Source organism: Tauraco erythrolophus, chromosome 29, assembly GCF_009769465.1.
Source record: "Tauraco erythrolophus isolate bTauEry1 chromosome 29, bTauEry1.pri, whole genome shotgun sequence".
Lineage (NCBI taxonomy): Eukaryota > Metazoa > Chordata > Aves > Musophagiformes > Musophagidae > Tauraco > Tauraco erythrolophus.
In genome coordinates, this window is record NC_141493.1 from 5,165,392 (window position 1) to 5,439,849 (window position 274,458).

At 54.4% G+C, this 274,458-nt stretch overlaps 15 protein-coding genes across 22 annotated transcripts; 9 read left to right on the plus strand and 6 right to left on the minus strand.

Moving 5' to 3' along the window:
* Positions 1-4,114: 4,114 nt before the first annotated feature.
* Positions 4,115-4,891, minus strand: PRNP (prion protein (Kanno blood group)). The gene has a single exon (XM_009984035.2). It carries the CDS (start codon positions 4,889-4,891, stop codon positions 4,115-4,117), a length of 777 nt encoding a protein of 258 aa, XP_009982337.2.
* Positions 4,892-18,572: 13,681 nt separating this feature from the next.
* PROM2 (prominin 2) lies at positions 18,573-24,766 on the minus strand. The gene is made up of 23 exons (XM_086628143.1): positions 24,550-24,766; positions 24,312-24,361; positions 23,985-24,187; positions 23,738-23,858; positions 23,481-23,544; positions 23,306-23,395; positions 23,001-23,200; positions 22,834-22,908; positions 22,683-22,746; positions 22,407-22,566; positions 22,130-22,282; positions 21,653-21,776; positions 21,034-21,125; positions 20,864-20,948; positions 20,593-20,739; positions 20,402-20,473; positions 20,235-20,327; positions 20,070-20,123; positions 19,581-19,661; positions 19,294-19,362; positions 19,053-19,142; positions 18,743-18,849; positions 18,573-18,636 (listed from the first exon to the last, which is right to left on the minus strand). The coding sequence occupies exons 1-23, from the start codon at positions 24,764-24,766 to the stop codon at positions 18,573-18,575; spliced, it is 2,475 nt and encodes an 824-aa protein (XP_086484269.1).
* Positions 24,767-27,342: 2,576 nt separating this feature from the next.
* DUSP11 (dual specificity phosphatase 11) lies at positions 27,343-34,454 on the plus strand. The gene is made up of 9 exons (XM_086628094.1): positions 27,343-27,409; positions 27,634-27,709; positions 28,630-28,761; positions 29,345-29,468; positions 31,111-31,171; positions 31,498-31,544; positions 31,988-32,063; positions 32,990-33,118; positions 33,908-34,454. Exons 1-9 carry the CDS (start codon positions 27,375-27,377, stop codon positions 34,170-34,172), a joined length of 945 nt encoding a protein of 314 aa, XP_086484220.1. The 5' UTR covers positions 27,343-27,374; the 3' UTR covers positions 34,173-34,454.
* A 414-nt stretch (positions 34,455-34,868) lies between these two features.
* STAMBP (STAM binding protein) lies at positions 34,869-49,284 on the plus strand. Of its 2 annotated transcripts, XM_086628015.1 has the most exons (10): positions 34,869-34,904; positions 36,794-37,031; positions 42,071-42,146; positions 42,487-42,582; positions 43,297-43,672; positions 44,408-44,532; positions 45,521-45,658; positions 46,815-46,927; positions 47,380-47,479; positions 47,923-49,284. In XM_086628015.1, exons 2-10 carry the CDS (start codon positions 36,817-36,819, stop codon positions 47,977-47,979), a joined length of 1,296 nt encoding a protein of 431 aa, XP_086484141.1. In that variant the 5' UTR covers positions 34,869-34,904; positions 36,794-36,816; the 3' UTR covers positions 47,980-49,284. The 2 variants fall into 2 exon arrangements, with proteins under 2 accessions (XP_086484141.1, XP_086484142.1); XM_086628016.1 differs by lacking the exon at positions 45,521-45,658.
* Positions 49,285-53,277: 3,993 nt separating this feature from the next.
* Positions 53,278-55,750, plus strand: ACTG2 (actin gamma 2, smooth muscle). Of its 4 annotated transcripts, XM_086628080.1 has the most exons (8): positions 53,278-53,403; positions 53,496-53,624; positions 53,719-53,829; positions 54,435-54,519; positions 54,625-54,786; positions 54,880-55,071; positions 55,309-55,490; positions 55,607-55,750. In XM_086628080.1, exons 1-8 carry the CDS (start codon positions 53,278-53,280, stop codon positions 55,748-55,750), a joined length of 1,131 nt encoding a protein of 376 aa, XP_086484206.1. The 4 variants fall into 4 exon arrangements, with proteins under 4 accessions (XP_086484206.1, XP_086484209.1, XP_086484208.1 ...); XM_086628083.1 differs by lacking the exon at positions 54,880-55,071; XM_086628082.1 differs by lacking the exon at positions 53,719-53,829.
* An 882-nt stretch (positions 55,751-56,632) lies between these two features.
* On the plus strand, positions 56,633-59,113 carry DGUOK (deoxyguanosine kinase). The gene is made up of 7 exons (XM_086628005.1): positions 56,633-56,711; positions 57,062-57,174; positions 57,261-57,442; positions 57,929-58,076; positions 58,483-58,598; positions 58,728-58,827; positions 59,051-59,113. Exons 1-7 carry the CDS (start codon positions 56,633-56,635, stop codon positions 59,111-59,113), a joined length of 801 nt encoding a protein of 266 aa, XP_086484131.1.
* Positions 59,114-76,130: 17,017 nt separating this feature from the next.
* On the plus strand, positions 76,131-87,324 carry TET3 (tet methylcytosine dioxygenase 3). Its single transcript, XM_086628095.1, has 9 exons — positions 76,131-78,333; positions 81,541-81,631; positions 82,250-82,343; positions 83,201-83,409; positions 83,543-83,693; positions 84,168-84,257; positions 84,374-84,511; positions 84,895-85,231; positions 85,592-87,324. Exons 1-9 carry the CDS (start codon positions 76,146-76,148, stop codon positions 87,322-87,324), a joined length of 5,031 nt encoding a protein of 1,676 aa, XP_086484221.1. The 5' UTR covers positions 76,131-76,145.
* Positions 87,325-94,790: 7,466 nt separating this feature from the next.
* On the plus strand, positions 94,791-97,462 carry BOLA3 (bolA family member 3). The gene is made up of 4 exons (XM_086628049.1): positions 94,791-94,826; positions 95,402-95,525; positions 95,693-95,781; positions 97,284-97,462. The coding sequence occupies exons 1-4, from the start codon at positions 94,791-94,793 to the stop codon at positions 97,350-97,352; spliced, it is 318 nt and encodes a 105-aa protein (XP_086484175.1). The 3' UTR covers positions 97,353-97,462.
* Positions 97,463-97,553: 91 nt separating this feature from the next.
* On the minus strand, positions 97,554-105,235 carry MOB1A (MOB kinase activator 1A). Its single transcript, XM_086628051.1, has 6 exons — positions 105,173-105,235; positions 102,471-102,637; positions 101,407-101,500; positions 99,639-99,772; positions 98,844-99,007; positions 97,554-98,275 (listed from the first exon to the last, which is right to left on the minus strand). Exons 1-6 carry the CDS (start codon positions 105,184-105,186, stop codon positions 98,198-98,200), a joined length of 651 nt encoding a protein of 216 aa, XP_086484177.1. The 5' UTR covers positions 105,187-105,235; the 3' UTR covers positions 97,554-98,197.
* A 2,688-nt stretch (positions 105,236-107,923) lies between these two features.
* On the plus strand, positions 107,924-115,654 carry MTHFD2 (methylenetetrahydrofolate dehydrogenase (NADP+ dependent) 2, methenyltetrahydrofolate cyclohydrolase). Its single transcript, XM_086628138.1, has 8 exons — positions 107,924-108,009; positions 110,409-110,593; positions 111,457-111,579; positions 112,064-112,216; positions 112,301-112,408; positions 112,826-112,918; positions 114,075-114,200; positions 114,963-115,654. Exons 1-8 carry the CDS (start codon positions 107,924-107,926, stop codon positions 115,100-115,102), a joined length of 1,014 nt encoding a protein of 337 aa, XP_086484264.1. The 3' UTR covers positions 115,103-115,654.
* Positions 115,655-118,504: 2,850 nt separating this feature from the next.
* SLC4A5 (solute carrier family 4 member 5) lies at positions 118,505-143,247 on the minus strand. 2 transcript variants are annotated; one of them, XM_086628071.1, is made up of 25 exons: positions 143,175-143,247; positions 142,771-142,962; positions 138,185-138,314; positions 135,552-135,712; positions 135,160-135,315; positions 133,443-133,538; positions 133,038-133,093; positions 130,847-131,004; positions 130,663-130,750; positions 130,332-130,486; positions 129,825-129,971; positions 129,461-129,635; positions 128,962-129,095; positions 128,575-128,846; positions 125,902-125,963; positions 124,640-124,840; positions 123,795-123,908; positions 123,302-123,463; positions 121,748-121,926; positions 121,567-121,639; positions 121,326-121,394; positions 120,887-121,060; positions 120,564-120,725; positions 119,196-119,263; positions 118,505-118,670 (listed from the first exon to the last, which is right to left on the minus strand). In XM_086628071.1, exons 1-25 carry the CDS (start codon positions 143,245-143,247, stop codon positions 118,505-118,507), a joined length of 3,423 nt encoding a protein of 1,140 aa, XP_086484197.1. The 2 variants fall into 2 exon arrangements, with proteins under 2 accessions (XP_086484197.1, XP_086484198.1); XM_086628072.1 differs by lacking the exon at positions 123,795-123,908 and adding an exon at positions 124,125-124,238.
* A 6,636-nt stretch (positions 143,248-149,883) lies between these two features.
* LOC104380328 (tetraspanin-15) lies at positions 149,884-194,331 on the minus strand. Its single transcript, XM_086628159.1, has 8 exons — positions 194,245-194,331; positions 187,549-187,734; positions 173,882-173,956; positions 169,432-169,527; positions 165,066-165,179; positions 160,384-160,437; positions 159,669-159,785; positions 149,884-150,117 (listed from the first exon to the last, which is right to left on the minus strand). Exons 1-8 carry the CDS (start codon positions 194,329-194,331, stop codon positions 149,884-149,886), a joined length of 963 nt encoding a protein of 320 aa, XP_086484285.1.
* A 25,785-nt stretch (positions 194,332-220,116) lies between these two features.
* Positions 220,117-236,151, plus strand: TACR1 (tachykinin receptor 1). The gene is made up of 5 exons (XM_009988710.2): positions 220,117-220,517; positions 230,297-230,491; positions 234,826-234,976; positions 235,281-235,477; positions 235,860-236,151. Exons 1-5 carry the CDS (start codon positions 220,117-220,119, stop codon positions 236,149-236,151), a joined length of 1,236 nt encoding a protein of 411 aa, XP_009987012.2.
* Positions 236,152-249,814: 13,663 nt separating this feature from the next.
* Positions 249,815-260,899, plus strand: NCAPH (non-SMC condensin I complex subunit H). 3 transcript variants are annotated; one of them, XM_086628157.1, is made up of 17 exons: positions 249,815-250,014; positions 250,096-250,189; positions 251,170-251,262; positions 252,266-252,404; positions 252,921-253,039; positions 253,949-254,138; positions 255,128-255,219; positions 255,375-255,577; positions 256,078-256,226; positions 257,209-257,315; positions 257,742-257,864; positions 258,188-258,295; positions 259,321-259,482; positions 259,780-259,896; positions 260,270-260,355; positions 260,688-260,763; positions 260,840-260,899. In XM_086628157.1, exons 1-17 carry the CDS (start codon positions 249,815-249,817, stop codon positions 260,897-260,899), a joined length of 2,118 nt encoding a protein of 705 aa, XP_086484283.1. The 3 variants fall into 3 exon arrangements, with proteins under 3 accessions (XP_086484283.1, XP_086484284.1, XP_009989848.2); XM_086628158.1 differs by having other exon boundaries at positions 257,212-257,315; positions 259,780-259,900; positions 260,277-260,355; XM_009991546.2 differs by lacking the exons at positions 249,815-250,014; positions 250,096-250,189 and having other exon boundaries at positions 251,200-251,262; positions 255,375-255,472.
* Positions 260,900-261,795: 896 nt separating this feature from the next.
* On the minus strand, positions 261,796-270,009 carry LOC104383398 (STE20-like serine/threonine-protein kinase). Its single transcript, XM_086628006.1, is given in 24 exon segments — positions 261,796-261,960; positions 262,548-262,661; positions 262,766-262,891; positions 263,003-263,079; positions 263,082-263,187; positions 263,273-263,397; positions 263,494-263,623; positions 263,713-263,892; positions 264,041-264,164; positions 264,731-264,861; positions 264,981-265,976; positions 266,096-266,222; positions 266,590-266,847; positions 266,934-267,036; positions 267,133-267,218; positions 267,589-267,783; positions 268,164-268,208; positions 268,210-268,234; positions 268,351-268,419; positions 268,422-268,499; positions 268,691-268,739; positions 268,890-269,054; positions 269,864-269,895; positions 269,898-270,009. Coding segments are annotated over 24 exon segments (3,618 nt in total).
* Between the last annotated feature and the right edge of the window lie 4,449 nt (positions 270,010-274,458).

Below are 274,458 nucleotides of genomic sequence, written 5' to 3' on the forward strand. Positions count from 1 at the left end.
TTGGAGTTTTGGGTTTTTTGGGGGGTGGGACGGGACGCCCAGCCTGGCAAAGCCGCGGCCGGGGCCGATCCCGGAGCGGCGCTGGCTCCGACGGGAGGTGGTGCTGTTCGCTCGGCCATGCGGCTCCCAACCCCCCGGGATCGGGGATAATTCTCCTCCCGGGATAATTCTCCTCCCGGGATAAAGTCGCCCCCAGGAGATCCGGGCACTTACTTTGGTTTTAAGCCTCTGAATAAGCCCATTTCTCCTCCAGCTCGCTGCTTCCTTCTTCTGGGGGTGTTTTTTGCCTTTTGGGGGGTGTTTGGTTTTTTCCTTCTTTTTTTTTTTTACTCTTTTGGGTTGTTTTTCCTTCTTTCGTTCCCCCTCTCCTTTTTTGGGGGGGGTGGTTTTTCCCCCTCTCCTTTTTTGGGGGAGGGTGGGTTTTCCTTCTTTTTATTTTTCTTCCTTTTTTTTATCCTTTTTTCTCTTTTTGTTTTTTTTTTTCCCCCCTTTCTTTTTGGGGAAAAGTCTGAGAGATTCAGTTGTGAGTATTTTGAGTAAAATAACACCCTAAATAAAATGTTCCTGGTAAAGTTTGGAGCTGGAGAGCTTCTGGGATGCGGTTGGGTGCTGAGCTGGTGGAGGACAAGCAGTGAGATCCTTAGGACAGACCCAATAATGTCATGGGGGCTTTTTATTCCCCAAATCCTCCTTTCCCTCACGTTTATTTTAAAATTGCTTTTGCATCAGATGAGACTCTGATGTTTTCTTTTTATTTTCCTCATTTTGGAAACTAACTCCCAATCCTAAACCCCACCTGCCATCTATTTTTTTTTTCTGCCGCATTCTCTGGTTGCTGCTCCACTAACTGATATTCAGAGATAATGTCGTGGTGCCCAACAGCCAATTTCAAGGGAAAAAAAAGCTTTTATTTTGCCCTTTCAAAACTCTGGATCCCTGTTATGGACCTCTTAGGGTCTCCTCTTTGGGAGCAAGCTGCTTGCACACAGAAATAATCATCTATTTGTGCTGAATATTTTTTTTTCTTAAATTTTCTGCCAAAATTAGCAAGAGTTTGGGGGTTACCTGGAGCACCTCTTGAAGACCAAATTTTTGAGTATCCTCCTTGGGAGCAAGGGGATTTGCAGCGCAATATATCGCATCCTGCGTAGGCTCAAAACCAAAGCAGTCCAAGGCTTGGACTTGAGCTTAAAATTCAAGCACTGACTGGCTGAAGAGTCCAAACTCTTCCATTTTTTAATAGTAATTTTTAAACTTTGCTATAGTTTAAGTCATCTAACGGTGATGTCATCTAATGGCTTAAGTTAGTTAAGTTTAAGTCATCTAAGGGCTCGATGTCCAAGTGGAGACCAGTGACAAGTGACGTTCCTCAGGGCTCAGTACTGCAGCTGGTGCTGTTGAACATCTTTGTGGGTGACACGGACAGTGGGATTGAGTGCACCCTCAGCGAGTTTGCTGATGACACCAACTGTGTGGGGTGGTGGACACGCTGGAGGGAAGGGATGCCATCGAGGGACCTGGACAGGCTGGAGAGGTGGGCCTGTGAGAACCTCATGAAGTTCAACAAGGCCAAGTGCAAGGTCCTGCACGTGGGTCAGGGCAATCCCAAGCACAGGTACAGGCTGGGCAGGAAATGGATGATTGAGAGCAGCCCTGAGGAGAAAGACTTGGGGGTGTTGGTTGATGAAAAGCTCAACATGAGCCAGTACCATGTGCTGGCAGCCCAGAAAGCCAACCGTGTCCTGGGCTGCACCCAGAGCAGCGTGGGCAGCAGGGCGAGGGAGGGGATTCTGCCCCTCTGCTCTGCTCTCCTGAGACCCCCCTGCAGTGCTGCCTTCAGCTCTGGGGGCCCCAACGGCAGAAGGACATGGAGCTGTTGGAGTGGGGCCAGAGGAGGCCACGGAGATGATCCGAGGGCTGGAGCACCTCTGCTCTGGAGACAGGCTGAGAGAGTTGGGGCTGTTCAGCCTGGAGAAGAGAAGGCTTCAGGGAGACCTTCCAGCACCTCCCAGTGCCTAAAGGGGCTCCAAGAAAGCTGGAGAGGGGCTTTGGACAAGGGCATGTAGTGACAGGACAAGGGGCAATGGCTTTAAACTGAAAGAGGGGAGATTTCCATGGGATCCAAGGAAGGAATTCTTCCCTCTGAGGGTGGTGAGGCACTGGCACAGGTTGCCCAGAGAAGCTGTGGCTGCCCCATCCCTGGCAGTGTTCAAGGCCAGGTTGGATGAGGCTTTGGGCAACCTGGTGTAGTGGAGAGTGTCCCTGCCCATGGCAGGGGGCTTGGAACGAGATGGTCTTTGAGGTCCCTTCCAACCCAAACCAGTCTGTGATTCTATGATGCTGGTTTAGGTACTGGGGAGATCTGAATTTCTGGCAAGGTTAAATAGGGTTTGGAGCTTCACGGGAAGTTGGTCAGGCTTAATGCCACTGGAACAGCAAATGTAAAATCTCTTTTATTAGACAGAAAACGGATGGAGTAAATACAAGGTAAAAATGGGTATTGACTTCCTTTGGGGAGAAGAAATCCCTGTCCCCAAACCAGCACGTTGACTGTACGAGAAACTATTTGTTGGACGGCAGTGATACTGCAGGAGGAATGGAGGAGAAAAGGTTAACAGAAATTGTGGGTTTTTCGGCCAAATTTAGTGCTGAAAGGGAACAAAGGCGCCCACAGGCTGGGGGGCAGGGCCAGACAGGGCGAAAAATGCCACTTGTGTCTACTGGGACCAGCGGGAGATGTTTGCACCAAGGAGGCTGACGTGCATCTCGGCTTCATCCATTTTAATTTGTACCAGACGTCGAACACTTAGAAAAGTACCAGAACGGCGAATTTCGTGCATGCACCGTTACGGATTTACAAAACATTCGCATATCACAAAGTATGGGTTACCTCAAAGCCCTGCTTTTCCGGTGAATATCCTGAAAGATTTCTTTTCTCTATATATTTTTATATATATATATATATATATATGTCTTCACTTAGCTTACACCGACGCGAAAAATCATTTAGGACGGTGTCATTCAGTGCCTTGCAAAAAAAAAAAAAAGTAAAATACATGAGAGATATTAAACATAACTTGGGGCGACCCGTTCGACAAGTGCAACTTTACAGATGCTGCAGGTTTGGTCCAACCCAGCATCGCCCCAAACACAAGAAGCAAGAATTTCACCCACGGCTTCCACAAACGACTTGCAAAAGGTGCTTTTTTTTTTTTTTTTTTTTCTTTAAGCATCTCCCAGCCCTCAGGCTAAGTTTTCCCGATGCTGTTTGCTGTAACCATCTGATTTTGCTGATTTAAGTCTCTTGCTACATGCTTGACCCCCACCCCGAGCATCTCTTTTGCTGTGATTTATCATCCTTTAGGTCAAGGTGCTGAAGCGTGAGCGTGACTTGTCACCTATAGCGCATCCACAAGAACTTTCCCGGGCTGTAATGTACTGAGTGTTACCGCTTGGGGTTGTTTTTTTGGGGAGGAGGGCTTCAGCCTCGCTGCAGAAAAACCAGCACAAAAATCCCTTTATTTTTTGGGTGTTGCTGCAGGAGGTGCTTGCAGCATGCAACGTGCGGAGCGGGCAGGTTGGTATATACACAAGGAAAGGTGGGGTTTTTTAGGATTAAAGTGTTAAAATTGGAAGCTGGCAGCTTGTTGCTTGAAAAACCCCGATGTGATCTTCCTAAAACCCCTACGGGTACGTAGGTGCAGCGCTGCGGCGCACCCCGGGAAAGGGGTTTTAGTGGCAGTGGGACTAAGGGGATCAGGCCAAACCCTGCTTGTTAGCAAAGAGGATTTTTGGAAACGCTCTTGTAGAGACACCAAGGACCCAGTAAGCTCCTCGCTGCCCGGTGGAGGAGGCCCCGAGGAAGAGGAGGTGGTGAAGGCCTTTTCTTAGGCATCCAGCTCCATCACTGTCCCGCCGTGCCAGGGACGTGCTATGGGGTGGAGAAGGAAATTTTCATCCGCTTGCCTAAACCGGAGCCACCGGGGAGGCGATGAGGAGCGTCGGTGCCCACGTGCCCCAAGGGCTCTTCACCAAAACCGACCGCAAGCAAGACCGGAGGGGTTCAGGGGGTCCCCACGGGGACACGGGTGCCATCTCGAAGCCGTGGGATCCATCAGTGCATGGCGAAGAGGGTGAGGAGGAGGAGGGCGGCGAGGGAGGCGTCGGCGAGGTGCAGCCGGATGCCGGAGGCCAGGCGGTACTCGCGGTACTGCTGGATGCACATCTCCCGGATCACCTTCGTCACCACCTTGGTCTCCAGCTCCACCTCCGTTTGGTTCGCCGCCGGGCCGGCCTCCGAGGCGTTCTTCTTGGCGGCGGGGCCGATGTTGTACTCGGTCACCGTGATGTTAAAGCAGTCGGCGACGAAGACGTCCTGCGAGACGGGGCTGCTGTAATCCCGGTAGTAAACCTGGTTGGGGTAACGCGCCGCGTTCTCGTTCCACCAGCGGTACTCGTCGGGGCTGTCGAAGCGATAGTGCATCCCCGACATGACGCGGCCCATGGCGTAGCCCCCCAGACCTCCCACCACGGCGCCCGCCGCCGCCGCCCCGGCCACGTGCTTGAAGTTGGTCTTGGATTTGGGGGGTTTCCATGGCTTTTGGTTGTGGTAGCTTCCTCCGCTGGATGGGTTGTAACCTTGTCCCCACCCGGGGTTGTGGGGGTACCCGGGGTTGTGGGGGTACCCGGGGTTGTGGGGGTAGCCTGGATTATGGGGATAGCCGGGATTTTGGGGATAGCCAGGCTGGCGAGGGTAGCTTGGCTGGCGGTGGCTCCCCGTGCCCCAGCTGCCTCCGCTGGGTTTGCCTTTACCCTTCTTGGAGAAGGCGACGTCTGTCCAGGCGCCGAGGAGCAGGGCCACCAGGCAGCAGGTGACGAGGAGCTTGGCCATGGCTGTGGGACACAAGGACGGGCAGCGTTAGGGGCAGGAGGCAGAGACCCCACAGCCTCCAGCCCTGCGAGCAGCACGGGCTTTCGGCTCCAGAGCTTATGCATCCTACAAAACACATGTCATTGCCCTGAATCCAGCTGCAGAATAAACAGCTTTGGACTTAAATGCATATTTAGCCTCCTCAAAACCCCTTACTTTTTAATATATATATATATATATATATATATAAAAATTTTTATATATATATATATAGTTTTACATATGTGTGTGTATATTTTTTTTTTTCCCCTCTACCTCCTCACGCTTTGCTGCCTCCCCAACAGGTCCTCTGCTCGTAACAGCAATTTTAAGTCGTGGAAGAAAAGCTTTTTGGAAAAAGGCTTCACTTGTTTGGGAGGTAAAAATCCACTTATCGAACCTTCTCTACACCATCAGACAATCTAAACAAGAAAACGAGGCTGCTGCTGTGCAGGGGTTGGTGATTTTGAACAGATTCATCCCAATCTTGTAGCTTTTGGGTACCAGGGGCTGCAAGGAGGTTTTATTTTCCCTCCAAGAATGCAATTCGGTGTATTTTGCCCGAGTCCCTGTTTATGTGCAACAGGCCTTAACTGAAAACCAGCATTTTTCTAGTTTAATGTGTTTGCAAGTATCTGCTTACTCAGCATTTTGCTGCTGGCATCGCAGGGGCATGCCAGGCATCTCCTACATTAGCCGGTGGGTTGGCAAGAATGAAATCCCATTTTAACAAGTCGTTTCTCTCCCTCTGTATAATCCAGCTGGTATAATACACCCCAGGCCTGCAAATCCTTTGGAAAAACCTTTGGAAAACACCTCCCAAGCTGCAAAATCCCTTTGGATGCCTCCCCGCAACGTCAAAGAGCGCGGAATTACTGTTATCCTCATGTTTAATAGGTGAGTCCAGCAATGGCAAAAGGTTTTTCCATCCCGCCCGAGGCTGAGCCGTCCCTTAAAATCCCTCCGTATGCACTGGGATCCTGGGAAGGGGAGACCAAAACATTCCTGGAAAAGTGTGGGTGGGCATTTCTCAGCATCCCTGGATGCTTTGGCCGCGCTTGCTGGCTCATGTTACAGCAAGAAACAAAATGAAGGTTTGGGTCCTGAGTGGGGTTGTTTTTCAGCAACTAATGGACCAGCTTCCTTAAGAGTCATCACCCAACCCAGAGATGTTTAATGCAGACAAGAGATGATGGTGTCTCATGAGATGTTGCCCTTCATAACGCAAACAGGCAGGAAAAAAACCCCGTTTAAGCCAGAAATTCTTCTGTTGCATGTTAGCTATGGTTTTATGGTCCATAAAAAGCAAATTAATCTCTCTTTGGGTTCAAATAATGCTGTTCTTTCTCTCCTCCCACCTAAAAAAATCAGGGTTTATGTCCAAAATGTTTAAATAAATGTCAGTGTTTTGGCTGGGGGGGTTAGCAAGAGGCTTCATGAAAAGAGCAGGGAAGATGCAAAAGCCTGTTCCGTGAGATGGAAAGGGAAGTCAGGCTCAGGCTGCTGGCTCGGCACCCTCTCCTAAAAAAAAAAAAAAAAATGGGGTGCAAAGCCCCCACTTTCCAGCAGGTTTGTGGCCTCCTTGGCCCGCAGCACCCACCTGCAGCGGGCGACGATGAGATCAGGGGGTTAAAAATAGCTGAAAGACACGGCGAAAACTTCACTGGGCGAACGCTCCTTGGGCACTCAGAAAGGAAAAAAAAAATAGGAAATAGGAAGGAAAAAAAAAAAAGCAGCGAATTGGCAATTTTAAACATTTTTTTTTTTTAAGATGTGACTCCCAGCAGCGAGTTGTAAGAGGGGAAAAAATCAAGCCCTGGATGGAAACAGGTTACGGCAGAGCCCCGGAGGACATTCCAGCCTGGGAGCACCGACTGGTTCCTCTCATCGCCCTCGCGGAGCCGAGCTCGGATAAACAGGGAAAAGCTCGTTTGCGTTCGCGCTGCTAATTACCCAGCTCCTGGGGCAGCCCAGCTTCACCCCCAATAAACACAGTGGCTGGCACAAACCTCCTGTGCTCGATGGGCACCGGGGAACCGCTTCTCCAGCTCGGAGCTGGGCTCCTTCTGCTTGGAAATGGTGTTTACGGGACAATAATCGAATTATTACGAAATCATATTCTCGAATGGATTCGCAGGTATTTTCTCCCCCCCTCTTCCTCTCCCGATTTTCCCTCTCCGTGGCAGAAGGAAGGCGAGGAGATGTTAATTTGGGGGATTTCTATTGGAGTGATCGATAGCCGTGCTGGCGTTCGGGGAAGCGGAGGGAAGCCGGCACGCTGCGGCGGGGCGGGAAGGGGGAAGCGGAAAATGGAGGATGCAAGGAGCGATTACGTGCGTGGGGCTGGCGAGAAGGTTTGGAGAGGAAAACCGACAGCCTGGAGCCAAGATAACCGCGGGAATAACCTTGTTATGGTGCCCGGGGTGGGGGGGGAGAAGAAATGAAGGGAGGTGGGGGAGCGACGTGGCTGGGAGAGTGGGAAGATGCTCGGGAATGGGGGTGTCTGGACCCTCCCAGTGATGCTGGGAAGGTCCTGGCTCATGGCAAGGGGGGGAAGGGGTGTGAAAAATCCAGGCTGGAGCCATGGGGAAGGCTGGAGGTTGGCAGTTTGCTTCCTAAAAACGCCACCCCTAGTTTTTAGAAATCTCCCCCCTTTTTTTTTGCTTTCTAAGCCCCCAAGTAACAGAGGAGCACAGTCCTGCGGACCGAGAGGTGCGGGAAAGAACAAACACCCTCCAGAGAGCTTGGGGTGGGGAGGGGGGGGGAATAAATTTCCCACCAGGATCAGCTTTGAATCAGCCCTGGATAAACACGCAGCAGCGAGCAGCAGAGCTCTGCCTTTTAAGGAGGTCACTCGCTTTCAGAGCTGGAAATGTCTATTTTTAGGGAGCGATGGAGGGGAGAGGAGGCAGCCCCCGCACCCCCTGTGATGCTGCTCGGTGTTCCAAACCCCCTTGCCTCTGGGTTTCTCCCACCCGAAGCCCACCGTGTCCCGTTTTCCCCGATAACTCACCAGCTGGGAGCCCGTCGCTTGCTCGGCTCGGGGTGATTCAGCCTCGGCGAGGAGCAATAAATAGCGAGAGGGAGGAGCTGGCTCCTGCGCAGCCCAGCCCTGCACAGCCTGGTCACCAGCCAGCCTCCTTCCCTAGGGAATACCGCAGGCAGCATCCCATAAAATTTGGGTTCACCTCCTATCATCCCTCCTGGCAGATCTGGGTACGGGAGGCAACGCCGGTGGCTGGAAAATCGCAGCACTCGGATGCTTTAGTCAAGAAATATGAACGGGATCAGCAGGGTTTGGGGGTGGTTTGGAGATCTCAGGGTGTAGAGGCTCCGGGCGAGGAGAGGGATGCTTTTAAGTGGTTGTTGGCTGCAGCTCCGAATCTGTTACCCTGTGAACTGAGAGAGATGTTCTGTGGATCGATGGACAGAAAATAAAACAGACTCAGACTTACAAGGGAAAGGATGAATCCATCTCCTGAACTTGTCTCGCTCCAAAGCAGTAAAACTCACTCCTGGGCCAAACAGTTGTGCTTTATGTTGGGGTACCCCGATATTTAACAGGAGAAAATGCCGCAGAAGGTGATTAAAAATGATATGGGATGCTCATGGTGAGGTGGCACTCTTTTTCAGAGGGTAAGGGTCTGTGCAGCTACAGAGACCTAAAGAAGGGGAGTTATCCCCATCCTTTCGGATTAGGATGGGCTTTAATGAATGAATTGAATTCGGAGCAACCCAGGATGCTTGCACGGTGGCTGGGAGATGCAAACGAAGCTTGAAACTAATTGCACCAAGACTGATTTTGGCATGGCCAGGGGGTAGAGCCAAAACCTTACTGAGGTTTTGCTGAAATAGCCGGGCCGGGTACAGCCATCCCTGCAGCTCTTCCACCCCTGGAGCGTGGAGCACATCTGGCTGTGAAGAGGATTTCCGCCCCGATGCTCCATATGCTTGTTTATCCATCTGGCCAGATTCTGCTGGAAAAAAAAAATAAAAATTCTGTCTGGCAGAGAAATGGGCTGCACCAGGCGCTTTGGCTGCGCTGGGGAGACATCTGCATCAATTTCTGGAGGAGAAAATTAAATAACGGAGGCAGGATTAAGGTCAGCGAGCCTTGTCGAAGCGCTCTCGTGTAATACACAGGCGTATTTATTCCTCGTGTGAATGCACAGATGGCTCCTCATTCCCTGGGTTTGGTTTAAATACTCTTCAGTGGGCTATCTAAAATCCAAAGCCAGGAAAAGAAAGAAATACAGGCACTGGGAACAGGATGGTTGGGATTAATTAATCCGTGGCTTCTAAAAATCAGGATTTTTCCATAATAATGTTTCAGAGGAAGTTCTGGTCTTACTTGGAGAAATATAGAAACTCTGTCGGATCCCAGCTGCAAATCGAGCAGGAGCAGCCTATCAGCAATTAATTAATTTTTAATTTACTGTGGAAGTTTGCCATGCTAAAAGCACCCAAACCAGTCCATCCACAGCATCTATTTAACAGAGCTGGGGGCCAGACAGTTTCTTTCAGCATCTCAGGGTAAAATTTCTCCCGGCAGCAAGCCAAGGGCTGCATCCATCTCCGCTGGAGGTTTGGCCCTTCGGCATCCGCAGCGACGGGGCATGGAGGAAATAATGGGATGTCGAGTGCCACGGGGGTTCGTGCCAGGTTTGAAAGCATTAATGGGATGGGTTTTTCTCGTAACAAATGGAAAACACTGACTTCAGTTTAATGACGAGCTGGGGAAGAACCTGCATTCTTCTGACCCTGCTTCATTGCTTCTCATTGATTTTTTTTTTTTTTTTTTTTTTTGCTTTAATTCATGCGAAACACTTTTATTCACATAACTCTGGACTTGCTCGGAGAAATAGCCAGAGCTTGCAAAGGCAGGGGAAGGCATTAAAATATTTTATGGGAGATTTACTGGGGTTCGGGGGTAATTTGGTGGGGTTTGGAGGTAGGGATGAAGCCCCACAGCCTGTCCTCATCCCTTCATCACTCCCTGGAGCCAGCAAAAAGTCTGGGCTTACACTCACCCCGTCTCAAATCACGGTCAGCTCATTGGGAAACCTCTCCAAACCCTCCAAAGGCAAAAATAAGTGAAAATAAGTGCTGTGTTCTGAGGGTTAATGAAATGCATTTTGCTGAACTTGGGTTTATTTTCTGGTCTCCCCACGGAATAGTCTTTTTTAAGTTTAAATGCTTTACTTTCTGGATTTTTTTTTTCCTTGGGGAACCAGAAGTCTTGGTGAAATTTGGCTCCTGCCTGGATAAGAGCAGAGAAAATGTAATTTGGGGAATAAACAGGAGCGCAGGGAAGGGAAGCGCTGGGAGCAAAAAGAAAAGATGCCGCTTGGTCGGGCTGTTATTTTCCCATGTCAGTGTGTAATTAAAAAAAACAAAGCCTTATTAGGGTATTTTGCATTTTCTTTGGTGGCGAGGGCTTCATTGCACACATTGGATAAAGCTATGCTGAGGTCACAGCCCTGCAGACCTCAGGAAGGGCAACTCCCCTCCAAGAGAAAAAAAAATTTTTTTTTTTTTTTTGGTAGAAGAAGAAGGGGTTTTCCATGTGCTGCACAGAAATCTTTACCCCCACCGTTATTCTGTATCAAACTGCAGGAGAGGAAAGCGCAGCTCGCGGGTGGCATTTCTCCTTTGCTCCTGACAACTGTAAGTTTTCCTGTAAAAAGAAAAAAAAAAACAAGATAAAAGGGGTATGTACATTTTTAGCCTTTTGCTGTGGAAGGAACCAAGCCAGGAGGCAAAACGGGCAGGAGCAGGATATTAAACACATGCCAATTCCAAAGTATCATCAGCACGTGGTTACACAACCCATAATGACGGGGAGGAGAAATCCCAACGAGTCCCTAATCCCGGAGGCACGGAAGGGCATGAGCAACGTGTCGGGAGAGGAACCGTCGACGCGGGGAAAAGCAACTCAAACCTTCCACGCAACACCTCGGACCGCGTCCAGGGAGGGAGGGGTTTCTTTTTTGGCCGGGTTCAGCTCTGTCGCAAAGCCAAGGAGGGCAAAGTTGGTGTGGAAAAAAAAAAATAAATCCCTTTGTGTCTGCTCTAGTGAATGAAACTCGTTACAGAAGGGTTTGCTCCCCTCGCCTTGATCCGGTTTCATCACCGGTGATGCCGCGGGCAGGTGTTACCCACGGGAAAGAGGAACCCACAGGTGTTTGTGTGCTGGTGGAGGGGGTAAAGCGAGGGACTGCTGAAAGGTGGGGTTTGGGGAGGATGAGAAAGCAGAAAATAAGCCAAGTGGTCGTCTTATGTTTCAAAACCAAAGCCAGACCCTCCAAGCAGCAGATGAGCCGGATTAATTGAATACGCCTTTCTCGTCTGCAAGTGGGATAGAAAATATAGGGGGCTGCACCACCCTCCTGCTCTTTCTTATTATCAGACTGGTTTAAAAAGGCTATAAATGTCCCTCCAGCTGCTACAATCTGATTAGGAGTGTAATAACCTCTGCGCACACGCTCCTGCTATTCCAGGCAGGGATGCAGTAAGCTCCGTACGGCTGGGACCCTCCCTGGCCGCAGGCTGATGCCATCCCAGTGATGCAGCACGTCTTTAGAAGATAACCCACGCCAAGAACATGCCTTCCACCCCTCCCAGGATCGGCGGCATCACCCAGGTGTGCTAGGAAGCAAAATAACAGCTTTTATTTAAAAAAAAAAAAAGTCTTTTTTTGGAAATATTTTTTCATTTTGGAATAAGCACTGATAATAAAAGTGCTTTGAAGGGGAAATAAAAAAATAATCAAGTTTGGGTATTTGGGCCCCGCTGCTGCCAGCTGGGCTGTTTTACGGGAAATGGGAGAAGTCCGGCGTTTTTGCCGAAGGCGTTTGCTGTCCGGTGGGGTTTGAGCCCAGCACAAAAATAATGCCGGTGCCTCGGGAGCAGCCCGGCGGGTTTGTGCCTCTGGCTGAACAATTCCCTGCTGTGTCCGGGCGAATGAGACGGGGAAAAGCCGTAACCCTTCACAGAAAGGGCCCATTATGTCCTTTCGTATCAATAAATCCCATTTTTTTGGACGGATGAGGACAGCCTGGTGTTCAGGCTCTTTTAAAACACGATGTCCCTTCATGAAGCTGCAGGAACAAATGAATACTTCCCCAGTGATGCTGTAATCCAGCTTCTCATGAACTTCCCCGAGCGGAGCAATTCCCCCCAGCTGGCTCCCTTGCAGGAAAAGCTGAATATCTGTATTTTTTATTTTCCCCTTGCAGCAGGACTAGTAATACATGACTCACCAGGAGGTTTTCCTTTACCTCTGCCGTTTATTTTTAACTCGCAATCCCCTCAGAAGATTTTCCGAGATCAGAGCAGCGCCGTAAGCACGTTGCATGGCATAAGATGGCTGCGCTGAGGTCACCTTCTTGAAAATAAACCGGGGCACACCCGGCACGGGCGAAGGCACTCCCATTGCCATCGTTTTTGCATCAATCATCCATGTCAGCCTTGCATCCTGCTTCAGGGGTATTGCTCCTATCCAAAAATTTTAAAAATATCCAAAATATTTGGGTGATGAGAAGCTCACCATGAGCCGGCACGGTGCGCTGGCAGCCCAGAGAGCCAACCGTGTCCTGGGCTGCACCCAGAGCAGCGTGGGCAGCAGGGCGAGGGAGGGGATTCTGCCCCTCTGCCCTGCTCTCCTGAGACCCCCCTGCAGTGCTGCCTTCAGCTCTGGGGTCCTCAATATCAGAAAGACATGGAGCTGTTGGAGCGGGGCCAGAGGAGGCCACGGAGATGATCCGAGGGCTGGAGCACCTCTGCTCTGGAGACAGGCTGAGAGAGTTGGGGCTGTTCAGCCTGGAGAAGAGAAGGCTCTGGGGAGACCTTCCAGCACCTCCCAGTGCCTAAAGGGGCTCCAAGAAAGCTGGAGAGGGGCTTTGGACAAGGGTGTGGAGTGACAGGACACGAGGCGATGGCTTTAAACTGGAAGAGGGGAGATTTCCATGAGATCTAAGGCAGAAATTCTTCCCTCTGAAGGTGGTGAGGCACTGGCACAGGTTGGCCAGAGAAACTGTGGCTGCCCCATCCCTGGCAGTGTTCAAGGCCAGGTTGGATGGGGCTTTGGGCAACCTGGTGTAGTGGAGGATTTCCCTGCCCATGGCAGGGGGATTGGAATGAGATGATCTTGAAGGTCCCTTCCAACCCAAACCATTCTGTGATTCTACGAAAACGCACCAGCTGCATGCCGAGAGCATGCGGAGCGCTCTGGAACCCCGGCTGATGTATTCCGATGTTGCAGTCCCCAAGCGGAGCCGCGGGCAGGAGCATCTTCTTTCTGAAGTGTGATGAGTGGAGGGATAACGTTGCTGTCCTTGGGGCTCCCTGTGGATTCCTGGCTGGGTTGTGCTGGGAAAGGAGCAGGAGAAATCAGTTTTCCTGGTGGGAAAAAGGGCTGTGGGATGAGATGGGGAAAGCTGAACCTCAGGAAATACCAGGCAATTGTTTGATTTTAAATTTAAAAAAAAAAAGTCAAGCAATAAACTGAAACAAAGACCAGGTTGGAGACGGAGAAATATTTAAAAAAAACTGTTGTATTTTTCTCTCAGCTGTATGTTTCTATTTTATATACGTCATTTTGGTCCAGGTCATCACCTTGTTTAGTCACGTGAGAACAGACGGAGCTTTGGCATCTCATGACCTGGTTTCTAACTGATGTCCTCGGTGAGGATGAGGTGATTAAACCCACCTCACTCACCAAATGGTCATGCAAACCCTCTCAGCTGAGCCACTGAGTACGTTTCCAACTCAATTTTCCCCTCTCCCTCCAGATAAAGGGTTTCCAGGGCTGGGGCTGGTTTTCTGAGGTTCCAACCCCTTTTTCTCCGACTGTAAATAAGAGTAAGCAAAGATGAACTGAGCCCGGGAAATGTGTGCCCATGGGAGGAATCGGGCTGGATTTTTAGCCATTAGGGGTTTTTAATCTATTGAAACAGTTTCCTGCAGGATGTGCACCTTGCCATCCATTTTGGAGCATCTTCCAGCTGGGATGTTGACCCAAGACCACATGTGGCTTAGTTCAAAGCTCCTCTTTCCCCTAAAGCAACAAATTAAAGGCTCTTTATGAAGCTTGTGCTACAGATCGGGCTGACATCATGGACCAAAGAGACATTATATACCAAATATCCAGGCATTGCATGCCAGATTTGCTCCATATGTTTAATTCTCTGCCCTTTTATTTTGGAAGGGGAGGTGCTGATGGGGGAAAGCTTTACCATCACCTGCGTGGGAGCACAAAGAAGCCAATAACCGCCGTCTGGCCCGAGGAAAAGCCCGGGGAGAGATAAGGCTGTTCCAAAGATGCTCAAGATGCTCATGCAGAGTTGTCATGGGCACGATGCTCTCCGTAGTCATCTCCATGGCTACCTCGGTGCTGAGCAGAGGGGACCCACGCGATGTAGGAACGGCGTTGTTAGCTTAAACGCTGCACGCTCTCTCGTGGCTGATGTAAATCAGTAATGCTTGGGATCACCCAAGAGGTTTGTCTCCGGATGACGACTGTTTTTAGCCAGAGCTTGAAGGCAGCTGAGATTGCAAATGGTTTTATTTACGAAAAACTGAGATTTGTAGCATCTCCCCTAAGGTTTTTCTACAATGGAGGCGCTGGGGTCCAAGTGCATGATGTGCTCAGCGGAGGCTGAGGGTTTTTTTACTCGCCCTTAGACAATGCAATGGAAAAAAACAGGTAATATTCCTGCTTCTGACACAAAATTATGCTATGGGAATGGTCAGCCTAAGAACCAAAGCTGTATATAGATAACGAAGTTGAGTTTTGACAGCAGAGTGAAGAAGGAAGCATTTTGAAAGGAGTTATTTTTCCCTCAGCTAGCAACATTTTTTGTAAACAGTAAAGGTTATGCACAATAGGAACATCTAATTAATCCAGTCTGGAGCTGAGATGTGCCAGCTTTAGGGACTGAGGAGAGATGCCAGAGTTGACAACTCCTTTAAAGGATTTCTCCTTAATTTTATCTCCTTAACTTTTCCAAAGCAACTCCCAACGCAGTGTGAATGCCGCAGCTCGTAGCTTGCATGGAGAGAGCTGGGATAACAGAAATCACCTTAAATCTGTGCAGAGGCCTTGGATTACAGGGGAAGGAGCCCACAGGCTTTTCAGGGCTTGGGGCTGCGCTGGTCTCCGTCCCACCAAGAGCAAAAAACCAGAGATGCCAAGCACAGGCTGCAAAGCACTTTATCTAGCGACGCTTCGAGAGGACGGAGGTAAATGGTTTATAAGATGCTGAATATAAACCTTGCTACGAGCCCACGTGTGGGAGCAGCGCTGGAGGACAAACCCCAGCTTGGGCAACAGTGTTTTGCTCCAGTGATGGGCAAAAAGGGTTTTTTTTTTCTCTCTACAATTATCCCTAAAGCTGTGTCTGGTTAAACTACCCAACTCTAACGTGCTCTTTTCCCAGCAGCTACGGTGACCTTGGCCCCCAGCTTGTTTTTCAGCGCATTTCTCAGCAAGCCCAGAGAGGCTCTGGGGAAGGAATAATGATCAAAGTACAGAAATCGGAGGAAATTCGCTTCACATTTATGGTGGCAGGTCAGGACTGGCTGTTTATCCCAAACTGGAGGGGGAACCAGGTAAATCGTTCACACTGGGCTCAGCCCAAGGAGGCTTCCTGCAAGCAAAGCCCCATCCACAGCCGTTAAATAGCAAATAATAATTAGCACTAATAATACAACACAGTTTATTTTTCCCAGGGTGTTTTCTTGTCCGTATTCTGGCCTGAAACATCTGCAGCATCCAAAATATCTTTGTAGTATCAATAATCCAAGGAGCTTGTCATGTTAAAAGAAGCTGGAGCAAAGCCTCTGGGACTTGATTTCTCACGAAACTTAGTTTGGGGAGCTTGGGTTATTCTGCTAAGGCTTCATCAGGTCATTCGTTGCTCAAAAAAAAGGGAAGTTTGATATAATTACGACGATTCCTCGGCTGAGGTTAAATGAAATTAAGCTGAAAATTGGGGTTTTATGGCTCCCTCACCAATTGCTGGAGCTCTCCTGCACAAAGAGCTTTAAAATGAACATTTTGGGGACTGGGATGGGAATGGAGTTTTGAACAACTCTTCATGGCAGCTGTTTCGTAGCTAAGCATTCTGAGCTGTTTGCAAGGAATGATGAGAAAAGCAGATGGAGGAGGTCACACATCCTTTTCTGGAGAAAATAGGAGGTCGGTGCCCCTTGAAAAATGGGGAAAAAAAAAGGGGGGGAAGTGAAATAACAATAGTAAACCTAGATACCATTTTAATCCCAGAAATAGGCTGAATCTAGCAGAACTGCCTACAAACACTTTTCCTGTATTTCTCCTTGGTTCCGGGAATAGAGATTTCTATCTTGAGATAAGTGTTGGTGGGGAACCAGCCGTGGGCTGAGCAGAGCTCCCGGCTCTCTGCCACCGAGCCAGCAAGGGACAGCCAACAATCCCGCTGCCCTCCAGCCTTTGAATTATTGATCTTATATATATTAATTATAGACGTTTCTTGGGGTCAGCAGGTAGAGCACGAGGAAGATGTGCCAGGTGAGGTGTCGCAGGAGTTGAATTTCAAGAGAGGAGGATACGAGAAGGGAAGTGGTTTAATCAGCACCAGTTTAGGTAAGTCCTTATAAGTGCAGAGAACACAGATCCCAAACAAGTCAAGATAGGAAAAAACCCTCTGATGAAGGAGATATCCATGTTTCGTAGAAAAATACCACACTGGGAGCTGGAAATGAGCTAATTTCAGTCTTTAATTTATCAACACAAATAATTAAGCAGAGGGAAGGTCTGCCAGCCTATACAAAGGAGTCTCTTTGGGGAGGGACCGGAGGTTAAACTTAAACTGTGTCCTTGCTTTGGGTGAAGAATCATTATCCAGCTTGTCCTCATTTTTAAATTTTTTTTTTCTAAAAAACAAAGTGCCCTCCAGTTGGTTTAGGACAATTTTCTGGATTATTCACTAGTGATTTACTATTAACTGAGAGATACAACTGCTCACATTTTTAATCCATCTACCCCCCAGGCAGGGAACAGAGACGTGGCAGTGGTGACCACCCATACTTGCAACACACATCTATTTTGGGGTTACTCATTGCTCATCTGTGTGCTTATCTGTTTTTTATTGTGACCCAACTATAAGAAATAACTTTAGGAAGAAGAGCCAGCTGAATTCAGCTCGTTTGTTTGCAAACCTGTATCATTTTTTAAATGAACGGGTCAGCTAAATACGATTGCGTGTGCGTTACTTACTGGTTAAAGCAGATAATCCCTTTGCTCTTCTGTACCACATAGTGGGTATAATTTTGTTTAAAATGTAGTATTAGTGTTGTGAGTGACTTATAAAAATGAGGCAGACCTTTCCCTTTTAATTATCCCATAATTTCATGATTGTAAGCATCCAAAATATACCGAGCTGGGAGCGGAAGAGTCACAGACTTATTTTCTGATTGACTCCCAGGTACCAGCATCACTTCTCCCACCACCAACCTTCCTCTGAGCACAAAACACTCCATTTTAAACTTGATTTTTGCAAATGACACCACTGGATAGTTTCCAGATGGGTTGAGGTTATCCCTGGGCATGGGGGGGTTCCTGCAGAAATCCTCCTTTAGGCTTCAGCTCCCCAAATTCCTTTTGCAAAACGGACTTTGCAATGCTGACCTCTGCAGGCAAACCCTGCACAAACCCAGCTGGCTCTGGGCAGCACTACCCTAAATAATGCATAAACCAGGTGTTTTACGCGTTCTTGCCGGCTGTGGGTAGGAACAGCCTTTCAATAATGCATAAAAATGGGGCATTTCTCTGTTGGTGAGCAAACAGAGAGTATTTCGGTGAGGGAAATACGGGGAAATCCTCATTCACTTGGAAAGGGCTGATCTGCTCACTGCTGCTGCTGCCCCCCAACCCCGGGCCCGAACGCGTTCCCTGCGGAAAACGGGGGAGATGGCAGCGAAACAAAGGAAGCGGCGGCAGGTTTGGCTGGAGAGGGTTTTAATGTGCCCCCGCCTGGGGGTCCCGGGTGCGGGGAGGCATCACGGGGCAGGGGGCAGGCGTCCTTCCCCGCGGGGTCTGCGACGGGTCCGCCGGCGGGCAGCAGGAGCTGTGTGGCCCCTTCCCCTGCGCCGCGGATCAGCACGTGGATTAGCATCCTGAAGAGGTGCGACGACCCTGAAGGTGGCTGAGGAAGAGGCGTCCGAGGGACCCGGAGTCCCACGGTCCGTGGAAATGAGCACCCCGTGCCCAGGAAGGATGCTCAGACCCTGAAGAATGCTGAGGAACCGACATCAGAGGGACCCTGAGCCTCGGAGAGCCATGGAGACCCATGATCCACTCCCAGAAAGGATGCTCAGAGCCCGAAGGACATTGAGGAAGAGACATCAGAGAGACGTGGAGCCCCAGAGAGCTGTGGAGATGCATGCCCTGCACCCGGAAAGGATGCTCAGACCCTGAAGGACGCCGAGGAACAGATGTCGGAGGGACCCTGAGCCCCAGAGAGCTGTGGAGACGCATGCCCTGCACCCAGAAAGGATGCTCAGACCCTGAAGGACGCTGAGGAAGAGATGTCAGAGAGACCCGGAGCCCTGTGGCACTTGGGCATGAGTTTGATGGGAGCTCCTGGGGTGCGGGGCATGCCGCTGCACCTGATGGACCCCCATCCTAGAGCTTGAGCGCCGTGACACGGGGGATGTGGAAGGGACAGGTCTCCTCTGAACCTGTAGAGCTGCAGAAAGAGGAGAAAACATTGAGGGGGTTGAGGAGGAGCCCACATCTCCCCGCATCCCCCCGCTGCAGGCATCCCACCTGCCCGCCCCGTGCTTGCCGCTTACATGAGCCGGTTGCGGATGGGGCGGAAGTGTTTGGTGAGCCTGACGGCGAAGATGATGTTGGGAATGAGAAAGAAGGTGCAGCATCCCAGGCTGAACCAGAAAGCATTCTGCAAGGAGAGAGCATGGGGGTCCCCCCTGAGCTGTGCAGGGAGAGACAGCCCCCAGGGTCTGGAGGGGTTGGAGGAGCCTTGAGGTGTCAGGGCCGCTGTTGGCTCCCACTGTCCCCAATTCCTGCTGGTTGCTGGTGGGATGCTGCACCGTGCAGGTCCTCACCAGACCCCCCATGGAGGGACGGGGACAGGATCATTACCCAGGGGTCGGCGATGCGGTCGCACAGGATCACCCGCCCGTTGTCCAGGGCCGTGGCAAGCGGCTGGCACGAAGCCACATCCTCCCTCAGCTGGAAGAAGAAGTGGAGACAAGGTGTGTAAACCCGTTCCTCGCTCGGGGGGGGCGTCTGTTTTGCTGCCTCAGCTCAGCGAGGGGCTTGCAAGCAGCATCCGTGGGGGCTCCTGGCCCCAGAGAATCCCTCTGCAGCGGAGAGCACCTACCGTCTGCCCGACCCAGTTCAGGTACTGCGCAAAGTACCGCAGCTCCTTCCTCGTGAAACAGCCGATCTCCTGGGCACAGAGGGAAGGCAGCATGGAGGACGGGCTCCACGCTTCCCAGCCCAGCTCCAGCCCCGCTCCAGTCAGCTCTGGGCTAGTGTTGGGCTTGGAAATGAGAGCTGGAAGCTTCAGGTGCCCCCTTCCCTTCTTGCAGCAGCCCATTCTTACCCTTTCGTTCTGACTGTGGGGAATTTTATACCCCCCTGAGGGCTAATCTGGCCCCAGCTCACCTGCCGGAGGATCTGCTGGGCTTGCACAGGCAGCCGGGCTTCCACCGAGGCCGTGGTGACCAGTGTCGTCTTCACCCGCTCCTGGGGAAGCACGGGAAGGGCAGAGCATCCTTAGAGCACCGAGCAGCAGGACGGGTGCCATGGGGATGTCGGGAGCCGGGCGTGCAGTGTCTTGCACGTGCCGAGCTTCAAACTGGGTCTGATTGCCGGAGGGCAGGGAAAGAGGGATGTGCCCCGAGCAGGGAAGCCTCCTGGCAGGGAGCGGGCAACTGTAGGATGGTTCTGCTGGGGATGCTGAGATGCTGTGAGTGCTGCAGGGGCATTTCTGATTTGCAGCAGCAAATCTAACGGCTAAAGCAGACTGATCCTCCCCAGACGGCGTTTTTCCTGGCTCTCCCATCACCCTGTCACTGGCTTTTTGGGGCACTGGCAGGTGCCACCCATAGGGCACCACGTGTTTTTTGGAGCTGGAAGAAACTGTGCAAGTACCTGGAGGTGTGGTGCCAACTGAGAGAGGAACTGGACGCTTTCCCCCAGCTTTGCCTGCAAGACAGGGAGGTGAAAAAGCTACAAAAGCCCCTTCCCCACTTTTCTGGGGACACCACCGGGCAAGCACCAGCAGCACCGCGAGCTGCCAGCCCGGCACGGACTCACCACCAAAGCCTCCTGCAATTGCACCGTGGAGTTTTGCATCTGCCACAGGGCGCGGGCCTCGGCGGCCAGCCGCCCTGCCACCGTGCCGTTCCTCTGCGGGGGGACAGCGGGGTGAGGACGTTCCTGTGGGCACGCAGGCAGCCCCCACCGCCCGCCCCGCCGCTCACCTGCATTTTCTGCAGCCCCTCGAGGCTCCTTGCCAAGCCGGGGAGGCTGGTCTGCACCACGGGGTTTTTCATCTGGAGGAAGGTGGAGATGGTGACTGCCCGAAATCCAACCCTGGAAGCTGGCCCAGGTGTGGCTGGGCCACATCCTGCCCGCCGCAGCGGGGACCAGCTGCCCACAAGCATCCCCTCACCTCCTCCTGGAAGCGCCCGTAGTCCACCTCGTCCACGCCGCTGCGGGCGAAGGTCTCCAGGTCCTGCCTGCCCTCGCTGCGGAGGAGCCGCACGTCGGCCAGGCGCGCCGTGAAGTCGCCCAGGCGTTTTTGGAAGTCGGCCGTGTACTGCGAGAGCGAGACGTGGGAGACGCTGCGGGGTTGGGGCCAGGCGCCTCCATCCCAGTAACCCCAGTAAAGCTCGTGTATCCCTGTGCCTTTACCAGGAGCTCTGGCTGCAGCCAGCCCTCACCTTGGGGGTTTTTAGATGCTCATCCAGATCGTAGGACTTGTCGAGCTGCAGCACCTCCCACAGCCCCGCGCCACTCTTGCACTCCCTGGAAGGCAAAGGGATGTGGGTGGCATGACCCCAAAGTAGCCCTCTGATGTATAGGGGCAGAAGCTGGCTCCTGCGGCACCCACCGGTACGCGGCGCTGAGGTTGGAGTCCCTCCTGAGGTTGAGCTGGCGGGTGAGGTTCATGGATGGAGGCAGGTTCCCGGGGGTGTCGATGAACTGATCCGAATGGGAGCAAAAAGAGGGTCAGGGTCAGGCATTCCCAGCAATGATTTTGGGGGTGCTCTGCCCTCACAGGTGCGTCCTGGGGTGCCCCATCCCAGGCAGAGCTAATCTTGCCTTTCTTTGTACGATCCGCGTTGCGGAGCCTCACCGGGCAGATGTTAAGAGGGAAAGCAGCGGGCAGCCCCGTGTGCATGACGACGGGACGAGCCCCGATCCCGTTCCCAACCCTGCTTCCAGCCCCGCCACAGCGTGCTGCTAGCCCTGAGCACCCCAGGCATCCCCAAACAACCGGAGGACCGGGGTCCTGCAGGTAGGCGCATCGTCACCGCAAGCAAATTAACAGCCCAAGGGCAATTCCCATCTGCTGATGCAAATCCAAGGATCTAATCCTAATCCTAAACTTAATCCTCTGGTTTAGGATGGGGCTTTTCTGGACAGACCTAGGCGGAAGACTCGGAGCGTTTGGAGGCATTTTGGTGCATGCAAGCAGAGATTGATTGGGTGAATGGGTGGCCACCCACCTTATAAATCTCCTGGTTGACCCAATTCCTGCAAACCAGCGTCTGGATGTTGCCCCCAACCAGGAAGGTGGCAAAAACCAGGAGGACGAGGAGCCAGGAGAACAAGAAAGCCAGGCCCACGCCGCTGGAAGAGGGAGAGGAGGTGCTGGCGGCAGCTTCGCAGACCCGAGCGGGCAGAAAGTCTTGTGGGGACCTGCCCGGCCGGCTGCAGCCCCGCGGCTCCCTCCCGTGCCCGGGCACGCCGGCCTGCCTGGGAAGGGCCCCCGGGAGTGGGGTGTGCCGGGCAGCGGGGCCGGGTGCGGGAGCTGCCGGCTCCCAGGGAGGAGCAGCTTCTCCCAAACCCGCCGGCGCAGGCGGCGGCTTCAAAAGCCTTTCCACTCGGCCGGCTCCCCGTTCCTCCCTTGGCTTTGCCCCTCTGTTTTTTAGCGGGGGTGTGATGGCAACAGCCTCCCCCCCAGAACCCAGGGAGATGCTTACACCAAGAGGAACTTGGCACCAACTTCTCCTCGGCACTCGTAGTCACTCGGGTCCTCCCGCTTGGACAGCCCGTAAGCCCCCAGGGCCATCCCTGTCGCATTGCAGGCGAGGATGAGGAGGATGATGGAGCACAGCACCGTGCCCGCGATCCACCTGGAGCAAAGAACAGCAGGGCACGGCCTCGAGATACGGGGCTGGTGCACCAGCTGGGGCTCGAGGGGGCTCAGCACCCATCTCTGCCACACACCCTGCACCCCTTCGTGCTCGCCGGTGTCACCTGTACCGCTCGAAGCGCTCCACCTCCCGCAGGTACGGCTGGCTCCTGTCCTCCGCCTTCACCAGCGCTTCGCTGACGGGCCGGGTGTAGTCGGAGAGGGGGAAGCCGTCGGCGATGGACTGCACCTTCTCCGTCACGCGGGCCATCTCGTGCCGCAGGTCTGCGGGGCCAAGGCCACGCTGGAGGGCTGGATGGCGCCCACATCCCACCCTAAGTCCCCAAATTGGGATTTGCCCTGTGGAGGGTGTCCTGGCTTGATCCAGCCGTCCCACTCACCCTGGATGACCTGTGCCATCCTCTCCACGGCCAGCTCCGGGATGGAGTTGAAGGTGCCATTGCCCTGCGAGGAAAGAGGGGGTACTGAGCAGCTTGGCCAGGGCTGCCTGCAGGCACCGGACCCCTGTCCTTCACCCCGACCCCCCCCAACCTGGCGAATCATCTCCGCAAAGTCAATTCGGGGCAGACCGGCCAGCGCCTTCAAAACCTTCTCCACCGATGGCACCTTGGGGTGGAAGAAGCAACCTGTGAGCCTCGGGGCTGCCAGAGGGGTGACAGCGGTGGTGGTGATGGTGGGGGACCAGCACCCTGTCCCACCTTGCTGTAGTCAGCACCCAGCTCCAGGCTCTGTGCCCTGCCCAGGACGCTGGCGCAAGAGGTGCAGCGCGGGTCGTCCAGCAGCGCGACCACGCGCCGACGCCGTTCCCGCAGCGCCGGCTCCAGCTCGGCCCGTGCCGATGCCAGCGTCCGCGCCGTCTTGTCGAGAATCTGTAAATGGTGCAGCGAGGTCTGTAGGTCTTAAAGAGAAAGCCCAAGGCTAGTTCACGCTGCTCCGCTTGGCCGCCCCGGCTCTCCGGCGAGGCTTTGGCACCGGCTCCGGGGAGAACCGCGCTCAGCCGTACCTCCAGCCCTGTCCTGCAGGTCCGCCAGCGCCGCGTAGGTCACCGCCTTCAGCTGCGCGTGGATGGAGAGCCCCACGCTCCGGCTGAGCCCTGCGAGGCATTGGGCACCCCGTCAGCAGCTCATCCCGGTGGGAGGCTCACGATGGTGCCCGCCAGTGCGGTGCGTGGTGCTTACCACCCAGGTCGGAGATTATCTGCTGTCGGGGCACCTCAAACTGGTCTACCACCATCTGCACCCCCTGCCAGGAGAAAGGAGCCGGTCGGCCAGGGGTAGCAGCCACCAGGAGGGGAGGAAGCCCCACGTTACCATTCAAAACACATTTTTAATGCAGCTGCACTACCTCCTCTCGCCTCCCAAACTGCTCCGGGAGGGAAACGCCGCCAACCCTGGGCTGCACCCTGTGCCAGGGCGGGGGCCGCTCGGGGACCCACCTGGGGGACGTTGGCGATGTGCTGCCGCAGGGTGCGCAGGGTGGCCGGCACGGCCCCCAGCCCCGGCTCCATCTGCCCCTTCACCCGCTGGCTGGTGACGAAGGCGCAGACGACGCTGGCACTGCCGGGGACGAGCAGGCGGTGACGGGGGCTGCCGGGTAGAGTCTCCCAGCCCCTGTCCCCGTGGGACGCGGTTCCCCCCGCCTGGGGCGAGGGGGCCGGATCGCGGGTGCTTTGGGGGACTCACAGGATGACGAGGGAGGTGAGGGACAGGCAGGCCAGCAGGCAGTGGCGGCGGCAGCCCAGCGAGCGCCGGTGGGCACGCAGGCGGCCCCCGCACCGCCGGCGGCTCCGGCAGTAGCAGAAGCATATCCCGGCCACCGGCATGGCCACGGTGAAGAGCAGAGCCACCACGGCACAGACGATGTAGCCCAACTCATACTGCACCACCTACGTGATGGGAGAAGCTGGTCAGCACCAATGCACCCAGCTTTTGGGGTGCTCCGTGTGCACGGGTGCCCCAGCCCAAGTGGGTGCTATCCCATGGGATCCCCCATCCCACATCCCGGCTCACCTGCGACGTCCGCACCGAGCCAGGGTCGTTCAGGGCCGCCCTGAGCAGCTCTGCAAAAGAAACCGCGGCACCGGTAAGAGAGGTCCTACCCACTGCACCCCGGCAGCAGGGCCGGGATGGAGACAGCTCCGTGGAGCAGCTGGGACCTCATGGAGCAGCTCCAGACACAGGGATTGCAGCTGGCAAAACCCCGGTGATCCCGGCGCCTGTGGCGGTGGGATCCTGGCTCAGGGCTCACCTGCGGGCAGGGGGTTCTGCTGGATGAGATCCAGGCAGCGCCGGACCAGGCTGTAGAGGGGGTCGAGCGCGCTGGGTACCCGGTGCAGCGCCGGCACCCGAATCTCGGCGTGCGTGTCGGTGAAGCGGAGGACGCCGCCGGGGCTGGCGAGGTGGCATTGCTGGGTGCCAGCGGGACGCAGCAGCGCCCAAGCCAGCAGCAAGCCGGCCGCCCGCATGGCTTCGGTGGCAAGCAGAGAGCCAGGGGGGCTCCGTCAGCCTGCAAGCGGGCAGAGGGACATGCCCGATCCCGGCCGGCTCTCTCCGGCTCAGCTCGCTGCTCCGGGAAACCTGCCTGACGGGTCGGCCGCCGAGCAAAGCCCAGACGCTGCCGTGGCTTGTTCCCCCGACGGGCTCCTTGGGGCGGCTGGGCTTGGCGGGGCTGCGTGGAGGCGTCTCCCAAACCATCCCGGGCCTGTTTCGCAACCGCCGGCATCCCTGAGTCACCGCCGCAGGGTCCCCACGGTCAAGGCTGTTCCCAAAACGAGTGGCAAAGCCCCACCGGGGTTCTGGGGAGAGGGCCAGGTGGCGGTGAACCCGCTGTCCTCGGGCTGGAGGATGGTCATGGCCACCGCAGCCACCTTGGAAGGAGGGATCTGGGATTTGGGCATCACTTGGGGTGTGGGAAAGCCCTTGCGAGTGGATGTTTCTGCAGGGGGGGGGTCCCCGCGGGGCGGGATCGCTCTTTGCAAAAGCATCGCAAAAGTCGGGGTGCCAACGGGCATGGGAGGACAAGGGAAATCCGGGGGGACACATGGAGAGGGATCCCAAGCCCCAGCCGGTGATGCCCGCTCACTGGCCAGGTGTGAGATGAGTTTTCCGGGCTCAGCCGGTCCCTGACTCACACCCCGAGGCGGCCACGGCTCCTTCCCAGGGCCGGATCCTGCTCCCCAGCATGGGCCGAGCGCTAATTACAGGCTTGGCTGGAAACGAAGGAGATCCAACCGGATTTCCCTGGCATAGGGGGGGAGCAGCCCCTGTGCACCCGGATGGCCGCGGGGCACCCCAGGAGCTGGGCGAGTCGAGCCGGCCCTTCCCCGCCACCGGCTGCCGCCACCTCCGTCCTCCCGGCGTCGATGCTAATCCATGTGGTTTTCCTCTCTCTGGAAAAGGGGCTTTTCTCCCGGCTGGCAGTGCTGGCAGCACCTTTCCAGGCTGGGCACAGGATGCTGCTCCCCACCACCCTCTTGGGAATGAGATGCCATGGACTGGAAAATCCCGCCCTGGTTTGGCTCAGTCCCTGTCCCGGGACAAAATTCCCAGGGCCAGGAGTGTGTGGAGTCTGCAGAGTGATTCCGTGCACGGTACCTATAGATATCTATACGTGTCTGCCTATGGCACACGAGCCCCGCCCGCCCGCACTGGTTACTGGGGCAGTGATGGTGATGCCAGTGCCCAGTTCCCATCCCCACCATGGTTTCCCAGCCCCAGGATAATTTCCCATGCCAACAATTTCCCATCCCAATGATGATATTTATTTGGGACGGTGATTTTCGTGTCTGAGGGGTAGGAACGGGGCTGGCACCAGTGACCCTGCAATGCCAATGTGTGTGTGCCACCCCGTCCCGCCCCAGTGGTGGGCATGGGGGAGGTTCTGGGATACTTTGGGGTTGTTTTGGGTGCCCCTCCATGCCTCAAGGGGCAACTGGTGCTCCCCACTGCGGTTGAAACGTCCCAGTACTGTGTGACTATAATGGGGAGCCCATGGAGTGGCCCTTTGTGGGGGTCCCCAGGTGGTACTTGTGGGGGATTGCTCTTAGTGGGATGGGGGATGCTGGTACTGGGGGTGATGGTGCTGGAGGCGCCAGTACCAGGGATGTTTGTATCAGGATGGGGAAGGAAGGCTGGTACTGGAAGTGCCAGTACCAGCATGGGGTGGGGATGTCAGTACTGGGGATGTTGGTACCAGTGCTGGTGCAGGGTCGGGGTGCCAGTCCTGGGGCTGTGATGCTGCTGCTGGGGTGAACCAGTGCTGCTGGTGCTGGTACTGGGACAGTGCTGCTGGTGCTGGTACTGGGACAGTGCTGCTGATGCTGGGACGGTCATGCTGGTACGAGGGTAACAATGCTGGTTCTGGTACTGGGATGGTGATGCTGTTAGTGAGGTGGTGATGCTGGTTCTGGGGCGGTGGTGCTGGTACTGAGCTGGTGGTGCTGGTACTGAGACAGTGATGCTGGTACTGAGGCAGTGATGCTGGTACTGGAATGGTGATGCTGGTTCTGGTACTGGGACAGTGATTATGGTACTGAGGCGGTGATGCTGATACTGGAATGGTGATGCTGATACTGGGACAGCGATGCTGGTACTGGGGTGGCGATGCTGGTACTGGGGCGATGATGCTGGTTCTGGTACTGGGATGGTGACTATGGTACTGGGGCAGTGATGCTGGTTCTGGTACTGGGATGGTGACTATGGTACTGGGGCAGTGATGCTGGTTCTGGTACTGGGCCAGTGATGCTGGTACTGGGGCTGTGATGCTGATACTGCGATGGTGATGCTGGTACTGGGACAGCGACGCTGGTACTGGCGATGCCGGTGCTGGTGCGGGGGCGGTGCTGGCGATGCCGGTTCGGGGGGTGTCGTACCACTGGGCACCTCTAGGCGGCGCCACCGCTTCAGGCGCCGCTGGGCGGGGGCGCGGTCTAGCGGGGGGCGTGGCCTATAAGGGGGCGTGGCCTCCTCTCTGGGGGCGGGGCCTTAGCGGTGCGTCGCCGGCGCGGACGGCGGCCGCGCGGGGTCAGGGCGGCGGAAGCGGAAGTGCTGGAGGTGCCGGGTGGCGTCGCCGTCATGGTGGGCAGAGGCGCCTCCCGCGTCCCGGAGCGGTGAGTGCGGGTCCTCCGCCGCCCCCGCACGCAGCCGCGCGGCTGTATCCCGGCCCGGTGTGTCGTGTCCACGGGCAGCGGAGACCTGGGGGGGAGTCGGGGCGGGGGCGGGGGGGTGCGCGACCCCGGGCCGGGGGGGTCTGAGGGTCCTCGGGCCGGGGGGGGGCGGGCGCGGGGCCGGTCACCGGCTCAGCCGGTTAACGCCCCCGTGTTGCGGGGTTTAGGTGGACCGAGTACATCCCGCTGGGCAGGAGGATGCCGGGCACCCGCTTCATCGCCTTCAAGGTGCCCCTGAAGAAGGTAAGTGCCCGCTGCGGCCCCGCGCCTGTTCGGGGCGGGAAGCAGCTGTGGGAAAGTGTCGCCTTGTGGGGAATTTGTGATGGAATTCTTTCCAAAAAAAAATGAGGAAGAGTGTCAGTAGGTCGTTTTGTTGTTTATTTTTGGGGCAGAGAGGGGCACAGTGCAGTCGCTGCTGTTGGAGCGGTCAGAACGTGTGTTGGGGTTGGGGTGGTGACCAGGAACATCTAGAGGTCGCTGGCAGCTTTCTGGGTGCTGGCAGCACTGCCCGGGCACCCCTGATACACAGAGATGTGTTAGGGCAGGAGGGATGCTGTGGGCAGCCCCCACCAGCCTTGCCAGGCGCCCGGAGACCACGCAGCCTGATGAAGGTGGTGCCAGAGCCAAGTTTCGGGCATGGAGGCTGCGAAGGGTCGGTGTGGTAATGCTGCTGCCTGCCTGGTTGTGCCCAGGGGGCCCTGCCCTGGGTGCTGGGGTGAGCTCTGCTCCAGAGGGGCTTGAGCGCAGCAGTTGTGCTCAGAACAAACACTGTGGGTCACGTCCGTGGGAGTGTGGAGCTTGTGACAGGGAGCAGTGCTGCTTGTTCACCTCCATTTCAGCTGAAAGCCTCTTCTGGAGCTTTCACCAAATGAAAACTTCAGTTTCTGGGTGCGTTTACCACGCTGCAGGGTTTTGCCACGGTGTAAAGTCTTCAGTCGCTCCCGGAAACCCTCAGCTGAGCAGTCCCAAAGCAGAGAGGGCCTGAGCATGTTCTGGTTTGGCTTGGTGTGACTGGTGTGTCCGTCTGCGTCTGCCTCTGCTCCTTGCCTGCATCTTTCTCTTGGAAGGGACGGTCTTTGGGAGGTTGTGCAGCACAGACCTCTTCCCTCCAGTCGCACTGCACCCGAGTTTAATTTCTGCTCTTCAACGTGATTTCCCCTCAGAGCTTTGAGCACAAACTTCATCCGGAGGAGAGATTTTCGCCTCGTGACCTCATTAAGAAAATCAAAGAGCAGAAGGAAGAGCTGGGCCTGATCATTGACCTGACGTACACAACTCGCTACTACGGACCTGAGGTCGGTCTTGGTCTTACTGTGGGGGAGGTGAAGCTCTGTGTAAGCCCTGGCATTGCTGATAAAGCGATGAAGAGTGTGAGCCGCTCGAATCCTCTGCAGGGGTATGAGGTGAAGCATTGCAGGCCCCTCAGGATGGAGTCTTCATACCTGATCACGTACAGGCCTGGGGTCTTCAACCCCCATCATGCAGATGCTGTTTGTACCAACCAGCACAAGTTTTGGGATACCTCAAAGATGTTTTTTATAGGCTCCCCTGAGTGAAGAGCTGATTACAGCCACCTTTATCTTGTGCTGTCAAGTGTATGGATTCTTACTTGGAGAGATGTTCCATGCTCTGTGTGTGCTTCATCTTCCCCTGGAAGGAAAGAGCGAAGGCATGAGAAATAAATGTGCAAACAGGCTGCTCTGGACTCTTGGTTCTATGCCAATGGAGTGAAGCAGAAGTTTTTTTACCTAAAACTGTGTTGCTGCTTTCTTGGGTTTAGTTGAAAAGCTTGGCTTCTTCTGGCGTGTGGGCTGTGCTTCTCTAATTGATACGAATCCTTGTGTTTTTCCTGCAAATTAATGACTGACTTCCTTGTAGGAGCTCCCCGCCACGCTCTGCTACTCAAAGATCTTGACAATGGGACACGAAATACCAGACAGAAACACCATTTTTCAGTTCAAATGCGTTGTCAAAAAGTTTTTGAGAGACAACCAAGACAACGGTAAGTGTGGATTTCCCTGACGTTGCTGTTGCTGGGGAAGGGCACTGCAGACTCGGAGGCCAGGGATGTTTTAACGAACAGCATGGATTTCTTTCCCTTCCTTTCTTTCCCTTCCTTTCTTTCCCTTCCTTTCTTTCCCTTCCTTTCTTTCCCTTCCTTTCTTTCCCTTCCTTTCTTTCCCTTCCTTTCTTTCCCTTCCTTTCTTTCCCTTCCTTTCTTTCCCTTCCTTTCTTTCCCTTCCTTTCTTTCCCTTCCTTTCTTTCCCTTCCTTTCTTTCCCTTCCTTTCTTTCCCTTCCTTTCTTTCCCTTCCTTTCTTTCCCTTCCTTTCTTTCCCTTCCTTTCTTTCCCTTCCTTTCTTTCCCTTCCTTTCTTTCCCTTCCTTTCTTTCCCTTCCTTTCTTTCCCTTCCTTTCTTTCCCTTCCTTTCTTTCCCTTCCTTTCTTTCCCTTCCTTTCTTTCCCTTCCTTTCTTTCCCTTCCTTTCTTTCCCTTCCTTTCTTTCCCTTCCTTTCTTTCCCTTCCTTTCTTTCCCTTCCTTTCTTTCCCTTCCTTTCTTTCCCTTCCTTTCTTTCCCTTCCTTTCTTTCCCTTCCTTTCTTTCCCTTCCTTTCTTTCCCTTCCTTTCTTTCCCTTCCTTTCTTTCCCTTCCTTTCTTTCCCTTCCTTTCTTTCCCTTCCTTTCTTTCCCTTCCTTTCTTTCCCTTCCTTTCTTTCCCTTCCTTTCTTTCCCTTCCTTTCTTTCCCTTCCTTTCTTTCCCTTCCTTTCTTTCCCTTCCTTTCTTTCCCTTCCTTTCTTTCCCTTCCTTTCTTTCCCTTCCTTTCTTTCCCTTCCTTTCTTTCCCTTCCTTTCTTTCCCTTCCTTTCTTTCCCTTCCTTTCTTTCCCTTCCTTTCTTTCCCTTCCTTTCTTTCCCTTCCTTTCTTTCCCTTCCTTTCTTTCCCTTCCTTTCTTTCCCTTCCTTTCTTTCCCTTCCTTTCTTTCCCTTCCTTTCTTTCCCTTCCTTTCTTTCCCTTCCTTTCTTTCCCTTCCTTTCTTTCCCTTCCTTTCTTTCCCTTCCTTTCTTTCCCTTCCTTTCTTTCCCTTCCTTTCTTTCCCTTCCTTTCTTTCCCTTCCTTTCTTTCCCTTCCTTTCTTTCCCTTCCTTTCTTTCCCTTCCTTTCTTTCCCTTCCTTTCTTTCCCTTCCTTTCTTTCCCTTCCTTTCTTTCCCTTGGCATGTGAATGTCAAGGCAATAAGACCGGGTTGTTGCAGCAAAGGAATTCGGGCTGGCTCTCTGATAATTTGGCAGTGAGGGAAGTTTTGATTGAGTTTAAGACTCCATCTCTAGACTGGCTGGAAATACTGATTGCTTTTTGGGAGCGGTGTTAGCAGCAAGCTGTTAGTGCTCAGGAAACGTGGGGCAGCTTTTTGTGGACTTTCTAAATGCACCTTCCCTGCAGCGAGCTGTGTGACCATGCAGATGAGCTCACGGAATTAAACGAGCTGAATCAGTGGTGCTAATTAGACATAAACGTGGTGATGTTGTTCCATGGTCATTTCTGTTTGTTTGTGCTGGTGTCACCATTGGAGGATGAACGCGAATGGGTTTGCTCTGGTTGGGTTTTGGAGGAAGAGCACTTAAATATAACCTGATTGTTCTGTGTTACAGACAAACTCATCGGAGTTCATTGCACACATGGCTTGAACAGAACGGGCTACCTGGTCTGTAGGTGAGTTGTCTTCAGTCCAACCAAGCTAAGTGGTGGCATTGCCAGCTGCTTGTTGCTCCAGAAGGACGTAGTATTGCACCAGTAAAACAAGAGTCAAGTGACCTGTGTGCTCCCAGACTAGCAAGGATTTAAAGCTTTTCACCTTTGAGAAGGTTGTTGTTAGAGGGCAGCATTTATTCTTGATTTCAGCAGACCAAATTCTACTCTGGTGTGTAAACAGAAGCTCTAAAAACTTCCTAGTTCTTCTTTCTTTAGGAATCATCGTTAACCTGTCAATGTTTCCCTGGTTAATTGTGTAATTAGAGCTTTCTTGCTGATCTGTTCAGGTACCTGATTGACGTTGAAGGCATGGAGCCGAACACCGCAATCGAGCGTACGTATGTGTGTGTTCTTGTTTGGGTACAAAACGTTCATCGTGGGCTTAAATGGCCAAAAGATTTGGGCTACTTCAGGGTGGTAACTACGTTTTAACTCTGTGTGTGTGTTTTCCTGTCATGTGGAATGGGAGCTGGAGGAGGAGAGGTGTCGGGGATTCTGCGAAGGAATTTGAAAGCAGGAATTAAGTTTAGATCCCGACTGTGGAGCTACCTGGGTTGCCTGAACTTGAGGGGCACTGAGCACAGCTCTGCCTGCGTGTCTGCCGTGTCGTGGGCCGTCGTGCGAAGGGCAGCGCGCCAAGCGGAGTCCCCTTATGTGACCCGAGTTAGGAAGCACTGATCGGAGGGGTTAAAATCATTCCGATGGTTTTAGGTGCTCTGCAGCCCCAAAGATGACTTGTGCAGAGCGTTGTTTTAACTCAGACCTGTCTCTCTCCAGTGTTCAACAGATCTCGAGGGCATCCTATAGAGAGAACCAACTACATCCAAGATCTCCAGAAGAGATCTGTAGAAAAGTAAGTCTTTGCGTGGATAAGCGAGTTCATGTGCCAAGGGAGAGCTGCTGTCGAGCAGCAGATGTTGAATGAGCAACAGATGTTAAACATGACCAGCTCCTAGGAGGGGAGGTAGAATGGGCCAGTGGATAAGGAGGAAGGTGGCCAGTTGGGAGATCTGAGTTTAAAGATCTGGCAGCCCAGAAAGCCAGCCGTATCCTGGGCTGCACCCAGAGCAGCGTGGGCAGCAGGTCGAGGGGGGTGATTCTGCCCCTCTGCTCTGCTCTCCTGAGACCCCCCTGCAGTGCTGCCTTCAGCTCTGGGGTCCCCAGCACAGGAAGGACACGGAGCTGCTGGAGCGGGTCCAGAGGAGGCCACAAAGATGATGTGAGGGCTGGAGCACCTCTGCTCTGAAGACAGGCTGAGAGAGTTGGGGCTGCTCAGCCTGGAGAAGGCTCCAGGGTGATCTTATAGCAGCCTTCCAGTACCTAAAGGGGCTCCAAGAAAGCTGGAGAGGGGCTTTGGACAAGGGTGTGGGGTGACAGGACACGGGGCAATGGCTTTAAACTGAAAGAGAGGAGATTTCCATGGGATCTAAGGCAGAAATTCTTCCCTCTGAGGGTGGTGAGGCACTGGCACAGGTTGCCCAGAGAAGCTGTGGCTGCCCCATCCCTGGAAGTGTTCAACGCCAGGTTGGATGGGGCTTGGAGCAACCTGGTGTAGTGGAGGGTGTCCCTGCCCATGGCAGGGGGGTTGGAACTGGATGGTCTTTGAGGTCCCTTCCCACCCAAACCATTCTGTGGTTCTGTGATCTCCCCAGGCCTGCTGCCCTACTCGTTTTCGGGGAGGAGCAGTGCAAAGAGGGTTTTTTAAGTGTGACAGACGTGTTGTGATCCCTTGGTGGACATTTTGCGGACACAGTCAAGACATACAGAATTCTTTTTAAGGAACTGCAAACTGAAGAACATGAGCTCAGGCCCCTTCAAAGGAAAAGCCGGCGCTGCACCAAGCATTAAGCAGCAGGTGGCCACACACCCTCCACATCGCGTGAACCAGTCCCTCTTAGAGATGCCCAGGTAGGTTCTTGCTTCTTGTCTCTGTGGAAAAAAAAAAAAAAAAGAGCTGCTTGCTTGTTTTTAAGATTTTTGGATTTTTAAAAGCTGCAGCTCACACAAGAGAGCTCTTTGCCTTGCCAGCTCTGCGACAGGGGGAGGAAAACCTCCCAGGAACTTGTCTAGCACCTGTTACCAAGGTTGAGGCGTTCCTTGTGTCTCCAGCAGCAAAGCTCTTTGCCTCTGAATAATCTGCTTGTGCCTGTAAATGTGGAATAACGTAACTGGTGGTGTTGGTGCTAGATACCATGGGCTGAAACGTTCTCAAGCTGTCTTGAGAGGTTCCAGGCACAGGAGGACTTGGAAAATCGGGTGTGAAAGGAGGCAGCTCTTCCCTGAGAGTAAAGCGGTAGCTCTTCCGCTCGTAGGCGAGGAGCCTGGGGGATGGCAGGGGAACAGTGGGTGCAGGTAAAGAGCTTCCTCTTCACCTGGGTGCACATTCCGGATGGGAGAGGACCTCTTGGCTGCGGGGGAGCTCCGAATTCCCAGCAGCAGATGTGTGGTAGCCAGTGCCTGCTTCTGGCGGAACGGTGGCTCGTTCAGCCCCGCTCTTCAGGGGCATGTAAAACATTTCCTGCTGGAAACTTTTCCCTGGCTGTCAGGCAGGAAATGAGCTGGTGGCTGGGCGTTCTTCCCGGGCATCGCGTCGTGCGGGTGGAAGCAAAAGGGACCAGGAGATTCACAACCAGCCCTTTCGGGTTCTGCGTACAGACACCGACTTCTCCTGGTACTGACTCCTGGGTTTTCTTCCAGAAGCTCTGGCAGCGCCAGGAAGAACCGCCGGCGAGGCGCCGAGGCGCAGGCACGGCACCGGGAGCTGGCGCAGGAGCGCGGGGCGCCGAAGCAGAGGCAGCCATGCAGCTGGGCAGCGAGGAACTGTCGGGTTTCGCTTTCCGCTCACCAGTGGCACAACGGGCTGGACTTCCCCCCGCAGAGCCCCCACTTCTTCCCACCCCAGGAAGCGCACGTGGCCAGGAAACGCAGGCGCCGGCGCCGGAGAGCCGTTGTGACGGCGTAGGGAACGTTGTGTGCCACGCGTCCGCACCTGGAGGAGCTCCGGGATGGGTCTCACCGCTTTGTAACCTCCACCAGCAGTCGGGAACTGCAAACGCGGGTGTTCCTAATCCGATCCCACAGAAGTTTTTGAATCTTAGGCGGTCCCAGGGTGGTACCTCCACTCCTCCAAGGATGCAGGGAATAAACACGGACCCAAACACAGCTGGAATTCTGCAGCAGCATCCTCAGAAGCACCCCTTTAACCTTCAACAAAAAGAGCTTTACTTGATTTCCTTGATACACAACAAGAAATAGGCTTTGGCCTGAAACTAGTTAATTTTTATTTTTACTTTTCACCCACTTTTAAGTAAATTTCTGTGGTGCACAGATCTGGAGCCCGGGTTGTGCAGCGGTTCTTTGCCCCCGGACGGGCCCGAGGAGCCCCGTAGGATCCGCGCTTCGGCTCCCGCCCGAGCGGAGGGTGTCGGCGGTCGGCGCGCACCGCCCGGCCTCGCCGCGGGGCCGTTTTGGGGTGAGAACGGCCGTTTTCGGGGCGGAACGGGCGCTGCCCCTTTAAGGCTCAAGGCCAGGTGGGCCGGGCGGAAGTGGAGGGGTGTGATTGCAGCGTGCCCGGATGTTGCTTCGCCTCCTCATTGGCTGCTGGAAACGAGGCGGGTCGGGGCTGCCGGTGTTCCGGCGAGAAGCCGGAAGCGCTGAGGGGAGGCGGCGGATGGCGGTGCCCGCCCGGTGGCAGGTCGGGGCCGGGCGCGGGGCGGCCCTGCCTCGCCGGAGGGGCCCGGGGCTGCGAGGGGAGGCGGTTCAGGGGGCGGGGTGCCCCGGGCGGGGGGTCGCTGCCTCTCCCGGGGGAGAGCTCCGGGTTGGGGGGGGGAGGCCTCGTCCCGAGGTTCCCTGTGTGGGGCTGCGGTCGGGGGGGGGGCTCTGGCTGGGGGTAGGGGGGGTCCCTTTAGGAAGGGGGACGCGATTTGGGGCTCCTCTTGCTCTGTCGTGGAGGGCTGGAGCCTGGGGGGCTTTGGTTAGGGGAACCACTACTCCTTTTTAGGGGGGAAGGGCGGGGGGGGCTGTTCTGGGAGGGCCGGGCAGTCCTGGGGGGCCCTTCTGCTCGTCTTGGGAGAGGAAGAGCTGTGGGAGTTGTGGAGGGCTCTGATTTGGGAGGGGAGGAGTGCCTGCCTCTTGATGGGCAGTGGCTGGGGCAGCGTGTAGGTCAGGGGCTGGCGGGTCGGAGCGGGGCGTGTGGTTTGGGCAGTCTCCTCGTGCGGGGGTGCTGGGGGCGTTAGAGGGGGAGCTCTGGGTTGGGGGCAGTGGGGTTACGGCGTGTGCACGGTGTCTCTCCACCCTGGGGGAGGAGGGTTGTGGAACTCAGCAGGGGGCTTTGGCTGGAGGAGGGGACTGGGAGCTCTGACATGGGGGGCAGCTGAGCTTCCCCTTCCAGTAGAAGCACCAGTGCGGAGGAGAAGCTGAAGCCCCCTCTGAGCTGCGGCTCTGTTGCACCCCATAACTGAGCGCTTTGGCATGGCAGCCTTGGGCAGAGCCGAACCCCACGGCCCTTATTTAGGATGAGAGGACGATGGAGGCCCCTCCAGGATGCAGGCTGAGAAATGTGGGCCTGCCTGCCTTAAAAACGGGCTTCTGCTCCAAGACAACCCCAGGAAAGCACCTCCTCCGCTGCTCGGGATCCTCGGGCAGTGCTTAGCTCAGCTCGGGAGCCTTTCCCTGTTTAGGAAAGAGCTGCAGTAAATCGTGACATCGTGCGTGTAGCAGTTGCGTTGCTGGAAGGCCCGTGAGGTGCTCTGGAGTCAATGCTGTGATTTTGTAGAGAGTTTAACCCTTACGCTGATCCAGGGTGGCTTTTCGAGAGGGAAACACATTTTGGTGCAGGGAGAGGAGCGTTGCGGAGAGTTTCGGGGCTCGCTGCCCCTCAGACAGCCTTGGCGCTTCCTCGGCTTCGAATTTCTCGGCTTGTGCCATGGGGCAGAAGGGGTTTGTCGGAGCCAGACGGGAAGCAGGTGCACGGATCAGGTCACGGTGCATTCCTGGGGTGATGGGTGTGCCTCCTGCGGCACGGGGGAGGAGAGGGATTGCCACCGTGCCCAGGCAAGAGCAATTTGGGATGGAGCTTGTCAGGCAGGGACAGATCTGCTGAGCAGCAGTGGCTGGAAGGGCGGCCTTCAGCTCCATCCTCATCTTGCTGCTGCGTAAGCAAAACAGGGAGTGCTGCAGTGCCGAAACCCCGCGTGAAGCCACTTCTGCTTGAGCCTGAACGAAATGCTGTGGCCATCTCACCCCAAACCAGTGGCCGGCGCGAGTTTTGTTGTGTGGGGAGAGACAGCTGGGAAGGAAACGCCACTTTGAGGAGGGTTTGGGTGGGTCAGACCCTAGCTTGTAATCAAATCAGTTACCGAGGGCTGATCTTGAACTTGTGACCGTCTTTCGGGTCGTAAAGGTAAATATCTGAGCAGTGCGGGTGAAAAGAGCTGGGCTTCTCCCGATTTCCACCCTCAGGACCTGTCTTGGCCCGTGTATTAAACACTTTCTGCTGATGGGGGGTGATTTCTATCTGAGGAAACTGGCTGAGTTGCCTGGTTTACACTGGTTTTGATGCACTTGACTCTCCTCCCCCCACAGAGCTCGGTCTGGCGGCAGCTTTGATGTGTGTCACTATGCCCGACCACGCCGCCACCAGCCTCCCTCCGGAGGAGCGAGTCCGAAGGCTGATCCAGATGGGAAGCGCCGTGGAAGTGAACGAGGACGTCCCGCCACGGCGCTACTACCGCTCCGGCGTGGAGATTCTCCGCATGGCGACCGTGTACTCGGAGGAGGGCAACATGGAGCGTGCCTTTATTTTGTACAACAAGTACATCACGTAAGAGCGGCGTGGCTTCCTTCGCGAGTCACCCGTGTCGATACGAGGGGTTGTGGGTTGGAGAGTGTCTGAACTCCGTGGGGCCTGGCCAAGCTGGAAGAACTGGATTCTGTCCAGAGCTCTGCTCCTTTTGCGTTTTGGTTCCCACGAAGGTGAGGATACAGCTGGTTAGACTGACCAGGAGACGTTGTAGGAGTGCGAGGCACAAACCCACAAACATCACTCATCTCTTTGCAGGAGGTTTTTAAATGTTCCCTTTGAAACCAGGCTCACTCTGTGCCTCTGCTAGTGAGACTCCTGTCAGCAGGAGGGGGAAACATCTCCCTCTGTGTCGAAGCTTCCTGGTGTTTTATCACCACAGAGTGGCTGGGTTGGCCTCGCTTGTCCCTAGGTCAGCTGTGACATCGTACAGATGGACAAGAATCCGTGGTTGAGGATCTCGGTGTCAGGTGGACACCTGAAAGGATCTAGGCTGGTTGGTGGTTTCTCTAATAAACCACCTTTGGAGGAGAAGCCTGCTTTACACTTAAGTTACTACAGCCTGTTACAGCAGGCAGCTAGTTCCTCTTGCAGGTGCAGGGACCAGTTGTAGGTTTAGTTTTACATCTCAGGAAGAATATAATTCCCCACACACACCCAAACACACGTGCATGCACCCAAGCCCTTGTCTGGAGGGATGTGGGGAAGAGTTCTGGGTCCAGAGAACCTGATCTCAATTAATGGGTGTGTTTCTTGGGCACCAAGCACCCTTCTAGAAAGCCCAGATCATGTCTAAACCCAGCCAGACCCTGTCTGGTGTTTCAGCTGCTGGATCTCCAGCGGCAGGGGCTGTCCCTGTAGACAAGTTCATATTCTTGCCATCATCTCTGCAGCTGCCCAGGAACGAGCCATAGAATCATGGAATGGTTTGGGTTGGAAGGGACCTCAAAGATCATCCAGTTCCAACCCCCCTGCCATGGGCAGGGACACCCTCCACTACACCAGGTTGCTCCAAGCCCCATCCAACCTGGCCTTGAACACTTCCAGGGATGGGGCAGCCACAGCTTCTCTGGGCAACCTGTGCCAGTGCCTCACCACCCTCAGAGGGAAGAATTTCTGCCTTATATCTAATTGAAATCTCCGCTCTTTCAGTTTAAATCCATTTCCCCGTGTCCTGTCACTACATGCCCTTGTAAAAAGCCCGTCTCCAGCTTTCCTGTAGGCCCCCTTTAGGTACTGGAAAGCTGCTATAAGATCACCCCGGATCCTTCTCTTCTCCAGGCTGAACAGCCCCAACTCTCTCAGCCTGTCTCCATAGCAGAGGTGCTCCAGCCCTCGCATCATCTTCGTGGCCTCCTCTGGCCCCACTCCAGCAGCTCCATGTCCTTCTTGTCTTGTGTTTCAGACCCATCTTGGGTCTGAAACCCCACTGCCGTGCCCGCTGAGCTGGAGCACACGCCGTGCTAACATGGTGACGTGGTGTCAGGTCTGGATTGTGTCCGAGCAGCCCGGAGTACGAGCGGAGCAAACGTCTGCCTGTCGGTGTGTAAAGAGCTGAAAACTGTGATCCTCAGAAAACATCCCAATAGCACGGAGTGCCCTGTTCCTGTAGGTTTTTTGACCAAAAGCCTGTCCCTCCTGCTTTCGCCCAGTGCCACTCTGGTGTGGTGTCAGCTGTGCCCACGCTACCCACTTATCCAGAATGTGGTTGGCATCTCCGTGAGCATTTTCTCTCCCTGCCCCTTAAATCCAATGCATTTTTCTCTGATTAGCTTTTCTTCTTGCCTAGCACTTCCTGAGCTTTTATGGGCATAGTAGCAAGTGCCCTGGGAGGCAGCACAGGGAGCTGGGAAGTGTAAAACCCTCGGGAAGGTTTCCAGGCTGGTTACGTAGCCGAGGCCAAAGGAGAAACTCTTTAACTAAACAAATGAACTAAAAGCACCTTTGCTGTTTCATTACAGCAGTGATAGGTGCTGGCGTGTTTTCCCTCCAGCAGCTTTCGAATGCTTGTGGCATTTACGTTAGCCTGGCTGCTGGGCTGCCAGGAAGGTGCCAAACCCTTCCCTTGGTGTGATTTCTCCAGTGCTGATGAATGGGAACTGTTGCCTTGGATTGCCCGGAGGTGTGAACTTCATGTCACCAGCTCATTTCTTTAAACAAAGATGCGAAGCTGTAGCTCAAGTGGTCAGCTTGGTGTAGGGTTTTCTGGATGTTCTTCCTCAAGGGGCGCGATCCAAAAGACAAGAGCAGGGCACTGGTAACTGGACCCTCTCCTGGGACTTGCTCTGCTCTCCCCTTTCCAGAAACGGGACCTGAATTCTTGCCCTGGTGCTTCAGCCCACGCCTGCAGTCAGTGCTGTGGCTGTCCCTTCTCAGAGCCCAGCGTCCTGCTGGAGCGTGTGGCCCAGTGCAGGCGCTTTGCTCATCACACTGTGACTTCAGGAAAGGGAGGACTCCAGCCCTGGGAAGTACTTGAGAGGCTCTTAGCTTGGTGTGTTTAGTGGGAGCGAGCGCATCATCATTGGGAGCGAGGTGTGGTCTGTGTGGTTTTGGGAAGCTGGATTTCTCTTCATTTCCCTATTCTGCACTCCCTGAGGATGATCCCAAGGCCTAGATTACACAGTGAGATCTGTGTTGTGGTGCCTGATTTGGAGAGCCATCCATTTTGGGACTATCTTGTCTAGACATGGGGTAATCTCAAGACTGAGATTGCCACTGAGGCAGCTAGTTCCCTCCTTGGCCTCCAGCTGCCTGCTTGATCTCTTGCAGGTCATTTGGCTGCACAGCACCTCTCTCTCCCATGCGGAAATGAAGCTCTTTGCCTAACCCTCATGGAGAGCAGGAGGGCAGCACGGATATGTCTAAGAATAACCAGGCTGGACTCTTAACACGTGTATCTTGTCACCTTGCAGGACATCTACTTGTTTGTCTTCTTGAACAGCTGCTTCTGCGTGGATGCTCTCCTTGAATCGCCATCGGACACGCTAGGTTTGATTTTACTAGAGCCAAATAGGAAAAAAAAAAAAAAAAAAAAAGGCACACGTTTTCTGTGGTGGTTGGGGCTCCTGGTTTGCCTGCGTGGCTGTAAGCTGCTAGGATTGGCTCCAGGAGCTTGCGTGGGATGTTGCAAGGGACTCAAGAGACGCTGGCTTGGCGTGCGTGCCGTAGCAGTGCGTAAAAATAGCCTGTGATGTGGCTGCTCGGTGCCAAACAGCTGCTGCTCGTAGTGGACTCAAGAGCAGGCGGAGGTTTGAACAAGCCCAAAACTTCTAGTGATGGTTTCGCCGCAGGTTTCGGTCTTGCCAAGCCTCAGCTGGGCTGTCGATAGGAAACACGAACCGTTTCTGCCCTTCCTCGGAGCCTGCTGCTGCCTGGTCTTGCCCCAGAGTTTTCCTCTGGCTGCCTGAGTCTTCCTCACATCCTGCTGCCCACTTTTTTCCCCCCTTCCTGACTTGTGGAAACCCAGCTGTCTCTGCTGGTTTTTCCATCCTCTCCAGGCCAGCATCTGCTCTTAATCCTTCTTAATTAATCCCTTCCATTTTAATCTGCTAGCTGTTGGCAGTGATCTCAGCCTTGTTTTGTCTCCTCGGCACAGTGACCTACTTCGCAACCACCAGCTGGGAGCGGGGACCTTGCTGGGCGTTTCGGATGAAGCGACGGCTTCTCCGTGGCTCCGGGCTGTGACGTGGTTACCCTCTCTGGTGAGGGCATCCTCACACTCTCTGTGGCAACCAGGAGCGTTAGGGCTTGCAAAAAGTCTTTCCTTTTCCCAGAGGACCGAGGTTTTGAAGCAGCTGGGCTTATTTACTGCACACACAGAGACTTCTCAGCGCGAACAGCATTCTCACTCTGTCCCCCTTGAGTTTTTCCCACTTGGCTCTGCTTGGTTTGTTTGTGCTGCTCCCTGGGGCACAGGCGAGTCCTCACTACCCTTCCTTGTGCCCTGGGCACCAGGCTGCTCTCTAAAGGAGCTGGAGAGCATCCTCCTTCACGTGCTGAAGTGGCGTAGGCTCGAAGAAGGGCAGGGGTTTTAGGGTTTTTAGTGGACACTCAGGGCAAGCACAGCTCTGCTTGCAGGAGACAAGGACCCAGCTGAGCTTGCTGGGAGCTCAGCTGGTGTGCTGCTGGGGACCTGTTTGCAGAGATGACTTGGGGACACCTCAGGCCCGGGGAGCTTCACAGAGCTGAGCCAGAGGGAATTGCCCCGTATTTGCAGGCTTTTTTCCTTCTTCCAGTGCTTGCAGTACTCTTTCTCTGTGTCTTCACCACTGTGTCCTTTGGTGCTCTCTGGAAGAGGGGAACAGTTATCCCATTTGTAGAGAAGCCAAAGATTGACCTGTTCAGAGTCGTGCGGGGAGCAGGGTGATGTTGAGCTCAGTCTGGATTTCCCTGGCAGAAGTCTGCACAGAAACAGCCCTGCTGCCTGAAACATTGCCCTGACCTCTGGGGTGGTCGGGCCACGGAGCCAAAAGGCTTCTCGTGCAGCAGCTGGGGATGTTGTGAGCCTGCTTTTAGCTTACCTGCAAGTTTTCTCTTTTCAAGGTCTGAGCTAATTTCCCCATCTCTTGCACAAATCGTTTGTTCCTCCGTACAGAAGGACGGCGTGAGCACTGAGTCAGCCGAGTCCTTGAGCTTGTGTGTAATCCCCTTGGATGCTTGCAGAGGTGTAGGCAGGTGCCCAAGGACCTTCCTGAATTCTTGCCAGCGTCCTTGGTGTTTTAGACTGGCTTATTAACGTTTCTGTTCAAAATAAATGTATTTATCCTTGAGGATCATCTCCAAAGCCCGGGTGGAAGAAAGCACCTGTGCCAGGTGCTCCCCTGGGGTGGAATGAGATCTCCTGTGTGCCACAAAGAGCTCGGAAGCCGTTATGTGATGAAGAGTTTCCTACAGAAAGGCAGAGGACTGTCCTGATTCCGGGGAGCACAGGGCCCAGGGAGGTGACAGAGCAAGGGGACAGATCGAGGGGATGATCCCTAGGCCCAAAAAGGCACTTCATGTCTTGTGCTCATCCCTTCCTGCTGGGATTCAGAAATGCAGTTTCTCTCCTGTGTTTACAGGCTCTTCATTGAGAAGCTGCCACAGCACCGTGATTACAAAACTGCTGTCATACCCGAAAAGAGGGAGACAGTGAAAGTAAGTAGCAACATCTCCAAGTCTGTAACAGCTGCCCTCGGAAATGTTTTGGGGTCATGGACCTCGGGTTTTCCTGGCTCGGGCTGAATGATCCACACAAACGCTGAGAAGTCTTGGCTTGACCAGGCAGTCCTGACCCCTTGGGTTCTTCTTACCCCGTTGTACTCGTCCTGGGCTGGCTGTGGTTGTCCAATTTACTTTCTGTTGTGTGTTGAGGTGTCCTTTTTTTCCTGTTAAACTCCCTGCTTTTTAAACACTGCAACACTCTTGCATCTATTTGGGTCTTGTTTTTCTTGCCTCGGGGCTATCACGCTCTTACGACTGTGCTTCCTCCCTTCAGAAGCTGAAAGAAGTAGCCTTCCCCAGAGCTGAAGAGCTCAAGAAGGAGCTACTAAAGAGGTACGCCAAGGACTATGCTAAGTACAAGGAGCAGAAGGTGAGTGAGAGGAGACTGGAGGCCTGTGCTCCCCAGAAGACCCTCAGCCACAAAGGGTTTGGTAGAGGGCACGTCTCCAGGGCTCCCTGAGTGCTCTGAAATGGGAAGTGTGGGTACCCCCAGGTGACGAGTCCAGCCTCGTCACCCGCAGCACAGGGCTGTCCCGATCACAGGGCTGTCTCTGCTGCTGTTATGTAGGTGAATCCATCGTAGGTGTCCCTGCATCTCTTTTCATTGTGTGTCCTGGAGGCAATCTGAGCTGGGACTGTTCTCTCTGTTTGTTTTTTTCTTTGTCCCAACACAAGGCTGGGTCTTATGATCCAGAAACTCAGCAGGCAGCTGGTAACAGCACAGGCAAGGATCTGGGGTTCTGTGGGAAAAGCAGAAAACTCTGCAGTCACTTCTGCAGTGGACAAGCGCGATTTTAGAGATAGGATAGAGGGAAATCAACCTGGAATTATATTTCTGTGGAAGAGGGAGGGTAAGGCAGCAGTTTTATTGCCCTGGTCTAGCCGGCTGTCCTGATGGAAGTGCAGCTGTCTGTTTTGCAAGCTGAAGCTTCCTTGCAGGGAGTGCTGTTTGCTGGTTACCTTTTGCAGACCCTTCAGAAGGAGTCTGGGATTGCTGAGGGTCTGCAGTGTGTAGGCTTTGCATTCTGCCTCAGAGTAGTGTTCCCCTGTCTGCTGATGTTCCTTGGCGTGTTTCTCCTTGCAGAAGGAGGAAGAGGAGGAATTTGCACGCAACTTGGCTTTGCAGCAGCAGCTGGAAGAGGAGAGAAATCGGGTAGCCCTGATGAAGCAGCAGCAGGCAGAGCAAGAGCAGTTTCATGCCTTTGAGGAGATGATTCGGCAACAGGAGCTGGAGAAGGAACGCCTAAGGATAGTGCAGGAATTCGGAAAGCCAGAGCCAAGTCCCGAGTCTCTGGACGGGCCCCTCATCCCTGGTGTGGAAAAACCCCCGACTGATTTGATCCCACAGGTTCCTGTCGCTCCAGTTCACCCTGCGAGTCCGTCAGCAGGGACTGTCTCCTCCAAACCTCCTGTCGTGGACAGATCTTTGAAACCGAGTGCTTTGGGGAGCACGGAAAACAGTTAGTACCCCAGTGCACCCTTCTCCCTTGCTGGGGCTGAGCTGAACATGGCCAAGGAGCTGATTTGTCTGGGAGGCTCTTGGATCATGGCTCCATCCTTTCTTGGGGTTTGACCTTCCAAGTCACTGGATGCTCTCTCCGGTGTCCAGTGAAAGTCTGCAGGGCTCAGGAGAACTGTCTCCTTTTGGGATTCGGTCCCCCACACTCCTCCAGCCCAGTCTCTCTGCTGATCTGGAGTCCACAGCCTGTTTGCCTTTTGATCTTCCGAGATCCAAATACTTGTTGGAGATTGGGGTTTAGTTCCTGGCTAGGCTGACCAAATTCTCCTCTTGACTGAACTCTCCTGTTCTGCCAAACTTCTGCTCCAAACTACTGATTCGGACCTTTCCGAATGACTGGTTCTTGACCAGTGACACATCTTACTTTAAGTGACATTTTGTAAGCTTTTGTGGTTCCTTTTCCTTAACAAAATACTAGGTTTTTTTGACACACTGCTAAAGGTTTCTTTCTCTCTATGTCTCTTTCCATGTTTTGAAAGAGATGGCAAATGTACTTTATGAAATGGTCACAGTGACTTAATTTGTCTGTGCCTGCCATTGTAAGGGTCGACATTAGAGCAGTTAATGTTTCCAGGCTGAATTTTTTCAGTCTAGTCCCTTCAGATACTGATCTGAGGGAATATTTCGCCAGCCACCACGACTGTCATTGCTCATTGCTCTCCCATTCTCCCCACAGATGCAAGTATGGATGTCCTCCGACAGGTCATCGTCCCTAGGGAGCTCTGCCAGAAATTCCTCCAGCTGGCTGATGCCAACACAATTCGGGGTGTGGAGACATGTGGGATCCTCTGCGGCAAGCTGGTAAGGTGATAATCCTAATTAAGACCCTGGATGTGGCACAGGGACCTTTTGTCAAGATGCAATAGCTTTAACAGTGCCTGGAGGACCCTGATTTTTGCCACGGAAGGCGGCAGTGCAGTTTCAGTGATGGCTAGGATTTCACATGAGTGTTAGGGATGACCTCCCTCTCCTTTTCCTCCCTTTAACATTAGGATTTCCTCACACTGAGCGAAGTGCCACTGAGTTCCCGTGGGCGTTCAGCTTCCTCTCTCCTGTTGTTGACTTTCTGCTGGGTACCTGCCTCAAACACTCCCATGTTGCCGGTGACAGGCAGCTCTGGTGACTTGTCCTTTTGGTACCAGCAGGACTGAGGTGTCCCAGCTGTGAACTAGGACCCTCAGGAAGACAAGGCTTTGCAAACACCGACTGGAGACAGTTAATTCTCCTCCAAAAAGTTTGCATCCTTTGCATCCACGGGCTTCTCCTGGCAGCTCCAGCCTGTCTCCCCTGAGCCGCTTGGGGCTGCTTTGCTTGCAGAAGTTTGCTTTGAAATGAAGTTGTTTGATGTAGCAACTTTCTGCAATCCAGCTTGGTGGATTGTTTAATTACAGAAATTAATTGTGTCTTCCAGACACTTGGTGATTGTTTAATTATGAGGCATCATCTCCTACTGAGGGAAAGAGATTTGCTTGAGTGGGTGTCCAGGACTTCTCTGAGCTCTTGTGAGTGCTCTGCACAGCAGGGAAAATGAAGTTGGTCGTGCTCAGACTCAGAAAATCCTGTGACTCTTTTGTCAGTAACTTGCAGTTACCACTTCTGGGACCTGTAAATGGACAGTAGATGCATCCGTGGGCTTGTTTCCAGAGCTGCAGCTCCCCTGGCTGGGCCCCTGCGTGATGGATGCAGAAGTACCACATTCCCAAAGCTTGGGAAATTACCAGTGGGCGGCAGCAGTGTTTCCTGCCTGGGAGGTGTCCGGTGGGTAACAGCCCGCTGTGCTGCTTTGCAGATGAGGAACGAGTTCACCATAACCCATGTCATCGTTCCCAAGCAGCACGGAGGCCCCGATTATTGCAACACGGAGAGCGAGGAGGAGCTCTTCGTGATCCAGGATCAGCACGGCCTTGTTACGCTAGGCTGGATCCATGTGAGTCTCTCGTTCCTGTTTCACTTCCCAGCTGGCCTTAGATTGAGCCAGGAGGGAAAGGGGGTGCGTGGAGCAGGGTTGACGGAGGAGAATTTACTGGAGGAGATGGCATGGAGCTCGCAGCATCCTCTGGTTGGGTTTCTCCCTCTGGTTTGGTCTCAGTCACTACACACTGCTGGAGGAATCCAGATCTGTTCCAAGTTTAGGTCACTTCCTAAAGCATCAGGCCCTTTGAAATTGGAATATTGGCCATGAAGTTCGTGTTTCATCCAGCTAAAAGCTGACGCCAGAGGCACCGTCAGGGCATCCCAAGCTCCCGCTGTCAGCCCCAGGCCTCTCCCGTGATGTGTCCCCGTGGCAGCGCTGCTTTTTGCAGACAGCTGTGTGCTGCTCTGCCGCGGGGTGTGCCAGTTCCAGATTCCTCCGCTGGCTTCAGCGCTGCCCTGCCGCCTGTCCCCGCGGAGCCTTTGGCAGTCGGATCGGTGCCAAGCAAAACGTTTGGTGCTGCTGAGTAATCTCTCGAAAGCAGCAGCTGCCTCGCAGGCTTTGACAAATAATGCCTCCTGCGGGTGCCTGATATGGGGGGGTGTCTGCTTTTGGTCTTAACTCTTCAGTGACGGTCCTGCAACATCCAAGGACCCTCAAGAATCCCTTTGACCTTTCTGCTGGTCTTGGCAACAGAAACCTAACGAGCAAAAGGGGAAAGACCTTTCGGCAGGAGTTAGGCTGTGAAATCTGGCTGGGTAAGGTGGTGGTTGTGATCGTACGACATCTTGGTGGGACGTGGTATCTCGAAGTGCCTTGGCAGGATGTTACGTGCCCGGTGATGCTGTGCCCCAGGGGCAGCTGCGCTTCAGAAGCGTGCGAAGTGCCCTGCAGGGAGGCGTGTGTGAAAGCAAGGGCAGTGCTGTGCCTCAAAGTGTGGCTTTCTGTGGGATATGGCCAGAAATGTAGAGCTCCTCCTGTACTTATTCCAAATGGAAAAGAGCAGCAGATGTTTTGGGGCGATCCAAAATAATTTTCAGTGTGGAAGCGTGTCCTCTGTGCCATCTGAGGAGCTGTGTCTCTTGTCTGTTACAACCTTCTCTTGGCAGACATGATCCCTTTGGACCAGTCCTCCAGCACTGCTGTAACTTCTCTTTTCTGTGTGCTTCAGACTCACCCCACGCAGACAGCCTTCCTCTCCAGCGTCGACCTGCACACACACTGCTCCTACCAGATGATGTTGCCGGAGTCCATCGCTATTGTGTGTTCTCCGAAATACCAGGAGTAAGTATGGATGTGGGGGGTAGGGAAAGCCTTTCCCTCTGCCCATGCTGCCCAGCCAAAAGCTTGGGCAGGAGGTTGAGCCCCTTCAGAAGGTATCGAAAGGCTCTTTACCGCGACCTTTCTGCTGTCGGATTCCTTGGGTGGAATAAAATGTCAAGTCGCACATTGAAAGTTTTACCAAAAAAGACTGGAAGAGCATGTGTGATTCCACAGCTCTTCTGAGCTGGTTTGGTGGGTCGTATCTGGGTAATGGTTGCCCAGCTGTGAAAGGAGACTGGTCTGCAGCTGCAGAGCTGGGAAGAGGAGTGTCCCAGGTGGAGGAAGGTCCCACAGCATGCATCTCTGCTCTTGCTCAAGATGGGCAGGCTCAAGTGTGCTCCTTCACACGCAGAAAGAGGCGCTTCTGTTTGCAGAGGCTTAAGCTACACGGAGCTTGTGTTTATTTGCTCTAGGACGGGGTTTTTCAAGCTGACGGATCATGGCCTGGAGGAGATCTCTTCCTGCCGGCAGAAGGGATTCCACCCGCACTCTAAGGAGCCCCCTCTCTTCACTGTAAGTCACCTCACGAGGCAGTGGGGCTGTAGGACCCGGAGCTGGCATATCAGACACTTCACTTGGATTTGTATCTGTGTCATGGTGCCAGGCTGTGACCCAGGGTGGGAGGGTCAGCCTGGCAGGGGCTTGTCTATCCCTAGAGTTGAGATGCAAAAGCTTTCTGACTTGTTAGCACGTGTTGGAGGGGCAATGCAGAGTGCTTCTCTGCAGAAACAGGTCAAGGCAGCAGCAAAAACCTTGTATCTGAGAGAGAGAGAGAGATTTGTATTTGTGTCCTGCCACGGTCTCTGTGTGCATCAGGCCGGGCACTAGTTCCCAGTCCAAGAAGGCCCTTCCTGTGAAGGATGGTGGGTGCAGGTTGTGTCAGGAGGTAGAAGAGACTCACCTGAGCTATGGGAACATCTGAATAACCCCCTGTCTGCTCTTTCTCTCTCTTCCAGACCTGCAGTCACGTGTCAGTAGTCGAGAGAGACGTGGTCGTGATGGATCTCCGATAGGCCTTTTGCCTTAACTGTTTACAGAAAACCATCTACCTTCCTTCTAGGCCTAGGGAAATGTTTGGGGTTTTTTTTCCTCCTGATGATTTCTACCGTGTCGTGATCCTTCCCTTCCCTCCTCCAATAATCACGGTGAAATCGGTACCCTGACCTCAGTGGGAGCACGTGAATCCTCAGTGCCTGGTGACAGCCTGGCATAGTGGTGCTGAGGTTCAAGGTGTGGGGAAAAAGCTAACTGGAAATTCAAAGACAGAAGCTAACACTAAAGTAATTGTTTAATACTCTAATCTGTGGCTTGAACAGCTGCTTGAGGGGGTTCCCAGTGATTTGCTGCAACCATGAGGGGTGCAAACCTCTTCAAGTGCTTTCCAAAGTGGGGCTTGCCCAAATTAACCCGTGCTTTGTTTTGCCTGTCTCTCCGGGTTGTGGTGGTCTCTGGCTGGAGTAGCTGAGTCTTTGCTATAGTTTGAGATTACACCTTCCTAACCCCTCTCACCCCGTGCAAGAGCTTATCGCCGCTGAGCGGGACCGAGTCCTGCTTGCTGGTACTCAGGTCTCTGCCAGGTGAGGTAAGAAGGGGTCCAGCCTCCTTTGGGAGCCTGTTTCAGGGGGGAAAGCGCCCGATGTGGCACTGCTTTGGACAAGCAGTGGTGAGAGGTGTCTGGTTACTTTATTCCTTTCCGCTCCGGCCCTTGGGCTGCCCGGCGAGGGCTCGGCTTCGGCTTCTTGCTGGTGTTACCAGGAGGCTCCCGGTCTCTCGGCTGCAGTGTTGTGCGAAGGCTCTGTACGGCCATCGCCCCTCCGAGACGGGACTTCAGCAGCTTTTGCCTCTTCCATCCTCCGAGATCACCACCCCTGATTGCCTCTGTGCGTCTCAGTGCGGTACGAGGAGTGTCCTTGCCAAAGCCCAGGCGCTCCGTGTCACCGCCGTTACGCGGTACGCCGGCCGGGCACCTCCTCCGAATCACTCCCGTGGGATGCCAAGCAGCCTTATTTCCTTTTCCTGCACTATTCGTGCTGAGCCTCCGCCCTCGCGTCTGCCGGCGTCGAAAGGGAAGAAGCAGTATGGAAAGGTGGAAAGCATCTGGCCTCAAAGGGCTGAGCGTGATTCCACAGCATCTCCACGTCCTCTGGCAGGATGCTCTGCTGAGCAGCACATGGCCGTGCGGGGAGGGGAAGAGGCTGGAGTTGCCTTCCCACCTGGCGTGCGCACATCCGTGTTCCGTGTGTCATGTCCTTGTACTTCCACATACAAAATCCTTCAGTGTGCACTTCAACACAGATGGATTGCGTTGTGTTGTCTTGGCCGGGTTTCTCTTGCCACTTGGTGGGGTTTTTTTGACCAAACTCAGTGGGTTGGAGGGGTCCGGCGTGGCTGAGAGCGGGGTGGGAATCGATGTATTTAGGGGTTGTGTTTATTTGCGACACTCCTGCGTGACAAACTGCTGCTGCCATCGATTTTGCAGTCGGTTTTGGAAACGAGCTCCCCTGGGGGCAGCGGGAGAGCAGCGAGGGGACTTCGGGGCATCTGTGGGAACCGACTTTCAGACCTAATTTCTTTAAACCACGCTGGGGAGTGGGTTTTGCAGCCTCGGCGTGGGGCTGTGCATCCCACACCTCTGCGCCGAAGGGAGCGACCTGCTCTTCGCCCCGACGGCTCCCCGAGAGCATCGCGGGGACGCGAGGTGTGAATCCCGGCTTGCGGAGTCACATCGGTGGTGAACATCGCCACGGATTTCTCTCGGCTCCCCATCCCTGAAGGTATCGGGTCTGAGCTGACCCCAGCAGAGAGGAGCTGGTGGCCCATTGCTGCTGTGTTCTGAAGTCGTCCCAGTGACGGAAAAAACCCTCCTGGAGAATTTTTCAAATACCTCGCGGCACGGCCAGCGGCTTTTTAATCACATTTTTTCACTTAAAAGTCACTGAGTCATCAGTTTATGCATCGAGATGATGCACTGGTGTCCTGGCGCTGCTGCCCGTGTCCCACTAACCCACCCTCTCTCTCCAGCTGCACCACATGTGACCGTTGCACCTTCAAATCGCTCAAAACGACTTGAATTTGGTAGGAGCTAACCCCTAAAAGCACCCGTGCTTTGCAGGAATGGTTTATTTTCTGCAACAACGTGGGTTGTGGGTTTGGAGGGGGGGGAGTTTCCTGCAGGCAGGGAGTGATGCTTATCTCTGCCTCAGGGATGGGAACAGCCCCAAATCCCTTCCCGAGCCCTCGTCACCGCTTTGTCCATCCTCGTCCTCGTCGGCAGCCCCAGAGGTTTAACGCGTGAACGTTACCCTTATACGGCGGTGCCGAGGGCCGGCCGGCGCTGCGGAAATCCCACGGCAAACTAGGGATTGTCCCACGTTCATCCCAGCCTCGCCTGTGCCGGGGGATGCTTGACGTTCCTGCCAGCATCCCAGGCCCGTGGCCACCCTCCCCGCGCCGCCGAGCGCCGGCGGAGCCGCCGGCTGGATTGGCTGCGGTGGCCAAACCTTTCCTTTTTAGGCTGCGCTCCCGCTCCGGCTCAGGACTTTGCCGCCGCGGTCCCAGCTTCAAACTGGCCGTGCCGAGGCTTCCCGGCCCAGCCGGCTGCAGTGCCGTGGGTCAGGGGGGTTTGGGGATCCCGCGAGGAGATCCGCAGCCTCGCTGGATGGGCAAGGTAGGAGCCCACCCGCCTGTGCCCGGGCAAACGCCGGGGATGGCAAAGCAGCACGACTCGGTGCTGCAGAGCGGGGTCTGGGGTCCATGCCCCGTGGTTTGCACCGTTCCGGGGTGTCTCCGTGGCTTTGGGCACGGTTCCCCCAACCCCAGGGTGGCACGGGGTCCTGCCACCAGCTCCGTGCAGCCCCCCGGCACAGCCGTGCTCCCTCCGCGTGGGGCTCTCCCAGCGCCGGCACAGGCTGCTGCCTCCATCCAAGCCCGTTATTTTTTTTTTTCCCCACTCTGCTGGATTTGGGGTTAATTTTTTTTAATTTTTTTTTTTTCAGCATGTCATATATGGCAACCTTTTGCCTCGGTGACCTCATGTTTGGCGCTGGACCAAAGGAACCGAGCTGGGACGTGAAGGCGGCGGCAGGTCCCGGGGCTCAGGGCGTGTGGTGGGGACACCGACAAGTGCACGGCCAGGGGCCAAATCCAGCCCCCCGGTGCTGAGGTTTTCCCAGAGGAAGGGGATAACCAGGGCAGAGCCACCAACCTGGGATGTTGTTGGAGGTGCCGTGCCAGGGAGATGCCGTGTCCCTGTCCTACCCCGCAGGGTGCCAGCCCAGTGTCCGCTCCCTCCCTCTGGGGTCGGGGGCACACCGGGACTCTTGGGTCCCTTCTAGTGGTGGTGGGGCACCACCACTGCAGCTCGTGGTCCTTATTGCTGCATCGGTGCCTTCACGTCCCTGCCCTGAGCACAACTCAGGACCCTGCAAAGTAAAGAGCAGCCCAGACCCCCCGTGCCTCAGTTTCCCCATCTGCAACCCAAGTCCCTGTAGCTCTCTGGGTGGTGGCTCCAGGGCATCTCTTCTGCCCTGGGTGCTCGGGGAGAGTCCCCAGTGTGGGACTGTTGCCCTTAAAAAGGCAACTGGGAGTTTGGCAGCCACTGGTTGGCCTCTGCGAGGGCCGCGGGTCCCTGTGGCTCCACTCGCCACCTGCCAAGGCTGCATCTGCAGGGCTGGAGGCGGATCCGGAATTTGGGCAGGGGGGCAGAGGACAGCACCCGCATCACCCCTTGGGGGGTCCAGGCTTGTCCTGCCTCCAGAATCCTCCTGGGGAGAGGGTGGGAGCTGGGTGCACCCGCGACACGGAGCTGGGCTTTGGCCCCTGGAGTCCCGGCTCTACTCGAGCCGAGGATTTGGGGGACGAGGGGTTTTGGGGCACCGAAAGCCCAAAAATGGGTGCAGAGAGAGAAAACCCCAGGGAGAGACATCCCAAAGGTGCCAGATGCTGGGGGGCCGCGGGGGAACCGAGGCCGGGAGGAAGTGATGCACCAACCCGATGCATTTCCAGTGGCTCGGCGATACCAAATTCCCATCCCAGCTCCGGGGTGTCGCCCACGGCAGAGCCCCGACACCCACCTCCACCCGGGTGGGGTTTCTCCACGTCCTCCCCTGGAACCAGAGATGTTTCCACCTCCTTTTTGCCGAGACCGCCGCTTATAAGGACTTGTGTCTCGCTTGTTTATCGGAGCGGGGCATAAAAGGAACGGACTCACAAATGGGATGTTGCCTCCCGAGCATCCCTACATACATTTTTTCTGACGATAATTAACCGTGCTGGGTCCTACCATCAGTCCAAGGTCAATTTAATGAAATAAAACACCTTATATGGCCATATGGCCAACACACCATCACTTAGCCTATTTAGGGTCTTTGTTTAGAGAGGATCCGCCTCTGAGGTTTCACGGACTCGCTGGTATTTATACCAAAGGCTCCTCGGGACTCGGTCCCAGAGGAAAGGAGCTCACTCCGTGGTGAGTACTGCCCAGCCCTGCCTTCCCTTTTGCTTGCAGGAGAACGGGGAGGAAAAACACCCCAGGGGGCAGTTTCGGGGTGGCCCCGAGCTCCTGGGGTGGCCCCGGCTGGGTTCGGATGACACAGGGGGGGTTGCCAACCCTGGCACAACCCCGCGCCGGGGGCTTCCATGGAGGCGCTGAGAGCCGGGCTGCGGCCAAAGCGGGTCGTGGTCTTTCAGAAATCCCCGCGATTTTGGGGCTTTTTTGCCTTTTTGGGCTCCTGTGAGGTTTTTGCCTGCTTCTCTCCGGATTTGGGAGCGCATCCACCGGCGGAGGGGGGTACCCTCTGGGAAGGGCTATTTTTTTTTTTTCCCGTTTTTGGGAAAGGATGTGAGGGCAGAGCAGCAAGGGGCTGCTGAGACAGGACTGGCAAGAGGGCATCACCTGCCTTCCCCCTGCCCGTTCCGGGGGCACTGGCTGGAGACGGTGACACTGGAGCTCCCCGGGGAGCGCTGCTGCCGGGCAAAGACGGGCAGGAGGCTTTGGCACCCGTTTCGGGCACTGGCTGGCGAAAGATGGAGAAGCAGCATCGGCACGGAGCAGCACCCATGGGCGATGAGTGTCCCCCCATCCCAGCATCACCGCACCGGGGCCGGACCCGGCAGCTGCCCCCTCGGCACAGCCCGCGGAGGATTTTACGGGGCCACTTGTCCCCGAGGACTCCAACCCTTCCGGCACCCAAAGCCGGACACGGCGACGCGGCGTAACCCTCTCCCCCCACCCACTTTTTAACGCTCTTTCCCCCCCTCGCCCCAGCTTTTCCCCCAGGTCCCCCTGAACGCCGACCGCTCCCGGCCCCACCATGTGCGAGGAGGAAACCACCGCCCTGGTCTGCGACAACGGCTCCGGCCTCTGCAAAGCCGGCTTTGCCGGAGACGATGCCCCCCGCGCCGTCTTCCCCTCCATCGTGGGGCGGCCCCGGCATCAGGTGGGTACCAGGGGTGGGGGGAGCTGAGCGGCAGCCCCCGGACACTCTAATCACCGAAATGACCTAACGAGGCCGTCTCTCGCCGGCATTAGGGTGTCATGGTAGGCATGGGGCAGAAAGACAGCTACGTGGGCGACGAGGCGCAGAGCAAGAGGGGCATCCTCACGCTCAAGTACCCCATCGAGCACGGCATCATCACCAACTGGGATGACATGGAGAAGGTGAGACCCCCCCACCCCACCCCGGGCCAAGGAGCGGGTGCCGGCCCCGGCTTCGGTTTGGGGTCAGACCCCAATTCTCCTTTGCCCACCTTAGATCTGGCACCACTCCTTCTACAACGAGCTGCGCGTGGCCCCCGAGGAGCACCCGACCCTGCTCACTGAGGCACCCCTCAACCCCAAAGCCAACCGGGAGAAGATGACCCAGGTGAGGTGCTGTGGGACCCCCGGGACCCCCGGCATGGGGATGGGGACGGACCCTCTGAAACCGCAAGAAGGGCTGGAAGGATCTGGGGGTTCAGCAGGCGAGAAGGGGCCGGCGCTGGGTGGAGGAGCGGGCAGTGGGGTGAAGCTCAGGGCTGCCATAAGGGCAGAGCTCTCCGCATCGCGTGAGCGCCCGCGGGCTCCTCTGCGGCGCGCGGCCCCGCGGCGTTTGCCAGGCGCCGCGCCAACCCACGTGTTTTTTTCCCACGCGACGCACAGACCCACGTGATGGTGGGCGCGATGCCATGACTCACGTTTCCGCGCGACGCGCTGACCCGCGTAGTTTTCCACGCCGTGCAGTGACCCGCGTTCGTCCGTGCGACGTGCTGACCCACGGGGTTTGTTCCGTGCGATGCGGTGACCCACGTGTCTGCGCAACGCAACGATCCCCGTGTTTTATCGTGCAACGCAACGATCCGCGCGTTGTTCCGTGCCATGCCCTGACCCCGTCTCTCCAGGAAGGCACGGCCCCCGTGGGTTGGGGTGGGATGCCACTGGAGACCCCCGTGCTCTCCCCTAACCTGCTGCCCCTCTCGCCCTCCCTCCCAGATCATGTTCGAAACCTTTAACGTCCCCGCCATGTACGTCGCCATCCAAGCCGTCCTCTCCCTCTACGCCTCCGGCCGCACAACCGGTGAGTAGGACACGTGGCATCCACCGCCAGGGGACCTTCTGTGGTGGAGAAGGGACCAAGGTGGCTTCGAGTCCCCCTCCTTCACCTTCCTCCTCCCCTTCCCAGGCATCGTCCTTGACTCTGGGGACGGCGTCACCCACAACGTGCCCATCTATGAGGGCTACGCTCTGCCCCACGCCATCATGCGTCTTGACTTGGCCGGCCGCGACCTCACTGACTACCTCATGAAGATCCTCACCGAGAGGGGCTACTCCTTCGTCACCACCGGTATGGGACTGGGAATGGGGGTACGGGGTGATGGAGGACCCCATGGTGCTGCCGTGGCACCAGATTGAGCCTGTTCACCATCGTCTCCTACAGCCGAGCGGGAAATCGTGCGTGACATCAAGGAGAAGCTCTGCTATGTGGCCCTCGACTTTGAGAACGAGATGGCCACAGCCGCCTCCTCCTCCTCGCTGGAGAAGAGCTATGAGCTCCCCGACGGGCAGGTCATCACCATCGGGAACGAGCGTTTCCGCTGCCCTGAGACCCTCTTCCAACCCTCCTTCATTGGTGAGCCCACCCCAAATTTTCCTGGCTGTCCCCTAGGTGGTTGCTCCCCATCCCCACCACCCCACCAGTGGGAAACCACCTCCCATGGGTGCCCTGCAGAGGTGTTTCAGGGCTCCCCCAAGTGCTTTGCACCCCAAACGGGAGGAGAAACTCATGGGTGAATCCTGCAGCTCTTTTGGGGAGCCCCGAGGAGGCATGGGTGGGGGTCAGGGTGCTGATAGCCCCTTTCCACCCCAGGCATGGAGTCAGCTGGCATCCACGAGACGACCTACAACTCCATCATGAAGTGCGACATCGACATCCGCAAGGACCTCTATGCCAACAACGTGTTGTCCGGCGGCACCACCATGTACCCCGGCATCGCCGACCGCATGCAGAAGGAAATCACGGCGCTGGCTCCCAGCACCATGAAGATCAAAGTAGGTGATGGTGGGGGCAAACCATGGCCACCAACACCCTAAATCCTCTGCTGGTGCAGGTTTGGGGTGGGGTGGGGGGATCCGGGGGTGCATCCTAACGGCTCGTGTCTCGGCAGATCATCGCCCCGCCGGAGCGGAAGTACTCGGTGTGGATCGGTGGCTCCATCCTGGCGTCCCTCTCCACCTTCCAGCAGATGTGGATCAGCAAACCCGAGTACGACGAGGCCGGACCCTCCATCGTCCACCGAAAATGCTTCTAAGCCCCCTCCCCACCCCGCGGTGGCCCCCCCTGCCCAGGCTGGGGCACCCCGCTCCTCCTCGGTCCCTGCTGCTCCTCCCCGCCACCCACTGCGCATTAAAGCCTTTTCTCCAGGCTCTGCCCCTTTTCTGGGCCATTTTGGGGTGTTGAGGGGGTGGGAGGGGTTGGGGGAGGGGGTTGAGTGTAATACGGAGAGGGCTGGGGGAGCCCTGACCCCATGTTGGTGCCCCTGACCCCGTGTCAGTGCCCCCAATGTCACATTGATGCCCTCAACCCCATGTTGATGCCCCCAACCCCATTGAGGCACCTGACCCCGTGTTGGTGCCCCCGACCCTGTGTCGGTGCCTCCAACCCTATGTTGATGCCCCCAACCCTATGTTGGTGCCCCCAACCCCATCTTGCTGCCCCCAACCCTATGTTGCTGCCCCAACCCTATGTTGGTGCCCCCAACCCTATGTTGATGCCCCCAACCCCACCTTCTGCCCCCAACCCTATGTGGGTGCCCCCAACCCCATCTTGCTGCCCCCAACCCTATGTTGATGCCCCCAACCCCATCTTGCTGCCCCCAACCCTATGTTGATGCCCCCAACCCCATCTTGCTGCCCCCAACCCCTTGTTGATGCCCTTGACCCCACGTCGGTGCCCCTGACCCCACACTGACCCCCCCAACCCCATCTTGGTGCCCCGCCCCCCTCGCCCCCGCTGCCGGGACATGCCGTGGGCGGGGTCTCATTTGCATAAATTACCATACCGCCCCCAGCCCTGCGCGCGCCTCCGGCCGCCGCTTCCGCAGCCCTTCCCCTCCCCCCTCCCCCCGCCACTTCCTGCGCGCGGACGTCACGGGGCGGCAGCGCGCGCGCGCTCATTAGCATGTCATTAGCATATGACGCGGGAAGGCGGAAGCGGTGGCGGGATGGGGCCGTGCGGGGCCGCCCTGCGCCTGGCGCTGGAGGGGAACATCGGTAGCGGGGGGGGGGGGAACGGGGACAACGGGGGTCCCCGGGGGCAAGGGGGGGGATGGTGGCTTTTGGGGGGGGGGATGTAATTCGGGGTGGGGGGGGCTGGGGGTGGCTGGAGGGTTTGGGGTGCGGTGGGGGGGGGGGATTTGGAGGAGGCGCAGCCTGAAGCCTCTCGGGGTCTGATTTAATGTCTGTAATTAATTCTTCCTGCTGGCTTGGGCGGGGGCAGGGGGGAGCCACCCCAAAAACCCGCGTGACCCCACGGCAGGAGCTGGGGTGGGGGGGACCCACCCCCCTCACCCTGCACCCCCCGCCCCCCCCCTCACCCTGCACCCCCCGCTCCCCACCCGCAGCCGTGGGGAAATCCACCTTCCTGAAGCTGCTGGGTGCCACCTTCCCCGAGTGGCACCTGGTGACCGAACCGGTGGCCCAGTGGCAGAAGGTGCCAGCTGGTGGCACGGCGGAGGTAACGGCAGGTACCGGCGGCGTCGTGGCACCGTTGGGCACCACACCCTGCTGGAACCATCTCATCCCCGGGCTCTTCCTCTGTAGGCATCCGTGGGCTCCACCAACCTTCTCCAGATGATGTACCAGGAACCGGCCCGGTGGTCCTACACATTCCAGACCTTCTCCTGCATCAGCCGGCTGAAGGCGATGCTGGAACCGCCGCCCGAGCGGCTGCCCAGGACCCCCCACCCCGTGCAGGTCTTCGAACGCTCCGTCTACAGCGACAGGTACCCGGCACCCCCGGATTCCTACGAGAACGAAGCGGAATGGAGGGATTAACCGGGATAACAAGCGTCGCCACTGCCTGCGTTGTGTCCCCTGGGATCCCCGGGGTGAGCTGAGCCCATGGCTGTGCCCGGCGAGGCCCCGGAGCGATGCTTCATTACAGAAACGTGCTTGTTGGATAATTTGGGACTTCATTATACCCCGAATAATTTTAACTCGTGGCTGCCCCATCCTCACCCGTGTCAGGCGGCGGCTCGGCTGATGGATGGGCTCGGTAGCGGTGACCGCGCTGGGCAGCTGCGGCTGTCCCCAAACATCACTCTGCCCCTAATTAAGGATTTCCGCCTTAATTAAACACCCGCGGTTCCCAATTGGTGTGAAAAAAGGTGAAAAAAATGGATGTGAAGCCGCCTGGGCTTGGGGATGGCTCGGAAGTGGCAGTGCCGGCGGTGCCGGCTGCCCTGTCCCCTCTCTCCGTCCCTTCCCAGGTACGTCTTTGCCAAGAACCTCTTTGAGGCCGGGCACCTGCAGCCGCTGGAGTGGGCCATTTACCAGGACTGGCACAGCTTCCTGCTGCGGCACCTGGGGCCCCGCACCACCCTCCACGGCTTCCTCTACCTGCGGGCGATGCCGCAGGTGGGTGCCGGCGAGAGCCCCCGATGTTCAGCGGGGAGGGGGATGCCAGAGGCGTTGGGCTCCGAACTGAGCTCCTGGAGTTGCCAGAACGTTGGGTTTTAACCAGAAATGGTTGGCCTGGGGGAGCGGGATCCGCTCCTGTTCCCGTGGGAACGTCGGTGGGAGTTTTGCTGTGGATCCTAGAGCGGATTTTGGGGAGGGAGGGCTGCAGTGTCTGCCCGGGGTGTCCGATGCCCGACTGCGGTGCCTCCTCCCGGGCTGCTTTGCTGGGTGCCTGCATCCTGTTAATCTCCTGTCTCCCTGCATCCCGTTAAACTCCCTCTCCCATCTTTCCCTTCCATCCTTCCCGCATGCTGTTACCCTCCTGTCTCCCCCGTTACCCGCCGTCTCTCCCCCACGGGTGCAGACGTGCCTGGAGCGGCTGCGGCGGAGGGCGAGGAGCGAGGAGGGGGGGGTCCAGCTGGGGTACCTGCAGCAGCTCCATGCCCAGCACGAGCAGTGGCTGGTGGAGAAGACCACGGAGTGAGTCCGAATCCGGCCCCGCCGCGCTCCCCCTTCCCCAGCAGCCAGACCAGCTGTGGTTTTGGGGTGACCCCCACCCCATTTTGGGAGTTTCTTTGGTTTAACTCCTTCTCTTTCACTCTTCTTTAGGGTCCCCTTCGCGGATGTGAAAGACGCACCCGTCCTGGTGCTGGACGTGGATAAGGACTTCGAGCACGACGTGGCCATGCAGGACGTCCTCATGGCACAGGTGGGCACAGCCGAGGCAGCACAGCTCGGCGGCATCCTGCTGCCAGGAGTGCCACGAGCACCGGTGGCATCGTGCTGACCTCTGAGCCTCCGCCTCATCTTCATTTTGCCACAGAAAAAAATAATTTCCTCACCCTCGGTCCGAGCTGGTTTAAACCTCGGCCATCCTGGCGCCATCCCGGCACCGTCGCGGTGCTGCGCTCTCAATCGGCTTCTCCTTGCAGGTGGAGGCTTTCGCCACGGCCCTGCGAGCCAAAGCTTTGCCGTCGCACCCCGACCCTCTCTGAGCGCCGGCGGCAGCGTCTCTGCCCACCGGTCCCCGCGCCGAGCGGCAGAGCCGGGAAAGGGGCATCGCCACCGCCGGCTCCGGCCGAAGATCCCGATGCCGAGGGATGAGTCCTGGTCCCCAGCTGTCCCCCTCGGCCCTTTGATTTTGGGCGAGGGGTGTCTTTAAGGCGCTGGCGGCGCGGGATGGTTCCAAGGCGGATAATCGGAGGCACAGCCGGGTGCTGAGCTTCGGGGCGGCGCGATGGGGGGTCACCGCCGCCACGACCCCCTCCCCAGCCGGGGATGCCGGAGCCGGGGCTACTCCGTAAGGCGGATTTAACGTGCTGGTTCAATTCCACCAGAAAAACATCGTGGTTCATGTTCGAGTTACACCAACCCCCTTGTTTTGTTATTTTATTTTATATGTTATTTTTTTCCCTTAAATTAAAACCAAAGCGACGTTGAGCTCTTCTGCGTCGTGAGCTGCGGGTGGGGGGAGCTCAGGGTCGGGAGTGGGGGCGCTCCAGGGGGTCCTGGCTCATGGGGGGATGTTGTTGCTCTGATTTTTGGGGTGTTTGTGGCCGGGGGAGTGGGGGTGACCCCGTGGAGGTGGGGGAACGGTCCTGGCTGTGGGTCAGGCTGAGCTGGGTTTGGGGGAAAACCAGGGGGATTTGGTACCCGCTGGGTGGTTTTTGCTGGGGAGGGGGCGTTGGCTCTTTAGGGGGGGACCCCTTGGTGGGGGCGGGGACGGCGGCCCGGCCCAGCTCTGCCTGTAGGGGAGGCTGCGGAGCAGTGAGCGACCCTACATAAACACGGGGGCGGCGGGGCCGGCAGGGGGCGGGGCGGAGCGCGCGCGAGGGGCACCTGCCCCGGAGGTAGCGGGGGGGGGGGAGAGGGGGGGGGCTGTGGGGCAGGGTTTGGGGCGGGAGGGGGGATTTGAGGGGAGCGCTGCGGGATAAGATATAGGGCGGAGGGGGGGCAGAGGAGCCGCGCTGCCGCCTCCGGAGTTTTCTCCGGCGACCCTACAACAACAACCCAGCGCCCCCCCACCTCCACCAACCCTACGACCCCCCCTAACCCCCCTCCCCAGCTCACCCTCCCCCCCCGCTTCCCTCAAAACCCTCCACCACCACCAGGACTCACCCCCCCCCATAACCCCAGAGGATCGAGGTGTGTCCCCCCCCCCCCCACTTTTCCTTGCTGCAGAGCATTATGGGGGGTGGCACAGGGTGCTGGCTTTGAGCCCCCCCGGCCGGTCGACCGGTCCCCCCGGGCGGGCGCCAGCAGAACAAAGGGAGCAGCACCAGCAGCACCAGCAGCACCAGCAGCACCAACGTGCAGCTCCACCGCAACCCCCTCCGGGGTGGTGGGGGGTCGGGGAGGAAGGAATTTACCTTGACCCCCACTTTCCTGCCCCCCCTATCCCACCCCGCCGTGTATCTGCTTAGCTCCGGGTCGAAGCCACCCGGCCCCCCATTTCCAAGGAGGTGCCGTACCCCTTTTTTCCGGTAACGCTCTAAATTGGAGGGGGGGGGGGCGGGGGTGGAAAGTTGCCGGTGTGGGACTGAACTTGTGCGAAGCCGCGTGGTTTTGAAGGGAAAAAGAGAAATAAAAAGCCAAAAAAATATGGGGTTGGAAAAAATAAAGGGGTGGGATTAAGGGGGTGGGGGGGGAGGGCGGCAGCACCCTGTTTTGGTGGGAGTTTGGGGGAAGGAGGGGGTGGGGAGTCAACGGGGCCGCCCCCAGGGTGGGAATTAAAAGTTGGGGTGACTCAGTGCTTCACTCGGCTCCGGCTCTGTCTCCCCGCAGGAGTCACCGGTGCCCCCGGGGCGGGGGGGGGACGGTGACAGCGTTATGTCCCTCTGGCCGGACACCCAGTTCGTCCACCGGCCCCGTCCAGCCACCGCTTCCGCCCGCTCCGCCGTGCCGGGGGGGAGCCCCGACATCTAACCTGCACCCCAGCAGCGAGACGGAGAGGTGTGAGGGGCTTCGGCGGGAGGTGAGTGCTCCCCCGCCCCCCCCAAGCTATTTGTGCCCTCCCCCCCCCTCCTTCCCAAGCCACCTTCACCTTTTTGGGGTGATTTGTGACCTCTTTGGGTCGGTTGTAACGTCGCCGTGAGTTGGAGGGTTGGGCAGGGAAAGCCCCGTCTCGGTTAGTTGATGGTTTTATTTTTTTAAGGGTATTTCCGTGAGAAATGGGACCTTCTGATGCCTTAAAAGCCGCTTTGACGCCTTAACCCCCCCACCCCGCCCCCCCAAAATCTTAACTCGTCCCTGGGGTGTCCCCAAAACGCCGCCATAGGGTGGGTGGCAGCAGGACCCACGGGACAAACCCCACCTTGGAATTGAATTTCTTGGTATAAAAGAGCAAAATGCCACGCGAAACCCACCTGGGTGCTGTCGGGGTGGGGGGTCCCCAAAAAGAAGGGGGTGGCGAGGAAGGGGGAGCGCGGGGAGGGCAGAGCCGTGCTCGGGGAGAGCATCGCCAAGTTAACAAGTCGTGGCATTTTCTCCACCAAAAATTACAATTTCTTCTGTCGACGCTTCTGGTTTTACCGGCCGGGGTAGGTGGAACTGGGATTTCTAATATCGCACCCGTTTTGCCCGAGCAGGGGGACGGGGATGGGGGCTCCTCCGGCTGGGGGGGGTCTCGAGTGTGGAGAGGTGAGGATGGGGCACATCTCCTGCATGGGGTTTATTTTTAGGACTTTGCCCCCTCCAAAAAATTGCCGCTGCTTTGTTTTTTGGGGATACTGGGGGGGGGGGGGGGAGCAGCCACCTTGCACCTCCGAGTTGTATCCGGCAGGTTTTACCCTTGGAATGGGTGGTGGGACGATGGGACGAGGCGGGGGGGAATGCGGGCACGGGCGGCTCAGCCGGCGCTTGGCACACAGCAGGGCAGGGCGAAGGACTTTGCCCTTGGCAAAGCGCCGGTGAAAACGGCTGACGGTGGGGAGTTGAGCCCCGGCACTTTTCTGGGGTGCCCGTGACAAAAAAAGACGACTTAAAAAGATGCTGCTGGAGCCGGCGTCGTCGGCAACAGTGGGATTCCCCTGGGAATCCAAGTGCCAGTGGGTCCCTGCCCACTCTGGACCGGTCCTGGTGGTGCCGGCAGCCGAGCGCGGGGCGTGCCGTGGTTCCCACGTCCCGGCCCCTTTCCCGGAGTGGTTTGGCAGGCGAAGCGAGCCGGGGAGCCAGCCCCTTTCCCCAGCACTGGTTCTGCCCGTTCCTCCGGCTTGGCCTGGCCTGGGAAAGCCGGCGTCTCCCCTCGCACCTCCGGCGCTGGAGCTGCGCTCGTGCCGTCTCCCTCGGCGTTCAATTTCCACGCCGGGCGATGCGGCCCCATCCAGGAGGGTTTTGGGAGAGGAGGAGGAAGAGGGAAGATGCCGGAGGTCGAGGTTTTGCTCCGCACCCCATCCCGCAGCACTGCCGGACCCTCTCCCACCCTCCCCGGCCGGCTCTAGATACCTTTGCCATTTGCATAATTAATCAATGTCTTGGGAACCTGCTCATTACCGCCACGGCAAAATATACGGCAAAACCTCGCTCAGCGCCGGGGAGCCGCTGGTTTTTAACAAGAGCCGCCCAAACAGCCTGGCAGAGATCGGTGCTGGTGGAGCTGAGGATGCTCCGACCCACCTCCCCAGTTTGAGGGGGACAAACCTTAAATAAACCCCACGGGAAACTCCATTCCTGGCAGGAATGGTTACGCTGGGACACCAAAAGCCCTTTGCTGGGGTGGCGGTGGGACGGGATGCAGCTCCAGGTGTTCCCGGCGTGTCCCCGGCGTTGGGAAATGGAAGCCCCCAGCTGAATTTGGTTGACTCGGTGCCAACCGCCGGAGATTAGGGATAATCTCATTTAAAGCATTATTAATAAAAACTTACTAAATTTGTCCATCTCGAGGGGTTTTTTTAAACCCCCAACCGGGTTTGGCATCTCCAAAAAAAGCATCGGGATGACGGGATGAAGAACAGGCCGGGGTTGGTCTCGTTTTTGGCCGGCGCATCCTGGTGTCACCCAAAGGACCCGTCACCTGCCTGCCGGTGACGATGGCCACGGTTCACCCGGAGTGATGCTCCTCCGTTGCCGTGCCTCCGCTGAAGATATTTCGGATCTTGGCTGTGATGTTAACAGCTAAAATGATTGGGGAGCGAATCGCCGGGTGGATGCCGACGGACGTGCTCCCCTATCCAGCCAGAGGAGGAGGAGGATGGGAGGAAGGAGGCGTCTGCGTTAATTAAATCCTCGCTGTGGTTTTTGCAGCGACCTGTTGCGCGGCGACGCCGAGCTCGGTCGGACAACGGGGGCTTGCAGCCCGCGGCGCTGGCGTGCGAGGTTGGAAATTGGGGGAAAGCCGGTTCCCAGCACCAGTTTATCCCTATTTATTCCCGTGGGAGTTGCGTTGCTGGGAGCAAAGGTCGGATCCCGGCGGGCTCCGGCTCGGCGTTGCAATAGGGCTCTCGGCTCACGTGTGGCCTTTTCGGGAAGAGACGAGCTCCAGCAAATATCACGGGGACGGGGATGGCGGGTCCGTGGTCGCGTTTTCCACCTGGACTTGGTGCCTGGTTTATCCGTCCCACTGGGCATTATACGGGCCCGGGGCTCCTTGGATTGCTCCTTCTGCTGCAAATCCCTTTGGAAAACAGTTTTTACGGGGATGCTCCCGGGGAAACCTTTGGAACCTTTGAGTTTGTGGAAGTTTTGCTGGTGATTTAGCCAGGAATAAGCTTGGAAAACCCCATAGAAGGCTGGAGCATTGCGGGAGCATCACTCCGAGCCCTGGATGGGGAAGGCTTTAGAGGAATTCGCCTTCCCGCTCCCCTTTTCCCTCCTCCTCCCCCAAAAAATACATGTGTACATCGAAGCCGAGACCTGTCAGCTCCGCACAGGGGTTGGAAAAGCTGGAGCTGATCCCGTCAGGGCTGTTTGAAGGATTCCAGCCCTGGCTTAACCCTTTTCCCGGCCCATTCCCACTGCTTTTCCCATTGGAAAATGCCCCCCCTTGTCACTGAAGCCTGGATTTTAGGGAGCAGGGGGGCAGCCAGGCGACGTGGGGGTGCTTGTGCGGGATTTAAGCCTGGCACAACTCCCACGCCCCCAAATTAATGAGAGCCCCAAATTAACGAGGGCGCCGGGGCAGGAAAATAGAGGGGAGGGGGTGCCAAAGGGGTCCGGTCCCTGCGTGTGGCTGTTCCCACTCAGCGTGGGCTCCTGCCTCAGTTTCCCGTGCGGGGGGGGAGCCACGACTGGGGTTTGGGGGTCCCGTTACCCAATTATTTGGGGGGGGAGGGAGCAGCAGGGGGCAGGAGGCACCTCCCCTGCGTGTCCGTGTCCGTGTCCGTGTCCGTGTGTCCCCCCCCCGCCGCCCCCGCTCCTGCGCAGCGGCCGCGATCGACGGGCGGCCCCGGCGGGGTGGGGGGGGGGGGGGGGCGGGCGGTGTCGCGCTGCGTTGTGGGGGGGGGAGCTGCGCGGAGGGGGAAGGAGGAGGAGGAGGGGAGGGAGGGAGGAGGAGGAGGAGGAGGTGAGGAGGGGGGGGAAGAAGAAGAGATGCGCCGGTCAGACCCCCCCCCGGCTGCAGCAGGGCGGCGGTGAGGGAGGAGGAGGAGAGGGAGACAAGATGGCTTCCTCCTGAGGGCCGGGGCCGCGCCGGGGCCGGCGGGGGCTGCGAGGGGCAGCGGCGGGGGGAGCCGCGAGGTAAGTACCCCCCCCCCAAAAAAAAATCACCCCCATCTGCATCCCGTCCCCCCTCCCCTCGCTTCACCCCCCCCCTCCTTATGCATCCCCCGCCGCGCCGTGGAGATGGAACCCCTCGGCGGGGGGGGGGTGGAAATGGGGGGGGTGGTGAGGGGGTGCCCCCCCCCCCCCCCGCGGTGTTTGCGCGTGTTTTGTGGCTCCGCGGGCGCGGTTGAGCCGCGGCGGGCGCGGAGGCGCGGCGGGGCCGGGAGGACAAAGCGGCAGAGTTGGGGGGGGGGGGGGGGACACACACACGCACCGCCCGAGCGGGCCCGGCTCTGCCCCGCACCCCTCCCGCGGCATTTTGGATTATTTTCCCTCTTTTATCCCTTTTTTTTTTTTGCCCTCTGGAGGAAAGTGGGGGCGGATGGGGGGTTGGAGGGGGGGGATAGGCCCTAACGTGACTTCCCCCCCCCCCATCTTTATTATCCCATCGCTTTTCAGCGTTGTTTTTTAAATTATTATTTTTATTAATCCCCTCCCCGCTGTCCCCGAAATGTGCTGAGCTCAGAGGGACGGCGGGTGATGCTAACAAGGGCGATGAGGCTCCCCTGGCGTGACGTCACCGTGACGTAACCCGCCCGCTGGCAACTGTCATCCCTCGCCCGTGACGGGGTCCGGTGGGGTCGGCCCCCCCCTCGCCCCCCCCCCCTCCCGGTCTGCTTTTCGTCACGCCGGGAATAACGGAGGTAGGATGGAGGTGGGGAGAAAAGGCGGCCGGTCCTCCCCGGGGGGGTCCCGTTCGCCATCCGAGGTGATGATTTGGGTTATCCCGGTGCCCAGAGCGGCGTGGTTTGGTGTCGGGGCAGGATCGGACTGGCTGCGGATGCCGGTGGCACCGAGGGACATCTCCGAGGTCAGGGAAGAGCGTGCCGGAACGCGCGGCCGCCCCGAAGTTTGGAGTCCGCGGCGAGCGGCTTCGGCACCACGTGTTTTCGAGGGATGGGGGGAACGCTCCACATCTCGCACCCGGCATGCGCCGGCGCGTGCGACCGCCTGCCCGCCAACGCCGGAGCCGCCTCCGGAGCCGCGGATGCTTTGCAGAAATAAGAGCCTTTCCATAGGTGCTGGGGTGCCGGGTACCGGCGGGGTGCCGGGATGCGGCGGCGATGCCAGCGCAGGCCCGAGGTTGCATCATGTTGGGGAGGGATGGGCAGCGCCGGAGCAGAGTCCTCGCAGGTTGTCACGGTGGCCCCATAAACGAGCCCCGCTCTTGGCCTTTGGCACCTAATTAGCTGTGACGAGGTTTGTTTTTCGGATTATCGACCTGGACTCTTTATCGCAGGTAATTAAGGGAAAGGTGGCTCGGAGAAGGACCCGATGGGAAAGCAAAATGTCCCCCTCTCTCCCCATTTCGGCCTTTCCTGGTGGGGCTTTGGTGGCCCCGCTGGGGACGGGGACGGCAAAGCGGTGGCGCGGTGCCTCTGGGACGTGCGGTTGTGCGGTGGGTCTGTGTCCCAAAAAGCCTTTCCTGGGGGTGGCCCCGGCACTGGCGTGCTGGGAGTGAGCTGTCCCCATGGCACTGGGGTCCCCAGTCCCTCTCCCCATGGCATCAGGGTCCTCGGTCCACTGCCTGCAGGTGTTGGGGTCCCTGGTCTCTGCCCTATGGCATCAGGGTCCCCGGTCCCCTGCCCACGTGTGCTGCGGTCCCTGCTCCCCGTCCCTATGGTGTTGTGCGTGTGCTGGGGTCCCTGTTCCCTGTCTCCATGCCGTTGGGATACTTGGATTCCTGCCTGCATGTGCCAGGGTCCCTGCTCCCCATACCCGCAGCACCAGGGTCCCTGGTCCCCTGCCTGCGTGCGCCGGGGTCTCTGGTCCCCATCCACGTGCCATCGAGGTCCTCAGTCCTCTGCCTATGTGTGCCAGCGTCCCCATCCCTATGGCATCGTGTGTCCCTGTCCCTATGGCATTGCGTATCCCTCTCCCCATAGCATCAGGGTTCCTGACCCTCTGCCCACGCATGCCGGGGTCCCCACCGCATCCCTCGCTCCGCGTGCGCTCAGGGAACGTTTCTAACGGGATGGCGGTGATGGGGCCAGCGCCGAAGCCAGCCGTCCCCGCCGCGGCTCGGGATGCGGGCTGGGACGAGAGGGATGCACCCCAAACCCGGCCCTCCTGCGGACCGGTCCCCTCTCTCCCCTCCTCTGCCAGCCCTTTAATCTGGTTACTTGGAGCTCAGTGCAAGAGGGTGCCAGACCATTTTTGAGGATGAAAGAGCTTTTTTTCTTCATCCCCCGGCTCCGTGGGCCGGCATCCAAGGGGAGATGAAATAAAACGGGAAGAGGCTGGAGGTGAAACAGCTGCGATCAGCTCCGTCCCCGCTCCACATCTGCCCACCACGCCGCTGCCAGCCCCGCAAACCGACCTCAACCCCGATTTTCTCCTCTCTCCCGGGGCTGAAATCCCCTTTCTGCGGGAGCCGGGATGCTCGGCAGTGGCGGGATGGGGCTGGCAGCGCGCAGGCGGCGGGGATTTGCGGGCAGGGTTCTGTCGGGTCGTCGGATCGGAAGGAGTCGTGTCGCGGGGACAATGCGGCGTGTTTGTTTGCTACAGCTAAAATGGCAGTTCTTAAGGGGGAAAAAAAAAAAAAGAAGGAAAAAAAAAGAAAAAGAAATGCTCCTGCACATCCAGTCGCCGCATCTTTTGATTAAATGAGATTTTGCTGTCGAACGGGGGAGCTGGGGACCGCGAGCTCCCAAGCCTGCAATTTCCATCGCAGCCAAATGGGGGGGGGGGGGGGGGGGGGGGCAGGAAAAACCAACCCCAAACCACCGCGAGCCCTGAAAACGCTGTAAAAAAAATCCTGGATTGGAGCAAGTTGGAATTGCTGCAGCCGTCAGCGCGGAGGCCGGGGGATGCTGCGTAATGGCTGGAGGGTTTGTCACCGCAGAGCTGGTGGCTGCTGGTGGCACGGCCCCGGTCACCGCGGCCCCCCCCCCCCCCCCGCATCCCAGCTTGGCTGAGGGGGATGGAGGAGCATCCCCGGGAGCTGCGGCCCGTTGCGGACGCGGTGCTGGAAGGTGATGGGATGCTTTAAAGACCCGGAGCTTCTTCAAAACCCGACTTGATGTCGCGCTTAACGCCGTCGCGTCTAACGCCGCCGCGTTTAAAGCCCTTGCGCTTCAAGCCGCGCCAATTAACGCCGTGGCAATTAAAGCCCTCGCACGTCGAGCCGCGCCAATTAAAGCCGTCGCGACGCAAGCCCTTGCAGCGGGACCGACTTCTCCCACCCGTGCCGGGTGCCTCGCCGAGCCTTGCCCGGTCGGGATTGCCGGCACGAAGGCAACCGCTGCCCGTCCCTTGCCCGGCGCTGGCAGCCGGTGCCGCCGGCCGGAGCACGCTGCCTGCCCGCACATGGCTTTTTTTAGGTTTACAAACATGACGGCCCCGTGCACGCGCCGCTTTCTCCCCCCCCCCTCCTTCCCCGTGAGTCATCAACCCCGTCACCGGGGCCGGGGAAGCCGGAGGCGGCGTCGGCGCATCCCCCGCGGTGCTGGTGACCCCGGTGAGGGGAAAAAAAAAAGAAGCGAAATTGGGATATTTTTTTAGCCCTTTTTTTTTTTATCATTCCTGTTCCGGCGAGCGAGATGAGGAGGATGCGGATGGTGACCGTGGCGGCTGTCCCGGCTCGTGGGTGGTCCAATGTGGGATGTTTTTGGAGAGGACCATGGCACCGGTCAGAGGATGAGAGCTGGGACGTTGCCAGCTTCCTCACCCGGTCGGCGGCCGCGTTTTGGTAGCCTTGGATTCAAGGCGATGCCGATGGGCGCGATTTTGGGGATGGATGAGTGAGGTTTTGTGGCGGGAAAAGCCCGTGAGACCCCAAAATATGGCAGAGGTGCTGGCAAAAGCCTCGCCGTGCAGCTCCCCAGGGCCTGGCAGTGCTGGTGCCGTGGCTGGCGGCCAGCGCGGAGGTGCCGAAGCCCCCGTGGCTGAGCTCATCGCCGGGGCCGGTTGACGTCGTCGGGGCTGAGGTGGCTGCGATGACTCAGCAGTGCCGGCGCTGACTCAGCGGCCCCAGCTGCGGGGAGGCAGCTGGGATGGGGGGGGGGGCTCTAAATTTTGAGGGTGAAAAAGGAAGGTTTTTTTAGTACAGCGTGCTGCAAAATGGTTTTGCCGGTGTCGAGCCGGTGTCCGTGCTGCCGGCACGCGCTTTCCAACCCGCGCGCCTTCCTCCGGCCTTCGGAAAGGGATTCCATCCAGAGGGGTCGCGTCTCCCACCCGCCACAAGGTCCTTTTCCCCACGGGGGACGGGTCGTAGTGGTGAAACCAGCTCCGGGTTTGGCAGAGCCGGCGTTTTCCCTGCTCCTAGACGGGGCAGGGCCGGGCTCCCACTCATCGCCCGGCTCCTGCCCGCCGGCCGTCGCGCTGCCGACTTGTCCGTGCTTGCCGGGCGGGAGGGCGGCGGCGCGCACGGCTCTCCTCCTCCTCCTCCTCCTCCTCCTCCTTCTCCTCCGAAAGGTCGGGCTGCGCGGCACGGTGGCGGCGTGAGGAGCCCCCACGTCCCAGGGAGGGGACCGCAGCATCCCCCAGGTACGACGGGACGGGGATGGGCTGGGAGGAGCCGAGCACCCATGGGTGCTGCGTGGCACATCCCTGACATGCACCTGGGGGGCCAGGAGGGCGCGGGGACCCCCCCACCTGCTCGAACTGGTGGGCGAAGCCTCGAAAATCGGGGTGCGGTTTGGTGAGCGCATGGCTGTGGGGCAGCTCTCCTCCGTGCTCCTCCGAAACCGGCTTTTCCCCCCGATTTGCAATGCAAAGCAGTCGCAGGGGGAGATGTCCCTGGCAGGGGGGCCGGGAGGGGACCTGTCCCGCTCAGGTGGCATGCGCTGGCAGTGGGGCTGCCAAATCCAGCCCAACCCCGCGGGGGCGGCCAGGGTGGGACGGCAGACGCTGCTGGGCCAGGCGAGAGGCACGTCGAGGCCCCGGGCTCTTCTCCTGCTGCCCACGCGCTTCCCTCTTCCTTCTTCCTTCCCAGGTAGGTCCTTATTCCTTCCCTATCTTGTCCCCTTCCCCTTTTTCCTCTCGTTTCCCTTCCTGCCCATCCCCATCTTCCTCTTCTTCCCCTCCTTCCCCATGCCCTTTCTCCTCTTCTCCTTCTTCTCCTTCTTCTCCTTCTTCTCCTTCTTCTCCTTCTTCTCCTTCTTCTCCTTCTTCTCCTTCTTCTCCTTCTTCTCCTTCTTCTCCTTCTTCTCCTTCTTCTCCTTCTTCTCCTTCTTCTCCTTCCTCTCCTTCCTCTCCTTCTTCCCCTTGCTTCCCCTTCTTCCCCTCCCTATTCCTCCCTAATTCCTTCTTCCCCTCCTTCCTCTTCCCCTTCTTCCCCTTCTTCCTCTTCCCCTTCTTCCCCTTCTTCCCTTTCTTCCTCTTCCCTTTCTTCCTCTTCCCCTCCTTCCTCTTCCCCTTCTTCCTCTTCCTCTTCCTCTTCCTCTTCCTCTTCCTCTTCCTCTTCCTCCCCATCCCCTCCTTCTGTCCCCTTCCCCAGGGATGCCACAGGCACTGCTTCCCACCCAGCCACTCCTGATTTGGCTTTGCCCAGCCGGCCCCGGCGCCAATCTGGTAGCCGAGCGCCGGCACGAGAGGAGCCGGCTGTGTTTGAGGAAAAAAAAACGCTCCAAGAAACAAAAATAGCACCACGGCTTGGTTGGGTTTTTTTTTTTTTTTTCCTCCTCTTTTTCCCTTTCAAGAGCTGAGCTCCCTCCCTGCCCGGCCGGAGCCGGCAGCCTGACACAGCTCCACGCCGTGCCAAGCCTTTTCCCCCTGGCCCGCGCCAACTGGCGGCTCCCAGCTCGGCTCCGTGCCGCGGTGGGAAGGCACGCCGTAGTGGGAACGCGCGCCGTGGCTTGGCTGTGACAGCTCGTTTCCCAAAAACTGCTCCGGTGGGAGCATCCGCTGGGGCATTGCTCGCCCGCCTCTGGTACTGAGCATCCCTGCTCCGAACATCCCAACACCGAACATCCTGAGCATCCCGACCCCGACCATCCCTGGTACGGCCCCTCTGAAAGGGAAAACCCTTTTCCTGAAGGAAATGAGGAGGATGGAGATGGAAACACTTTTTTTTTTTTCCACCTGGAAAAAAAATCCCCCATCTCTTTCGGAAGCTCCCGGCACCGGCGAGATGCCGGTGTAGGAACCGGCAGCGGGACTGTATGGTGTTCAACTGGCTCGTCGTACCCCGGTGAGAAGGAAAAAGGGGTGAAATAGTTGTTCCAGCGCCGTCTGGAGAGCAGTTACGGCTACGGGGGTCCCCAAAATTGTTCCCGGGGTTCGCGTAAAGCAGAGCCGGGCTTCCCGCGGCGTAAATCAGCTCAGCTCCCTCGGCATCGCCGCTATTCCGGCTTTTCTCCGGGCTAAATGAGGACAGGAGCGAGCAGCTCAGACCCAGTGCCGGGGTCAGCTGGGGCCATGGAAACAGCTTGGAAAACAAGGCGGGAGAGGCAGCCGCGGCCGCCCGCGGCGCCGGGAGGCAGCGGGGCCGTGAGCCGGCACGGTGGGTACCCCCGGCAAGGGGGGAGCTGGGGGAGAGCCAGGGGCTAACGTGGGTCCGGCTCAGTGCTCCGGCTTCCCAGATTTCCTTTGTTTTCCATTTTTCGGGGCGTTGAGCATGGATTTAGGGCTTCTGCGCCGTTCGGCTCCTCTCCGGCCTCCCCCTCACTGGTACCCGGGGACGGTGACGGTGGATTGGAACTGGGAGAGGGTTTTTTATGGCTTTTGGGGTCTGGCGAGGCGGTGCCCCCAAGGAGCATCAATCCTCGGGGTGGGGGGTGTGCATCATTCCGGCAGCGTCTCCTTCCCCTCCAAAGCCCTTCGGTGGCAGCGGCCGCGCCGGTTTGTTATTGTAGGGTCTCCCGCGCTGAGGGTTGCGTGGGGCTTCCCCCCGGCGGTGCCCCCCAACCCGCCGTCCCGCCGGAGGATCCCCAGGGCTGTTGCCAGAGGAGGAAAACCACAAGCCGAGCGCCGGGGCTGGCGGGGCTCCACCGGCGCGGCGCGGGGCCGGCAGCCAAGCTGCCTCCTGCCTCTTGGCCGGCCCGTGCCGCCGGCTGGCAACGGCACCCGCTGACCTCCCAAACACCCCGCCGTGCCCTCGCCGCAGCCCCGGCACACGGCGTTGCGTCCCTCCTCGCTGCCTGGATGCCACCGGGAAGGGCTCGGCATCACCGCCGGTGCGGTCCAGCCTTCCTCCGGCTCTCCTCCGGCTCCTAAATTCGGCACTTTTAGTAAAATTCCACGTTTTTTGCAGCGGAACAACACCAAGCGGCGTCTTCCAAGCCGCTGCGTGTGCACCGAGTTGCTCCGTTCTCTGCAGCGGAGCCGTTTGCCTCCTGCCAAGAGATTTAATAAACCCCCAAAATATTTATTATACGAGGGAGTTTTTGGGGCCCCGGTGGGGGTGAGCGTGTGTTTTTGGAGGATGAGGGATGTAAAACCTGTTCCCCCCCTTGACTTCGGGGGGATTTGGTTCATTTTTCTTACAGCCCAGCAGGGAGGTGGAAAGTAACAATTTGAAATACAGATCTATAGGCTGCTGGCCGTAGAGGGCTGGTAGATATCACTGGATATAGGGTCGCTGGGTATATAGGACTTGAGCGTTTAGGGTTGCTGGTTGTATAGTCCTGCTGGATATATGGGATTGCCGAATATATAAGTTGCTGGAAATATGGGGTTACTGGATATATGGGTTGCTGGATGTATAAAATTGGTGATTATATAGGGCTGCTGGATATATAGGACTGTTGGATGTGTAGGGCTGCTGGATGTACAAGATTCCTGATTATATAGGGCTGCTGGATATGTAGCTGTTGAATACTCCAGATTTCTGGGTATATAGAGGTGCTGGATATATATAGGGCTGCTGGATATATAGTCTTATTGAATATATAAGATTGCTGGATGTATAGGTTGCTGATTACATAGGCTTGCTGGATATATAGGGGTGCTGGATGTATAGGGTTACAGGATATATAAGGCTGCTGGTTGTACTAGATTGCTGATTATATAGGGCTGCTGGATATATAGGGGTGTTGAATACTCAAGATTGCTGGATATTTAGGGGTGCTGGATATATAGAGGTGCTAGATCTATACATTGGGGTGTATGTATAGGGTTGTTGAATATAAAAGACTGCTGGATATGTAGGTTGCTGATTATATAGTTGTGCTGGATATATATGGGGCTGCTAGAGAGATGAGATTGCTGAATATGCAGGTCGCTGGATATATGGGTCACTGGATCTATAGGGCAGTGGGATCCATAGGGCTGCCGGCGGCGAGGGCTCCCGTTCTCTGCCGCAACCGACGGAGCCGCGGCCGTCGCTGCCCACCGGCTGGCGGGGCCGGGGTCCCCCCCGTGTCCCCCCATGGGGTCTCGAGGTGCCTTTGGGGGCCCGGCCAGCGCCCGCGGGCCACGGGGGCCAGCGCGGGGCCCTCGGCCGTCCGTCCGTCCGTCCCTACGTGCGCGCGGCACTGGGGCTAATGGCTCCTCCAGCTGGTTTTGCAGGGGGCGGGGAGGGCCGGGGCGGCTGAGGCTCCAACAACTCGTTCCGTCTTTCCTCCCAGGACGGTCCCGCCATCGCCTCCGGCTTCGCCTCCCGCCCCGCACACGTAAGTGCTGCCCGGCCAAAGCCGTACCCAAACCCGGCACCGTGCCCCCGCCGGGGCTGCCCACCGGCGCTCGCCAGGTTATAAACGGCTCCGGACTCTTCCCAGGGAGCGCAGCCCAGGCTGGAAACCCTCCAAGCCGCCCTCTGCCTGTGTGGTTATTTTTTTTTTTTTAATCTTTTTTCCTCCCTTCCTTCTGTTTAAGGCATTTAAAACGGGGGGAAAAATAAAAAAAAAAAAAAAAGAGGAAAAACAGACTAAAAAAAATAATATTTTCATCCTCAAGGGGATTTTTCCCCTTTTATAGCACACGGGGGATGCAGAAGGGACCGTGCAGGAGCCAAGCAGCCGAGCTAAGCCGAACCAAAGCTCTTTATTTTAGTTTATTTCCCTTCCCCCTCCCCAGTTTTTATTCTTTCCTGGGGCGCATGGAAGGAGGTTTGGGCAGGCGACACTTTTTCCGGGGAAAACTGGCCGAGGCGCGGAGGAATAGGCACCCACGGCGGTGATGGAGGGGTTTCTGTGGATGCTGCCGGAGTGAGTCGGGATGGGGCTGGGGGCTGGAGGGGGAGAATCGATTTTCGGAGAGAAGCCGCGAGGTTTTTCCATCTCCCAGCCCACGGGAGCTGGGAACAAAAGGAACTGGATGAGAGAGCCAGGAAAAAAAGAATTCTATTTTAAATATATATTTTTTTTTTTTTTTTTCCCTCCCCTCTGATTTGGGGAAGGCTGTAGCTTTCGGATTAACCCTTTAGGAGCGGCGGGAGATCCTCGCTCCTGCCTTGCATTTGCAGGGTGAGTTATTTTCCTGCATCCCCAGCCTGGGTTGATAACCCAGTTTATGGGATGGAGCAGCCTGAGGTGCCACCCTAGCCCAGCGGCTGTTTTTTGGGGCTTTCCCTGCCCTTACCCAGCAGGTTCCACCCCCCCCTCCAGTAAACCACCTGCAAAACAGGTTTGGCATCGTTTCTCCAGGCTGGCGTCACCGCCACGATGCCGGGGATGTGTCGGGGGGACGAGTGTGTCCCCCACCGAGGATTTGGGGAGGCTCGAGGCATATTTGTCCCTGTCACCGTGCGCCGCTTGGGAAAAACCCTTTTAGCTGATGGGGAGGAGGAGGAAGATGACGGCGTAGGAAGGACGGGCGAGTCTGTTTCTTCCTTGGTTTGCAAAGGAGAGCGGAGGCGGCGTGTTGTCCCCACCCTGCCCGGGCGGCCGTTTCACCGGCACATGGCACGAACTGGCAGCGAAACACTCGCTCCCCAACCTGATGGACCAGTCCCATCGCTCCCGGCTCCGTCGCTTGGCTCCGGGGATACCGCGAAGGGAGCGAAGCCGGAGCCCCTGTAAAGCCGCGGCAGCAGCAGGGTGAGCCCTGTGCCAGAGCGGGACCACGGTGATTGGCACCGGCGCTGTGCCCCCCTGAGAGTCTTCACCCCCGGGGAAGGGGGTATTTTGGGGATGTGATCGTGCCGGCAGTGGTTGCTCCCTGGTTTCGCCGCAGTCAGCATCGCTCTTATCTCCGGCGTGGAAACCAGCCTCGCTCAAGCGCGCGGCTTCGCTCACCCTCTCCCCTCGAAGAACGGTGGCGGCTGAAGGGTTAAACACGACTCCACCACCACCAGCGCACCCTGACCTGTAACTTGGGGGTCTCCCAGGAGTCTGGGCTTAGGGTCCTTCCCACGAGCCGGTGCCGGCACCACCTTCGCTTGCTTTGTTGTATTTTTTTTCCAGCGAGCTTTGGTGTATTTTTAGCTTGTGGGAAGCTCCCCCCGGTTATCGGCAAACGGCTAAATACGCTGCCAGCGCCGGGCACCCCCGGTCACCGGGGCACTAAAGTCCCCATCGCTGAGGAGGGGAGAGAGCCACAGAGCACAAAGCACCCCCACATCCCTGGCAAAACCCCTTGGAAGGTCTTAAGCGGGGCGCGTGAGCCCAGACGCCGGGGTGACGGGCTCCCTGGGTGCTGCCAGCTCGCGTTGGCGTGGACGGCTCTAATGGTTTTGGTCTCTTCTTGGCACGTGGCCGGCTTTCTGGACGCCAGTGCTGTAGCTCGGCGTTGCCGGGGGCCCCGGCCAGCCGTGTTGATACAGATGCCGGGTTATTCGAGGTGAAAGCATCACCGCGCCGCCCCTGGCACCGGCGTAGCCAACTCAGCGGCTTCCCGCCGTGCCGCGGCCCCCGGCGAAGGACGGCTGCTCCCGGCCAGGATGTTTGCTTCGGGCACAAGTCCAAAAAAACCCCCCTTTTCTCCCCGTGCCACTTCCTGCACCGGCGCAAACTGTGTCGCCGGAGCCGGGGACGCCCTCTTCGTCCCACCCCTGCGTGTCTCGCCCTTGGCGGGCGATGGAAATGCCGAACAGTCCCATGAGTGATTTCAAAAGCGGGGTGGCAGGGTGGGGGCGTGGGCAGCGCGGGGCTGGCGTGGTGGAAACTGGCCACCCTTCGAACCGAGCTGCTCCTCGCACAGACGGCCAAAACCCCGCCGTGGTTTTGCTGGTGGTGGTTATTATTTTGCTGTGCGGCTCGTTGGCATCTTCATCACTCGGGTCAGAGAAAGAGGTGGGGAAAGGGGGAATAAAGAAAAAGAAGAGGGAGAAAATAAGGGTGGGGGGTGACGGCATGTGGGTTGTGGCCAGGGGTGCTCACCTCTCTCCTCTCTCCCTCCTCGCAGACAGGTTCGGCGGGCGACCCGGTTGATGGACCCAGCAGAAGCCAAATGGAAGAAGGGCCAATTAATTATGTCGAAGAAAGGCGGCTGAACGAGGGCAGCGGGCTCAGCTTGGTGAATGGGGGCCGGCCGGAGGCGGGGGGCACCACGCTGATGGAGCCGAGCAGCTGGTCGCCGGGCCAGCCGCCCGCCGCTGGCAAAACCCACTTGGAAGACGTCAGGAACCTGGTGGCCTTTTCGGCGGTGGCCGAAGCCGTTTCCTCCTACCGGCTCCCGCCCCCGGGTTCGCCGTCGCTGCTGTACGAGAAGTTCGACTCGGAGATGAGCCAGGGCGGGCTGAGCGCGGCGGACGGCGTGCCGCGGGGAGAGGACCTGCACGCCCTCAAGGCCGCCCTGGCTTTGGCCAAGCACGGCGTCAAGCCCCCCAACTGCAACTGCGACGGCCCCGAGTGCCCCGACTACCTGGAATGGCTGGAGCAGAAGATCAAGACGGCTCTGGGCGAAGAGCCGGCGTCACCGCGGCCCCGCGCCGCCGCCGCCAACCCCCCGCCGCCCCCCCAGGAAGGTGCTATCGACCCCCAGCCGGTGCCTGAGACCGTCGAGCCGTGCCCACCCGACGGTCTCCCCTTTTCCCAAAGCGCGTTGACCATCGCCAAGGAGAAGAACATCAGCCTGCAGACCGCCATAGCCATCGAAGCCCTGACGCAACTCTCGGCAGCTCTCCCCCAGCCCGCCGGCGATGGCCAGCCCCCGCCACCGCCGCCACCACCACCCCCCGCCACCCCCTTCGGCCCCAGCCCCCTCGCCCCGCCGGGGGCCGCGTGGCAGCGAGGGGATGAGCCCCGTTACCCACCGGAGCCAGGAGCAGCACCGGAGCCATTTTTTGGTGCGGCACCTCCCCGGGGGGGCTTCGCAGCAACGTGGGGGCTGGAGGCCGAGGGGGCGGCGGGGGCCGGAGACCCCATGGCAGAGCTGGAGCAGCTGCTGGGTAACGCCGACGACTACATCAAAGCAGCTTTCAAGAGACCCGAAGCGACGAGCGGCAAAACGACGGTGCTTAAAACGGAGCCCCCCGAACGAGCGCCCGGCAAGGAAGCGCCGGGCGGCCCCTGTTTGCCGCCGGCGTCGCCGGAGCCGGACCTTCACAAGAAGACGCAGCTGGTCCTGCAGCAGCATCTCCATCACAAGCGCAGCCTCTTCCTCGAGCAAAGCCTGGCAGCGGCGGCGGCGGCCCCCCAGGATCGGCCGAGCGGCTGGTGGGCTCCCGGCACGCCGGCCGTACCCCCCAAGCCCTTCGAAAAGCAGGCCAAAGAGAAGAAGAAGAAAACGCCGCCCGAAAAGCCCCCCTCGGCCAAACCGCTCCGCAAGCAAGTGCAGATCAAGAAGGCGAAGCAGAAGGACTCGCAGCCGCTCTTCCTGCCCCTCTGGCAGATCAGCCTGGAAGGGCTCCGGGCGCCCGCCGAACCCCCCGCCGAAGAGATGCAAACCGAACCGCCGCCGCCGCCTGCCTTCCCGCGCCAGCCTCTTGCACTACCCCTGCCCGCCGCTCCCCCCCCACCACCGGACCCCCTCGACAGCGGCCTGCCGGCTCCCGACTCTCAGGAAAGGGGTGCCCCCGGGGGGGGCCCCCAAATTCACCCGGCGCCGGCGGGCTCAACTGGCTCGGAGGAAGTGCCGGCTGCCCCGCCGCCGGCAGCCCCGACCCCCATCGTGGTGGATGACAAGCTGGAAGAGCTCATCCGGCAATTCGAAGCTGAATTCGGGGAGAATTTCAACCTGCAGCCCCCCGAGACACCCGCCCCACTCGCCCCTGGGGCTGCCGAGCTGCCGGGGGGGTTGGCGCCAGCCCCGCAAGTGCCCCCCGCCGCCGCCGCCGCCGCTGCCGCCCCGGTTTCAAGCAGCGCTCCCCAAGCCGGACCCAAAAGCTTTTCGTTCTCACCAGGGAAGGGGTCACTTTCGGAACCCCCCTTCGCCACCCGGTCCCCCAAACAGATCAAAATCGAGTCTTCTGGTGCTATCACCGTGGTGTCCACCACGTGCTTTTATTCCGAGGAAAGCCAAAACCCGGACGCGGATGACGCCGACGGGACCCCCACCAAGGACGAGGTGCCGCTGACGCCGACCCTGAGCGGATTTTTGGAATCGCCGCTGAAATACCTGGACACGCCGACCAAAAGCCTCCTGGACACCCCGGCCAAGCGGGCGCAAGCGGAGTTCCCCACCTGCGACTGTGTCGGTGAGCGAGCGGCCGTGCCGGGCGAGTACCGGGGTGGCGCTGAGCCCCGGGGGTGCCGTTTCCAGGAGGTGGCTTTGCAGAGCGGGATCTGCAAATAAGGCCAAGTGCAGAGTCCTTCACTTGGGGTGTAAAAACCCCAAGCATCGCTATAGGCTCGGGGAAGAGTGGCTGGAGAGCTGCCTGGCGGAGAAGGACCTGGGGGTCTTGGTTGACTACTGGCTTGATATGAGCCAGCAGTGTGCCCAGGTGGCCAAAAAGGCCAATGGGATACTGGCGTGTATCAAGAACAGTGTGACCAGCAGGAGCAGGGAAGTGATCCTGCCCCTGTACTCGGCACTGATGAGGCCGCACCTGGAATATTGTGCCCAGTTTTGGGCCCCTCCCTTTGAGAGAGATACTGAGCTCCTGGAGCGGGTCCAGAGAAGGGCGACCAAACTGGTCAAGGGGCTGGAAAATAAAACTTATGGGGAGCAGCTGAGGGAGTTGGGGCTGTTTAGCCTGGAGAAGAGGAGGCTGAGGGGAGACCTGATTACAGCCTATAAATACTTGAGAAAAGATGGTGGGGAGGTGGGGGAAGGGCTCTTTACATTAGTGATGGGTGATAGAACAAGAGGAAATGGGCATAAGCTTAGTCAGGGGAGGTTCAGGTTGGATGTTAGGAAGTATTTCTTCTCTGAAAGGGTTGTCAGCCACTGGAATAGGCTGCCCAGGGAGGTGGTTGAGTCCCCATCCCTGGATGTGTTTAAGAATAGGGTGGATGAACTGCTTAGGATATGGTTTAATGGGGATTAGGGATGGTTGGACTCGATGATCTCTAAGGTCTTTTCCAACCTAGAAATCTATGAATCTATGAAATAACGGAGCGATGCCGTGGCGCCGGCAAAGCCCATGCTTTCGGTGTGGTGCGGCATCGGCGTGGTGAAACCCCGACACTGCCGAGCCCTCTTTTGCTTTCTCTTCTCCCCTCTTTATCCTGGCAGTCGGATGGCAAATGCCAAGTGACTGCTGTGTGACCGCGAGGGTGGTGCTGGCACCGGCCTGGCTGTGCCAGCGTGGCTCGGAAGAGCAGCAAAACCAAAGGGCTGTTGGGTTTTGCCTCCACTTAACCGCTCGGCTGCATCGCATAGAGGGGCCCACGGTCACCCCGGCGCTGCTGTCTCACCTACAACCCGACTTTCCTGGTTATTCCGGCTATTTTAAGCCAAATTAGCTGGTTTGGGTTACTCCAAGTGAGAGCATCTCTTTTTGGCTTGGCGTATGCCCGGAGCCGTGTTTGCTACTGGGATGCTGCGTTGTTCGGTGGCTGGTCCCACCAAGATGCATTGAAAAAGCACCAAACTCTTGGATTTGGGCTTTTTTTGTGGTGGGTTTTTTTTTTTTTTTTGGTGTGTTTTGGCACCTGTTAGACTTTGCAGCAAGTGCTTGAGATTTCCCACCTGACCCCCACTCCCCAGCTCCATCCAAGCTTTGGGAGCTGGACCTTCATTCCCCCACGGAGGAGCAGGGTGAGGATTTGGGGCATCCAGCTGGATAAAAAAATAGAACCCCCACGTCAGTGGGAGAGGTGGCCTCAGGCTAAACACAAGCTGCACTTTATTAGCGGGGCTTATGATTATTTATTTATTTGCTTGTAAATGGCAGCGGTAATTAGCCCAAACGGCACCGAAAAGGCTCTTCTGGAGCCGCTCAAACCGAGCTCGGTGTTTCGCCCCGCGGTGCCAGGAAAAGATTCGGTTCGGTTTTTTTTCTTTGGCAGTGTGGTTTAAGGGCTGGGAGAAGGAGGAGGGGAAATCCCTCTCTCCCGTTTTCTCAAGGAAAAGCTGTGAGAGAAAGCAATTAAGTCGGAGTCGGGGCTCGGAGCTTTATTAGGTGCCTGTGCTGGGAGGCGCCGTAATAAAATCAGCCGTCGCTGCGTGTCCCGTATTGATCTCGGTCTGGACAGCTGCAGCCCAGCTGAGCCCGGCTTTCTCCTCGCCCTGGCTCCCCGCCAGTTAGACATGACGGGAATGAAAATCAGAGGGATGGAAAGAAGGACCGGACCCGGCCGTCGTGCCGGATGCGTCCCGCCCGGCGGCGTTCGAGCACCCTCGCGTGCCGGGGATTGACCCCGGGGCTGCCGGGAGCGTCTTTTGCTTCCTGTGACGGCACCTTCGTGCCTTAAAAGCCCCAAGGGGTTTGTGGCTGCTGGGGGGTGTTGCCTGCAGGGCTGTAGCCCCGGGGTCCTTCTCCGGTAGCCTGAGCATCCTCCCGTGCTCCAGCATCCCTCTCCGGTAGCCCCAGCATCCCTCCACCATAGCCCCAGCATCCTTCTCCGTTAGCCCCAGCATCCTTCTCCAGTAGCCTGAGCATCGTCCTGCGCTCCAGCATCCCTCTCCGGTAGCCCTAGCATCCCTCCACCATATCCCCAGCATCCTTCCCTGGTAGCCCCAGCATCCTTCCCCAGTAGCCCCAGCATCCTTCTCCGGTAGCCCCAGCATCCTTCTCCGGTAGCCCCAGCATCCTTCTTTGGTAGCCCCAGCATCCTTCTCCGGTAGCCCCAGCATCCTTCAGCCTCTCCCCTGCACAGCAACTCCTTCCTTGCACATTCTCAGCCAGCTCGGGCCATTCCATGAACATCCCCAAATCCTCTGGGCAAGCCTAACAGCAGGCAGCAGTAATTTCCAGCCCCCAGATCATCCCATGATGGTTTTGGCAGCACCCAGCCCCGGCAAGCGGGGCCAGCAGGTGCCCAGGGTGGGAGCTGACGGGGAGCAGGGGGGAGGTTTGTATGCCAGGTCGCCCCCCATGGCTAACCACTTCTTGGCAGAGCTGATCAAAGCACACCGCACTGGAGCAGCCGGCACAAATCCGCTGTGCCGGCACGGAGCCGCGGTTGGTGCCGGGATGCTCGGAGGTGCTGTGGCCCCTCGGGGAGGCGTTTGGATCCCGGAAGGGTGCAGTCTGAGCACCCGTCCCCCTGCTCCCCAGCAACCTTTGGAGCTGGGAGCCGGGGATGGAGAGAGCCGCCGGGCTGTTTAACGAACCCCTATTGCCACTTCCCCCTCCTCGATGCTCTTAGGGGGAAACGCCGTCGAGAACCCTCTGATTTTTTTGGTGCAAAAGCACTCGGTTTGCGGGAATTTAGGGGTTTGGCATCCCTCGGGGCAGCCGGCAGAGGTGCAAACCCCCAAATCTCTGTGTGTGTGTCCCCTCCTGCCGCCTCTGCAGAGCAAATCGTGGAGAAGGACGAGGGGCCGTACTACACCCACCTGGGCTCGGGGCCCACCGTGGCGTCCATCCGGGAGCTCATGGAGGAGCGGTAAGGGCCCTCCTGCCCCAGCCTGCCCCGGCCTGGGGGGCCATGGGAGTGAGGGGGGGCTATGAGGGGTCCCGTGAGGGCAAGTGGGGGCATCATGAAGGTGAATAGGGTCCTGTGAGGGCGAGTGGGGTCTCATGAAGGTGAACAGAGGCTTGTGAGGGCAAGTGGGGGCCTGTGAGGGCAAGTGGCGGGTGGTGAGGGCAAGTGGGGGGCGGTGAGGGCAAGCGGGGGCTTGCGAGGGCTTGTGAGGGCAAGTGGGGGTTTGTGAGGGCAAGTAGGGGTTTGCGAGGGCAAGCGGGGGCTTGTGAGGGCTTGTGAGGGCAAGTGGGGGTTTGTGAGGGCAAGTGGGGGTTTGCGAGGGCAAGTGGACGCCTGGGAGGGCAAGTGGGGGTTTGTGAGGGCAAGTGGGGGTTTGCGAGGGCAAGTGGATGCCTGGGAGGGCAAGTGGGGGCCTAGGAGGGCAAGTGGGGCCTTGTGAGAACAAGTAGGGCCTTGTGAGGGCAAGTGGGGGCTTGTGAGGGCAAATAGGGGCTTGTGAGGGGCCCGTGAGGGCACGCAGGGCAGTCGTGAGCGCGAGGGGCCGCGAAGCGTGGCTGACAGCCGTCCGTCCCCCGGCAGGTACGGCGAGAAGGGCAAAGCCATCCGCATCGAGAAGGTCATCTACACGGGGAAGGAGGGGAAGAGCTCCCGGGGCTGCCCCATCGCCAAGTGGGTGAGTGCCCGCGGCCTGGCATTGTGCCCCCCAGAACCCTCCCCGGGGGACACTCCTGCCCGTCCCCTCCCTGCCGGGGCACCAGGAGGTCCCCCCACCCCAGCAGCGGCCGCAGCGGACAGGGGCGGGATGCTCGCCCTGCGGCTGGCACGGAGGAAGTGAGAGCGGCGGCCGCCCCCGGGGAAACTCCACGGGGCTTCCCACTGTCGGCACCCACTGAATGGCACGTCCGTGCCCGCAGCCCCTGTGCTGGGCACGTACCCACCCGCAGCACCCCAAATCCCACAGGGCTGGATGCGACCGTGGGAGCGCCCGCAGCTCTGCCCTCCCAAATCCCATGGGGTGGATGCATCCATGGGAGCCCCCATAGCTCTGCCCTCCCAAATCCCATGGGGTGGATGCATCCGTGGGAGCCCCCACAGCTCTGCCCTTCCGAATCCCATGGGGTGGATGCATCCGTGGGAGCCCCCACAGCTCTGCCCTCCCAAATCCCATGGGGTGGATGCGTCCATGGGAGCCCCCACAGCTCTGCCCTCCCGAATCCCATGGGGTGGATGCGTCCGTGGGAGCCCCCACAGCTCTGCCCTCCCAAATCCCATGGGGTGGATGCGTCCGTGGGAGCCCCCACAGCTCTGCCCTCCCAAATCCCATGGGGTGGATGCATCCGTGGGAGCCCCCACAGCTCTGCCCTCCCAAATCCCATGGGGTGGATGCATCCATGGGAGCCCCCACAGCTCTGCCCCCCTTAATCCCCACGGAGCACTGCGGAAGGTGGCCAGGACCCGCTTTTGGCATCCTCCCCATCCTGGGAGGTGTTTGCCATTGGAGCGGTCCGACTTGGCCCCTCTGTTTTCCAGGTGATCCGGAGACACAACCAAGAGGAGAAGCTGCTGTGCCTGGTGCGGCACCGGGCGGGCCACCACTGCCAGAACGCCGTCATCATCATCCTGATCCTGGCCTGGGAGGGCATCCCCCGCACGCTGGGCGACACGCTCTACCAGGAGCTCACCGACACCCTCACCAAGTACGGCAACCCCACCAGCCGCCGCTGCGGCTTGAACGACGAGTAAGTCCCACCGCGCCGCCGCTCCGGTTCGGGGAGACGGGGAGGGAAGGGGATGCCGGGGTCCCCCCCTTGTTTTCGGAGCTGCCATCGCCGCGCCGGCGGCTGATGCTCCTCCGCGGTGTCCCTCCCGCAGCCGGACCTGCGCGTGCCAAGGCAAGGACCCCAACACCTGCGGCGCTTCCTTCTCCTTCGGCTGCTCTTGGAGCATGTATTTTAACGGCTGCAAGTACGCCCGGAGCAAAACTCCCCGCAAGTTCAGGCTGGTGGGGGACAATCCCAAAGAGGTGGGTGACGTGAGGGGAGCGGGGCAGCACTGGTGGGGCTCTGGGTTCCGACCTCCTTTTACCCCCAGCTCTGAGTTTTGCAGGGGGGAAGCCTGAAAATACAATTCCTTGTGGGATTTTTGATGGATTAGGGGAAATTAGGGGGGAAAGAAAGCCAACCTGGTGAAACCGAAGGGCGGGCTGGCTTTGGTGTTCCAGAGCCAGGACCTTTGGTGTAACAGAAGGTGCCAGTGTGAGGTGGCAGGAGTAGGGTCTCTCTAGAAACCCGGGGGAAGATTCCAGAGTGCCCATGGATCGAGCAAGCAGAAGTGCAACAGACGCTGGGGTCACCAGGAATTTAAGCCCCCTGCTTTGCACCGTGGCAGACGTCATGGGAAGGGGCAGATGCTGCATGACGTGTGGAGGCTCTGCCCCCAGTTGCATCCCTGCTGACGAAACCCGTGGGTGACATCCTCCTCTTTTTCCCTACCGCAGGAAGAGCTGCTCCGGAAGAGCTTTCAGGACTTGGCTACCGAGGTGGCTCCGCTATACAAGAGGCTGGCACCACAAGCCTACCAAAACCAGGTACTGGCCACCTCCTCGTCCCCTTCGGAACACGGTGGCCTGGCACCGCCACCGGGTCCGGAGTGGTGGCATTTAGGAAATTTTGGATAGCCAGAGCCCTCTCCTCCTTCTGCCAGGTTACCAACGAGGACGTAGCGATAGACTGCCGGCTGGGCTTGAAGGAGGGGAGGCCGTTCTCGGGAGTGACGGCGTGCATGGATTTCTGCGCTCACGCTCACAAAGATCAGCATAACCTCTACAACGGCTGCACGGTGGTAAGCAGGCGGCCGGCGGGACTTTTCGGGGTGCTCCCTCTCCGTTTCGGGGTGCTTGTTTCTGAGCCCACTGTCATACCTGCGTGGCTCCGGTGGCTGGTCCTCGGTGTTTGCACAGCTCAAACGAAACCGTTGGCGTCGGCGAGGTGCTGAAGCCACCCAGCGAGACAAAAGCACGGTGCTTACGGGGACCGGGTGTTTGCTTTTGCCTGACCCAAACCCCACAGGAGGTTTCCAAATGGAAAAGGACCAGTGTGGGCTGTGGGGGATGCCAGGCTGACGTGGCTTCGCTTTGCTGGCGGGTTTAAGGAGGAGGTTTTGCCCTTGTCCCGCATGGGCCACAGCGGGTGGCATCCCGCTGACGGCACCCTGCCCTCCCCAAGGTCTGCACGCTGACGAAGGAAGACAATCGTGTGGTGGGGAAGATCCCTGAAGATGAGCAGCTGCACGTCCTCCCCCTCTACAAGATGTCCAGCACGGATGAGTTCGGCAGCGAGGAGAACCAAAATGCCAAGGTGGGCAGCGGGGCCATCCAGGTGCTCACGTCCTTCCCCCGCGAGGTCCGCAAGCTGCCCGAGCCCGCCAAGTCCTGCCGGCAGAGACAGCTGGAGGCGAAGAAAGCCGCCGCGGAGAAGAAGAAGCTGCAGAAAGAGAAGCTGATGACGCCAGAGAAGATCAAGCAGGAAGCGCTCGAGCTCCCCGCGCTCCAGCAAAACGCAGGTAACGGGGGCAGAGCCGAGGTCCTGCCGCCCCCGAGCCGTCCGGAAAGCGCGCGAGGGGACGGGGATGTGGATGGGGGCTTACTCGGGCTGGTGGCGTCGAACGCTCAGCGTGTCGGGGTACAGGATGGCATTTCCTGGGTTTTTCCCCGTCCTGCGGTGCGGTGGGAAGCTCTTGCCGCAGCCCAGAGCTTGGGTGCGGATCGGTGCCAGCGCCGCGGGCGATGCCGGGCGACGCTGACCTCCGCGCTCGGCCGGCAAGCCCGTCACCGTGGGATTTTCAAGGCTGGCTGAGTTTTCGGGGTCCTCGCTCCAACGGCCGGTGGGTCATGGGGGCTGTGTGTGTGTGCTGTGCCCGCAGGTATGGCGTTGAAAAACGGGCTGCCCCCGCAGCCGCTGAAACCTTCCATCAAGGTGGAGCCGCAGAGCCATTACAACGCCTTCAAGTACAACGGCAACGCGGTGGTGGAGAGCTACTCGGTGCTGGGGAGTTGCCGGCCCTCCGACCCGTACAGCATGAACAGTGTTTACTCTTACCATTCCTACTATGCACAGCCCAATCTGCCTTCCGTGAACGGGTTTCACTCCAAGTTCGCGCTTCCCTCCTTCGGGTATTACGGCTTTTCCAGCAACCACGTGTTCCCCTCGCAGTTTCTAAATTACGGGGCACCCGAGAGGAGCGGGAGCAGCTGGGTGAGCAACGGCTACGAGAAGAAGCCCGATGTCCAGGTGTTGCAGGAGAACCACAACCACGCCTACGGGAACACCGATTTCCCCGAGCCCATCCCGCACAGCGTCCGGAGCAAAAACCATCACCAGCGCACCTACGAGCGGGCTAACCGCTACGCCAGCCAGCAGAAAGCGGCGGCGGCGGCGGCGGCCGGGGCGCACAGGACTAGCTCGGGCTCGGAGGAGGCACCAGCGTTTGCACAGAACTGTTTCAGCAGCCGACCCATCAAGCAGGAGCCCCCCGACCCTCCGCTCGCCATCGAGCCCCTTCCCGGCGCAGCGGCCGTGCCCGGTGCCAGCTTAGCCCTGCCGGCTATCCCGGTGCGCGGCGGAGGGCCGGAGCAGCGGTGGAGCCCCTTCAAAGTGGCGCGGGGCACGTCTTCCCCCGAGAGGACTAGCACGGCGGAGGGCTCGTGGAGCGCCCTGGCGCCGGGCTCGGGCACACGGGAGAAGCTGAGCGCCTTCGATGCCGCCGCGCGCTTGCCGCCGCCGGAGAAGCAGTGGCCCAACGTCTTGGCAGGAGAGGCGGCGGCGCGGGGCTCAGGCTTGCTGCCGAAACCGTGGAGCCCTTGCAAGCTGGGGGAGGCGGCGCTGACCGGCGCGGGCACCCCGAGCCTGCTGGGGCCACTGGGTTTTGGCTCAACCCTGCCAGGGCTGCCCAGCTTCCCCGAGGAGCCGTGGAGCTCGGTGAAGGTGGAGGAGCGGAGGACGCCGGCACCCAGCCCGGGGCTGCCGGAGAAGCTGTGGGAGGCAGCGGTGGGTCAGAAGGGAGCGGTGGGACCCCGCCGGGAGAAGCCGTGGGACCCCTTTGGCTTGGAGGAGGATCTGCCAGAGAAGGCGGTGAAGGAGGAGGAAGAGGAGGAGGACGAGGAAGAGGAGGAAGAGGAGGAGGAGTGGTCGGACAGCGAGCACAACTTCCTGGACGAGAACATCGGCGGGGTGGCCGTGGCGCCCGCCCACGGCTCCATCCTCATCGAGTGCGCCCGCCGCGAGCTCCACGCCACCACCCCGCTGAAGAAACCCAACCGCTGCCACCCCACCCGCATCTCCCTGGTCTTCTACCAACACAAGAACTTGAACCAGCCCAACCACGGCCTGGCGCTGTGGGAGGCCAAGATGAAGCAGTTGGCGGAGAGGGCTCGAGCCCGGCAAGAGGAGGCGGCGCGCCTGGGGCTGCCGCCGGACGCCAAAGCCTTCGCCAAGAAACGCAAGTGGGGCGGCGCGTTGGCAACCGAGGCGCCCAGCAAGGAGAGGAGGGACTCGGTCCCCACGCGGCAGGCGGTGGCCATCCCCACCAACTCCGCCATCACTGTGTCCTCCTACGCCTACACCAAGGTGACGGGCCCCTACAGCCGCTGGATCTGAGACGGAGGCGACCGCCGCAGCCCCATCTTACCTCAAACCCTCGGCAGCGCCGGAGCCCGGCGTTGCTTCGTGGTGCTTTCTCCTCGGGCGTGGGGGAGAATTAAAAAAAAATAAAATGGAAAAAAGAAAAAAAAAAAAAAAAAAAAAGAGACAAAACCGAAGCAAAACACACCACCACCAACAAAGAACCCAACCCACGGAAAGCTAACGCAACACGCGCGCTCGGAAACAGCGGAGCCGGCGCGGGCGCACGCCGACGGAGAGCTGCGCTTGGTGAGGAGTTGGTGAACGAAGCCAAACTCGAAGGAAAAAACACAAAAACGAAAAAAAAAAAACCCACAAAAGAGGAACGATGCTGTTTGACGCTTTTCGGTAATCTCATATTTATATCTCCGCGTTTTTTTAATCGAGCCTCGTGCGCCGCGCGAGCGGAGGGAGCGGTTGATAGCGTCCTTTCGCAGAGGAGAGGTTTTTAATTCCACTTAAAAAATGCCTATTTATTGGATTTTATTTTATTTTATTTTTTACGCCAAACGACAACGACGAAGCCGATCTTCGAAAAAGAAGCCGACATCGGAATCACGAAAGATCCCTAAATGCAAATCAAAACCAACCCGAACACCAAACCAGCTTAAAGGCAGGAGGTGACTCCCTCCAGCTCCGACCTTGGGGCGGGCGGGATCGTGTGCTTTACCGTCAGCCGGACATGCCGAAACATCCATTATTTTTTTTCTCCCAAGGACCTAAAAATACCTATTTCGCAACTCGAGGAGTCTGTTCTTCCAGCGACGAGCGGGATGTCCCGGGACGGCGCGTCTTCGCTCGGCTCCTCGCTGCCGGCGGGATCGGCTCCGCCGGGACGGAGCGAGCCGGCGTCTTTCCTGGCGCCGGAGACCTCAGGACACGTCCGGGCTGGGGACCGCCGCTGCCGGGGTGCCGTGTTCGGGCTCGGACTTGGGGGCTCCTTTGCCGGCGGCCCCCGGGAGAGCGACAGCGGCGGCGGCGGCATCTCGAAAGGAGCCGACAGGACAAAAACCTTAAAAAAAATTACAGAAACAGGAAAAAAAACCACAAACCAACCCCAAACTGTGAATAGCTAGTGTTGCTCTCTGTACATCACTGTTGCTAAAGTCTGGTGCTTTCCGTCTCCGGGGGGACTTTCTCCGTGCGATCGGCTCTGGGAAGAGCGAATCCCAAGACTTGGCTGGCCAAAACCCCCGCCGGGTCCGCCTTCCCCGCCGGCGAGCCGGCGCGGTGGCGAGCACCACCGGGGCTCGGTGCTTTTTCTCTCCCCGGGTGCCATCCCTCCTTCCTACGGATCGCCGTTCTTCCCGCAAAAAAAAAAAAAAAAAAAAAGAAAACACAACCACCCAAGAAACCCACCGCGTCACCCAACGCCGACAACAACCGCGTGGTGCTTTTCCAACAATCTCAGTCGAGACTTTCCGCCCGTCGCCGATGCCGAAGCCGCGCCGGGACGGCTGGCCGGGCGGGCGGGCGAGCTGCCCCGCGGCTCGCCGGGAGGGCGGCGTGGCCGGACCCGGGTACCGGCGTGCCCGGGGTGGTTGTTTTTGCACTTTCAGGTGCCTTTTGGAGAGCCGGAGCCGCCGCCGCCGTCACCGTGCAGGAATCACCTTGTGTTTACCGTCACCCTCCTTCCGCGCGCACTGGCACAGATCAAGCAGGATCTCGGGAAAACAGCCTGAACATTTAACGTGGTCTGATTTTAAACCTGTAAATAGGGAAAGAATTTTTTTAAAAGCACTTTCACCTAGATTTAAAAACGACAGCGAAACTTAAAAAAAAAAAAAAAAAAAGACTCCCCTCTTTCCTCTCCCCCCCCCCCGCCCCCCCCAGCAACTTGAAAGCAGTATGTTTTAAACAAGGTTATTGTGGGAGAACTGTAAATACTGGCAGAATATTTAACATGCTTTGTCCGTCCTTCATAATTAATTTTTTTTTTTAATTTTTATTTTATTTTTTTTTAAATTTTTTAACCGTAACCTGTAAAGTCGCGTATCTTTGACAAGGAAACTCCACGAGCTATTACCGCTTTTCTTACAAATACCCAATGGCATATCAGGATCGTTACGAGCCGATGGCAAGTCAGATTTTCGGGATGCCGGTGGGCGCCGCCGTTGCCGGCGCGGGGACCCGACGTGTCGACGTAGGGCGTAAAGGGGGACCCGGCTGATCCCCGCTGGCGGCGTTCGGCGGGGCCGGATTCGGGTGCCGGCCCCGGCTCGTGTCGCCCGGGGTCTGGTCTGGCTGTCGTGGCTGGGGGTGGGGGGCGCCTCGAAAGCTTCGCCGGGATGGATTCGGAGTCGGGAGGAAAAGGGATGCGTTCGGAGAAGGCGAGGGTCCGTGTAACCTGTCTAAGTCCTGCTTCCTCGGAGGTTTCGTTTTGGTTTTTTTTTTTGTTTTGGTTTGGTTTTTTTTTTTTTTTTGGGTGCAGGGAGAGGGGGTTCGGTCCGGCGTGGCGTCCGTTCCGCCGGGGAAGCGGGGAGACGCCGGCGCCGCGGGTCGGGGAGCGAGAACTGCTGCAGTCTCACGTTTTTACACTACATAACGTCTAACCTACCTCAAATCTCAGTCATGGAAAAAAGAAAAAAAAAAAAAATTCGCACGCTTCAGACTTCTTCTACGAAAACTCGAAATCTATGCACAGCTCTTTACCCCTTGCTGCTGAGAGGCTGTTTTCCAAGCAAAATCTTTTCCTTTACCCATCCCGGCGCCCGCGTTCATCCCGCCGCGCCGAAGCCAGGGGGGTCGCGGCGTTCAGGGGGGGACTTGCTGGGGAAGGGGTGGGGGGGGGGGGATGATGTTTTTAATCGCTTCGAGGTGGGATGGGGACCTAATTTTTGCAGCAGGTCGTGGCCGCAATGGTGCTAGAACAACGCCCGTGGTAGAAACCCTGGGGAGAAGTCGGTGCCGGGAGCCCCACCGGGCTCCTGCCACCCCGCTTCGGTTTTTCCGGCCGCGATGCTTCGCCTCGGGCGGGGAACGGGGGATGCGTTTCGGGGTCCCCCCCCATCTCGATGCTTTTGGGATGAGGCACTGGAAGGAGAAGGAAAGCAGAATCCCTGAGGTGCCTCAAATTACTGATTTTTCCTTTTAATACTGGAGTGTGCTTTGTGGGCTCTATAAGGCATATTTTTATTAAATGAAATCTTCTAATAAAAACGGTGCTATGGTGTTTTAACAAACTGTATCACGCTTCTGCCTGATTCCATCTCGCTGAGGTGCTACTAATGTATATACGAAACTAGGGAACCAAGAAAACAAAAAAAAAATAAAAATAAGCAATGTCGTTGAGAAGGAAGTTTACTTTTCCGGAGCGACAGCTCGAAGCGTGCCGGGAGCCGGTTGGGTTTATGCAAACGGATATCGGGGCTGCGTCGGAGGTGTCCCGCCGACCGGGCTCGCCGGGGAGCCGTTCCCCTCGGGTGCTGGCAGGAGATCGGCGTGCGGATGCCGGTCTTGGACGTGGTGCTCAGGCGTGGTGCGTGGACGCGGTGCTCAGCCAGGGCGTGTGAACGCAGTGCCCGGGCACGGTGCTCGACCGCGGTGCTCGGACGCGGTGCATGGACGTGGTGCTTGGCCACACATCGTGGTTGTGGCACTCGGACGTGGTGTGTGGATGTGGTGCTCAGCCAGGGTGCTCAACTGTGGTGCTTGGACGTGGTGCACGAGCACGGTGCTTGGCCATACGTCGTGGGCATGGTGCTAAGGCACGGTGCTCCGGCACGGTGCTCAGCCACGCATCGTGGACATGGTGCTCGGGCACGGTGCATGGACATAGTGCGTGGACATGGTGCTTGGGCATGGTGCTCAGCCACGCATTGTGGACATGGTGCTTGGGCACGGTGCTTGACCATGGTGCGTGGACATGGTGCTTGGGCACAGTGCTCGACCACACATCATGGACATGGTGCTTGCCACTGTGCGTGACCACGATGCGTGGACATGGTGCTTGGGCACGGTGCTCGACCACGCGTCGTGGACATGGTGCTCGGGCACAGCGCTTGACCACGGTGCGTGGACATGGTGCTTGGGCACGGTGCTCGACCACGCATCGTGGACATGGTGCTTGGGCACAGTGCTTGACCACGGTGCGTGGACATGGTGCTTGGGCACGGTGCTCAGCCACACACCATGGACATGGTGCACGGACACGGTGCGTGGACATGGTGCTTGGCCACGCATTGTGGACAGTGTGCTCGGGCACAGTGCTTGACCACGGTGCATGGATATGGTGCTGAGGCACGGTGCTCGGCCATGCATCGTGGACATGGTGCTCAGGCACGGTGCTTGACCCCGGTGCGTGGACTTGGTGCTCGGCCACAGTGAGTGAACGCGGTGCTCGGCCACGGTGCTTGGCCACGGTCTGTGGACATGGTGCTCAGCCAGCGTGTGTGAACGTGGTGCTCCGCCGTGGTGCTCGGCGCGGTGCTTGGACATGGTGCTTGGCAGCAGTGCTCAGACATGGTGCGTGGACACGGTGCTCAGCCGCGATGCGTGAACGTGGTGCTTGGCCGCTGTGCTTGGACACGGTGTGTGGACGTGGTGCTCAGCCAGGGTGCATCACGGTGGTGCTTGGACGTGGTGCTCGGCCGTGGTGCTCAGCACGGCGCACGGGTGTGTTGTGCACGTGCACGGTGCAAGGGCATGGTATGTGGATATGGTGCTCGGGCGCCGTGCACGGCCACGGTGCTCCGGCACCGTGAATGACCACGGTGCTCAGGCGCGGTGCACAGCTGTGGCGCGCGGCCACGGCGCTTGGGGACGGTGCACGGCCACGGTGCTTGAACAGGGGGCATGGGCACGGAGAGCGTGCTCGAGCACGGTGCAAGGGCATGGTGCATGGACGTGGTGCTTGGATGCGATGCTCGGGCATGCTCCACCGATCCGGTGCTCACCCACCATGCACGGGCGTGGTGCTCGGGCACCGTGTCCTGGCACAGATGTGGTGCACGGGCACAGTGTCCTGGCACAGATGTGGTGCTCGGGCACGGTGTCCTGGCACAGACATGGTGCTTGAGCACCACGCACCCCCATGGCACTTGGGCACGGTGCTTCAACCGCGATGCCGAGCACGGTGCACTGGCAACCCCTCGCACCCGCGGTGCACAGACCCCCCTTGGCGAGCCTGGCACGCGGTGCCAGTGCCCGCTGCAAGGCCACCCTCCCCTCCACCCGCGCCCCGTGCCCGCACCCAGACCCCGCCGCAGCACCCACACCCCGCGCCCGCCTGCGCTCAGCACCGCTCTCCCCCCCTGCTCCCTCGGCCTCGTCCCCCCCCCCCCAAATCACACCGGGCTCAGCCGGGCACCCCGCTTCTGCCCGCCTTTTTCTTTTTCCCTTTTTTTTTTTTTTCCATTTTTTTGGGTTTTATTGGTGCTACTTTCTCCCCCTCCGGCTCCCCGCCGGCGCCGGGGCGGCAGCCCCCCCGCGCCCCCCCAAACCACGGCAAATACCTCAACCCCCCATCACCCCCAGGCGAGCGAAACCGGGGCGAATCTTGCCGAAATCAGGGATCCTTTCACAGCGGTGTTTCTTCCTTCATTTTTTTTTTAGTTTGAATTTTTATTTTTCTTCTTTTACTCTGTTCTTATCCCTTTCCGCCCGGGTTTTTTTTCCTGTTATTTTTTTTGGTTTTGTTTTTCTTCCCCGCATCCTTCAGGGATTACAAACCGCCGTAATTTCAGCCTCAGTTTTATTCCAGAAGCAATTTTATTGATTTTTTTTGTTTGTTTTATTTTGCCGGTGGGTTTCTCGCGCCGCGGCATGAAATCAAAAAAAAAAGATAATAATTCAAAATTGAAAACGCAGCGCCGTTTCTTCTCGGATTCGGGAATTCGGTCGGGGGGGGGGGTATTTTTGGAGTTTTTGTTGTGTTTTTATTTTTATTTTTTTGAGATAATGAGGAGGGGAGGTGGGACGGCGGCAGGCGGAGGGGGGAGCACCGCGGGGGTGTCCCGGCGGCTCCGAAAAATTCACACTTGAAGATTTCTTGGTCGGCTCGGGACTGTGGTTACTTGAAATGAAGTTTTTTTTCCGGGGCGGATCGAGGACCGGTAGATTTTTTCCCATGTCTCAAGGCAATAGGATTAATGTGTATTAAACTGTAGATACTTCTAGGACAGTAAATTTATGCTGATAATTTTATTTTGTATAATTTTCCCTTTTTCTTTTTTCCCCTCTTTGTGCATTTTTGGCCCCTCTCCCTTAACACCCTTTTCTTTTTCCCTTTCCCCCTCAGTGTTTTTCGGTAAATTTATTTTTTAGGATGCCTAAAAATTGCAAGTTTGGATCTTCCCCCTTCCTTCCCTGGTTTTTGGTTTTGTTTTTTTTTGTTGTTGGTTTTCGTTTTTTTGTTGTTGTTGGTTTTGTTTGTTGTTTTTTTTTTTTTTTTAATTTGTATTTTATTCTAAGTTACGCGCGGCCGCCCGGGCTGCGAAATGTATTATTCCTGATATCTTTAAAATATTGTGGGTGTTTTAATAAATTTTATATTTATTTTTTGCACTCAACACGCAGCCTCTGCTTTCCGCTTCCTGCTGGGGGGGGAGAGGGGGTGGGGGCAGGAGGGGGCCCTGCGCATGGGATGGCGAGGGGGGGGGGGGCAGGATGAGGCCCTGTCTATAGGAAGGGGGGGGGGGGGGGGGGGGAGGGGGTCAGGATGGGGTCCTTCTTTTGGGGGGGGGGGGTGTCAGGATGGGGTCCTTTTTTTGGGAGTGTGTGTCAGGATGGGTCTTTTTTTGGGGGGGGGTATCAGGATGGGGCCTTTTTGGGGGGGATGTGTAGGATGGGGTCCTTTTTTTGAGGGGGGTCAGGATGGGACCCTTTTCTTGGGGGGGTGCAGGATGGAGCCCTTTTTTTGGGGGGGGGTGGTCAGGATGGGGTCCTTTTCTTGGAGAGGTGGGCCAAGATGGGACCCTTTTGAGGGGGGGGGGTGGTGCAAGGTGGGACCCTGTCTTTGGGGGCGTGGTCAGGATAAGGCCTTATCTATGAGAAGGGGGCGGGAGGGCAGGATGCGGCCCTGGGTATGGGGGGGGGGGGGGCAGGATGAGACCCTATCTGTGGGAATGGGGGGAGAGGGTCAGGATGGGGCCCTGTTTTTTTGGGGAGGGAGGTGGCAGGATGGGGCCCTGGGTATGGGGGGCGCAGGATGGGGCCCTATCTATGGGAATGGAGGGTGGGGTCAGGATAGGACCCTGTTGGGTTTTTTTTGGGGGAGGGGGGGCGCAGGATGGGGCCCTGCCTGGGGCGGGATGGGCCCCCTCCGGGTGGGTGTCGGGCCCGGGCCCGCCAAGGTCCTCCGCGCCGACAGGGGGCGCAGCGGCGCCGGCGCCGGCTCCGCCCCCCCCCCCCCCCCCGGTGACGGAGCGCAGCAGCGATTGGCCGAGCGGCGCGTGACCTCTGCGCGCGGACCCGCGACCGACAGCGGGCGCGCGCCGCCCACCATGGCCGCCGCCGCGGGGCTGCTGTGCCGCGCGCCGGTGCGTGTCCGTCCGTCCGTCCGTCCGTCCCTCCGTCCCTCCCTCCCTCCCTCCCTCCCAGGCCGGGGCCGCTTTGTCCGTTGTCTCGAGACCCCCCCCGCTGTTCCGGGAGCGGGTCCGTCTACCCCGCGTCTCCCCCCCGTGTCCCCCCGTTAACGGTTCCGGTACCGGTAAGTGCGGCCCGGCGCCTCCTCACGGTAAGTTCCCCCGGTAGCGGCGGGGGTGCCCTCCGCCCCGTCACGGTAAGTGTCTTCTCCCCGGTGCCCGTGAAGGTGCCCTTCCCCGCCCCCCGCTGCCGGTGCCCTTCCCTCCGTCGCACCCGCCCCACTCCCGGTGCCCGTGCCCTTCCGTGTTCGCCCCGGTGCCGGTGCAGGCAGCCTTCCCGCCCCCCGCTCCCCGTGCCCTTCTCTGCCCCGCTCCCGGTGCCCGTGCCCCGCCCCCGCCCTCCTCCCGGTGCCCCATTCCCCCACCCCGCTCCCGGTGCCGGCGGCCGCCCTCCTGCCCGCCGAGCCCCCGGCCCGGGGGGGTGGGTGGGGGTTCCCCGGCGCGGTTCTCAGGGGGTTTCGCCCCCTCAGCTCCTCCTGTGGCGCGGCTCCCGGCGGAGCTTCACGGCGCAGACGGACGGGGAGGCCCGAGTGAGCCGGGTGCTGCGGGAGAAGTTCCCCCGGGCTTCCGCCATCAGGGTCGTGGATATATCGGGTACGGAAAAAGCTCTTTATCCCCCCCCTGCCGCCCCAAACCAGCCATGTGCTTTGCTGGTCCCCAGCCGCCTCCGACTGCGGGGACCCCCCGACGGGTCAGGAGCGTGGGGGCACCGAGGAGCCCCCCCGTCTGCTGAAGCGTTTGCTGCCGCCTTCGTTTGCCAGGCGGCTGCGGCGCCATGTACGAAATTCACATCGAGTCCGAGGAGTTCAAGGAGAAGCGGACGGTGCAGCAGCACCAGATGGTGAACGAGGTGAGGGGGGGGCTGCGGGCACCGCGCGTGTGTGTGTGCACGAGTGAGTGTGCACAGCGCTTACACCCGGGCACGATGCTTGCAGTGTGCGTGTGTGCAGCGCTTGCAGCTGAGCGCACTGCCTGCAGCATTTTGTAGTCGGGCACTGCATGTTTGTGTGTGTGTGCGCACAAGTGAGTGTGCACAGCACGTGTGTGTGCAGCGCTTCATAGATTCATAGATTTCTAGGTTGGAAAAGACCTTAGAGATCATCGAGTCCAACCATCCCTAATCCCCATTAAACCATATCCTCAAGTAGCTCATCCACACTATTCTTAAACACATCCAGGGATGGGGACTCAACCACCTCCCTGGGCAGCTTATTCCAGTGGCTGACAACCCTTTCAGAGAAGAAATACTTCCTAACATCCAACCTGAATCTCCCCTGACTAAGCTTATACCCATTTCCTCTTGTCCTATCACCCATCACTAATGTAAAGAGCTTGCAGCTGAGCGCACTGCCTGCAGCATGCCATAGTCGGGTACTGCGCGTGTGTGTGTGCGCACAAGCGAGTGTGCACAGCACGTGTGTGTGCAGCACTTGCAGCTGAGCGCACGCCTGCAGCACATTGTAGTCGGGCACTGCGTGTTTGTGTGTGTGTGCACAGCACATGTGTGTGCAGCACTTGCAGCTGAGTGTGCTGCCTGCAGCACGTTGTAGTCGGGCACTGCGTGTTTGTGTGTGTGTGCACAAGTGAGTGTGCGCAGCGCTTACAGCCGGGTGCTGCGTGTGGTGCTTGCAGCGTGTGTGTGTGCAGCGCTTGCAGTTGAGCGCTGCCTGCAGCACGTCATTGTCGGGCAGTGTGTGTGTGTGCACGAGTGAGTGTGCGCAGCGCTTACAGCCGGCACTGCGCGTGGTGCTTGATGCTTGCAGCGTGTGTGTGTGTGTGTGCAGCGCTTGCTGCTGAGCGCACTGCCCGCAGCGTGTTGTAGTCAGGCACTGCGTGTTTGTGTGTGTGTGTGCACAGCACGTGTGTGTGCAGCGCTTGCAGCTGAGCGTGCTGCCTGCAGCACGTCGTAGTCGGGCACTGCGTGTGTGCAGCACTTTGGTCGGGCACGCTCACTTGCTGAACTGGGGCTGTGCCATTCCCAAAATGAGGGGTGTAGCACAACAGTGTTTAACCAGGGCGCTCTGTTACAGCATGAGGTGGGCACGGTGGTGGGGAACACACATTGTGGTGTGCAACACACGTTGTGGTGTGCAAGCATCACGTGTACTCGCCTCTCCCAGCAGCAGCACTGAAACCTGCACACGCTGCTGCTGCACAGTTGGCTCGCTGGATGTGTGCACGGGGACTGCAGTGTGTGTGTGTGTCGGGTGGGGGTGGCACTCGGGTTTGTGATTCACAGCCCCAAAGCTCAGGCAGCGTGTGTGTAAACACAACTGAGTGTGGTCAGCTCCCCTCCCTGTGCACACGCACTGCACGGGGCCCCTCTCAGCACTGGTGCTTGGTCTGTTGCAGGCACTGAGCGAGGAGATCAAGAGCATGCACGGACTGCGCATCTTCACCTCCACCCCCAGGCCCCGGTGATGCTGCTTGTGCTGTGCCACTGTACCCAGCAATAAAGATGCTGCCAGCAGGGCTTGTGCTGGGGGGGCTGCTGCAGTGTGTGCCTGCCCACCCTCCTATCTAAAAATTCATGCCTGTGTTTTCAATTAGGCACCTGGAGCAGGGCTGGGGGGGGCTGCATAACACCTGGGGCAGGGGGGAAAAGAAGAACAGGAATCCCTCTCTAAGAAGAACAGGAAGGAGAAACTTTATTATTGCCTCACCCCCCAGGGCAGAGTCCCTCCCTTGGCCCCCCCACCAGGCTGGGAACACCAGAGCTGCTTTTTCCAGCCCAGGCAGGGGACAGGCACTTTTTTCCTCCCCCCACAACATGGCTGCTGCTGCCAAAGGGGGAGCTTAAGGCTCTGAGTGCGTCTCAGCCCATAAAAGCACTTCAAAAATAAAGCTGAGCCCCTCTGCTCTCGCCCAGGGGGAGCACAGCCTGGGCTTGACACTGCTCAGTGCTGGGGCCATGGGGTCCCGAGGAAAACTTGGCCACTGGGAGTAGAAAAATCAGCTGTGCAGCACTCAAAGGTCACCCCATGCTTGCAGGAAACAAGCCCTGAGTCCCAGACTGCAGTTCTGGCCTGACCTGAGCACAGAGCGTAGAAAACCAAGCAGATTACACAGGGTGTCACCACAGCGCAGCCACCGACGTCGGAAAGCGCCTGGGCTGCGGCTGCTGCGCGGCAGGAGCGATGCTTGGCCTGAGACCGATGTCCCGCGAGCAGCACCTGACACCTCGGGGCGTGTGCTGCAGGAGAAGCGCAGAAGTGGCTGGAGTACAAAGCAGAAAGGAGCGGCCGAAGGGTCCTCCCAGGGAAGGTTTATCTGTCCTTGGAGCCCAGCTTCTCAATCAGTTCCTGCAGAGGAGCCAGCTCCCGCCTGTCGATCAAGTTGAATTCCTGGCAGGGGGGAAAAAAAACGCCACAAAAACTAAAGGCACCTCTCAAATTGCTGCTGGAAAACACACAAACGTGCTGGAACTCGCTCGGAGACAACCACCAAACAGGCATCACTGCAGCAGCCGCCTCTCCTGTTTCTCTACAGAGAAATTCTGGCCTTTCAAGACAACTAAACTTTTCTGCTGCGTTGCTGAGGACAGTGCTGCTCCGCACCGCAGCCAGGTACAGCCTGTTGTTAAAATACTGGCAAGGAAAAAAAGGTGGTGGTGGTGCTGAGCTGATTCTTGGGAGTTTTGTAGTTCAAGTTCTCCTCCCAGCCTGGCTGCTTTTGCTGCAGCCGAAAGTGAGAAATTGAGAGGGAAATTCAAGCATTTACAGCCAACTCAGCCACTCTTCCTGCAAGAAAAACCAAACCCACACCACCACAGCCGCGTGGTGCGGGAGCTGCGTATCTCCCAGCACCCACCACAGCTGTAGAGCTGCAAAGAGATGCCGAAAATCCCAACTCCCTTCAAAAGCAAAGAGGGAAGAAGAAACCCGAGGCACTGGCTGCCATTTTGCGACTCACCTGCACGAAGAAGATAAAGTGCTTGAAGGAGGTGTTGAGGTGCGCCTCCTCCTGCAGCCGCATGACGGAATCGAAGTGCTGGTGGTAGATGTGGGCATACACCCGGAACAGCCGCTTCAGGATCGTCTTGGCCACTGACATGAAGTTCTTGGGAAAAGGGACACCTGGAACACACCAACGTGCTCGGATAAGCCTTTTGGTTTGGTCAGAAGTGCCGGAGCAGGATGTTCCAGCACCGTCTCAGCCCCATACACGAGGGTCACAGAATCACAGACTGGTTTGGGTTGGAAGGGACCTCAAAGACCATCCAGTTCCAATCCCCCTGCCATGGGCAGGGACACCCTCCACTACACCAGGTTGCCCAAAACCTCATCCAACCTGGCCTTGAACACTTCCAGGGATGGGGCAGCCACAGCTTCTCTGGGCAACCTGCTCCAGTGCCTCACCACCCTCAGAGTGAAAAATTTCTTCCTTAGATCTAATCTAAATTTCCCCTCTTTCAGTTCAAAGCCATTGCCCCGTGTCCTGTCACTACACACCCTTGTCCAAAGCCCCTCTCCAGCTTTCTTGGAGCCCCTTTAGGCACTGGAAGGTGCTGGAAGGTCTCCCCGGAGCCTTCTCTTCTCCAGGCTGAACAGCCCAACTCTCTCAGCCTGTTTCCGTAGCAGAGGTGCTCCAGCCCTCCCATCATCTCCGTGGCCTCCTCTGGCCCCGCTCCAACAGCTCCGTGTCCTTCTTGTGCTGGGGACCCCAGAGCTGAACGCAGATCCCGCTGCGTCGCGCGGCGGCGCTTACCGATCTTTGAAGGGAAGAGCGTTTCGTCGTCCAGCTGGTCCTGCACCCACGTCATCAGGTAGTCGATGTACTTTGGGGCCGAGCACTTGATGGGCTTCTTGATGTTGGTGCCGTCCGCCCAGTGGTACTCGTACCTGCAGGGAGCGGGAAGGAAAAGGAATTCTTTGCTCCCAGAGGAAAAATTGCACTTTTGGGCCCCGCGGCTTGCTCCGTATCTCAGTAAGGAGTGACGCCGCAACACTCTGTGCTCCTCGGAAGCAAGGAGGGCAGTGCTTTGCCTTTCCCAGTTTCTCAAGCACAACACAAGGGAGTCAGAGTTAACACCTTCGGTGCCATCACCCTCAGGGTTTGACTCTCAAAAGCAAACTTCAGCTTGGTGACAACCTACTCTGACACCACTGGTTCCTTAAACGAGGCAAAAACTGGCCAAAGAGGAAGCGTTGGGCCATCGCCCACCATCTGGTTTAATTCACCGGTGGCTTTCAGACATCCTCCAGGAATTTGGCACCCCCTCTCCCCTCACACCATACGGCCAGCATCCCCGAGGCCACACATTAGCCAAAGGCTTTTGGAAGCCATTGTCTCAAATCGCCATGCTTATCGATCCCACAGCTCCTCCAGACCAGGGCGTGTGTTGTCTGTAACGCCACGCGACAACACGACCCGCTTGCTCTGAGAGCTTTTGCAAAATCCTTCAAAAGCAGAGGGGAAAAAGCCCCATGTTTTGACTGCTGCCCCTTGATCGCCGACACGCAAAAACAAACGGTGCCACTTGAACAGGAAATTGCTACAGGAAACGGCCCCAAACATAGAAACAGGAACTCGCAACTAGATACTACGGGGTAGAAATGCGGGGCAGGATGATCCTTCCAGCACTTAAAGGGGCTACAGGAAAGCTGGGGAGGGACTTTTCACAAGGGTATGTAGTGACAGGGCAAGGGGCAATGGATTTACACTGAAAGAGGGGAGATTTAGATAGATACAAGGAAGAAATTCTTCCCTCTGAGGGTGGTGAGGCACTGGAACAGGTTGCCCAGAGAAGCTGTGGCTGCCCCATCCCTGGAAGTGTTCAAGGTCTGTGATTCTGTGTTACACAGTGCCCTACAAACACTGCCCACCAGCCAGACCCCCTGCTGCTGCCCCGAGAGCCTCAAGCAGCCTGAGACACCCTGCCGCAGCCTCGCCAGAACACACCAGTGCAGAACCAACACATCATGTCCTTCTCCCCCGCAGGTATTCGCACCTCCAAGCACCCCAAATCCACCTTTGCTGCATTTCTTTCTGCCTTCCACCATGCCCTGACCTTCTCCTACAAAGCAGGTACGCTATGGCAGGGAGCTAAACGTGCCTCTGGAAAACCACTGCCCACGCTTCTGGACTCCGGATGAGCGCCAGGATCAGCGTGCTTCAGGCCGGGCCGATGACACCAGCCTCATTTTCCTTCAAACCAACCATTCCAACAGCACATCTTCTCAGCTTCCAAACACCACAGGGACCTGACGGACGGGGGGAGAAGAGATGCCCACACGTGCTTCTGCTGGACAGATACTCAACGTGCCAGACAAACCGACGGCTACTGATGCCACGCAGCTTCCCTGACAGATGGCCTGGCTTCGCACGCGGGTATGAGCAGCACAGTGCTGTGCCTCGACCTGATCTGGACGCATCCCGTCCTCTTTTTAACTTCTTTCTACACATGCTCGAGCAACCTGCACCCCCACCTGCTTCTCCACATTTAAATTGCAGCCACAGACTGCAGTAAACTTACCTCGGTCCAGCAGACATGACCGGACAGCTCACCTCCGTGCAGAACTCCGTGATGGTCCCGTACAGCATGTTGATTTGGTTGAAGAAATCCACGGCTGGAAAGGAAATGCACTGGGTTTACTCGAGGCGCGAACACTGCACGGACTGGAGCGCCAGTTCCCTCTCGTTCAGGTGACACAGCCTTGGAGGGTTGTTGTCACGAGGGCAAACGTCCTCCAAAGCTCAAACATCCCCCTTCCATATGGCCTCACATGGCCGATGACTTTCTGGTGGTCAGACATTCTGACCATTGAGGACTTTGCATCGCTCTGTCCGTTTTTCACCATCAGGCTACTGCCCAGAGCCAATCTGTACAGCATGAAGCTCCGCTTACCTTTCCATACCTTGGCAACGACTGCTTTGGGTTCCAGCACCTCAAAAACCTGATTGATTTCGATAATACAGGAGACCTTCCTTAGGCTGAACACTTACGGCCTCATTTACTGTTTTCCATTGCTCAAAACCACTTTTTCCTTCTCTAACCTCCAAAGAGGCAAAGTTCAAGGCCAGGGGGAGCAACTGTTAAACGTATAATAAACGCGTAGCGTTTGGCTTTTTAAACTCTGCATGCAGCAATAATAAAACGAAACCAGAAAACCAGCAAGAAACTCCACAAACCAGAGTTCAGTGGAGAACACGGTTCTGCTTTTTCCCCTGGACTGTTCATGGTCCCCGTTTTTGCAGCTGATGACTTTGTCATTCCAGCTATTGATACTTGACACTAACTCCCCAGTACAAAAATTCACAAACCTAATCGCCTTTGCAAGTCCCAACTCAAAAATTCCACCCCAAAACTACATTGGAGCGGGTTTGTTTCTCACTCCTTTGAGGCAGGACCCGACTGCTGTCAGTGCGGCACGCCACTTGCTTTCCTTTTATCCCAGCTCAGCTGCCTAAAGAGAGCAGCCTGGGATAAGAATTTCATTTGGGGAAGTTCTAGATTCTTTTAAGGATAAAAACCCGGAGGTTTTTGGTGTTCCCGCTCCACCTCCACGCTCGGGCGGATCCCTCTTCCACAGGACTTACTGTTAACTGCGATCCATTCGTTAAGGTCCTCTCCCTCCGGCAACATCACCGCTTGCCTAAGGTTGCCGCTCCCCAGAGTCGCTTCCGCATGCTTCAAGAGTTCGTACTGATGGGAGCCTTCGGGGATGTTCTTCTTGGGTTTGAACGTTTTCGAAGACCGACTCCCGCTGACAAGAGAGAAAAATGTTTCCAATTAGTCCTTTAGCAGCGTTCCCTTCCCAGAAACGTTTCCCACATTACCCCTCACCATCTGGTGCTCTTAACCAGGACACCACCAGCCTTTCCCCGGTGTTGAGGCAAACGGATCCTATGTGCAGGCCGAAGCGTTCATGCCGGCGTCACGAAAAAGCCACATGCACGCTTCCCTCTTTCACCTGCCCTTTTTAAAACCACAAAAAAACCTTCAGCACAAAGGCCCCAAGAGTCATCGAGCAACAGTCGCTTTCGATCGTGGAAGGAAAAGCCCACGGAACTTTGCCAGGGAACAGAACTACCTGCTGGCCGGTGCCGGGTCGGTTTGACAGCGGCAAATATTAGACGCTTGGCGCTCAAACGCACCGCAGGGAACTGCCTCCTAAAAACAGCGACTTCATAGACTCCAGCCCTGAAATGCAAATCTTCCCTCGCTGTGTCGTGCCGACAGCTGTGCCATCACACAACTCCACGCCAAACTCTCCCCCGTCCCTCCGACGGGGCCGGCGGCACCGCAGCCTCTCCCCAGCAGCCGCCGCTGCCAAAAAAACTGGATGAATTTCGATACCTCTCAACCACAAAACATTCACTTTCAGACCCTGCCAGCTCTCTGCTTCCAAGCGAGGGTGACGCAAGCGACAGGAAGGCCACGGCCAAAGCGCGGCTCGGGGGAAACGGGCTTCTCCGGTGCGTGCTGCTCGGCATCGCTGGCATCCTGCTGCCGTTACACACGACCGCGCGGCAGCTTCCTGGTGCCGTGTATGTGCAACACTCCGTGCGGAAATAAAAGACCTTGAGATCCAGCTTGCTCTTCAACCGAGCCCCTGCCTCCTGCTGCAGCTGAAACGCAGGCCCAACATGTCGCTGACCCCAGGCAGAAGGTCCCAAAAGGCGTCATCGACCCCAGGAAGAGGCTCCCCAGCCCCTTCTTCCGCCACAAAACAGTTCCAGTCCTCATCCGCAGCACCTACCAGGCCTTAAGAGCCAGAAGCCCTCTCACACTTTACAAGCCTTCACATCTATGACACAGGTATGCAAAAGCCCATCCCCTGTAGCTCGTTAAAGATGCATTGTTTTACACTATGTAAGTCTACCAACTCAACACCGTTCACCCTGCAATCAGGCCTGTCCCACCTCGGATGAGGGCAGCCCCTCACACAAACACCAGCTGGCCCCAAGAGCCAACACCCTTTGCACTGCACCAACATTTGCCTGAAGGTGTAGAGTAAGACCTGCCCAGGTGGAAGCCCCACACCCATGGGACCAAGGCTACCTCTTTTCCACCTCACCCAACACCCTCAAAGCCCCTTCCCAACTCCCAGGGCCTCCCACTGCAGCAAAGCATCCCTCCAGACACCCCCACGGCCTGAGGACCTCCCTCAATTCCCCTGGAAGACCAACCCCTCAAATTCTCCCTACCCGGGAAGGATTAATCCTTACAAGACAACCCCTCCCCAGAGCCTTACCCCTAAGGCTGCTCCCCAAAAGGCTTCCCATCTCCTTGTACCCACCCCGAGTCCCTCCCCATGGCACTCACCCAACATGAGCACTCTCCTGGGTGCCTGCCCTCCAGGGCCACCCCAGTGCTGCTGCCAGCCCCGCTCCACACCCCAGCCTGGGACCGCACCCATGCAGGGCACCTTCTCTCACCCCACTGCTGATCACCCCTTCCTGGGCTATATAAGCCTTGGAGGAATAAGGCAGAAACTCTTCCCTCCGAGGGTGGTGAGGCACTGGAGCAGGTTGCCCAGAGAAGTTGTGGCTGCCCCATCCCTGGAAGTGTTCAAGGCCAGGTTGGATGAGGTTTTGGGCAACCTGGTGTAGTGGAGGGTGTCCCTGCCCATGGCAGGGGGGTTGGAACTGGGTGATCTTTGAGGTCCCTCCCAACCCAAACCATTCCATGGTCTATGATTCCTCCCAGAAAAGCACTGCACCCCCAGGGATTCCTCCCCAGGACTCCTCGTGTCGGACTCCTCCTCGTACACCCCCGGGGACTCTTTTTTAAAGCCCTCCCTCCCCCCCAAAGCCTCCTCAAGTCCTTCGTGAGCCCCCCTGGGCTCTGCCCAAAGACACCCGGGACCTCCCGCTAAAACTGCCCTGAAGAGCCCTCCCTGCCCCCCTCAAGGCCTTCCTCAACCTCCCGGGCCCCACCGACTCCCAAACACCTTCCTGGAGGCCCAGGACCTCCCTCAGGACCCGTCCCCACACCCTCTCGCCCCAGGACCCCCCCCAAAGTACCTCCCAGACGCGGCCCTCCAGGCGCCTCCCAAACACTCCTCCGCCCCCCCTCCAATACCGCTCCCAGCCCTAAGCGCCCGTTCAAAGCCCCTCACAGCCCCCCCCCGCCGCCCCCTCCAGGCCGGAGCTCCTCACAGACCTGCTCCCCACAGACCTCCCTCACCGACGCCCCTAACGCAGTCCCTCCCCAAAAGGCCCCTCACCCCCTCAAAGCCCCTCGGGGCCACCCCCGCTCCCTCACAGCCCCCCCCCCCCCGGTCCCGGGCACTCACAAGAGGAAGCTCATGGCGAGCGGAGCCGCGCCGAAGCGCCGCGCCGGGCTGAGGCGATGAACGGCGGCGGCGGCTCCTCGCGCGCGGGCCCCGCTCCCGGCGGGCAGCGCCCGCCCCGCCCGCAACTCTCGCGAGAGCTCCGGGAAGGGGCGGGGGTTCGTGCTGAAGGAGGCGGGGTGGGGGGCGGAGCTTCGCGCGGCGCCATCACCATAGCAACGGCCTTCGGGCCGAGGTCCCCGTGGGGCTGTGCAGGTCTCGGACTCCCCCCCATGGGTCTGGGCACCCCCAGAGAGCCCTCCCCATGGATCTGGGGACCTCCCATGGGCCTGGGCACCCCCAGAGACCCCTCCCCGTGAGTCTGGGGACCCCCCATGGGTCTGGGGACTCCAAGAGACCCCTCCCCCTGGATCTGGAGACCCCCCATGGGCCTGGGCACCTCCAGAGACCCCTCCCCCTGGATCTGGAGACCCCCCATGGGCCTGGGCACCTCCAGAGACCCCTCCCCCTGGATCTGGAGACCCCTCCATGGGCCTGGGCACCTCCAGAGACCCCTCCCCATGGATCTGGGGACCCCCATGGGCCTGGGCACCCCCAGAGACCCCTCCTCGTGGGTCTGGAGAACCCCCATGGGCCTGGGCACCCCCAGAGACCCCTCTTCATGGGTCTGGGTATCCCCCACGGGCCTGGGCACACCCAAAGCTCCTCCCCATGGACTTGGGTATCCCCTAGTGCCTTCTCCCCACAGGCCTGGGGACCCTCAAAGCCCCCTCCTCATGGGCCCGGGCACCTCCAGAAACCCCTTCTCATGGCCTGGGCACCTCCCCAAACATGGACCTTCCTCCCCACAGGGTCCCATCTCAACTCACAGGCGCTTCCCCACACTCCCCCCTAACCACCACCACTGCGTTCCAGTGCATCCTCTTCAGCATTGCCCCATCCAGGCCACCCAACCCAACTTCACAGGCTGCAATCCACCCCAAAAACATCCTAAAGTTTCTCAAACCTTTATCCCAGGGCTGATTTCTGCAGATTTTCACCGGTTTTTTTTTTGCAGCTACGCAACCCCTCCAGCCCTTCTCTTGGCAAGGAGCTGCTTTTATTGACCTAAAACATTACTTTTAAAACCAGGGAGTGATTGTGGGCACTCCAGACAAGTTAAAAACTAAAATAAACACTGTGAGGCTATTTTAGCTCACGGCCAGGCTGCTTCCTGCAGCTCTCACAAGTGGCCCGATGTGGAGCCGGCTCCGCTGGGAACGGCGGCTGGTGATCCTCGGTATTTATTTGACGCTCAGGGAGGCATAAAAACCTTCCCAGACTTTCCCAAGCACCTCCGTGACCTTGGGATAAACCTCCAGTGCCGCCTTTCACAGCTCGAGGGTTACGTAGGGTAAAATTAAGGAAAATAAACATGCGAGGGAAGGCTGAACTGACTCACCGCAGGTTCCCGAGGATTTACGGATTCTCCTTTTACCCATTCTCCGTGCAGGTTTCTTGCTTCCTTCTCCGCGATCCCAGGGAGCGTTGTTCACACCCGTCGTGACGGGATCCGGTGCCACGGGGTGGCAGATGCCTCGCGGGATCTGTTAAAAAATAAATTATTGGTATAAATTATCGGTATTTAGTTTTGCACCAAGGCTTTTTGTTGCGCAAAAGCTTGGGTGCAGGATCCTGCTTCCCTGCCCTCTGTGCCAGGATCACTCAGGGATGGGAGCACTGGGAGCTGGGAGCGCCTGGAGCTGGGAGTGCTGGGAGCGCCTGGAGCTGGGAGCGCTGGGAGCACCCGGCTCGTCCCCAGGGTTTGCCGAGGTTCCGCGATTCCTGAGGAGGGACAACAGCAGCTGCCAGGACCCGTCGCGACCTCCCGTAGTGAAAATCTCCCCTATTTTTCAGCAGCTACACGGCCTGTCCCGGTGTGCGTGTGTTTGGTCCCTGAACCACACCTAATCCTCATCCTAATCTCAGTCTCAGCCGGGTTTTAGATGTGCTCACACTCCTGTATTTAATCTCATCCCAATCCCAGACGTGAGCCTAGCCCTGATCCCAACCCCAGCCCTAACCCCAATCCCACACTTAGCCCTAACTTCAATCCCAGCCATAACTCCAATCCCAGCCCCTACCCCAGCCCTAACCCCAATCCCATGTTTATCCCTAACTCCAATCCTGGCCCTAAACTCAATCCCATATTTATCCCAGCCATAACTCCAATCCCAGCCCCAATTCCAGTCATAACCCCAATCCCACGTTTAGCCCTAACTCCAATCCCAGCCCCAATCCCAGCCCCAACCCCAATCCCATTCTCCCTCTCAACCCTAATCCCACCCTAACCCTAACCCTGACCCCTGCCCTAGCCCCGCCCCCAGCCCCGCCCCGGCCCCGCCCCGTTTTACTCCGCCCTCAGCCGCTCTTGCCCCCTCGGGCCCAGCCAATGAGCGCCGCCGTGCCCAATTAGGGAGGAGAAGCCCCGCCCATCCCCACCAATCATCCCTCCCTCCGCCCCGCCCACCCCCGCTCCCGCGCGTCTCTCTCCCTCCACCCCAATCGCAGCCGGGGAGCGCTCGCTCCGTCCCGCCCCCTCCCTCCCCGCCGCCATTCAACTCCCCGCTCCGCGCCGCTCGCCGCGGCGATTGGCTGCTGCCGGCCGCGAGGAGGGACCCTCCGCGCTATATAAGGCGGCGGGCGGCGCGAAGACGCGCACTGTGGTCTCGCACCGTGTGTCCCTCGCCGCCCGCCGTCGCCCCCGGTGCTGCCATGGCAACCGCGCTCTGCCCGCTCCGCGCCCTCGGCCGCGCCGCGCTACGGCCCCGCGACCGCCGCCTCCACCTCGGCGCGCCCAGGTACGGCCCGACCCGGGCGGGGGGTTATATGGGGGCGAGGGGGATGCGGGGCCCGCCCGGCTCCTCCGCCCAGTCCCGGCGCGGGGTGGGCTGAGGAGGGGGCGGCCCGGTCCCCCCCTCGCCCGCCGGGCTGAGGGAGGCTCGACTCTCCCGAGAATGAATGAGGCGGGCCCCCAGCGGCCGCCCCGGGCGGTGCAGGCTGATGAAATCCCGCTCCCGCCTTGCATGGCGTGTGCCGGGCTCCCCTCTCCCCCCGGGCGGGGGGGCACCGGCTGTACCGGGCCTTCCCCGCACCCCCGGAGGGGCTTCTCGGGGTCCCGGCCCCAGGCTCACCCCGCATTGAAGCGGTGTGAGAGGGACCGGAGACCCCCGAGCATCCCACCTGGCGGGTCAGTCCGTGCATCAACTGACTTCCCCTCCCGTTTCTGCACCACCCCCCGTGGGTTTTGTTCTAATGCACCAAAACAGCCCTTGAGGGAGCTGCTGCCGCTCGGGTGCTTCGGTTTCACGGCTGTTCCCTGCTCCAAACAGGGCTCCGAGCTCTTATTTTACCTTCCCTGTAGCTCATAGCAGGGCTTGATGCTGCTCCCCGTTCCCTGGCAGCCCAGGCTGGGCATGCCAGCCTCAGGCTTACGTAAGGGGAAGGTTCGGGTAGCCTCTTGGCGTGAGGTGTGTCTGGTTTAATGAATTCTCTTTTCCCTAGCTCGCCAGGTACTTGTAATAATTCCTTTTATATCTCAGTGAGCATGTGGTAGTTTAGCGCTGAAGCTAAAATAAGAATTGGAAGGTCAGTGGGCTGAGCTGGGCTGGGTGGGTTTTTAGTGGTTATGGTTAAAGAGGTCTGACTGGGGCAATTGATGTTAGGGACAAAGTGATGTTTAATTACCAGTAAATGGAGAAAAGTATGTATTTGAGTAGGTCAGGGATGAAGAAAGCACAAAAGAGCATTTGCATCTCTCAAGTGTTTAGGCAAAAAGCTTTCCTACCTGGGATGGGACCTTGTGGCTGCCCTGTGTGAGTCCGGAGAGGCTCGTGTGGTGGTTCTGCCGGTGGCAGCTGTCCCCAGTGCTCTGGTATCAGGATTGTACCTAGAAAAAGGTCAGAAAACAGCAGTGTTGGACTCAACGTGGGATCCTGATGGGAGAAGGTCTGTACACCAGGCAGCTGATGGACTTTTGAGGAGAAACTGAAGCAATTCAGCTTGGACAGGGTGGTGCAGGGAGGGTTGGAAACTGCTGTTGGACTTTCTCCTGTGGGTCAGTTGTCTCCTGGATTCCTGTGGCTTGGGGAGTGGTGATGCATATTGCTGGCTGAATTGCTTCAGAAACGGGCTCGTCCGTGCCAGTCGGGAAGGCACCGTGAAGGACAGGAATGCTGAGGGGAGCTCAGAGGTAGAAATAATTGGGCGAGTGAAGCGTTCGCCATGAGACCTTGCAGCAAGGCAAGACTTCAGTGCTGTAGCGAAGTCTAGAAGTGGAGCTCGTGGAGGTGAATCCTCTCACAAAGGGATTAGTGAGTGACAATGACGTTCAAATAAGAGTGAGAGTGAGAACCTGAAGGAAAAATCCAACCCAAGCGCGAGGTGTGGGGACTGGCAGCCGTGGGCTCCTCGTGAGCTGTCGGTCAAGCCAGCCTTTCTATATCCTGCCGGCTGTCCAGTTGCCTGGAATGCCTTTGGCAGTGACTGGGTATTCCTGTTACCAATTTAGACTGGAAATGTATGCGAAGAGCTGTTCTGACGTGGCTCAAACTGTCCCTTCTGCTCCAGCTCTACTCTGGGAGGCTGTCAGAGGGGGCAAAGCCGTGTACCCCCGGCTCTACAGGGTAGACATGACTGTAGCGGTGGCAGCGATCACTTGAGCAGGGCAGAGCATGAGACTGGCTCGTGCTGGGCCAGCAGCCTCGCCGAGGAATTGTCCAACAAGCCGGAATTACTCGATGGACCTCTTTAGTGGTGGAAGCTCTGCTTAAGTGGAGCGAGTTCTGCTTTGTGTAAGTCCTTTGTAGTGCAGCTGTCACACCTTCGCAAGGAACGGGTGACCTGCTTTCTAAGAGTGGAAGCTCCTAGTGTCTTAGCTCCAAACATGCACCAGGTGAGCGATGCATGTGGGCTCTTGGCCTTGCAGGGAAGAGTCGTGCCTACGTTTTTCTTGGGCAGCACAAATAAGTTGGTCCATCTGATCAGTTTTGTGTGCTGATCTCACGTTGGGTGGCAAAGCTGTAAACTAAGACTGAAATATGCTGTAAAGGTACGCTAGGCTGGCACAGAGCTCAAGTAAAAGCCTTTCCTGCCTTGGCTTGGTGTTGGCACCCATTTTTCCTGGTCTGTGTTGCACAGAACTTGGATTTGATGGTCCTAACGATGCTGGCTGCTTTGGTAACCCTTTTTTCTGTTGCAGAAATGATGCGGTTGTGATTTCTGGAAGGAAGCTGGCCCGCCAGATCAGGCAGGAAGCCCGTCACGAGGTTGAGCAGTGGGTAGCGGCTGGAAACAAGAGGCCTCACCTCAGCGTCGTTCTTGTCGGTGAAAACCCAGCGAGTCACTCCTACGTCCTGAACAAAACCAAAGCGGCTGCTGATGTTGGTACGTCTGGCATTTTATTCTGAAAAAGTGGAGCAAGTGACTGCTTTGTCTTGCTTTAGGAGGGAGTCCTCTGTGCTGGAGGAATCTTTTTGGGGTGCAGCCATCTGGCAGCTTTTCCCCTCAGTGGCGTGGCAGCCCACATTTGCCCCAGAACTTGCTGTGACACTTCACTGTTGTACTGGGATGTAGTCAATAAACACCATCCACCTGTGCATTGTGTCATTTGAATCCTTTAGGGCAACACGGAGCTCTGTAACTTGGATTTGTGGTCCTCTTAGGGCCATATAAAGCACAGACAGGGCTCTGATTTGCCTTCTTTCCTCAACTGCCTGAGTCATTGTTCAGCAGCCTTTTGCCACCCTCTTACTCCTTCCAATCTCCCAAGTCTTCGGTCTTCAGCCAAGGGTGGTTCTGGAAAAATGTGCTGAAAGGGTCAGGGCAATAAATGGTTTAATTTCTCCTGGGGTTCTGTGCTGCCAAAACCTGTGGAGCTGAAGGCTAATGTCCCCTTCTTACTGTGTCAAGAGGGACCACAGGATGTGTGGTCACATCTTCATAGTAGCACTCTTTGGTTTGGTTTCTCCAAGCCCTCCCTGCACTCGGGGGGGTCTCTGCTTTCAAATAGTCTTTTCCGGGTCGTTAGACTGACACTAATGATCCTCAACCACAACTCACCAGACTTGTGAGGGTCTCCAGCCTGGAAGGTCCTCATTGCTACACAAAGCATTCAATCCTTGGTGTGTGCCTATCAGATTTGGTAGAGCAGTGAAACAGGGCAGCTTAAATCCCCATGGATTAAAAAAGTTCCTCTCCCACTTGTGCGTACATGGCTGTCTAACGTGGTGCTTCCAACAATTTTGCAGGAATCAGCAGTGAAACCATCCTCAGGCCGGCTTCTATTTCAGAGGAGGAGCTACTGGATTTGATCAGCAGCCTCAATAACGATGCGAATGTGGACGGCCTGTTAGTACAGCTTCCTCTCCCCGGTGAGCAGCTGGGTTGCCATGGGTTTCATTTTCACATGAAGCTTTTAGAGGTTGGTATGTACAGAAGGAGGAGCAGTGCAGGGACTATCCCATGGCACAAGAGGTGGCATCCTGCTGTGATGCAGCTTAGGGAAGTGGGGGCAGCTACTCCATCGCACGGCTGCCTGAACGAGTTCAGTTGCTGCAGGTCACAGCAATCTATTCCTGTGTAGGGGGTATCGGCTTCCAGAGCCAGAAGTTTGAACTCGGTTGTGACACTGAGGCTGTCTAAAAATACCATCTCTGCATTAGCAATGCTCTAGTCCTAAAGTGGTTCCAGTTCCCTTCTGCTGGGAGCTGTTAGCCTTGAGTTTGCTGGAAGTCTTGAGTATCTTGAAGCTTCCAAACTCTGAAGGGGCCAGTGCAGCCGGTGAGGGCTCGGGGTGACTGCAAAAAGCAGGTTTTTGGCTGAACCCTAGTGTTAAAGCTGGCTGTTCTCTTCCAGAACACATTGATGAGCGCAGGATTTGTAACGCTGTGTCTCCAGACAAAGACGTTGATGGCTTTCACGTGATCAACGTGGGACGCATGTGCCTTGACCAGTACTCCATGCTGCCAGCTACCCCGTGGGGGGTGTGGGAGATCATCAAGAGAACTGGTGAGCTGCTGCTACAGTATTTGGGTGCTGTCTAGTATAAATCCAGCTTGTGGTTGTTTTAAGATTCCATCTTGTCCTCTGCAGGCATCCCGACGCTGGGGAAGAACGTGGTGGTGGCTGGCAGGTCGAAGAACGTGGGCATGCCCATCGCCATGCTGCTGCATACGGACGGCAGGCACGAGCGCCCGGGAGGTACGAGCGTGGTGGCCTTGAGCCTGTGTGCCAGGCAGCTGCGGAAGGAAACCCTCTCCCTGTCACACTGTCCCCTCTCCCTGTCACACTGTCCCCTCTCCCTGTCACACTGTCCCCTCTCCCTGTCACACTGTCCCAGGGGCGCCTTAGCGACTCTGGCTCATCCTATGGGCTGCGGTCAAGGCTGAGGAGGAGTGCACATAGTCTTGTAACATTTTGGAGCTCTCTTCAGTGAGTCCTTGTCCTCTTCCGTACCAGATCCCTCCCTCTGACTTTGTAAGCTGTTCCCTGGGGTTTGTCATCAGGCTCTGATGTTCCTGATAAATATACAGGTGGTTTTGAAGGGGAAAACTTATAGAAGCAGCTGGGTTTGGATAGTACGTGTGAATTAAAAGCTCCTTGTAACCACTCTTGCAGGCGATGCCACAGTCACCATATCCCACCGCTACACTCCCAAGGAGCAGCTGAAGCAGCACACGATCCGCGCCGACATCGTGGTGGCGGCAGCAGGTAGGACCTGACTCCAACATCAGAGTGCTGCACTGCAGCTCGTGTGGTGTTCCTGATGGGAACCCTTCCTTGCAGGAGACAATCCTGCTGGTGTCCAGTGTCCTGTGCCCTCCCTATCTGAGCAGCTCTGGCAGCGTAGGAGAGCCCAGTGCTCTCCTGGCTGCCTGCGGCTGCTGTTGGCCAGGGCTAGCACAGCAACGGGTCAGGGGCTGTTTAAACCTGTCAGTTTATCCTGTAATTAAGCCCAGGAGCCACATACTTGGATCTTAGCAGCTGAGCTGTTTGCAGCTCTGCCTTTGAAATGGAAAATAACATCTGGCAGGAGGGCTTGGTATGCCAGGGAGCTCCTGATGGGATCTAGAGAACAGCTACAGACAGGCTCTGTTATGCACACGGGCAGCTCTGTGTTTATGTGAGGAGGAGGAGAAAAAAAATATGCCAAGGTAGCATCTGCTTATCTAGAGACAGTGAAAACGCTGAGGGGCAGCTGCAGTGTCATCTTCAGAGCACAAGGACTCACTCGAGGTGTGCTCTTCTCCAGGCTGTACCCTTGGCATGGAGGTAGCTCGTCAGCAGAGTTGTTGAGCCGATCTGGGGTGTCTGTCTGGCAGCAGAAGCTGGACCTGAGCCTGTGGGGAGGGAGGAGAGAAAATGAGGCAGTATCTGGCAGAACCAGACCGACACACCCCACCCTGAAAGGGTGGCTTAACCTGACGCCGCTGCTCCCCACCCCTCTCTCCTTGGGACGCTGGAGGGTTTCCAGCCCCTTCCAAGCTGGGCTGTGGTGGTCTCAGGTGCTGCTCCAGCTTGCTGACTCAGCACAGGTGCAAAAAAGCTGCCGGAGCTGCGTGAACAAATGCAGCTGCAGACTTCATGTGCAAGCTTTAAGGATGCTTTGGGCCCAGCTGCTTTGCCAGACCTCTTTTTCTGGGGGTGGATTCCTCTTTACACTCTGAGGTTATCAGTAAACCACACAAATTCCTGACTGAGCTGAACATCAAGGAGTAGCACTGGATTATCCAACTGTGGGTAGATTTGCATTTGTGAGGCAGGAAGGCCCAGGTGGGTCAAACCAGGAGATGAAGATGGGGGGTGAGGGGGAACAGGGGGCTGTTCAGCACCACCATGAGCGTGTAGTTCCGTTTTCTTCCTGCAGGCATACCCAATCTGATCACTGCCGACATGATCAAAGAAGGAGCTGCAGTTATTGACGTGGGGATAACGAGAGTGCAGGATCCTGTCACTGCCAAATCGAGGCTAGTGGGGGATGTGGACTTTGAAGGTATGGAAAGGCTCTGCACCTGTTTCCTTGGGTGCTGAGAAGGGGAGAAGAAAGTCCTGGTTTGTGTGGCTGAGCAGTTGCAGACTGATGCTTATGTTCTCTAGCCTGGTGCATCCAACACTGTACCGTACGCAAGGGTGCAGCTTCCCTTTAACATGCCATGGGGAAGGTGTACGCTGCAAGGCAGAGGAGACTCAGCCTGCACCCGAGCCGTTAGGTCACCTTGCCTCTACTCCCAATTCATCACTCATACTCCTCCTTTTAAATAAAAACATGCAGAATGTACCTTCTGGCTTGCTGGTCCCTGGTGCTCACAGCTGAGCTGCAGCGGTGCCCAGCCGGGCTGGTGTGATGAGCCCTGTGCCTCTGGGTGCCTGGTGAAAGGCACTGGCACCTCCTCCTGGAAGAAAGGGAGAGGGTGAACGTTCAGACTGTTAGTATTTTGTCGTGGCTGCCCACATCTAGTCTTGGACTTGACGTTTCTGTGCTAGAAATCCAGCTGTTAGACCTTGCTTTTTGCTTTTCCTTCAGCTTAGGCTTTGCAGCTAAGCTTGCTCACTAGCAGGGATGGACAGACCATGGTGTGCTCTGTCCTCCCTGGCTAACGGGGAGGGGGAAAGTCTACCTTGAGAAACTATTCCTTAACTGGCAATCTTGAAGGAATTTGAGCAATGCTAAACTGGTTACAGCTTCATACTGGCTGGCCAGCTCTGTAAGCCTTGCTGCTCTTGACTTGCTAAGCTCGAGTTCTCCTCTTTGCAGGGGTGAAGAAGAAAGCCAGCTACATCACTCCGGTCCCCGGGGGCGTTGGGCCCATGACCGTTGCCATGCTGATGAAGAACACCATCATCGCTGCCAAGAAGCTGTGGAAACCCAAAGAGCTGGAAGCATTAACTGCTTAACGTGGGACTCTCTAGCACTGAAACCGACATTCCAGACTGACTCCCAAACAGGCCGATAGAAAATGCAATATTTTTATTTATTGTACTGGAAGTGGAATTTCCTATTCTGAGGTTGTAGATATTTATTTGAAGCTGAAGCACATGAACATTAGTTGTACAAGGGTGTAAGCATCTACACTCCTGGCCTACTCATGCTAGCAAAGCTGCTTTTATCTTTAAGGTAGCTCTCCTAGGAAGCTGGCCCTGCTCCTGCAGGGATGAGGCAGTGGCCAGGATCCTGGGTGTGCAGCAACCCGGGGAGCTCGGTGGGGTGTTAGCCGTGCCGTGGGACGTAGAGCGCTGCTCCACGGTGCAAAAGCAATGGCCTTTGTGGTTCTGTTCTCACAAACGCTCAGCCTGCCCAGACTGCTGGTGTTTGACTTGTTCTGAAGTTAGAGTTAAGCTCTTACATGTAGAAGTTACTTGAATTAAAAAAAAAAAAGCCATATATCTGTTCTCAGCCTGCGTGGGGCCCGGGGCAGTGGCAGATCTGTTGTAAACATGTTCTTCTAGTGTGCAGCTAAGCTGGTGGGGTTTTTTTTTTGCTATTTGGATGGTGACTGTTTTAAAAAGCCTTTTTTCTAACCAAAGAACAACGTGGGGGTGGTTGGAGGTTTCCTGGACTGTGTTGTAAAGCGTGCAAGTACCTAGTGAATAATGCAGGCTAACCCTAAATAAAGTATGAGGAGAAGAAAAACCTTGTGTGTGCCAGAATTATTGCTAAGTGAGTTTTGCACTTCTCCCAGAAAAGGAGAGCTGCCCCCAGCAATAGTTTGTTAAAACACATTGTGAGCTCCTCTTGTCCCTACCAAGCAGGGTTAGCTCTGGCTTTTCCCCTGGGTTTAGCTAAGACAGAACTGCTAAATGCAGCCTAGGAGCAAGAAGATCTCTTGCTTTCACACCTGAACAAAGCCTGCTGGGCTTCCTGACTCAGTCTCCTAACACCATCCACGTAACAGTGTGAACTTAGTCCTCTAAGCTGTAATTATCCACTGAACATGAACCTTACCTGGGGTTGCGATGCCTTGGGCAGGGTGGAAAAACTTACAGCCAGCTAAGCCTTGGCCTCCTTCCTCTTCACATATTCCCTGGAAAGACTGATCCCACCTTTCCAGGAGCAGGAAAGGTTTGTTGTGACATTAAAGGGCTGTTGCTGGAGGTGCCTGGTGAGTTGGCACTAACACCGTGCCCGTGGCGCTCTCCTGGAGGGGAGAGTGCTTGTAAAAAACCCCTAAAGACAAGGGGAGGGAAGCTGAGCCCGAGGACTCTGCACCAGAAACACACTAAGAGCTGAGTGAGACTCATTGAAACGAGGTTTATTGGGTTGTGTATCACTGGTAAATACAAAATGGCTAAAGTGGTTTTGTCACGGCGGGGCACGGCTGAGACGCTCCACTCTTCGTATACAAAAAGTATAAACCGCGTGTGAACCTTGCCAAAGGGACAAATTTCGTCAAACCAAGCTGGATGCTAAAGTGGCTTCGCCTCTGCTCTAGGAAACATCTACCAGAGTCCACAAAGCCTTTCCGGGGGTGGCGGTGGGGGGAAAAAAAGCTAATTAACCTGTTTGATTAAAATCACAAGCCTACCTGTGCCACGCTTCAGCTACCGCACGGGAGACGGGGACGGAACGCCACAAAACGGACACGACGCGTTTGAGTTGAAAGAGTTCTTGACGTCAAACTACGCGGCTCGCGGGGGGGGACACGTGGGAGTAAATAACTTAATTATCTCGCCACGTTTCCCCAGGAGGTGTACTCGAACCAGAAAAAAAAAAAAAAAGTTGCTATAAATAGGAAACTGCCTTCGAGGCTTCGTTGGACTCGATTATTTACAGAGAACTGGGATCTGTCCCACGCAAAGGCTCAGACCAGTTGCAATACTTAACTGGTGTCCCAGAAACCCCTCCCCGTACGGCTGGTGTAAATAGCAGGTAGGCTGTTTCTGCGTGGGGGGGAGGACTGGGGCTCTGTGAGGCTTGAAATAGAGAAAAAAAATTAAAAATGAGTAAAAGAAACAGGTTTGAGGGGGTTATTTCAGACCAGTGTTCCCAACCTGCGGCTGGGCTTAGCCCGTGGATGGAAGAAACCCCCTTGACAAGCCTCGGCGCTGCTGGAAAAAAGGGTGGTGAGAGCTGGGCAGAGCCAAAGCGAGCTCGGTGCCCGCGCTGGCTCCTAACCTGCCCCTTCCCTGCCTTTCCCGGGGGACCTGAAGGTGGGCAGAGCCCTTTGCGGAGCCGAGATGCCGACGGAGCGGGGAGCTGCTGGCCGCCAGCCGGGCAGCGCGGTGGGTGCGTGGCGGGGGGCACGCTTGCTCTCCCCTCCCGGCTCCGAGTCGCGGTGACACCACGTGCGAAGAACCGGGCTGGAGGAACTCCCGCGGGCACGAAGCCCCTCGCGCCGGCGCTGGGCAGGCTCCTCCGGCGAGATAACGGCTCTGGCGAGGCTTTCTCCCAGCCGGAGGGAGAGATAAAGCTGTCACCCACCCCAGGGCCTGGGGGTGAGGACGTGGGGACGGGCGACCACACGACGTTGCTGCAGCGACTGTTCCCGCTTCCCTGCAGAAACCATTCCCGATTCCCTGCGGAAACCAAAGCCCCGTTCCCTGCTCTGCTCTCCCACGGCAACTCAACTGCTGTCGCCCCCTCAAGTGGCGACAACCTTAATCCAGAGCTGCTTTTCCTCCTTCCCTTCCCAGGGCATCACTCCAGGCCACCGGCTCCTTTCCAGCCCTGCGGTGCCTCCTCGTCCCCTCCTGCACATCTACCCCGGGGTGCCCAGACCCGGGTCCCTCCTGCACCCCCTGTGCCACAAGAAGGTCCTCCAGTTGCTGTGGGCTTAGACCAGTGTCCTCCTGCCAACACAAAACCTGATGCACCATCCCCTTCACGAAACAAGACTCCCCGAGAGCCGCCCTGCGATTTCGGGGATTGGGGAGCGGGGACGCGCACTCTCCCTTCCATCTCAGCCATGCAAACCTCCTCCCCACCCCAAAAATCCCCCCCTTCCCCATCGAGCCCATCAGCATCTCGGCTGCTCCCACAGCCCTGGCCACCTTCAGCTTCTCCAGCCCAGCAGAGGCTCTGGGGGTGAGTGGAGGCCAAAAATCACCCAAAATTCCACTTTTTTCAACCCCGTTTCGCCACCAGCGGCGACGCCTTCGCCCAGCAGAAAGGGAGAAAATTCAACGACGTGTTTAACTCGTGATGCTAAAAAAAAAACTACCGGAGTCAACGGACCCCTGGGGCCACCAGTCTCCTCCGTCTCACGTAGAAAAATAAGCGCGATTTGCTTTATATATATATATATGAATATATAAATATCTATATATATATATAAATGGCAGAGGAAGTGCTGCGCGGGACTATAGCGTGGTCTCACTGCCCATGTCCCGAGGTGGTTTTTCGGTGTCGGTGTCCTCATAGTCCGACTCCATCTCTATCTTCACCTGGGGCACGGCGCAGATGGGGTTTCGGGAGTAGTTAAATGCGGGAGACGACGGGCACGAAATCTTCAGGTGAAGCGTAATACTGAGGAGGAGGAGGAGAGAGGGGAGTGAGCAGCTGGGCATGGGTACCCACATCCCAAACCCACCCCAGCACCACCAGCAAAGGGCTCTGGCTGACGCTACCACCAGTAAAAATTCATGAAAAATAAGATATTTTGCATTTAATACGGACAAGCTGCGGAATTCGCAGCTGCGGGTGGAGAATAATCCCAACCTTTCAGGATTCAGATGTATATCCCATCCTGAAAATCCCTGTGGCTGTTGCCTAGCAGCATTTTTATTGCTATAAACCATCCCAGATTTGGGCTGCGTCATCCCAGCAACCCGATAGCTGGGGCCAGCGAACGAAAGCACCCAAAACACAGAGGGATGCTGCGAAAACACACTCAGATATTTCAGAAATACCCCAGGGTGATGGCACTGGGCTCGAGCGGGCGATGCTCAGCCAGGAGCACCGGTCGGTGACCCCGAAAACGTCTCCCGTGGTAGGTGCTGGACCCCCCGGGGCCCAGGGAGCGGGTGGGGGAGCCCGTTGGGTGCCGCTTACCTGCGATCCAGGTCTGAACCGTTCGGGGAGGAATCAGAACGCAAAGCTCCAGGTGGAGGACCTCTTTCCTGGGGGGAGAGACACGGAGGTGAACCACTTGCCAGGTGAGGAAGGAGCCCCTCAAAACCACTCACTCCCCCCTCCAACCTGCCACTGGCTTCAGCGTCCTCCAGCCGGTGGGAGGAGCAGAAAAGCTCACGGGAAATGCTGATTTTTGGGATGATTAGAGAAAAAGAAAGGCGCCACCAGCCCCCGTTAGCAGCAGCGTGAGGACAGAGTCAACGAATTATCACGCTAAAACTCGCTGGCATCACGATGCAACCTGGTGCCGAGCTGGAATAAGCTCCTGGAGATTTATTCTGCATTTTTTTGCGTCGTGGCTGGCTCGGCACCAGCTCCCGCGCGATGTCTCAGGCAGAATCAAACACATCTGCTCTTCTGCAGGCGGCGTAACCGCCGCTACAAGCTCTGCATCCCCTGCTTTTAGGGGCTCAGAACCTTCCCAAATATATACATGTTTTTTAAAAAGCCCCATCAGCATCGGCGCAGGAGGGAGACCCAGGAGAGTCCCGGCTCCCCAGCCACCTGGAATACAAAATTATCCGCAGCACCGAGCCCGCTGTGTCCTCTCAAACCTGCTTTAAATATGGCAAACCCTCCTCGCTGCGGCAGGACGGGTCCAGGCTGCGTCTTTTCGGGGGGTTAGTGCCGAGCGGATCCCGTGGCGGGGGGTTAGGAAGCCGTAGGGAATGCGAGAGGGGCGAGGGAAGCTCTTTACTTACGGCTGAGGCAATGGGGACCCCCGTTTCGGGGCTGCGATGGAAGGGGCTCCATGGGGATCTTAATGACTGAGGGAGGTGGGAACTGGGGAAAAAAGCGGGGAAATTCGGTGAAGGCAGCGCCTGGGTGGGCTCCGAGGTCACCCAGAGCACCCAAAGGGACCCAAAACCTCTGGAGGTGGGTGCATGAGGAGGAGGAAGAAGCTTTGCCTTCCTCTTCCTAAATAAACTCGCAGCCCTTCTGCCTCAGGCAGGGTCTGCAGCAGGGGGGTTGCACGCTTTAATGATGCTTTGCCACCATCCAACGGGTGCCATACCCTCAGCTGTGGGATTTTGGTTCTTTTTCCCTAATTATTTCATTTTTGCCACGATTTTCCAGCTCTCAGGACAGTTTGAGCATCCCCCGGAGCCTCCAGCCAACCCCTAAGCATCACTTAAAGCCCCTCCATCAGCCTTTGAAACACCTCCGTGAGTCAAAGACCTTCATCCCAAACCCACCAACCTGGAGGTTTCGGTGGGACCTTTCCCTTCCCGGCCGGTCTGCGATGCCCGCACTGTCCACAGAACCCCCCACCCACGCCGCACCCACCTCCTCATCACTGCTGCTGTCTCCTTTATTGCCTTTTTTCTTCTTTTTCTTGTCATCCTCCTTCTTCTTCTCCTTCTCGGGGATGATGTTGTCAATCCAGGCCAGGTCATGTTGGGAGAAGACAAAATCCAGCAGACGCCTCACCAAGATCAGGGCTAAAATCTAGGAGGGGAGAGATGCAAGAGCAGGATCTGCAAGAGCATCTCTCATCCCAGGACCCGGGGAGCACCACGGGACCAAGCCACGCTTGCCAAAATTTCCTTAAATCTCAAAAAAAAATCTTCTAACCAAGGTTGCGACAGCAGCTCGGGAGATGGTCTTACCATGACGGGGAAGATGATGGCGGCCACGGTGGATTTGAGGATCCAGAGGATGGCCAGGCAGACGATCTGCACCAGCGTGAAGAGGTGGATGCGCCGCAGCGGCACGTGCCGGAGGAAGACGTAGTCGGGTTGGTGCTTGGCCGGCATGAGGAAGAGTTTGCAGCGGTCCCAAAACTGTGGTGGGATGAAGGCCGTGGGTTAGCCTTCAGCCTCCCTCCCCAGGCTCCCAGCTTGCCCCGATAAATCCTCTTTTAGGCCCCAAAATAGGGAATTTGGGGCTTTTGGATGTTTCTCGGAGGGTTTTGGGTATCTGCTGGCCCATGCAGCTGGAAATGTTGGATGCATGCAAATTTGGGGCTCAAAATCCCCCTCTTCGCTCTGGCGTAGGACCCCTTTGAGGCCATTAAGGAGGAAGAGGAGGAGGAAGAGGAGCACTTACCTGGATGCCGTTCAGCGATGCGACACCCATGTACAGAAAGACGCCGTACAGCACCGGCATGGGGATGTACTGGGGACACGGAAAAAACACGGCGCTTACCCCGAGGAAAGCAGCAGCTCCCGGGGACGGGGACCAGTGCCGGGGTCATAGTGGGGAGGGAAACTCCAGCCCAGGCTTTTCTTCCCAGTTCCCCAAATATCTGCAGGGAGGGAGCGGGGATGGGGGAACGGGAATGTTTTACCTTCAGGATGGGGGCCAGGAAGACGGAAATCCCCGTCAGCACGAAGACGATGATGCCCGTCACCCTCTGCTCCCTGGAAGGGCGAGAGAAGCAGGATGAGGCCGTGCTGGCTGCACCCGCTGCTGCATCTGGATTATCCCCCTTCCCTCTCCGAGGAAGAGCGTGGCTGAGCCTTCCTCACCTGACACCCAGGAATTGGGGCTGCTCCCCTGGGGCGCTGGTCTCCGTCTCCATCTTCAAGCTGTCGATGTGAGCGATGGAGATGACGGTGGCTGCCACGTACCAGGGCAGCCCCATGAAGGAGCAGACGGCCATGAGGATGCCCACCCAGAAGAGGTCCAGGTGGTAGCCTGCTGCTTTCTGCAACACAGCCCCCGGCGGGGGAGTCAGGGAGGGCAACACGGCACGGGGGGCTGCTCCGATGCTCACCCCAGAGCCCAGCGAGGTGGGGTTTCCCCTGGGGTGCACCCTGCAACCCCCTGATTGCACCCCCTGAAGCATCCTGCATCGCCATGGTGCACCCCACACCACCCTGAGGCACCCCACATCACCCTGGTACATCTGTCATTGTTGCGGTGCACCCCACATCGCGCTGATGCACCCCACGTTGCCATAATGCACCCTGCATCACTCTCATGCACCCCACATCACCCTGTTGCACCCCATGTTGCCATGGTACACCCTGCATCACCCATCACCGCTGCAGTGCACCCCACATTGCACTGATGCACCCCACTTTGCCATAGCGCACCCTGCATCGCCATGGTGCACCCTGCAACACCCTGCAGCACCCTGTATCACTGCAGAGCACCCTGCATCGCCCTGGCGTACCCCACTTTGCCACGGTACACCCTGCATCCCCCACGGTGCACCCTGCATCACCCATCACTGCTGCAGTGCACCCCACATTGTGCTGATGGACCCCACATCGCACTGATGCACCCCACATTGCCATAGTGCACCCTGCAACACCTTCATGCACCCCACATCACCCTGAAGCACCCCACTTTGCCATGGCACACCCTGCATCTCCCACAGTGCATGCTGCATCACCCATCATTGCTGCAGTGCACCCCACACTGTGCTGATGCACCCTGCATCACCCTGGTGCACCCCACTTTGCTGTGGTACACCCTGCATCCCCCACAGTGCACCCTGCATCACCCATCATTGCTGCAGTGCACCCCACACTGTGCTGATGCACACCGTGTTGGCATGGTGCACCTTGCATCACCATGGTGCACCCCACATCACCCTGAAGCACCCCACTTTGCCATGGTACACCCTGCATCCCCCACAGTGCACCCTGCATCACCCATCACTGCTTCAGTGCACCCTGCATTGTGCTGACGGACCCCACATTGCCACGGTGCACCCCACACCCCCAGAAGCACCCTGCACCTCCTGAAGCCCCTTGCATCGCTCTCGTACACACCTAACCACCCTGATGCCCCCCCTGCACCCCTTTTGCTGTACCCTGCACTGCTGCAGCGCACCCCACGTCACCTCGCTGCACCCCGTGACCTACAGCACCGGGTGAATTGAACACCCCAGAGGCTTTGTCACCCCAAAACCAGACCGTGCAAAGGAAAGGACGAACCTCTGCTTTGCACAGTGTGCTGAGATGGGGGAACCCCCCACCCCACCTTGCACCAGCACCCAACCCGCACCGCACAAGCAGGTGCTGGCAGGGACGCGGGTGGTACCCACGGCGTGGGACGGGGTCCCGGCTCACCCGCAGCTTGTGCTCCTTCCTGTTGACGATGACGGCCGTGATCTGCTGGTCCATGAAGATGAGGATGGTGACGAGGAGGGCGGGCAGGGCGCTCGCCAGGTAAACCCACCACGGGTTCTTCCCGAAGGGAAACACGAACCACCCTCGGTCCACGCGGGTGGGCTGGGGTGGAAGGGGAAGAGAAGGGGGTTTGGGTACCATGGCTGAGCCCAGATATGGGTCAAAAAAGGGGGAAAAAACCCAAGCGCGGATACTTCGGGAAGCCCCACATCATCCCTGAACCCCATTTCCTCCAACCTTGAATCCCACCACCATGCACCAGTACCCAAACCGCCCCCAGCATCCACGTGCCTCAACCCCAAATCTTCCCCTGGGTGCTCATGGGGACTCCCCATGTCACCGACAGCGACTCCCTGGATGGGGAGGGAAGAGAAATATTCGGCAATGCTTCCAGAAAGGGATTTTATTGCTTTTTTTTTCCCTCTTTTTTTACCTTAAAATCAGTAGGCACTTGGAGCTTTGGGGTGTTGAGTCCGAAAAGCACATCCAGCCCCACAAACATTAGTATGGACATAAAGATAGAGAAATCGCTAATAAGTTTACGCAGCTGCCAGGAGCAAGAGACGAGAAAAGAGGGAAGGAAAAAAAAAAAAAAGAAGGAAAAAAAAGTCACAGAATTAGAATATTCCCCCAGAAAATATAAAGTAGCTTATAAGAAGGTGCCCGGACACTGCAGGAGCAATGATTTTCCTGGAAAACTGGTAAGGAGCTGGAAAGTGAGAGCGGGAGGAGAGGTGAGTGGTCCTCCCCAGTGCGGCCGAACCTTGATGATACTGGGGATGTGGAGCTTCGGGGTGTCCAGTCCGAAACAGGCATCCACGGCGCAGAAGAGGAGGATGGAGAAGACATTGGAAAAATCAGCAATGAAAGCCCTGACCTGGAGGCGAGACGGGGAAACAGGGGTGGAAAGGGTAAGTAATGGGATGGAGAGGCTCATTAATGGGATGGAGAGACTCATTAATGGGATGGAGAGGTTTGTTCCCTCTTCAGCGTCCTTCCTTGGGGTTTTCCAGCTCTGCTCACCCATGGATAACCCGGGTGTAGCCCATAAAACACGGATTTTTTTCCCCTTTGCATCACAAGGTGATGGGTAATTCAACACGCGAGAGCCGAATCAGCGGCTAAAAGCTCGGGGAAGATTCTCCTAATTGCTGCCACCATCTCCTAGAAATATGGATTTATTTTCGTGGAGCTCTTCGCACCCAGCAAAGAGACCGACAGCTCCCGCTTTTCCTCCCTTTTGGAAAAGAGGAGGGTAAAACCCGGCGCTTTCCTTACCTTGGTGGGGAAATAGCGGCTGAATTTGAATTTTTTCAGCGTCAAGGTCATGGAGTAGGTCCCGAAGAAGAGGATGAAGGACATGAGGGCCAGGTCGGGGACGAATTTACAGGATTTCCCCACTAAGCTGCCACCGTATTTGAGACATTCCTTCTTGCTCAGCTGAGTCCAGTCCAGAGCTGTTAGGTTAATAGCATTGTACTGGGGAGAAACCCCCCCAAAAAAGGCGAAATTAGCATTTTAAGTAATTGCAGCATGCAAGGAAAAGGGTATTTTCCAGCCAAAAAAGCAAAACTAGAGTTTAAGTAATTGCAGTGTGCAAGGAAAGGGGCATTTCCCAGGAAAAAAAGGCAAAATGAGCAATTTATGCAATTGCAGTGTGCAAGGAAAGGGGCATTTCCCAGGAAAAAAAGGCAAAATGAGCAATTTATGCAATTCCAGTGTGCAAGGAAAGGGGCATTTCCTGGGCAAAATCCCCAAAATTAGCATTTTAAGCAATTGCAATGTGCAAGGAAAGGGGCATTTCCCAGGAAAAAAAGGCAAAATGAGCAATTTATGCAATTCCAGTGTGCAAGGAAAGGGGCATTTCCTGGGCAAAATCCCCAAAATTAGCATTTTAAGCAATTGCAATGTGCAAGGAAAGGGGCATTTCCCAGGAAAAAAAGGCAAAATTAGCATTTTAAGCAATTGCAATGTGCAAGGAAAGGGGCATTTCCCAGGAAAAAAAGGCAAAATGAGCAATTTATGCAATTCCAGTGTGCAAGGAAAGGGGCATTTCCCAGGGAAAAAAGGCAAAATGAGCAATTTATGCAATTCCAGTGTGCAAGGAAAGGGGCATTTCCCAGGGAAAAAAGGCAAAATGAGCAATTTATGCAATTCCAGTGTGCAAGGAAAGGGACATTTCCCAGGGAAAAAAGGCAAAATGAGCAATTTATGCAATTGCAGTGTGCAAGGAAAGGGGCATTTCCTGGGCAAAATCCCCAAAATTAGCATTTTAAGCAATTGCAACGTGCAAGGAAAGGGGCATTTCCCAGGGCTGTTGCAGCTGGGAGCCCCATAACCACTGGAAAACACCAGAGCTCCCATTAATTTAGGCAAAAAAGTGGGAATTTGGCACTGCCAAGGCCAACGGTGAACCCAAATTAATGCAAACGCCGCTCTGAGCTGGCGTGCGTCGCTCCCCGGCTGTGAAAGATTTGCCCTCCCTGGGATTTGCCCTCCCTTCTCCCAGATTTCCCGTCGGGATGAGCAAACCCCCTTACCAGAGAAACGTTAGTGGTGTTCGGTGCCACCGGAGCTGAAGCATCGAACAAGGTCGCGTTGGCTGCGGGAAAGGAGTTTGTGATTGATTTTTTTGGCTAATATCGAGCTTTCTGCAGTAAAAGCAGCCGGGCTTCACCCGGAGAGGCGGAAAAACAAACCGTGGGGTCGAGCACATCCTCCGAGAGCCGCGCGGGGGTCGGCATCCCGAGGGCGGGTCGGGATTTGGGGAGAAACCCCCTTATTTCTAACCCCGCAGCGACTTCTCCCTGATTAATCCCATGCGCCGGCAGAGAACGCGGCGTCTCCTTCGGTGGCTTCTCCCTCCGGGGCTGGCGAGTGCCAGGGGGTGGGATAGGGGGGGAGGGTTTTTCGGAGCATCCCAGCTCCTAAAATTGTTAGGAGTTTCTTGGGGAAGGCGGCGGCAGCGGGGTCGAGCAGCCCCGACACCCGCGTCTTAAAATCACGGGGGTAGAAGACTGAAAAATCAGCTCGTTATTTTTGGAGCACCCAATTATGCCCAAATTGGTTGGGTTTTTTTTTTTTACTATTTTAGGAATGTTTTGGTGTCTCACTGCAAAAAAAAAAAAAAAAAAAAAAAGCAACCATCTTTTCTAGCCCCCCGGCACCTTCTCCTCCAAGTGCAAAACGCGGCTCCGCTCGGCTCTTCGGGCGACGCAGCTTCAGGAGCACCCACGGTCTTTAGGGGTGTCCCCTAAGCGGGGTCCGGGACCGCTCTGCCCCCCCCATTTCTTCCCTCCGGTCCATCCTCTTCCAAGCAGGGAATTTGGGCTGCCCCCGACCTGCCGCTTCCATCCCCGGCGCCGAGGATTAATGAAGGAGAAGCGATCGCTGGGTTAGAAGCGAGAGACCCCGGGGCTGCCGAAACCAGGCTCCGGGAAACGGCGCTGGCAAAGCCAGCAATTAAAAACATTATTAGTATTATTATTCCTTTTTATGATTTGTTTTCCTCCAGAACTTTTTATTTTGCCGGAAACTGGCCTTACTGGTGATTTCTACCACTTAAAGGGTAGAATACCACTGGTGGTATTTTCAGAGAGGGCCCCTAAGGGCTCTACATAAACCCTTTTAGCAGAGCAGAAAGAAAAGTAAAATACATGGGGGGGAAAAAGAAAAATAACAAGGAAACTCCCCCCACGGGGGAAGAGTATCAAATATTAAAATAGTTTTAATATTTAGAAGGCGATACTCACTTGAGATTGAAATCAGCCCAAATTGATGTGTGCAGCAGAGACAAATATGGTACAAATCAGTTATAATAATCAAAAATCAGAACTAATGAAAAAAAAAAGATGGGGGAAAAAAAAAAAAAAAGGATGTAGGGGGGAAATAAACATAATTTCTCAATATCTAGAGGAATGGAAAATCCAACGCGGATACCTCTGCCTTGGGTGCCCCGGGGCAGCGAGGACGAGGAACGGGGCTGGGTTACGAAGAGGCTTAAGGTTTTTTGGGAAGCAAATGCCTCTGGGATGCCCAGGGTTTGCTCGGGATGGGGGCTTGGAAAAGGGGGAGACCTCCCTGGAGGCGTTAAGCCACGGCGGCGGGTGCTGCCGGGCAGGTGCCGGCACAGGCGGGTGGATGGAGGCGGTCGCGGTCCGGTTTGGGATATTTCGGGTGTCCAGGGATTGCGTTGGGGCATTGGGCTTCGCTTTCCTGCAGGTTAAATTTGGGAGGGTTTCGGTTGGGAAAGGATCGCGTCGTCTCCGGGCGCTCCCCGCTGCGTGCCGGGCTTTCCAAATTCGACGGGATGGTGGTTGATGAACAGAAATTGAGGAAAGATACAAAATTCAACCAAATGAATGCTGTTTCCATCGCAGCAGGTGAGATCTCTTCTTGCAGCAACGGATGTGTTGGGATCCACGTCTTGGATGGTTGTATTTCCGGGGAGAGCTTCGCCATCACACCTCTGGGGCTCCTCTGTCTGCAGCAGATATTCCTCAAAATCGCTGCGTTTAGACTTTTCAAAATAAATTCAGCTCGTCTGAGAGCAGGCGGTCGCTGGCATTAGCCCAAACCGAAGATCTCTGCTCCCTTCCAAGGTGGCTGTGGGAGTACCTGAGCTGCACGATTCGGACCAGGAATCATTGGGTACGTCTCTCCAAGAGTGAAAAGCAGGGGAGCCATCAAAAGAGCATCTGCTCAGAGCCCGATGGCCTCTCCTTTTTGAAAAGGAGTAAGAAAGAGGAGAAAAAACAGTCCAAGGAGGTTTCCACACCCAACCGGGACATCCCGAGGTGACCCGGACACAGGGGAGGACAAAATCCCTCCAGTGTATTTCCTGGAGAATAAGTTTCCATCGGCAGCAGGCTGAAATTAAGGATCTAAAATGTCTCTTTTTTTTTTTTTTCTCCATTTTTCCTTTTTATCCATCCAGGGCTGGCTGCTCCATGCTGAGGTCCCAGCTTTCCAGCACCATTCACCGTGTCCCGGTGATGCACTCATCCATGGGGGACAAGACTCCACTTCCATCTTGCCCAAAATCACCCTCAGAAGAGGAGGAGGAGGAGGAGGTCTCTCCACCCCACACTGACTGGGCACAGCTGCCTCCTTCCATGTCCTCGGCCAACAATCCAGAGGGATTTATCCATGGCAGGACCCCCCCCCATCCCCTTCATCTTCCCCATCCAGTGCCGAAAAAGACGTGTACTCACCTGGGTCGGGTGCAATGCACTCGCACTTGTACATGGTCACGTAGTCGGGCTTGAAGTCCGAGTTGATGGGATAGTACTTAAAGGCTCCGATCATCTTCTTGATGGCGTCGTAGATGAAGATGAAGCTGATGAGGGTGGAGAAGCCTTCCTCCGTGAAGCGGGTGATGTACTTTATAATGAAGCTGGCGTCGGTGGCCACCAGGATAAGGCACTGTAGGGCAGAGTGCAAGCCGATCCAGAGGCGGAACTCCATGTAGTCGATGCCGTTGCCTCTGAAAGTGGGGACAAGGTGAGAGCGGCCCCGTGAGAGCCCACCATGGGCTGGAGGACAGTTCCCATCCTGGTATGGATGGGTCCCGGTTTCCCCCGGCATCGCCCAGCACTTACTTGCTGAAGTCAAAGAGCAGCTTCTCGAAGATGAGGATGGGGCCGGTGCTGCTGAGGATGATGAGCGGCTGCCCGGCGAAGAGACAAAACATGGAGCCTGCCATCGCCGTGCCAAGGAAGCTCTCCATGACGCCCTGGGATTGGACCAAACCCAGCGTTATGGTGATGCTGCACCACGTTACACCCCCACAGGCATCCCGGATGGAGATGGGAATTAAGGACCTCTGCTTGGAGCCATACAGGATGGTTGGGACCACGTCCTCTTGCTCCTGACATTGTCACTGAGATGGGTTTTCCCATCCTGCAGGTATTCAGGGCTGCCAGTTCTGCTTGGCAATGAATTTCCATCCCCAGCATTAAAGTTTGGCATGGCAAAAGGTGGGTAAAACCCAACCCATCCCATCCCGTCCCATCCCATCCCGTTCCGTCCTGTCCCATCCCATCCCATCTCTTCTTGCTGTTCCCAAGCCAAAGTGACCCTCTCCTCTCTGGACTCCACCTGGTAGTTGTCCGTAGCGTCCCCAAGCAAGCCCCCAAACGTGATGGCGTTGGTGATGCAGCCTAGGTAGATGAACAAGATGGCAGAGATGGACTGGATATGAAAGCCTTCATAGAAGTCGCTTGGGAACCAGGGCAGCTTCCTCTTGATATCCAAATAGAGGCCACCACAAAACCTGGAGAGACACCACCAAGGACCAGATGCATGTGCTTCCCACCAGAATAGATGCGGTGTTGCACAAAAGTCTGTGCCCAAAGGGATTTCATCCCTCCCTGCCCCAGGAGGCCATGGGGTGAACCAACAGGAGATGCCGATGGGTGCTGGCACCCTCCAAAGTTCTTTGGGTGGTGGAGTGCTCGCTCACCTGCCAGTCCACGCAAGCTCTTCCCCGATTTCGTGAACTTCGGGCATCTCCCCATCATCGCTGCCACCTCCGCCGCCGCCCCCGGCGCCTGCCCCACCGGCCGTGCCGTTCATCTGCCCCACTTCGTTCAACGAGAAAACCGATTTCCTGCGGGAGAGAGCCACCGGCGTCGGCCACGGCACCTGCCCTACCACACTGGTCCTGATGCCGGAACCATGACCAAGGCCATGGTGCAGCTCTCCACCTGTATTAGAGCTTGGGTTTTGGGGTGAATTTGGAAAGAATAAGAGCTGGATTTGCTCAGCCTAGAGGGGTAACGCAGATTTTGTAGAGCAGAAATGTCTCTGAGCTGATCTGAGGGCAAAAACTGCTGAAAAAGCAGCATTTCTGGAAAATTTGAAGAGATTCTTCCTAGGGGTGAAGGCTGCTGTCCTCCTCCAACATCTCCAAACCAGGAGAGATGGGGACGGCCACAGGGCTGGGAGCAGCCCCACATCTCCCACCCACCTCTTCTCAGCTGAGGGCACTTTTTTGGGCGGCTCAATCCTGATGTTGGGGTCCCACTCGCCGGGCGGCAGGACAATGACTTCATCCAGAAACTCATCTATGCCAGCTATCAGGTCTTCTCTATCCCGGGCTTTGTAGGCAACATCGCTGAAGAGCTGGGGGTCGAGACAGGAGAGGTGTCAGTCTGGGAATGGCGTCCAGCACGCACATGTTCCACGTCATTATGGGATTCCAAAGCTCATCGGTTTGGGGGATAGGATGAAAATTTTTATTTTTTCTCAGCCCTGAGCAAGGGGGCTCCCTGCCAGGGTTGGGTGTTGCATCTACTCACATCATCCACCATGAGGGTTGCGATGGCTCTGCCGATCTCGTTGTAGGATTTGGCTTTTCCCGCGGGACCAAGGAGAATAAAGAGGAACCTGGGAAGGGAAAGATGCTGTGTTGGCACCCTTGGATCACTGGCATCTGTGTCATGAGACCACTCAGTGCTTTGGACCCGAAGGAATTGTGCTCACCTGGTGGGGACGGGCACCTCCGTCACCCCTCCCAGCATCGTTGCCTGGAGGAGCCGCACAAAAGCCACAAAGGGTTTCTCCAGGAACTCCACTTCTCCCACCAGCACGTTGGAGGCCTCTGCATCCTTGGGGATCTTCTTGATGAACTTGTTCTTCAGCTGTTAGAAAGACGAAGGTGAGGAAGAGACCAATTGCCAAAATTTGGCTTTTCCCACTCTTTACCACACTCTGAATGCAAAAGCTGAAGCCACAGGCTCAAACCTCTTGATCTCTGATGGTCCCAGGACTCCCGGAGGTGGCAGTTCAAGAGCCACATCCAAGAATAAACCAGCAAGAATTCATAAAGGTGAATTTCTTCGTTACTCAAAACCATCATTAAACTCATTATCATCTTGAAATCACACGCTCGGGGCTCCCAGTCACAACGTGCAACTGGGTGGTTTGCAAAGGGTGCTTTGCAGCACTGGGGTCTACGCAAGGAAAATCTCCCTGCAGAAAATCCGAGCCGAAAAATACGGATCCTGGAGCAAGCCAGGAGGCATTTTTGCAAGCCTGCAGTCCCAGGCTCCCCCAAGCCCCTGCCCACCACAGAAACAACGCCCGGCCTCGTGCGTGAGAGATGTTTTTGTCGCTCGTTCCCCCCTCGATCTCATCCTGGGAGCAGGAACAAATAATGGAAGTAGGAAACCTCGTTCATGGATTTATTCCCCGGGTCTCTTCTCCCCTGCAGCTCTTTCATTATTAGTCTAAAAGGGTTCAATACCAGCCCAGGCAGGGTGTTATTATAATCTATATGCCAGCATGAGGGGAGGCATGTGAGCTGGGCAGCAAGCTCTCCTCTTTCTAATCTTTTAAACCCAAATGGAAAAAAAATAATAATAATAATAAAGCAACTCCTCCAACTCAGCTTGGAACAAGCAAGAGCAGGAGTTAACAGTGACCACTAAGCTTCATGTAACACTTAAAAAGTCCCTTTGTAGTGGGTCTAATAGGGTGATTAAACCTAAATGCTTTGCATATTTTGGGATTAACCCTCTGAACCCCATTGCTGGAGGCTGATATTTGGGGTTCGTTAGCCAGCAGTGGGCTCGCTTTATTGCAGCTCTAATGTAGGAAGGTGTCCTGGAAACCTTCTGCCTCTCTGGTTTCGTGGCATCCCCGTCTCATGGCTCCCAGCAACACATGGATTTCCATCCCTCCCTTCCCTCTGAACTGCATCGCCCCAGGTAAGCCCAGCAAGCACATCCCTAGAATCATAGAATCATAGAACGGTTTGGGTGGAACGGACCTTGAAGATCATCCAGTTCCAACCCCCCTGCCATGGGCAGGGACACCTTCCACTACACCAGGTTGCTCAAAGCCTCATCCAACCTGGCCTTGAACACTTCCAGGGATGGGGCAGCCACAACTTCCCTGGGGAAAAGCATCCCATACAAACCCGCGTTGGGATTAATTTTCCCTTAGGTTTACGCTGAAATCACACACAAATAGAAACAGAGCAAAGCCCATGTCGTACATCAATAGTTCCCAGCTAAAAAGCCTCGATACTGGGATGGGGACGGGACACTCCGCAAAAGAACAGCACAAAACCTGCCGGATCCATCGCGGCGCCAAGCAGAGACCTGCCCTCCTTCCCAGCCCTCCCGTGCCAAGCGAACCGGAGGGGAAAAAGCTCCCGACGGACTCTCGGCTGAGCTTTGCACCAAGAAACCCACATCCATCCCGCTGCGAACGGAGGGAAAACGGATTTACAGCCCGTTTATCTCCAGAGTTATATTCACGTTTGCAGAGCCAAGGGCTTGCTTGGGATTTACCCCCTGCAGCCTGCCCTCACCCAGCCAAGCAAAGGCTCTTTTAGGATCCCTGCGCTCTTCCAAGCACCTTTCCTTTCCTACCTAAAGATTTTAAGGAATTTTTTTTCTCCACCCTAAGGATCTCAGCTGTATCAGCATCCTCCCACGTCCCAAATTCTGCGTTCGACCCGCAAGCACAGGTATTACCTCTGGGCCAGCTTCCCCATGAGTTAAGCGGGGATCGATCCGTGTATTAATTTCCCTAATTAGGAATTTGGGCGGTTATCGAGCGAGCGAAGCCGCACAAGGCTCACATGGACCTTAACAACCACAGAGCCCCCGCCCCACCGCGGGCCGTGCTCCCCATGGGATCGCACTACTGTTTTTGGGACGATTACCTGGTCGGTGCTCGGGGTGTCCGAGATGTCGTTCATGCTCCGACTCTGCGCGTGACCTGACGGAGGGGAGAGGGAGAAGGTGAGAAAACCACCCCGCGCCGCGCAGCCGAATTTCAGCCCCACGTGCACGGAGCAAACGTGGCAGGAGGACTTCAGAGCAAAGAAAAAACCCAATATTTAGGGTAGCTGGGCTCACAAACCAGGTGCAACGAGACGAAAACCCAAGAAAATGAGTTTTTCTGACATCGGTCACCCCGTGGTTGCACAAACCACATCTCATTTATGGCTCTGGTGGGATCCCCGTGTGACTGCAACCACCCACTCTCATATCACAACTTGATTTTTGTTTTTTTTCCTGCTTCTTTTAAGACTGTTCCCACCTCCCTTTCACCCTCCCCGGCTTACGCAGGCGGCCGTAGCTCGCGCTCTGCCGCATCCGCAGGTCCTCGGTGGAGCGGTGGAAGGCGGCGCCGGCGGCCGGGCTCCGGACAGGGCTGCGGGCTGGGGGAAAGGAGCCATTAGAGGAGATGCAGGTGTCATGGGGAACCCTTGGGTGATGCCAAAACCAAGAGGTTGGGCTGAAGATCAGCTGCCCAGCACAGACGTGACCCTTCCAGCGCTGATACATCAGCAATTTGCTTCCCCCCACCCCTCTTTGTTTGCACTTTTATCCCACCCGTGGTCGTTTTCCTATTAGCAAAGAATAAACGACCTTAACTCACGTCTTCTCGCTCCAGACGCTCCATGCAAGGAGCCTGCACCACCCTGTGCCCCACCGATGCTCTCTTTGAGGCTATAAATGGGTTCAGAAGTGGAGTTTCTGAAATTTAGGAAGACTCAACGCTTTATTTGGGTTTTTAATCTAATAATTCTCCAAAGAAACCTACGCTTGAAATTTGCCGTGAGCTTCACGCTTCAAAATACTTACGTTGGCCATCGCCAAGTTTCACGTTAACGTTTCTTCTGTCTAAACTGGTGACGAGTCGCATTTTTCATCTCAGGTGTTTAAATTGAATTATTTCCCTATAACGACTTCCCTTTTCCCCCGCGCATTTTCTGCATTAAGCCCAGCATTTTCTCGGAAAACCTCCTGAATTCCCCAAAACGGTGTTTTCTCTTTGGAAAACCATCTGGACCAGTTTTGTTGAGCAGCTCTGCGTCTCTCTGAGATGCCAGCTACAAGCACAGCATCTACCCTCAGTTCTTTTGTTGTTAAACTCACTAAAAACAACGACAAGAGTCCCGCTGGGCATGACCCTATTTCCAACATGCCAGCAGTGTTTATTTCAATATCATGGAGTTGCCACTGGGACAAGAAACACGAGGGACACCTGTGCTCCTGCCAATGACTGTCTTTTCCTTGGTGTTCCTGTTTGCAAACTTGAAGTGGTGCCATCATCTCAGCAAGGAACTAGAAACACAAAAGATGTCCCTATTTTTCCTGTCTTACAGGGACTAACCCCAACGTTTCCAAGTCGTGCTCCGTTTTGGAGGCTTCTGGGCAAATATCTACTCCTCTGACATGGATGATGGCAGCTTTGAAACCTGGGGATGCCCACGGGGTGGGAATATTGCTTATTGACTGCCTCTTCCATGTGCACTTTGAGCTTGGGCACTGCTGTTTCTGTCTACCCGGCGAGCTGCCGAAGCCCAGCAAATCCCAGGCTCCACCAAATGACCTCTGTTTAAACCTAAGTAAATAATCTAGCGTGAAAACAAACAAATCCCCTTTTATAATGGCTCAAAAATAGGCAGGTTCAACCACGGAGCAGACTGGATTTGTCTGTAGGCTGCTCTGCCAGAAAGCCCTTTGGCCAAGCGACTGCCAACACCGTTGGCCATCACACAGCACCGTTGGCCATCACACAACACCGTTGGCCATCACACAACGACATTGTCCATCTCAGCAGACATTTCCTTGCCTTCTGGCTCGCAGTGACCCCCTACTCTTAAAGCCACCAGTGGCAGAGCTTTTGGGGTCTTTCTCAATGCAGTAAATAGTTGGGTGCCCCAAATGGTTGGGTTTCCCCCTTTCCTTCTCTTGAGATCTTCCTCCCTCCAGGCTTCCTCACCAAAGACTCCAGGATGCAACCAAGGCACAGGTTGGACCCCAAGGACTCACTTGTGTTGGAGGAGACGGACTTTCCGATGTCGGCCAAGGAGCGGTGGATTGGCTTCTTGGTTTGGTGACGGTGCTTCCTGAGCAGCACGTAGCTTATCTTCTCCCGCAGCTCTGGCTTGAGCAGACCATCCTCGATCTGCTTGTCAATGACATCATCTGCAAGCACCGAATGAGGGAGATGCGTGGGTTACCCTACCACAAATCCCCCCAGAAAGCTCAAGACAAAACTTATTGAACCAAGTTGATGGCCCTCAACTCCTGTCTTTGCTTATTCCCGTGCAAGATGGTTTCTATTTGCAGGCAGCGAGTAAAATAATTTAAATCTTCTCCTGACACTTTAGGATACGGGGTAAAAAATCCATCTGGAACCACCGATACCTGCTGGGTCCTACCTATAATTTGGGGCAAAGAGTAGCCATCTAAGTCCAGGAGCACCGTTCCCGTCTGTAGACACGTCCGTAGCTCAAACAGGCTGTGCAAGGACAACGTGGACACGTGGGGCTTGCTCCACCTCTCCCCGCCTTCCTCCACCTTTTCTTCAAACTTTATCCACCTGAAACGAGAGCAGCAGCCATGGGGATGAGAAGAAAATGAGAGAATTGCTTTTCTTGGGGCATTTCCCTTCTGCAGGTGGTTTTGCAAGCCGGAATTAATTCATCCTGCAAAGTTTTCACATGTTATTCAGGATGGGAATGGAGAAACCGAGTAACATCATTAGACAAAGTGCTGCTCATGGCTGCAGAGCGGAATAAAACCTCTCAGCTCCACCACTGAACTCAACGCTGCAGTTTTCGCCCTCCTCCAATTGCTCCTGCGAGATTTGGGAGGTTTTCCCATGGAGCTGACCCCGTCTGAGCCCGGATCCGCACCGGCACGGGCCGGCCGCGTACACAGGAGAGCGAAAACCCAGGGCATTGCACGTGTCTTTTCAGGTGGGAGACAAGAGGGTTCACAAGCTCTTGGAAATCAGCCTTTCCACCTCCTTATTTTTCCTTAATTTCACAAACCAAAGACTTTAGGGCAAATTCAGGAACGGTGGCTGATTTCTCCCGGATTCCTGGGAATGGGACTCGGGCTCTGGGGAGCGCAAGATGTCGATTTGGGGAAGAAAGCTGCTTTTCCTTTACAGGAGGTTTGCATGCTCCGTGGATTAGCCTTCGCAAGGCTTAACCTTACAACTTTTAACTGGTACAACCGGGATTTGGGCTCCTGCCACCGCAGAGGGCACAGACAGGAAAGATGTAGGAGGAGAAGGATTTTTGGAAGCAGCTGATGGCTCCTGAATGCTGCAGGGGAAGGGTGGGGAGAGCCCAGGGTTGTATCATCTACAGGGGAGGGTGCATGAAAATGCCACTACAAAGAGAAAACGATGGGTATCCCTATTCAGAAAGCCCCAAAATAGGATCTGGGAGTGCCAGGAATGGTCTGTGCTGGGGACAAAACCCCAAGAGCATCCAAAAATATAAAATTTGGCCGTAGTGCCTACCACTCCAAAGCTCCCCACTCTGACTCCTTTGCAGAAACCCTTTCTCCAGCCCTTCCAACAATGCTGCTTTTACTGGGAGGAAATTCAAGCTTCCCGCCGCAGCACCTGCTAAGCCCCGTCGGTGCTCGCCCAAAGCCAATCAGGTCCCTTTTCATTTGTTTTTTGCCCCATTTTCCTGCCGAAAGTGGGTTATTAGCACACACACGGAGCGGTGTGCAGGATTCCAGGCACGTTTCCAGCCGGCACCTTTGCCCCGGGACCGGCATCCCGTGATGCTTTCGCCGAAGCTACAGCCAAAGCCCATCTCCCTGCTGCACTCAGCTTCTTTATTTCCATTTATTTCTATTTATTTCCATTTATTGTGGATTTAGGTGCAGGTAGTGCTGCTCCCACCGAGGAGCTGCTCTCCAGTGGCTAAAGAGGCTGAACTACTCCTCCCCGGAGACTGGAAATCTGGGACTTGAGAAACCTCTGTTCTCCCATGGGGAATTTGGAAACCTCCATCTCAAGCCCTCTCTGATGAAAATCCCAACGCTAGCACTAATTTTTTGCCTTCCAGGCTTTTTGGCGAGCGGGGAGGGATGAGTAGATACAGACCTATGCAAAATTGGGGTGGGAAAAGGAAGGATTTTAGCAACAGCATCCCCACACTGCTGCATTTTGAGCATGGCCAGCAACCAGGAGGATGCTTAAGAGCTTTCCAAATTTTTGGTGATGCCAATAACCAGCCCAAGAGCTGGGACGAGCACCTGCAGGGCCTCATCCTGCTCTTTTCCACATCCCTCGAGCAAACTTTCACACCCGAACTCGGAAATCCCACGTGTGCTACTGAAAGGCAAAGGCTTGGGATGCCATCAGCACTCCTGGCTCCCTTCCAGAAGTCCCCCCAAAACCCTCAGCCCCACTAGCCCTTACACAGCGGAGGCTGGGAAGGGAAAATCCCACTTGGATTGGAGATTTTCCTCTTGGATAAGCTCCTAATTCAATAAAACGAATGCCACTTGCAACTCCTCTAATACTTTTATTAAAAGACGTTCTGGGTGGGGTTTTATTATCACCTGAGGGGTAGGAGGGGTTTAACTCTTGGACTGGGCAATAAAAGTGTATGTGGGGAAAAGACGACTTAGGAAAATGTTCCTTATGTCACCTATTCCCATTTCCCAGCTCTTTGCTCTAATTCTCCGCTTTCCCAGCACGTTATTCTGTTTTTTTCCACCCTCCCAGCCCTTTCTGCAGGGCTTTGCACTCGTGCTGCAACTGGGAACAGGAAAAGTCCTGGCTCTGGGGTCAATCCAACCTGGGCAGATGCAGAAGATGGGAAATCTTCCTCCCTTCCTCCTCCTCCTCCTCGGCAGGCTGCCGTCGCTGTGCGAAGCCCCCCGAAACACCGTGTTTTCTGTGTTTCCCTAATTCAGGCACAGCTTTTTTAACCTCATTAAAAGTGTTCATTCTCTGAACCCATTTCCCATTTCAGGGATGTTTACTGGGGGGATCACCTCCTGACATATTTTTCAACCCAAAGCATCTCCCCCGCCTCACCTGGCCGACTCTTTCCACTCCATCTCCTCGCCGTCGTGCTGCAGCGTGTCCATCTCCGTGAAGAGCGTGGGGTTGGGAGGCTCATCGTCTTCCCCCAGGATGTACCGGAGGCGTTCAGCAGCCGGTGACACTGCCGGAGCGGGGACAAAAAAAGAAGTTTACTAAAGTTCACCAAAAAAAAAGAAGACGAGATGATCCTGCACCGTTCCCATATGGAAAGCCCCAGGGGGGTTAAAGAGGGATCTGTAGGGCTATTTAGGATCCTGGAGTAAAAAAAGGAGATTTTGAAGAAAATGTAAGGTGAGAGACATTGAGGAGTGAGGAAAATCTGAGTAATCCTGTCCCAAAATCCCTGTGCAAAGTAATATGGGATGCTGGCAGAAAGGATGAGCGGAGGCTGCGTAGCAGCCAGGAGGGGAATATACAGCTCCGGGCTGGGAAACAAGGAATGTGACCACCCCTATATATAATATAGCCAAATTCCCCTTCCAGGAGCATTATGTGCTGTGCTTCCGTGGGGTATCCCACATTTTTCCCTATCACGGAGCCTGGTTTTGCCAGGTTAGAGCCGCCTGCCATCAGCAACTGAATCCTGACGGTCTCCGGCGTCGCGTTTTGGGGTGCACGAGTGCTCAGCACTCATTTTCCCTCTGGATCCCCGAGAGGAATGTGTATCATTCGAGGGGAATAATATAAATTTACCATTTCTACAGGAAAAATCCAGCTTCTTGCCGCGAATAACCGGCTGGGCCGGGGAGGGCACTTATCGCCTCCTGCTCCCCGCGGTGTGTTTCGGGAAGGGTAGCGGTGACACGTCACCTGCCTACAAACCTCCTGCCTGATGGGAAAAGGGTTTTTCATCTTCGGTGCATTCCCAACAGCCACGGGAGGGTGACGGACCTGCCCTCTTGTCCCAAAAAAAAAATGTCAAGCTGGGTTTTGTTTTAACCCTCTCCATCTTCACGTGCTTTTTCTGGCAAAGACTCATGATTTGGGTTGAGAGGAGGAATCAAATGCACCGGTATGAACCTGGATGTGGCACGGATGGGACCGGTTGCCCCGTTATTCAAACAAGAGATTAAAATCAGTCCCAAGCCAGGCTCCCTGGAAATGGTGTATTTTTAATAAAACCTTCAGTCTTAGCCCTCTCCTAATACAGCAGGACTCAACCCAGCTCGGAAAACGTTAGCAGAATCCTCCTGCTCTCAAACCTGGGAATAAGAAAGCCAGGTAATACGGTACCCAAAAAAGCAGGTAATTAAATTGCCGTGTGCGAGCGGTGGAAAAAAATGGGAATATTGCCCCGTCCCCCCACTAAAGCAAACGAAACCCCCGTCGCTGCGAAAGAATAGGATGTCCCTTGCTCTGGGCTGAGCCTGCTTAACCACTTAAGCCCTTTAAACCCCACCACCAAGACTAAAGCCCTGTTGTCAAGTCCTCCTTCCACTTCCATAAGCTTCATTATTATGATTATTAATATTCCTGTTAATTTTAGAGCTGGGCTACATGCCTGGAAGGCTTCAGGCTCTTTAAGCCTAAGTGCTGTTGGCGTAAGAGGGGAGGAAATCGGTGCGATACCGGCAGCCCCCTCGGCCTCGCGCCACCGGCTTTGCTCTGCAAGCCCAAACCCTGAATGTCCTGCAGACCCCCAAATTTACACCAAAGGCAACGGCGTAAAGGGAGTTTGCTGGAAACACCCGTCTCGGGTGGGATCTCCGGATGCGTTCGTTAAAAAAAGGGGGATTGTAATATCGTGGGGGTGGAGGGGTTAGAGCTTCGTAAATCCTCGACGCGGCGGTTGCTGCTCCCAACTCTGCCCAAATTCCTCCCCCTCGTGTGCCTGAGATCAGGTCCCTCCTGCTTCGACCCACTGGAGGGTCTCCCCGGGGACTCATTTTGGGGTGTCGGGGCTGTGACACACTTTAGCCACTGGAAACCACAAAAGTTAAAGGAAATCCTGCGTGTAAAGAGCTTGGGTTTAGCTTTTTTTCCCCGTTCTCCCCCAGTTTAAGGAACAAACCCATCTCTTGACGCGTAACGTGGCCGCCGCCTCTCCGCGCCGCTCGCTGACCCAAACGAAGAGCCAAAGCGCCGGTTGCCAAACCAACAGCGCCGGGGCTCCGCCGCGCAGCCGGAATTCGCGGGGTTTGCTCACTTGGAGGACCCTTTCGTGCCTGGGAAAGCACCCAGCCCGGCAGCTGGTGACAACCCAGCTCTCGGGGATCTTTTTTTTTGCATTTTTTCCTCCTGGAAATTTGCTCCAGCACCTAAATTGATGCCAGGAAGCAGCAGGTATTCGCTTGGGTGGATATATACTGTGTAGTGGCTCCCAGGGCTCGGCATGTCTGGGGAACGCGAGAGTAAAACCGCTGCGACGACGCTGGCCAAAACCCACAAAGCCATCCCAAAATCAGCACCTATTTCTTGCCAGACACAGCTCAAGGGGTGCCCAGAGCAGACCTGTACCTCCCAGAACCGGCTTGAACGATGGGAAAACGCTCACAGCTGCGATTCCTGCTTTACCCCATCAAACCTCCGCCGTGATCGGCGCCACAGCGGATCCGAATCGAGCCCACAGCCGCAGAATCAGCTCGGCATTAACGTCGGTGATGGTGTAGGATACTTCTACCTACACAAGAACCTACGTCTCCATGGATAATCGAACAGGACAGAGCAGCAGCACTGATTTATACCTCCTTTCATTTGAGGTGCACGGAGCCCTTCGCACCCCGACTCTGATCCAGCAGTAAAATCTCACCTAGCGATGCTTTTCCAAACCAAAAATCCCGTTCTGGCTTTAGGTACAATAAAAAAAAAAGTGATAAAATGGAGGACGGGGGAACACGATGCCTCCCAGGGTCTGCAATCTGGCTGGGCAGCGGGACTAAGCCTTATTTAAGGCTCCAGCACAGAAGCCATCCACTCTCGTGGTCCTTCTAGATACTTTCCTGGGGTTTCATGGCTCAGAAGGGTCCCCATTTCCTCCAGAAAAAAAAGAGGAGACCAGGGTACATATCCCACAGGATTAGATACTCCATTCCTGTTCAAGAAACCCCCAGTCTGGGAGACTTTTCTCCTTCCAAATTCCAGCTTTTCTGCTTCCCCACTGCTGGGGAGCCGTGGAAGCCAATACAGTGCCCCGCTCTGGCTCCCCATTATATTTTTGGGGTGAGTTTTGGAGCTCGGTGCCCTCAACCCAACCCCACGCAGGTTCCCAAGTTGCTTCTACAAGGGAAAAGCAAAGCCAAAAAAAAAAACCAAAAAAACTGGAGCTTTTCTTCCCCTCCTGCTCCCCCCAGCATGGACACCAAAGAGCGATGGAAATAACCTACCTGGAATTGTTTCCATTTTTTCCCCCATTTCTTCCCGGCTAAACCAAACCTTTGCTGCGCCGTACAAAAAAAAAAAAAAAATCAAAACACCAAACCTCCAAACTTCCTCCTTTATCCACTCAGGCTTGTTAAACTCCCGAGGCTTAAGGAGCAGATTATAGAGAATATAAAGCACTTTCCTTTCCCTTCGGCTCTCATGACGGGAAGTTACCAAATCAAACGGGATGCGTGTAGGAGAGGTGAGCGCTTTGGGTGGCAGCGGGACGGAGTGAGCGAGAAAGGGGAGGGAGGGAGAGGGGGGAGGACAGAAATCAAAGGTTTCGGGTTATTCCGCGGAAGGTTTTTATTTCCCACCCGGAGCGAGGTGGGGCAACCCCCCCTCCAAACTCAGGGCAGAGATATTTGGGGGACAAAAACATCCAGATGAGGGAGATTTCCTGGGGGAAAGCAGAGCTGCTGCAGAGGTGAAGCTTTTTGGGGTGTTTTTCCTCCGTAAAATCACTTTGCCCCCACTAAACCAGTCCAGTGTTACATCCCGGTGGCATTTACCGCCTGCGGAAAGGAGGGGACGTGGTCCCGCTCGTGCCGTCACTGATGGCATGAAGGAGCTGCGAGCGAAGCCTGCTGCAAATAGAAAACCTCTCCCCATGAAAAAAAAACAAAAAAAAAAACCAAAAAAACCCTGGAAAACTTTCCCCTCCGTCAGGAAAAGCAAAGCCAAGCCCCTGCCCGCTCCGCTGAGCCGTGACGTGGTCTGCCCGACATAACACCGAACGCAAATTTCTATAGGGGGGGTGGCAGAAAAACCCAAAAGAAACCAAACCCCAAGAGATCGACAGCTACTTTGCTGTGCAAAATGTTAATCTTTGCTAAGGAGATTTAAGGAGACCGGGCAAAGCCCTGGGGAAAAGCCTGTTGGGAACAAGGTGTGATGCCTGGGGGGTGTCTGCACCCCCAGGACCCTGCTGTACCCTGATTTCCTCCTTAGCAACCTCCCAAGGGCAAGGACAACCTCCCAAGGGCAAAGTCCACCTCTTTTTAGCCCACCCATCACCTCAACAGCCTCAAATCTCATTCCACACCCTGTTCACAGCTCTCCGAGACATCCACAGGGAAAAATAAACCTGGGAAACATCGGGAAAAGCAGCACCAAACGTAAACACCGGACCGAGCAACACGGGGGCTGTTTAATCCTGGATTAAATGATGCTGCAAAAGCCCTCCTGCTTTTTTGGGAAGCCCGAGGACGACTCACTGGTCCTGCTGGCGTTGTCGTTGCCGCTCTCGTAGCAGCCGTGGCCGCCGTCGTCGGTGTCGGAGCGATCCTGGCGCTCGTAGTGCCGCTCGCTCTCGCTCGTGCGGTCCCGGCTGGAGGCAGATCTTCGCCGACGCCGTTTCCTCCGGTAGCCCCGAGGCACCGGCACCCCGATGTAGATGGAGTGGTAGTCTACAGGTGGGGGGAAAAGCTTTAGAGATGAGATCTGGGTGTCTCACCGAAAATAAAAGCCAGAGAGATATTTGCCTTCTTCCCACCAGGCTTAAGGCACCCACAAGAGCTTTTCCCATAGGATGTGCTGAGCTGAGCGCTGGGAAATCCGATGCATCAGCCGGCAGGGAAGACCCCGCTGCCGTTTCGGGCATTCTCAGCGTTTTGCTCACCTTCCTCATCGTCGTATCTCCTCCTGGAGCTGCTGAGCCCCCTCTCGCTCATCCCATCCTCATCCTCCAGCATGGTCCTGCCGCTCGGAGAGAGCTGAGCCGTGGGGAGGAGAAAGGAGAGAGATTTTAAAGGGCGCTGGGCAGGGGAACGGCCTCTTTGCGCTCCCGCCAGGTCCTCCCCACTACGGGAATCCTTCACGCGTGATCCCGGTGAAAGCACAGGCGCCTTCCCAGCCAGGGCCAGGATGCACCAGCCACCCAGGACCTTCCCTACGGATGCACTGGGAACTCTCCGACACCTCCCACCAACACCAGTGTCTTGCTCACCACCCTGCCTCGCTCCGCGCCAGCCCTGCCCGCGCTCCACCTTTGCTCTCCCCATATTTAAGAAAATCCGGATAAATTTCACTCTTATTCCTGCCGCTCAAAGGAAGGCATAAGTGAAGCGTAAGAGATTATTCCAGAGATTTGCCGGTACAGTTACGGGCACGAGTTTAGTTAACAGAGCTGTTGCAACTGGGTTCTTGCTAGCAATAAGCACCCATTTAATTTTTTTTGGGGGACACGCACAGATAAAAGGGGTTTTGCAGAAACAGAGTTATTTTTCCCCATCTCCTAAGCACAGATTTTACCCCGTACCCACGCCGCCACTTCCAGGTACCTTCCTTCAAACCTGCTGGTTTATTCCCCATATGAGTTTCTTTGGGTTTTGCCACGGAGGCTAATTAATCTCCTAATTATCTGACCTCCAGTGATTGCCTTTCACACTTGACTTGGACGGCAGAACAGTTACTATTCATGGCAGCCCGGTCGATGCCGCCCAAAGTCACTTTGAGAGCGGTCGGAGAGGCAGCCTCCGTGTCATTATCCATCTCTTTTAGGGAAGAAAACCCTCAATTCAAGCCAAATAGGTTAAAAATATAAAACCAACAGGGTGTGAAGCTGAATAGCTGGAAGGGGCCAGGGCTGGCCAGGTGGGCTCTGCTTGGCTTGACAAATTATTGACCCATTTTCCTCCAAGGCAAAGAGCAGCTTTAGCCCGAGACGGGCTCCAGCCTTAACCCAGCTGCTATTTGAAGACACCTCTTGATTTGACAGATTTAGGCTTTTTTTTTTTTTTTTTTTGACCACGTCAACCCAACACCTTTTGCGTAGGAGCTGGAATCAATTTATTTTAAGGGCAAACACCACCACGGGGACAACCGTGCCCCAAACCTGGGCATATTAAGGGACAACGTCAGCCACAAGCCTTGGTTTCCTGGGAATAACGTTATCAGGCTAATTCTGAGGATTTTAGGAAGCTGGTGCTGGCAGGATAAACAGAAATACCCACCCAGCTGCAGGCATAAATGGTTTTGCTCTAAAAAACAGCTGGTACCTTCTAAGAGATGAAGGGTCACAACCCCCCTCCAAGAGATTTCCCCACACAATGAATGGGGATACACAACCCTTCAGCTGGCTCTGCGTTGTGAAGAAATATGACTTTTTTTTTGCAATTTAGCTTGACCAGTGAGCACTCTGCCACAGCTCTGTTGGGCAGCAGGAAGAACCCATCTTCTGATAGACCCCCATTCCGTTAGATTCACTGAAAAATGAAAGGTCCTGATCGATTCGAGAATCACAGAAGGGTTTGGGTTGGAAGGAACCTTAAAGATCATCTAGTTCCAATCCCTGTTATGGCTGATTTATGAAAGTCATACAATCTGGGATTTTTTTCCTCTCAATTTTTACTCATAAAGCATTTTTTCCCCCCCAAATCCTTGCATATAAGGCACGATGCAGCCTCAAACCACTTGAGAACATGCCTGTAAGCGCTCTAGAAACAAGGGCAGGAACAAAAGAGCCCTCTTATCGTTACCAATTAACCCCCACTACCCCCACCAGCTCTCAGCTCCACAAAAATAAGTTTTACCATTTAATAAACTCACCTCGAGCTCCCCCGAAACGCTCGGGAATGGGAGGACGGGGCTGCGGGGTGAAGTCACGGGTGCCGGTGGGTGCGGAAGCCCAGATTGCCTTGAGATAAAGCAGCTCCTGCAACCATGGTATTGACGCCTACTGCCAAGCGTGCCGTAGCTCCCAGGTTAAAATGTATTTTGGGTGACGCCGATTGACTTTGGGAACAGAAAGGCATCACGGGATGCAATTAGACCTCCGGAGACGATGGGATGTGCAAGCCAGCAGAGATCTGCTCTTGCGCAGCGACGGTCTCTAGAGATCAGAGCACCAGGACGTAGGAAAATTCAAGTTGTCCCTCCCCAACTTGAAAGTTTTGTGTCTTCTGGGGTTGTTGTGGTTTGTTTTCTTTTCCCAACAGTTTTGGCTCCATCGTTAGGAATTTGGGAGGGCAACTGCTTTTAGTTTTCTGCTCTGTGCAGTATCATCTACATTTGATCTGAAGGAATGGAAGGAAATTCTTCCAGGGAGGTGCAAAGAAGCATCACCACCAGTGAGAAAGCTCCTAAAAGCCCCGGGGACGATAGGATCATTAAATACAGTTTGGGTCCGTTTTTTTTTATGAGTTGCACACTGAATTATTTTGCAATTCCCACGTTTTGCTTTTTAACGCTCCGAACATCTGGAAATTTGATTTCATGAAAACCAAGCTGTCGGTGGCGGGAGTGTGCCCGCTTTGCTTCCCGAGCTGTCTGCTCCTGTTTAACGCCTGGCCGCTCGCCTCCGCCGAGCCTTTTAACAGGGGCATCGATAAACCCGCGTCGAAGCGGCGCCCGGCACCTCGTCACTGCGGCCGCGTCATTAAGCAGAAGAACGAGGAACAGGAAACGAGAGGTTGTGCTCTCAGGCCATCCCATAACGGGGCTTTTCTCTCGCCTCTGGGGAGATTATTCGATGGCAGCGTCCGGAGTCTCGGCAGAAGCAAAGCAAAACGTGTTTGATGTTTTATCCCTGCTCCCATTTTCTTATAGAATCACAGACTGGTTTGGGTGGGAAGGGACCTCAAAGAGCATCCAGTTCCAACCCCCCTGCCATGGGCAGGGACACCTTCCACCACACCAGGTTGCTCAAAGCCCCATCCAACCTGACCTTGAACACTGCCAGGGATGGGGCAGCCACAGCTTCTCTGGGCAACCTGTGCCAGTGTCTCACCACCCTCATGGGGAAGAATTTCTTCCTTGGATCTCATGGAAATCTCCCCTCTTTCAGTTTAAAGCCATTGCCCCATGTCCTGTCACTCCACTCCCTTGTCCAAAGCCCCTCTCCAGCTTTCTTGGAGCCCCTTCAGGTACTGGAAGGTGCTGGAAGGTCTCCCTGGAGCCTTCTCTTCTCCAGGCTGAACAGCCCCAACTCTCCCAGCCTGTCTCCATAGCAGAGGTTCTTCAGCCCTCCCATCATCTCCGTGGCCTCCTCTGGCCCCGCTCCAGCAGCTCCGTGTCCTTCTGCTGTTGAGGACCCCAGAGCTGAAGGCAGCACTGCAGGGGGGTCTCAGGAGAGCAGAGCAGAGGGGCAGAATCCCCTCCCTCGCCCTGCTGCCCACGCTGCTCTGGGTGCAACCCAGGACACAGTTGGCTTTCTGGGCTGCCAGCACACGGTGCTGGCTCGTGGTGAGCTTCTTATCACCCAACACCCCCAAGTCCTTCTCCTCAGGGCTGCTCTCCATCCATTCCCCACCCAGCCTGTACTTGTGCTTGGGATTACCCCAGCCACGTGCAGGACCTTGCACTTGGCCTTGTTGAACTTCATGAGGTTTGCACAGACCCACTTCTCCAGCCTGTCCAGGTCCCTCTGGATGGCATCCCTTCCCTCCAGTGTGTCCACCACCCCACACAGTTGGTGTCATCAGCAAACTCGCTGAGGGTGCACTCGATCCCACTGTCCATGTCACTAACAAAGATGTTCAACAGCACCGGCCCCAACACCGGCTGCTGAGGAACACCTCTCATCTCTTCTTCCCAGCTTTCATTTTCTTACATTTGCTCTTCCACATGTAGCCGGGTCAGGTCTGGAGCAAAGGCAGCAGCAATTTCAGGATGCAAAATTTAGGGGGAATTAGGGAACATTATCAGCATCCCCTTGATTTAGAGTTACAGGGCACGCTTGTAAGTGTGGAGAAAAGCTTTTGCAAAGCACACTTACGATTTCATGCTCTTCTTAACTCTACCCTTCCTGATTTCCAGGCGTTTGCAGACCAGCTGTCCATGGGAATAGGGAAGTCGGATGCTCAGGAATCGACTTCTCCCTGTCTCTCATCGGACATCACATTACATCGTCCTGTAATAAAGAGAAAAATAAGAGAAATTAATTTTCTCCCTCCAAATACATGGAAAAACAATGAGCAGGTTGAATTTGCCAGTTTGTGTTTTTTAAGGTTTCACTAAACACTTCCTGGAGAGAGGGGGAGAAAGGAAGAAAAGCAAAATCCCTGGAGCCCACGAGCTGCCCAGGTGGAGGCAGCAACTCTGAGATATTCCCTAAATAATTGTGCTCGCTCCATCTCCCTGGGCTGGAGGTTTTACCTTCTCTGCTTGCAAAAAACAAAATCAAACTCACATCCCAATTTTGTCCATACTGTTTAAGAAAAATCCAGTAACCCCAGTGCTCAGCTCTCGTGGTTCACAGCTCCATTTTTGACGTCATTTGCAGAAAAAAACCCAACAAACCAGTTCAAAAAGGGTTTTTTCAGGCCTGTGCTGAGGTTTGTTTCTCTTTTAGTTAAAAAATAAAACCTGGAATCAGTCAGAAGAGGGAGACAGAGCCCGGCAGTCCCACACCAGTGCTCACCCTTTCCCTGCATCCAAATAAACGAAGTCACCTCCAGCCTCCAAAACCCCGTAATTATTAGCATTTTGCTTTTGAGGTGATTCCTCTGGCTTGATGGACGCAGCGACTACAGCCATCCCGGGGTCCCTGCAGGATTTTGGTACATCTGGAGAGAAAACAGGTCCCTGATCTGTGCTCCCTCCTCTGCGTTTGGCTCACGGCAGCGGGGGAAGCTTTGCCGTCGGAAGGTTATTGCTGAGCCCGGAGCAGAGCACCCCGGGGAGATTTGCAGAGGATTCCACCACTTTTTGGTTTTGTTTTTTTTTTTTTGATAAAACCACACTCGTATTTTTGCAATTCATCTCACTCAAGGTTTCCCTCTGCGAGCTTGTTTCCCAACGCAGCTCAACTGACTGGTTCAGGGCGGGATGTGACACACGTCGGCTGTTTAATTCCCATATCAGAGAATCACAGAATGGTTTGGGTTGGAAGGGACCTTCAAGACCATCCAGTTCCAACCCCCCTGCCATGGGCAGGGACACCCTCCACTACATCAAGTTGCCCAAAGCCCCATCCAACCTGGCCTGGAACACTGCCAGGGATGGGGCAGCCACAGCATCTCTGGGAAACCTGGTCCAGTGCCTCACCACCCTCAGAGGGAAGAATTTCTTCCTTCTATCTCATGGAAATCTCCCCTCTTTCAGTTTAAAGCCATTGCCTCGTGTCCTGTCACTACACACCCTTGTCCTAAGCCCCTCTCCAGCTTTCTTGGAGCCCCTTTAGCACTGGAAGGTGCTGGAAGGTCTCCCCGGAGCCTTCTCTTCTCCAGGCTGAACAGCCCCAACTCTCCCAGCCTGTCTCCATACAGAGGTGCTCCAGCCCTCGGATCATCTCTGTGGCCTCCTCTGGCCCCGCTCCCACAGCTCCGTGTCCTTCTTGTGTTGGGGCCCCCAGAGCTGAAGGCAGCACTGCAGGGGGGGTCTCAGGAGAGCAGAGCAGAGGGGCAGAATCCCCTCCCTGGACCTGCTGCCCACGCTGCTCTGGGTGCAGCCCAGGACACAGTTGGCTTTCTGGGCTGCCAGCACACGGTGCCGGCTCATGGTGAGCTTCTCATTACCCAGGACCCCCAAGTCCTTCTCCTCAGCGCTGCTCTCTTACCCTGAGTGATGCAGGAGGGAATTGCCATCTTGATCATCAAGTCATTGTACTAAAAAATAAATATTTCTATCATAAGGTAATTCCTTACCTGCTCATCAGAGGTTGGTCTCCAGCAGAGGGGAGTTACCAGCATCCCAGGAGGAATCACATTGCCACAGCAAAGTCGCCTTCGTTTTTAAAATTGCTGGGCTCTCCTTTTCCTTGCCTGGGGATAAAAACTGAAGCCACACTTCACGGGAAAGAGCTGGAAACCTTCAGAAATGGGTGCTTTCCCCCTGCACAGGCCTTGACCAAACATCCGTCTTGCTCCAGGAGGTGCAAGTTGGTGCCTCCCTGGGAATTTGGTTCCTGGGAAAACCTTTTGGAAAGGCCCTGCAGAACAAGTTCCATTTTTTGTCTTTCTAGGATCTGGGCACATCTTGGGATCTACCATACCACCACTATTTTTCAGGAGATCAGGCTAAATATAAAGATAACCCATAGTGCAACGATGACAGCACCACTTCCCTCCCCGATGACCTGACCGGCATGCAGTGAGTGGAAGCAACTTTGCAAAACCCAACAAAAGTCACATTTATTATGTAAAAAAACCCTAAAAAACCCAAAAAAGAGATGTACAAACACTTCAAAACACCAAAGTAGTAAAAGGACCCTGGGGAGCTCACGTGCCCGCACGGCGCATTGCAGTTTTTTATAACCTTCCAGTGTTACTTTACAGTTTCCCCCAAAGTATCTCCTGAACCTGAGAAGATAAATCATGTTATTTCCACATCCAACATCCGCCGCCTCCCTAAGAGCTTTGCTCCAAGCTGCCTTTCAGTCCTCCACCTTCTCACACTTTGCTGTGGCAGACGGCACCTTCCTCCTTGTCTTCCTCCTCTTCAGCATTGACGGGAATGTAGCCCCCTTCCTTGGGCAAGCACCAGCACCAGCCTGCGCCGCTCAGATCCACCGCCCCGAAGCTGAAATCCCGCGTCTCCAGGATCCTGAAGTCAACGGTGTCCAACTTGGAGTAGATCTCGTTGAGCTTTTGCCAATACAGCCAAGCCATCACGAGGCCCATCACCTGCAAAACATGAGCGTTAGAGCCACCGTGGTCATGCAAATCCTTCCAAAAGGTCTTCTCCTGCAAGGGATGCTGTCACCTGAACTTCCAAACCTGGCCACGAGACAAGAGAGGACAACAGCCCGTAAAATCTTCTGCCAAAGCAGCAGGCTTGTTACTAAACTCGTTAACGGCCACATCCATCTCGTGGCTTCCCACGTCCATCTCGCGACTTCCCACGTCAGCTGTGACAGCGGGATGGGGATTAGCTGGACGTCACCACGAGCACTGCAAAGAGAGCAGCAGAGGTTCAGGCTCTTCCTAAAATTAAGATATCGCCGCGTGGATGGTGCCACACACATCATTTCCCATTTCCCTGCTGGCTGTCAGGGAATAAAAAAAAAAACAAACTCTTTAAATCTGTAGGAGAAGGAGGAAAAAAGCATTTTCATCGGTGCATGAGTTCAAGCACGGTGCTTTGATTTCACCTGATGTTTCCTTTGTAGTGCCACACCGCGGTGGCCACGAGCAAGGCGCCAGTGAGGGCACGGATTAGGCAATAAACCGTCGCGAGGAGCTATTTGCAGACCAGACACTGACGAGGGGCATGGTGGCATTCAATCAGAACATCGGGCACGGTGGCAATCAGAACGTCGGGCACGGTGGCAATCAGAATGTCGGGCACGGTGGCAATCAGAGCGTTTTCAGCACAAGCTGTGTCTTTTCTACTAACCCTTTACCCACCTCAACTACTGATCCTTGGAAATAAGGTTTATTCCCTCTAAGCCCCAGAGACTTTGGGGTTGGCACCAGGATACAAACAGTGCAGTTTTATAGATATTTTCAAAGCACGAGATGGGATGGAGAAGGACGAGACCGTCTTGAGCCTCGGGGTTTTTCCTCTCAAGTTCGAGGGTGGTAGTTAATGCGTTTTTCTACATAACCATTCCTTGCACCAAAAAGTCAATAAATAATCCAGTTGCATCCATACCATCCATCAGCTGGAATCTCCCGCGCTATCGTGGCGGGTTGGTTTTGGAGCTGAAAAACATTATTAATCATTTCTCTGGGTTCTAATCGATCCATTAAATAGTCTAGAAAGTGGGAACATTAAAAGATAAATGGGGATGGGAGCAAAGGGCTGTAACGCATCTTAAATTAGAGACCGTCTTATCCCATAGTGGAAAGGGAAAAGTATTTGCCCAGCGAGGAAATTGGAGAAACTGGAGGTGAAAACTCAACAGGGCAGAAGAAAACGAGGTAAGTGATTGCCCAGCGAGCTGAAAGCGAACAGGCAAACATGGGAGTTTATTAATTTATCTTTTGGAGACAGAGAAATACCCCACCGTCGGCTTGCACCTTGTCAAAAGCTGCCCCAAAAGAGCTCAATGTTCTTTTTTTTTTTGCTTCCTAAATTCACTTGTAGGTGGATCCCATGGGGAACCCTCTGGATCGACAGCTCTTCCTTCACCAAGTCAGAAGAAGTGGAAGACCACTTCCCTTGCGATGCCCTCCCGACACGGAGAGTCTTTCCTTGAAGCCCTCAGTTGGCACTTGCCCCGTTTCCACTTTCCTAATTGCACCCACTGATCCTCAAAGAGCATCCTGATTATTTGACGTTCCACCTAATTACTGACAAGAGGATTAATCACCAAAAAACCCCAGATGAGATGCCAGAGGCTGCTGCGTGGCTACGGCTGTCAGGGCTTTCCCGATCGCGGGATTTACAGAAACACTGGATTCGCACCATTGGGGTTCTTTGCTGGGAAAGACAAATGCAGATGCTGAAAGAAAAACTGAAGTCTGGAAACATCTCAGCATCTCCTTTTGTTATCCAAACAGCCTGAAATCAGGATATCTTACAGCCCCAGTAATTTTTGTGTATGTATCTGTGTAGCTCCCTGTTGCCCTCAAGATATTCACTGCCGCGCTGCGTATTATGTATCTGTCTCAGCAGGCAACAACTTCCCAAATACTCTACAAAATGATTTCAGCCCACGAGCATTCATCCCTGACTCAGTCTCAAATCGTGCGAGATGCATTTGTGCCACGAGAACGTGCACATCAGGCTGTGCAACCTCACCATCACCTGTGAGGGAGCTTGCTTTTGGCGGAGAAGTAAAAATAATAAAAAATAACAAACCCAAAGCCTTCGTCATGGAAATGCCAGCTGGAGTCCTGCTCTCCCATCCCATATCCAACCCCTCTTTGGTCCCCAGAAGCTGCAGAAACCTCCAGGCAGGGATGCAGGAGGCCAAGGCTGGATGGATGATGCTTGGAGATGGCTCCATCTTTCCACGAACTGCAGGGAGAGCCCAGAGCAACCTCTCCCATGCAGATCCGGATAATAAGATTGTGCTAATCCATATTCAACAGCTGAGCCTTTAAGGATTTAAAAAGTTTTTAAGTCATATTTAAATGTATGTCAAGCTTTAGCATTATTTACTTCTATTAGCATGTCATCACCGGGCAGATTAAAATCCCACTGCGGATACGGTGAAAGGCCCAAGCAAACAAAACCCTTTGGAACGACAAATTTGAAGGCAGGCGTGTAATTTTTTTTTCCTTCCTAAACCAAACAGTCATTCAGAAAAGATTTGTGTTCACAAGAAATCGAATGCAAATGGATGTAACTCCGCTGAACCAGCCAGGTTCGGGGCCATCATCCCTCCTGCTCCTCTCCTCCCGACAGCGATGCGACATCCGAGTACCGCGGGACGCGGCAGCCTGGTTAAACTGGGGATTTCTGGAGCGAAATAAAATTACCCCAAGTCCTCAATCAGCAGCCTCCATCCCCCAGCCTTGGCTCTCCTTGAGTTATGAACCAGCTTCCTCTCCAGCTCACCTCTAAATATCCTCTTTCACTTAATGAAAGGAGAAAAAGCTGTCAGGAATATAGATGCATTCAATATCCCCGGCACCAAGGGCACTATGTTTTGCAGAAATAAAGAGATTTCTAACGTGAGCGCTGATTTTATTGCGTTGCAACATGAAGGAAGGCGTTATTGCAGAGGAGCGTGTTAACAAAATGTACCAAAGATGATGTTAAAAAAAAATCAAAAAGCTGCTTTTCTCCCTGACTTCACCCCCCTAAATCTTGGAGGAATCGCTAAAGTATGCAGACCCACTGGAAAGCCACAATATGATTTTATATAAAAATAGATTTTTTTTTTTTCAATGAATGTATTGCTGTTTGCATTGCTCATGCTATTTGTAATTTGGTGGCACCCAAAGTCAGGCATCCCCTGTGGTGACAGCTATGGAGAAAACCACCCTGCAGATGGTGGTATTTGGGAATCACTGCCTCGCTTCCGCGGCCAGACACCGCAGGAGGGAGACCACAAAGGCTCCCACGAGTGCATCCTTCCTGCATCTCTCCCTTCACGTGGGTTTTCCTCCCCGGCCTCCTTGAGCACGAAGCAAGAATGGAAACTTTGCAAAAATAAGCATCATCATTAGAAGCAACGATAATCACTGTGGCCATGCAGATATCTGGATTAATGTATTTTTACCCACTAAGCACACGATGTTGCACCAGGAAGGGGATATCCCGTTGCTTTGGTTTTTGGTTTGTTGTGTTGGGGTTTTTTTTGAAGAAAAAGTTAACTACAGAATCATGGAATGGTTTGGATTGCAAGGGACCTCAGAGATCATCCAGCTCCAACCCCCTTGCCATGGGCAGGGACACCTTTCCCTGCACCAGGTTGCTCAAAGCCTCATCCAACCTGGCCTTGAACACTTCCAGGGATGGGGCAGCCACAGCTTCTCTGGGAAACCTGGTCCAGTGCCTCACCACCCTCATGGGGAAGAATTTCTGCCTTAGATCTCATGGAAATCTCCCCTCTGTCAATTTAAAGCCATTGTCCCGTGTCCTGTCACTCCACACCCTTGTCCGAAGCCCCTCTCCGGCTTTCTTGGAGCCCCTTTAGGCACTGGAAGGTGCTGGAAGGTCTCCCCGGAGCCTTCTCTTCTCCAGGCTGAACAGCCCCAACTCTCTCAGCCTGTCTCCAGAGCAGAGGTGCTCCAGCCCTCGCATCGTCTCCGTGGCCTCCTCTGGCCCCGCTCCAACAGCTCCGTGTCCTTCTGATGTTGGGACCCCAGAGCTGAACACGGTACATATCTAAATGCGCAGCAAAACAGAACGGGTGGTGGACGTCCGCTGCCATTTCCTGTCTCTTGAGCTCCTCCCAGTCGCAGCTCGGTGGCCTTGAGCTGATCCAATTCAGCATTTCACGCTGAAGACCTTTATCTCCATCTCTCAGCAGCGCCTTGGGAATCCCTTGGAAAGGGACAGCTGAAATCTGTCCCAAACCCACTCAATTTAGGGTAAGAAACTTCTATGTCTTTGTTTCCAACCAGGAAAAGTCGAAGTGGGACGTCTGCTGTCAGCGAGGGCCAGCCATAAATTGTTCCATCCAACCCATCCGAAGCAGCTAAAGGACATTTATGTCCATCATAGGAAAAAAAAAAAAGAAGTGCACCAAAGCACAAATCCTCAGGGATTTTGTGTCGGACTCCCAGGGCTGTGTGATGTTTATGAGCCACCTGGGAGGACGGGGAAATAAAAACCCTTCATCACTTGCAGCTTTTCACATCCTCCCGCGCTCCTTAATCAACCCCCTTGTTTGTATTTCTCCTGTCCCCGGGAGTCCCCAGGAGAGGGACCTCCCTGTCCCAGGAAAAGCATGTGGGGACACGCAGCCAGGCAAGGGCAGTCGGATTGTTTTTCTGGTTTAAGCTCCAATTATAGATGCTCGTTTAATCCCTGAAGGTTCCCAGCAAGTCCCTGCTCCTGGAAGACCCTTGAGTTTTCTCTACACAAAACAGCAAAAGCTTAAAAATCAAATTAAAACCCCCGTTATTTTGCCCCTGAGCTGGCAATTATTTCCAGCCAACTTAGAATGGTGACACTAACTATAACCTGGTGCTGTAACGTGATTAAGCTACGGGTGTTGGCCCATCTGGCTGAGCAAGGACACCATCCTGCTCCTGTTCCTGACTCAGTGCTCCAGAAATTAAATAGTTGCCCCTGACACAGCAAGAATTTTGCTTCATCCACTGCTATTACTCCAAGGCAGGAAGAGTTGTTTTTATATCCAGAAGAGATCAGAAATACACGGCCCGGTGGTTTCAGCGCCTCTTCTCCACTCTTTTTTGTGGTGGCACCAAAGCATCCTGGTTCTCCAGCGCGATCCATCTTAGATAAGCACTTCTCGAGCTCAACGCTTGCTCTCTCCTTCAAAACCCAAGGTTTGCTGTAAGATTTATTACGAGGCTCTTTGGTGCTCAGCTCCATCCTCGCCAAGCCCCAGCTTTGCTCACTGTCTCGTAGAGGCTCCACCTGTTCTTTCGGATTAAACAGTTTTGCGTTAGGAATAGGTCTCGAGGTGGCTGATCCGGCCAAGATCTAATTGCAGTATTCCTCCTCACCAGGAAACGCTCGTTGATTGATAGCTCATCTCTTCCACGTCTGGCAAAAGGAGCTCAGAGTCAGGAACATTTTTGGAAGCAAAGAAGGAAACGGCTCAAACACTCGTTTTCACATTATTATCCAAGAAGAAAGAGATCTGGAAAACCATGGATGTCTTCCCTTAGGGGTGTGCATACACATGTGTGCACGTGCATGAGATCAGTGGCTTGACTCGGGGTGGAAAAGTTGTGTTTTGGGCTCTTGCAGAGCACTCGAAAGGAGCTCAGCTCCTCCAGTCGCATTTTCCTGGGCAATCAAACACGCACGGCACAATTTGGCTTTTGCTTAACAAGGGCAAAAATTAAGGACGGAAAATTTTTGGACCCTCAACAGCATGATTGACTACATCCAGCTGCATCACGGTCCTGACAAAACCAACTCTGGCCATGGAGAAAATAATCCCTCAGCCCAATGAGGGTCTTCTGCGAGCAAAACCTTCTGCAAGAGACCCCTTTTCCATGCAAACGTCATCACCTGCTGCGCAGGCGTGCGCCCGGCTCCGGAGGTTCTCGCTCGTTTGGGCAACTGTAGGGCTGGATCATGTTAAAGAGTTGAATCATTTCAAGCTTTCCCAGAGCTAATCAAGTAAAAGGCAAGCATTTAACTTTTATTGGCTTTTCCTTCCATAAATTGGTATTTATAGACCAGGTTCTCGTAGAGGTCATGGACAGCAGATGGAAAAAAAAATCTTTTATTCTCCTTTTCTACCACATGAAGTACGCACCAGCCCCTTGAGAACGTGCCGCCTTCCAGCCCCTGGAGCAACTGAGATATTAAAAAGCAAAGAAAATACAAATTAATCTTGAACAGAAAAAGGGAACTTTGACAAGACAAAGCCCTTTGGACAAAGAAACATTTAACATTCCTGGCACCAAGAGACGAAGATGCCAACCTGCAAAATGCACGTTGCAAGTTTAACGTGACATTTTAGAGGATTTAAATAGTCAATCTTATGGATTTATACTCTTAGGAGGGAAAATCTGCCTCTGCACTGATGCCCTGTTACTCTGTAGCTGCTCCTGACAAGCTTTGGAGACTGATGAAATATCAAAGTGAAATGGAGGTAGCAACAATTTACCACCGAGTCGATAGATATTAACCCTCAGCAGTGAACTTGCAGAGATTTTTTTTCTTTTTAATTGGGCTTGTGCCACTTTCTGCTTCTTTAGGATGGAGAAAAAAGGGTTTCTTATGCACTTTTTTCTACCTTGTTACAGTTGCTATGTCTGCACCTTGCTAAGGAGGATGAAATACCATCAAGAAAACATCCCCTGCAAAGACATGGGAATGGAAATGTTGAAGATGCTTTCCCTGAGGTCCATATAAAAGCTGCTGGAAGAGCAGAGGGGCATGGAAAAAGGGAAAGAGCAACGCACGAGGTTATTTGGCTTATTTTGACTAGAAATGCATTTTATGCACGCTGTAAATGTCTTGGATAATCTTGCTAGAGGCAAGGAAAGCAGGGATGCAGCCAGTATAAAACAAATTTATGTGCTTTGCTGCACCTGCTGAAAGATCTGGGGTTGCTTCATAATTAAACACAAGTAGTACGAGGCCTCAACGCAGATTTGCCAGCGACTAAATTAAAACGTCTTTTGGAGAGTGATGGGAAATGCATCACGGTTTGGCCTCGGTCTGTAGCTTGGCTGAGGAGAAGGGCAAGGAGATGAGATTGCTACTGGAGAATGAAACATGGGGAAATTAAAAAAAAAAGAGAATTAAAGGTACTCTGAAAAGGCAGAAAAATAATTGAGTTGGTGCATTTATGCTTCGCTCTGAATGGAGAAAGACAAATGAACACTCCTAAAATGGGATTTTTTTTTTCCCCCATTGCTTGATGGCTCACTTAAAAAAGGCAGAGACAGGCATGATTTAAGAGCAATCATAAAATGACAAACTCTCTCTCCCTTGGACCAGGCAGGAGAGAGGCTGGCTGCTGCGCGGTGACGTACCCAGGCAGGGTTTTTCCCTGTCTCCTCACCCATTCCATCAGTTCAACACCCAACAGGACCCAGCAGATTTCCAGCTTCCCTGAACCCAACCAGACAGACGCCCGCACGTGTGAGAAAGCAAAGCCAAGCAGCCCACCCCGTGCCCTCGGCCTCTTGCACAGATATTTGGAGGAAAGCAGAGAAAACTTAAAACTTCAGTAACTTCCCGCATGATAGAAAGCCAAAATCTGATGGTTTCCCGTATTTGAGCACGATGGAAAGACAGCACTGAGAGCAATAACTGCCCAAGCTCCGTGGGTGCTCTACGTCAGCCAAAACTTTTCTTGGGTCCATCTTTCTGCACAAGAAGAGCCAGTTGCTTATCCCAAATCCAAGCACAAATCTTGGGCCCTCGGATGATGAACATCTCCAAACTTTGAGCCCTTGAGCTGCTCACCGTCATAGCTGAGGCTGAAGTTTGACCCTAAGGAAGAGCAACACTTTGAGGAAAATTGTGCAAAACCCAAAGCTGGACTCAGGATGTGGATCACGGTCCCAACCTTCTCCCCAGCATCCTGTGAGTTTTCCAGTGAGGCACGTGTCCTGTGCAGGACATGACAAACACCCAAGGATCAAAGATGGGATAGGTCAATATGTTCACTCTTCCCAAAGTTCAAGGCACTGTCACCTCCCCGTGTCAACGGTGCCAACCCTTCCCCCTCGCTTGGATCAGCAATTCAAGGACAATATTCTTGCTCCAGCTTTCTGCTGGCAGATGCTGGGGATGAAGCTGTTTCTGAGCTGACAGCTCCTGGCAACACAGATGGCCATTTATAACTTAATTCCCTCCAAAACTTGACAGAATCAAATCCGATTTATATTTAAAACCTGGAAATCATGAGCAGATGGGAAGAACGAGGTTCTTCATCTGAAGAGCATTTAACGGCATGCCAGAAAAATCACAACGCTTGCTCAAAAGCACTTGATACTCATCAAGGCTCAGCAATCCTTATTGCCATCTCTGGTTTTCCTCCCCATCCTTCCCAATTAAGAGCATCACGTTGGCAGGTTAATGGGCAACGCAACAGGCAGCTCCTGTAATGGGCTCTCGGCATCCCGCGAGGCAGATGGAAGCGGTCGCCTCCGTTACAGCACTTTCTCACCCCATTTCTGTGCCCGTTACGTTTCCTGGTGGCAGCACAGCAGAAGTCCACTGCTCATCTGCATGCTTTGGATGCTTTAGAAACGCGGAGTGTCACAGCTGGGATTGGGCACAAACTGCTCCCCTGTCTTGTTTTTACCATTTGGACCATCTGAGAGCTCAAGAGGAAAGTGCATCCTTTGAAAAATTAGCTCGACACGCCACGTATTTGCCCAACAGCTTCTGCTTTGTTCAGCCACTATTCTACCTTTCACTGCAAACAGAAACACATTAAAAAATAAAACAATTTCATTCCTATTTAAAGAAAACCCCATATCTGGAAAGCATCACCAAATACCTCCAGCAGCAAACCCAATGTTATATCCAATGAGCAAATAAGAAAGCTTTTGCTCGTGAGTCTCGGAAAGAATAAAAGAAAAAGAATCAAATCAACCCTAAATCATCAAAGTTTTGTCAAAAGTAATTCTGGAAAGATCTAAGAGAGAGATTCAGCTCCTTGCTAGCACAGTGCCAACAGTATTGCAAAGCTGCAACCCAAAATTTCTCTCCGTATCGAGCATCTGTGATGAAGAGCTTAATTACCTGTGCTGGAAAGTTGCTTGGATCCTCAGGCATCGCTAATGGGAAATTAATTCCATGAGGCATGGCAAATTCTGCTAAATTTACGATTATGGTTTCTTTTGGTTAATATTTATGCTCTATTTGAAGAGAGCTGTAAAAACAAACCTGAAAAGGATTTGCTGTGCTAACATATGCATGCCTCGCTTTTAGCTGCTATTACTTGATCAATAATTAGATTTCGGGAGCGCGTTACGAGACAACCAGCACCGCAGCCGTAAATTGTGAATTTTGCTAAAGATGCTCTAGAAAGAGCTGTGATGTTCGCCACCCAAGACACAAATCTCAGAGGTAAACGGAGGGAAAAAAAGAAATAACTAAAAATGAATTCTTTTCCTCCTCCAGCACAGTGAAAGAAGCCAAGGGGATGCTGAGCAGATCCACCACGTACCTGTGGAAGCAGGAGGGAGCAAACGATGCCCAAAGTGGCCTCGAAGTTGTCTTTGAGCCAGAGCCCGACGGCGTGGATGCAGCCTCGCACGTGGATGACGTTGAGCAGCTCCAGGCGCTGGAACCAGAGCAGAGAGAGGAGTCATGGTTTTCAGTGAGATGGTTGGTTTGGGGGGGTTGATATTATTTCTTGCATTCACTCCTTCTTGCAGGCCAAAGGAGAAGCGTTGCAGGAGAAGTGTTTGGGAATTGATTTCTTAGATTGCACCTTTCCCTGGCTTTTCTTGCCAAAATAAACCATCCCTGGGAGCTATGGACCACATGCACAGAGATACTGCAGCTCTCTGCCGCGATATAGCCCTGCAGTCATCCCTGAAGGCCTCAAAATCAGCTTCTCTCCTACCACCGAGCCTGAAAACACAATTCAGGAGCAGCATTTCCCAGGGCTGATCCAGGAGAGAGCTCGTTGCTCTCAGAAAGGCCACGCCAAACGTTGCAGGGACTACCCAACCGTATCACGAGCCTGCCCGTGCTCTGCCAGCCTGAGCGACACCCTGGGACGTCAGGGAAAAGCAATAAAAATGAATTTCTACATAGCTGCAGTAACAGTCATCCTTGGTGGGGCAGAGCTCACCAACAGATGACCAGCTCATTTTAGGGGGTTTGGGGAAGGAGAAGCAAATCTCGGTACGTATGAAGCAAAAAGCCAACATCACCTCTTTGTCGAGCGTCCTGTATCCACACAGGGTGTTAACGACTTCCCCAGGGACCTGTGAACAGAGAACTGGTGAAGCCAAAGAGGAAATATAAGAAATAAGAATAAAAAATAAAGAAAGAGAAGAGCTTGCCCAGTTGTCTTGACCATGCAGCACAGCACAAGGCAAGCAGCCCCCCTCAAACCTCGCTTTGCTGCCGCAGGCTCCTTTTTGTCCAAATGCAACGCTGAAACCATGGACATTGGCAATAAGCTGTTGGGGTTTTAATTATTATCTTTAAAACTACTTTTCTCTCTGGTTTCTGCTGTTTCAGAGGGTGCTCAGGTTCCCCCAACGCTTTTCCAGTGATTCGAGCCAGGACCACCTCCACGTCACGCGAGCAAAGCGGCTTTTTCAAAACATTCCCTTGATTTTCTTCTTGTTCAATTCCAGACACCTTTTCTAACACCTTCAAGCAGTGTCTCTCGTTCATAATAAAGGGAATTTCACAGGGATTAAACATATCTGCCTCTCCAGAAATCAAGGGAGAATTTCCCCAAAGAGAGAATCCCAAATCAAGGGAGAATTTTCCCCTGCACTTTGGGGTGAAGCATAAGGATTTTAGACGTCCCCAAAGCTCAGATCTTTGTTGGCCGACAAAAATGTTTCAAGAGCTGCTGTTAATGAGAGAAATCCCATAAAAACATGGCTATTCAGCTCTTTTATAACACAAAATCACACCTAATTCCTCTGCTTCTCTCAGGATGGAAAGCAGTACATTTTGGGTTACAAAACTGATTCTTGCTCATCTCAAAAAAAAAAAAAAAAAGCAAAGCCGGAGAGTAGCTCTGGCAGATCCTGAGCTAGTTGGGTATTTTGCACCTCTCGGGATTGATCTTCTGATAGTTTTTCTTTGGCTTGTTTCATGGATCAAACAGCAGCTTCCATAACACCACGGATTTCTAAAGGGGCCTTGTGGCCATCAAATAACGTGCTGAAATTATTACGCTTTCAGAAAGATGGCTTTGGCAACCAGTAAAAGCTCCTGGGCAAGAAAACAAAACCACCTTGTGCTTTGGAGGCGCGGAGATGAAAAAGAGAAATGTGCACATTGAGGTGTAAATTATGCTTTCCTGCAAGAGACAGCATAAAAGAAATGTGCACCTCTGGACAGCCTCTGGTCATAAAGCTGCAGCTTGTTCCTCCTGTAATTGGCAGGGAAATTATTCCAGCGCTGCTCTACCAAGAGCTTCTGTACCTACTGCGCTACAGTGCTATCCCAAATCCCACCTTTCACGGCTTCAAGGCACCATTTACAAACTGGGTGTCGTTATGGAGACTAATGAGTCCCTGTGCATGTAAAAGACTTACTGGGAAGTCTGGAGCTCGGCAGCAAAGCGCCCATCAGCGCCGCTGAGAGAGGACTCAGCCAGGGTTGGGCCCAGGAAATGGGAAGCCTTCGGCGTACGGGGAATTTGCAACGCTCTGAAGATAAGAGCTGTCACCTACAGCGGTGTGAAGGAACGTGTGCGTGACCAAGATCTGGCTATTTGGTTTACATTTATAGAATCACAGACTGGTTTGGGTTGGAAGGGACCTCAAAGACCATCCAGTTCCAACCCCCCTGCCATGGGCAGGGACACCCTCCACTACACCAGGTTGCCCAAAGCCCCATCCAACCTGGCCTTGAACACTGCCAGGGATGGGGCAGCCACAAATTCTCTGGGCAACCTGCTCCAGTGCCTCACCACCCTCAGAGGGAAGAATTTCTGCCTTAGATCTCATGGAAATCTCTCCTCTTTCAGTTCAAACCCATTGTCCCGTGTCCTGTCACTCCACACCCGTGTCCAAAGCCCCTCTCCAGCTTTCTTGGAGCCCCTTCAGGTACTGGAAGGCTGCTGGAAGGCCTCCCCGGAGCCTTCTCTTCTCCAGGCTGAACAGTCCCAACTCTCCCAGCCTGTCTCCATAGCAGAGGTGCTCCAGCCCTCACGTCATCTCCGTGGCCTCCTCTGGCCCCGCTCCAGAGCTGAATGTGGTATTCCGGGGGGGGGTCTCAGGAGAGCAGAGCAGAGGGGCAGAATCCCCTCCCTTGACCTGCTGCCCACGCTGCTCTGGATGCAGCCCAGGGCACGGTTGGCTTTCTTGATAGCTGTCAGTTGCCCTTGCTTTTCAGACTCACTTTCATGAACATCACAGGACTCTTGCCGGTGAAACATCATTGTTTTCTATCGGGATCATTGTTTGAACACATCTGGCTACGGCACAAATTCATCATCACTTTCCTTCCTTCTTGCCTTGAATAACCAAGGGTTTCTCGGTCATCTCCAGTCTTGTCCATGTGTTTGAGGAATTCTCTCAACACCTTGTATTTGGAAGAAGCGTAGAAGATGGAAAAGTGAGGTTTTAGCCTCGATCGACTTTTGTCAAAGTCTTGCATGGAAGAGAAGGTCAGAGCTAAATCGAAATTTCCAACGTAAAATCAAGCAGAAGCCTTTGCTCTTCCAGAACGCATTTTAGATGCCTTCAGGGATACAAAAGAGCAACACACAGAGATGTTTAAATCCCACTGAGGGCAGAAGACTGCAATCCACACACTTTTTATTTAACCAACTGCTTTTCTCCCCAGAATCAGTGCCAAACATCAGTGGTGACACTTCACAAAGGGTCTGGGGACAGAGGCACAGCTACGCTGCTGCTTCCCAGGAGAAGGCACAAATGCATTGGAAAATCATTTAGAAAAGTGCTGAGAGACGAGGATCCAGGCTTACACCCTCACGTAGGTGCATGTTTGCCCATTCCCTCTTCCTGGGAAGATTTTAAGGTCTACGACCTCAGAGATGAGACTGTTTGAAACAGCCAGGGAATTTCTGGAGGATGTCTGCTCTCATTAATGCAACTCAGCTTGTCCTGGAAGATGTTGCAGGGGATGCAACAAAAAGCTCTTGGAGGGTCTTGTAACATGAAAAGTCTTTTATTGGAAAACAGGATAATTTTATGGCTGTATTTAATGACAGGTTGAAAATACGTTGTAACCAACCTCCTAATCCATGTTTCATGCTCCTTCCTTCAGACAGGCCCACCGGAGCACCGAGCACTTCTCATGGAGATTTAGATGCGTTTGGTGAGGTCTCACCTCCCCTAAAACTGCTCTGGCTGTCAGAGTCACAATCCTGGGCTTTAATTCTTGGAAAAAAAACATAGAAGATTTAGCGTAGACTTTCCCTCCCAGGGGCTGGCTGCTCCAGTCCTTTGTTGGAGCATCCTCCAGACCCAGCTCATTGCAATGCGAAGCCAAAACGTTGCCTCATTTCTTGGCCTACTGCATTAATCATCTGTGATTTCTTACATCTCAAATACTGCCTGAGGCACTGAGGTCTTTTGTTTGCCAAATTGTCACCCAAAACCGTGGGGAATGTGAAAAATACGGAAAAATGCACTTGAGTCTCTCCAATGCATCCTCACTCCTAACACAAAAAGACAACACATGAATTTCTAATTCCATCTTCAGGAGCTTTAAGATTCTTAATCAACGCCCTGATGAGAGACGACAATTATTTTTGCAGCTCATTTGCATGTCAGACTTCCACTGATCGTTAAGACGCCTCAGATTTCCCTCTTTTTCCATGAAAAAGCCAACAAGAAGACTAGACCGACGCTACATTTCCCTTGTGTGATCCATACAGCCTGGGGCATGGCTGGGCTCCAGAGGTACCGATGCTCCTGATGAACCCCGAGGAGGTTTTGCTGTCAGGATTACGCTTAGCAAATCCTTTTCAGCAGCATTTATAGCATTTCTGGCCGCAGCAGCCTGGGATATTTGCATTTATTTTTCCCCTGCCTCAGCCCAGCTCCTGGCATTTGATCCACAGCAAGTGTCGGATCGATTGCAACGCGGCGGAGGGTTGTATTAAACATGACGGTGTCAGAGTGCTCAGTCTCAGCAGAAAAGCACTGCGTGGCAGTGGGGTGTGCCTTGACTTTCAGCTCTGAAAAATCAGCCCAGGAGACCCTAATAACATCTGCAAATCCACTCCCCCCCTCTCTCCATCTCCATTTGACCCGACTCGTGGCGTGGTGGAAACGCAGCCTTGCAAGGGCAGTCGCTCACGAGACTTTTTTTATTCCGTGGCACAGAGGTGGCTCTTTATCCAAATACCTCTCCCGGCCCCATTTTCACTAAAACCCTGAAAAACCTCCTCGTTAGAAGCAGACACCACCAAACACGATCCCCATATACTGCTAAACACCCCAGGGGCCAGGTGGAAACGTGTCCTCTTGGATGGGAAGGCAGAGGGCAGCAGCTCATTCGAATCCACACCGAGATGCAGCCAAGACGCTGCTGTTTCTTTGCAAAACGAGCCTCCAAAACCATTTTATAGCACACATCAGGTTGAAACCCAGAAACTCGGCGTTTCTAACAACTCCTCAGCCTGATACAAACGCCATTATTAGCCCAGTGCTTTGGTATTTCTTCTACCTTAAAACAGCAGAGCTGACCAAAATACACCGTAGCCCATATATGTATTTTTTAGGTTCTTTAGCGTCTCACGCTGATGCTGTCTCAAGCTGCTTTGCAAGATGGCAATGCAGTTTACAAGAAAACTTATAGCGTAGAAATACGCAGTAATAACCAGCTGGAAGAGGGTGTTTTGCCAAAATATCAACTGAAACAAAGGCGCTTTCCCATGCCTTGGCTGCCTCACCTTCCTGATGCAGCACGTGTAGGGCACCCCGCACGCCAGCGGCCCGCTGCTGTTGCAGGAGTGGTACTGGTTAACCTCCCAGTCTCGGTGCTCATCGCCACCGCAGCAAGAAAACTGTAAAAAAAAAGAAGAAAAGGAGACATGCAGCTGAAAGAACCTTGACGTCTCCAGCCTGCTGATCCATCTCCCTCTCCAGCCTTGCCCTGCATCTCCAACGCTGCTTTGCAACACCAGCATGGAGAGCCTCGATTATTTTCTGCTTCAATAAAAAGTTGAAGACACCGGGTAAAAAAAGAAAAGTGGGTGTTTACCCCCATTTATCCCCATTTTAGAGGCCCGTGGCGGTTATAGATGCGTACGCACGTGTATCGGAGGCATCCTTGCTTTCACGAGCCCAGAAAAGCTCAGGCTCATTCATGCTTCACTGATTTAATTACAGGTGACTAATCCATCCCATTCCTGTGGCACGGAGCAGAGATGGCTCTTTCAGCGCCTCGAATGAATGTATTTCTTAGCTCTTGAAGGCAGCTCAGCTAGTTGGTGCCATTCGACAAAATGCTAATAAGGTTCCTCAGTCTAACAGGGATTTCTCTTCCCGTCAAGTTAAATTAGAGATCAAATGCTACAGCTACAAAGGAAAAAAGCTTCTTTTTTCTTCTGTTTGCACAATGAAAAAAAAAAAAAAAGTTTAATGAAAGTCATTTTCTGTTCTCTGCAGAATAAAAGTGGGCTTATTATAGACCAAGTCATCCCTTCTCTTGGTAAACAAGCTTGGATCTTTACATTTCTCCCCCAGAAAGAAAAGCCTGAAGTGGGCAGGAGGGGGGGAGGTGCTTGATAAGACAGAAAAAAAAAAAAAAAAGCAGGTTTTCCCCATGTCTTTAAGCACCCCACTCTTTAAGGAGCAGGTTTGAGAGAGGTTTAATCTTGTGAACATCTGCTCCCCCTCTTGCTGATGGGTTGGTGGCAACGCTTGGCCAACGGGAGGAGGCAAAGGCATCAGCTCTTGGGGTCTTCGTGGTCTCCTCCCACGCCGAAATAGGCAGATATGGCCAGGAGCAGCCAACCCACAGGCTGACAACTGTTTTCTAACTTCCTACCTTTAATTCCTCTATGCTTTTAATCCTACTCATGTCCCTGAGGGCGGCCGGCTTGCAAAAGCTGCCTGGCAAGAGGGGAAGGAAAACACCTAAAGGGATATCGGCTGTAGCCCCATGCTGCAAAGAAGTTTTTATAACTGTGAAAAAATTGGTACAAAATCCTTATAACGGGGGTTATCGGCCACTGGGAAGCCACATCGTCGTGTCTGCTCCTCTGCAAAGAGAGGTTTGGCCCAAACTACTGTTGTGCCTGGATTTATTTCTCAAAACCTGGGACAGGCTTTGGTGGGGGTTTGGTGGAAAGCTGCTGTTAGTCTTCTGCAAGAAGAAAGGAGGTTTGCAAGCTCAACACCCTCACCCCTCCGAGCTTTACTTTGAGGTTGGAGCCACTTGAGTTCAAGCAAGAATCGCAGCCCCGGCAGCTCTTTGAAATTCAAATCCTGTGCTCAGCCAAGCGGTTTGAATTCTCCTTTTCCACCTGTTTTCAGCAAACCATTAAAAAAAAAAGAGAAAGCGAAGAACGGCGGAGAGTTGTAGTTAGTGACTTAGGGCAAACCTGGGGGTTTGAGTCATCATGGTCTCCAGCCTCGTGTCCAAGGGCTGCAAAGGGCAGTAGTTCAGTAAAAATGAGTGATAAAAACATATAAGTATTATTTTCTTTAGGGCAATTACTATATCTACTTGCTCACAGGCAGCCGGACCGAGTAGGTGTCGACAGGTTGCACCATCATCTCGCTGGGTAAAATATCAATGTCTGGCACTCTGGGCCATGATTACTTGTTATTTTTACTGAATGGTACTGGTTTAAGGGTGTGAAGGCAGCTGGCTCTAGTTTAAAGCAGCACTTGAGAGAGGGTTTGAGAAAAATTCAATTCCTAAGAAGCGTAGTGTGGCTTTGCCTGACCTAAAATAAGCCGTGTGCCGGCTAACCTGTGCATAGACAAGTTTTTTAAGAGGGAAATGGCAAGAATAACCACTAAACAATGACAACAGGCTGTTCTGAGCGTGTGTTTTATCAAAAAAAAGCAGGTCTGGGTGCAATCCTTCCAGACTAACGACAAGTTTTCATCCTCCTGAAGTGAACTGGGCAGCTCAGGTCCCACAAAACTAATTTCCCTTCTCTTAAAAGCAGTTTTTCCTCTGCATCACTTCCCCCCGGTCCTACCCTCGGGGTGAAGCAACTCTGCATTTCAATGGCTGACGTTGCTGCTGCTCCTGGTTTGGAAATCATACGCTGCTAGAAGAGCTCCCAGCAAGGAGCTGCACGTTCTTGCAAAGCTCCTTCTCTCGCTACGAGATAAAACGTGCAGATATTAAAGATTTACCAGCAACGCGGTGAGCGGCCGCAACGTCTTTGAGTACAGAGAGAGACTTTGAGATCAAGAGCTCCCCCTGAAAACTTTTAACAAAAAGCCAAGTGAATAATTAGATGGGGAAAAACGTTGTAAAAGTGGGGTGAGATTGCACGGTAAGTGCCTGATGCTCACTCGTTTGGAGACCCAGAAACCCTCCCCCAAATCCATCTGGTTTAACTGGAGGTCTGCGGTCTAACCTCCTTGCCAAGACTCGTCGAGGACGGCTCCGACATGGATTTTCCGACTGCTCGCAGCAGCATCCATTTATCATTCATATGGAGAGGTCTGAGTTACAGTATCCTCTTCGAGAGAGGTTGAAGCAAAACTTGGAAAAGATTCAGATCTTTCTCAAAATCAGTCGTGTCTCGAGACTTTCAAAGGGCTCCCGGCCTCATTAACGCGCTCGGCTCAGTAACGATGACTCCGAGAGTCAAGAGCAGGTGTTTGAGCCAGGAGAGGGGAGCGTGGAGGGCACCACCAGCCCTAAATTCCAGCTACATCAAAGCAGAAGGAGTTTCACAGTCTCCTTTTCTTCAAAGCGAGAGATAAAATTCACGTATTTATGATGCTTCGACCGGTAACGAAAGGAGAGAAATTGGGTCGAGGTGGGAACATTCAAAGTCCATCTGAAAGCAGCTTTGCTGGCAAAGCCTGACTCTGCTCTCCAAAAACAGCTCGGGAGATGTAACATCACTGCGATTCCTCTCCTAGATCTCAAGTTTTGGGGTTTTTCCCACTTTTATTTTTTTCCTTTGCCAAATGCTTCAAGCCAAGTGCTTCCCTCCCGCAACAACCCGAAGAACGGGTACACCAAATGTCCTCCCTCGAAACCCAAGGAAACCTACATCCCCCAAATGCCCAGGAACAGCTTCTCCCCAGTACTGGAAAAGCCAAAGGATGTGTTAGAGCCCACCAAGCTTGTCTGGACCAGCCACACGCTTAACAGAATGGATAATAACTTCAAATCCTGACTTTTTTTGGCTTTTCGACGTACCTGGGAGGACGCATCGGTGCTTTGCTGAAACGCAGCGACCTCGGGTTTCGAGAGACAAAAGGGAAACACATCTAGCTGGGGCTCGATGGCAGGAATTAGGAAAGCATTTTAATTTAATACTGAATTTAATATTCAGTACCTCGAATGAACTGCTTGGTGCAGAAAGGCAAAAGCAGCAGCGTAGCAAAAGTTTAGTTTAAAAAAAAAAAGAGTTGCAAGGATGGTTTTATTGACCTGCAGGTTGGCTTGAGGATAGGGGACGGATCCTGCCAACTCCTGGCAGGCTCTGAGCATTAGGTGTGAGACAGAATATGCAACCACACACCTAAAACAATTAAAGCAGACTATGCCAAGCCCCAGTATCAGACTGGACATAGCTCTTGCCAGTCCCAGGAGCAGCTCGGTGCTGCCCATGGAGAGGCTGGAGCTCTTCTCTCCCTCCAGCTACTGCCTGAAAACACCTTACCTGCAATTTTCCTGTTGAGTCAAGGGCTTGGCCAGCTACTGATGGCACCTCGAGTAAAGAAATACACCTAAGGTGGCCTACCTAAGGGTTGTTGGAGCACTGAAGCAGCTTCAGCCCATGTTATTTTATTCCTCCATGTCTCTCCAGGCAGGTTGGGGCAGCTATCAAAAAGCTTTCAGGCTCAAGGCACCGGTTTTCCATCAAGATTGGAAAAAGAAATATCCTGGTATAGTCCATGCTGTGGTGTGGAGCAGAAGATGCTCTTTGCAGGGCACACACACAGCCAAGAAAGATAAAGATATTCAAGACAGATCAAGCAAGGAACCCCAGGGATGGGAATAAACTCTAAAAGCTCAGGGAAAACGAATGTTTCTGCTTCAAGGAGGCCCAGAGTTAAACCATTCCTTGAAAAAACTTCACAACTGGACCTCCCCTCTCTCCAGAATCAGACCTTTTCTTGCACAAAATCCAAGATGTTCTTGAAGTCGAGGTCATCGTAGTAGTGTCTGATGCCCTCTTGGATGTTGGAATGGAAAACTGCGTTCATCTGGGGATGGAAAAAAAAAACAACACAAAACCATGGCTCACATGGGAAAAGGCACCAGGAAAATATTGCAAAACACCCAAATTTTTTCATAGCAAGTGTCGCTAGCTGTTACCAGAGTAAGAATCTAATTCACATGTTGGCACAAAGCCTATTTTTCGGGGCAAAATTCACCATTTTTGAGCTCTGAGGGTTCGCAGCATCTCATAGCACCTCACCTTTTCCTGCACACGCAAGCAGACCCACGCATCTTTCCCCACCTGATTTTTCCTATTAAATTTAATTATTAGGATGAATTCTTCCCAAGCTCCGGCAAGTTCTCCAAACCCATCGACTAACGGGATTTTAACCACTGGAAAGGGGGTTTCTGCTGCGTTAGGAGGGGCTGGAGGAGGTGAAGCAGGCTGTGGCAGCCAACACCGCCGGCTGCACGGTGATTTATCCGTGGGATGAGCTACGTGCAGGAGCAGGGACCCCATCTGTCATGGTTTGATGTGGAGGGGGGGGTGGTTCTGGTGGCAGGAGAGGGATTTTGCTCCCTGCGACCTCCCCGGTTTTGGATCCGGGTTAGGCTTAGTTCTGGCCACCAGATCAGACTGCCATCCCCCTCGGGCTTGAGCCAATAGGGCACCTCTGCGAATTGCCCTATTTAAGTCAGGACAAGGGAACCGGAAAAGGTGCTTCGCCCAGGATCGACCAGAGAAGGGAGGAGGGCACTGCCCCCGCTCCCTGGCTCCCGGCCGGGCGGCTGCCTGCGTCGGGCCGGCGCCGCCCACGGAGAATGGCGGCGGCGGAGCCAGCTGGGGAACTCGGGGGGCACCCCACTCCCAGGGTGCCCACTGGGCTGAGTTCACCTGGAGAGGACTGAGATCTGAGAGAAACAGCTGCATCGACAGCAGGTCAGTGAGGATGGAGCGGGAGGAGGTGCCGGAGCCGAGTTTCCCCTGCGGCTGATGGTGAGATAGCAGGTGGCCCCCCTGCAACCAGGACGGCCTCGGTGGAGCAGCGACCCACTCGCAGCCCGTGGGGAGAAGATGCCTGAGCCCGAGGATGGTCGTGTTGGGGGCACGGCAAGGCAGAGAGGCATCTGGAGTCTTCGTGACGACCCACGCCGGAGCGAGTGGCTACAGCTCCCTAAGTACCCGAGACTGTGGTAAAGCCCACACCGGAGCAATCTGTGGGGAAGGATTGTTTCCAGTGGGCTGGACTCACGTTGGAGAAATTTGTGGATTTTTCCTCGTGGGTAGGGGATCCATTGGAGCAGGGGAAAAGGGTGTAAGGACTCCTTCTCCTTTAAGAAAGAAGCAGCAGTAACAGCACGGAATGAACTGACCTGCACTCCCCCAGTCCCTGCCCCCTGTGCTGCTGGGGGGAGGAGGTAGAGCCGGGAGGAAAAGGAAGGTGGGGGGGGGGAAGGTGTCGGTTTTAAGATCTGGTTTTGTTTCTTTCTGTCCTCTCAAGTAATCAGTTTTTATTTCCCTTTGTCCTTCTAAGTAATCATTAATAAACTGTTTTGCTTTGAGAAAAGCGCTGCCTGTTTTGCCCAGGACCATGGTTGGTGGGTGTTCCCTCTGTTCTTGCCTCAACCCTCAGTCCTTTTGTTTTTTTTTTCCTCTCCTCTCTATTTTATTGGAGAAGGAGAGACTGTGTGAGTTTTAGTTGCTGGATCAGCCCTCGATCACTCCTAATCCCAACAAATCATTCCGGGATTCGATCATGCCCTGGGAAAGGAACGGTGCAGCTGGGCTGGGGCTCTCCCTGCTGCTCCTTCAGCCGTATCTCCAAGGACATTTTGACACTTCAGGCACTTCACATTAAACACTAATTGAATGGAAAATGTATTTTACAGATGCCTGGGAAGCTTATTAGTGAGCTGGGAGCTGAGGCTGGAGATGTCCTGTGCGAAGCTCGCTGTAGGTCTGTCGCTTAACTCCTGACAAACAGAAATATTAACGAAGGAAAAAGGAACTTTTTTTTTTTTTTTCTGAGTTTGAAGCAGCAGAAAGGGAGGGGAAGAAAACGTTGGTTTTCATAATTCACTCTGACATGAAAATTAGAGGTTGGGCAAACGGGGAACAGGGAGAAGAACGTGGAGAAAAGAGAAATGAAGGCACGTCAGAGCGGCAAACAAAGGCTGCCGACAGCGAGGGGATCAGAAAAAACCTCCAAGAACTTGCTCGTGTGGGAGTTGATTAAAATATTATTTCCCAGTTTGCCCACCACTAAGACCAGCACAACAGGTAACACCCAGGTTTGACTGTTTTCTGCTTGTTTTCCCCCAGACGGGCTCACGCCATGATCCCACTGATCTCTGAGGAGATGCTGGGCTGGAGGTAGCCTCTGTATTTAAATCTTGATTTTAAGGTGGGAGAGAAATGTTGCAGGGTTAAACCATTAAGTTCTGGTCATGAGACCTCTGCGCTCTCTTCCCTTCAAGGACGCCAATCCCGTTATCTCCCATCATCTCCAAAAGCCCATTTGCATATCAACGGAGCCCATTTCCACGTTCAGTAGCTTCAAGGCCACAGAATCCGTTCCTCATCCCTGCTTATTTAATACAAAAATCCAATTAAGTATGTTTTTACCAAGTTTAATAAACAGCCATTGTTCCAAATGCAGATTTGTGCCTCCAAACAATTTTAGGTCAAGTGGATTCATCGCTTGTCAGATCTCCCTTTTCTCTCTCTCTCATTGTTGGATTTTTAATTAGGTTTTGATATTGCCCATTAAATTTAAATTAAGGCACAATTTAGGCGCTAATGGTTTCTACTCAATCCAGGAGTTTAATCGTGAGGCTGCAGACCCCTCTCCTGATGGTACCAGTGTTTCCCTGTTGTGTCCCTGCAGTGCAGGATGGTGCTGAGCACCATCATTGAGGCTCAAAAGTGCAAATCCTCAAAAGTACAATCCTCAAAAGCAGAGGATTTCATGCTGAATTTGACAAAAATACAGCCTCCACTTGGCAGCACATATTGATTTTTCTATACATGGGAAGGACTCAAGCAATTTGATTTTCTTCGGAGCAGCACACCTCTCCACTGGTGCACAGTTTTCCAGGGAACAGAGGGTTTCAAAGAGCTCTGGGATGCTGCTGGAAGGAGTCAGCTGCACCATCCAAAAGGCAGTGTCCTTCCCCATTGCCTCCCTTCAACTCTGGGGCTCACCAACCACGTACCTCCCAACTCCAACCTGTCTTTGGGGCTCACCAACCACGTATCTCCCAAATTTAACCTGACTTTGGGGCTCACCAACCACATAACTCCCAACCCCAATCTGTCTTTGGGGCTCACCAACCACATATCTCCCAAATTTAACCTGACTTTGGGGCTCACCAACCACATACCTCCCAACCCCGACCTGTCTTTGGGGCTCACAACCACATAACTCCCAACCCCAACCTGTCTTTGGGGCTCACCAACCACGTACCTTCCAATCCTGACCTGTCTTTGGGGCTCACAACCACGTAACTCCCAACCCCGACCTGTCTTTGGGGCTCACCAACCATGTACCTTCCAACCCTGACCTGTCTTTGGGGCTCACAACCACACACCTCCCAACCCCGACCTGTCTTTGGGGCTCACCAACCACGTACCTTCCAACCCCAACCTGTCTTTGGGGCTCACCAACCACGTACCTTCCAACCCTGACCTGTCTTTGGGGCTCACAACCACATACCTCCCAACCCCGACCTGTCTTTGGGGCTCACCAACCACGTACCTTCCAACCCTGACCTGTCTTTGGGGCTCACCACCATGTAACTCACAACTCCAATCTTGACAGGTTTGAAAGCATCAAGCTGTTTGTGCAAAGGGGAACCAATTTTCAGAGTCCATAGGTTGGTATTTCAGATGTTGTTCTCCTGCCTCGTGCATTCATTGAGCCAGCAGAGATTGAGATGAACTATCTCATCGTTTGATGGACTGCAAGGGTGAGATTAAATTGAAAATGGCAGGGTTTCTTCAGCAGAAGGCAGGTGGCCAGAGAGGACATCCGTTGGAAGCGTTTACCAGCCCGCTGGCTCAGCTATAAGTCAAACCCATCCTTGCAAACACCAGCCAGCAGTTAACGTAATTGAGGCGAGGAGCTTAATGAGGCCTCAAGAAAAAAATTATAAAAATAAATCAACAGGTTTTTGGCTGAGAGCCTGCACGGGGAGCTGCGGCAGGGGCTCTGGGTGGTGCTGGAGATCCATCCCAACTCTGGAGCACGCTGGGCAGCCCCAGAAGAGGAAGAACAATGAAAACCTTCCATTTTCGGGGCATACACTAACAGATTCTTGAGGATTTTCCTCCCCGATGACCCGTGGGGCTGCGGTTTGCCACCGCGCAGCATCCTACGGCCTCCCAATTGCACTCACCTTGTTTTCAAAGATGATTTCGATGAATATCAGCAGCAGTTCCGTGAGGAAGATCACCAGAAGGACCCAGAAGAACTGAAAAGAGAAAGGGAAGGATTAGCCCTGCTCCAAGCCAGGCTGTGTCATCTGTCAGTGGTTAACCGCAACAAGGGAGACCTGGAAACCAAGAGTTGCTTTGAAACGCTTTGAGATCAGATCATTTCATTACGAGTGCCCCAGGGAGCTGCAAATCTCTTCCAAAGATCTCGGTCCTAACAGGGAAAGCAGTTTGCTCCCCTGTAGAAAGTGTGGCAGGCAAGAAGGGAGGGCTGAAGAAAGAAACCAGATGCAATTTGAATGGTCAAATTGTGCACGGGGAAGGGGTAAAACAGCTGCAGTGGGAGGAAATGATATCTCTGGGTAGATACAGGTGTGGAGCATTCCTCTGTGATGGGGATGCTGGTGCTAGGTTGAACACTGACATTTACAAGGTGAGCATCCAATGGAGAATCGTGGAATGGTTTGGGTTGGAAGGGACCTCAAAGAGCATCCAGCTCCAACCCCCTGCCATGGGCAGGGACACCCTCCACTACACCAGGTTGCCCAAAGCCCCATCCAACCTGGCCTGGAACACTTCCAGGGATGGGGCAGCCACAGCATCTCTGGGCAACCTGCTCCAGTGCCTCACCACCCTCAGAGGGAAGAATTTCTTCCTTGGATCTCATGGAAATCTCCCCTCTTTCAGTTCAAAGCCATTGTCCCATGTCCTGTCACTCCACACCCTTGTCCAAAGCCCCTCTCCAGCGTTCTTGGAGCCCCTTCAGGCACTGGAAGGTGCTGGAAGGTCTCCCTGGAGCCTTCTCTTCTCCAGGCTGAACAGCCCCAACTCTCCCAGCCTGTCTCCAGAGCAGAGGTGCTCCAGCCCTCGAATCATCTCCGTGGCCTCCTCTGGCCCCGCTCCAGCAGCTCCATGTCCTTCTGCTGTTGGGGACCCCAGAGCTGAAGGCAGCACTGCAGGGGGGTCTCAGGAGAGCAGAGCAGAGGGGCAGAATCCCCTCCCTCGCCCTGCTGCCCACGCTGCTCTGGGTGCAGCCCAGGACACGGTTGGCTTTCTGGGCTGCCAGCGCACGGTGCCGGCTCATGTTGAGCTTCTCATCCACCAACACCCCCAAGTCCTTCTCCTCAGGGCTGCTCTCAATCATCCATCCCCCAGAGTACAGGCAATAGCTGATGCCTCTGCCGGAATTGATCGTGGCAACAAATTCAGGCTGGAAATCAGTGTCCCGATGGAGCAAATGACTTAAACTAGAAGGTCTGATGTTCTTGCAGCCCACGCCCCTCAGCCTCCGCATGCTTTGGTTCCCATCCGAGAGGTTCCATTGGGCATTGCAGCCGACTTTGCAGGCGATGGAGAGCAAAGCTCTGCTCAGCTCACGCTCGTCTCCCCAAGGCTGCCTCTATCAGCGACTTTGGAGACTCGCCAGAAAAAGAAAGATGGAAAGTCACCATGGTAACTAGCTAAAAAATCCAAACACCAGTTAAAAAAAAGGGAGAGAGAATTTATTACCACGATATTCACTTTGACCGTTGGTTTGTTAGAACAGCCCGTTCACAGAGGCGGGTAGCGCAGGGACCCATATGCCTAGAAATTATTTCCCAAGCTCAGCAAAACCAGAGCACCATTGCAGTAAAACACTACTTCATGCCCCAAACCATCAGTTTTTTTTTTTAATTAGCCACCCACCAACAAGTTTTGCACTCTGCTTATTTGCCAAGTGCCAGATAGCTGGAGGAGCAGCCCCGATTCCAGCGCCAGCTAAATCAGCTCGTAACGGGCCAGGTATAATTAAGCAAGGAATCCCATAATTAAGGAATACAATTAACCAAGTACCTGTTATATCATAGGCAGAAATGACACACAAAACACCGCACGCATCTAAACTGATATAGAACGGGGTTGCTTCAGGAGGAAGGAGCCTTCCAGCACCTAAAGGGGCTCCAAGAAAGCTGGAGAGGGGCTTTGGACAAGGGTGTGGGGTGGCAGGACACGGGTCAATGGCTTTGAACTGAAAGAAGGGAGATTTCCATGAGATCTAAGGCAGAAGTTCTTCCCCATGAGGGCGGTGAGGCACTGGAGCAGGTTGCCCAGAGAAGTTGTGGAAACAGTTTCTCATGGAAACAGTGGGATTTGCTACGTGTGAACCTCATCTGATGGAGCATTTGAAAGCCACATTCATTGTTTTTCTAATAGCCGGGTACAGCCGGCATCCCATGGACTCCTGCACAACATGCCCACAGTTGTTTGTAAATCAGATATCAAACCTGGATATTAAATATTAGCCTTGACTTCCATAGGCAGAGAGGAAGCTGAGCTGTATTGCATAAACCTGGCCTTTTGTATCTTCTCATCACCCAACACCCCAAGTCCTTCTCCTCAGGGCTGCTCTCCATCCATTCTCCGCGCAGCCTGTCCTTGTGCTTGGGATGGCCTCGACCCACGTGCAGGACCTTGCACTTGGCCTTGTTGAACTTCATTAGTACCTGGGGACCGTGCTCTGCCTCAGGTTTAAAGACGAGTCTCCTTCCAATTTGGGGAATAACTCCCTTCATTAGAGTCACTTTATATAAGCAATATACAGGTTGCTTGGAGCAGTCCCTTCCCATATGGCCTCTGGGGGTTTGGCTTTCTGCGCTCTCTGTACGCCAGATAGGATGTCTTGGTGACAAGTTTAATCTCCCAGAAGCTTAAAAACCACCTGAAATACCAACTGGGTCCAGAGCAAACGCTTCCAGCCGTGGGTCCAGCTGACAGAGGCACAAACCTGCTGCTGCTTCACTTCCAGACCAGCAGCAGCGTGCAGCCACCTCCAATTTCCAGCTCGAATGGGTCCTCACCAGGCAAAAAGGATGAACGAGGGTTAGGGATGGATTGGTGGCACCAAGGCTGCAGCATGTTTTCTTCCCATGCAGAGATTTCTTCAGGAGCCAGCACTGAGAAGGAGCCTTGAGCTGTGGAGAGGGTGAGAATCACTCCTGAGCTCAGATGCACTCGAGACATCTATGGCCACAGGAGGTTCAGACATGCCAAGTCCAAGCGTGACTCCAACGGGATTTTGGATGCGAGAGGGATGCTCTGCTTGCCAGAGATGAGGCAGAAGGAGGAGGAGATGCAGCCGGTAGGATGGAAGAGCTCCTGGAGCAACATGAAAGCACTAGAGAAATCCACGATGTTTATTTAATATGAGCAACCTCTGTCTGCGAAACGCAGCTGCGATCTCAGAGCGTGGCTGAGGACAGCAACTGGCTGCCACGACTGCAGGGAAAAAGAGTTGAAAAACAGGAAATCTCCAAAAATCCTTCCTCTCTACCTGGTGCCAGAGTATCCAATGCAGCAGCCAGGGGCCAATAAGGCAAAAAATATTTGCTTCTTGATGATCCATTTCCTACTTCAGCTCAGCCTCGGGAAAGGAGGAGACAATAAGAGCGATAACGAGGATGATAATTTCTAGAGAGCCCATGACACAAGCCAAAAAGAAAAGGAAGAAACCTAGAAATAGATTCCTGGGTACTTTACAGCGGGACCCTGGGAAAGCTGAGGCTGAAGATGCTGCTCTGGAATCCTTCTGCCCTCTTGATGAACCTCACGTTAAAATAGCACAGGCAGAACATTAACAGCTGCCTGATTTAAGAAATCAAGTGGGGTTTTTTCTGAGAAAAAAGTTACTGGTCATACTTAAAAGAAAAGACTCTACAAGCCCCATTTAAAGAGACCCTGTAGAAGCGAACGGAGAAGGAACAGAGGGGTTTGAAACTGCTCTGGGTGCAGCCCAGGGCACGGCTGGCTCTCCGGGCTGCCAGCGCACGGTGCCGGCTCATGGTGAGCTTCTCATCACCCAACACCCCCAAGTCCTCCTCAGGGCTGCTCTCCATCCATTCTCCACAAAAACTTGGGCAATTTAATTTCTCTTCCTACAGAGCACTAATCCCCCCGGTTTTGCACACGCAGGAGCTTACAGGATATTGGTCCCCACGTTTCGTTGTATTTTTGCGCATCCGGAGAGGGAACCGGTCGTTCCCTCCTGATAAACGGGAACAGATCGAAGGTGCAGCCGTGTGAAACGCACCCAATGCCAAGGGGGTGTGATAAATAAATCTTTCACTCTACGTCAGGCCGCTCCATCATTCCCTTAGCAAGCGCCTGCCGCCTCCTCCGCCTTCCTCGACACCAGCCACGGAGTCATCCTCGGTTTCATGTGAGCACAGAAACACGAATCCGGTTGCTTTTGTCCCCAAAATTGAAACTTCAAGCAAGGCTTTTTAAGAACCGTTTCTTCCTAATGACACGTTAGAGCTTTCTCCCACGCAGAGTGGCCCTTTCTAAAGGTTTGCTTTTCTTCTCAAAGACACTCGCACGCAGCCCTTCCTCTGAAAACCCAAATAATTGTTTATTCCCACGTAGAAACAGCTTTCGCAGTTGCTTTGAAGCCAAAAAAACAACAACCAAACCCGTCAGGAATGTCTCTTACACACATTAAACAAGGACAACAAAGCCCAGAGGAACAGACTTTGCAGAGCATCTCCTGTTTTAGCAATCCAGCAGTAACTCTCTCCACCCAGGACGCTATTTTATCCCTGCAAACCACGTTATTTTATTTCGGGGGCGTGCAACACGTCCCTCCTGCTCGCCCACCCAGGCTGGGGCTCCTTGCCCCTTATCTGGGTTTCACACGTGCATTTGCCAAGCTTTAAGTCAAAATACACCTTTCCTTTATGCTTCACAAGCTAAATAACCAAAAAGTCTGGTTTTAACCCCAAAAGGGCCAGTAGCCTTGCAAAAAATAAAGACCCAACACACACGGGCATCCTCCACACCCCAGGTACCAGCCCTACCTCCGCCACGTCCCATAGATGCCCACTCTGTCCCCTCAAAGACCAAACCTGCTCCCCAGACCTGCCAAAATCTCATTTTCTCCCCACTTTGGGCTTTCATAGCCTGCAGCTGGGCCCATTTTCGGCTGCTGTTAACTCTTCCTTGGCTGTAGCCCGGCTACCCTCCACTCCCATCTCAAGACCAGGATGGATGCTGCCGTTACAACATGCTCCTGTTCACAAAAACCCAAAGAAAAGGAGGTTTTTATGAACGGAGATGGACATTGCCTCTTAAACCCCCTTCTCCATCCAGTTCCATCAGCGATGGCTCCTTTCAAATCTAATTTATTTCAGCAATCAAATTTCACCTCTTTCCAAAGATCTCTGTACCTGCTGCTTTCCCCCAATCAGGAAACACATTTCAACGGTGCAATCCTTTAATGAGCACCAGGCAATTCACTGGAAATGCCTAATGCACATCAAACCACTTGGATGCTATTAATACCATCTCAGAATTTGCAAAAAAAACCCTTTTCTCAGCCTTCTTGGGGTGCTCACCAGCATCCTTTCACCATGTGATGGGTCGCATCGACTTTGAGGGATGCTGGGGAACCATCAGCAGCTCTCTTTTGGGAGTAAAAACGCAACATGAGAGCTCTTTTATTTATTAAAAATTCATGTTGAGGAGGTAACTCACTCCCGAGATGTCCATAACTAATCCACGCTTGGAGGATTTTTGGAAGGATTTTGTAACATCGGCCCTTTACTGGGCTCTCCAGGAGCTGTGAAGCCCCACTAATTCACTGCAAGGATGGTTGTCATTGCTGCAGTGGTTATTTTAGTGATGAGATTGAAAAAGAAAAGGGTGAGCACCAAGGAAAGAAATGCAACATGCTGCGAGTTTGCTGGCGATGCTCAATGTAGGAGGCTTGGGAAAAATAAAGCATCCTTTTAGCTGCTTGCAAAACCCTCCCAAACTGCTCCTGGAAAGATGGTGAACGGGAACAGTGCAAGAAACTCAGTGCAAAAATGCCAATAATTAGCACGGCAAAAGAATCATTAACTCTCCCAGGGCTCCAGCCTCCTCTTCTCCCTCGGAGCCAAACGTGGGCCAAGCAAATCCCTGTTTAAAATTAGCACGTTGGGGTGATCAAAAAGCCCCAGCCAAGAGGTGAGCAACCCATAACGGAGGAGATCGGCCACAATTTCTTACACAAAGCTCCTTCTGCCGCCCTGGGGTTTCCTACTTTGTCTCAAGCAAACAAAATAATAATAATTATAATAATTATTAAGGGCTGAAACCCACAGTTTTAAAGGAGAACAAAGGAGACACAGAAGGCTGAGTAAAAAGTGCTGGAAGGACCCTGCAAGGCTTTTTTTCACTGTATTTTGTGGGGATTTGGGTGTTAGAGGGTTTGCAGGTTCATCCCTTCCAGCAGAAGGCTGTGGATGCTCGTTAGGCAAACAAGGAGCATGAAGGCTGCCCACAGGGAGCACCAGTACCTGCCTGCTCCAAAGCCCTTTCGTATCGGATCCGGTCCCGAACACAAAGCTGGGACTCACCTCCTTTTGCTCAAAGTCTTTGGCTCCTGAGTCTGGGATGTTTTCAGCTCCCCCAGCAATCCCAAACGCTCACTGCGGAGCAAATGTCAGGTCCTGCTCATTTATCCACCCCTCCGCACAGCTAAGCCAAAAAAAAAAAATCAAGAAAGTGATGGTTTAGTTTAGAGAGCCCGTAATCAGAGCGTGCTACATAATCAGTGGGCTTAGGAAATAAAAAGAAATACATGCAGATCCCTGAGCAACCTCTGCAGGAAGGAGATTCTTTAATCATTTTTTTTCCAGTGGGCTCTATTCGTGTGTTAATTATCAGGAATTTGGTTTTTTTGGAGAGAAAGCTGCACCGTTGAAACCTGCTGAGATTGGAATATCCAGAGAAAACTCTTCACTGCGGATGCCACCCGGGGGCAGTGGACCCCGGATCCCAACCTGGTCCTCAGGAAACATAAAAGCAAGAGGAAAAAAGCCAAAAAAGCCTGGTGACCTCCCTCGCAGTGGTGGTTCAAACACAGAAATGCAGCTTAATTTCTCACACATTTCTCCCGTAACCAGAAGGAGCCTTTTATTGATCGAGTTTTCCGCCGTGCTCCACGCGTGATATCCATCCCATCCCGCTGCCGGCGCCACCCAGGGCTGACACCCCTGGTTTACAGCATGCTGTGCCTCAGAGGAGGTCGCATGCATCTGACCTCCAAATCCTGTGTCTTTTGCAACCAAAATCTGCAACTGCTTCTCCAACAGCCACGTCTCACCAGCAGGAAAAACCACACAGCAGTGGCTAGAGCAGGAGGGGCAACTCTTTCCCTTTTTTCACCCTCTAAGAGGGTAGAAACAGCTGAAAAACAGCCTCAAGTTGATGCTGGTCAAACCTCACCTCAGCTGGAAATTGCTTTAATCTTTTCTGGAAGAGAATCTCCATATTGTCCATAAATATCCCCTTTTTTTGTGTTTGTTTTTTTTTTTTTTTTTTTCTTTTTCCTGCATCCTAAACCACCCAGTTGTCCCTCATTCCTTTTACAGGGACAGAAAAACCCACCTCCAGCCATCAGCTGCAACCTTTGCAAACCCAGGCCAGTCCGAATTCACCCCAAATACTTCCAGCCACAGAGGTCGGCATGCTCAGGAGATCACGCCGAGCCTCTCCGTTCATCCCGAAGGCTTTTCCAAGCCCTCTGCTCTTGGAAATTTGCCTCTTTACTGCAAATATGCAAAGGACTATTTCTTTTTGCTGGCTTGAAGGTGAGCACCCTGGGGTAAATGGATGAGCTGGCACAGGTTGCCCAGAGAAGCTGTGGCTGCCCCAACCCTGGAAGTGTTCAAGGCCAGGCTGGATGGGGCTTTGGGCAACCTGGTGTAGTGGAGGGTGTCCCTGCCCATGGCAGGGGGTTGGAACTGGATGGTCTTTGAGGTCCCTTCCCACCCAAAACCAGTCTGTGATTCGATGATTCTATACCTTGTGCGAATCCTTTGCTCTCAACCAAGAGGTTTTCCAGCACCATGAAACCACAAGGAATTCGGAGTCAAACATCCAGGTGGTTTCAGTGCAAGCGACGCACCATAAAACATTAACTACTTCACACAGTTCTTCTGAAAGGAGAAGAAAAATAAAGGGAAGGTGCTACTTACTGGTATTTCCCCCTCCTCTGAGTTAAAACTGATTTTAAGTGGCTGCTACAGGGCACTGCATTAGCGCTGGCGACGTGGCAGAGGGATGCTTTCCACAGCACCCCTGTAATATAGAGGTTTTCTGCGTAATTTTTGCCCCTTTCTCTGCACAATCGGAAAAAAAACCCAGCTGCTTGGACCAGCTCACACCTCTAAGTGCTCCTTTACACGTGCTGCCCTCTGATTGCTTTTATTCAAGGCCCCCAAGCTTCAAATCACCGCGGTAGCTGATTTTCCTCGAGGGGAATTTATCTTCCCAGGAGAAGGACAATTCTCCATCCACACAATAGCTCTGTGATTGCCAACCGTTCCCCCGCAGCCGCACTCGCTCCCCTCTTCAAACCTGACCTATCTGCCGTTTTTCAGCGTTTAATCTCTCTATTTACACGTGCAATCAGGGGCTGGGGAGGGAGGGGGGAAGGCACATTTCAAGCCCAGCTCGGGAAGTCGCGTGGTGGATGGATCTCGAAAGGAAAAATACAAAATTGCAAATAAAATAAGCGGCGAAGCTGGAGGTGGTCCCCGGAGTTTGCTTTTCACGTTTTGCTGTTATTTGGAAATAACAGTACGGACATAAATATACATTTGTATATTTATAACTATTTATATATATATTTTGTTGGAGATATATATAAATAGAGATACATAAAACCCTTGCAAAAGGCCAAAAGAGCTGCTGCAGCAGCTGATCTCTTGTTGCCACAAAGCCAAGGTCAAATCCTGCCTTGGGTGACAAATTTTGGCAGAGCCAAGGCAGGAGAGGAAGAACCCAAAAAGCTCACTAAATGGAAGGAAAAAAAAAAAAAAAAAAAAAGAGAGAAAGTTGGATTTCTTGGCCTACCTAGATTCTCATCTCTCTCCCGTTCTTAAATAAATGCTCCTCTATCAAAATTGCCTCAGAAAAGTCAGGGCTTAACTGACTTTTTGGAAGTGAAAACATCCATGGGACACACACATGGGTCCCAAGCCCCCAGGTAGGAGATGCTGAGTAAGATGTGATACATTTCTAGCAAAAACAGCTCTAAAAAAGCCACTAAGAGGAGACAGTTTGGGAATATTTGACTGCAAAACCCAGTTTCCAGAGCAGCCTGTCCCACTGCATTTCCATATCCTAAACCAAACCATCCCAGCTCCCCGCAGCCGTCTCGTTGAGCAAGAGAAATATTGATTTTTACAGTCCATTGGCTAAATCACCCTGAAATCCCCCAAAGCAAAGGCAAGCCATCTTCAGCAGACAATCTGCAGCTCTTCAAGCCTTGCAGAATGTTAATGGCGACAGAAGAAACTCGATTTCCAAGCAGAAACTCTTATCCCATCTGTTAAACCCAAGTCTCTGCAACACCGATCACGTACGCCAGCAGCTAAAATCCCCAGGTCTTGCCTGTAATTTTTCTAATAAACTTGAGAATCACAAGTGGGAGCAGTTTTATTGAACAGACTTTGCTTGGGTCATTAGTGAAGTCATTAACGAGGGGATGATCTGGTTTACGCACGGGGAAGAGCCGTGCGGTTGCGCACCGCGATTACTGGGAACGACTGGAGAGAAGAGGATTGATAAGGAAAAGATGAAAACCAAAATGTAATTTGTGGTACCTTGTGGCAGGGGTGAGCACAGCAGATTTAGGAGCTGCTTAAGAGAAATGTCGGTCTATTTTTGTCCGGGGGGTTAAGGAAAATAAAATTCCAGCTGTCAGCTGAGATGAATGAGGATTTAACCAGCACATACACACCCACACCTACACCCGCCCCGTTTCGTGTAAAAGAAGAAAAAGGTTATTAAAGTCAAGTGCTATCTGATGAATTTTTGTAGGGCGCTGAAATATTTTCTCCTAAATAGAGAGGAATTTACAGCCTGCTCTCCAGGTTAACAAGACGTATTTATAGATGAAGAGACAATTCAGATTTTATTAGTGATTTGAAGTTTGGCTTCCCTGAAAACGCACGTGCAGGCGTTCGAGCAGCTGCGGTACATCTGCGCGCACAACCTCCTCCGAGCCCAAAGGGATCCGCGCATCGATTTTCCATCAGCATCAATATAAGCATTTTTTTGCTGTTTCATGATGCCAGAGTCTGTCCTGAGCCCTTTTTTGGGGCTCAGAGGACAGAGCTCCCTCCTCTGCACCATCAGATTCCCCCTCAAGGTGAACAGATTACAAAACCCACTGACCGACAACACATTTTCAAGAGTTTTCCTGGTAAAATTCAGGAGAAAATCAGTATGAAACAACTTCTACAAATGAAAGCAACCCCCAGTCTCCCACGCCTCCAGAGGCTGTTGCACAAGAGGATGTCCCACTGCAAAACCCCTGCAAATTCCTGGCACGAGCACCTGCTTTTGGGTGACAGGTAGAAACGCGAATGCATTTCACAGACAATTCCAACATAAACACAATGGAGAAGTCCAGGCTTGGCTGCGTGGTTTTGCCAATATGACCATGAGCAGGTAAAAGCACAAGAAAGCATCAAGTAATTCTGTGCCATAAAACCACACCAGGAGCAACAGTCTTTCCAGTGCAGCCCAGTCTCACCAGTGAACTGCTTTAAGATACAAGGATCAAGCACTTTTGCTGGGATAAGCTGCATCTCCAGCAGGAAAACACTAATCCATGGTTGCTCCCATATGGACCTGCAGTCCCTTTGAGTGGGCAAGTCCTCCTCGGCTCATCCAAGGTGGCAGAGCAAGCCAGAGGGGGACGTGCAAACCCCCACACATGGCCCAGGCTCTTACAGATGCTCTTTGTGTTTTCTGTCTGCTAGGAGCTTGCAATGCTGTTTCCTACAAGAAGAGGTGGCATGGACATGAAGCTGTTGGAGTGGGTCCAGAGGAGGCCACAGAGATGATCTGAGGGCTGGAGCACCTCTGCTCTGAAGACAGGCTGAGAGTTGGGGCTGTTCAGCCTGGAGAAGAGAAGGCTCCGGGGAGACCTTCCAGTACCTAAAGGGGCTCCAAGAAAGCTGGAGAGGGGCTTTGGACAAGGGTATGGAGTGATAGGACACAGGGCAATGGATTTAAACTGAAAGAGGGGAGATTTCCATGAGATCCAAGGAGGGAATTCTTCCCTCTGAAGGTGGTGAGGCACTGGCACAGGTTGCCCAGAGAAGCTGTGGCTGCCCCATCCCTGGCAGTGTTCCAGGCCAGGTTGGATGGGGCTTTGGGCAACCTGGTATAGTGGAAGGTGTCCCTGCCCATGGCAGGGGGGTTGGAACGAGATGGTCTTGAAGGTCCTTTCCAGTCCAAACCAGTCTGTGATTCTATGATCATGGTTTTCACCTCTGTGCCTACCCCAAATACCTGCTGTATTTGCACGGCTGTGCAACGCCTGCACAAGGAACACCCTTATTTATCACGGCATCGAGCATTTCCAAATTGCTTCACTGCCATCATACTCTCCTCCTCCTGCTGATGCCCTTCAAGCTGAATATATCCAGGGGGAAAACAGCATTTCAGCTCTGAGACCGTGAATTAGGCCGGATTCATTATCAGAAAATAATTAAGGCAGTATTGGGCCAATTGTGCTGCTCTGCAGCCAACTAAGAGAAGCCTTGAATAACCCTAAGAACCCCCCACCCAGAAATCCGATTTGTTTTGAGACATGAGACAAACATCCCCTTTCTCAGCTCCTAGCCAAAAGGGACACGAGTGTTATTGTGTGCCGTGACTCGCACGGGTGTTGCTTTATTTATTCCACATGGCAGGCGTGAAGGTTCTTGTATCCACAGGGAGAAAAAGCCAACCCAAACAGGCAGGATTATGCCTTTTTCTCAGCCGTGCCCATTGCAGAATTGATTCGGCCGACAACTTCTGGAATACAGTTAATGAGCTTGAGCTGCTGTCGCCCCGGGTTGCTCCAAGGACGAGACTTCCTACCCTCTGATGTGTCAATTTCCCACTTCCAAATTCAATTTGTGTTGTGGAAACAGAGTATTAACTGTGATTCAGAAGTATTAGCCCAGAAAGAAAAATATTATCGGAAATCTGAAGTGCTTATCCTTCTTTAGAATAAGCCCAGATGGAACGAATGCAATACCATGTAGCTTTAAAAGCAGACAAACAAAAAAGATGAACTTCTCCACAAGCAACAGAACTTCAGCTTTGGCAGGAAAATATTTTCTAGGCTTAGATCATAAAGAAATACAGAGCTGTCCCAGTCACTTTGATGGGCAGGAAAAAGAGGGCTGTATTTTTGAGGTACAACTGAGCCCAGGGAAACGTCACCGTTCTCATTGAGCATCCAAGCAGAAAGAAGAAAGCCAGTTGATAGGGAATGAATTAAAAACTGATTTTTAAGCAAGCAAGCTATCAGGGCTGTTTAAACACCACGAGCATCACCTGGATGGAACATCTCCAGCCACTCACTCGGCGACAGGAGGTCAGGAGGCAGCTCTCAGACAGAGCAGACAGTATCTCGCTGCAGCAGAGATGAGAAACCTCCTCTTCCTCGTGCTCACTTCACCACTTTGGGGCCCTGCAACCTTTTTTGAGTGCCACGCCAACAGACCACCCATGGCAGGTGGCACAAAGCCAGCCGTGTGGAAAAGCACGGATAACTTCACCTGCTGGTGCAGAAGCAAAGACAATAGTGGGTTTCCCATTTGGGCTCCCGTTTCTATTAACTGGAAGCGCAAACGCTGAGCGGTTTTTAAAAGCAACATTGCAAGGCAGTACGGGCGGGCACGGGCCACCCAGAGCGTGTGATTTTAATAAACCAGTCAACCCAAACCAGTGGGAGATGAAGGTGTCACGCAAACCGTTAGCACGCAAGGCACACGCGCGCCGGCAGGAATGCTCCGTGGACCGTCACGGATTATTCATCCAAAAGCAACTTCTTCACCGAGCGAGGGTCGGACGCGGCCGAAGAGCCGACAGAGCTGTCACGGAGCTCGTCGATGGACGCTGGCCCTGGCCGAGCGTGACGGAAGAGCTTCGACCTCATCTAGATAGAGGGAACGGCTTATAATTCAGCTTATAAATCCCTGCAGCCTCCTGATCCTCGCTGGAGACAGAGGCGTCACCCCAGAGCAAGGGCAGGTGATGAGCTGCAGGGAGGACCGGTGGGCGGATGCTCAACGCACCGACAAAATCCCTGGAAAGCAGGTGAGGAGTGAGCAGCTTTGCCCTCGTGCCCTGGATTTCTTCTTAAAGTTTGGACTCTGAAGGTAATTTTTCCCTCTGCCAAGAACTCCCTTGCAAAAGGAAACGAAGCTATTTTCTATTGGCATCAAAATAAACTTAACGTTGGAGACTTTGCTCCACCAGAGATGGGATCTCCGCCCCGCAAATAACTCCCTTGTTACCAAAGGAGGAAGGCAGCAGTGCTTCCTGCCGATGTTGGGAGGAATTCAGCCATGGATAACAGGGAAATTAGGGTGCCACCTCTGCAATTGAAACATATCCTCTTCCTGTTACCCTTCCACTGGCTTCACAGCGGAGCTGAAAGCACCGAGCGGTCACATCATGCAAGCGTTTAAATCCAGGAAGGGGCACACAGTTGCTGTACGTCGTGGTGGTGACTCATTAGGACACATTAATTTTCCTCCTCGAGATGACCCAGACCATGCCAAGGGCTGCACAGCGAGCGCGGTAATGGCCTTACCGTCTTCAGCAGCGCCCGGTTGTCCCTGAGGCTCCCCACCATGCCAACGAAGGAGACACTGAACATGGTGAAGCCAAGCAGGAGGAGGATGATGGCTGGAGCCAGGAAAATCCCTTCCAAGGTTTTGTGCTTTTGCCTCTCCACCTCGGCGTAAATCCCAATGCACAGGATCACGAGGCCGAGGATCTGCAAAGGAAGCAAGGGATGGGATTCAGACATCAACGGGACAAAAGCACGGAATTCGAGGGAGAGGTGGAAGCCAAGGAAAACCCACCCAACTCTGGGACATTTGATATCCAATCCCAAATGGTACCGCCAGCACTGACTGCATCCCTTTTGTTCAAGGCTGGGCTGCTCTTCCTCTGGCTGGGAAGGGAACGTATCATCGCAGCGTGATGAATCGAGGCAGGCAGCTTTAAGCCAAGTTTTGCTTGGATTTTCCTCTCCCCCCACCTTGTATCTTTATGGCCTGGATGCTCCGCTTGGCCCTTGTCTCGAGCTTGATAGACACAGAGGCTGATAGTCACCAGCGCTACCAGCTCATCCTTCCAAACATCACCCTTAAGACAGCACAATTCCCAGAAAAACCCATTTCCCTCCAGCGTTTTCACACCTGGCTCGAGCACCGACTCGCACCCAGACCCCTGGTGAGCTGCTCGCCCTCCCTTCGCACACCAGCACCCACGACTAGAAGCGAACCGCGCCGTCACAGAGCGCTTTTGATCCCTGGGAAACAAATGCCATAAAGAAAAGCAACGGATTATTTACGACAACCACCTTCTCCTCTCTCGCCCTTCAATGAAACAGCTCTAATTGGAAAAGAGCCTAACGATGCTGGGATAAAGCATCCCTTTAGCTCCTGCAACATCAAAGCCAGCGATGCCATCCCAAGCGTTTGGTGCTGTCAGGAGCCGTTGGCATCGCGCCCGCCGGCCCCGCGGCGCAGCCGGAGGCGAACAGCTTCTCAGCTGACACCGAGCTGACACCTGAAAAGGGCAGCGAGGAAACCGAGGAGCATCCAAAGTCATTTGCACGCTGCTTTTTGCAGCCCTCCCACCCCAAAAATCACAGGAGGGAGGAAAGCCTCCAGCTGCAGACATCCACACTCAAAAACTTACATCTCCAAAGAGGAGAAAAATTCCCTATTTTTCCACTCCTTTGCCATCGCTTTCACCTTTCCAAAAGACTTCATTGCTCCTGACAAGTTTGCTCAAACTCTTCCTGCTAATTCACACCAATAGTTCAATCCTTAATTTTCATGCACAGTCTTTGCTTTTTGGGGGAGCTGTTTTTTTTAATTCTCTACCCTTCCTGGACACTATTTCTGGTGCATTTTTGTAGTTAAGTTTATGCCTATCGATCACTGTCCACTTCCAGGCTCCACCTCACCCACAAAGGAACTGAAATCTCTCAGAAGGTGAAATTTAGACTTGTGGTACTTTACAGGCACTTTAGTTATTTGAAACCCAACGGCAGGCCCGTTCCTGATAACGGGCTTTTAATCACAGTTTCATGGTTACACTCTATTTTAAGCGCCAGGTTGGTGCGTTGGGATTAGGTTTGATTTAATGTTTCTCTCTTACACGGCGTTCCGGGGAGCACATTTGGCTTTGAAGGCAGGGGGTAGACATTAACGCGCACCATGTGTCCCCCACAGATCCCTGCCGTTCCTCCCCCGTGCCAATCAGAACCACTTTCTCCATTTTAATTAATCCATCTGCGATGCGAGCGAGGGGAGAGCTCACGGAGAAAAGCTGGGAAGGGGTTCGAGGGCTGGATGATGCTCCAGCGGCTGAGGAAGCAGCGTGCATGGGATGAGCTTCACCTGCCAGCAAGGGAGAGAAACTGAGGAGAGTTTTCAAGATGGACACGTGCATTGCTTAAAAAAAAAAGCTTTTCCAGGGCTGAAAAGATCCTTGAAAAATTTAAAGCTCGTGGTACACATGGAGATGCTGCAGAGAGGTGCTGGTCCTTCCTCCCAGCATCACCAACCCAAGATACACCATATGGCTTTTTGGCTTCATGGCTTAGAAAAGGCTGAGTGCTTCCTCTGTCCAAGCAACTCAAACTAGTCCCTCGGACTAACAAGCAAATATTGAGCTGAATTTCTTGGCTCCCTCCTTGCTTAGCTCCTACTTTAGAAGGTCACCCAGCCCCTCACAACCTGTTTTGCTAAGGGTGGGCACTGCAGGCTGGACCCCAGCCCATATCCACACCCCATCACCTAAAAAGCACCCTCCAATAAAAAAATAAAAAAAAAAAAAAAGAGTTGCTTCTACTCAAAGCAGCTTAACACACAAGAAAGCATCTTGCAAAGCAACACACACCTCGAGGAAGGGAAGGGATACGCTGGCACATGTCGCAGCGACGGCAGATGGCAAAGGAAAGCTCGCTGGAATATAACGAGTTTTGGAAAGACAAGCAGGGCACGATGCTGTTGCAAGCTGGGTAGCAAAAGGATTTAGATGGAAAATTGCTGGGAAGAAAGACCAGTGTTCCCAGAAAAGTGGCATTTCTGTGACAAAAAACAGTGGATTTGGAGCAAACCAGTGACATCGAAGTCTTTGCCAGGACCTAAGCAGCACCGTAAAAAAATTTAAAAAAAAAATCTCAAGGGGAATAACCACGTCTTTCATCAAAAACCTGATCATCCCATCCCCCTTCAGCCAGAGATGATGATCCAAAGCAGCAGGAAAAGTCTGCATCACCCCTTGCAAAGCCTGGCTGCTCCGGTTTCCATCACTGGGTTTCTCCAGGGGGTTGTTTTCGCCACGCCAATTCGATCAGCAAGGATATTTCCCATCCCTGGCGTCACAACCCGACGCACACTCAATGACACAGTGAGGCACGTAATGAAGTTTGCTGGTAGAGCCTCTGGACTTACATATTAATTGCCCAGTGACCACCTTAATAGAGTGCAAACACCAGGATAGACAGCAGCCAGTAGTTACCACTGCTCTGCGATGCATCTAAGAGAAAAAGGGAACCTGCTCTTCCCCTCACGAGAGGATGACTACCCCGTTTCTACATGGTAGCCACCACACGATTGAACCATCACCACGGGGAAAGCCGAGGAGGTGGCCACAGCTCCGCCAGACCTTGCGCTGAAGGCGTCCTGCATCAATTCTCCCCGTATAAGCTGGGAAAAAAAACCACCTCTGGGTTTTATTTTCAGCTCCGCTTGATTTTAGCACTTCTTGGAGTTTGTAGGAGCTGAGTGGGCAGGAGATGGAGGGCAGCGAGCAGCCACCCGGGACATCCGACCTCAGTTTCCACCCCAAAAGGGATCCCTGTGACTCGCTCTCCTCCCTCCCATACTCCTGGATGGATAAAATTGCAAACTTGAATTTCTCAGCCCGATACAAGTTGCTACGACCAACCCTTCCCCACTTTTGCAGCCCATTTGCAAAGCTGTTTCTCTCCAACCTCATCTCTTCTTAGTGGAATAACAGAGATGCTGGTTTTCCTCTCCAGGCATTTTCCTATCTACTGCCAAGGAAAGAGCTGGGGGAGGAGAGTTGGGGACCTGGCAAAAAAGAGCTAAAAGTGGAAATCCTTGGCAGAAATCACTGTCCTACTGATGATGGAGTCATTTAGAGACCTGGAGGTCAAAAAGTGAGATGAAAGACAATTAATGACTAAAATAATAACATGAAATAATATAACACACAGCTCTGATGATGCTGGCAGGGTTTAGGGGGTGTCTTGAGGTCACAGCTAACCCACAGATAAGACAGATTCTGCAAAGCTCTTTGAGCCGTGGGCTCTCTGGTGCTTGTGATTGCTTCTCCATCCTTGCGTGACTTGGCTTTGACACAGTGGCAGCCACCTGACACTGACAAGAGACATGCACAGTCCTGCCCTGTCCTAAGAATCCCACTAAATACCTAAGAGATGCCACGTTCCTCTTGTCCAAGCCCCAAAAGACTCAACTAACGGGAGTTACTCTCGGCCACAGGCACAGCAAGCGGGTACCACGACTCCACGGGGACGTTAACACGGCCGAAACAGCTCAGCCTCGAAACCTGCCAAGGGGCCAAGCAGCAGACGTGGCTCGTTGCGGGATGAACGGCATTAACTGGATGAGTCAACACCACGCTAACGTGAGGCAGTAATTTCTCCCGATTCGGGAACACCAAAAAGTCACGATGACGGTGGCTTCGAGCCCACGCAGACCCCGGCAACCAGATTAGGTGAGTCAGAGTGTGCAGGTCCAGGAGGGAATAGAGCATCGCTTCTTTCTCCATCCAAGATGACCAGAGGTGCAAAACTAAGGTGCAAAACTCCAAATCTTGTTTTGCAAATCCCCAGCTCACTCACAGCAGAAACATTCTTCTCAGCTTTTGAAGACCCATCTGCCTTCAAATTAGCAGCCCGGGCGCTCCTGCTCCTCTTCAGAAGGTTTTATTGTAACGTGCCGGTGAGAGACCGCGATATAGAATCTGCCAAATGCTTTTAGTCATCAAAAGATGGAATCATGGGATTAATAATACAGAGATTTAACACATCGTATAATGCTTAACTGCCAACGGGATGCAGAAATGTAAAAAAATACACTTTGATAAGGGTCAATTAAAATCGCAGTTTTCAATTGTACAGAAAAAATAAGAAAAAGAAAGAAGCATTTCTTTGTGAAAAGAAAACCAAATCTATGCTCTGCTGCATTCTCAACAACGAGGAATAAATCTACCCGTGTAAAACCAGTTGGGTCCAACCCGTGATGCTCGAATCTCCCTGCCGTTTGCTCCGTGTTTGGTTTAAAGCCACTCTCCAGCTCATCCCACTCTCCTTTACTGATTTTTCCACCTATAAATAAGTGTTTTCATTACAGAAAAGCACTGGAAAGGATCTAGTGGCATTAGATTCAGTTTTCTGCAGGCTGGGACAACCTTACGCTAGAAAACGGTGATCGATCTCAGCCCAAACCTCCTCGATCCTTCATGGTGACCCAACTCAAGTCTTATTCCATTGAATTTTCACCCGGGGGGGGTTAAATTTTTGAAGACTTCAGGTAAGGGAAGCGAGAAGTTCCTACACAATCATTTTTTATCGAGTGCATTTGGCCAGAGCAAAACTGGGCCCCGGTGACGTCTGGTTAACGAGGCTTTGAAGGGTTCGGCAGCGCCGTTGAATTAACACGGCAGCGACATGTGCAAATGAGGCCAGAAGTAGGTCAGGCAGCTGAAACGCTCCCAGGAGCCGTGCGATCCGTACGGATTCCAGGGGGTGATGTCCCTGTGCAAGGACTGTCCCAGGGTTGAAGACAGGCTGGGTCGAGGCAGTTCAAAGTGGCTTTTTTACAGCTATTTTCCAGTTGCCGGGAAATTAGTGAGTCTCTTCTTGCTGGTGGACTTGCAAGGATGTCCCTGTGAGCCCCCCAAAACGCCCCAGTGGTTAATAAGCATCTGGCTTCGAGATTGTGATGGTTCATCCCATCTACGTTTGCAAAGTGCAGCCCCGATCTGGGTTCAAACTAGCCAGGAGGAAGAATCCTGCCCCTCCTCCCCCATCCCTACAGCTGCTTAAAGGCATTTGGGGAAACCTCAAATCAAGCAGAACTCCGCTCCTTTGAGAAACCAGAACCATAGTGACAGGTTTTCCCACAGATTAACTTTGCAAGCACAAACATGGCTCTATCCTCACCCAAAAACTCAAATCGCAGCCACAAACGGGTAAGGAAATCTGAATTTTATTGATCTCACTGGGTGCAGTGGGATGGTTCTGGCCACCCCAAGGAAGAGACTCAAGTCTCCTCTCCCCTCGGGAGCCTTCCTACCCAGCAGGCCACAAGGAAATCAGCGAGATATTCTACAAAAAAAAAAAAAAATCTCCTTTTTTTCTTATTCTTAGTCATGCCCTGGGGTGGGCACAAGCGATTCGGAGCAGTGAGACAACGGGCTTTGCCATCCCCAGCTAGCGAGGGCGAGTGCTGCCCTCCTGACGAGCTCATTCATTAAAAATAAATAAGGAAATAAAAAAAGCATTTTCAAACTCAGCTTGCAACCCTGTTTACCTTTCACAGCCTGCCTGGGAACTCGTGCAGATTTTTCAGCAATTCCCCCTATACAATCAGATGTGCATACCACCATACATGCCCGGCGGGCAGCCGTGCACGGGGCAAAGAGGATGATTTTTTTAAACCTCAGGAGGAAATATCTGTAAATACGGACTGGATTTATGCAAGATCAACCCCAGGAAGGTGCTAACTTCATATCTCACACACCGAGGACGCACAAACCCTAAAGGGATGGGGGATTTCTTGCTTCCCCCTCCCCTGCTCCGACACGTGCTTGCACCTCCCAGGTGCCGGAAAAGCCTCGCCCCAACTGTAGCTGCCTCAATGATTCTAAACTGCTTAAAAACAAGCTTTATTAAAACATTAAATTTCCCTGTTTATGCTCCAAACGCCTCGAAACGCGGCTCGCTGCCACGAGGGATTTGCAAGAGCAGCTCTGGGGACGGGCAGTCCCAGGGAGGTGGTCTTAAACCCACCAAAACCCGCGGTTTCACCCAAGATTGCCCATTTCGGACCCAGCTAGCACCAAGCACGAGGGGCTTCGCGGCACCTGATTTTACCGCCGGGATTTGACGCCTCGGCACGGGAAATTCGGACACTGAGAGGTCAAATCCAACCCACGGGGGTGGTGCAGTGGGGGGAAACACCAGGAAGGACAGAAAAGCAACCGGAGCACCTACCGAGAAGAGGGTGGCGTAGGTGGACAGAGCGAATTTGATGCTGTAGTAGTAGAGGTGGGAATTCCGGCACTCGGAGCCTTGAGCCATCCCTGGAGCTCCGGCGAGAGGGTTCTGCTCGCTGCCCGCCGGCCCCTCGCTGCTCCGGCCGGCTCCTGCCCTGCGCCGCCCAGCCGAAAAAGCGTCCACATGCAGACAGGCCAGCTTTGAACTTGAACTGCTGGCTCCAACTTCCGCCTGGCAGGAGAAGAGAGCAATTAGAGGAAAGGCAGCGGCAGCGCCAGCGGCCGCCGTTAACCCTTTGCTGAGTTTGGTGCTTGGTTTTCGCCGCTGAGAGCGACGGCAAAGCTCTAAGGGGCTTTACCCCAACAATTATTCCAAAACATCGGCGCACGGAGGGATCTCTGGCAAATTTTTAACAGCAAACGTGTCGCAATCGGGGCCTCCTGCCCTTGCCAGCGCGCTGAAAGAGCCTGTTGCAACCCCGCAGCCATCCCAGGAGCATTCCTGCAGCAGCAAAGGGTGAAGGGGCAACCCAAAAATCTAGCAAGAACGGGGGCAGATGCCCCCCAGGCATCCCTCGAAGCCCAGGACCGGAGAGGGAAGTCCAGGTTTACCTGTCACAGTTTGCTACTGCGGGCAACGCCTCCCTTTCAACACCACCTCGAGCTGCCCAGCGCCGGAATGAATGGGAAGAAGGAAAGAGAAACCATTACATTCAGGCTTGGTGAGGTTTAGTGCTTGAAAGAAAAGGTGTGGGGAGCGAGAAACCGGTACCACGAGACCGTGCAGCTCCTGGGAGCGTTTGTACAGCTGCACGAACGTAATGCTAGAGAGTAGAAAAAGGATGTTCAATAAAAAGAGCCAAAAAAGGAGCACGGAAAAGGTGTGTTTGCAGTCGGTCTCTGATGATGCAGAGGAGCACCTGGCAAAGAGGGGGGCACCCTTCGTTTCCGCAGCTTGCCTCGTCACGGATCAGAGACGGGAAGAAAAAGGAGCATCGTGGCCTGGGGAATGTTTAAAAACCCCAGCTCCTGGGAGGAAGGTGCTACTTCCCTCTGGGGCAGCGAAATGGGGAATTTAAAGCAAAGTTTGAAGAAATGACAGAGACTCTGGGCTGCACCCAGAGGCAGGAGCTGTTTTTACCTGGCTCTGAGCAGACAGAGTAATTCAGAGCAGCAGAAGAGATGGTGTCCCTTTAGTACACGTGCTGCGAGGGTGAGAGCAGGGATGGGATGAGAGTTACGTGATTTTCAACAGCCAGCAGATCCCAAATGCTGAGGATCATAGAATCATGGAATGGTTTGGGTTGGAAGGGACCATAAAGATCATCCAGTTCCAACCCCCCTGCCGTGGGCAGGGACACCCTCCACTACACCAGGTTGCCCAAAACCTCATCCAACCTGGCCTTGAACACTTCCAGGGATGGGGCAGCCACAGCTTCTCTGGGCAACCTGTGCCAGTGCCTCACCACCCTCAATGTAAAAAATTTATTCCTTACATCTAATCGAAATCTCCCCTCTTTCAGTTTAAAGCCATTGCCCCGTGTCCTGTCACTACACACCTGTGTCCAAAGCCCCTCTCCAGCTTTCCTGTAGCCCCTTTAGGCACTGGAAGGTGCTGGAAGGTCTCCCTGGAGCCTTCTCTTCTCCAGGCTGAACAGCCCCAACTCTCCCAGTCTGTCTCCATACAGAGGTGCTCCAGCCCTTGGATCATCTTCATGGCCTCCTCTGGCCCCGCTCCAGCAGCTCCGTGTCCTTCTGCTGTTGGGGACTCTAGAGCTGAACGCAGTATTCCAGGTGGGGTCTCAGGAGAGCAGAGCAGAGGGGCAGAATCCCCTCCCTCGCCCTGCTGCCCACGCTGCTTTGGGTGCAGCCCAGGACACGGTTGGCTTTCTGGGCTGCCAGCGCACGGTGCCGGCTCATGGTGAGCTTCTCATCCACCAGCACCCCCAAGTCCTTCTCCTCAGGGCTGCTCTCCATCCATTCTCCGCCCAGCCTGTACTTGTGCTTGGGATTGCCCCGACTCACGTGCAGGACCTTGCACTGGGCCTTGTTGAACTTCATGAGGTTCTCACAGGCCCATCTCTCCAGCCTGTCAAGGTCCCTCTAGATGGCATCCCTTCCCTCCAGCGTGTCTACAACACCACACAACTTAGCGTCATCTGCAAACTTGCTGAGGGTGCACTCGATCCTATGGCATCCAATTGTTATTACCCAGCTGGCTTGCATTGAATTGAATGTAATTAACTAATTAACTCAAGGTACAGACCCTGCCTACAAAAGGCGGGCCATTTCCTCCTGGCTGCAGAAGATGCAACAGCATCCTTGGAGCTGCAGCCCAGGCTGGTGAGCAACATGATCCCACTTCAGGATATGATAATGGGATAAAACACAGCCCAAAAATGCCATTTCTGGACATGATTTAGCTACAGGTGGCTGTGATCAGGCTGAAGGAGCAAAGAGAGCAGGCAACTTTTCTCCCTGTTTTTTCAAAAAAATAATTTAAAATGTACTTTTAGTGTGTTGCAGCCTGGTTTATACCAGTGCTTTCCATTTTGCTAACACCCAATGAAGCTGGTGCTGTGAATTTCTTGTTCTTGGAATAAGAAACCCCAACACCCAGCACCGAGCAAGAGCCATTTGGGGAGATGTACGACGTATTTCCTCCATCCTTTCTTTCCTTTTTGAAGCACGCTACAGCCAGGAGAACAGTCAATTAAAAAGAAATACTCACTTGCCCCCATGACTTTCCAACCTCTTTCCATCAGGTTTGACCACGCACCGGCACGGGGATCACAGGGCTTATTTTCAACTCGTTGCACAGAGAAATCTTGGCACCTGGTGCGTGTTCACCCATTTATATAACATGCTTTCTTCACTTGAATTCAGAAATCAACTTAGTGGGGAAAAACACGAGGGAGAAACAGTATTTCCCTGCAAAACCAGGCTGCGACGCAGCTGAGGGATGTCCCAAGCAGCAGATTTAAACCAGATTTAAACCATCAAGTCCGTAGATAATGCTCAACATTGCCTAAAGCTTCCACACTAATTTGAAGCCACGTTTAAGAGAATGACTCACCTTAAAACTTTGCATCATCCTCAGTTTCAGTAGTCATTTCACATGCCAGAACACTCCGAGCACATCGCAGGCTCTCCCCCGGCACCATTTCCCCATCAGTCAGTAATTAACACCCAATATTCCACAAGCAGTTAATTATGCCATGGAACTCATTCCTAAACCCACCAGATTTGTGCCTGCAGGGATAGGAACAGCAATAAAACTCTCCAGCTACTTCCACACGACACCATCAACACACTCAAGAAAGGAAAGATTCGCTTTCCACGTGCTGGTTTTCGCTGTCCCTCGGACCTCGAGGATTGCTGGTGGGGGGACACAGCAGTCCCACACGTGAATCAGGAATGATTTTCATTCTCCTTAAAAATTCCTGAATTCAAGAAGCAGCACGTTTGCAAAAGCAGTGCAAATCCTTCTCCCAGCTCCCACCCTCACGTGCACTGGGAGGAATTCAGCATTTTCCCTAGCAAGGGAAAATTCCCTCCACCAGTCATCCAGAGATCTTTAAATTATACTTTTTTTTTTTCTTTTTTCCAAGCAAATAAAATTTTACAACGTGCTTTTCTTTCTACAAAAAAGATGATAAAAAAAAACACACTCTTCTGGCGATGCAAATGTGTACGGATGTTTTGCTTCTCGCATCTCTAGAGATGCACTCAGAGATGAGCAGCCAGGAGCTGCCCTTAAATCATCCATTTACTCCTATTAACATTACCATAATGGATAAATAACCCACAAGCCCGGCTGGACACGAGGGAAAGGCAGATGTAGCTTTTAAAAAGCTTAACGTTGAGTGGAATAAATTCTGCAGTCCAAATTTAAACACGACTCCAAATTTTGCTCTATTTAATATCGCTCCGACGCGATGTTCTCAGGGTAGGGCGGGAGGGGGTAAGAGCAATGGGATCAGGGTGGGGTTTATTCCCAAATATTCTTTTCCCTCCACCCTCTGGCAACGCTGCCGGAGCTGGGGGAAGATCGTAGAGTGGCTTTGCACATGGGGAACGAGAAAGCCCTTATTTACCAGTTTTAATCATTAACACGACGCTGCTCCTGGCAGCATCAGGCCCAGACAATCATTGACTGCAGGAAGAAATTACTCAGCTGGCATTTAATGCTCAGGACCAACAGGGACTGTTTGAACCACTGGATGTCAACCAGCAGCCAAAATCTGGGGGTTTGCAGCCATTTCAGGGGGTGATGCTGCTGCTGGAGGGAGATTTTCCACCAGCAGAGCCCAGTTCCCTTCCCGTGCCCGGAGGCTGAGGATTCCCTTCCCACCTCACAAGTCACCCCAGGCTTTACAGGCAGAAAGTTTCCTAAAATAATCCAGTAAAAAGCAAAAGCTGAGGCTGCAGGAAAACACACTAAACCTACCAAGGGACCAAGCTGTGCCATGAACGTGCCCTCGGCGGTGCCTGGGTCGGCTCTGCGTGCAGCTGGCACACCAAGCGCCTCCAATGAAGATGCTACTTCTTCCCTCCGAGTGGGTTTCCCTGGCATATTAGTTGCAAATCGCTGGCACAGGGAGCTCGACAAGCCCAGGCACCCAACTACCACTCAACTTCACCAGCTTTACCTTCGCAGATGAAATTTCACCCCCCTGAAAGCACTGAGAGGACCTCGAGCAGGATTTGTTGGGGTTTTGGGGTAAGAAGGGGACCCAGCTGCACCCACGCAAGGGGAGTCCCATGAACAAGCAGAGATGAGACCTGTGCAAGCAGACAGAGGAGAAAAAGGGGCTTGCAAAAACCCAAAACACCTAGATCTGGAGCATGGTGGAGATCCATGCAATGATTTTGCTAAGCTGCAAGATGCTGCCTGCTCCTTACCTGGCCCCAGCTCCAAAGTTTGGCCCAAGCTGGGGAGCCTGGTGTCCCTTAGCTGCACCCAGGACTGGGTCAGCCAAAAAAAGCTCCTTATCAGCCCCAAAACTCATTGGCATGGGATAGGAATGGCCAGCTTGCAGCTCAAAGGGCTGAGGGAGCAGCCAGCATTTGCTGCTTTGCTGCCTGGCTTCACCACCTTAACGATGCCCGTTGCATAAATTAATTAGTGAGGCTTTTCCTAGGATCCTGCCGCAATTCCCTGGAGCCAAGTTAGGACTGGAAAGTGACAATTTAAGGTTCAGCACTTCAACCCAGGCAAGCTCAGGGCTGCTCCTGTGGGCACGCTGCAGAGATGGGACCCATCCTGCCCTCCCCGGGCCAGGGAAACGGCCGCTGTCGTGGTTTTTGGACTGAGGGTCAAGACAAGAACCGAGAGGGAGCACCCACCAATCATGGTCCCGGGCAAAACATGACTCAGGCTTTCTTCATAAAACAAAACAAGTTATTAACAGTTACTTAACAAGAAACATAAGGGAACGAAACCGGTTACTTGAGAGGAGAAAGAGAAAACAAGGCCAGATCTTAAAACAACACCTCCCCACCCCCTATTTCCTTTCCTTCCTGGCTCTACCTCCCCCCCGGCGGCATAGGGGGACAGGGAATGGGGGAGTGCAGGTCAGTTCATCCATGTTGTTACTGCCGCGCCTTTCTTAAAGGAGGAGTCTTTACACCATTTTTCCCTTGATTCGGTGGATCCCCTACTCACGAAGAAAAAGTCCCCAAACTTTTCCAGTATGAGCCCTGCCCGCAGGATTGCAAACCCTTCCCCATGGATCGCACCAGTTTGGGCTTTACCAGTCTCGGCCTCTTAGGGAGCTGCTGCCACTCGTGTCGGCATGGGGCGTCCCACGGATTCCAGATGCCTCCACGACCTCGTCGTGCATTCCATGCCCCATTATCAACAGTACCTGGTCGCGCATCCCCTGCTCCACGGCCTCTCCTGGGCTCAGGCATCTCCTTCCCGACGTGGGTTTCTCCACGGGCCGCGAGTGGGTCTCTGCCCCGCCGAGCACACCCTGGCTGCAGGGGGCCGCCTGCCATCTCACACCGATTGCAAGGGAAACCTCAGCTCCAGCACACCTCCTCCTGCTCCATCTTGACTGACCCGGTCGTTGTGGTTGTTTTCTCTTAGATATTAATCCTCTCTGGGGGAGCTCGGCCCGGCGGGCACCCCGGGAGCGGGGCGCTTACCGAGCCCCCTCATGCGGCTCCCCCGGCGCCATCTTGAGCACATGGCGCCGGCCCGGGCCCGGGCCCGGGCAGCCGCCCGGCCGGGAGCCGGGAGCGAGGGCAGCGCCCTCCTGCTCTCTCCTCGCCCCTGAGCAAAAAGCCCCTTTCCCGCCCCTTTGTCCCAACTTAAATAGGGCCATTCGCAGAGGCGCCGACTTGGCTCAACCCCCCGGGGGGGACGGGACTCAGATCTGGTGGCACAGGGAGCAAATCCCCTCCCTGCCGCCAGAGCACCCCCCCACACATCAAACCATCACAGCCGCGCACCGCAGCCTCGCGCCCTCCTCCTTCAGACAGCCGCGAGGGCACCCGAATTATGGCTCCTGCCAACTAATTTAACATTTAATTGCATGAAAAGCGGCGCTTCCGTCGCTCTCACCCATACTCCCCTTGCAAACAAGCCACGTTGAACACCCTACATGGGGGGAAAAAAAAAAAAAAAAAAGAAGTTTTGCAGCCAAACGGCAGGACGGGTCTAAATGGCAAAGCCCCTCCTCACCGCCCTGCGCTTCGGGCTGCCAAACCACATTACAGCCGCCTCGCTGATGCCGAGTTTGGTTTTACTCCCTGTCATACCAGAAACGCAGAAAGCAAGAGAGTTTTACTCATCCCTGCCCCTTCATTAGCAAATATTTGTGCTAATCTGAACCCCATTTGCCGGCTTTGGTGGGGGATTTTCTAAGGCTTTAACTGGCCACTCCTGTCTGTGCCTTTCAGCACGGCCACTTCTGCTGTTGCAAAACTCCACACTAGTAAGAATTCCTTATTTAAAAGCACAGAGGCTTATCTTCTCCCGATTTTCCTCCTGGGATACACCCTCAGGGCTAGTTTTTCCATCTTCATGGGCAACAGCAAGTCCCAGCCCCTCCTTCTCCTGGGTCTTTCCAACTCAGAATCTGTCCTGCTGGAAAAAAAATATAATTCTCTGAACTTTTTTTATACCCAATGCCCTTGAGCCACGTGCAGGAGCCGTTTCTCTTTCTTGGGCCACGAAGAAACCAAGCTGATGGTTTCCAAATGAAACCCTACACGTAGCACTCCAAGTCCAAGCCATATTTTAGCACCAGATCCCACGTTACGCTCTTCCTTTGGTTTCGTTCCCCTCTCCTGCAGCAGCTGAGCACACCAACCTGTTTAATAAACACAGCAGCAAACGAAAAGACCTTCTGCAGGGCAATTGTGTTACTCAAATGACAACTTGGCCCGTATTTTTTTTTTCTCCCAGGCAGTGATTAAAGTGGAAAACGTTAATCTGCACTGCTGCAAAACCCCAGCGCAGCTGGTTCGCTACGACCGTGAACGTGGAAGCTGTAAAGAATAAAGTGAGCAGCAGGGAGGTGGGAGGAGAAGTCGCTCCAAGGAGTTAAGATAATAAGCAAGCAACGCGGGAAGATGAGGAGCAGGAATAAACCCAAAGCGTTAACGTGCAATTTTCTGATTTGTAAAACACTCTGATTACACGAGGAGGAGGGGGGAGCGGGGTTTGGAGGTGCCAGGCTCGGCGTCGCGCTGCGGCCACCGCGCCAACGCCGGTGGTAAAAGCGGCGCGGAGGAGTCGCTTGCTCCTGCGGTTCGATCCCACTCGAGCATCTTCCTGGGTCAACGTTGGTCTGCAGAGCATCACTTCTAATAGCGTGGGACAGCGTGGTCCTCCGCAAACCTGCCTTGTTATCCCCTCGGGAAGCGACTGATGCTCCCAGCCTCTGCAGCTCGAAGCCCTGCAATTTAGAGAGGGTGGGATAGCATCACCTTCCACTGGCTATTTGCCTCCTTTTTTCCAGCTCCTAAAAGCCTCATTCACTGGGTTCACTTTTCCTCCCTCTGTTCCCCCACTTTTTAACTGTCTGGGTGTCTCCTTTCCGGCCACTTGCTCTGCTGAGCCTCAGCGCTGGAGCTGTGCAGGTGGATGCAAACAGAGAAAGCTCAGTTGGGGTAAAAAAAAAAAAAAAAAAAAAAATCACAAAAACCCACACGCAGACATGGTGGGACATCTGACAGATATTGCTTCAGCAAAATATTGCTTATAATTTGGGCTAGGACATGGCAAGGGGTACAGAGATTGCCAGGCTTATAGCCCCAAGAAATCAGGTTTTGCCAGCAAAGAAGTTATAATTGCAAAACGAAGATGGAGTTGTAGCTCATAGTTGGAAGCTTTGCTTTTTCCTGGCCTTTTTTTTTTAAAAAAAAAGATTATTTATTACTTCATAAAACTGAGGAAAAGCGGAATTTGATTCCATTTTCTGTGCAAGCTATGCTCCCTGCGGCGCTGGGCAAAACCCACTGGGAAGCCACAGTCCCAAAGACTCTTTCCAAAACACTGAGTCACTGCATTTCTCTCCATTAAAAAGCCTCACTAATTAACCCACAGCAAACAAACTCATGACATAGGTTCCCAACACTAAAAATAACTAAAAACTCGAAGAAACCCCTCTGGACCTCGACCCCATGATCCGCGTGGGGTCCAGACCTACATCTCCACCTGGGAAATGCGGATGGAGGGGCTGCAGTTTCCCTGCCATAGTCGTTTCTCACTCCTGTGCTAAGATTGAGTCTCTGCCGTGGATGTTTAATCCATCACCATGGCACACCCCGCTAAATGTGCTAAATAATAAAGCTGTGGGGCTGCAGAAATTATCCAGCAGCTCAAGCTCCAGTCTGGGGAAAAAAACAACCTTCCCCCTCCATCGTCAAGAGGAGTCAGACGGGTTTAATTATCCACAAATTATTCTAAGCATATATTTTCTTTGCGTGTGTGGGTTTTTTTCCCCCCTCCTCCTTAATTGTGCATATTCTCTTTTTTTAAAATTCAAAAACTTCTGGGAAGTCCCCAAGCTTGTTACGATCCGCCCAGAATGGGAGCCACTGCAATCAGCCAGCCCAAATTTCACCCCAGCAAACGTTCCTTGGGCAAGTCGCTTGGCTTTTTCCAGCCAAAGCCCCGCGGCAGGAGCCACCGCGCCGTCGCGACGGGTGGGATAGATCCGACGTCCGCCGGCGGCGCAGCAGGAGCTGCATCTTGCCATGCACAGGGGATATTGCAGAGGTATTTTGCGACTTGGATGCTCGATGCACCGTTAAACCACTAACGTATCGCCTGGGAACTGGAGAAAATTCGTCAAGGCCATACAGGCTCTTTCCAAACTCCTTCCCACCAACGTGCAACCAACTCTGGACCGACACGCTCCATCCTACGGCGGCGAAATCCGAAGCCTCTCATGCAATAAACACCCCCAATTTTGAGCCTCTGGCTCAAATGCCAAAGCAGCTTCTTGTTTTTCCCCAACCACACAAGCCTGATTTGCAGCCCTGACGATAAACAAGCATTGCTCAGCCCAACCACACAACCCTGCGCTCATTCCCAGGCTTTCAAGAAATTAGGGACCTGAAAAATACCCTCCTGAGTATATCAGGGGTCCAGTGTTAGTGCCCAGCACTAGTAACAAGGACTTGCTGCCCAAAGCCACTCTCGACAGTAGAGGATGCTATATAGGGAGAGCAAGAAGATATAGGATACATTTACAGGCTGAAAGAGTTGGGGCTGTTCAGCCTGGAGAAGAGGAGGCTCCAGGGTGACCTTATAGTGGTCTTCCAGTACCTCAAGGGGGCCTACAAGAAAGATGGGCAGAGGCTGTTCAGGAGGGCCTGTTGTGATAGGACAAGGGGTAATGGTTTTAAAATAGAGGGAGGTAGATTCAGGCTGGATATTAGGAAAAAATTTTTTACAATGAGAGTTGTAGAACACTGGAACAGGTTGCCCAGAGAGGTGGTGGATGCTCCATCCCTGGAGACGTTCAAGGCCCGGTTGGATGAGGCCCTGAGCAACCTGATCTAGTTGGAGATATCCCTGTTCCTTGCAGGGGGGTTGGACTAGATGACCTTTGAGGGTCCCTTCCAGCCCTAACCATTCTATGATTCTATGATTCTAAAAATCACTACCTGTGCACCCCCAGAGCAGCTCATCCTCACTCGCTGAGCACCTTGAATAAAAATGTGAAAATCTGCCTTTTTTCTCTTGAAAAAACACCTGCTGGAGCAGGAGGTTGGGTTGAGCAGAGCCCATCTATTTGCCCGTTTAATGGTTTTCTGCGCATCCAGGGCTTCAGGGCCGGGTTTTCCTCTCCGGGCTCTCCAGGAAGCAGCATGTTTCACGGAGGTGATGGACAGCCCCGTGGGCTACAACTACAGACTAAATTCATTTACGTTCCTGCAATAACACAGCTCTGCTTTAATCACTCCCTCTACCCAAACGTCTCCCAGGCTCAGCTACTTCCCAGGCACTCAGGACCCAGAAGCAGAAATGTCACTTCCACAGCTTAACAAAAAAAAAAAGTCTTTTTAGTTTTTTTTTTCCACCTTTTGGAGCTGAGCCTCATGTTTCGGATGCAATGGTGACGATGTTAAGTCAGCCATAAGGATGGAGAGCTGGGAAAAGCAGATCTGAACCAGATATTAATAATTATGGAGCTTCAGAACAAAAGCAGAACCACACGGCGGCTGAAATAAACCCCTCGCTGACTGTTCTCACCAAAAAAATGTGCTCATTAGGTAGATTTAAAAGCTTTGATGCCTCAGGCCATCACAAGCCACACGGGTAAAAGAGCCCATCACCTCCCACTACAGGATCCTCACAGCTTTGGCTCCCAGCACGAGACCCTTTACCACACCTTGGAGGGGCATCTGAAGCCACCACAAGCAAATACGACCAACAAGGAAAGAGTCAACCCCTTTGCCAAGTTGTCCTAAAGAGTAAAAAGCCAAACCTCAATCCGAGCAGCACAAAAAGCATCCTTAACCCTCTGCAACCACAGCGTTAACACGCTGCTCAACCACACCAGGGCGAGAGAAGGCATCATCTCGTGGTAGAAGACAATCCAGGCTGTGAGTAAGACAGATATTTTGGTACAAGTTGCAAATATGAAATGGTTATATGGATTCATATCAAATATGAATGGTTGAGAATTGTAGAACACTGGAACAGGTTGCCCAGAGAGGTGGTGGATGCTCCATCCCTGGAGACGTTCAAGGCCAGGTTGGATGAGGCCCTGAGCAACCTGATCTAGTTGGAGATATCCCTGTTCCTTGCAGGGGGGTTGGACTAGATGACCTTTGAAGGTCCCTTCCAGCCCTAACCATTCTATGATTCTATGATTCAAATAAGCCAGATGTTACCCGCAGACCCGAAATCTCTGCGTGCCACACACCTATAGGTGTTACCGGCCACCGCCTCGTCTCAAGATCATCATCCTGGTGTGATGCTGCTCTGCCAAAGCTGCTGTTTCTTTCCAAACCAGTTGTTAAAAGCCAGAACAAAGCCAGGTAATACCAGCTCCAAAGGGCTCTTCTTTGCAACAAGCAGTAGTAGCAACCTGATCTAGTTGGAGATATCCCTGTTCCTTGCAGGGGGGTTGGACTAGATGACCTTTGAAGGTCCCTTCCAGCCCTAACCATTCTATGATTCTATAACCAGTCACTCGATATGCTGGGGAGAGGAAGGACTTACAGCCAGAAACGTGCCATAACATCTGTGGTCGTGGGAGCGCAAAGAAAAATAAATCAGGGAAATAAGAGAATCTCTGTTGGCCAAATAAGCAGATAAGATTTATTTCACCTTCAAAATGTTGCTTTTGCTCGTGGTCATAGACCAAACCCTGCTCCAAGACAGCAGAGCAGTAAAAAAAAACACGCAATAACGGATCATCTCGCTTTTCAGTGCCTTTTAACTCCTGTTTAGTGCTGCTCACGTAAGCTTTGGAGCCCCCAAAACACATGGGAGCCTCTGAGGGGACACCAAAAGGCCCATCTGTGTGTACCCAAGCCCCAGACAAACAACTACGTTGTGTTACCACTGTGCATGTCCTCGGGAGAGCAGAAAGCACATGGATCCATGGATGCCCAGTATCCATGCACTGAACGCAGGATAACAGCCAACTCCAATTTCTTTACAGTAAATGCAGACATTTTTTTTTTTAATCCCTCAGTTGCTGCTTCCTTAGACATGTCAGTTGAGCCACAAGATATTTTCAGGCCAAGCATAAGAAAATTCAGACTGAATAACTCATCGTTAACAATAGTCATACTCCCCTGAAAGTCACCTTCCTGCAGCCTCTGTCCTGACTGGCTCCAGGGAGGAAAAAGCCCCCCCGGATTGTACCAATTTGCTATTTTAAAGCCATTTTCGCAGCATTGATGAGTTTAATTCAGCTGTTTGCTAGCAGTGGGTCTCCAAAGGGCACCGGTTCCTACTGCAGATGGAAGTTCTTGCAGGAGTGGAGCGCTCGGTCTCGGTTCCCCTTCTGCAGAGGTGGTTGGGTGGGCTCACATGGGTCACAGAGAGTTTGTGCCAGAGGATAATGCATGAGCAACAAAATTGGGCCAAAAGAAAACTAAAAAAGGACTATTTATCCTATCGACAACAGTCCTGCTACCCCCAAACTCCTGCACCTTTCATACCTAAAAGATAGGGAGCAGGTGGGACTGCAAGAGCTGGAGCCACTTTCCAGCCTTACTCCTTCCCTTAACAGCTGAATATCACCCCAACTTGAATTTCAGCCCCATTTCATTTCTTTAAGACTTCCCCCCCAGCCCCTTACACCCCAAAACAGCACCAGCTGCTTTAGCAATAGCTGCACCGCTCCATATCCCCGCGGCAGTCGGCGATGCTCGTGCAGACCTCAGGCAGTGGGGAAAACATGGACCAAATAACCAGACAGAGCTTCAGAAACAATTCACTGTCCGAGGCAGGAATGCTGAACACAAAAAGCCCAAGCAGCCTTTCCACCAGTATTCCCCATTGCAGCCCAGTATGGATCGATAGCGCCTGTATGGAGAGCTGCCTCCTCTATTTGGGCTTGGAATAATAAAAACTCCGAAGGTTTTATAAATCCCTAGATCCTGCATAACCAATAGACATCAAATCCTGGTAAGCCTCTGGATAAACACACCAAACAGATGTTTAGCTGTACTGCCAGAGATTAAATCCCCAATAAGAAGAAAAGTGAGTTCTAGAGAGAAAAATACTGTTTAGCATTAAACAGAGGTTTATCCGTGGGCGAGTGCCGTCGAAGGTACAGTACCCAGGGCGAGTGTTAATTGCCATTAATGACCAGCTGGATGAAAACTCCAGCTACTAAGATAAATCAGAGCTGCAAGTCATCCACGTCAGCACTAACGGAACCTCGCCGGATAAAACACAGCCGTCGAGCTCAGTACTGCGCAGCTGTGAACGCCTGGCATTGCAAAAACTTCTTTTACAAAAAAAAAAACCCACCAAATTTAAGGATTGCTATGAATTATAGTGTCGCTGCCTAATCCTGAACGGGTGCTGGATCAGGTGGTCCAGTGGTCATTTCTCTTTAAAATGATATTTTGCCCTAAATGTATTTTTTTTCAGCACTGGTCTCAGCTTGAACTCATTGCACAAATGATTCATCTGTTACAGGAAAACCAGCAGCCACAGGGAGGAACCCAATTTTAAAAAAACCCAATCACATACGGAGAAAATAAAGGCAGTTTTGGCCAAGGACAGAGCAGCTCCACTGGCCCAAAACCCCAGCACGGCATCAAGGGATCCAAATATCAACGCAATATTGCGCTTCCTCAGAAGTCAAAATTTAAGCGGAAAACATAAAAAGATGACTGTGCCTGCCTACAACTCAACCCCAACCCCCCTGCCACCTCCTTCCTCCGGCCATTTCCGCCTCCTGTTCGATCCTTATCCATCCCAGTAGCCTTTTCTGGGTTCGAAAACCCAGGAATAATTAAGGTCTTTTCTATCTCTTACCTTCAGGAGCTTTATCCATCCTGACAGTTGTTGGAGCTGCTCATGATGCAATTATCTAATCAAGCCCTTCCTCCGGCAGCGCTCACCGAGGGAGAGGAGGCAAAGCCCGCGCGCTCTCGGGTTGGCATCAAGGTGCTGGCACATCCCAGCACAGAAGGATTTGGTTTTTTTTTACCTTTCCTCCCCCAGAACAGAAAATTCGTGGCTTAAAGCCATTTTTCCTCCATCCATGCTGGCCACAAGCTTCCACTAAAGACACAGTCTCGTTTCTTGGACTCGTTACAACCCTAAAAAAATTGGTGGAAAATGCAAACTCACCTACAGGTGTCTGTGCTGTCCCCCACTCCACAGCCAGGATCTCCAAGGACAGTGTCTCGGCACTACTTCCCTTTGGAAAAAAAAAAAAAAAGCACCTTCTGTTTTAAGAGCAAAGCAGATGAAAGCACAACCCGCCGGGAAATAACGGCGCTTGTCCGACAACACCCAACACACTTAAAATCTGGCAATTTCTCAAACAGCCTTAGGAAATGCTTTTAAGGAGGGAATCCCAGGCTTTAGTTGCACCAGTCAACTATTTATAACCCTGTTTTTTTGGCATACCTAAAAAAAAATCCAAACCAATCACGCTGCAGGAAGCTGTCGCTAACCCTGGAGTTTTCTATGGGAATTCACAGCCGGCACGCTCCGGGCAGGATGTCAGCCAGCAGTGAGCAAACCCCGTCCCACTTAACACCCAAAACATTTCTACTCATCCCAAGCAACTGTTCCTACACTCAAAAGCATGCAGTGCAACAGCTGGATTTCTAGGAATCAAGCTGCAAACCATTCAGGGAAGACATGCATGGTGTCGGAGATCTGCACGGAGCCTGGATGCCAAAATTCCCCCCCCAAATTATCCTTTGCAGCGAGGCCAGGAGACTCTGCATCCTCCCACCAGCTTCCTGTTGTTTCCCCTCCACCATCCCAGCAAGCAGAGGTGAGGCACATCCCCTAACGAGCTTTTCATTACTCAGAAACAAACATCTTAGGGCACAGGCTCCTGAACACAGGAGTCAACACCCAAAAAAAAAAAACAACAAGAGGAGGAAAGAAGAGAGAGGCCACCCCAGCAAGATGGATTCGGGTTTAAATTGCTTAGAGCAATCATCCAATTTAGCCAACTTCATTTCATTTGCGCGCAGCCCAGCGAGCGGCAGCGTTAGCGCTCCGGATAATCTCCGCTCTTCGTTCGGAGTGCTTTTGGCAGACGTTGCCAAAATAAAGTCGTCGTTTAATACAGAAGAGGAAGAGGCTGGCGCTCGGAGCCGCGCGGTGCTCTCGCCGGTGCTTCTTCGGGTGCTGCAAGTCGACTCCGAAGGGGTTGAAGCCAAACTGGAGAGGTCTTTCCTTCCATCCATGCTGCAGGAGGAGCTTGGAAGAGCAGGCGACCTCCCTGTCGCTTTGAGTGTAGGAACGGTTGCTTGGGATGAGTAGAAATATTTTGGGTGTTGTGGGACGGGGTTTGCTCACTGCTGGCCAACATCCTGCCCGGAACATGCCGGCTGTGAATTCCCATAGAAAACTCCAGGGTTAGTGACAGCTTCCTGCAGCGTGATTGGTTTGGATTTTTTTTTTTAGATATGCCAAAAAAACAGGGTTAAAAATAGTTGACTGGTGCAACCAGATGACTTCGTGAGCTTGCACCCCGTCCTGCTTTTGCACCCGTTAAGCTTTCTTCTCACGGCTCATCCAGGTCTGTTGCTTCTCCTCTGCCTCAGCGGTGGGTTAGAACAGCTGCTGAGTGACCTCAGAAGTACTTTTCCTAGAAATGAAGAGCTGCTTTGCTAAAGCTGTAGCGATCTCCCCAAAATCCAGCAGACCACCCTCCCCACCACATGCTCTCTGACATGCCCTGGGCATTTGGTACAGAGAAAACATCAATAAATCCATCCTCAGCCTGGGATTGCTTTGTCACAGCTTCTGCTGCCAAAACTACAGGACCTGAGACTTCTTTAGAAGTACAGAAAGAAAAAAAAAAAAAAAAGACATTTTCGTCCTCTCTGGTCCTGGTGCTGCTGCACACCAGCATAAAGGTTGCTGTCGGTGATGCTTTGAGCTTTTCAAAAGGACCTGACATCTTCCTATCAAAAGAGCCCTCATGAGAAAAGAAATAAATAATAAAAAATAGAGAGATGAAAAGCTTCTCAGAAGCAGAGATTTAACAGCTGCATCCACCTCCAGCGAGAGCATCCGAACCTTCGGGCTCCCATGTCTTGCAGCTTTGGTTGAGAGGCTGCTTCCAGGAATAGGAGCTTTTTTTTTTCCCCCCCTCCCCAACCCTCTACAAGTTATTGAATTCATCAGGATGACAAGAAGCCAAGACGAGATCAGGTCCCAAAAGTTCCCGTCTCAAAGACACCCACGACTCGCAAGAGGGGAGCAAAAGAAAAAACATTTGCAGACATGCCTCTACTTCACAGAGAAGTTGGAATAAGGGCCAGCAAATAAATAAAAATTACCATGTCACCCATTTCTTAACCTTTCCCTACTTCTGCTAACTCGTTCCTACAAGGAGGTCGGCTAATTTGCCAAAAAACTTTGCCCCAGCAGCTTGACATACCCAAACGAATCCCATTTTAACCAGATTTGGTCCTTCAGGTGGCTCAATGCCAACGGTGTAAGGGCAGCCTGCCCTTACAGCCAGCCTGGCATCCCTTGGGTGCCAAACACAACAAAAGCCATCGGGCTGCTGAAGCCTGCTTTAAATTCCCAAAACATCAACGAGAGATCCTCAACCCTTTCCATCCCGAAGCCCCCACGGACATCTCGCACTTCTTTGGCCGTCGCGTGAAACTTTGCGCTCTGAAAGGGTTTCCTCTTGGCACAAAATAGTAAATAATTGGGGCAGGGGGCACGGAGACGATGGCACACGTGGCTCTGGATGCCAGAAACAAGCAGCTGTGGAGCATCAGGTGCAGACCTGTCCCCCCCAGCCACCCAGCACTGCTCCGTACCTTTAATTAAACAGCAGCCAACGTTGGGTACCTTCTTCTTTAATTAATTCATTTACTTCACCAGACCCTTCTGCCTTCAGAGCATCACCTCAATTCCCTTATGTCTGCCAAGAAGTGATTTTGAGAAGAAAAAAAGAAAAAAGAAGAAAGAAAGAAACCCCCCCAATTTAATTTCCAGTAGCAAAAGTCCACTTGATTTTCCTCCTCGAGACACGTTGCTGCCCTGCAGTGGCTCCTCGCCCTTTCACATCGCCAATTCAGTCACTAACTCCGCTCTCTCCATCATCCAGTGTTAGGAATTATTCCTCTTTCCCTCTTTTATTGACTTTGGAGCTGTAACACAAGAGTTTTCATACTCGAAGTGATTGCTCACCTCTCATTCAATTTGCCCGACACATCCCTAGCTGTTCTTGCACAACCTCCATCAAATTTCAGGCTGGAGTTATTTATGGCCATCAACACAAATCACATTTGGGGAGGGGGAAAAGAACGGAACAACCGCAGCTAAATTAGATTAACCACTTTTTTTTTGGAAGCAGCTAGAGAGAAAGATGCAGTTTAGCTCATGCTAAAACACTTTGGGCAAGTTTTCTTTATGATTTATCCACTTGAGGCTCAGCTGGAGGAAAGACTTTCCAATCCATGTGTCCCTTTTGCTACCAATCCACTCCAAATTCATCATTTCACAGGGCTAAACCTCCAGCCCTGTTGTCTTTGCTGTTAGAGGCTCCATAATACAAACCCACCCAAAGCTCTGGTCCTCCTGGAGCCCCAGCATCTCTTTTGAGGATGTTTAGCCCTAATTTCAGGACAGCATCCTTCCTGCACACATCCTCAGATCCCTTATTGCCACCACACTGAGGATGTACCCAGCAAACATCCCTTCCCTAACAGCTTGGCATAAAAAACCCTCACTTTATCTCCTGGAAGATCGTTTCCCGGTAGTTTCAGTATTTCCATCATGAAACAGCAGTGAGAAATCCCAGCCAGGCAAGCGAGCTGGAAGAAAAATACATGTAGGCAGTGGATCTGCTGCGGAAGGAAGGTTTTTTGCAGTTATTTTTGGGGTAAAACAATACCAGCCAATTAATCCACACACAAAAACCCCCCATTAAAGCAAGCGACAGTGGTTTGCATACAAAAGGGCCACGAGAAAGAGCTGTATTCCTCAGCTAAAAGCATCTCTTGCTGCTTTTGTTTGCACAGCTCAATCTCTCCGGCCCCTGGGGTTAGAAGGTTGAAGTTTCGTATGGAAATAGCCTTCTGCGAGGAAGCATCTCCCTCTGGAGTCCTCCGGCAAAAGCCGATCTGAAGCTCACTTAATATCGCATCCTCGCGAAGAGGATAAATTAAGAGCTTCTGGGAGTTGAAAATGGTTTAATTAGCTACTGCTTGGTTTAGGGCCCAGCTCATTAATTCATTGACAGCTCGGGAGAGCTGGTGAAGCGGGTTTTACTGGGGGAGATCGTTTGTAACCACACATACCATCGGTGCTGCCTTTGTTTACACGGCGAGCAATAAGCGGAGCTGCGAGACGTGTTCGCAAAACAAATTTCTCTGCAACCAGCATCTGGATCAAGTTTGCCAGGGCTCGCCAGCCCCGAGCAAGAAGCATTAACAAACCTCACAGCCCCGCTGTTAAATTCACCCAGTTTACAAGGGTCATCAGAGCCGAGCTACCAGTGAGCCAAAGGACTCGCACTGAACTATTTTTATTTAGTGTTTGCTCTCAGCTGACCTCCTTGTGCCACCCCAGCTCCCTGGCATCGGACTGGGTGCTGCTGTTTCCACTTCTTTTTCTCCCCAACTTTCCTCTCTCCATGCAAACTGCTAAGTCTCTGGCTGAGCCCAGCATCCCCTTGACCTGCTTCAAGGCTTTGCAGGCAGGTTTCCTGCTAAAACACTTTTGCTTTGGGCTGGCAATGGGCTGCTGCACAAGTTTTCCAGCCCAGAAGCAAGCCTCGGGTGTCACAATGAGCTAGCAGGTAGCTCAGCTGCAAAGTCAGAAAGTCCAACAGGGTATTGTTCATTTTCCTAGTCTCAAATGCCATGAGGGTGCTCAAACAGGCACCCAGAGTGGTGGGGAACTGCCACTCTTGGAGATGCTTGAAGCCACTGAGATATGGACCTGAGCAAGGTCATGTAGGCAGCCCAGCTGTGAGATCTCCACAGCCTTTCCCACCCAAATGGTTTGCAAAACTCACAAGCAAAAGCTGGAAACAACTTCCCTGGAGCTGGACACCATCAATCACATCATCATTCAGCCCATCCATCTAATGATGGGTCCTTCAAGGCCCCTTAGGCTGTTCTCCCACGGAAAAGGTGACACATGCTTCTGGAGCAGCAAACCTGGAGGAGCTACTCCTGTGCTGCATTTGAGGTTGGCCTCAGCATGGAAACCTGGGTGGAAGGAGAGGTCACTGAAGGCTCCTCACCTCCCCACATCACAGCTGCGGTGACTGGTCACTCCTGTGACAGAGGCTAAAGCCAAAACCTCCATGTTTTCAACCCAAGAGGCTCTTGCCCATCACTGCAGGCCATTTCCCAGGGGTGCGCCCAGTTGGAGAGGCAAAGCCAAATCCATGTTTCAAGTGCAACCACACAGAGGTGGGACAAGCTCAAACCTAGCAGTTCCCAGAAGACTTTTTTGGGAAGAAAGAGGAGAAAACATCTCCAAACTGGGTCTGCTCTGGAGTGCCCACATCCAGGTTTTGCATGGTTTGCTTTACCACCAGCCACCCCTTGCAAGGCCGGGAGCATTGCTAGGACACCTGCACCAGGCTTCAGCGATGTGGGGCTGAAGATGTGCCAAAGAGCAGCCGGAGGCTCCAAAAAAGGAGGGAGAAATTAAGGAGCAAGCTGCTGGGGCAAAGTACAACCTACCTGGAGGAGTTGGGCACTCAGGGCAATGCAAACACCGGCTCTGCTTCTCTTTTCCATTGGGAATTGCTCTTTCCATTTGGGGCAAAAGACCCAGCAGGAGACCGGCTGGTCCCCACACGCTTGGGCATCTGCTAAAGCGGCACCAGCTCCACCTTCTTCACCCCTTAAACCTGCACACAGGCTATTTTTCATCCCATTAACCTTCTCGTTTTCCCTCTCTCCTCATTAAGCAGTGTCAAGCTAACAGAGATGAGGGGCAACTCTTCCCTCTCCTGGTCCTTCCGATTCCTCTCTGCAGCTCACCAGCAAGAGACAAAACTGCCATTTCCAGAGCAAACTGAGCTCTTCTTGCAAGAGGTCACACCTGCTCCAGGCTCTTCTCCATCCTAGTAATGATTGTCAGGTGGTTAGGCTTGAAAAAAGGGAGCCAGGACCTTTGAGACACGGCAGGTACCAGCTGCCTCAGGGTACAGGCTTAAATGTTTTACACCCTAAATCCTGCCCGCAGCCAAAGCCCTGCAGACCCCCAAACTGCTGCACTACCAGCTCTGAAGTTCACAGCAGAGACATTTTGCCTGGGGCAGGGGAAAAGGCTTTCAAACGTCCACAAAGGCTTTTGAAGAGCACAAAGATGGGTCATTCACCCACGCATCCAAAGCTTGGGTTGGGTGCGCCAAGTCTAAAGTAGTAGTTGAAGCTAAGCCCAGGCTTCAGCCTTCTTCTACCTGACACGGAGAGTAAAGAAAGCAAACGATGGGATGGAGAGGAATGAACCCCCCACCCCAAGGTATCTGCCAGGGAGGTGGGAAGATAAATTGAAAAAGAGTTTCAGCAGGAAACACTTTGGGCCAAGCCAAGTGTTGCCGGTGAGAAGCTGCATTTAAAGTAAACAGTAAAACTATCAGAAGCCAATTAAATGAGCAAATAATTGCCCACAGCCGGGGGAGGGCAGCTCAGCAGCCCACACCCAGCAGAGGATATTTCAGCTTCCATAGATAAGCGCTAAATCAAACCCATTGCTCCAATTTCGGGATGGCTCCTTCAGGAACCTGCTGCCAGTCCCTCCTGGATTGGCATTTTCCTTCCCCTGCTTGTCTTGGGGTCACACATCGCACAACAGCAAATGAAACCCGGTATTTGATTTTGCTAGTGTGAGTCTGACTTTTTGATTTTTCAGTATAATCCCAGTTATTTTCCCCTTTCCCACTCCAAAATCAAGGACTCCTCCAGCAGCTCGTTGCCACGGCAGGCAGCTTCGGAGTCCCAGCAGCATCAGTGGGTTGACTTAATTGTAAGGCAGGATTTTCAAACCCCATCCCAAGCCACTTCACCTGGAGCAGATCGCAGGCTCCCCAGTTTATTTTCTTGCCAAACCACACCTCCCCCAGTTCACAACTCTCTCTGCTGGCCCTTCCCCCATCACTACCTCCATCAAGGCTGTAATTTTGGTGGCTGTACGAACGTCTGGAATGATTCATGAGGTTTTGCCCATCATTACCTGCAGCCTCAGGGTTCCACAGCGATGCAGAGCCACGAGTAACCCCCCAGTTTATCCTCCCTCTTGTCTTGCTGCTGCAGCCACGCAAGGACTCTATTGCAACAGGGGCAATGCAGCACAACAGTTTTAGGCACTTTTTAGCTCACATAGGGGCTTAAATCCATACTTAACATCTCCCTGGGTCTAGGAAGCTACAAGAGCCCCCACTGGCATACAGCAAACACCCCAGACTCCCTTACTCACCTGCTGAGTTACGTTGCTGATTGCCACCACGTAACACAGCTCTGGCTGGGGCAGGAGGTGACCTGCAGAGCACACAATCAACCAAAACTTCCTCAAAAACCTCATTTCTAATGAAACCATTTAACATACCGCTTCTGCAAGGTCAGGAAATTTAGATAAACTGCTGTAAAGGGCTGTGCAAAGATTTCCTACCACCACAGCACTGCTTTAAACAGAGGATCTTCGACACACACGCAGATCCTCTTGCACAGCGCAGTCTTCCTCCCCGGGGAAATAAACCCCGTCTCACGCCGTTCCATACAAGGGGACTTCACCCACCTCCTGCTAAAAAAAAACATAAAACAAACTTACATTTAGCAAAGACACCACAGCTTGGAGCTACACATCCTTCATCCATCTTGCTTTTGAGTCTCCAAAGCACAAGGACCTACAGCCCAGAGCTACCTGGGAGCGGGAAGACCACTCGTTCATTAATAAACCAGCTCAACCTGGGAAGCACCAGCCACCTGCCAAACACAAGCCCAAAGCAGAGCTCAGCTGGGCTCAACTTCCAGCCAAGGCATCAGCACGGGGGAAGAGGGGAGCTTGGAGAAGTGTGCGCTCGCACACGCGCTTGTGCAACCTGCTTTGCAGGAGGCAGCTGGTTTCTGAAGTTTTTGGACTATCCGATTTCCAAATTAATGGTGAGGAGCAGCTTGGCAAAGGGAGTTACTTCTGCTGATGGGTGGCCAAGAATCCGGGCGCTGCTCGGCGCTGCGGAACACGGATCGTGCGGCTCCTCGCTCTCCCTTCTGCGCACACAGGGGTGCAAGGACAAGCTGCTGCCCTGCTCTGCTTGAGGGATACACCCAGATGTTCGCTTCTGGATCCAGCTGTTTTAGGAAAAGACATTCTTGCCTTGCTAAGTGCAAGCTGGTGTCCCCCAGTAGTGCCATACCCCAAGTTTAAAGCGCAGCTTGATCTGCCTGCACTTATTTTGCCCAAGCAAGAAGCCATGCAAACACCTCTGCCGGCAGCTCCCAAGGGATGTTTGTCGTTTAGGACCCACAGCCACGTTTTTGGGAGGCGGTAAATCTTGAACCTGTTCCTGGTGTTGCTCATGCCCAGCTTTATGCGATGGGGAGATGGGGTCCAACCCTCCGGCCAGGGTGGATGGAGGAGCCGAAACCTCAGAAGCTGGAAAAACACCATCTCCGATGGTTCCCTGAAGGACGAGGCCAGTTTTTCCTCCCAGACGACCACGCTTTGTACGTGCTTGACGTTACACCGGCCCAGGAGGCTCTGCTGGGAAACCTATAGCGTGAGAGGTCCCCGTCCTTCTGGAAAACACAACAGGAAAAGGCAAGGTTTTCTCCAGCTGCCGGTTACAAAGCCTTTCCCGGGGCTCTGGAAGGGCTGATGATGTACACAAAGGTACACGAGCGGCCCCGGGGGAAGGGAGGAGGGAGCTTGTTGGAACAGCCCAGCCCATTGGTGCCCAGAATAGCACTGGCATCGTCGCAGGGACCCGCAAGCATTAATTAGTTGTCAAAAGCTTGCAATAATCTGGTTTTGCTGAGCAATAAATACATCTGTTCTCTCTCATGCAGGTTTCCATCTTAGGATTTTTTTTTTCTTTTTTTTTTTTTTTTTTAATGCAATCTCTTCCAAAAGAAAGAAAACGACCCCTTTGAGTAAAATCGCCCCCAGATTAACCAGCACTCACTGGCCTGAACATGCCGATAGACACGTGCTCCTTCCAGAGCCGTCAGGCTGCATTTCCATTCCTTGCACAGCAGCAGCACAGGAAAAAACAGCCAGTTCTTTTCAACAGGAGCATGCAAAGGCATTGGCCTCTTTTTCCTAATGGGGAAACTGAGGCAGGAGGCAGAGATGTGAGCTCTCCCAGCTCCACATTATTCCTAGGGATGATGCTACCAGCTTGGAGCAATTTGGAGATGGAGGGAGTGGGAAAGGGTTTGCTGGGGTGGGCTGAGATGGCTTCTAACGTCGTCCCCACCTGCCAGGGCGTTCCTTCTGTTGAGGTTCACCCTGTGCCAAATTTATAGCAATGCCCCAAAACAGCCTGGCGAGGAGGGGGGGAATTGGCCATGCCATCCCCACGAGCCTTTCCCAGCCAGGCAGCCTGCTCACCCGGTCCTTCTCCTGCGTTTTTAGGCAATGCTGCCATCGAGTGGTCCAGGAGCAGCCGGATGTGGGAAGAACGCTCGGCCATGGGCTTGGACCCCTCTGCGGTCAACCCAGGCAGCCCCTGCTCCCAGGGCTGCTGGAAACATGGAGGCCACGGTTGAAATCCATCTCCTCCTTCACCCATCCTTGCTTGGAAAAGCTCAGTCTCACTTTAAGAACCGGCCTGGTGCTTTTCAGTCCTCAGGCTTCCCTAAGGGCTTGCTCCAACGTAAGAGCCGAGCATCCTCCCTCCACGACGCTCAGCTGCACAATTCAACCCCAAATTTCTCCCAGTTTTACCTGGGAGCGGTTTGTCCAGCTCGGCGCTTCTCTTCCACCCATTTGGGAAGCTGCGTCCTGAGAAGACGATTTAGGAGCATCCTGTGGCAAACCGGAGGGACGCGCTCGGCTTTCCCAGGCGATTTTCCTCTTCATTGCATTAGTGCATCCCGAGGGAAAACCAGCTCTCCTGGCCGGCAGCAACGCAGACGTTAGTTTTTTTGCCCACGCTCGGCAATAACGCAACACTGGAAGAATAAATGAAAATCACCCCTGTCTGGTGGGTATTATCAGCCAGGACCGTGGGAAGGTGGGAATCTCTGTTTGCAGTTTAATTCGGTTCCAACAGCTTATTCAGGGGAGAAAGGACTTTTTTTTTGTGGAGAAGGTTTCGCCGGCCCAACAGGAGCCGTGTTTGCTTTCTGAGTGAAGGGGTGCTAAAATGCAACGTCCTGTTGGCAGCGATAGGAAGCCGGTTGCGCCGGAGTGGGGAGACCTTTCCTGTCTTGGAGAAGTCAAAACATTTGCTTTTTTCATTGGAGATGCGAAGCATTCACCAACCACAACCTAAAGCTTGGAAAAATCCCACAGCTGTTACACTGGAAAGGTTTATAATAGCTGATACCTAAATATAATCTATACAATTATCAGCATCTTTTAAACTCCCGGTGAGTTTTTAGAGCGTATTTGGCCCAGACACCCACCACCCCCCCAAAAAGGATGCAAAGCACAGGGAGATTTTGCGGGCAAAGAGGCTGGAAAGCAGCTGAGGAGGCGTGAAAATGGGGGGGCGAGGGGGTGCGGGGAAAGCCCGCGGCTCCCGCCCGCGGGGAAGGGCAGCTCTGCGCTGCGGGGACAGAACGGGAGGGGGGTGCGAGGCTCCGGGCGCCAGCGGAGCCCCCCCGGGCAGGGCGGAGGGGACCGGGGGGGCCGGGGGAGGGCTCTCCGTGCCGGCTCTGCCCATCGCTCGCTGGCACCGCCCGCGCCGCTTATAAAAGCCCCGGTCGCGGCTCGCCCGCCGCAGCCGGCTCCGCGGCACCGGCTGCACCACGAACCCTTCTCCGGTCCTGAACCGGGAGGGAGCTGCATCCTGAACCGGCTGCACCCCGAGCTGGGAGGGACCCGCATCCCGCTCCGGTCCTGAACTGGGAGGCACCTGCATCCCTGAACCGGGAAGGATCCGCATCCCGCTCCGGTCCTGGACCGGGAGGGACCCGCATCCCTGAACCGGGAGGCACCCGCATCCCGCTCCGGTCCTGGACCGGGAGGCACCTGCATTCTGCATGCTTCACTTCTGAATCGGGAGGGATCCACATCCTGCTCTGGTCCTGAACCGGGAGGGACTCGCATCCTGCACTGGCTGCGCCGTGAACCGGGAGGAATCCGCACTCCGCTGCAGCTGTAGCCAAGCCTGGAGGGACTCACACCCCGAACCAGCTGTGCATCCCAGTCCAGCTGTGCCCGAACCAGGAGGTACCTGCACCCCAAACCAGCACAGTGCCTTAACATGGCCGGGCACCCTGCTCCAGCTGCACCCAGAGACAGGAGGGAGCTGCACCCCGAATCAGCCATGCACCCCAAACTGACTGCACCCTGAACCAGGAGAGACGCATGTCCTGAACCAGCGGTGCACCCCACACCCGCTGTCCCCTCGACTGGGAGGTCCCTGTGCCGTGCACCCCAAAATGGCTGCACTCTGAACCAGGAGAGACCTGCGCCCCAAACTGGCTGTGCGCCCAAAATTTGTTGTACCCTGATCCTGCTGCACCCTAAACCAGGAGGGACCTGTGCCCCAAAGCATCTCTGTGCCCGGTCTGGCTGCGGCGCGGTGCGATGGATAACGCTTTGCCGCTGGAAGCGGAGCTGGAGCACCAGTGGCTACTCAATGGCTCCGTGAATGAGTCCTTCGTGAACCAGTTCGTGCAGCCCTCGTGGCAGGTGGCCCTGTGGGCTGTCGCCTACGCCCTCATCGTGGTGGTGTCGGTGGTGGGGAACGTGGTGGTGATGTGGATCATCCTGGCTCACAAGAGGATGCGCACCGTCACCAATTACTTCTTGGTGAACCTGGCTTTCGCCGAAGCCTCCATGTCCGCCTTCAACACGGTGGTGAACTTCACCTACGCCATCCACAACGAGTGGTACTATGGGCTGCTCTACTGCAAGTTTCATAATTTCTTCCCCATCGCCGCCGTCTTCGCCAGCATCTACTCCATGACAGCCATCGCCCTGGACAGGTGAGTTCTGAGCAGCAAACCCCAAACCTTCCCTGGCACCCGAGTCTGCCTCCATCCGGGTGCTGTGCTCAGCTCCATCTGATCTCTGGCCGTGGGAGAACAGTGTAATTAAAATAAAGCTCGTTTTGGTAAAAGAGAGCTAGAAATAATCCCTCTCCCTGCCCTGGATGCAGGTGGCTTTGGGAATCCTTTGTCAGCCCTGCAAAAGGAGCTCAAGAAAAGGCTTTGTGACCCCCGTGCATGTCGATAGCGTGTCTTGGGTGTGTGTTTGTGGCATCGCTGTCCTCTCCCTTCCCAGCTCCTCTGCACATCCATCCATTCCTTTCCCAGGCTCCTCATTTAAGAGCAAACTCAATATTTAGCACAAAATGGCATCACCTCATGACATAAAATCACACGCCTGTGTCGGACGTGCCTCCGCCGCGCTGCAGGAGCTGTTCCTTGTGGCTTGATTGGGTTGGGAGCTGCCTACGGAGCCTCGGAGAGAACCTCAGGCTCAGGAAAGGCATCTTGACTTGGCAGGTGTGAGTCGTCGCGTTGTGTGCCGGCGTATCCCCCCCAAGAAAACCCACCTTGATTTAATCAGCAGGGGTCAGGCGGTGCCAGGGGTAGGTGCCCGGGATTTCTCTCGTTGGGCTGCAGCCAGCACGGCTTATTGTGGGTTTGGTTTTTGTTACTGCCCGGTTTCTGCCGGCAGAGCGACATCCCGCTCGCGTTTCGCCACGATCAAAAGTTGGGGAAGCGCTCGGTGCGGTGCCATGGCACGGGGGGCGCTGCCTTTGTCGCCGTAGACGGATGCGCCAGGGCTCGAGGGACACGCAACAGCCGCGCCGCTCCCTTCTGTCCTCTCCCCCTCCAAGAAATCTTTCCTCTGATGGCATTTTCACACCAGCGCTCGAGACGGCTCGAGGCTTCCAAGCAGCTTTGCAATTCCCTCTTGAGCACCGGCGTTTCAAGCGCAACAGATTTTTTCCAAAGCAACATATTTCCCGAAGACAGCTCAGCTCTGCAACGGCTCTTTTTGGTCCTTCTTCCCAGGGAGTGATGGACGTTTTGGCTGGGGTTACATGTGAGGGGGGGCAGGAGGTTTGCATCGCTGTACGCCAGCACGTTTGGAGCTGCTGTCTAAGCGCCGCGCAAACTGGCACGGATATTTCCCGACGAGAAATTACAGCGCTGCCACAACTCACCCACTGACAGCTTGAGAAACAAGAGCTGGAGATGAACGATGCTCTCTGGTCCTTAAAAACAGGCTCAGAGGTTTTGTTTCACTCTGGAGCGGGTACAAGACCCTCTCCCCAAAATAAATCGGACACAGCCAAGCTCTCCTACCGGAGATGTGCGGAGAATTCAAGCAATAATAAATAAAAAGAGGGATACGACCAGCACAGCTCTGTTCCTACCCAGTGGTGTTGCTGGCTCTGTTTCAGCGTTTTGAGGATGTTGGGGATCAGCCCACAAAACCACTTTCAGGTTAGAATTAATTAGAAAGATGATTTTATTTTATTTTTTTTTTAATAGTTTGTTTTTTAGCCTTCAGTCCACACCCTGGAATAACCAGAAAAGCAAATCTGCCAGGGGAAGCTGGAGGAGCCTGTGTAAAACAGGGAGCAAAGGCAGGTCTGGGAGCCTGGGGCTGAATTTTGAGGGGGTATTGGCATTTCCAGATTTCTTCTTGCATCTGCAACCCTGAAGGGAGGCTTGGTTTCCCTGGGGCTGGGCTGCAAAAACCTGTGCGTGCAGGCTTGGCTCACCCATTAAGAAAGATCTAAAAGAAGCTGCAGCTTCGGTGTGCAAACATCTCCTGTACAGAGCTACCTGCTGCATTTCTTGGCCTTAAATTTCCAAGGAAATTTGGCAGGTGAAGGCAGCAAAGCCCATCCTCTGCCCCTCCAGGCAAGCAGCATGCAACGACACCTCCAAGCGCTGGAAAATTGTTTATTTTCCTGGGTCTGAAACCTGACAATAGTAACTTAAATGCATGAAATGCAAGAACTTGTTCCAGGCACCTAAAAGGGAAGAATTTATCCTGGCAAGCAGCAAAAAGCTGTGTGGGAACAAGGAAAGCAAGTACCTGAATTCGGAGGAGCAGAGCCAGGTAGGCTCAGCAGAACGGGTTGTATTCACAGCCAGGACGTGTCTGAAACCAAACAAGACTGCAGATCTGATTTTCATCAAAAACCAGGGAAGTAGAATTGAATGTGCCTCCTGTTCCCAAAGTGCATTAAGCCATCTAGCAGAGAGGCTGGATAGGGAGTCTGAAGGCTCGGAGGAGCGTCGGTCTGTAGATTGCTCCCCTAAATCATCTCCGCTTGCGCTTTCTAAAAGCAATTGCCAGAACGTTCTCGCCGGAGGATACAGAACTGCCTTGGAAAGACTCGGCACAACAGAGTCGATGAGAAAACAAATGGGGAAGAGGGTTTGATTCTCCCAATGGCTTTTTTTGCAGGACCTACCATGAGTTTGTGCAAGAAAAAAAAGCTTTTGCTCGAAGCCAGACTATCCGCTCTTTCACCAGGACCTATTTTAACCTGGGCACAACTGCTCTGAAAAAAAAAGCTAATCCTATAGAGAGTGTTATTCTGAACCCTGCAACAATAGGAGGAAATTCAGGAGTCAAGGCTGGCAGCTGGTAAAGTCTGCTCAGGAAAAGCCATGATCCTGCTGCTCAGCATCCTGCAGAAGGGAGGGCCAAACGGCTCGCTTTGGCACTGAAAAATCTGCCGTGTCCTTTGTTTTCGGGCATACCGGTGCCAGAGCACATCACACAGCCCTTTCCAGCTTCAAACTCTTCGTGAAGTCCTTCCCTTGAAAGAGAGAGACAGAAAATCCTGAGGTTTTTCCCAGTCTTCCAAGAAAAGTGAGACCCCAGCAGTGCCCATAGTGAGTCCAAGCACACAGAGAGCAAAAAAAAACCCAACTTTGTCACAATCCCTGTGGCGCACGCGACAGAGCATCATTAGATAACCAAACTGTTGACATTTTCTTTCTCCTTGGGACCTGGATTCATTTCTGAGCACCGCCACCCGCCCGCATCGTTAGCCAACATCGGGTGGAGGAATGAGTTTCCATGATGACGGACAACCGGGAACGCAGCTGAAGGTGAAGATCCTGGATTACTTGCAGAATCATTAAAAAAAAAACCCAACAAAACAATCATCTCTGATCTCAAAACTGTAAGTGAGCTATGCTGAAAACCCCGCAGGCTGAACGAACGCCGATGGGAAGGGTGAGAAGACACGAACTCAGGGTGAAGACAGACTGTGCAGCACTTGGGCTATTTAGTACAAAGCCATTTCCCTCTTTCTGCAAAGCCTCCTCCGCTCTCCAACAGCAGGAACGATGACATATCATGGGACTCATGCAACTCCTAGACCAACGTGCTACTATCACTCTTTAAAACAGCCCCCGCTCCGACCGCCGCCAGCGCCAACGCTGCCAGACCAGCACGCAGAGCTGGCCAATCCAACTGGGATCTTATTTATATTCCCTTTTTTATATCCAAATGGCTTATTGAGTTATACTAGGTGTCTTAAGGTCCATCAGTTTGCTAGCAGGAGCTGAGGAAGAAACATCCAATCTGCCAACCTTCATTCGCCACCGCGGCTCCGAAAATTGCCGGTTTGCAGCCGAGACCTGTTAATATCTCCGTGTTATTTGCAGCAGAAAAACCAGCTCGGAAAATTATTTACAGCTTGCAAGCTTGAACTCCCAGGTTGGACGAACCAGCTGAATATCAGGAACATATTTGCCAGCTCAGTGACCCCACGGCTCCCCGAGAGGCAATTACTGCAGAAAGAAACCCTCTGGAGAGGACAAATTACATCAGCACACAGACAGATTAATTAGTCATTTACACCCTAATATAGCACCAGGTTTTGTGGGGTTTTTTAATCTTGACTTAATGGACTTCTGGGGTTTGCAGAGCAAGACTGCGACCTGCGCCCGGCGCTGTGTAATCTTGATCTACTGGGATGTGTTTTGGAAGATGGAAGAGTGAGGGGGAAGCGAAAGGAGCCGGAGTTTAGGGCTGGCACCCCCTGCACCAGCCGCCCCGTGGCATTGCCGCCGCACCAGCTTGCAATAACCAAAGCAGCTTTTTGCATTCCCGAAAAAATAATGATCACTGACTGCTGTGAAAACCCTACGAAGCTGCTGGATACCCAGCACGGAGCTGGCTCCAAGCGTTGATTTCCCAGTTGGGGTTAGAAAGCAGAGGGGTGGGGAGGGGGAAGGGAAAGGCTCAGTTAAGGGGTCACTCACCAAGGCTGCTTTATGCCCGTGCTCCCAGCAACAGTCTCTGATCTGATGGGTATTAACTGGAATTAATCCCCCCCCCCCAATACCCACAAGAAATTAATTCAGCCTGTCAAAAAGCAAATTACATCTTTCCCCCCCTCCCTCTCCTTTGGAAAGAAGAGGGGGCTTGAAATTCCCGTGGAATAAATGTAGAACCAAGCTGAATTAGCAACAGTTTGGCGGCCGGGAGATGCAGGAGACTCGGGTTTTAGACGTGCTTTTGGGGTGACCACGGCGCTCCCCTGCGAGCTGGGCGCTGGCACAAGCCACCAGAGGAGTTTGAGGGCCTCTAGTGAGATATTTGGCTCATTTGGTGGCTTTCTTAATTTATTCCTTTATTTATTCTGAATTCCTCAATGGCTCAGTGGGAACCACCCGTGCACTAAGTGCGGCAGGTCTTGGGGGGAGCAGCCCTGCGTTTCACGTGATTTTCCTTCTTCCCCTTCCCTCTCCAGCTACAAACCAGTGCTGGGACTAATTGGTTGATAGGGTCCTACAGGTGCCTCGAATAACAGCACCTGCAGAGTCTCCCAGCGTTGGGTCGTGCTTTGGGTCCTCTCCCAGCCCACCCCAGCGCTGTTGGCAAACGCAACGGATGCAGGAGGGAGCTCTGTGCCTCCTTCGAACATCTCACCGCGACTCACCGAGGGTTTGATCCCATCTGGCTTCGAAAACCGAGCGTGCCCGGGGGGTTCGCGATGCCCGAGGTGCTGGGCAGGAAGGCGGGGGAGTCTGCAAAGCTGCCGGCGTAACGCAGGGGGGTGTTCCATGGTGGGTCACGGTCCTCTGCGACTGTGCTCGAAGGAAATACCGAGCTGCCTTCAGAAGGGAAAGACACGGTGCCGAACCGGTGCCGCGGGGAAACGCCGGTGAGAAACCTGCAGCCTCCTGCCGGATGAAAACGCTTTGCCGAGCGTTGGGCATCAGTCAGGTCTCGGGGCAGGAGCGCGCTGTCCGTCCCTCGGTTTGGACGGATGCTGGGTTATGCCAAAGCGATAAAGAGGAGGAAGCTGGTGCCTTCATCCCCACTCAGGCAGGGGGATTGGACGAGATGATCCTTTGAGGTCCCTTCCAATCCCTGACATTCTGTGATTCTGTGATCCCCAGCGTCGTGTTTCAAGCCTCCTCGGCCGTCGTTCAGACACGAGGTGCAAACCTGTTCCGGGGACGGTGTTTTTGCATCTGCGTTGTCGCGACCTAATCGGCGCAGAAAGGAAAAAGGCAGGTTTTTCTCTACGGAGAAGCTTTTCATGTCTCGGGTAGGACGGACCCGGCGCCGTGCTGGAGGTATTTGACCGACCTCGATCCGAGGCATCTGCTCTGACTTGGTTGCAGACTCCCCCGGGAACCAACTGGGCACTAACCCCCTCTTCGCTCAGGACGGGAAATCGTTGCGCAGTGAAACACCCAGCACAAACTCTGCGTCCTCTTGGTTGCTCATCTCTTATCTGCTGTACCCTTATTACTTAGTGAAGCAGATAAGGAACCTCTGGGATGAAAGATGCTTCATGAATTTTTGCTGTTAATCTCATCTCCATCAGGGTGAAAGTGATTGTGTAACGTTAGTTACCGAGGCAGACTCCAGATGCAATTAATAGATGGCTACACTGTCTTGAACGCGATATATTTAATAACCAATATGCTCAGAGCTACGCTGGTACAATGTCATACTCAAATGCTGTTGTATTGTCATGGTAACACCCCCCAAAACACAATAAAATATTTAAACAACAGCAAAGGGCATTACCAACGTCACCAAATAGCATCTGGCGCAGAGTTGCGTGCTTTAGTGCCAGACCCATTAAATATGGTGGGTTTAAAACATTAAACGTGGTGGGAAAGGCGCAAGGAAACCGCAGCCGCGAGGGCATCGGGTCTCTCCTGCAAGGAGCTGGGCAGCCCTGAGCTTGCAAAACGTAACGATGGTTTGCACTTGAGCACGGTGCTGCCATCTGAAAGGAGAGCAGCTGCAGATAGTTTTATTTTGAGGAACAGGTACCATTAAGTCTTCCCAACCCAACATCTTCTGCAGGCAAACGGCCCCGTTCCTGGTGCTACCTCCACAGGGAACAAAACCTTTCCCTAACCCAGGATTTCTGCCCTTAAATCCTCAACCAAGTGTCAATTCCCTATGAAAAATCCCATGAAGACCACACGGTGGTTTGTCACTCGCCGCAGTGGCGAGGGCAGGACGCTTACGTAGGGACGTGCTCCTCTTCCTCACCTTCTGCAACACCCGTTTTTTTTATGGATGGGAAAAGTGCCCTCTTGAACAGTACAGGAAAAAAACATCCCTCTAATGGGATACAGCATCTGAGGGAGATGGGCAGAGTGGGGCCACAGAGGCACTTTGCCAGAGGAAACATGAGCTAATAAACTCATTAGCTTTGCTTTCCAGAGCCCGCTCCTCGCCGGAGCAGCCAGGACCTGGGCGGCCGAGCCAAGGAGGGCCGCGGCTTCCCAGCACTTACTCTCTGATCAATGCCTTCTGTGTTGTGCCCAGTGCTGCAAAACCATGCATGGGGCCAAACGCCTGCCAGCACCTTGCAGATACCCCGGGCATCGCAGCCGCACCCCGTGCCGGCGCTCTGCATCTCCGTTTGAATGCCAACTTTCATTAATAAAAAAAAAAACCAAATAGATAGACGGGCTTTTTTTTTGCTGAAAGGCAAAGGCACGATTGACACGTTGTTTTTCTTCCCTGCTAAGAAGTGATTGATGGAGGATCTCCCTTGCCTGGGAGATCAAACCTACGTGGAGAGGAGAAGACAACTCAGAGGTACCTGCGGCACGGGGTTGCTTTTCTGCTTCCCATTCGCTTGCTCGGAAGTGAGGTTTTCCTTTAGGTTAACCAGAGCCCAGCTGTAAGAAATGCACCACGAGGAAGGGTTGGGCTCAAACTGAGCAGAATTGCAAGAAAGCAAACTGGCTTTTTTTGGGACCTGTGTTCTAGATGCAAAAAAAGATCCAGCAGTGGCCAAAAAACCCCACAAAAACTCAAAGACAGGAATACACACAAACCTATCGGGTAGAGAAACATGGAAAGTCCGATGGGTCTGCAAGGAAATGAGAGCTATTTGAGCACAACGGATCCAGTGCTGGAAGAAGGAAAAAAAAGCTGCTTTACTTCCTCTACTGATGCTTTTCCACCCCAAAACAAGCTCTCATCCGAGCTAAGGTGGCCACGAAAGCGTATTCTCTGCTTCCCTCCTCTCTCCAGTTTGATTTTTGCATCAAATGTTCTTGTCAAGGAGAAGGGAGGGGGGAAAGGAAGCAGTTAATAAAATGTTCAGACAATTTTCTGCTTAGCGATACAATTATTATATGATTATACAATATTTTGATACAAAATAACGCTCTAATCATTTTCAGAATGTTTGTGCATTTCCATCCATCTCCATCATTTTTATGGTCTCTAACACCAACTCCACCGAGCAGCCCAGAACTTTTTTAGTACATTTTTTTCTTCCCCATCAGAGCCTTTGTCTGGGAGAACTGTCATTATTCCCATTTTTAATCCTGATGGGCAGCTGAACCCAAGGGAATACTTCAGAGGTCGCCCAGGACCTACAGTTTGGGAATCGCTGCCGAAAAAAAGGATTTGGGGCCAGTTTTCATAGAATCATAGAATCATAGAATGGTTAGGGCTGGAAGGGACCTTCAAAGGCCATCTAGTCCAACCCCCCTGCAAGGAACAGGGATATCTCCAACTAGATCAGGTTGCTCAGGGCCTCGTCCAACCTGGCCTTGAACGATTTTCCCCAAAGTGCCACTACCTTGCTCCCTCCCGCCTCTCTGACCCCGTCCTTGCAACGCCAGCACGGTCGGATGAGTTTTGCCATCTCCTTTCCACCACAAGACGGTGTTGCAGACAGGTCGATGGCGGTTGGAAAGGTCTCCAGGCGATGTGGTTGGGGTTTAGTTCGTCATTACGTCAATTAGTTGGATGTTTTATCCATCACAAGGGCTTCTGTAGCTGCGAAGTTCCTTAAACCGATGGGGAACGTCCTCCGACATCCACTGGCAGAAACAAAGTTGGAGATGCACAAGCATTCCTGGCTGGTTGCAATCACGCGCTGGCTTTGCGTTCCAGTGGTCTCAGCGTCAGGTGTTTCTCCAAGAAAGTATTTCAGCAGAAATGGCCCAACTTTTGTGGAAATCTCTTGTTTTCCACCATTTGCATGCTTGAGCTTGAACCATCAGGTTGAGCACCAGCAGCAAACTTGGGCATGTGGACTTCTTGCTGCTTGGGAGCATCAACCCGGGGTAACGTCCTCTGAAAGCCATGACAAAGTCCACCCAGCAAACCTGCCAACGAGGGGCTCAGCCACCAGCAGGCCTTTGAAGGGCGAGAAAGAGGAAGGAGATGCCAGGGTCCTGTCAGGGTCCTGGGCAGCCAATCGCAAGTATGATAAGGAAGAAATGAGAAAGACGGATGCAGAAACCAGGAGACCTTGATGCACCGCCAGCCGCTGTGCCAGAGGGGCACTAACACCCGTTGCCTCAGCTCCTTCTAACCAGCTTTGATTTCAAGCACGAAACAGAATTTTGAGGGATAATTATCAGGTGGATTAGGTGGATTTTCAGCTGCACAAAGGCAACAAGGTTTGGTACCCTGGGGCAGAGGAAGAGCTGACTGTGGTACTTCCTACATACTTAGACATTAATCCCTATGTCTTTGCCACTGCAAGTGGCCACCTAAAAATGCAACACGGGGGGATTTTCCACCTAGGAGAAAATTAAAAGGAAAAAGTGTCCATTCTCTGAAAGAAGAAGGGATGAAGGGAGATATAGAGGAGGCTGAAAATGCCTCAGGCAATAACACAGAGTGATCAATGCTCCTCCTCCTCCCGAAGCTCGCGTGGAGCGAGGCGGAAATAAAATAAAAAATTTGCCACGTTCTCACTTAATCCTTCCAGTGCTGCTGGCTGCTGCCAGCTTTGCAAAATCAGATTTGCAGAGGGATCAATTCCATCTGCCTCGTCGCCACTGGAGCTTCCCTCACGTGTGACTGACGTTCAGCCAGGAGCTGGGCAGATGCAGGTGGCATCTCAGATCACCCATCCCACGCTGGCCCAGCACTCTTCTTCTCCTGCAACACTCAGCACTGTGATCTACCATAGAGAGATGATTTTGGGCAGGTGCTGCTAAAGGAGCTGGTGCCTTTGTACAAACCAGCCTTTGCAGAAGCAGCCGGTTGCGTTCGCGAAGCTGGTTTTCAGCTAAAAGTCAATGAGTGGCTCAAATGGGTTTCAAATCTCAAGGGTTGAGATGCTGCAAGAGAATTAGAACATCGGTCAGGCAATGCTCCAGAAAGGGATTATTTGATGCTGTCTGCATTGTGAGGAGTGAGGGGCTGCCAGAATGCATTAAGGGGGTGTCAAAAGTATGACCCCCCATGCAAGGGAGACCTGAAACAGCCCCAAAAGCTGCGATATCGGGGCTTTCAAGGCTTGATTTCTCCTTGTCCCACCTTGCAGGTACATGGCTATCATCCACCCGCTGCAGCCCCGGCTCTCGGCCACCGCCACCAAGGTGGTCATCGGCATCATCTGGCTCCTGGCTTTCCTGCTGGCTTTCCCCCAGGGTTACTACTCGGTGACGGAGGAGCTGCCGGGGCGGTTGGTGTGTCTGGTGGAGTGGCCGGAGCACAGCACTAACGTATATGGAAAAACGTGAGTTGAATTCTTCTGGATAAGTCACCTTACAGAAAAAAAAAAAAAAAGTATAAAAAAAAAAGGAAGAGAGGAAGGATGGGAATGGCTCAAAGCTCCTTGGGATGGGGAAATCCTCCCCCTGCCCCAGTGAGGGCCAGTGCTGTGTAGGAGACAGCAGCAAAACCTCCATCCCTATCATCTTGGGGCACACCAGGGTTAATTGAAGTGAGTTTAGCGCTGCTCGTGGTCCAAACGTTGCCCCATATTGTGCCACGCTCCCTGCCCTTCTTGGATGCTCATCCTCGAGGGAAACTCACATAAACCAGCTGAGACACAATATTTTGGCTGTGGGGAGGGGGTCTGCGTCGCCCCCAGGGGTTTATTGATACACACAGGTGTGGCTCGAGGTTTTGCACCACCTTTCCTGCAACCCAAAGCTCTAAAGGTTTCCTGGGGTGAGAGTTATTCCTGCAAGAGGTAAACAGGGTTTTACCAGGAGTATCTGGACCAGGCAATAACATCAAAAAAAAAAAAAAAAATGGTTTGGGATTTACCAAGCCCAAATGCCCCAAAATTCACTTGACTTTAAAATCCAAACTACAAAAAGAGGCTCTGGGGCATCGGCTCAGGCTGGGAGGCAGACGCTGGGCTAGGAGGGCTCAGCAGGAATCTCTTGTTCTCCCCGTTAAGGTGCCAGCTAATTAAATCTGGCATTTCCAAAGGGCCTGGGCAATGCCGCCGGTCTGCCAGCGCAGCGGTCCTCCGTGGTTTGTGCTTTGAAGGCCGCGAGTCATGCGGCGAGTTAAATGTCACGAGTTACGGAAAAAAAAGAAGGGAAAAAAAAAAAAATAGAGGCATTTGTGATCTCCAGTCCCGTGGAGCAATGGATTAGGGCTGTGAAATTGTGCCGGAGCCGAAGCAGGGGACACACGCGCACGGAGAGGTGTGGGAAGCCGAGCTGAGCCTGGCGAAGGTCTCTCTGCGAGACAAATGAGACGAGTGTGCCGGGCAGCAGCCAGCAGCAGGTTGCAGAGAGCTGAACGGTATAGAATCATGGAATGGGTTGGGTTGGAAGGGACCTCAAAGATCATCTCGTTCCAACCCCCCTGCCATGGGCAGGGACACCCTCCACCACACCAGGTTGCCCAAAGCCCCATCCAACCTGGCCTTGAGCACTTCCAGGGATGGGGCAGCCACAGCTTCTCTGGGCAACCTGTGCCAGTGCCTCACCACCCTCAGAGGGAAGAATTTCTTCCTTAGATCCCATCGAAATCTCCCCTCTTCCAGTTTAAAGCCATTGCCCCGTGTCCTGTCACTCCACACCCTTGTCCAAAGCCCCTCTCCAGCTTTCTTGGAGCCCCTTTAGGCACTGGAAGGTGCTGGAAGGTCTCCCCGGAGCCTTCTCTTCTCCAGGCTGAACAGCCCCGACTCTCCCAGCCTGTCTCCAGAGCAGAGGTGCTCCAGCCCTCGCATCATCTCCATGGCCTCCTCTGGCCCCGCTCCAGCAGCTCCGCGTCCTTCTTGTGTTATTTATTATCTTCTTACCTATTCGCATTGCAAGGCAGGTATGGCAGCAACTAAGCTGGGGCCGGTTTTCCAACCTTTAATTATTCCAGGCCACCATGATAAATACAACCAGCGAGAAGAAACGCCGCTGGCTGACGCAGCCCACACAGACACCGAGCCCCCCCCGGCCTGAAGCAGCGACCAGCACGAGCTCAGGGCCTGACTGGGACAGATGGTTTGCCGTCGCGCTGTACGCTGGGGCCCGTCGCATTTTCAAACTAATTCAGGAGAAAAATGCCACCATTAACCGATGAATGATTTGCTGCTGGAAGCCGGGCGCCGCTTCAAAGCCCGAGCGTCCCGTGCTCCTCGGCGACCACGGGTCTGCAGGCAGACGAAGGCAGCGAAGCAGACACCGAGCAGAAGCTTTTTTAACAGCAAAACCCCAAATATTTGGTGGGGACCGAACGTGGTTTGCAGCTCAGCAGCGTCTCTCCGAACCGTACAGACCCGCTTGCGCGGCGCAGAGCCCGAGATGGTTTTTTGCCATCCCAAAATAACTTTGCAGGGACAGGTGCTTGAGCCACTGTCAAACACCCTCCGCTGCTGGCGTGGCCTTGGTGCAGTTTATTTCAGGAAGGCGCTGGCAGCAGCTGGCATCGTTTGCAATGCCATGATGGAAAATAATAGTATTTTTACGGTTCGTGGTCTTCCCAACACTGACAAGTCCTTTCTCTTGGCAAACAGAGCCCAGAAAGCACAAGCCCGGCATGCAGAGGGTATCTGAGACCGGGGTGTGCACATGAGGGTTTTCCTGGGAAGCGTGCCCGTTCCCAGCCTGCTCGTGTGGGTGGAAGCAGATGAAGACCCCGGCGCGGGCGAGATGCTGCGGCTGCAGCAGGAGCCGGCGGTTCAGCCCAATCCGATCGGCGGCCGCTCGCCACCGCTGACCACCGGTTCCCTCTCCCGCTTCTGGTTTCCAAACAGATGTCTGATCTATTCCAATGGCGTTGGCTGCTGTTCCAGCCGGTTAAGGGACGGGGAAAAGCCGCTCTGCTCGCCGGCTCCTCTGGGAGATAACGGCCCGCGGCGACCGTCTGGGCTTTGCAAGGCAAGAGGAGGTGGCAGCCCCCTCCTCCAGCATCCCTGTCCTATAACCCCTACAGGGTTCTCCGTCCTATACAAGACCCTAAATCCTCACACCGAAAACCTTTAAACTACAAAACAGGCTTCTCAAAGAGCTCGGATCCTGAAATTGTTGGAGACAGAATAACATACGGATGGTTTCACATGGAGACCAGTTTTCAGCGCCCAGGGTTCAAACGGAATTACTCCCAGGGCTCTTCAGAAATCCCTGGGTGGCTCAGAAAATAAGGGTCTGTCTTGCTTATGTTATCTAACGGCTCCTCTGGGGCATTTCTGCATCTCTGTCAGCCCCTTGCAGCCGGTTTAAGACCCTGCGTTACATGGGAAGCGCAACGAAATCTTCATCGCGGAGCCACGGAGACGCCTCTTTAATTAGCAAAATAGAAAACAGCCCTACCAAATCCAGCTCAAACGCGATTAGCGCTGGGCGAAGAGGAGGCCAAATGAGATTGCAGGTACCAAACGAGGAGGAGATGGCGTGGCAGCAGAGGTCCGGGGCCAACCCCATTCCCTGTGGGATCCTGACCCGTTCGTTACGCTTTGGAGATATTATTGAATCAAAGCTCCCGGGAGGACGAGTGAATGCAAGAGCGGAGCGTGGCTACAGGGCTTGAGCCCCCCGGCACGGACGCAGCACCTCGCATTCCAGCCCATAAACCCACGCCAAGACCCGAAAGATTTAGGGGAAAATTACCTCCGGACCTGGTGGCACGCGTGATGCTTTCCAAGCCAGCTGTGTGCAAGCCAGACATGTTTCTGGATCACTATGGCTCACCCTTCTGCAGGGGAGAGAGGTTTTTGTGAGCTCGGTGGTAGGAAGGAACCTGCAAGGTCAAACTGTCCATCCCCATCCTGTTCGTTTTAAACAGCATCATTTTTAAACCAGTTTTAAACCAGTGACTATTTAACACAAACCCTTCACTGCAATCCCAGTGGCTATCACAACCTGCCACAGCTCCACCAACTTCATGACAAAACAGTCTCCAGCCTCTGCTCACGGTTTCATCCAGACCCTCTCATTCAATTTTGGCCCCATTTATACCTGATATAAACAGACACAAAGATCCTGCCCTTTCCACGAGCCTGGAGAACTGACCCAGCCACTGAATTTGCAGAAAAGTTCTAATAAACCTCCACGACAAGGGTTTAGGCTGTGGTTTTGGGGACTGAGGTTATGCCTTGTGCCCCCTGAGCCCAGCTAAACCGACGGTGGCTCAGGATGCAGGCAAAGTGCATCCAAGACCCAGCGTTTGCCCCGCAGGGAAAGACTTTATTTCTTCAGCTTAATATTCCCGTCCTTTCTATGTCAAAAAAACACACATTTGTTCTTGCAGGACTGCAAATAAAAGGTGTGATGAGCAAGCACTCATCTCTTGGCAAATTTGGGGTGTAACCACAGTAGAAGAGAGAGTAGAGCCACCTCAGCTACGACGCCCTTGCCTCAGGCAGGTGACACAAGTTCCTCACTGGCCTCCTCATCCCATCCCAGGAGGGCGTTAGGATGCCCAAGACTGGTAGCAGAGGCTCAGAAAAGATAGAGGTGAAAGTAGGGAGTCCGGCTCGAGCTCTGCAGGCAGTGTGTCTGCAGGAATTGTGCCACATTCTCTTTGTCCCCATGAAGCACTTCGCCTTCAAGCTTGGTTTGCAAGAAAAAGACCGAACGGGTAGAGGGCACACTCAATGACCATCGTTTTTTCTAGGTATCACTTCTGCATGACCATCCTGATCTACTTCTTGCCACTTCTGGTGATAGGATGTGCCTACACCGTGGTTGGCATCACCCTCTGGGCCAGCGAGATACCTGGTGACTCCTCCAACCGCTACCATGAGCAGGTCTCGGCTAAGCGGAAGGTAAGGAGCTTCAAGCACGGTAGGAGCCATCATTCATGCCCAATCCCAATTAACCACAGCCAAAAATACTTCATTAGGAGTGGAAACAGGTCAGGAATTGTTGTGTGGTTGTTGCTAATGGAGCAGAGCATCCTCGATGCGTGTCCTCCATGAACATGCATGGTTTAACCAAGATGTCGACCGTGCGTTCCCAGTTGGAAAGGTCTCCAAGGCAAAAAGAGGTGGCCCCTTCTGGAGGGTGACACCCCACCCATGGGGCGTCTGACGAATGACTTTTCTTCCCTGCCCTCTCTTCTCCTCCCAGGTAGTGAAGATGATGATCATCGTGGTGTGCACGTTCGCGCTGTGCTGGCTGCCCTACCACATCTACTTCGCCTTGCAATATTTCAATCCTGAGTGGTACCTGCAGAAGTTCATCCAGCAGGTCTACCTGGCTATCATGTGGTTGGCCATGAGCTCCACAATGTACAACCCCATCATCTACTGCTGCCTCAATGACAGGTGGGTTTCAAGTCACTTTTGGCAACAGGGAGGGCAGGACCGGGAGATACAGAGGGATCTGATGGAGGAGAGAATGGATTGAGACTATTTCCAGGACGGTTCTGTACCATTCTCTGCCAAGGGTTGCTTCCAGAAGATGCAAGGACAATACAATACTCACCTAAATAATTCTTTTCTAAAGCCCCTGTGGGATTTGAGAGCAGGTATCAAACAGTCCCAGCTCCTAACTGGGATTTATCCGTGGGTTTTTTCCTCTCCTTAGTGAAAGGTAGCATTTGTTGTTGTTTAGCAGTGCTTAGCTGTCTTCCCACTCCTAGCGAGGTCCTTTTGCCATCTCCACGTCCCTCACCCCTGCCTTTCCCCATCTCTTCCGTTCCCCCAGGTTTCGCGTGGGGTTCAAACACGCGTTTCGCTGGTGCCCGTTCGTCAGCGCCGGTGAGTATGAGGGCCTGGAGATGAAGTCAGCCAGGTACCTGCAGACACAGAGCAGCATGTACAAGGTCAGCCGGATAGAGACCACCGTGTGCTCCGCGGTTGGTGCGGCCGAAGAGGAGCTGGAGGAGAGCAGCAAGGCCAAGCGTCTCTCCGTAGACATGACCTCCAATGGCTCCTCCCGCAGCGACTCCAAAACAGTTTCTGAAAGCTTCAGCTTCTACTCCAACACACTCACCTAAGTGGCTTCCCGGCTCCATCGGCTGCTCACAAGGGTGCCACCATCCCCTTTCCCTCACTGGGATGCTCTGGCACTCGATCCACCCAGCGTCATCACCCCCATTTGTGATGTGCTGGTTTTTTTCTGTGCTGTTTTACCGTCTCTTGCTGTGCTGCTCACTCGCCATCCTTGGGCGAGCTCAAGAGCAAAAGCTTTGGATTAGTCCCACGTGCTCCACCACAGCTCGTGCCGGAACACAGGAGAGGTCTGGCCTCCACCTTGCTTGCTGTCTGCCCAGCTGACTGCGTGCTGGGCAGGTGGACAAGATGCAGAAATGGGACAGAGCTGGGTTTTTCTCCTAACCCATAAATACAACATTGGCAGGCACGTCCCTGCTCTCTGCAAGGCAGCAGGGATCTCCCAGTGCATCCCACCCCACAGAAAAATGAACCAGTCTTGCACTTTCCTCCTCTCACCTTTAATTTCCTTCTCCCTTTCACTCCTGGTTGAATAGCCAGAGGGGTATTTAATTCAAAAATCCAGCAAAAAACGCTATTTTCAACTTCAGGAGCCTGTACATCCAGTGAGGTACCACTGACCACTTGGAGCTTCAACTCAGATCCAGATACTTCTGCACAGTCCCAACTCATCTCCAGCACCTGCATCTGTCTGCACGACGGTCTCCTGTTGCCACTCCACACCACAGCTCATCGAAACTGGGCTCTCGAAAGGACTTCTGAACTGAGCCAGACTTTGGTTGCTGGTAGTCAACCGTACGTGCCAAAAGCAATCACTGTGATTTCCTAAAAGCCCCAAGGTGGTGTCTCTTGGATAGAGTTTGGAAGCCTGTGGAGGTCTGGAGAAGAAGACACTGGCCATACTGAAATATTTGCTCACAACTCGGAAACGTCTAGAGCTGCACAGAAACAGGCATGGCAGGTTTCTGCCAGAAAAACAAAGTTTTGCCAGCATACAAGGTTTGAAGGGAGACAAGAAGTTTGCAGACTTTTTTTTTTTTCCCTCAAAGGAGGGTTGAAATGATTCACTTCCACTTTCTGGACTTTGTTTTAATCAGGGAAACTTTTTTCTTTTCATCCCCCTGTCTTTTGCGTAAAACATGAAGTTTATGGTGTGTACGTGGGTATATCTAATATTTTAGTCCTGTTATGATGGATAATTTTCACTGGGGCTGTCGTACCCAGGGCTCCTTTGGTCAGCAAACAGATGAACATATACTCAAGGGGGGGGAGAGGGGGAAAAAGTAAATAAAATGGGAAGTAGGGAAAGTTGGGAACAAACTCACAAGTTTGGGGGCATTTTGGGGGTGGTTATATTGACTGCTCCTTGCTGCTGGTCCAATTCTCACTCTTGGTGTAGAAATCAGATGCCCAAAATGGGCTGATTCACTGCAAGACAGAGACACTTGACAGAGACGCACGACAGATTTGAAGAGGGCGAGGAAACGGCTCATTGATTTCAAAGCAGCTGAACATCAGACCCTGCTGAGCACACAGCAATTTTTGAAAGTAAAGCAGAGATGACTTTTGGAGCTTTGCAACTATTCAGCATCCAAACTGGCTGCTGGAAGATCCAGTCATTAATAAATCCCCAGCCATGACGGTTCTTGGAGCTAAAAATACACCTACTTAAGCAATGACTCCAGCAGAAATTAAATGAATGGGTAAATAAATGGATCCAAGACCAATAAAATGGCTGCAAAACCGGATTGACAAGAACTGTCATCTTCATTTTTACCCTAAAATCCTGCCAAGTGCCATCAGCGAGGAGCAGCTCTTCCAGCCACTTCCACATTCCTCCCAACTGCTGTGATGTTACAAATTGCCGCACGCTTCGCATCCAGGCTGGAATACGTGATATTTTCCTGCTTAAATTTCCACTTCTCACAGTTCTGGTTGCCTTAAGACATATTCCTCTGCCACTGCCTCCCGTAACCCTGCGGTGTGGAGAAGGGGGAGTGGCACAGCCTACCTGGGGGTTTGGTTTTGCCAAAAAAACCCACCAGCCCCAGGCAGAAGGGATCGAAGTGCTGGGCGATGCCGAGAGTTTTAACCCAAGGGTCGGACCAGGAAACTTTTCCCACCAACTCCACAGGAGCTGTGCTGCCAATACCCGAGAAGGTGCTACAAACCAGAGCCAAATTCTGATTTACTTGCAGCTGCCAAACCCAAATTCAAAATTAAAATGAAACCAAATATCTCAAAACGGTCTAGAGAACCGAACAAAGCAAGCAGAGATCTGCTCCGTGCGCCCCATGCACAAAGAGTCCGTGTCAGGTTGTGAGCCTACAGAAGTCAGCATTTACAAAAAAAATCAAAAAGAAAAAAGATATCTATGTGTGTGTATATATATATAACCACGCTGCCCTTTTATCCTCCGTGTTTTATGCCCCAAGGATGCTGTGATCATGAGACGTGCAGGGAAACGACAACTGTCTTCTCACAAGCAACGCTCAGCTTGAAACGTGGGACAACCCCGAGGGCGCGCGCGGAGACTTCAATTCAAGCTGACAGTTTCCAGCCTGAAATTCTGCTTGTGCAGCTTGTAGTAAACTATTTCTTGAAATAAAGTGGGAAAAAATTCCCCACCTGTTACAAATAGTGCCAATGACCACAGCGGAGCCAGCCTGGGCCACCCAAGCTGATGGGAGCACGTCAAGGGATCATTCAAGAGATGGAAACCACCCAAAGGTTCTGTGTAAATGGGTACTACACACCCACGCCTGGTTTCCCCTTCCCACCTCCAAGTGCCAAGTTATTTTATTGGTGGAGACAGGAACAGGGATGAGGGTCTTCTCACATTTAGGATCTGGGCCAACCCAGGAGATGGGACACAGGACACACAGCAGGCAACGTCGGCTGGTTTCACCAACCTCGGGACGCTCTGGGAATGCAAAAGTCACAGAGAAGGCTTCTTTGGAAGACTGAGAAGCCTAAAACAAGACACCTCTGCCCAGGCTTGGGATGGGACATCTAACCATAGAGCAAGTCCAGTCTCTGCACTATTTCCAGCTCTCCTTTCAAACAGGGCAGCTGTAAGACAGAGGCTTTTTCTGATTTATTGAGCCTGTTTCCCTGGTTTGCTTGCAGATCTCTGATTAGAAATTCAATTGCAAAGCAAGACAGTTTCTTTGTCTCTTTCCTGGCTCTCTGAAATGCAAAATAATAGCATCTGGAGAGAATCACTCAGCAGGTCTGCACACATCCCTTTGCCATCTCCTCCTTGGAGAAGTACAGATGACTCCCGCCACCGTTAACGGGAGCTGCCTAAGCCCAATCACAACGCACTCCGAGCCAAAACCGTTGCAGAAGGGAGCTCTGAACCCCACATCCCAGCCTGAAGCCATCTCCTTATCCCCAAGGGGCTGATTATAAGCTCAAGTTTGCTTTCTGGCACTCAAAAATTGCTCTTCCTGTCTAGCTCCCAGCCAGAGCATGGAGCAGCAATTCCCCATCTCCATCCAAAATCAGTCGCTCCAAAATACATTTACACCCGTTTAAATGTGTAACCATTTCTCTCCCACCAGCTCAAAACAAAAAAACAGCAAAAGCCAACCAAGAGCTGGCTTGCCAGAAAAATCAGGCAGCTTGGCAAACATGGAAGTCAAAGCAAAGCAGCCGGTACCAATCCCCATTGTTCGTCGTGTACCGGGATTGCTGGTAGAGCTGCCTGCCCACCCATGTAACAAATAATTAAATAATTATTTAGTATTAAAGATAAATAATATCTTTATTATTATTTGTATTTTGCTGTCCCTCGAGGGCTGCAGCGACTGGTTGGCCCAGCCGAGCACACCGCATCTGCCGGCAGGCAGCGACTTGGGATGATGGAAGCAGCGTATCCGCCACGTGCTGCGAATTTCCAAAGGGCTGACGAGGGTTATTTTTTTTAGCCAGAGCCTTCCTGAGAGACCACACAACCAAAGTGCCCAGCCCAAGAGCTCCTAGCTTTTGCTTACCATTAAAATAATAATAATTTTTAAAAACCACCAAAACACACCTCTCAGGCTTCAGGAATCTGTTACCAATACCTGCCCAAACCCCTGTTTCCAGCTGAATAATTAACACAGCGGTTGTCATGCAAAGTTTAACACGCAAATAGCCTCTTTTCCTGTGGTATATCCACCCAAAATACCACCTCTGCTGGGAGCTAAATCCCACTCCTTAGTTAAACGCAGCGGTTGTGGCACCCCGGAGAAGGGACAGTGAGTCCCAAGAGCAGCTGAGGATGAGAGATGTGTTGGGTGTCTCCACTCTTCAACTTGCCATCCCAGCCAAAAAGGCTCCTGATTCCGTGCAATAGGATACAGTCGGGGCCAGGAGGGGACGAGATGGGCTACAACGGACGTCTGGGGTTTGGCATTCGGCGTGTGGGGCAGCAAACGGGAGCTTTGCATGAAGTTCTTTCCATTAGTAGCATCTCTACGGAGAAAAAGTCCAACCCTCCTCCCCAGAACAGTTTCTCTCTGATCGTCGAGGTTGTCCAAATGGATTTTCATAAATAAATGTTTCTTTTGTGAGACCGTGTTGGAGCTGGTTAACGAGCACGCAACGACGAGAGGCGCCAACCAGTGGCTTGGTGGGAGTGGGAGGAGAAGGGGTGAAATGTGGCAAAGCTGAAACTGGGTGAATTGAGCTTCTCAATATGAGAAGCTCAATATGAGCCGGCAATGTGCTCTTGCGGCCCAGAAGGCCAACCGCGTCCTGGGCTGCATCAAGAGGAGCGTGGCCAGCAGGTGGAGGGAGGTGATTCTCCCCCTCTACTCTGCCCTCGTGAGACCTCACCTGGAGTACTGCGTCCAGTTCTGGAGTCCCCAACATAAGAAGGACATGGACCAGTTGGAGAGGGTCCAGAGGAGGGCCATGAAGATGATAAGAGGGCTGGAGCACCTTTCCTATGAGGACAGGCTGAAAGAGTTGGGGCTGTTCAGCCTGGAGAAGAGGAGGCTCCGGGGTGACCTTATAGCGGTCTTCCAGTACCTCAAGGGGGCCTACAGGAAAGATGGGGAGAGGCTGTTCAGGAGGGCCTGTTGTGATAGGACAAGGGGTAATGGTTTCAAAATAGAGGGAGGTAGATTCAGGTTGGATATTAGGAAAAAATTTTTTACCATGAGAGTTGTAGAACACTGGCACAGGTTGCCCAGAGAGGTGGTGGGTGCTCCATCCCTGGAGACGTTCAAGGCCAGGTTGGACGAGGCCCTGAGCAACCTGATCTAGTTGGAGATATCCCTGTTCCTTGCAGGGGGGTTGGACTAGATGACCTTTGAAGGTCCCTTCCAGCCCCAACGATTCTATGATTCTATGATTCTATGAAAAGAGGGGTGAAAGGCAGCCAGTGGGTCTGGGGGGACCTTTGGTGAGAGGGGTGCACTCTGGAATTTCAAAACTACAGCAAGAAAAAGCATAAACCTCAAAACTCAGCCACCGGCAAAGCCGGGACTGGCCGCACGGCACCAATTCCCCGAGCACGGGAAGAGGCTGGGATGGCAACTGGAACGCGGGCAGGACTCACCGGCCGCTGAAGCAGACATGCGGCTCCGGGATGGCGCGGCGGCGCCGGCGTTTCCCCCCACTGAGCTGGCCGCGCCGCGGAGCGACCCCCCCGGCGGAGCCGCTAACGCGCTCGGCTCCGCTTTCTCGTTCGCACTTCCCGAGTCCCACCGCTCCGCGGGCACAGGCACCGGGACAGCACAATCCTTGGCTTTCCAAGGCCTCACCGCCCTGATGGGAGAGAAAACGTGGATTGGAGGAGCAGCCGGCCACGCTTCATCTCCCAGGCAAAGCCCCCAGCCCAGCCAGCCCGCGCCAGCAGCTCCAGCCAGCTATAATTTGCAGTTTTTAATTAAAGGAGCATTGCCGAGGCACAGCTGATGGGCATCGCTGCCAGAGGCCCCATCCCATGTGCCTATTAAGCTCTTGTTACTTATTTTCACGGGTCATTTTATCATGCAAGGGGGAGAGAAGGGATGAAGAGCGTCGGGCACTGCTGCTGTGCTGTGTGCAGGCACCTGCTTCCAGCCCAGATCCCGCTTCACAGCAGGATTCGGCACGTCAGATCCAAACCAGGGCTCACTTTATTTATCAGCATCAACACATCACCGTTCCCAGAAGGGTTCGTTCCTGTTCCTCAATGCTCCTGCACACACACACTGGATAAAAACCATGAGAATGTGCTTATTTGTTATAAAAAAAAATAGCAGCCACAGCGGTCCGCTGCAGAAATGGTACAGGGAAATCCAAATTCCTCCTACCTCCGGTTCATCCCAGTTTGCCCATTTCCTCCAGCTGCAATCTGACCCGAAAACCCCCAAAATCAAGAGCTACCTGATGGGTTTGATCAGGATTGGTTTTTTTTTCTAGCGGCTCTGAGCCATCGCGGCAAGTTTCGCCGACCTCAGCGAGCCCATCGATCCGATTATCTGCCACGGCAAAGACCCGAGTTCAACTTAATTAACATTTATGGATTCCACAGCGTTTTGCATAAATGTTTGCTTAATACACAAGTCAAAAATATCCCCAGAAAATGAAAATTAAAGACAGTTAATTGCTTGCAGCTATGCACCCGTGTGTAAACTGGGGTTTCCATAGCACCAAATGGTCTGTTAGATCGTTAAGACAAAGTTAGAGCTGAAAAAGAAACAACTTGAGTTTAAAATGTACGGAGGAAAGTGGATTCTGCACGTTCTTCAGTCGACCTCACGAGCTCCCCACTACCATTTCTGTGCAGATTGCAGCAGGTTTGGGTTTCCCCACCACGAAGAGGCCGACTTGGTAGAGAATTACAGGCCATGGAGAAACGACGTGTCGTTGTTCCGACAAGTGATGACTTTTTATTTTTGAATCAAGCATTAGGTAGTGAAAGATTCGAGAACTCGCAGCAGCGATTCAAAACTCAACCCCATCCGGTCGCAAACGCAAAATGAGGATTAACTGCAGTTTTCACGTTCCTGGCGCCAAGTAACCACGTCAAAAGGACGAGATGCAAATCCCTGAGAAGCTCCTCGGGAGAGGAAGGGAGCGGGTGAGGGCGATGACTGCTTCCGAAGGATGCTCAAGTGTGGCGGCGACTGTAACGGGCTTGATTAAAAGTCAAATGTTATTAATTTGAGCAATTTGATGGGCAGCAAAATGTGTCGTAGAAGGGTCCAGGAAATCCCAGTGTGATCCATGCTCTCACTACACAAGATCAGGGCTTGGTCCTGGAAGAGAGCCCAGGACAAAGATCCCAACCAGGACGAGCTACCCATGGACCACCACTAGCGCACCCGCTCCTGTGCCACACTGATCCTCTTTTCCTCCCTTCCCTTTTCCTATAAGGAAGTTATAAATTGAGTAATTATAAGCCTCCCAACAAAAAATATTCTGGTTGTCAAAGACCAAGGTGTCAAGAAGACAGACAAGCCTTTCCTGGAGCCGCAGTCATTCTGAAGAGCAGCATTTCAGACCGAGAAGAGCATTACCATGCAAAGCACCTCCAAAAACATTATTCCTGTTATTGCAAAGCAGATTGTGCCGTCCAGGTTGATTAAAAAGGCTTCAGGGAGGTAAGGAGAGCAAATTTCAATGGAGGTGAAAGGAAAAAGAGAGGAAAGGAGGGCTGATCTGAGCCACTCTGCATTCTGCAGAGGCACGCAGCCACGATACGGCAACAGCAAACAATATCTGCTCCGAGGGATGCGTGGCGGATCATCACAAGCTGTTCACCCTCCAAAAGCTTCTCTGATGCACAGCATAATCAAACGGCCGCAAATCTGCATTTAAATTGAGGAATTTAGGAATCCGTACCCCAAAGAGGCGCGGGCCTCCTTGGGGTGATGCTTCTGGTATCTCACAGCCTTCACAGAGGACGACAAAAATCGTATGTGACTTTGAACCACCCCAAAGCTCATCCCACCACCCTTGGCCGAGACACGAGTCTCTGAAGGATGTGAGGGATAACCCCATCCGAGCCGCACCGCAGCACTAACACTCCGGAGAGCCCAGTCCCTATTAGAGAGAATCATAGAATCACAGAATCCTGGAATGGTTTGGGTTGCACAGAACCTCTAAGATCATCCAGTTCCAACCCCCTGCCATGGGCAGGGACACCCTCCACTACACCAGGTTGCCCAAAGCCCCATCCAACCTGGCCTGGAACACTTCCAGGGATGGGGCAGCCACAGCTTCTCTGGGCAACCTGTGCCAGTGCTTCAGCACCCTCAGAGGGAAGAATTTCTGCCTTAGATCAAATTTAAATCTCCCCTCTTTCAGTTTAAAGCCATTGCCCCGTGTCCTGTCACTCCACACCCTTGTCCAAAGCCCCTCTCCAGCTTTCCTGTAGCCCCTTTAGGTACTGGAGGCTGCTATAAGATCACCCTGGAGCCTTCTCTTCTCCAGGCTGAACAGCCCCAACTCTCCCAGCCTGTCTCCAGAGCAGAGGTGCTCCAGCCCTCGCATCATCTCCGTGGCCTCCTCTGGCCCCGCTCCAGCAGCTCCATGTCCTTCTTGTGTTGGGGACTCCAGAGCTGAACGCAGGTTTGAGTTAAGATTTTTATCTCGCAGCTCTAAGGTTGTCAGCGTTACCATCTCTGCCCATCTCAAAACCCGCCGGTGTTCGACACCCGGGCGGCAGCGGCAGACGTTACCTGCGCTGGGATTTCAGCAGAAGCACAAAAAAGGCCACAAAACTGGCGGCAGAGGCAGTTTTGGCACCGGGCACATCTCCAGGGACTTCTGAGTCACTTGGCATGCCCAAGGGATGGAGCACGCAGAGGATGGAGACAACATCCTCCAGAACAGGTCTGGTCCAAGCTGCTCTCTCAAGATCTGCCAACAAAACCCTCCCCGAGGACTGTGCCCATGCTCTGCGCAAGCAGAGAAGCGTGGCAAAGCGAGGTGTCCTGCTCTGCAAACTGTCACCCTTCCTCCCCGCACAGGGCACCCACAGCACCCTCAAAGGTGTCAGCACCTCTGAAAGCACCCATCCAGTTGGCAGCCTGTGCAAGGACTCGGAATCCCACCGCTTGCCCCTGAGGAGTGGGGAAGGGCTCAGTTTGCCCTCTCGGATTCAGGTCCACCCTCCTCTCCTCCGTGCAGGCAGAGCCGCAGGAGCTCGGCTCTGCCCTAAGCCACTCATCCACCAGCACCAACCTGCTTTGAAACGATCGTTTCAAACTGCTGAGTCCTAAATTACGAAATAAATGGAACTGAATTAACCAGCCAGCGACCCAGACAGTCCATCTAACATCTCTGCAGCAGGTTCCTGCAGTCAGAAGCGAACGCCGGCGTAATTCTCCGGGGCTGCAGGCTGGCGGTCGCATCCGGCCCAGCCTGCCCGTTTTTATTCCTGTCGCTTGTGTGGGAAAAGTGCCAAGAACAACGTGGGCACAGTCGGTCCGAAGCTGGGGAGAGGCACAACCTCATCTTGCTGCTGCCAGCCTCAACAGCTCGAGAGGATTTACAGCTCGTCGCAGCCCTCATCTGCTTTCGACCCCACAATCTGATCCTGGTTGCTCCGCCAGGACCTTGAGGACTTTTCCTCGGCTGGAAGCGTGAGCCCGCGCTGTGATGGTGCTACCGGTGGTTTAGACATCGCTGCACTTGAGGAGTTATTTTTGTATTTGATTTTGCAGCCATTACCAGGTCTGTGAAATCCTGGATTTTATAGCACAAGTGTTCTACCTGGCAATAAAAACACAAGAAATGAGAGCGCAAAAGGTCGGATCATCACCACTCATGGCAGAAGAGCCAGGTGCCTGCAAGAGGAGAAGTCAGCGGGGCTTCCTGAGCTCTGAAACCCTGCGAGATGGTCCTTTGCCCACTGGCCTCCTCCATGGCCTCTCCACTCAGAGCCACGCTCTCTAAGAGGAAAAAAAATTCCAAGCTGTGTTAGTGCAACCTGTGTTCCAGCCTTTCCAGACGTTGCGCTGAGCCGGGGCGCAGGAAGGCGGCTCGGGAGCAAACCTTCCTACTCAGACCTTAGAGAAATCAAATCATTTACCTCTTCTGAGGTTTCAACCTCTTCCTTGTGCCCCGAGGTAGGAGCACGACCAGAAGTAGCTCTGCAGCAATAACCAGCAAGGCTGAAAGCAGACAGTGCGCTCTGGAAGGGAAAAATCAGACGAAGAGGCTGACCCCAGGGTGTCTGTCTGCAAAAAGGAGCTGCACTGGAAACCGAATCCAAGCACCCTCTTCCTCACTGCCAACAGCTGAGCAGGTATTAAATCGCCTTTATGACTGGGATGAGCTACAGTTATTTGCATAAGAATAGTACCAGTGGGTTAATAAATGCTTCTGTAGTGGCTGCACATGGAAATTACCAGATACCTTAGCTTACAGGTCATTTATAGCTGGGTTCACCAAGAGGAGACGCCACCTGTGTGGCATCAAGTGTCTCGGCCGCTGCAGCAGGTCCCCGCACGCTTGGGGACGTGGGTGCACGCAGAAGCACCCCAGATCCACACAGAACCCCAATCTCCAGCGGCCCCATCACCGCGGGCGAGCGCCCACCAAGCCAAGCCGAGCCGAGGTCTGACACTCGTGGGGGCAGAGGTCCCAGTAACCCCAGAAGGCTGAATTCCACACTCCCCTGCTCTATTTTTAACCCTTGCAGCTGGGGAAGATCCCCGTTGCTACGCTACCCGTGTTGTGGGTCTGGAGCAGTCAGCGCATCCCGCCCCTGGGACCAGCTGAGCCGCTCAGCAGTCCCGTGGATGTGACCGACGAGGTTTCAAGTCCATCGTGGCAGCTGCAGCAGTCACACAGGACTGCTTCCCCCCTTCCTATTCTTCTCCTAAACTTCCCACTCCCCTCCAGCACTTGCCTGCAGCTCCATCCACCGTGTTCAGTGTCACCCCAAAGCTTCCCACAGCCCTGGCAGGTGGAAAAGTACTGGGAGCACGGCAGGCAGCAGTTGCTGCCCGGTGGGCGGCCAGCCGGCTTTCCCTCCTAAGTCATTGCTCCCAGCTCCCAAAACAATCCTTAAACGAGCCTCCAGCACTCCTCCAAGAGCAGGAGAATCCCAGCACACCTCCATCTACTTGGGGGGGGATTTTCGGCTGGCAAACACCCACCGGCACGTCTGAGTTGTAAATCGAGTTTCCCAAAGTCTTGCCCGTGATTAATTAGTTTGGGGGGTGATCGAAGAGGGAGCAGCCGTTTGTAAAAAGTTCCTGTCACCCAATGATACATTCTCTTAATTTCCAGTTAAATACAGAGCATGAATATTTCCGTCCTCGCCGGCATCTTTAATGGCTGGGAATGCTCAAACGCTCCACACGCTGCTCCTGCCACAGCAGGAGGAGTTTATTTGGACATTAAAAACCTTCATAGTTCCTTCAGCCTCTTTCATATCAGACGTACAGCTGAAGGTACTGACTTGTTTACAGCAGCCATTAAAAGCTTTGTTGGGAGGCTTTTGCTCCCAGGAAGACACATGGCAAAGCTTAAACTGGGTTTGACAGTCTCTCCATTTTAGTCTGGCCCAACTGGAGCAGCTGAGGGAGGGGGCCAGACCCCTTTGCTCAGGCTCTGAGTTAGCTGGGGACAAAAAAGCCCTACAAGGTTTTGCCTCCCCACACAAGTCACTTAGTGTCTCGTGGCTTTTAGAAGTGCCCTGGGCGCCCAGCGTGCTTGAGCTCTGCTTAAGAGTAAACACCAGTCTCCAAAAGTTTATTCTTTTGCTATTTTTGGGGTGGTTGGAGTCAGGGCAGAAAGTAGCTGATGGCACAGCGATGCCTTGGCCACTCTGTGCGGCAGGGACTGCTGCCAGGGTTGGCTCAGCAGGGAACACAGAGCCTTTCCCCAGTTGCTGCTCCTGAGAAATGTAGTCGGGATCAAACCACAGCTTTTCCTCCTGCCCCATCCAGTGGTTCAGGCTGGAAGAGCACTTTGCAGTCGGGAAGCATTCAGACATCAAACCGCAACAACATCGCAGTCCCCAGTACCTAAATCCCCCGAGAAGGACGGGGGCAGCTGCTGCTTCAGCCCCCTCGGGGGGATGACAGCTGGGAACGCTGGCCTGGTAGGGCTCGAAAAGCTTCTTGTCCGGGTGGGGGCACTGGAGCAGCAGCTGCTCCTCCCATCAGCTCTGGGGTCATGATGATGGTGGAGGCAGGTGCAGGTCCAGACCACCCAACTTTCCGCTAACACTTCTACAGAGTTACAAAAATAAACCACGCAGCTTTATTCCCCCCAGCATGCAGCCTTGCACAGCTCAGCCCTCCAGACTGCTTTCCATCGCAGCCTTCCAGTACCTAAAGGGGCTACAGGAAAGCTGGGGAGGGACTTTTTCCAAGGGCCTGTAGTGATAGGACACGGGGCAATGGCTTTAAACTGAAAAAGGGGAGATTTAGATTAGATCTAAGGAAGAAATTTTTCACTCTGAGGGTGGTGAGGCACTGGAACAGGTTGCCCAGAGAAGCTGTGGCTGCCCCATCCCTGGCGGTGTTCCAGGCCAGGTTGGATGGGGCTTTGGGCAACCTGGTGTAGTGGAAGGTGTCCCTGCCCATGGCAGGGGGGTTGGAACTGGATGGTCTTTAAGGTCCCTTCCAACCCAAACCATTCCATGATTCTAAAGCCGTAGGCATGACTGCTGGAATCAGGCACACCAGCCACAGCTCTGCTGGGAAAAGGAAATTTGAGGAGTGCTGGTTTTCTCCAGCAAACCTTCCCTGCACGGAGAAACCAAAGCAATCCAGGTAGCCTGGCCTCATCTGCCAAGAACTGGGGAGACAGATGAAAAGCTGAGGTGGAGATTTTTGGGAGCCTTCCTCTCTTCACAGCATCCTGCACGCAAACACAGGCTGCCTTAGGCCAGACCAAGACCAGCAGGGACTGGCTTTAGGAAGCACTACTGGCTCCTCACTCACCAGTCTCTCTGCCCCCAGCGCTGCAGCGGAAGCAGGAGCTGCAGCCTGCTCCTGCTCCCATGGAGCATCTCCGGGGCCAGGAGGAAGGATGCTACGCTGGGGAGGACGGAGGGCTCCAGGGCTGGAGGCAGCGGGGATGCCATGAGACTTCTGCCAGCCCCTGCCCTGCTGGGTGCTGCCCGGCCTGGGGCTGCAAGGCTCGGAGAGCCCCTGCCACCCCTCCGGTGTGCCCACAGCTCCACCGAGGGCAGAAGGCTTCAGGGCACACCGGGGGCTTACAGGGCACACCAGGAAACACCCGGAGGGCCACGGCGTGCACGAAAACGACCCCGGAGGGCTCCGGGGACACCGAACAGTGCACGGAGCGGGTGAGGGACCACCAGAATGCCCCCGGCGCGCCCGGCGGGGGGCTGCGGAGCAAACCGAAGGGCCAAGCGGGGCTCCGGGGGACAACGGGGGGCCAACGGAGGCCGCGGGTGAGGCCCACGGGCGGCGGTCGGTACCTAGGGCAGGGCAGGGCAGGGCAGGGCAGGGCAGGGCAGGGCAGGACGGACGGACGGACGGACCGACCGACCGACCGACCGACCGACCGACCGACCGACCGACCGACCGACCGACCGACCGACCCACCCGCCGCCGCGTCCGTTGCGCCTGCGCGCGCGCCGATTCAAACCCGGCGGGGCGGAGCGTCGCTCGTCCGATTGGACGGCGTCGGGCCGAGCCGCGCGCCGATTGGCCCGCAGGCGCGGAGGTGGGCGGGGCGTGGGCGGGGCGGGGCGGCGGGCGGCGGGCCCGAGGCGGCGGGTCCCGCGCCGTGAGGATGAGCGGCCGCACGCCGCGGCGGGCCCCGGCCCCCTCCCCCGCCCCGCGCTCCCTCGGCAGCGCCGGCACCCCCGTGCTGGCCGAGTGCCCCGGCAACGACGATGAACGGGAAAGGCGGCAGCGCCGGCGCTCGAGGGCCACCGACCTCCAGCTCGGCAGCACCGATTCGCCGCTGGGCCTCGCCTCGCCCGCGCCCAGGTACGGGCGGGCCCGCTGTGAGGGGCGGGGGGGGAGGAGGAGGAGGAGGAGGAGGGTCCCCGAACCGGCGTGTCTCCCCAGGCAGGCGGAGTCGTGGCTGCCGGCGCTGCCCCAGTGGACCAACGCTCAGATCTCGGACCACTACAGCACCTGCATCAAGCTCTCCACCGAGAACGTGAGTCGGCCGCCCCGGGAGGGCTCCGCAGCCCGGCCCCGCTCGCGCCGCCTCCGCCGGGCGGTGGTTGCCAAGGCCGGGAGGGATTTTAAACTCCTGGAGCCGTGGATACACGGTTATGGATACACGGTTATGGATACACGGTTATGGATACACGGTTGTTCTTCTTCCAAGCCACGGCCCTGACCCAAACCACGGCCAGATCCGGGTCTCTCCTGCTGCTTTCCCAGCCCAAACCTCGGCCAGATCTGGGTCTCTCCTGCTGCCCAAACCTCAGCCAGATCCGTGTCTCTCCTGCTGCTTTCCCAGCTCAAACCTCAGCCAGATCCGGGTCTCTCCTGCTGCTTTCCCAGCCCAAACCTCGGCCAGATCTGGGTCTCTCCTGCTGCCCAAACCTCAGCCAGATCTGGGTCTCTCCTGCTGCTTTCCCAGCTCAAACCTCAGCCAGATCCGGGTCTCTCCTGCTGCTTTCCCAGCCCAAACCTCGGCCAGATCTGGGTCTCTCCTGCTGCCCAAACCTCAGCCAGATCCGTGTCTCTCCTGCTGCTTTCCCAGCTCAAACCTCAGCCAGATCCGGGTCTCTCCTGCTGCTTTCCCAGCTCAAACCTCAGCCAGATCCGGGTCTCTCCTGCTGCTTTCCCAGCCCAAACCTCGGCCAGATCTGGGTCTCTCCTGCTGCCCAAACCTCAGCCAGATCTGGGTCTCTCCTGCTGCTTTCCCAGCCCAAACCTCAGCCAGATCTGGGTCTCTCCTGCTGCTTTCCCAGCCCAAGCCACAGCCAGATCTGGGTCTCTCCTGCTGCTCTCCCAGCCCAAACCATGGCCAGATCTGGGTCTCTCTTGCTGCTTTCCCAGCAGCACCGTGGCACGGACCGTAGCCCCTCGGTCCTGCTGTAAATACCACCACAAAATGAGGGTTCGGGCAGTTTTGGCAGTTGTCATTTGCCAGGGGAATCAGTTCTGGGCTGTGCTTTGTTTCAGAAAATCACCACCAAGAATGCCTTTGGCTTACACCTGATAGACTACATGACGGAGATCCTGAAACAGAAGGACTCTGAACTGACCAACTTCAAGGTGAGAGGAATTGCTGCCTGGTCATGTTGGTAGCTTAAGGTTCAGTCAGTAGCAAACCTCAGATAATGCTGAAGGTAACTGAGCTGGTTACTTCCACTAAAAATATCCAGCACAGGCAGCACAGTCACTTCTCGCAGGAGCTTACAGTCTCGAATCCTTTGGTACCACAGCAATTAAAGGCTGAATTCTTTCAGTTGTGGTCCTTCAAAAGGAGAGCTTGTTTAAAAGTGAAACTCGTGAGGCTTCTGAGGTAAATACTGGGTGTTACCACCAGTAACAAAACAAGGCTGGAAAAGAAAGGAGGTTAGTGTGGCTAACCCTGGACTAATTTTGGTCTGGGATGGATCAGAAGAAGAGCTTGCCAGGGCAAAGACTTACTTGCTGTAATAGTTCACTGATGCTAGGAGGGAGAACTGAATTCTTGGATGAATGACCAAAAGAACACGGCCTCAAGGACCCCCTGAGCTAGCTGTCTTATGGTTGATGAAACTGTGGAAGGGATAGGAAATGGTGCACAGGTTTTCAGTGGGTAGACCTTCACCTTCCTGGGAAGGTCTGGGATCAAAAAGGCCACTTGGCATCTCCTTCACTTCACCTCTTTTGAATTTGGAATTTGGGAAAACAGAATGATACCAAGGGGATGACCCAAGAGAACTCATGAAGGAGAGGTGGAGAGAGGTCTCTTGGAAATGCAAATCTGCACCTTCTGCTTCTCCCCATTGCTTAATCTTGAAAACCTTTTAAGTATTAGTCAGTGTGATCCCTTCCAAAAGAACTGATAGAGCAAACTGTAGACGCTGCCAGGGAAGAGACATCCTGACCCCTGCTGCACACCTAGGTCTCTGGTAGGTTTTAGGATAAATCCTTTTCCAGTGGTTCACAATTTTGCTTGTTATACAGAACATTCAGAAATTCAGTTCTGCAGCTCTTCTGCGTTTGCATCTTCTAGAGGAGACTTTTTTCTTTCTAACTAAAAAATTGCATCTTTTCTTCCTCCTATCAGATCGCAGCTGGCACGCTTGATGCCAGCGCGAAGATTTACGCCGTGCGCGTGGATGCGGTCCATGCAGATACCTACAAAGTTCTGGGAGGCTTGGGCAAGGACTCGGCACCCACGCAAACCGTGGAGAGCCCAGAAGGAGGTGTGCCATTCCCTCGTTTTCTGTTAAGCTGTTTCTGTTCCTCCTGCATGTAAGAGAAACGTCAGCACCCATGGATTTCAAAGCGCTTTGTACATCCCGGAGAGTCCTGCTAACTTAGGGCTGGGAAGTCCCAAATTAGTTTGCCTGGGTGCTTGAGCTGGGAGGGCTGAGATGAGAACCTGAATCTGTTGCTCAATCTCATATTCAGTGATTCAGCCTGTCAGATTTGAATGAAAATCAAAGATGGTCTACTCTGAAGCATTACCAATGAAGTGCCTTGCTCTTTGCTTTGAAACAAAAACGTGCTGTTAAGATAAAATAAGAGTTGATAAAAAGAAATACAACATCCAGCCAGTGAAACGTTGGTGCTCTGTGCTAACAGATACCTAATCGAGTAACCTCGTGCCCACTGGGGTTTTGTGTTTGTCGTACAGACTGAAGGAGAAGTTTTGCTGCCCCTCCTTAGGGGATTTCAGCAAGTTTCCTAAATGTGACGTGTTCTTCTTTTCCTTTTAGATGCCAGTCCGGTTCCTGAGGCTGTCAAGAGAGCTCAGACAAAGAAAAAGCACTTGTGCAAAACCATCGAGCAGAACCTGAATAACATCAACGTGTCGGAGGCTAATCGCAGATGTGAGGTGGGTGGAGGGGGGCTGCTGCAGCAGCTGCGTTCTGGAGGAGGAAAGGAAACGTTGCCTCATCTTCCTCATTTCTATTGTTTTTTCCCATTGTGCATTCCTCTCTTGGGCTCTAACACTCACATGCACGTCTGTGAATTCTGCTATTACAGCAGGATTGTTCCTAGTGACGTGTATTCCTCCTGCGTGGGGCAGCTGTGAGAGGCCTCTCCTTGCTGGAAAAGATGTGTGGGTCATTAGGTCGAGAGAGGTGATTCTTCCCCTCTACTCTGCCCTCGTGAGACCTCACCTGGAGTATTGCGTCCAGTTCTGGAGCCCCCAACATAAGAAGGACATGGACCAGTTGGAGAGGGTCCAGAGGAGGCCACGAAGATGATAAGAGGGCTGGAGCACCTTTCCTATGAGGACAGGCTGAAAGAGTTGGGGCTGTTCAGCCTGGAGAAGAGGAGGCTCCGGGGTGACCTTATAGCGGTCTTCCAGTACCTCAAGGGGGCCTACAGGAAAGATGGGGAGAGGCTGTTCAGGAGGGCCTGTTGTGATAGGACAAGGGGTAATGGTTTTAAAATAGAGGGAGGTAGATTCAGATTGGATATTAGGAAAAAATTTTTTACCATGAGAGTTGTAGAACACTGGCACAGGTTGCCCAGAGAGGTGGTGGATGCTCCATCCCTGGAGACGTTCAAGGCCAGGTTGGATGAGGCCCTGAGCAACCTGATCTAGTTGGAGATATCCCTGTTCCTTGCAGGGGGGTTGGACTAGATGACCTTTGAAGGTCCCTTCCAGCCCTAACCATTCTATGATTCTATGATTCTCCCTTCAGATCTGTACTTCGAAGCCTCCTGCAGAGACCTGCTTCACCCCTTCCATCCACTCCATTCCTTGATTCTCTGCTTCATTCCGTACCTGTAGGTTGATCCCATGTTCCAGAAAACAGCCGCGTCTTTTGATGAATGCAGCACGTGTGGCATTTTCCTCATCGGGCTCCGTACCCAAAGCTGCCAGAGCGAGCTCCTGTTTGACTCGAAGATGGTGCCTCTCCCTTCTTCAGACACCCTCACGCTGCCCAGCTCTGATCCTCTGAAAGTGACGGATTTAAAGCGTGAGTGCTGGTAACCGCTAAGCAAAAGGGCCCATCCAGACCTTGCGACCCTTTTCGTCTCCCAGGGGTGCTCATTTTAGTCTCAGCCAGCTCCACTTGTGCTTTTGCTCGCTGCTTGGCTAGCCTGTGGCACCATTCCTCTCATCCTGATCGAGTTGCTGGAAAAACGGGACCTTTGCAGGTTTTAGATGACTGTGTGTAGCTTAACCTCTGGCAGATCTGTCACACGGCACGTGTACGTGGTCTGAGCTGCGCAGCAGTTGCGATCAGCGTTAAGGACTGACCTTCTCAGAGCGTTTTGAGCCTGTAGGTACTACCAAACCCCACGGCTCTGATAAGATTCCGAGCGTCATGCCCACCCTCGAGTTAGGGCAGTGACTGAACTCTCCCTTTCTGCTGAGAAACGAGCCTGACTGCTTTTGCAGTGAGCACTGCGCTGCCCTACGTGCGAGAAAGCCTGCCTGTGGATGAGGTTTTAAAAGTGGTCAAATGCCTGGCACTTGTTTTAGCTGCTGGTTGCTTCATCCTGTATCTAATGCAGATCATATCCTCTGCTATGGAAACAGGCTGAGAGAGTTGGGGCTGTTCAGCCTGGAGAAGAGAAGGCTCCGGGGTGATCTTATTGCAGCCCTCCAGTGCCTAAAGGGGCTACAGGAAAGCTGGAGAGGGACTTTGGACAAGGGCGTGGAGTGACAGGACACGGGGCGATGGCTTTAAACTGGAAGAGGGGAGATTTAGATTGGATCTAAGGAAGAAATTTTTCACTCAGAGGGTGGTGAGGCACTGGCACAGGTTGCCCAGAGAAGCTGTGGCTGCCCCATCCCTGGAAGTGTTCCAGGCCAGGTTGGATGGGGCTTTGGGCAACCTGGTGTAGTGGAGGGTGTCCCTGCCCACGGCAGGGGGGTTGGAACTGGATGATCTTTGAGGTCCCTTCCAACCCAAACCAGTCTGTGATTCTAATCTCTCCCCCTTGCTCTCCTTGTCTCTAGCCCTGCTGTTGCAGTGCATTGAAAAACGCCCCATCTGCTCTTCGCTGGCCGGTTTCCAGTTTACGAAGTGGGATGCTGAATCCCACGACGAGGTATGTTGGTCACCTCTTTGCCAGGTGGGATGCTTGAGCTGTGTTCTGTGCTCACCTCCAAAGCCATCTCCGAGACACGCAGGGCAGCGGGGTGTTGTGCCACAGGGCTGCTGATATCCTGTGATTTTTTTCCTGAGCACTTTCTTCTCCCGCAGTCGGTGTCAGCCCTGTTGGATAAATTTAAGAAGAGCGACCAAGTGTTCGATATCAATGCGGAGCTTGACAGTGATGCGGAGGACGCTGTTCCCACCCTGCTGGATGACTTCAGTTCCGACTCCCCCCGGAGCGGAGCAGCAGACAAGCTTGGGGAATTCACAGACAACCTCAACTCCTTTGGAACGGTCCACCAGAGCAAGAGGTAAGCAGTCACTGAAAATCTAGAGCTGTGCTTTGATGGCAACTGCAGCTTCTGGCAGCTCTCTGGGGAACCTTTCACGTGCTGTGTACGTGTTTCCCACCTGGCTATGGCTTGCTTTCTTCCCAAATTTCAGGTACATCTAGGAATGCGTTACCCTCATATCTCTGCCCTCCAAGAGGACTTTTTTCCGAAGGGTCACATCTCCCCAGAGTGATGGCTTATCTGCTCACTCTCCTCCCCAGTTTCCAGCTGCCCTTAGGCAAATCCACCTCTGTTTTTGCAGCAGCCTCATGGACTCCAAACAGTGCCAGACCCCCAGTACCATTCACTGATTAATTAATATTGTTAATAATTAATCACTGATTAATTAATATTATTAATAATTAACTTAATAGCACGGATCAGCACTGTACAGAGCTGATCTGGACGTTAAACGCACGCTCAGCCCCAGTGTGTGCCAAAGGCACGATTTCACTGAGCAGCGTGTGTTCTCTTTCCAGAACTGATGTGGTTCCTTTTGGAGAGGGAGACATCGGGACCATGTGCCTCCATCTCTCCATGAATCCAGGGGAATACTCCTACTTCAGTCCCCGGACTCTGTCAATGTGGGCCGGCCCTGAGCACTGGCGCTTCAAACCTCGACACAAAAGTAGGTGTTTAGAGACGGCAGCTCTAAAGGTCCTGCTTACCTTTGGAGATGGGTGGCGTTTGAGTCACGGAGCAGGGACAGTAAAGAAGGCGAGAAGCCTTCTTGAGAGAGTCCAGCGCAGGGCCACGACGATGATGAAGGGAGTGGAGCATCTCCCTGATGAGGAAAGGCTGAGGGAGCTGGGTCTCTTTAGCTTGGAGAAGAGGAGACTGAGGGGGGACCTCATTCATGTTTATAAATATGGAAAGGGTGACTGTCATGAGGATGGAGCCAGGCTCTTCTCAGTGGCATCCAATGATAGGACAAGGGGAAATGGATACAAGCTGGAACACAGGAGGTTCTGCTTAAACATGAGGAAGAACTTCTTCCCAGTAAGGGGAGCAGAACACTGGGGCAGGCTGCCCAGAGAGGTTGTGGAGTCTCCTTCTCTGGAGATGTTCCAAACCTGCCTGGACGCGTTCTGGTGGGATCTGATCTAGATGGTCCTGCTCCAGCAGGGGGATTGGACTAGATGATCCTTTGGAGTCCCTTCCAATCCCTGACATCCTGGGATTCTGTGAAGCCTGCATGGCTCTTTTCTAGCCAGATGGGAAGCGGTACTGAGTTCAGACACCAGGAAGGCTCTCAGTCACACGCAGATCCTTTGGTGTCTAATGTATTCCCTATTGTTTGGGTTTCCTAATGATGCTCAAAGTTGAGGAGGTGTCTCTCACTGCAGCAATAAGAGGTACTAGTGCTGATACAGCTCTTTTTTCCCCACCTTCTGCAGAAAAACTGCAGATTAAATTACGTTTCCTGCTTCTATAAGAAGTTACTCATCCCTTTAAAACATGAAGCTGAGAGCAACACCTATTGCTTTCCTGTAACGAAGGGAAAACTCCTTGTAGGTGACCTTTCTGTGTGGAGCAGATGCTCAAGTTAGGAGTGAGCTTGTTGTCCTCACTCCGTCACGGAGCACTGACAGTTTCCTTCCTTCCTGCAGCAGATGCTGACTCTGAAAAAGAGGCCAAGAAAAGGAGTGCAAAGAAAGCGTTTGAAGTGAACTTTGATGAGGACATCGACTTTCAGACGTATTTCCGTAAGACCAAAGTACGTGCCGAGTTCCTGCTCTCTCTTTTGCCACATCAGTGTGGCTTGGGACCCCTGTCTGCAAACGGCTCATCTCGTGCTCCTGCGAAACTGGCTCTGTAAACCCAACATCGTGTCCGTTCTTTAGTGCGGGGTCTTCTGCCTCCAGGTCACTTACAGGTAGAGAGTTCTAGCAACCTTGGGGTGGAGAAGCAGGCTGGATTCCTCCTGGCCTATACCCTGTCAGTCAAAGAGACCCTGCAGGTCCCATTGTGTGTCCCAGGATGCCGCTGGGTCACCGACTGGACCAGCATGGAACGCCTCTTTGGAGGCATCTCTGAACTTGCCCCTGTTTCAGACAAAGACCTGTGCTCAGAGGACTTATTTGTGCATTAATCTTCCGAGTAGTGGACAGCTCACAGCTAATGGTATTTATTACCTTCCCAGGCGTCCGTAACTCTGGCCAAATCCATACTGGAAAGCCAGAATGTGAAGAGCACCACGCTTCCCGCAGACTTCAACTATGACCCTAACAACATTCTCCAGCTGTTCCTCAAACCGGCTGTTAAGGTAAGAGTCTTCTCGAAAAGCCTCTTGGCAATTATTCCGTGCACAAACCCACTCTTCACCAAATGCTCGAAGCACTCTGGGATGCTCCTCAGGGCTGGAGTCGGGCCAGTGTGTCTCTCGCTGAACTGGCCCGCTTGCGGATGCTGAAGCAGCTGTTGTGCTTCACAAGGGGCTTGCTAGAGAGCTGGTATGTGAGGAGGAGGAGGAGGAAGAGCCAGCAGGCTGGGAAAAGGGGAGGTGATGAAGGAACAAGGCACAGGCATTGCCTGGGGGGAAGCATTTGGGAGTTTTTCCTTTCCTGACTCCTGGCCTTGTCCCTGTAGCTCTGCAGAATGCCCGAGCCGAACAGGTCGTTGGATCACGCGGATGAGATCGGCGAGTACGACTACAACAACCCCAGCGACACCTCCAATTTCTGCCCTGCCCTGCAGGTGACTCCAACAAGAAGATTCCTTCCTCTTGCCTGTGTTTGATATGTGAGGGGAATAATTTAGGAAGAATCTGTCTCCAGAATTAGTTTGCTAGTGAAAAGGGGTCGGAGCTGCAGATTGTGACAAAGCTGCAGGAGTCTGTGCCCTGTCCCCTCGCTCCAACGGCATCACCTAACCTCTGCCGTCGGTGTTTGCTAGTCAGTTTGCTGCAGAAACTCCATCCCAGCCTTTTCCGTGCGTCACGCTGGGGTAGATGCCGTTGCTCACCTCCGCAGTCATCTCTGCACAGTGAGGTTTGCTCCCAGCTGCTCTGAGCTCCCGTTGGAGCAGATTTAAGGACCTCATGAATGTTCATAAATATGGAAAGGGTGACTGCCATGAGGATGGAGCCAGGCTCTTCTCACTGGCATCCAATGACAGGACAAGGGGAAATGGATACAAGCTGGAACACAGGAGGTTCTGCTTAAACATGAGGAAGAACTTCTTCCCAGTAAGGGGAGCAGAACACTGGAACAGGCTGCCCAGAGAGGTTGTGGAGTCTCCTTCTCTGGAGATGTTCCAAACCCGCCTGGACGCGTTCTGGTGGGATCTGATCTAGGTGGTCCTGCTCAGGCAGAGGGATTGGACTAGATGATCCTTTGGAGTCCCTTCCAGTCCCTGACATCCTGGGATTCTGTGATTCTGTGTGAAGCAGATTTCTTCTGAATCTTCAGCCTCTGCCAGGCCGAGGCTGCCTCCTGAGTGTGTTTGCGACACATCTCGGCTGGTCCCACGCTGGCCCTCGTCTCTCTTTCCATCTAGAACAGTCTTTTGATATTCTACACTCTCCATCTCCCTTGGGTTTAGCCTTAGCCCAGCCTAAGTGCCATGGGGAGAGGCTGAATCAGAAGGTGTTCCATGGGGAAGGTGGGCAGGTATCAGCACGCTCCTGGGAGGCGGGTGCTCTTGCTGTCTCAGTGCAGGACATCTCTGGCTCCTCAGAGATGTCTGCGAGTGGCCTCACTGGAGTGTCTCTTCTCGATCAGGCTGCGGACAGCGATGATGACGACAACGGCCCCGTTCAATTCACGGGCCAGACAGGGGACTTCAACCTTACTGCCCACCATGACGCTGAGCTCAACAGGACTGTCGGCGATGCCAATGTCACAACGTATGGAGAGCTGAACCTCATTGCTGAGCCCCAGAGGGTGAGGACTGGGATTGTGAACTAGAGCAAAGCCTCTCGCCACCTGGCGGGGCTAGAAGTCCTGAGACAGCACGTTCCCTGGTGCAGGATCTCCTGGGTTTGCCACTAGACGCTTTATTCCCAAATGAACCCTTGCATAAGAGAAGAGAATTAAAATCCAAAAGTTTAGTAGTGAGAAAGCATTCCCCGTTGTTCTCAAGGAGGACCATGTTTTGATTGTTCCTGTGCTCCCCATCGGGGATAACGCTGCTGCTTCTGCTCAGTTGCTCTCAACTAACCCTGGGCTTCTTTTCCTCAGGTCAATAAGATAGCAATTCAATATGCGAAGACAGCCAAGAAAATGGACATGAGGAGGTTGAAGAAAAACATGTGGGACCTCTTGACTGATGGACAGGAGAAGGAAACAGTGGCAGAGGTGAGTGAGGGGGAGCCAGATACCTTAAGAGAACGCCCTGCAGGTAACTGCACTTAGCTCCTGCAGAGACAGCCTTGGGCAGGTTCTGCAGCAATCCCTTTCCAGTAGTCTTGCTCCCATGGGATGGTTGGTAAGGGCAGACTGAGTGTGACTTGCAGTGGTTGTAGATTCCCCATCCCTGGAAGTGTTCAAGGCCAGGTTGGATGAGGCTTTGAGCAACCTGGTGTAGCGGAAGGTGTCCCTGCCCATGGGTTGGAACTGGATGATCTTTAAGGTTCCTTCCAACCCAAACCATTCCATGATTATCTGAACGCAAGGCTGGATACTGGGGAGCAAAGTCTGTCTCAGCAGTGTCTGTCTTTTTGCTAACTAGGCGGAAGATGCAGAGAAGGGGAAGAACACATCAGTGGTAGCGGGCGAGAAGGTCTTCAGCGGCATCACGAAGGAACTGCTTTACAGGTAGAGAGGCCCTAAAAAAGGTTGGACTGAAGATGGGGGACAGACTTCAGCTGAGCTCGGGCAAACGCTGACCCCTCTGTGTCTATTCCAACCTGCTAACTGAGCCCTGAGGGGCAAAAAAAAGCTCTCCTCTTGCTCTCTGGGTTTGCCTGGAGGAGCTGTGAGTCGCATTCAGCTTGGCAAATCCTTTGCTAGTGGGAGGGGAAAGATAGAGAAAACCCAGATCCCTGGGAGAAGCTGATCTTTGGTGACCTGGTCCTTGCAGGCAGGGTCCATCCGTCGGGATTCAGTAGGCTCTGGCCATCCTGACCTCCTCCTTTCCTCTTTTGTAGGCTGCCTTCTGTGATGGCGAGTAATCTGTCTGTCCCCTTAGCCTTCGCCTGCCTCTTGCATTTGGCAAACGAGAAGGTAAGAGGGAGACCTTCAGACTGGAGAGGAGAAGAGCCTGGCTCTGTCGAACTTCACTTTTCTTTTATATTCCCAGAATCTGAAGCTGGAGGGCACAGAGGACCTGTCTGATGTCGTGGTGAAACAAGACAACTGAGCCCCGTGCAGAGCAGGCAGCCGGGGCCGGCCCACGGGACAGAGCGCAGCTTCCCGGCGGAGCACCGCTCGCTCTGGACTAGCTCGTCAGTGGCAGATTCTTCTCGTCCCAGCACTGTTGACTCAGAAATCCCACTGGTCTCTGCACCTCAGGAAGACTTTTCAATCAAGGATGTCCTACCTGAGCATAGGACCTGTATAGATGGACAGTTGCAGCTCAGCCTGCCTGGCTCCTGCCATCTTCGATCCATCAGCTCTTCCCTGGATCTGGGTAGCGGAGTTCCTCCATCTCACTGTGAACCACCAGTGCCTCCTAGAAAAAGGCTCCTCTGTGTGTCACTTGGTGTCCATCTGTAATTCCCAGTACATGGACTGACTGTTACTCATGTCTCCAGTTCCTCCTGTTGGTCCTCTTCATCCCTGAAATAATTTACCTTTTATAATGAGCTTAAAGATAATAAATTGCTACAGACTTTTAGACGGGCCTTTAAGATGGGGAAGAAGGAGTCTCCTAAACAGGAGAGAGGTTCAAATGACACGAGTGTTGGGGAGCAGCAAGAGTGGAGCTGCTCCCTGAAAAAGAGGCCAGCCAGGAGACAGGGGGGATCGCATGGCTGGAGCATCACCAGCCAGGACCCGGTCCTCCAGGACCTGAACAATGGAAGCAGGACCAACCTGGAGATGGTGGCCAGGTTCAACCAAGAGTTGAGCTCACCAGGCAAGTTGATGGTGCTGAGGCAGGTCCAAGATCAAGCTGGGAAGCCAGTCTGCAGGTCAGGATTGGGCCCGAGGTGATGAGGCAGAGAGACCAGCACTCCCAGTGCTGGAGATGGGCTTCAGTGGAGCTCCTGGGCCGTGGGTGTGGGTCAAGGCCCCTGGTGAGGCTGGTCAAGGCCATTAGGGCTTATTGGTGCCCTCAGGGCCCTGACGAGGTGGGTGGAGAAGGGCCCTGTGCAGGGTGGTGGGGCCTGGACCTGGCTCCAGTGCTGGCCCTGGGTTGCCAGTGGCCCCCCGAGGGCACCCCTGGGCCACAGGCTGGGCACCAGACCCTCGCTGGGGGCACTGGTGGGGCGCAAGACGAGAGTTTTTAAGTAAAACAGTCACAAACAGGGACTTTCTTGGAGAAAGGATGTATTTCCTCGAGCTGCAATTCAGCTGAGGGGAGATCGGCACGGGAAGGACCAGCAACCCCGCCCATCCATGGCTTCGAGACCAGTGGGGTGACTTCCCCGAGGGGCTGTAGCCCCTCCAGCATGGCGAGGGTGGGCTCGAACACCCACACCTGCCATCCCCGGTGCCCGCACCGCGTCCTGCCCGGCTGCTCAGCCCCGCGGCTCAGCACCCCCTGGGCAGCCGCCCCTCGCGCCGCCGTTGGGATCCCCAGTCCCATCTCCCAGAAGAGCTGTGGGACTGGTCCCCGGGCAGCTGCCCGCCTCTCGCTCCCCACTTCTCCATGCCGTAGTGTCAGGATGGGAGCTGGAAGAAGCGGGTGATCCTGTTGCTACCGTGGGTGCCGTGCAGTCCGCCGCGCCGGCACCGAGTTCCCCAATTCCTCCTCCAACATCTGGAGAAGAAAAGCAGCGCTGCCACGTCCCCGTGCCCGCGGGCCGAGCCGGGGGGGAGATGCTCGGGGCCGCCGGACCACTCACCTCCTCGCGGGCAGCCAAGCGTTGCTTCCACTCGCCGAGCTCCACGGCGTGTTCCTGCTCCAGCCGCCCCAGCTGCCGCCTCTCCTGCTCGCCCAGTAGCTCCATCTTCTCCCTCTGCGAGCGGGGAGGTGGAAACGGGAAGGGAGGTGCTTGAGGAGAGGTACCGGGGCCGCGGGAAGCCCCTTGGGGTGGATGATTTTTGCAGCGGGTCCCGGTACCTGCATCTGCTCCAGCTCGGCCAGGTTCTGAGCCTGCTGCTGCTGCAGCTGCTGCTCCTGCAGCTCCTGCTGCTCCTGCTGCCGCTGCGCCTCCGCTCGCTGCCGCCGCTCCTCCCGCTGCAGGAACTGCGGCGCGGGACACCCCGCATCACCCTCCCCTTCCCGACGGCCGGCGCTTCCGCCTTTTTGAGGACTTGGCGCTGGGGAACCTCGTTGACCCCGGATGGGTTCTCGTACCTGCTTGACCCTCTCCCTCTGCTTGGCCCCGTCGGGCTCCTGGATCTTCAGGTTGTCCTTGAAGAGGGCCAGGCGGATTTGGCGTCGCGGCGCTGGTTTTTCAGCAGCTGGGCGCGTTCCTGCGCCTGCTGGCTCCTCAGGTCCTCCAGCAGGATGTGGTGGAAGCGGTTCATCCTCTCCGTCTCCTGGGAACGGGGCGGGAGGGTGAGGCAGGAGAGGGGGTGGGAGCCCGGCGGGCTGGGGGAGCACGGCCACCCGGTCCCACCTCACCTTCTCGTGGCGTTTGCGGAGCTGCTGCCTCTGCAGCGCGTGCTGCTCCTTCACCTGCTGCCTGAAGAGCTGGTACTTCTCCTGCAGGTGCCCTTGCTCCATGCTCCACACCACCGACTCGCGGGCTGCCGGCCGAGGACCACAGCGCCATCACCACCTCCAAAAACCCCCAGCCAGACCTGCTGCTCCCCTCTCATCCTCCTCCTCCCAGCCCGCTCTACCTCTCCGGAGGCTATGGATCTTGCTGATGCACTCCCAGTCGATGGATGTCATCTTCTTCTTGTGCTCCTGGATGACCCTCTGCAGGGCTGCGTTGAGTTCCTCCTGCTGCTGCTGCAGGAACCGCTGCTCCTGCAGCCAACGGCGGAGGGGCATCACCCTGGCACCCGGGGGAGATGGTCCCCAGGCTCCCGGTGGCACGGCTGGGGGAGGACCCTCACCTCTCTCCCATCTCCTTTCAGCTCTCGTATCTTCTTCCTGCAGTCCTTCTCCTGGAGGGACTTGAGGCGTTTGGCCTCGTCACGCAGCTTGGCCGTGTACTCCAGCTCCTGGCGCTCCTTCAGCTGCCGGTAGCACCGCTCCGAGCTCTCCACCTCCCGGTCGTAAAACTCCTTCTTGCTCTGCCATGCAGACACGGTTAACGCGGCTGCAGGGACCAGAAGAAGTGGCCACCAAAGCAACCAAACCCCCTGCTCAGACCCTGGCACCCCCTGGCACGTGTCCCTCCTTGACCATATCATGGCACCCGCGGGACGATGGGCTGGTTACCATCATCTCCTGCTCGATGTGACGAAACATCTGCTCCCGCTGCTGGTGAAACTTCTGCTCCAGCCGGCTCTGAGCTCGCTGCTCTTCCTTCTGCAGCACTCGCAGCTCGCGGAGCTCCTGGCGCCTAAAGGGTTGGGAATCGGGGTGACAGAGGGCCCTGGAGGCACCTCTCTCTGCTGGCATGGCTGACTTGTAGGTGGCTAAAAGAAGGGAGAAGCTCAGCCCTGGTGCAGCATCATGGAGAAGAAAGAAGATGGGACACCTGTTGGGTCCGCGGTGGCCACATTCCCAAACTCAGCTGATGTCACTGCCCCTCCATCTCCCCCTTCATCCTTTCCTACTCTCCTTGGGTGATGTGATTGCTTAGGGAGAAGATCTTCCCCTCCTCTTTCCATAAGCTGGCTGCTGGACACACCAGATATGGGGCTGGGCAACGCTTGGGGTCCTCATGTCTCCCTACTGCACGGTGCTGAGGACGCAGGGAAGGGGTTGCTCCTGCTCCTGCTGGAGTAGACCCTGGCCAGGGAGGCCAATGGATTTCCCAAGCCTGGAGCTCAAGCACTTCTCTTGTCCCAGTGACCCACAGACCCATTCCTCCCTCCCGCACCCTCTCCCCTTTGCCCCTGATCCTCCTCGTCCAGAAACGGGTGGAAGATTCCTGGTGGCCCCTCTGCTACCAGCACCACTCACCGAGCCGAGCGCACCATCTCGTCCCTCTCCCCGGCCTTGCCGAGGGTCCTGGCGGTCGTCACGCTCACCTCCTCCCCGTCCACCACAAACCTCCGGGTTTTCTTGACCCTCCTTTGGAGCGAGGCACGTTCCTGTGACGGGGAGCGACGGATTGAGCTCAGAGGTCCCAAAACTACATAAACCCACCCGTGGGTGGGACCCATGCGAGGTGAGGAGCAGCTTCCCGTCGCCACGTTACCTGCAAACTCACCTTCTGGGCTTCCTCAGCAGAAGGGAAAGGCTGCGCTGCTGCAGGGAGGGCACTTGGACCTCCTACATCTGCAGGGGTTTGCACAGGGGATGGCTCCTCTCCTTGCTTTGATGCGATGGATGGATCCGGTGTGTTCCCTGCTTCCCACGCTGCCCGCGCCTGGGAAGAGGTACGGACAAGGGCAAAGCTCATGGTCTTTGTGGCCTTTGGTTGTCCACCAAGGACCTCCTGGGGTTCTGGCAGTGCTCTGTGACCCTTCAAGTCACCCATCTCCTCTCCAGGTCTGTCCTTTGATGGCCCTTCAAGAGCTGGAGCAACCTGCACCCCGTCTTCTTCACGTTCTCCATCATTTCCATCTTGTCTTTTCCAGCCGTTCCCACGAGCAGCCCTTGGCTGGTTGTCTCTGGGGCTGTTTTCCACTTTCTCCTCTATGTCTTCCTCAACAGGCCCTGGGATCTCCAGGAGGGATGAATCTTCTGCTGAATTTTGGAGTTCCTCACTTGCAGGTCCCTGTCCTGCTGGTGCTGCCGAGGCTTCCTCCGGTTCCTCTCCCGCCAGCACCAGTCCCCCCGGACTGGCTGCATCTCCTGCTGCTTTATGGTCTCCAATCAAACACCCTTTTACAACATCCTCTTCCAGTTTCACTTCTGCTGGCACCAAGGCTTCCTCAGGAGCAGTTTCCACTCCAGTTTCAGCATTGTCTGTGGCTTCCTCCTCATTCCTCCCCACCTCCCGCTCACCCAGGTCCAGGGGGTCAGCGATGGGCCCGCACACGGTTGAGTTTCTCTCCCCGTTGCTCCTCTCTCCGGCCTCTCCCAGACTGGCCAGGGGCTCCTGCCACCCCTTGAGCACATCCGACCCCACCGCTACCTCCTCCATCTCACTGGGCGTCAGCGGTGCTTCAACCCACAGCACCCTCTCCTCCACCAGCTCGGTGTCCCCAGGCTCTCCAGCACCTTCAGGTTCCATGGGTGCCCTCCCTGCTCCATCACCATCCTTCCCAAGCCCATCTTCAGCCCGGAGGAGCCAACCTCAACCTTCAGGTCTAGCAACGACCGAGTGACCTGATGCTGATGCTCTGACAATGACTTGAAGCTCTGGGTTTTGGTCCTCACGGTCCACAGGTCCAGAGCTGCCACCAGCTGCCCCACGGCCGAGCCTCCGCGCCAGTCCCCAACTGTGGGTGCCATCAGGGCCCGTGAGTTCCGAGTAGGGTCTCTGCTTGACTCCTTCTTGCCATCGCTTTGGGGGGCCAGAACAGGGCTTGGTTGGGCTGCAAGCTGTCCCTCTGCCGGCGTTTGGCCAACCGGCAACGCGTCAGCACGTTGGCTTTCCTCCCGGGGCTCTGCCTTGGGTCCAACCTCTCTACCATCAGCTCCTGAAGTTCAGCAAGGTCTCCTGGCCGCCACGGCCCCGCGGGGAGCCCGCCGCGTTGCAGGGGGTCCCCAGGGAGCTGGTCTGCTCCTCTCGACACCCTTGAACTTCTCCTCCTGCTCTGCTGGGGCTGGTGTCCCTTGAGGAACAACCAGTGCCATCATCTCCAACCCACTGGGCTCTGCCCTGTGCTGCTCCTTAGCTGTTTCTTGGGATTTCATCCTCCAAAAACGACCTGCTCCGCATCAGCTTCCGAAACTCGGACGGCCTCTTCGCGGGGAGCCTGACGGAGCCCGTGGGCTGGGGCGAGGACCTCCTCCTCATTTGCTTCAAGAGGTCAGACGCTCTCTTTGTCCTGGGCTCTGCCACCACCTGGATGTCGGATGAGATGCCCGGCTCCTCGCCAGCTCTCCCCGTGCTGTCCGGGGGCTGATGCTCCAGGGACCCCCGCCGGGGTCGGGGGGCAGGAGGACTCCCCATGCTCCTGCCCAGGCTGTGAGGTGAACAACGGGGGAGAGATGAGGCCCAACGATCTGGTGGGAAAGGTTGGAGGGATCTCGCCCTCCAGCTGGCGCCTACTCACGCACCGAGAGGACTGGACCTTCCTCCTCATCCTCTTCCTCCAGCACGTCAGCCCGGGTTTCAGCCACCAGCTCCCGGAGCGGCCGCTTGTCGGAGATGCCTGCCACGAGGGTGCTGGGGTGGGAGCGAGGGAGGTGAGCGGGGGCCAGCGCCGGGGACGGGTCCCACCATCCTGGGCAGGGTGCAATGGTGCTACCCACCTGCAGGAGCTGGCTGGCCGACCACCGCGCCTCGGGGCTCTTCTCCAAGGATTTCCTCAGGAAGTCCTTGAAGTCTTCAGACCTGTGGGATGGTCCCTGTGAGGACAGGGGCAGAAGCTCCCCATCACCCCCACCGCGGACCCACAGAGCTTGGGGTGCTGCTGGGGACACACAGGCTCTGTTAGTGCCTTGGCAGGAGGAACCCACCCCAGTGCTGCCCACTGGTGTCACCTTCAAAGGTGGTGTGATGGGAAAAGGTGGTGTGCAAAGGTGGTGTGATGGGAAACCCATGGTGCCACCTCTTGAGCTGGGCTTGAGGAATCACAACCAGCATGACTTATGGTCCAAGAGCCCACCCCAGAGCCCAGACATGACTTCGAGCAGGAGCTGCCCCATGGGACAACTTCTCCCACCGTCAGCGGAGTTGGGTGACATCTCCGCACGGGACTCACCACCTCTTGGGGTGCCGCAGGGTGGGCGGCTGGGACTTGGCGATCTTCAGCAGCACCCGGAGCGGGTTCAGCTCGTGGTAGGGTGGCTCCATCTCGGCCATCTCGATCAGTGTGATGCCCAGCGACCAGATGTCAGCCTTGTAGCCGTAGGGGTTCTCCTTGGACGTCTCACACTGCACCACCTCCGGGGCCATCCTGAGCAGGGAGAGAGGGGCAGAGGACCAGCCTGCCCTGGACCCGGGCTGGTATCTCCCCCTGAAACCAAACCCAGGTGCTGTCCCCTCCGGAGACAACCCAACAGGCAGAAGAGGTGAGACTGAACCCCAACTCCTCCAACACTACCCCAGGAGGGCTTACACCCACCAGCACCCCACGGGTCCTCTCCATACATAGCCTCACGCTCCCGAGGAGCCCACCCTGAGCCAGTGATGGCCACAGGAGGAAAGATCTGATTTCTTGGGGTGTTCCTGGTGCCGAGGAGCCGGTTGCAGGAGGAGCAGGACACCTGGGCTCCCCCAGCCCACCTGCCTGCCTCCCACATCCCACCATCCCAGTGATTCCTGCCCCACACCTACCAGTACGGGGTGCCGATGAAGGACACGCGGCGCTGGGCGTGCTGGAGTTTTAGCCGAGACACCAAAATCGGCTGCAGAGCAGAAAGCGGCTGTTGGAGGGATCCTTGGGGTGAAGCACCCCAGGGGCTTCCCTCCCCACCTCCCCCTGCCCCGTGGGGTCCCCGTTTCCACCCGCCATGGTCCTCACCCAGCTTGACGTCCCCATCGAGGGTGAGCAGGACGTTGCCGGCCTTCACGTCCCTGTGGATGATCTTGAGCCGTGCAGGTACTGCAGCGCCAGCAGGAGCTGCTTGCAAACCACGCGGATCTGCTCCTCCGTCAGCCCTTTCTCCAGCTCTGCCGTTAACGCCAACGAACGCCGCCGCTAACGATGCCGGGGGACCGGAACGAAGATGCTCCCCAACCCATCCTCCCTCCTGGAGATGCCGTCCGAGCCCGGGGCTCCCTTCCACGCCGTGAAATTCGGCGATCCCACCCCAAACCCTCCACCAGCCGCACGCCAACCGGAAAAAAAACACTTTAATTACCCAAAATCGCTGCATCCACGGCCCCTCCAGGACAAAACTCCACCAGGATCTACAGGGAGAGCGTGCGGTCGAGGTTTCCCACCTGGTCTGCAAACGTGTCCCCTCCAAACCGAGTCCCTCAGCCCCGAGATGCTGTGGGGACCCTGGCTCGTGCCCGGGATGGTGCCAGGGTGGGGACCAGCCCCCTCTCCCAGCTCACCCAGAGCCGCCCGTCCCAGTAGAACGCGTCCAGCAGCTTGGTGATGTTGGGGTGGTCGCAGCAAGCCAAGATCTCGATCTCCACCACGTAGTCCTCCAGCTCCTCCTCGCTCGGCGTCTCGATCACTTTGGCGGCCGCCAAAGCCCCCGTCGCCTTGTTCCGCGCCTGCGGGAGAGGGTTTCGCGGCGCCGCGTGGGCTGCGGAAGGAGCAGCCCCACCATTTCGGCGACGGAGAAGCTCGGACCCGCCGCTGCCGAGCCAAACGCCCGAGGGCAGGACGCAGGGAGCTTGGGTGTCACCAGAGCTGGGGAGGAGGAGGACCGCACAGTCGCCCCGTCCACGGAGCTGAGGTGCAGGTGGCACCTTGCGCGCGCATTCCGGAACATCCCAAAACCCTCTGGAAGCTCTCCCGTACGCACCGGAGTCCCCGCGGGCGCAGCCACAGCGAGTGGCGGCACAGGGAGCTCCACCGACCTCCCCCCAAGGACCTTTCTTGGTGGTCCCATTCCACAAGCGATGCCGAGATGTTTGGCCGCCCCGAAAAAGCCGGAGACGGAAGAGGGGATGGCAAACTCAGCCGGGACCGGGACCATCACCGCCACGCTCCACCGGCCCCGGTGCCGGAAGGCGACTGCTGCCACGGATCTGACGAGCGGCGAATTTGGGTTTCCTGCCGCGCTCGGGCTCTGCACCGCGGTTTCAGAACAACACATCCTCATCTCAGCCCTCGGCGCTCCAACCGAGGTGGCAAACACCCGCCGGCAAACGGGCCGGCTCCGCGACCCGACGGCTGTCCTCGTGCCGAAGGACGGGGACGGGCTGAGCCAACGCCGCGTGAAGCCCCCAGCCACCCTCTGCTCAAATTTGGGGCTGTTTAGAGGCTTTTCAGCTCTTCGCACGCCAATGAAAAAGAAAAAAGCAAAGAATTCCCCAAATTCCCAGGGCGCCGGCGGCGTTTCGCGGCGCTCCCCCACCTTCAAGACCTGGCCGAAGGCGCCGTCGCCCACTCGCCCAGCACCAGCCAGGTCTCCTCGGGGTCCGCGTCCCGCTTGACGCCCTCGTACCGCCTCGGCGCCTTCTTTTTGGCCGAAAAGCCGAAAAGCCGCCGGAGAAAAGCCATGGGGCCGCCTCCGTGGGAAGAAAAGGGTTGGAGCTGCTCCGCCGAGAGCCTTCGCAGCCTTCGCAGCCCGCGCTCTTCCTCCTCGCCGGTGGCAGGAAGGGGCTGAGCGCTGCCCTGGACCGCACAGGATGTGCCGCGAGATGGAGGTGGTGAGAAAAGAAGATGCTTCGCTCGGTGCCCGGCGCATCCCGAGCGCCGGTGTTGGCACGACGGGAGGGAAGGGGGTCGGGCTCACCCAAAGGTGCTGCCTGCGTGGCTGCCGCAGCCACAAGGGGTACGGGGGCACCAGGGGGGCCCCTCTGTGGATATATGGGCCTTGGTGGGCACAGGTGCTTGTATAGGCGCGCGGGCCCCGGGAATTTACACGTCCCACTTACACATCCCCATGAATTGACACATCCCGTTTACACATCCCTGTGAATTTAAACGTCCCCATGAATTTACACATCCCATTTATGTGTCCCCATGAGTTTACACGTCCCATTTACACTTTCCCATGAATTTACACATCCCCATGAAATTACACATCCCATTTACATGTCCCCATAAATTTACATGTCCCCATGAGATACACTCCCGTTTACACATCTCCATGATTTACACATCCATTTACGTGTCCCATTTACACATCCCCATGAATTTACACATCCCATTTACGTGTCCCCATAAATTTACACGTCCCCATGACTTTACACGTCCCGTTTACACATCCCTGTGAATTTACCCGTCCCATTTACATGTCCCCATAAATTCACACGCCCCCGCACGTGCACAGCCCTGGTCGGGGTCAGCAACAATCGGCTCCACGGCTGAGCTGGGCTTAAGTCGGTCCCGGGGGTGCTGGGAGGCCCCAGTCGAGGTCGTTAAGCCTCATTAGTGCCCCCCACTAATTAACCCCCCTGGAAAGACCCAGGTGCTTGGTTGTGCCGTTGCTTGGCAGAGTTGGGGTGTAAGATGTTGGCACCCTGGTTTGCAGCCCCCGGACCCCTCTCCATGGGGTTGGGGTGCACCCAAAACGCCCCCAGCATCCAAAAGCACCCGGCTCTGATTTCTCCCCTAAATCGAGGCAGTTTTTTACCTCCTAAATAATCCCCCCCCCCACTCCGGTGTGGGTGCAGCACCTTCCCGGTGCCGGGGGGGGGGCCCAGCTCCGGGGGCTCTCGGTGGAGGCTGTTTTTCCCTGTGATTACATCGTTAATCGTGGGGTAATTAAAGCGTCAGGCTCCCGAATAGAGTGGAGTCTCCAGCCCAGCACCTCATGGGTTAACCCACGGCCCGGGGGAGGGGTGTCCTACAACCCCAAAGTCTCCCAACCCCTGAGATAACGAACCCTCTTGCAAGGTTGTGCCCCAAAAGGACGCGGTGCTGCAGCGCTGCCCATCCAGTGCCCGGCTTTCGGGTTGGGGCTCTTTTTTCCTTTTCTGCCTTCTCCTCCTTTCCTTCTCCTTTTCTGTCTCTTCTCCGTTTCCTTCTCCTTTTCTCCATTTCCTTTTCCTCCTCCTCCTCTTCCTTCTACTTTTTCTTCTTCTCCTTTCCTCCTTCTCCTCCATGTCATTCTCCTTTTTTACCTTCTCCTTCTCCTTTTCCTTTCCTCCTTTTCCTTTTCCTTCTCCTGTTTCCTTCTCCTTTTCCTTCTCCTTCTCCTTTTCCTTTTCCTTCTCCTTTTCCTTCTCCTGTTCCTTCTCCTTCTCCTTCTCCTTCTCCTTCTCCTTCTCCTTCTCCTTCTCCTTCTCCTTCTCCTTCTCCTTTTCCTTCTCCTTCTCCTTTTCCTCCTTCTTCTCCTTCTCCTTCTCCTTCTCCTTTTTCTTCTCCTTCTCCTTCTCCTTCTCCTTTTCCTTCTCCTTTTCCTTCTCCTTTTATTTTTTTTCCTTTTCCTCTTCCTCTTCTCCTTTCCTCCTTCTCCTTTTCCTTTTTTTCCTCCTCCTTCCCCAGCAGCTGCCAGCACTGGGCTCTCCAGGCTGAGCCCCGACACCCTTCAGGCACCGACGGCCGCTCTCGCCCCCGCAACATCCTTCACCCCCAACAATTCCCCTTTTCCTCCAGCATCTCTTCCGCGGGATGAAAAACAAACCCCCCCCCGAGGAGAAGCTTTTCCCCCCCCGCCCGTCGGAGCGGAGCCCTCGGGGACCGGATCCCCCCCCAGGGGTGCTCGGATCCCCCCAGGGGTGCTCGCTCCCCAGGAGCCTGAATTCCAACATATTCCCAGCCCAGTGAGTCCCGGCAGGCTGGACCGTACACGCAGCTGCCATCACACAGGGGAAACTGAGGCAGGGGACACCCCCCCCCACCCCCCCAGCTCCAGACCCCCCCGTTCTGCTCGAACAGAAAACCGGGACTAGAAACCCCAGGCGGGTTTTTTTTTTTGTTCTTGTTGGTTTTTTGCCCGTTTTCGTTAAATCACGTTATTATGAAGTAAGAGGCGGGCGCCTTCCTGGAACGAAAGGGTTAATGTCACCCTCGGGTTCCTGCACCCCTTTTCTAGCCCCGGGGGGGGGCAGGAGCCCGACGTCCCCCTGACCTCCCCCCGCTTCTGCTTTCTTGGGCTCTTGGCCCAAAATTGAGTCACCGGGGGATTTTTCGTATTTTTTTTCGGGGCTCTTTCACAAACCGGCTGGTGGCGATTCAGGGGTGGGGGGAGGCGGGATTCTCCGGGGGATGCTATGGGGTTGTGCACCCATGGGTGCTCTCCAGCAGCCCCTCCAGTCCGGCTCCCACTAATGGGTGGCTTCAGTCCCCTGGGACTGGGATGCCCTAGCTGGGCCAGAGTCCCTGGAACGCAGCACCCAGCGCCCGCGCTCGGCGCCGTCCCCGTTCGCACGGTGACACCCAGTCACCCCCGACGGGGACCAGGACCCCACCAGCATCCCAGTCACCGGGTCCCAGCATGTCCCCAATCCCCCTGGGGACACGGCCAGCCCCAGGATCGGGGAGCAGAGAGGAGGAGGAGGCGGGGGGGGGGTTGGAAAGTCCGGCACAGTCATTCAGCGCGGTGCTGGGCTGCCCCTGGCCGGAACCCCCAAAAAGCCCGAAGTGCGACCGTTCCGGTAACGAAAGAGTCAATGGCACACGCAAACACACACACCACACACGTACCGCACACGTACCCGCACACGCCACTTCCCTGAGTGGGGGATGACTCATCCCCCAGCCCGTCAGCGCCGGCACCGTGACACCCGCCGAACACAGAGCTCTTCCTCCGGCCGCGCCGATGAGCCGCACGCCCGGCGCCTCCGAGCCGGTGAGTACCGGGGTGGGGGGTCTCGGGGTGCTGGGTGGAGGGGGGGGGGGTCCCAACCATAGATCACCCCCACCAACCATTACATCACCCCCACCAACCCTATATCACCCCCGTCCCGCCGAGCTGAGACCGGCTCAACTCGGCGCGTGCCACGGCGGCAACCCATCCGACGGATGGGAACGCCAAAAAACCACCCGTGGAAAAAGTGGGATTCAGCCCAAGCGCACCGGGACACCGTCACCGGCGGGTCCCCCGGTGGGACCCTGCGCCGGGGCGCGGGGTGACGTAAGGGGTTATTTTCGGTGCCGGGGAAGGATGACCTCAGCCATTACTCCACCCGCCGTAGGCCCTGGCACCGCTCCCGCGCCATTCCGGCCCTTCCGCTCCGACCTCCGCCACGCTCGGAAACGCCGTTCGCCGGGAATTTGGGCCTAAAGGGGCAAAATGGGGCTTAACGTTGGCGATTCGGGGTACCGAGGAGTCGCCAAGGGGCGGCGGGGGGGGCTGGAGGTGGCGGAGCGGTGGGCGCCATGAGTTTCGGCCGGTCTCAGCCCGCTCCGGCCCGGCTTTCCTCCGCAGCGACGCCGCGGTTTCGGGAACGTGCCGCCCTCCGCCGCGGAGACCGCCGGGAATTCCGGTCGCGATAAACACGCGATTACAGCACGGAGGTACCCCCGGCCCCCCCCCCCCCCACCCCGGCACCGGCACTGGCACCGGGGCTCACCCGCCGCCTGCCGCGCCACGGGGCAGCTCGTTCGAGTGTTCGGCCCCAAAGCGGCCACTTTTCACCCCAAAAGCTGCCGTCGTCATGTGTGTGCCCCCTCACCCCCCCCGTTGCCATGTGTGTTGCCCCCCCCCCCCCGCCCGTTTCCTGCGTTTTCGGGGCGATACCAGCAGGGAGGAAATCGCGTCAGCGGCGGCCGCCGCGCTCGCGGTGCCGGGAAACCGCACCGGAGCCGTTGGAATCACGGCCGGGCACCGCGGGGGGCGCGCACGACGCGTGTGCTTCACACGTACGTGTGTGTACCTGCACGTGCACACGCACGGACACGCGTGTGCTTCACACGTACATGTGGTACCTGCACGTGCACACGCACGGACACGCGTGTGCTTCACACGTACGTGTGTGTACCTGCACGTGCACACGCACAGACACGCGTGTGCTTCACACGTACATGTGTGTACCTGCATGTGCACACATGGACACAAAT

Bases quoted from the DNA above. Each gene is read 5' to 3' on its own strand.
- DGUOK (XM_086628005.1), top strand. From the start codon at position 56,633: ATGACGCGGGAAGGCGGAAGCGGTGGCGGGATGGGGCCGTGCGGGGCC. The intron at 57,175-57,260 runs GTAACGGCAGGT...CTTCCTCTGTAG, and splicing joins CAGCTGGTGGCACGGCGGAG to GCATCCGTGGGCTCCACCAA. The intron at 58,828-59,050 runs GTGGGCACAGCC...TTCTCCTTGCAG, and splicing joins AGGACGTCCTCATGGCACAG to GTGGAGGCTTTCGCCACGGC.
- PROM2 (XM_086628143.1), bottom strand. From the start codon at position 24,766: ATGCGGGCGGCCGGCTTGCTGCTGGCTTGGGCGCTGCTGCGTCCCGCT. The intron at 20,949-21,033 runs GTGGGTGCCGCA...TTTGCCTTCCAG, and splicing joins AACCTCAGCGCCGCGTACCG to GGAGTGCAAGAGTGGCGCGG. The intron at 20,740-20,863 runs GTGAGGGCTGGC...TCGCTCTCGCAG, and splicing joins AGCATCTAAAAACCCCCAAG to TACACGGCCGACTTCCAAAA.
- TACR1 (XM_009988710.2), top strand. From the start codon at position 220,117: ATGGATAACGCTTTGCCGCTGGAAGCGGAGCTGGAGCACCAGTGGCTA. The intron at 220,518-230,296 runs GTGAGTTCTGAG...CCCACCTTGCAG, and splicing joins ACAGCCATCGCCCTGGACAG to GTACATGGCTATCATCCACC. The intron at 235,478-235,859 runs GTGGGTTTCAAG...CCGTTCCCCCAG, and splicing joins TACTGCTGCCTCAATGACAG to GTTTCGCGTGGGGTTCAAAC.
- NCAPH (XM_086628157.1), top strand. From the start codon at position 249,815: ATGAGCGGCCGCACGCCGCGGCGGGCCCCGGCCCCCTCCCCCGCCCCG. The intron at 255,578-256,077 runs GTAAGCAGTCAC...TTCTCTTTCCAG, and splicing joins ACGGTCCACCAGAGCAAGAG to AACTGATGTGGTTCCTTTTG. The intron at 260,356-260,687 runs GTAGAGAGGCCC...CCTCTTTTGTAG, and splicing joins ACGAAGGAACTGCTTTACAG to GCTGCCTTCTGTGATGGCGA.
- ACTG2 (XM_086628080.1), top strand. From the start codon at position 53,278: ATGTGCGAGGAGGAAACCACCGCCCTGGTCTGCGACAACGGCTCCGGC. The intron at 53,625-53,718 runs GTGAGACCCCCC...TGCCCACCTTAG, and splicing joins ACTGGGATGACATGGAGAAG to ATCTGGCACCACTCCTTCTA. The intron at 55,072-55,308 runs GTGAGCCCACCC...TTTCCACCCCAG, and splicing joins CTTCCAACCCTCCTTCATTG to GCATGGAGTCAGCTGGCATC.
- SLC4A5 (XM_086628071.1), bottom strand. From the start codon at position 143,247: ATGCTGGAGGATGAGGATGGGATGAGCGAGAGGGGGCTCAGCAGCTCC. The intron at 123,464-123,794 runs GTAAAAAAAGAG...CTTCCACCCCAG, and splicing joins AAGTGCCTACTGATTTTAAG to CCCACCCGCGTGGACCGAGG. The intron at 121,061-121,325 runs GTAAGTGCTCCT...ATCCCACCACAG, and splicing joins CATCGCTGAACGGCATCCAG to TTTTGGGACCGCTGCAAACT.
- PRNP (XM_009984035.2), bottom strand. From the start codon at position 4,891: ATGGCCAAGCTCCTCGTCACCTGCTGCCTGGTGGCCCTGCTCCTCGGC.
- TET3 (XM_086628095.1), top strand. From the start codon at position 76,146: ATGGAAGAAGGGCCAATTAATTATGTCGAAGAAAGGCGGCTGAACGAG. The intron at 82,344-83,200 runs GTGAGTGCCCGC...TCTGTTTTCCAG, and splicing joins GCTGCCCCATCGCCAAGTGG to GTGATCCGGAGACACAACCA. The intron at 84,258-84,373 runs GTACTGGCCACC...TCCTTCTGCCAG, and splicing joins CACAAGCCTACCAAAACCAG to GTTACCAACGAGGACGTAGC.
- STAMBP (XM_086628015.1), top strand. From the start codon at position 36,817: ATGTGTGTCACTATGCCCGACCACGCCGCCACCAGCCTCCCTCCGGAG. The intron at 37,032-42,070 runs GTAAGAGCGGCG...CTGTGTTTACAG, and splicing joins TTGTACAACAAGTACATCAC to GCTCTTCATTGAGAAGCTGC. The intron at 47,480-47,922 runs GTAAGTCACCTC...TCTCTCTTCCAG, and splicing joins AGGAGCCCCCTCTCTTCACT to ACCTGCAGTCACGTGTCAGT.
- BOLA3 (XM_086628049.1), top strand. From the start codon at position 94,791: ATGGCCGCCGCCGCGGGGCTGCTGTGCCGCGCGCCG. The intron at 94,827-95,401 runs GTGCGTGTCCGT...TCGCCCCCTCAG, and splicing joins GGCTGCTGTGCCGCGCGCCG to CTCCTCCTGTGGCGCGGCTC. The intron at 95,782-97,283 runs GTGAGGGGGGGG...GGTCTGTTGCAG, and splicing joins AGCACCAGATGGTGAACGAG to GCACTGAGCGAGGAGATCAA.
- DUSP11 (XM_086628094.1), top strand. From the start codon at position 27,375: ATGGTGGGCAGAGGCGCCTCCCGCGTCCCGGAGCG. The intron at 27,410-27,633 runs GTGAGTGCGGGT...TGCGGGGTTTAG, and splicing joins GCCTCCCGCGTCCCGGAGCG to GTGGACCGAGTACATCCCGC. The intron at 27,710-28,629 runs GTAAGTGCCCGC...ATTTCCCCTCAG, and splicing joins TCAAGGTGCCCCTGAAGAAG to AGCTTTGAGCACAAACTTCA.
- LOC104380328 (XM_086628159.1), bottom strand. From the start codon at position 194,331: ATGGCTCAAGGCTCCGAGTGCCGGAATTCCCACCTCTACTACTACAGC. The intron at 187,735-194,244 runs GTAGGTGCTCCG...CTTCCTTTGCAG, and splicing joins CCTACGCCACCCTCTTCTCG to ATCCTCGGCCTCGTGATCCT. The intron at 159,786-160,383 runs GTGATGTTGGCT...CTCTGGTTCCAG, and splicing joins ACAGGACGCTCGACAAAGAG to CGCCTGGAGCTGCTCAACGT.
- MTHFD2 (XM_086628138.1), top strand. From the start codon at position 107,924: ATGGCAACCGCGCTCTGCCCGCTCCGCGCCCTCGGCCGCGCCGCGCTA. The intron at 108,010-110,408 runs GTACGGCCCGAC...TTTCTGTTGCAG, and splicing joins CTCCACCTCGGCGCGCCCAG to AAATGATGCGGTTGTGATTT. The intron at 110,594-111,456 runs GTACGTCTGGCA...ACAATTTTGCAG, and splicing joins CAAAGCGGCTGCTGATGTTG to GAATCAGCAGTGAAACCATC.
- MOB1A (XM_086628051.1), bottom strand. The intron at 101,501-102,470 runs GTAAGTCCTGTG...TTTCCTTTCCAG, and splicing joins CGAATGGATCGCAGTTAACA to CCGTGGATTTCTTCAACCAA. The intron at 99,773-101,406 runs GTAAGTTTACTG...CGCTCCCTGCAG, and splicing joins GTCATGTCTGCTGGACCGAG to GTACGAGTACCACTGGGCGG.